Here is a 272,755-nt window from a genome sequence, read left to right as displayed (position 1 = left end):
GGCCCACTTACATGAAGCGATCTTAGCGCTACAATGATTGTAACTCCCGTTCTCCAAGCCAGTGAGCCCAGGAAACTTTGGAAAGCTCAGTGATTCCTGTTCAGTGTTTGCTTATTGAAAACAACACATAAATGCACAAGCAAGGGTCAAACACAATATCCATAAAAGGTTTATTTTTGTTAACTAAAAACTTCAAAGAGAATAAAGAAAGTCCCCCATCACATGTCAAGTAAGTAATTTTACATATTCTGATATATAATAATGGTTAACAGTTTGCTCCTTAGAGAAATTTTCACACATATAAGCAGTTATAAAATATCAAATTTATCATTTGAAGAAAGTAGAGGACTAAAAGCAGATACTGGGTAATTTGAAAGCTCAATGACATCATGGACATTGCCTCTTAGAGCCTTCATTGGACACTTTTCTTCCTTCATTTATTATGATATCTAACAAAGTCTAAAAGAATAAATGGAACCTAAGTGTTTTTAATGTTAATATAGAAAACTTTAAGCTCAGTACAAGCCACACTTCCTCAAACAGTTGCTTCCGCCCCTGAACATCTACATATGCGAAATGTAAAGATTCTATGCCCAAGTGGTTCCTAGAATACCGTGGGATGAAGGATATTGGTGAAGTGAAGGTTACGCGTTTCAGAATCCAGTAAACTAATGGGATTAATTGGTCGATTTTTACTTCTGACTCTAACACATCACAATGAACCCGAGAGCAGACGACTTTACCCGTGGAAACACTTCCGGTCTTCCAAAATCAAGAAGTTGAAAGAAATCAATGAAGATTTTATGGATATCAACTTCTTTATTTGGGAACATAACGTTTCGGAGTTAATGCTTACTCCTTCATCAGGTGATTGAGAATGGGGTACAGAGCTATATTTATATGTACAGGTAAAACAATAACAAAGTAACAAGTGGAATGAATTAACGAAAGCTGGAAGCCAGTATAAACAAGCGCTGATTGGAACCCGACAGTTATGATAACAATGATAGAAGCCAATGGTGGATGATGTTTACATAACACATGGTTGGGGATTAAGGATGATGTACATGACTACATGAGGGTCGGTTGCAGAATACAAATTCGATGGATAACAGAATCAGGAATTTTAAAAACTTGGATGTAATGTGCATTTCGTTGAACATTCTTCCAAGCTTCTTTAAGTGACTTCAGCAATAGTCAAGCCATACCACTACGAGTAGACACACAACTAGTCTCTGAAATGAACATATTTTACTGAAAAAGGTTCATAGCAAAAAAAATAATATAATGAAATGGAGCCCTCATACTTTCTTCATTTTCAGAGCTGAAAGAAGCTAAGGAAAGCAAGTCTCTACTTTTAGCAATATTCCAGCAATATTCCAGCAATATCATGGCGGGGTACACCAGAAATGTGCTTTGTCCATTGCACCCATGTAGTGAATGAAACCCGGATCTTCTGTGTGACGAGCCAACGCTTTAACCACTAGGCTACCCTTCTTTCCATGGCGTGTTATGGTGAAATATTCATTCGAAAACATCACCTGATTGTGGTCTTGCATGCACAGTTAGAGAAAGAATCCCAAGGATTAACAATGAAACAGAAATATTGTTCATCAAGTCAAAGCTCTATCTTCATATGTACAAGAACCCGTGAACGTCCGTGTTAGAAATGGTCTTCAGCGGCCCAAGAGCACGCTTGTCGTAAAAGACGAGTAACGAGATCGGGAGGTCAACGTCGCTGACCAAGTTGACACATGTCATCGTGTCCCAGTTGCTAAGATGTCAGTTCTAGTGAGTTACGATGTTAGGTCACATCAGAAGTATTTTAACCATATCCTGACTACACCAGCTTACAGTGGAAGCTGTCTAAACTGCATTCATTAAGACTGAAGATTGCACGAATTATAAGTAAAGCATAAAAACCTGTCAACGAAAGACAGTAAAACAACTATACTATCACAGATATATATGATAAAATTAGTAATGAGATTTGAAACATTTTAACCATACATGACAAGACAAAATAAACACAGACTATAGATCGTCAACAACTGAAGGTAGATCACGACACTAAGGACCATGGGAACGTACAGTGCCTTTGCTACCTGCATTGACCCTGCCGGATTTACACCATCCCTTCAGCCACTGGCGATTGAGGAAAAAATAGACAAATTATAAAGGAAGAGAAATACTGACAATTTGCAAGATATGCTTGGCTGTGATTCTTTTATCACAAGGGATACAAAACGGACGATCCTCACCTTTTAGTATATATTCGTGCGTGTATCTTGTGTGGCCAATGCGACATCGTCGCATGATTACGTCTTCAAATCTGGATTGACAACCTAAACAGGCATAACCAATAGAAGCCTTTATTGCATGTAATTTATTTATACCTACTTTGGAGTCCCACTTCTTCTGCATCAGCTCACGGATATAAGATCTAATGGTAGCTTTATAATCAATGTAAGGAATAAGAAGTGGCGTCACAGATTTTGTTGAGTGCTGCTTCAGCAACAAGGTCAGCCGGTGTGTTACCAGAGATTCCTACATGGCTGGGTAACCAGCAAAAGACGATGTCGTATTGGTCAGATCATTACACAATTCTATAATTTCTATTAAACGTGGATGTTTACATGATATGTTTTTAATAGCCTGAAGGCAAGAAAGAGAGTCTGAAAAGATAATATATTATATACGCTTAGGGTGACTATTGATATATTTTAAGGCTGTTAATATAGCGTTTGCTTCCGCCGTGAAAATAGAGCTGTTATCAGGCAGTCGAGGAGATAGTGTTCTGGATCCAGTACCAGTGTCACAAGCTACAGTGCCACCATCCTTGGATCCATCTGTTAATAGGGATTTATATGTATAATTATATTTAGTACGTAATTGACTAAATTCTTGTTTATATTGTAGTTCATTTGTTTCTGACTTTTTAAATGTGGTCAAGGTTAGGTCCACTTGGGGCCTAACCAGTTGCCAGACGAAAGGAGACGGGAAGGAGGTATATTATCTAGCTCAATGCCTGCAACAGTAATAAGTGGTTTCATTCTTAAACCCAGAGGCGGAAGAAAAGAAGATTTCTTATTGTATAAATCCTCATAGAGAGGATTGAAGGCACAGTTATATGTAGGGTTTGACTCACTGGAATATAGTTTTGTCGTATAGTGTAGAGCTAATTTTATACGGCGCTGCTCAAGAGATGGTTCGTCAGCTGCGACGTACAGGCTGTCAACAGGTGAAGTTCAAAAGGACCCAAGGCAAACTCTCAGACCTTGATGATGGACAGAATCTAATAGTTTCAGGTTGCTTTTGCAGGCTTTACCATATACAACTGAGTCATAATCAAGCTTCGAACGGACAAGTGATCTATATAGGTGTAGGAGGGTAGCTTGATCCCTTCCCCGCTTTGAATTAGACACGACTTTCAATATATCAAGTGCCTTCAGGCATTCAGCTTTTAAGGTTCTTACATGCGGAAGAAAGGTTAAATGGGAGTTGAAAATCAGACCTTAGAATTTGGCCTCCTTGACAACTTTGATATGAGTGCCATTTAAAAGCAGTTCTGGATCTTTATTAGGTCTATATTTACGACAGAAATGTATGCAATTAGTTTTGGATTTAGAAGATTTAAAGCCGTTTTCAAGACACCATTTATTTATTTTGTTTAAGCACAACTGCAGTTGCCGTTCAATAGTATGCATATTCTTCCCGCAACAAGAAATATTAAAATCATCCACAAAAAGTGATCAATCGATTGAATCATTTAAAACCTAGGATAAACTGTCGATCTTGATACTAAATAAGGTGACAGACAAAGTCCTGCTTTGTGGAACTCCCTGATCCTGATTGTAATGATCGGACAGAGTTGTACCCACTCGGACTTGAACTGTCTGTCCTCTAAAAACTGTGATATGTATTGGGGTAGATGACCCCTTAAACCAAAATCATGGAGATCTTTCAAAATGCCGTACTTCCATGTCGTATCCTATGCCTTTTCAAGATCGAAAATGTTTATTAATCATGGAATTTTCAGTGAAAGACTCTAAACGTACTAAATGGTCATTGGTACTTCAATTTTTGCGGAAACCACATTGAATGTCAGTGATAAGGTTGTTGGTTTCCAGGTACCAAACTAAACGATTGTTAACCATACGTTCCATTGTCTTACACACACAGCTAGTTAAAGATATTGGTCTGTAATTAAATGGATCTGAGTGATCCCGGCCAGGTTTAGGAATAGGAATGACAATGGATTTTCGCCATGACGATGGGAAATTCCCAGAAATCCAAATATTGTCAAATATAGTGAGCAGTGTTTCTAACACGATTCATGTAGATGTTTAAGAAGCTGATAATGGATATTATCAGGTCCCGAAGCAGTGTCATGAGCTTGCCAAAGAGCTGTATGGAACTCATGAATAGAATAGACCTCATTATAATTCTCCCCATTGTCTGAATTAAAATTTATTTTCTGGTTTTCTTGCTGATCCTTAAATTTCTGAAAGGTTGGTGAATTATTGGACGAAGAGGAAGTTTTAGCTAACGTTTCACCAATCTTATTAGCAATGTCAGATTTATCTGTTAGAAGAGTGTCACCCTCCTTAAGATGGTGAACACAACATTTAGACCCTTTTTCTTTAATCTTCTGCACCATATTCCATACCTTACAAAGAGGTGTTCGTGAGTTAATGTTAGAACCATAATTTTACCAAGACAGGCGTTTATTTCTTTTAAATGTGCGATGAGTCTTGACATTTGGAATCTTAAATTGATTTAAATTATGGACTGTTGGATGTCGTCGGAAATATCTTTCCGCCTTCTTCCTGGCCTTTCTAGCTTGCCATCAATCACTGTTAAACCATGGTTTTCGAATATGTGGAAACATAGAGGACTTTGGAAGACCATTTTAAACAATCTTGGTCAGTTCATCCCAAAAACAACTTAAATAGGATCAGAAACACCCAGAAATATCTCGGGTTATAATCTATTATTACATAAGGTCTTGAAAAACGACCAGTCAGCTTTTTTAAAGTTCCACCTTGATGAAGGTGGGTCATCACTGGGCTTTATGGCTGAAAGAATAGTAGGAAAATGGTCACTTCCACAAAGGTCATCGTGGACTGACCATTCAAATTCGTTATATAAATTAGATCCAGAGAAGAGTAGGAGCCAGTTGCCGCGTGAAGATATGTTTTAGTGATTGAGTGAGTGAGTTAATATTTAACGTCACATCGGCAATATTGCAACCATATCGTGACGAGAACGATTAATTATAAAAGTGCAAATGAATTAATAGCACATACATTGTAAAACTTCGTCAACGAAGGACGGTAAAACTAACTAGAATATCACAGAGTAGAATGTAAAACTAGTGATTAGACCTGAAAAAATGTATCTAAAACAATGCTATAGGTTGCCAACAACTGAAGGTAGATCACCATACTAGGGACCATGGGGACTTACAGTACATTTGCTTCCTGCATGGACCCTAGTTGGATTTACATAATCCCTTCAGCTGTTAGCAATTTAGACAAATCTAGCCATAAAGTAAAAACACACTTATTCTACGATTAAAAAACTTGAAAACTTAAATTTACTTCAGATGTTTTTGGACTTAAGTACCCTCTCAGGAGGACAATTACGGTACTTCAAGCCCCTTTGAGGGTACAGCCATTAACAATTTGAGTTGCTAATTTAATCTTCCAATTTTAAAATATTTATCTATTTACAATTCGGTTAACAAATTTAATTCCTTTAAAAATGCAATAATTAAATGAGGGCTAATATTGCTAAAAAGATCCTTCATAGATTGTGAATTAAAATACTGATCCCTTGTGATGGAATACTCAACACAGTCAAGCAAGATATGCTTGACTGTGATCCTTTCATCACAAGGGACTGAGGATCCTCACCTTTCAAAAGGTATTCATGAGTATATCTATTGTGGCCAATACGACATCGTCGCAAAATGACCTCCTCAAATCTGGATTGACAACCCAAGTGGGTATAACCAATATAAGGTTTTGTTGCATGTAATTTATTTACACCCACTTGGGTGTCCCTCCTCTTTCGCATCACATCACCGATATACGATCTAATTGTAGCTTTATAATCAGAGTATGGAATAAGAAGTGGAGTGACAGATTTGTTGTGTGCTGCCTTGGCAGCAAGATCGGCCATTGTGTTGCCAGAAATGCCTACATGACTGGGTAACCAACAAAAGACGATGTCGTATTGGCCAGTAGCAAGATTATTATACAATTCAATTATTTCTATTAAAAGTGGATGTTTACATGACAGGTTTTTTATTGCCTGGAGGTAAGAAAGACAGTCGGAATAGATAATATACTGTTTATGTCTAGGATGTCTTTCAATATATAAGAGCAGTTAATATAGCATTTGCTTCCACTTTGAAAATAGAACTGTTATCCGGTAATCTGAAAGATATTGTTCTGGATCAAATGACAGTGGCACAAGCAACTGCACCACCATCCTTGGACCCATCTGTAAATAAAGATTTGTATGTATTATAGTTACTTTTTAGCTGATTATATTCTTGCTTATACTGTAATTCATTTGTTTCTGATGTTTTAAACCTCGTCAGTGTGAGGTCAGCTTCGGATCTAACTAACTGCCAGGGAGAATATGAATGTAGACCGGAAGGAGATATTGGCTAGGGCAATGCCGCCAGCAGAAAGAAAAGGTTTCACTCTATGTCCCAGAGGCGGAACAAGAGAAGACTTTTTATAGTATAGATTCTCATAAGAGGATTAAAATCACAGTTAAAGGCAGGATTGGCCTCATTAGAGTATAGTTTTCTTATATACTGTAAGGAGAGTTTTATACGTCTTTGAGTAAGAGATGGCACATCGGCCTCGACGCAAAGACTGTCAACAGGGGAAGTTCTAAATGATCCAAGACAAAGTCTTAGACCTTGATGGTGGAGAGAATCAAGTATTTTGAGGTTGCTTTTACAGGCGCCACCATAAACGACGGAGCCGTAATCAAGTTTCGAACGGATGAGAGATATGTATAAGTGTAGTAGGGTAGTTTGGTCAACAACAACATTTAACAGGTCAAGTGCCTTCAGGCATTTAGTGTTAAGGGATCTAATGTGGGGTAGAAAAGTAAGATGTGAGTAAAAAATAAGACCCAAGAACTTGGCCTCCTTTACTACTTTAATGGGGGTGCCATTTGAAAATAACTCTGGACCTTTATGCGGTTTATACTTTCTGCAGAAATGCAAGCAGTTTGTCTTTGTTATAGAAAATTTAAACCCGTTTTCAAGTGACCATTTTTCGATTTTACTGAGACAAATTTGTAATTGCCTCTATTGTATGCATATTTCTACCTCTACAAGAAACATTAAAATCATCCACAAATAGTGATCCATCTACTGAATCACTCAAAACCTTAGAAAGACTATTGATTTTAATACTAAATAAAGTCACAGACAAAATACTGCCTTGTGGAACACCCAGATCTTGATGAAAGTAGTCTGAGAGGGTTGATCCCACACATACATGAAACTCTGTCATTTAAAAAAATAAATATAAATTGAGGCAAGCGAACTCTCAATCCAAAAGAATATAAATCTTTTAAAATACCATGATTCAAAGCAATATCATATGCTTTTTCAAGATAAAAAATGATTGATAATGCATGCTGTTTTTTAATGAAAGAATTTTTAACAAATGATTCCAAACGAACCAAGTGGTCAAGTGATAATGGATATCATCAGGTCCTGTTGCAGTATCGTGAGCCTGTGATAGTGCAGTACGAAGTTCATGTAATGAAAATACCTCATTATAATCTTCACCGTTATCAGATTTAAAATTCACTGTTTTCTTCTCTTCGTATGTTTGATAAGTCTGGAATTTTGGATGATAATTTGAGGAGGACGGATGTTTAGGAAAAGTTTCACCCAACTTGTTTGCAATATCGGAATTTTCTGTTAGTATGTTATTATCATTTTTAAGATGCTCAATACTACTGGACTTGGAACCCTTGCCTTTAACGTTTTGGATCATATTCCATACCCCTGACATAGGAGTACGGGAATTTATTTTGGAAACGAAATTTTTCCTAGTATGACGTTTACTGTGCTTAAACGTTCGTCGTTCGTAAATGATTTTTACATTATTTAAGGTATGTACAGTGGGGATGAAGACGAAAATATTTCTCTGCTTTCTTCCTCGTTTTCCTAGCCTGTGTGCATTCATCATTAAACCATGGTTTGCGGATGTGCGGATTTACAGTTTCATCAGCTATATGTTTTAGCTTGTCCGAGAACATTTTAATTGGATCAGGTACATCCATGAAAAGGTCTGGTTTAAGTTCCTTAAGGCAGGTGGCCTGAAATAATGGCCAATGGGCCTTTGAAAAATTCCATCTTGTTACAGGTGGATCATCAGAAGAGTTAATTGCTGAAAGCTCTGTTTGGAAATGGTCACTACCACAAACATCATCATGGAATGACCATTCAAATTCATTATAAACGTTTGAATCAGTGAGTGACAGGTCTAAGGAAGAATATGTTCCAGTTGCAGGATGTAAATATGTGTCAGAGCCATCATTGAATATACATAAATTATTATCAGATATAAACTCCTCAAGAACTTTCCCTTTACTGTTGGTATCAGGACTTCCCCATTATGGGTTATGTCCATTGAGTTCACCCATTATGATACAGAGTTTTGGTAATTGGTCATACAAATCTTGATCATTCTGATGGAGAACGGAAGAAGGGGATATATACAAGGAACAAAGAGTAAGGGTTATATGTAAAGTAAGACGAACAGCAACAGCCTGAAGATTAAAATTGGTCCTAAGTCCTCTGCAATTCCATTGGATTAAGGAGTTCTTGTTCATTTTATAGCAGGTGGTAGTACTGGGGACCGACTTTTCCCCTTCCGAGGCGCACTGCTTCTATTTCGCTCACTGGGATGAGGAGAGACGCCCAGGTCTTCTAAAAGTTGAAACTTGTTATAGATGTGTACAGGATCGCGTGATCCCTTTTGTACTCGATCAGATTTTTGTCTGTAATCTACTTTTTGACAAGGATTTTTCACAACAGGAGATATTGATTGTGATTCAATCTGGCAAGCTGATGTTGCATGGTGTTTATCAACAATAGAATCTGATGCAATTAAAGTGTGTTTGTCAGCTTTAACCCATGTGATATCTGTCTGACATGCAACTGACAGAACAGATTTAGTATTGGAGCGAGCAACAACTGCAGAATATGGTACACCTGATGACGGAGGGGAGGCTACATTAACTAAACGTTTTGCCTCATGATATGTGACATTCTTTTGGATTTTGACTTTGACAATTTCATATTTACGTTTCCAGGCATGGCATGACTTTGACGAAGACATATAATCTCCAAGACAATTCACACAAGTCTTTGAATGTCATTTAGAAGTGAAAATACATGAGAATGAAGATTTATTTATGGATATCAACTTCTTTATGAGAGAACACAACGTTTCGGAGTTAATGCTTACTCCTTCATCAGGTGATTGAGAAAGGGATACAGAGGTGTATTTATATGTACAGGTAAAACAATAACAAAATAACAAGTGGAATGAGTTAACGAAAGCTAGTATAAACAAGCACTGATAGGAAGCCGAAAGAATCCAACCCCACAGGCACCATGGTCAGCTACGACGTCGTGGACCTTTTTACCAACATCCCACTAGAAGAAGCCCTGGACATCCTTCGCAGCAAGTTAGCCAACCGGATAGAAGACTTGGACACCCAGCTCACCATAGACAGCATCACCAACCTCGCCCGCAGCTGCTTTGACACCTCCTACTTCACATTCAATGGTAAGATATACAAGCAGATCCACGGTCTCCCCATGGGCTCACCTCTTTCTCCTCTCATTACAGAAATCTTCATGACCTCCTTCGAGGAAGCAGCCCCCTCCACAGCTCCGTTCCAGCCCCTCTGTTGGTACCGCAAAGTCGACGTCACCTTCACCACCATCGCCAATGACAACGACCCCAATGAGCTCCTCAACCACCTCAACGACCAACATCCAAGAATCAAGTTCACCATGGAGACTGAGACCAACCAACACCTGCCCTTCCTCGATGTATCCCTCCACACCACAGACGATGGACTTAGAACCTCAGTATACCGCAAGCCGACGCACACCGACCAGTACATCCACTACAACTCCTGCCACCACCCTCAGATCAAGCAAGCTATCATCGCCACCCTTACCAGACGTGCCAAAGCCCTCTGCCACCCCGATGCCCTAAACAATGAACTGGACCACCTCAGAAAGACATTCACCACACTCAACGGTTACTCTCCCCAGCTCGTCACAGCCACCATCAACAAGACCCTTAAGGACCGAGAACCCCGCCCCAAACCTTCTCCATCACCCATCAGAATAACCATACCCTACCTTGGCCCCATCAGTCATCAAATATCACGCCTCATCAAGACCAAAGCCAGCATCGATGTCACCTTCTCCAGTGGCAAGACCATCAAGACCTACCTAAAAGCCAACGGTAAAGGACCCAGCTGTGAACACCCTAACCCGAGAGGATGCATCTACCAGATCCCTTGCAACTGTGGCGACCTATACATTGGAGAAACGCTGAGACCAATCAACACCAGAATGAAGGAACATCAGACCTCAGTCAGGAAACTCGACCAGAAATCGGCCATCTCTGAACACATTCTCAAGAACCCTGAACACTCAATTCGATGGGAGGACACTAGGATACTATCTACCAACAACAACAATTGGCGCCAAAGGAAACTCCAAGAGGCCATCGAGATCCGGAGACAGAAACCAGCCATCAACCGCGACCAAGGAGTGTACCTACCAAGTGCCTGGGACTTATTGATAAATTAATCTCATCTACCTGTGTACATTATATCTATGTAATTCATGTATAGCCAATCTACCCGAGTACATCCTTACCTACTTGTGTTTGTACATCATCAACCCTCATGTAAACATGCTCACCCCCTATCGTGTGTTATGTACATCATCCTATCATGCGTAATGTATCACCATTGGCTTCCATCCTTATCCCCAATCATGTACATCGTCCTTACCCCGTATCTGTGTTATGTAAACATATCCAATCAACTGTAATGCATTACCATTGGCTTCCATCATTGTTATCTTAACTATCGGCTTCCTATCAGTGCTTGTTTATACTAGCTTTCGTTAACTCATTCCACTTGTTACTTTGTTATTGTTTTACCTGTACATATAAATACACCTCTGTATCCCTTTCTCAATCACCTATTGAAGGAGTAAGCATTAACTCCGAAACGTTGTGTTCTCTCATAAAGAAGTTGATATCCATAAAATCTTCATTCTTATACAATTCACACATTTTGGAGAAAACAAACAGTCAGAACCTTCATGATCATCTCTACCACATCTATAGCATGTTGCACGATTTCTGCAGGATTGGGCACCGTGACCAAACTTTTGACACTTGTAACAACGAAGTGGGTTAGGAATATACTGTTCCACTTCAATGTTACAATATCCAGCTTTTATGTACTTTGGGTGTTGGGGTTGTGAAAAAAGAAATTGAGTATGTGTTTGTATCTAAAGTGTCTCCATTTTTCTTAAAGGGGAATCTTTTAACATGAGTGACTCCTTGGTTTTGCAGTTCAGTAACGACTTCCTTGTCACTCATGTGGGCAAGCCATTGGTCTCTGTACCTCAAGATGCCTTTGCTACTGTTCAAAGACTTGTGGGGAGAAACTGAATCTTCAGTATTTGCAAGCTGTTGTGTCGCTATGAGGGTATCTGATTGTTTCGCTGTTTTACACTCTATGAGGAGAAACCCTGATCTAATTTTTCTAACAGCTTGGACATCACCAACAAGTCCATAAATTGCTTTTGATGCGACAAACGGATTTAGTTTTAGTGGTTCGCCATCAGTCGAAGATACAACCAGAAATCTACTCCATGTATCTGGATATCTGTTTGTGATATTTTCCTCATCAGAGGACAAACACTCATCTCGTGCTCGTTTATGTTTTTTGGGGGGTTGAACCATTGTTAATAATAGGAAGTTCACCATCCCAGCTCCCCACCCTCCACCGAGTATCACATGGACAATGCTATACACCAGTGGGTCTCCGACTGGCAGCACCAAGGATACTGAAATGATATACTCCAGCAGAAGATTAATAGAAAATTAATCGATCTACCAGATTGGCCCATGAGCCACCGCCTTCTGGGCGTAAGACAAATCTACAATTGTTATATGACCAAGACCAAAATTGAAACAATACAAAATCAAATTTGTGCAATTACATAAACCACGCACAGGGCTTGACATGATCAGCCGATTGGTCGAACCGGGCCCATTCGACCACCCGTCTAGGCGAAGTCAAAGCCAAAGTGGTGTATTGAGCAACAGGAACATGGTTGCAGGCCCCTATTGCCCTCAACCACCAGGATCCCCTCTTCCACCGACACAGGGCCGCAACCCACGGTAAACGGGTTGGTGGACCAAATATTCACCCGAGTCCACTATATTGCTGTATAGAGGATGATGGTTTGATATAAAGTGAAGAAAGTGTAAGTACAACATGTAGTGTCACGCGAACAGCCACAGCTTGGATGGAAGACACGAGAAATGTGTACACACTGTACCCATTTGGTGAACTGAACACGTGTCTTCATTGTGACGGCCGAACACGTTAACCATTAGGCTACTCCACCGCCTCCACCGTCGTAGAGCTGGAATGTCGTTGAATTCAGCGTAAAACAAACGAAAACAACCTCGACAATGCAAACAGAAGCTAAGGCATTGAAAGCCTCACCACATTAAAATAGGATGATTATATTGTATTAATACAGCAAAACCAAGTTCAACGGAAATCGGTACAGTACAAAACGGGTTGTATCCCCACAGAAATGCATTGTCCATACCATTTACTCTAATTGCTAAATTTTCCTTCAATTGTTGAGAAAATATTATTATCGTCGGTTTCTAGGCTATCTCAGCTTGAATGATGGTTGGTTTACTGTTTCAAGTTTTAGAAACAGTTAAAAACTTAGAACCATTGTTTGACTGATGTATTAGTGTGCGTATGTAAGTAAAACACGAGTTTCACGTGTGAATCAAGCCACTAACAACTAACTCATTTTTACAATAGTCTATATTCTATGTACAGTAGTCAGATACTTCACCTGAATTATATATGTGTCTAAATTCCAAGCCCGTACGTGGCAGTACGCGTTTAGATGTCGAAGCATTGTGCTGACACTGAGTTTGAACCAAGTGTGCTTTTCCCATTTGCGCATCTTTTGATTCAACGCTGCTTGCTCTGTTACGACGTGGAATAATAACAGCTCAGATATATCTACGCTCTACTCAGGTCGGTACGTTTGGGATCATTTCACTGAAGTCGTTTAGTGCGGAAACCTTTTTTCAGTGACACTTGGTTTTTCATTTTGTTTTCTAAATTTCAGGACACTACAATGACATTTCCAGGATACTTGATAAGTTGAAATTTCAAGACAATGATCCAAATGTCAGTCTTAAAGAACATATTTTCATGAAATGTCGATTTTGTCATGAATTCAGAGAGACTGTCCAACAACTTGTCAGTGGATGTCCTTCCCTGCTACATATATCATAACTAAAACGGCATAACGGGATGATTCGTCGGCTTGTACCAGGTCGTCGTCAAGTCTATGGCTTTGACTCCGATGCCCACAGTAGGCTTGTTCAATCTAAAATAAAAAAATCTAGATCAGGATCTGGAAGATCATACCAGGATGTGCTCCACTAAATCAGTCTGAATGTTTATGAATAAGGAAAGCCATATCGATAAACAAGTTGTTCATCCATTCATCCATAAATTTTGTCCTGATCTGACTCTCCAACTTCTGAAAATGCCACTAAAAGAAGCGAATTGTAATGGTCAAATTGGATTTTATTGGCACCCGTTCTCATTTATCAGTCAAGGAGAATAGTTGTTATTGCTTGTATTCATGTATATTATGTTACCAAAGTGATACTATTGTCAGCCACCTATATTACAATACGAAGGCCAACAATATGCTGGCTGGGTCCGCCATCCTTCTTGCCAAAAACACCATCCCCAAATGCTGAGCAAAAATATTGAAAGTTCCAGATAATTAACTTCAAAAATATATTAATTTCCCATAGTAGTAACATATTATCTTGAAGGTTCAACGTTTATAAAGAAAGTTCATTACATACATAAAACAACGAATGACAAATAAAGGTTTCAACAGCTGAGAGACTTCATAAGTACCAGAATTATTGCTGCATAGCGTATGCTTGATAGGTTGTATGAGTTATTTAGTACTTCTGTTTTAACGTTTTTAAAGAAGTACAAACAAACAAGAGTCTGATGTATTGATTTCAGAAGTCACTTGTCTCTGCGCCATTGCCGACTTCGTGAGGAGACGAGTTGGGGCTGCCGTGTCGATTTCAAATGCCCGAAATCAAATGGGTCCAAATCCAATATTTGTTGCTATCCTCATTTTACACTTTTCGCTATGTTTGGCGTCAAAGAGTGTGTTCCAGATGTTTCGCAGGACAACACATGAGCAGTGTCACCGACTCTGTGTGTACTCGTCAAGATGTCTTTCGGTCAGCTGGTCGACGTCCACAAGGGACTGTCTGCTGAAATCAAAGAAGGCGAACAGGGAAAGTTTGCGAGCATCTGACAGTACACTAGTTCAACAAAGTATACAGCAGGTATGTGTGTGTGTATGTATTGTGTTTCTGTGGGAAAAGACCTAAAGATTATGTCCATTCTGTTACATTATTGATGGTGTTTAGTTATGTTTATTTGTCCTATATCTAAGAAAGCCTAAGAAATAAGTATCTACTACAAAGTGTCTTTATCTCAAATCAAAGTGTAACTATTGTCTTCCTTACTTTCCTGCGAACCTCCAAAACAAAAGTTGCTACACAAATTAGCCCCATTTATTATTCATATGTATTTCTCATGTATATAGGCCTATAGAATTGGTTTCTGTTCAATCGGTTTGGAGCAGGGGGGTGGGGGGGGGGGGGGTGGGGGGGAGGGAGGGAAGGGAGAGACTCGGACAGGTTTCGTCAGACAAGTCAGCTTTCGACTCCAGTCGTGGTATTAGTCCTATAGTCCTATATTTATTTAACTCGACTCGAATTTAACTCTGATTCTGTTCACTTAACACGGGACGTTTTGGCGTACAAGGAACCGGTGTTGTTATACATTCTCGCAGTACAACTATGTGATTTTGGGAAACAGAGTCTGACAGAGGCTACATGGGAAAGGCCGCGAAGTGAGGCGGTACTTGGGCAGTAGTAGTTATGGTAACTGATCCTCCCTTGCTTAATAGATTAAGACAGACGGACGACTAATAGTCCGTTTTGTGTCGGCAACTGAGATAGACAATCTGCTTCGCTCGTCATATCAAGTCAACGACTACTTGATCCTTCTAGGGGTCGGGATGCGTATCGAAAGGACGACGTTCTGTTCCACTCCTCATGCAGCGCCTGGACAAGTTCAGCCAATGTGAGCCACGTCACGTTGACGCACACATGACCCAGACATCTTCACACTGTGAAAGGTCTGGGATGATTGGTTTTCACCATGTTCTATTGATCCTGTTCTGTTGGAGACTGTTGACAAAACACAAGGCTTTTCGTCTTTAGGGAGAGAAAGTGGTGTAAAGTCTGTGTAATGACTTTGCCTAGCACATTATGAAGTAGGGCTCGCTCAGTCACAGTGGTGCTAGTCCACACCCTAACCGGTCCTCCGTCAAATCTTTCCTGAGGTCAGGTTGACCTACGTGTGATGTATATTTTAACGCAGCTAGACACGAATATATCTCAAAAGGACGTGCGGTCATTTGACACGTAACCAGTGGTGATTATCCCAGTTTTGAATGTTTTGTTATAAAACAACTTGAAACAACTTGCAATATCTTTAATCTGTCCCTTACAGTATCCTTCTAAGCGTGATGAGTAATGGGATGGTGGTATAGAGTCTCTTCCCTAATTAGGTACTGGTGAAGATCCAGGTTATATCGGATCTTATGACAATGTTACACTCACTTTCTCAATGTACATATGGTTATTTGTAGATTCATCCATGTGCCATGCAGCCATGCAGTGCCAACCAAATGTGCATTCCCATCAACACCGCTAAAAACCATGTGTGTGTACGTACTATCCCGGCATCAACCGCTTCTACTACCCCACCTACTACTTCGGCATCAACTGCTACTACTGCAACTACTGCTACTACCCCACCTACTACTTCGGCATCAACTGCTACTACTGCAACTACTGCTACTACCCCACCTACTACTTCGGCATCAACTGCTACTACTGCAACTACTGCTACTACCCCACCTACTACTTCGGCATCAACTGCTACTACTGCAACTACTGCTACTACCCCACCTACTACTTCGGCATCAACTGCTACTACTGCAACTACTGCTACTACACCAACTACTACCTCGGCATCAACTGCTACTACTGCAACTACTGCTACTACACCAACTACTACCTCGGCATCAACTTCTACTACTGCAACTACACCAACTACTATCCCGACATCAACTTCTACTACTGCTACTACACCAACTACTATCCCGACATCAACTGCTACTACTGCTACTACCCCACTTACTACCACGGCATCAACTGCTACAACTGCTACTACACCAACTACTATCCCGACATCAACTGCTACTACTGCTACTACACCAACTACTACCTCGGCATCAACTGCTACTACTGCTTCTACACCAACTACTACTACTACTACTACTACCACGACCACGACCACTACCACTACCACTTCTACAACTACCACTACTACTACTACTACTACTACTACTGCTGCTGCTGCTGCTACTGCTGCTACTACTACGAGTACATCTCCTGTGGCGACTGCATCAGTCCCAGCATCAACGTCAACAGCAAGCACGACTATACCATGTACGTATATGAATGTGTTATTGTTAAACATTACGGTGAAAAGCCTATGTCATTGACTGAATAGGAAAATACACGCAACAACATGTATCTGAAACTAATTGTTTCCTCATGGCAGTTAGCTGGTGATGTGAAAGAGCATGTCTAAATAGTTATGTTCGTTTTAACCGTTTTTCCTCACAGCAAAAGTAATTATCAACGGAAGAAATCAAAATAACACTTCTACTTTGAAAATGGTACCAGTCCAGTCATTGAAGAAGTGAGAGAGAGAGAGAGAGTGAGTGAGTGTGGTTTTCTAAACCCTTGGTGCACATGGTAACTATACATTCTGTGTGTAATAAACGTCTGTTTCACAGTTAACGGTACATGTGTGGTGGACATCGACTGTGCTGAACTACCTGGACGGACATGTTCTGGGGGTGTCTGCATATGTTCCATCGGATACGACATGGACGAAACCAGCGTTAAGTGCAGGAAGCTGACAGGTAACAGAGACATCCTTTACAAAAGTAATTTAATACTGTCAATCAATGTGTATACAGTCGTCAGTCATTTATTGTCACGTGTAATGGGCGCGTGCACGTACATGCACGTGTTTGAGAGTGTGAGTGAGTTTAGTTTTACGCCGCACTCTGTCGCTATGACAGATCATAAATATGTTGATATGATACAAGATAGCGTATGTGGGTCAGATCATTTGCCTTGATGAGATGAGGAGTGAGTGAGTACAGTTTTACGCCGCACTTACAAATATTCCATCTCTATGGCGGCGGTTCGTAAATAAACGAGTCTGGACCAGATAAGCCAGTGATCAATAGCATGAACATCGATCTGCGCAATTGCGAACCGATGACATTTGTCAACCAAGTCAGCGTGCCTGACCACCCGATATATTATATCCATTTAGTCGCCTCTTACGACAAGCAGAGTCGTATTTTATGGCAAGCATGGGTTGCTGAAGGCCTGGTCTACTATGGGCCTTTCTGTTTGAGAGTGTACTCCAAATTATTCCATTTAAGAAAATACCAGACCTAACGAGCAACATCTTTCGAAATATTGTGTGTCATGTGTATTCAGTGTGAGTAATTTATGCTACAATTATGTAAACGTAATAACTGCCATTAATGCTTCAGCATAGTCGTTTAGGAGCCGCCATGACTGGGCAACTACAGTGTAGATGGTTGCACAGAATATGGATCACTGGCTTGTGTGACCTTCTGTGACGGGACCGTAAACATAGAAAATGATTTGGACATAATATCGTTTCAGGATGGTTAAGTTTAAGGTACCATTTCGGACCTGTGACATAGGGAGAAATCCAGATTGTACAGAAATATGTTGTCTTTTTACAGACTGTTCGTCGTTTGGATCTGAGTTCACCCTCTTCGTGAACGTGGCAATCAAAGACCACAACGTCAAGATCTTCAATTCTAAGACTCCTGGAGAATGTGCCACGTTGTGTGCCAGTGCTAAATATATCACCTGCAGATCTTTTGAACATTATTATAATAACTGTTACCTACAGACTGTAACGTGGTTTGATGTTGGCGACGATGAGCATCGCTTGCTGGCAAATGTTGGACATTACCAGCGCAGATGTAATTGGTGATACGCAAAAGCATTGACAGCTGATAAGGAAACAAGCTTAAAATGACAAAATATTGAAGGACGACGACAAGAAATGTATCTAAATTTACATTGTTTTGTACCTTTTGTCAAGAGGGGAAAACACGAGAATGGTGTAAAATCTCGCAATCTCGACATGTAAAAACAGGCAAAAAAAACCCCAAAAAAACACACACAAGAAGGTTTGCCACGAGTGCGAGATTGGCGTAAATAAATGATACTGTTGGCGCAATGTTTCGCAAACTGAAAGCGAACCGGTCATAACATGAACGCTGAGTGTGATGAGTTTTCATTTTGTTTCGTTGGCTGTTCTGTATACAAGTGTCTGAACAGCTCATAGGTCTTCACCAGAGCAGATGACAACCAGTTCCTGAACATGTGTCAGCTGAAGATATTGCATTTGTGTGGAATAAACGAAATCAGTAAGCTGCAACTGCTATGTTTGATGCTGTTGTTAGCAATTGTATTATTAATCATAATGTTCTAGAATGTTCTATAATCCTTTCAGTGAAAGGGAGATTACTAGAGCTATGATTTTACTGAAAAATAGTAAATCAGGAGGTATGGATGGAATTCCGCCTGGTTTTCTTAAAACAACATTAATATTAGTTCCATATTTTGAAATTGTGCACGATGTACTTCTTGATAGTGGTGTTTTCACTGACAGCTGGAATACTGGGGTGATAATTATTTTATTTAAGAAGGGCCATATCAAAGATCCCAATAAATTATTGTTGTGTACCTTTGTTGAACACTCTTCGCAAAGTTCACCTCAATTATAGGAACTAGAATTAGACATTGACTTTAATTAATCTATCATACGTGAATCACAGACAGATTCCAGGAGCGATTATGCTACAGTTGATGCTGTATTTGTCTTGCAATCACTGGGTCAAAAATATTCAAGAAAAACAAAAAGCGATTGCTTTTGATTTGATTTTCAAATATATGAACTACTATACATTTTACATAATAAGGGTATTTGCGGTATTTCAGTGATATGTATTCTGAGGTTAAAGCTTGTGTTAAAACTAACAATAGAAGGTCTGACTTGTTTGATACATCGTCTGTTGTTAGACAGGGTTGCATGTTAAGTCCTGCTTTGTTTTTTTATTTATCAATGCATTAATATCAGAATTTACAAAGCGGTTCAAGGGGTATATTTGTTCATGACCTGTTAGAGGACCTGCGTTGAAGGTGAATTCCATTTCTTTCTGTGATATCCTTACTAAAAGACATTTAGAGAAGATTTTGAACAACAGAAATATATCAATCCATTCCATGATAAATTTGTCTTATTAAAAAATCATCAACATATTCTGCTACGACGTTGTGGGCATATGCACCAATGTACCTCGAGAATTGACAACCTTCAACAAGCCCTCAACACTAGCCTCTCTACCGACTATCATCAGCCTCACCTCCGCCTGCATCTAGTCGACCTATTTCACATGGGGCGATGCTATCTATGAGCAAATCCACTCACTTCCTTTGGGCTCCCCACTATCCCTAAGCAGAAATTTACATGAGTGCAATGGAAGATGAGGCTCAAGAAACTGCACCCTTCAAAGCTTCCTGCTGATATCACATAGTGGATGACACTTTCGTCATCCTTCAACCTCAGCACGATCCAATTGAACAAACAGCATCCCGCATCAAATTCACCATTGAAGCAGAGCGGAACATGCAAAGTACCTTTCCTCGAAGCCCTTGTGTCCCTTACCTCCTGTAACCATCTCCAAACCGTGTACAGAAAATCTACCCGTACGGGTCAATACATCCTCTACAAGTCAAACTATCCCCCTATAGGTCAAAACCGGCGTCAATTCTACACTGACCAAGAGAACCGAAAACAACTGCACAACAAATTTAAAAGAACAAATTGAACATCTGAGGATAGTCTTTGTAGACCGTAACCACTGTCCGCCGAGAATAGTCAGCAGAACCTTTCAAGCAAGGCTGTCACCTCCTACCAAAACATCTAAACCAGAATCAGCCCCCATCAAGATGCCCATTCGCCTGGAAAACTACCGCATCAAACCAGCCTTCTCAGCGTCCCCCAGCCCCAGCAATCTCCTCCATGTCAACGGAAGAAAACAACCCACTGTCAACGAAGCTACACAGATGAAACATCCCGACCCACCAACGCCCGTGTCAAAAGACATCGCAGCTCTGCTGCAAATTCCGACAGCAAATCAGCCATCTCTGACTACATCAAAGCAAACTCTAATCATGAAAGAGAGTGGTCTGACATCACCATTCTAGTAAATAACCAGACGGACTTCACTAAACGTAAGCTCACCGAAGTCATTCACATCAAACGCCCACCATCAACCGTGACCAAAGATACTTCATTCCTCCCGCTTATGATGCACTCCTCCACCCTACGCAGTCTGTTGTATAAACATTTCATCCTTCATTGTAACTTCTATATTTGTACTTCTCTGGATTCCATTAACAAACCTTTGTGTACTCACTGGCTTCTCCAGCTTACTGCTTCAACAATCATGGCAATTACGTTGTTTTCTTTGTCATTTGTTTCTTTGTCTATTATCTCGTCTCATTATTACGTTCAGTATATATAAATTTCCTCCACTGCATGTATCAATCCTGCTTAACAACGGTACAAGAATCTGCATTGAAACGTCGCACCCATGCAATTAAAGAATTTGTTATCCTTAAAATATTGTTTTGTTTTGTATTTTGAACATCATATTCTTTTGCACACAGAAGATAGCATTGTTTCTCAGAAGAAATGCTTCATGTTGAGGTTTTTTTCATTGTACATCAATACATCCTACGCACTGTGTGATGTTTATGGTATCTTGGGACTATGGGCCATGCTCAAATGCAAATAAACTTGTCACTTGTCACATGAAACAAAAAATTCATCCCTGCCTGTTCGTAACCTACAAAAGGTTGGTATTACACTTACACTAAAGAATTCCAACCAAAGACAATTTTGTTCATTCATTTCTTGCATAGAGTAAAGAAAGGTCAAAAAGGAATTTGGCTTTGACAAGTAAGTGTTAAAATAAATATAAATCCAAAGTAGAAAGCAAGAAAACAACGCACGCCGTGCATGGAGTGTACGTAAAACTATCATGGGATCTGTGAAAAAGTCTCAAGAAATTGTGTGTAAATGATGACTTCGCCTGCTTTAATGAGTTAAATACATTTTAGTCAAGATTTGATTCTGTAGATTCCTCATGTTATCGGAAGGCTGTTCTAGACTCTCTTCCTCCAAGTGATGATATGCATATTTCAGCTTAAGATGTAATTATTGCATTCTCCCGTATCAACATACGTAAAGCCTGTGGTCCAGATAATGTGGTCCAGTTATGTTGCACTGAAGGAATGTAAAGAGAAACTGGTTGTCTTATTTCAGAAATTATTTCAAATTTCAGTGGATACTCAAGCTATTGCCATTGTTTGGAAAACATCTAGGATTGACCTTGTGCCCCCCAAAAAAGAAAACACGTCGACTCACAGTGCTAACAGACCTGTTGCCCTGCCATGAAATGCCTTGAACGTTTGAATAAAAATATATTATTGAATCAAGTAAACCCCCCTTTCAGACCCATTACAATTTGCTAACAGTCAGCAGGGGTGTAGAAGGTGCAACCATTTCCACTTTCAAACTGGATTTTATACAGCCACTGGTGCTCCACAAACCTGCGATATTTCACCCAGTTTACTCATTCTTTACACCAACAATTGTATATGTACCTCTGAATCTACCTTTACTGTTAAATTTGCGGATGATGCCACACTGCAGGGACTAATAAGAGACTCTGAAGCATGTTATAGACTTTGTGGAGTGGTGTAATTCAAATTTTCTATTTTTAAATGTAAACAAAACAAAAGAAATGATAATTGATTTCAGGAAGGATAAGCTATCTAACTCACCAGTAAACATAAATGACTAGGACATTGAAGTTGTTGAGGAATACAAATACTACTTTAGACTCTAAAGTTAGCATGGAATTTAAACACTAGCGGTATATACAAAATGCCAGCGGCGGTTACATTTTTTTCTGTTTTTTGTTTTGTTTTGTTTTGTTTTTTTGTTTGTTTTGTTTTTTGGGGTTTTTTTAGATTAAAACACTTCAAGTTTGACCAAACCATTATGGTGCTTTTTGTGGAAGTTTCGTCCAGTCTGGTCCAACTTTTATTTTTCTATGCTGGTTTGGGTACCTCTCTGTTCAAAACAAAAACAAATTGCTCAAAATTCTTAATGCTTCATCAAATATAATTCGTCTACCTTTGGAAAGAATCGGTTATTTCTATGAGCAGCAAATTGTCAAAAAGACAAACAAAATTCTAAGAGACCCGACTCGTGTTCTATTTTCGGAATATTTCACTCCTTTCAGGCCGTAGACTGCATGAGCCGACATTGCGAACAAACAGTGCCCGCCATTCTTGTATATCTTCAAGTATACATGAAATAAAGAGAAGAAGGGATTGCATGTAATTTTCGAGATTGCTGTTCTTAGATGCTGTTGTTGTGTATAGATGCTTTATATGTTTATTTTAATGTGACTGAGACTTGGAACTGTTCAATGAAAATTTCCACTACATGGACAATAACGTATTGCATTATCTTATCACTATTGTTTGTATTGTTTTCTTCTTTGTCTAAAGAAGAGGTCAAGTGATATTTTACTGTTTGGTTATTGTGTCTTTAACATTCTTTGTTTCGACATTTCTTCAGTACAGTTTATGGGAAGGGCTGAGATGACTGTGTAGGTTGAGGTCCTGGGAAACAAAATCAGCAAAGTGCTTCTGTTTCAGTTTGCGGTAATGTTGCAAACGAGGACTCTTTCACTACCTGTGTTTGATAACCGAGCTTAGACTGGTGGACGGGATGGACACTCATTTCATAAACTGCATCAGGAATATCCATGGACTTTGATGAGCTTGCTTACATACTTGCTGTTTTTCTTGCTGTACAATTTAAGGGAACAAGATTGTATCAAAATATGCATTGTTTCAGAGGAAGGTAGACTGTGGTCTTGTTGGCGAATAGAGGACAGTGCAAATTTAGGAAGAGAAGACCTCCTGTTAGTCCCTGATTTTAGCTGGTTTCGTCATAGACTCAACACAGCCATTTCGACAAAGCTCTTATACTGCGTTGGAACAACGATTTCATCACTGTAAATGATATATTTAGCCGATCACGTGTGATACAGACGTCAGGTATGATGAAGGCTAATTTGCTGACAATGAGCATATCCTCGTATGTACTTCTGGATGGGGCTTGCAGGCAAAGAAACGTTTCTCAGTTCAACAATACTGTCTGTTCATGCGGACTCAGAGGTTACGTTTCAGGGAATAGGTGGCAATGTTCCCGTTCCTGACCATTTTGTGAATTTGCCTTCGGATCTACTCATTGGTGTGGTGAAAGTTGGTGTTCACGACACCCTCCCAGTTAGTTCCCAGTGGCGATTTGTTGATTGGTATTGATCTTATGGATGTCAAAGGTTTTGCGGATCCTATTGTCCTTGTTTCTCCATAGAGTTCAGTTAGTACAGAAAAGTTGGATGAGGATTTTGCGTGTAGTTTTTCTTCTTCAGCAATGATTCGTGCGATAACGTAGGACATTTCATCCAAGGCTTTGATTTCATTTATGATTTGTCAGATACTTTCATGGATCAGTCTTTTCACGAGGTAGAGGGTGATGATGTGTCTTCAAAGGGTAATAACTCCCCCGGTTTTCTTGATAAGTCTGATAGTTTGTCAGGTGATGATTACGTTCTTTCTAGAGAGCAGTTCATTAGGGCGCAGTGTGAGGGTGTTGAGTTGCGAAAATTGGCTAGTAAGGCCGTTTCTTTTTAGGAGGTTAGTGTATAGCTCCACTTTGATGTTAAAATGTTTGGGTTTCAGTAGATCTATTAGGCGCGCAACAGGAGCCTGGTATGGAATGATTCCACAATATGGGGTGAGAGTATTTTGCAACTAGGGCAACAGCGTGGACATTAGCAGAAGATGGATTGCTATCTCCGTACACATTCAACAAGTTGTGCGAGCGAAGACTTGTATATTTCTCAACAGGCACCGTGGAGACTTGAGCAGTAAATCTCGTCTACAGACTACAGTCCCTACAGGACTACTACATCTGAGTTGCTCACATGCGATATCGTCTTGTCACAGCTGTGTAGATTGCATAACGCATTCCTGTTATGAGAAGAATTTCCGACCAAACTGCCAATCCCTGAATTGATTGCTTGTCGTGAAGATTTGACCAAGAAGGCTAGTAATGGCCCCCTGTTTTGATAGATCTCCATTGGCGCACTTTTTTGCGATGGTGTCGTGGGGTCTCGAACTGTAAGTTTAGAAACTAATGAAGAGCCTGGTAGTGATTTCTTCTTCACCGGCGATATGGAAGACAACCTGTTTATATATAGCACAAGAGCAACTTCGTCGATTGTCCAGTCTTTTATTGACGCCAATGGTGGCCATACTCACCGTCTCGTGGACTCAAATAAACGGAAACACAACAATAACATCAAACAGACATAAAGACAAACATCTACATCTTTTTACCATTGAAAATAAATGAAACCATTACTATTAAATTGATGCAATAAATTCTTTTAAAATGGCTTTTCCGTTACTTTTTTCTGTTAACTGGGTATACGTGTCAAAAAATGTGTCCGAATATGTAAAACTACTTCCATGTAACACATTTGTACACCTTACATACAATGGGCCTGACACCTTACATACAATGGGCCTGACACCTTACATACAATTGGCTTGACACCTTACATACAATGATTATGCAGGACTCGATGGCATCTGACCCTTCTCATGGTATACATGTTGTATACTTTAAGCAAAAGAAAATAATCCATTGAACATTATATATCGGTCTTTCAAAAGTTTCCTGATGTGCAAAAAATGTTCCTTCAATTGATGTTTCCAGATATAAAGAAAACATGGAAAGCTTTGAAAATAGACTCAGATGGGTCATTTTCCTACCAACAGAGTGTAGTCCATTGTTTGATTTGCATTGACTTGTTGGCAGACAAGGTGGTGTTTGAACTGCATGTATTTACAAGCTCCACGTATTCAATCATTCTTTTTTCCAACTTTTTTTTAATTCAATTTAGACCTTTTTAATACGTAGGTTTAATATTCGAATGGAAAATTCAATGTTGGTGAACTAAATAAGTCAAATGAAAGATTGTCCTAATTTCCTTTCTTCTAAGCGACAAAACCTATTTACTGTATACGCCCTTTCTTTGATAGCCATCAAAGTAATCTAAGACATCATGCATGATATCATTGCATGTTTCAGAGTCGACAGAATAGAGGCCAACTCATGACTATATTGGCACAAGTGAAAACAAAATGCTCTCATTCAGTGTGTAAATGTGCTGCAAACTGTCACGTCAGTATTACGTTAATGAATCAGTCCAAACAACGTAACTGGGAGATAAAATACAGGTTTTCAGAATCAGAGGCATATCATGAAATTATAATGGTGCTAAATTTCATTTAAAACCAAACGCATACATTTAGAGCTAGTATAAATCTCCTTATATATCTCTGACTTTCCAACATATTATGTTTATTACCCTAAGATGTTAAACAAGCATATACTGTGTTGGAATACGAGAGGTAAATATAACGTGATCATATACCTCTGTATAGCCCTTTAATTAATTAACCAACCACAATCCAGTATTTACTGAAGTCATGGTAGAATATTTCATACATAATTTAAAATATTAATTAAGCACCATTCCCTGCTTCATACCCAGCTCGATGCGCACAAAGGATGTTCAAGGCGCACAGTGTGACTATTATTGTGAAATAGAACTATGACACAATCAATCTTGAAACCTACAAGTACATCTTGTAGACAGAGCAACAACAACAATAACATAATAATAATAGCACTTATGTTGCGCTATATCGCCATGGAGGTATGCGCAAACGCATTGGCTCAGAACAGTGGTAACACAGACAGACGAGTTCTTCACAATGGTATGAGTGTTTAGGTATTTTGATTGACAAGGTGGGTTTAAAACTGGATTTAAATGTTTCTAGGGACGAAATCAACTTCACTGATTCGATTAGAGAGTTCTGTAGCGTATCGGCTGAGACAAATGTGTAGACATGTGTTCTCGTCACGATATGGCTGCAATATTGCCGATGTGACTCGCTCTCTCACTACACATGAATTTCGTGACACCGAACGTAGTGCCTGGTCTACAAGGCATCCGTTTGGCTTCTATCCTCAGAGAAATAGATCAAGTACGACTGAAAAATATATACATAACAAAAACAGCACCCCTCACCATCTCTACACAACACAAAATGATTGGAACCTTATATGTGTATTGCCACCAAGCACAGACAGAAACATTGTGGGAAGATCTTTGATGTCAAAACACTGGGGAGGGTTTCTGTCTGATAAACATTAGAAAATAAAGGACAGCAGTATAAATACATACAACCTAGAGATGAGAAAAGAAGTAGCCCAATATATACACTGAGTGCTTAGTAAAAGTGACATAAACATCAACTACTAAGAGTTGAGAAAGTCAGCATAAATATAAACTACTACCCAAATAACATTCATAGTTGGCCCAACATTGGCCCAACGTTTGCCAATGTCGGGCCAACGTCTGCTAGCGTTAGGCCAACTATGAACGCTATCGGGGTAAGATTTGAGAAAAGCAGCATAGAACATATACTACTGAGAGTGTAGCAAAGCAACATAAAAACTACAACCAAGATTTGAGACAGGCAGCATACATACTACTGAGATTTGAGAAAGGCAGCACAGATATAAACACCCAAGACTGAAAAGAGAAACAGCAGCAAAATCTGACCGATTCATAAGAAAGTTGTGTAAACGGTAATATAAACACCATCCCAACGAAATGCATGAGGCAAAAGAGAGCAAATAAACATGGCACAGTTATGAAGACTTACTGGGAAAACCAGCAATATATAATAATACTCATTGAGACAGATTAAAAGTGTGAACATATAAAAAACAGATGAACTGGGTTTTTTAATATGTGACGGATAGACTATATAATTGCAGTTACGTATACTATTCAAAGTCTATGTATCAAATGCCAGATACAATTTGCCACAATAAGCACAATCGATTCACATTAATATCAACTAATGACAAAATTTGAAACATTGCTGTAAAATATTTGGCAACATTTCATCTCTCAAAAGCAAACACAACAAAAAGTACAAAACAAACAACCTGGAGAAAAACCATAACATCATACAATTTTTTAGAATAAATATTTCCTCAAAAATGGTTGTCCAAATTACAAAATGTTCTCATGTTCTTCACAAGCAGTCATACAAGCATAGCCCAAATGTATGTAAAGTTTCAAAGTTGTGATACTTTAAGGGAGTACATAAAAAGTAACAGGCAGATCTTTATGGTAAATGGTTAACTAGGCATGGACATTAATAAACATCAATTATTTGGCACAGATCAGATTTTGACGCCTTTCTAAAGAAAGTTCTTGCATGGCCAAATGGTTTAGTGCATAGTCGCTTGTAATGAATATGGATTTTGAAAGGTCACACTAAAAGGCAATATATGACACATAGATCTAATAAGTTGGCAAGGATGTGATAGGTCAAGCCAAAATGTCATGTGATATTATAAAAAAAACAGAATAAGCAACATTCTGAATGTGCCTCTGGCAATCCAAAAGGTGAATGGTCAGAGGTGAAAGGTTGAAGCTGGAGGTAAAAGTTCAAGCTAAAAGGTCAGAGGTGAAAGGTCATGATATACTTATTGGTACTAACTTATACAGAAGTGGTCTGCTTAGATACGGCAATGTGGATGATGGAACAACATGGAATACAGTGAAAAGTAATGTATCGTAATAAAACCATTCCGATAAAGTGTAAAACTATTTGCAAACAAACATCTCCTCATCCCATTGTTATATTTGAGGTCAACGTCCTCATACCTTGGACAGAACTGCAAGAGGTGAGCACTCTCAATTCAAATGCCATCTCTACAGATAATAAAGCTACAAGTAAGACGCTGAAGATTGATAGCCCAAAGAAACGTATTTCAAATTGTGTTGCATCAGTGTCATACCAGGTTCAGAGAAAGTAGGGGCGATAGAACAGTCCAGCGATTAAAACGGAAGACTTCAAAGTCACCTCATGGGTACAATGTGTGAAGCCAATATCTGGTGTCACCTGATGTGGTGTTGTTGGAATGCTGCTAAAAGCTGCGTCAAACTAAACTCACTCACCCAAAGAAAGTATGATTGAAAGATCCTGCAGCTAATTTTGGTGTTTAAACACACTGACAGACATGTCCTAAACGAGATGATGGGATAGAAACATTCTGGGGATACTTTCCTACACCATACACCATTGCATATCATTCACAAACCTGGTCCCACGAGGGACAGCGTGACATGAGATAAAATGAGGCGAAATGGACCAGACGTTTCCTTTTACGTTTTGACCTGTCTAGTCTTAGGGCTTCAATCTAATGAATATGAGAGTTAAAGAGGTTAGGCAAATATAACAGATCCAATTCCACTTACATTAAACTCTGAATCAGCCGTGACTGACGATGATTTGAAACTGGAGGGACTAACAGAGAAATGACAACAGACAATAAGGAATAGACAGCAGATCCTACACTCTGACAATGTAAAGTCATTATACTGGTTGGCACATATGACGACAATCGAAACAAAGCAAGGTAAGTACCGTCATGCGTAAACATTGCGAGGTATCTTAGCTTGGATTTCTTATTCTGAAAATACAGACATATTATATAATACATCACAAGACCAATATGGTATGATGTAAGGTCAGGATTACGAAAAAGATAAAATGTGAATGCTAAACATATGATTCATCTGTACACGAGTGTCATTGAAAGACAAACTTCATCATTCATCCCGACCTGTTCAGTTGCAACTGTTATTCTACAGCTTAGAGGTGAAAGGTGTTTGCATTTAAAATGAAGCATCCCAATCTCAAATACCCCCAAACTGTTTGAAGAAGAAATAATAATAATGTTATGAATGTTTATGAGAATTCAACTCTGCACCGAAAATAATGCTGTTGCATTAATAGTCAAAGAAAGTCACATACTGCCGCCTCCAGCAACCATTATTGATAATAAAGATTTCATAGTATACGTGACATAGGTCTATTCTATTATGAAAAAAAACTAAAATAGAAAAGGATTTCGCGGTGAACATGAGGTAAGTGCCATGTTCCATATCAGGATCTGTTGTGATCGTGTCACCAAGAGGACTCAAGGGTTTTAGGTGCAAGTAACCACCAGTCACATTTTAACAATGAATAATGTTCAAACAGATAGCATAAACCGTGATAGTTCTATAAATAGTCTTCACAAATAAGTAAATAATTTGATAAATATTATGGCACATATTCCCTGAAGTTTGAGACATATTTTTTTCATGTCACCTTTTGTGACCTTCACCCTCAGAAAGTCACCAGAGGTTTAGGCAAAATAGAAAACTCAGGTTGTAGTGGACACATTGAAGTTCACACTGAAAGACCTCCAGCCCTTCAATGTCGTCCAATCATGTTAATCTTCCAATACAAGTTTGTAAACCTTGACATCATCTTAAATTTCAGTTTGAAAGATTTTCCAGAGACTATTCACAACACACTGTAGCCGGTAAGGCAAAACTACATGTAGACTTCGTGAAAACGGTCTTACACTGTAAGAGTTTGTGTATGGAAATGAGGGGGGCTTAACGTAAGGTAGGAGATAAACCTACACTAGTAGACCATTGTACACTGATTAAACCGAAACTCTTAAATCAAGAAAGTACCTTTGCTAGTTTTGAGCTTGGTCATAATAAATAACAGATTCCTCAGTCAAAAGCTACAGAAGATGATTTACGTATAGTTTCTGAGGACGTTTCACCAATGGTTGGTTTCCATGGTGACACGTCTGCTGTCATTAGCTGCTTTTCTCTCTCTTCAATAATGCCTTCTCCAATCCCATCATGGGTGACTCGAACGCCAGGGAAACGACGAAGGCGGCGATATTAGAGCAGATGAGGAAACCCAGAAACCAGACAACCTGTAAAGACATCCACCATTGCACACACTTCACCTTTAACATAGTACACTTGCAACAAACTACAGCTTCTGACACAGTGCACCATCAACAACATACAGCAACACACATATTACACGTGCAACCAACTACATTACCCTCAGTACACCTGCAACATGTCATATCACACACACAGTAACTCTATGATATATAATCGGATCCCCATATTTTCAATGTCGTTGGAATCATTTACAGATGTAAAGCTTATGGTTCATGTACAGTAGTGCATTCATTTCATTTAATCAATACTACTTTAATAACAATGAGAAACATATGACAAAGCATAAAGTTTGTACATTGTCAAGTGTATTTCTTGCTTGGTATTAAGATTAAGATTAAGATTAAGATTACTCAGGTGTTTTCCAGTAAACAAAGTTGTACTCATATTATGTCTGCCTATATAAGTGTAAAGATGCAGGTCAAGCAAGTTACTGGGTGACTCAGTAAGCATCTACACCGAAATATCTCTCGCAATGAATAAGTTAATTCTTAAAACTTCTTCTTCTTCACTATGCATAACTATGTATTCTTCGAGCTGTGCTTGCATGCTGGGAGTTACGGTGCATGCTGGGAGTTGTGATGCATGCTGGGAGTTATGGTGCATGCTGGGAGTTATGCTGTATACTGAACATACTCACCACATTGATGTCCGAGAGGTGGAGAAGTGTATGCTGGGAGGAGAAGAAGATGTACATGACGATGGGATGTACAAGATAGGCGCAGTACGTCAGTCGACCAAGAGGGACGAAAGCAGACCACGACAACAGAGTGTTCACAAAACCTGAAAATCATCCCCATTATTACACAGTGTATTATGGAGGAAGCGGTCGAACAGACAAAAGTAATGTCAGCTTGTTGACTTGGCATTTTCTAAACAACCAACCCAAACATGGCCAAACAAGCAAATCTACTGACTGAATTGTACAATCCCACATGAGACTCGGCCCCCAAACGTAAACGAATCTGTACTTTACTGAGAAGGTGTAATTTTACTGACTGCGTTATTCATAATAGATTTACGCAGCGCTTTCAGAGATTAATGGCCAGTGTGATGTTTGAGTCTCACCTCCGTAACCTGTTGCACATGCGAAGATAACCCAGCACAGACATGCGCCCCACACCGACCTATGAACTGCGTTGTAGAATGCTGCAACGTCCACGGAGATTGGGTGACCGTTGTTGACATCGTACATACCGTACAGCACAGCCAGAGCTGACGCTGTTGCTACACACCAGCCCAACAGCACAAGCCACTGAAACAACACAAAAAGGCCTTCGTGTTTGTATATAAGGCAGTATATCGATATATAAAAGCTGTGATATGATCAACAATATTCTGCTGCTCACGGTGCTTTAGCCTGGTTTGAGTGAGAGAGGGAGCTTAGTTTTGATCATTGATCATTGAAGATCCGGATAAGAAATGATCTCCGTCGACCCATGTTTTCCTAAGGGTCGACTAAAGGGAGTATTGGTAGACGCGTAGGTCGATGTTCATGGTGTCAGTCACTGGATTGTCTGCTCCAGGTTCATTAACTATTTACGGACCACAGTCGAATAGTGAGTGAATAAATTTGGTGTAACCCCGTCTTTGGCATAATGTTTCAGCAATATCACGATGGGGGACACCAGAACCTGGCTTCACACATTGTACCTATTGTGGGAAATCGAACCTGGGGCCTAGGTATGATGAACGAATGCTTCAACCACTAGGCTATCCCCATCGCCCCATGTTGGGCAGAAGACATTATATACTCAGTTTTGCTTCTCTTGGCAGTGGTTCTGTACGTGTAACTTTGGAGTATGAATGAAAATAGTCCTTATCACTTGTAACAATACTACAGCCATATTATGGTAGGGGTTACCAGAAATAGGCTTCACGCATTGTACCCATGTGGGGAATCGAACCCGGGCCATCAGTGCGATGACCGAATGCTTTAAATGTCTAGACTATCCCACGACTCCCTTATGGGCAATGAATACCATGCATGGTATGATATGTGCCAACTATCCACCTTTCGAGACAAACAATCTTACGCACTTTACGAGGACAAACTTACCTTTCGTTTGAGAACATGCACTTTAAACCATCTCTTGATGACAAACTATTTTACCCACAACAAACAGTCTGCCTTATGACAGAAAATCTTACCCAACATACAAGCAGGGGTTCATTTATGTTTTTTAGTCACTTGTCCTGACTAATTTTCAACTTGCACTGATTTCTGTGACATGATCGTGGTGAAATTATGAAAGAATAAATCAGCATGGTATTTTACGTTAATGTTTACTAGACTATTTATTCAATAGTGATAAATAGCAAAGAAAAATAACCCTACTTTATTATCACTGCGAAATTTAATACCTACATTTTGTATAGATATGAAATGGATCCAAGTTTATTTGTAGTTTGAAACCGTAAGCGGAAATTATGTAGTAGCCCTAGTACACTACCTAGTAATATACAATTATTTGATTGCCTGAAATGAAAACTGACTTGTCCCGGGCGTCGGGCTATGGGATTTTTTAACCGCCGGACTTATGAGACAATCAGAAACTCCTGCCGTTTGAGGACAATCAGAATTTAGTCTCACTAAACTTATAGGCTCAGTGTTATCAGTTCGCTGCCAAACTGAGTTCAACAAGCCTTCCTAGAAAGTCGCGTCAGCTAGCCTTCTTAATTAGCCAATCAGAGCACACCTTAACAAATCGCAAAAGTTAACATTCGGAGATACCGTTTGAGCTTCCTCGAAAACGTTTGCACTCGAACGATTTTGAATGTTTTTCCGCACGATTGCATCCGAGTGATACACATAGAGGACACCATTATTCAGTGAATAAACAACAGTGAATTAACAGTCGCTGAAAATAGCGTGTTTGTCAATACTCCAGGATGTCATTTTGTGGAAATGTGTGCTAACTGCAGGTCAAATATTTCTGTTTTATGCGATTTTCGTTTGTTTGAGAGATCAGTGTCAACAACGAGGAGGAGAAAATCCAAAAACTCTTCACATAGAACCTAAACCTGAATTCTGAAAGAATTGAAGAGATTAGTCAATGGTGGTTTTGAAAGGAAATTGTAAGTCATGCGGAAGCATATATAGTTTGTGTTACTGGTTTAATCCGTTTGACCGTCTCGCATTTTATTTGGCGGTGATAGCTGACGCCACATTCTGTGTATGATAGACTCAGAGTAGCCTATGTTTACTTAGACTGAAACATGCTTGTCGTAAGAGGCGACTAACGGGATCGGGTGGTCAGGCTCGCTGACTTGGTTGACACATATCATCGGTTCCCAATTGCGCAGATCGATGTTCATGCTGTTGATCACTGGAATGTCTGGTCCAGACACTATTACATACAGACCGCCGCCATATAACTGGAATATTGCTGAGTGCGGCGTAAAACCGAATTCACTCGCTCACTCCACACCTCATCAAGGCAAATGATCTGATCCACATACGCTATGTTATATCACATGAACATATTTATGATCTGTCATAGCGACAGTGCATGCTACATAGTAGCAACATGCATTATGTTACATCTTTAGCAACAAAATGTATGTTACATCGTAGAAACAGTGTATGATACGTCATAACAACATACATCGTAGCAAAATATTTATGTTATACCAAAGCAACAAACTGTACGTTACATCATATGTGCATAGGGCTCAGTTCACAATCATGTGAAGTTAAGCAACAATGGACGTGGGTAGTGCTCGGATGGGTGACCGGCAGTTTGACGACCTGAGAGTTTCTACGACTTCAGTCTTGCCCCACAACGAAGCATATGACACATGTGATGTTACCCTAGGCAAGTGAAATTGTTCAAAATTGCTATGTTATATCATGACAATATACTGTATGCTATATCATAGCAACATAATGTATGTTATATCATAACAACACGCTGTCTGTTATAGCATAGGAATTTGTTGTAAAACCTAAAATAGCAAAATAATGTGTTAAATCAAAGCATAACATTGTAAGGTATGCCATTGTAATTTGTCATATCATAGCAAAGTACTGTATGTTAGATTACAGTAACATGTTACATGATGTGTTACATCAATGCAACATATGGTGAATTATGCCACTGACACAATATTTGTTATATCGTAGCAACATACTGAATGTTATAACATAGCAACGTACTGTATGCTATATCATAGCAACTTAATGTATGTCAAATCATAGCAATTTAAAATAGCAACATAATATACTAGTATTACTTCAAAGCAATTACTTCAATCGGGCAATTACTTGTAGTATTACTTCAAAGCAACATATTACGTTGTATGCTTTTTGCATAATTATTCGTATCATAGCAACACAGGGTATATTATACCATAACTGTTTATCCTATTCTAGCAGCATACTGTTATCGCGCCACATCAATATACAGTTGTTGATATATAGCAGTATATAATGTGTTAGCGGATTGTGCATTATACCATTGTTACATACTATATATTATATACGATAGTAACATATGTATCTTATACCAACATATTGTATCTCATGCAACAAAATGTGTATCATGTTGCATAGCAAAAACATACAGCTGCATGTTGCTAGCTTGCTATGGTATTACATACAGAATGTGTCTATGACATAAAATGCTCTGTGTCGTTATGGCAGATGATAATGGTGCATGTATATGATGATAATGTATGTATGTATCTATGTATGTGCATGCGTGCGTGCGTGCATGCATGTTTGTACGTATGTGTGTGTCTGTATGTATGTATGAATGTGTGTGCGTGCGTGAGTGCTTGTATATTTAATCTTGCACACGTTACCTTGTTGAGTTTGATCTTGCAGTCTGTTTTGTACAAGAGATAGCCGGTTACCATGCCGACGATATATGACCCCATGCGACAGTACGGTGTAATGTAGTAGTCATAGAAGTAGGCCATGGGGTCCCTGGAAAACAAATGAATTCATGCATTTCACGTCGACTTGGGTAGCAGACAACAGGGCTTTTAAGTGACCAAGAATGCTAAAAAACATGATCAATAAGAGCAAGATGTCGAAATGTAGACAATACAAACAATATCAACAATGAAATTAAATATTTGTAATAGAATCTTCAATCTTGACGGATATGAGACATAAAGCAGAAGTTTATACCTCCGTTATACTTAAGGCGTAATGAGCCGGAACGCTGTCGGAATGAACATTTCTGGAGATTCCTGGAAATTTGAACTGAATTCTAAAACTTCTTACAGCATTTCCAATGCATTCCAACTATTCGGGGCAATTCTTGTAACACGTTCAAAACTTTCGAGGTACATTTGAAGTGGAAAAATATCGAATGTCGGATATCGGCATGTGAGGTGCATTCGAACTGTATTTGTATTGGTACTGCATTCTAAATGCATTTTAAGTATTCTGAACATATTCGAGGGAGAATAGAAAAGACAAGCGACTTCACATCCTGTCAGAATGTCTCGAATGCGCCTCGAATGAGTCGGAATGTATCTCGATTGCAGCTGGACTTCAGTTGGAATAATCTTCAAATGGATCGGAATATTTCGACTGAAGCTGGAATACACCTGGAATACATTCAGAACATCCAGAATGCTTCATCAGAACGCCGCCGAACCGCATAAAAACGTGGCATTTGGGAGTGTCATTCTTACAAAACTTGAAAAATGGTTTACTTTGAATTTTTCTCCCACATGCATTTCGTAATTTGAAAACATTTTTTTCCTGGCCGATTCTCCTTGATTCCTAGCTATTCGAAATAAGTGTGAAGGGGAGTAACTCTGCTTACTCTCCTCCTCCCCCTCCTCCGAAGCCTGCTGTCATTGACGCGGACATGTTGTTTACCCTGGATATCACACCTGCCGTTATGAACACTGCCAGGAGGAATGCCAAGACTGCGATCGTGCCCAGGATGCCAGAACTACATGTAAAGAATACTCGGGTAAATTTACAAAGAAAAGAAGAATCGGGTAATTAAACACAATCATACAGGACTTATTTTCGATAACAAAACATATAAATATCCTGAAACGAAAGAATAGGTTACTATTACTTTCCCGAAATCCTTACATCAATATTTCAGCAATAAAACATGAGTATATACCCCAAAGTGAGAACGGTAGGTCAGTTACTTTTATCAGTTAATTCCAGCACTGAAATATTTACAGTCACGTTTTTGCTGTTGTTATTTTAAGTAAATATTTTGTTGGCTTTTTTCTGGGCATTGTTTACATCACATCTAATTGAGTTCACTCACAAGAACAGCGGCACAAAGATGAGAGGAGATAGGATGTAGAACTGCATGTCATTGGCCAGATACCAGGACCAGGCTAGGCACTGAAACAGGGAAATTCCATCGGACATAAGCCATGGTGGGTTTATTGTGGCCATAGAACTCTCGGTTAATGTGGAAAATATGAATCGACATGACGCAAAAAATACACCAGTTACTTCTAACACATGACAAACTTATAATGAAAATGTGTAAGACAAAAAGGGTACTGTTGTTGTAAAACGTGCCCTTTCACACTAGCATGTAGCCATCATCAACCCTAATTCGACGTATTGTGATATATTGTGATATATATCGTCAAGATAAGACCGGAAGTATTTATGAACCTCTACCTCCGCTGAATCAGCCAGGAAATCAAACTGGACACTGCACGCCTCTATGTAGCGTTTTTCCTCACCTACCCTACTGGCTCGGAGATCATGGTACCGTATTCCCTTCGAGAGAAGCATACAAAGTATTTATCTTTTTTATTTTATTTATGTATTTATTTATTAGGAAGATCGCTACCGATTATATGACATTTAAACAAGATGGCGTCTGCCTCTTGACTTGATTTTTAAAATCAGTGAAAAATATTAGGTCAAGCTTAAAACTGCTACAAAAAGGTTAATTATGTAAGTTGAGAGTGCAAACGATTCAATCTATAAAATAGTTTTTAAAAAGCAGTGAAAAATATGTCTACATAGAGAATTCAAATACAGCTAATCGAACGGATTTTGAACTCCGTGCACTGTATGAGGAATATTAGGACGTCATACGTTTCTTAGCGGTACAATTTCTTGGTGGGGAGTGGGGCGGTACCCGTGGCAGTGAGTAATATTGTTTCCAACTGTTAGGTTCACATTTTCAGGATCACATAGATATTCTGGTCCCTAGATCTGGGATCACATACATGTGACAAGCATGGTGGTCTTTCAACCTAATCTACCACAGACTTTGGACTAAATTACACTGGGGAAACACTATAAATCGGTGTGTGTTTACACTTACCATCTCCTTGGTATTGACAAGATTGTTGACATACAGCAAGTTGGTCCACCATGAGTTCCGGCACTGATTGATCTCGATACCCTGCTGAGGCCACAGTGGGCCGTTACTGATGTAGGGGAACAGTGGGACGTACACCATCATCACAAACATGTAAGGAGGCGTCAGTCTAAAATACATACAAATAGTTACTATGGTTTCCATCAAATTAAATGCCACATGTCTAATGTATGAACGGGGATTATGCTGACAGCGAATATAATCAACACATCACTTCCAATGACACACAGGTGTATGTCAGTGATGAGGGTTAACATTTCTAGGCGGTCAGTCATCAAAGACATTTCCTTTGATAACAACCATTGTTGTTGGCTTTAGTCAGAATTGTTGAACGGCGGCGCCTCCCAAAACAACCTCTCACAACCATATTCCTACAAACACCACTTATTATCATCTGCATCGCATCTCTCACCGCTATTTCTCACAACCACTTGTAAGCTAACAATCATCTCTAACAACCATCCTTTCACAAACACCCTTAATCACTCCATGAATAACCTGTCACAAGTCTCTCAGTAGTCTTCCATGACAACCTCTCACATCTATCTCAGGCAACAAACCCTCCTCATCCACCATCACTCACCTCCAGAACCTGTGGAAGTAGAACATGAACCAGTTGACCCTGCCACCAGACCGCCTCATCTCTTTCAGTACCAGGAATGTCACTAGCAGCCCACTGGAACATACATGACAAGGTAACCCTGGGGTTAACAGAGCACAAGCTACCTGTCACAGACAATACATGAATGTCACTAGCAGCCCACTAGAACATACAAGACCAGGCAACCCTCTGGTTAACAGACCACAAGCTACCTGTCGCAGACTAGCAGCCCACTGGAACATACATGACAAGGTAACCCTCGGGTTAACAGGCCACAATCTACCTGTCACAGACAATACATGAATGTCACTAGCAGCCCACTAGAACATACATGACAAGGTAACCCTTAGGTCAACAGAGCACAAGCTACCTGTCACAGACTAGCAGCCCACTGGAAATTACATGACAAGGTAACCCTCGGGTTAACAGACCACAAGCTACCTGTCACAGACTAGCAGCCCACATGAGTATAAATGAACAGTGCGGTAACAAGGTAACCCTCGGGTTAACAATCCACAAGCTACCAGGCACAGAGTATACATGAACAGCGTGGTAACCAGGTAACCCTCAGGTTAACAGACCGCAAGCTACCAGGCACAGACAATACATGAACAGCGCGGTGACCAGGCAAGCCTCGCGCTGATATGATATATTCCAACATATATACATGAGCATTAATTAAGCACCACCCATTTTCGATTCATGCTATAACATTGTGTTTAACACGACACAGTGGTCATTCTTGATATGGAAACCAAACACATGGTTATAATTTCGTTAAGTGAACCATCTAAATTGTCAATCCATCAACTACTAACATGTCCAAAACTATGGTCACACAATGTCTGTGGTCCAAAGCATACAAAGTCCTTAAAAAACGGTCACTGTTTCATCCTAAGCCAGCAGTAATGGTGTATCAGTATTTGGTGATTACATCAGTATTTGGTGTATCCTCCCCTCGCACGGATAACTGTTGCAACCCTCCCCTTCATGCTGGTAATCAAACTCCGAATGCGCATCACTGGAATCCTCTGCAATTCCTCATGAAAAGACTGGATACATTCCTGTAGATTTTGAAGAGGTGGATCCTTTACTTGAACTTGACGTCTCAGATGGTCCCATAAATTCTCAGTTGGGTTGAGATCAGGGCTACTCGCAGACCAAGGTAATCTGTCAACTGCGTTGTTCTGCAAGTATGCGATAACAACCCTGGAACGATGGGGCCTAGCGTTATGGTCCATAAACAGTGGCCGACTGGCGAAGGGGTGGTTATCAAAATGCGGGACAGCTTCCAGTACTTCCTGTTGGTATCTCTGACCATTGAGTGTCCCTTGAATGGTGACAAGATTCAGCTCATAGTCATAGGCGATACACACACACACACACACACACACACACACACACACACACACACACACACACACACACACACACACACACACCATTACAGAGCCACTGCCAAAGCGTTCAGCTGCATGGATCATCCGCTGTTGATAAGCCTCATTACTCCTCCTCCAAACTCGTCAACGGCCATCAGTAACATGAGGAAGACAACGGCTTTCATCGGACCGATGGTCCTCAGATTGTGGTTTTGCCGTTGATTACACTACGTCAAACGTTGAGTCTTGTGTCTATCAGTGAGTAAGGGAAATCAGATTGGACGACGTTCACGGAGTCCAGCGGACCTGCGCCTCCTTCGGAGGGTGCTGGTTCAGAGACGAACACCCACTCTCCATTGTGCTCTGAGATCTTTGGCATTGGCCATGGGGTTGCGTTTCACTAGGCGAGCTAGGGCACGTTCATCACAGGGAGTGGTCTTTCTCGGACTCCCTGATTGGGGACGATCCTTGACGTAACCAGTGGCCGCATGTTTAGTTACAAGGTGACTAATGACAGTGTTATTGATATTTAATCTGGACCCAATGCTGCGACAGGACAAACCAGCTTCATACATACCAGTAATCTGCCATCTGGTATTTTCAGAAAGCCTACGCCTCGGCATGTCCCAAATTTCAGCACTGTTTCAGCATGAAAGAACTTTGGCATGAACCGGATGCATTTGAGTCAGCACGTGAATTTCATGCTAAATGCATGTGTATTTAAATATAACTGGTTGACTGGTTTGATCCCTTTTGTTACATTCTACAATTATTTTTGGTGGCGCTTAATTAATGCTCATGTGTATATTTTCATGCCACGTCTCTTGACCAACGTATTTGTATTTCATATGACATGAACAACACAATTTCAGGGTATGACATGAACAACACAATTTCAGGGTATGACATGAACAACACAATTTCATGTTATGTCACTCAGGTAGCACGGTAGTCATGTCACACGACATGTATGTCCTATGGTCATGTCCCTTGACCAACATGTTTAAATATCAAGTTATTTGATCAATGTGTTATAATGTAATATTACTTGGCCAACATGTTTTCATGTCAAGTCATTTGATCAATTAGGAAAAAACACTACGTATTTAGCTCATCGAGGGCTTGCTAAATACGGTGATTATTCCAAATGCAGAATATTAACCATCCCAAACCACACTCGCGTGATAACCTATTTCTCACAGTGTCATTCATGCTTTATACCTCTTAAAATACTATTTCAAATGCCACAAATCATGAAACTAAACTTCGTGGAATGTATGACGTCACAGATATGTGTGCAGTAATGTCCATATATTTGCTAACTCTTAGGAATTCCTGTGCTTGTTATAAAACCGAACTCATTTGATCTTGTGTCCCCTGGAGTGTTAGTATGCTTGTATTTCATTTGATAATTCATTACCTGCTGAAATATTGTTCAGGGTAGGGTGAAAACTTCAAGAAACAAGCATGTGTAGCACTGACCTCAGAGTGAAGAAGGAGTCCACAGACACTGTAGAGTTGACAATGGCCTGGAAAGTGAAGCGCTTGGCCACAGCAGGGAAGTAGCTGATGAAATTGTCTGTAAAAGATGTCAAACACTCACACAATGATGATACTTGTGTACACTGTCAGCATCACATACCGATACTGGCACTATGAAAAAAGATCAACATTTTGGTGTCATCACCGCATACTGATATTGGCACTATCAAATAATATCAACATTCTTGTATGACACTGTCACCATGGAATGATATCAACATTGTGGTATACTGACGCTAGGAAGTTATATTGACGCTATGGTATACTGATACTAAGGAATGATACTAACACTAAGGAATGATATCAACACTGTGGTATGACACTGGCACTGCGGAAATACATTAACACAGGTCGTATTATATTGGCACTATGGAAATACATTAACACCATAGTACTATATTGACATTGTGATGTGGCATAATGGCGCTAAGATATGGTTCTTGCACACTGGAAATATACCAACACTGTGGTATAATACGAGTACTAGGACATGGTGTCATGACATCAAAATGTGATACTGGCTCTGTGGAAATATATCAACAGTGTTGTATAATATGAACATTAACATGTGATATATTGGCACAAAAATATTTTACGTCCTCAACCACATCAGACCGCACCTCATACCCAGCTGACAATCATCCTCAACGATCAACATCCACAAACACCCCCCACAAATACCTCCATCAATCACATGTCACAACCAAGGCCTCGTGGCATAATTCTGACACAGCGGTATGAAAATGGCACTTTGATGCGCTATGGAATGATATTGACAGTAGGATTGTTAATGGCACTCTGGTATGATATAGATACTACGATGATATTGGTACCACGGAATAATACTGCATGACATAAATGTGAGTGAGTGAGTTTGGTTTTACGCCGCTTTTAGCAATATTCCAGCAAATATCAAGGCGGAGGACACCAGAAAATGGGGCTCACACATTGTACCCATGTGGGGAATCGAACCCGGGTCTTCGGCGTGACATGACATAAAAGCAACATTATGGAATGATATTGATATCATTCATATCATGCATGATATAAAATACCATGGAAGATATTCATGCGAAACTGCCATTTAAAAGTTACATCGACTCTGCAGAATAATATCTATATAACTATTGATTAATATTGGCACCACTGAATTATTTTTGCATTTGGGTTGACATTGGCACTAGAGTCTCCATCTTTTCCGTCTGATCTTTGAATCTTCAACAGTAGAGATACTGTACGTTTTGATCAAGTGTCCAACAAAAATCTGGGGTGACTCAGACGCAACTCTTCTAACAAAAATTGCTGAAACACTCAACTGGATATTGGCCCATTGGCTCATATTGTACACATCCAGACTCACCTGCACTCGAGATACCAAAGAGGAAAGTGTGCCCCAGGATCACCCATGTCATAGACAGGAATCGGATACCGTTGATGGAGGTGAGACTTCCAGCTGACTGTTTGGTGCTCAGCATCTTGGAAGCGTTGGTGTACACAGAGAACGATAACAGAATCTTGCCTCCAAGACCTGCAAGGATATGTGTGTATATGAGTACGTATGTGTACACATAACAAGGACATGCTGTATATATTTAAACCAAACGCAGATTTTTTACCATTTTGATTGGTTCGGGACTATAATGAAGATTGTAACAAGGGCATAGTTTTTGTTGTATCACGGGCACAATGTACTCACTAACATGGGGAGAATCGTATATTCTAACAAGTCCTCCTGAACAGGTCAACAAGAATTAAAGTTAGTAAAGACTGTCTTCTACTAATACATACTTGGTTGAGGCTGGCTAAACTCTGGTTTTCCTTTCTCGCCAATCAGTGGAGTTGTCTCCTCTTGTTTATGCTTGATGTTCAGTGATGAGTGAGAGTCAGTTCCATTCAACAAACCATTCGCCTCAGCAGCCAACATGTACCAGCGTGGAAGCTGGATAATGACGATGTCATAGATGGTGCCAAACACCATTAGCGCAACAAACACCATTGCCACCACACTAGAAACAAAACAATGGAACAAATATTACACAAACAAGGAGCAATATGTTTCTCTGGACCAGAAGTCTTTCATGCTTCAGTAATTCATCAGTTTAGAAAAGAAAGATCACATGATGGCCTTTTTGTTTTCAAATTGACGGATTAGTGGGTTACAAAATTCCGTCGTCACACTGAAATTCAGGCTTGATTCCCCACAAATGCTTGAAGCACATTTCTGGTGTCACCAACCATGACGTTGCTGTAATACTTCTAACGATGGCATAAAACTATACTCACTCATGCACTAAACTGACATGTGCAGACGCATTGCCAAGACAATCATGCTAGTGTGTATAGGTAACATGAAAGTACGGTTCCATCTGTTGATAACAACATAGAATGGAAGTCCTGAAACTGCTTGCCCTGCGTATTTCACAACAGGAACGATATGGCTGAATCAGCCAAACCAGTTGCAGCAATGGTAGCATGTACACACAACACACTCTCTGATTGGAATTCACTGACTCAGTAAGATTGTTTTAATCCAGGCAACCCCGGATTGGAAAGACATAAGAATATATGACGTACTCGCAAATGTCATGATGTGTATTTATAATAATGCTGGCGGTATATCATAGCAATACGAGTACTGTATGTTCTTGTATTGTCATTCTGTCTATGTTGGAGCACAGGATATTAGCACAGACATGTCATGTCCGTGCTCGGCCAGTCACAATAATCTCCCCCCACACATTTACGGAGTCACCCCACAAAACAATCATTCTAACTGCCACCAGGAAAATACCCTTTTCGTCTACATCACATTCTGTTGTACCTGTCAAGGAAGTCAAAAGTTAATCTTCATTCATCTGAAAACATACTGTTTGGTCCAGCGCTGCTGCCCTAGATACCATCATTTGTCAGCAGTGCGATTGTCTATTTGTAACATACCAATTGAGCATCAGACATGAATCAGTCTTACACATGCAGCTCTGTTAAGCTAATTTCAAGTTTCAGAGGCACTTTGACCAAAGTTTCATTAATAGTCCTATTTCACCAAACGTTATTTCTCTGTCGTTGCTGTGATTGCAATGTGCTATTTACTGACGGAGATGTGTAAAGAGCTCACGCCACAATGTTGTGCCCTGTACAAACTTCTAAAATGCCCTTCCTGACAAATGCCCTCCATCAAAAAGTGCAAAACAACCTTCAGTCTGTTTCCGTCTTTAAAATGTGCCCTCTGAAACGTTCCACTGTAAAAAACGAATTTTGGCGAGACAATGCTCAATGCATATCAGAAATACCCTTACTTGGATTTTGGGTGTTTGTTTGAAATTCATAACTTGCTGTCAATGGAATAATCATTTTCGTAATACAATCATATAACTTGGTTCCAAAATGGAATATTCCCTACCTTTAATCAATAGAATGGCTTACAACTTTAAGAAATAGTTTGACGTTCATACTGAGGTCATCCTGGTACCTTCATGTTCATCTCAAGACCTTAACATCATCCCTCGGGATAGAAAGATTCAGGTAAGTTATTGGTGTACTCAGATCAACTCACAAGACAGCGATGGCTTTAGTGTCCCACTCAAGGTCCTCTTCCTGGCACACAGAGCGCTTAACCCTGAATTGTGTGGTGATGTTCAGCTGCTCAAGAACCAGATCCAACACTGCGGGGAGACAAACATAACAAGCAACTGCTCCAACAACGCAGAGAGACAAACATAATAAGCAACTGCTCCAACAACGCAGACAGACAAACATAACAAGCACCTGCTCCAATATTTCAGACAGACAAACATAATTAGCACCTGTTCCAGTACTACAGGGAGACAAACTTAACAAACACATGCTCCAATACTCCAGGGAGACAATCATCACAAGCACCAGTTCCAATACCGCAGGTAGACAGAAATAACAAGCAACTGCTGCAATACTACAAGAAGACAAACATAACAAGCACAGAATCCAACACTGCAGGAAACCAAACACAACAAGCGCTTTCTCCAGTGCTGCAGGAGAACAAACACATGTCGAGCACCTGCTCCAACACTCCAAGGAGACAAACATGCCAAGCACCTGCTCCAACACTGCAGTGAGACAAACATAACAAGTGAATGCTCTGACATTGCAGTGAGACAAACATAAACAAGCACCCGCTTCAACAGCAATGAAAACGAAATACAACAAGCAACTGCTTCACACTACTGGAAGAGAAATACACTTTTCCCGGAGATTATTCAGAGAATCTTTGTTTCCTAATACTGGTTATAGAATTTTAAAATCGATGTCACACCGTGTACTAAGGTACTCGATATGGGGAGGCAACTCTTGTAGGCTGAAGAATGAACCTTACCACATTAAGATGTATCTTATAGCAGTCGATTTCTTTTGTTGCCAAGGTAAATTTGACAGCATAAGTGAAAAGAAAGCTGGTCTACATGATTTTGAAAGGAGCGTGACTAATGCGAAAGGGTTCGCTGGTGGAAATGGCATTCCTCTGCCTACAGTGTACAGAACTATGGAGAATAGTCAGTCGGGAGTTGGGATTGAGCAGCAGACAAATACAATGACACCAAGGAAGTTCAGTACTGCGGATCGCCGACGATTTTGTCCGATCGTGAGTAGGGGGAAAGTGAAAAGCTTTGAGAATATCGGAAATGGGATGACCCATAGACAAGAATTACAAAAAAAGTAACTGTATGAAAAAGGCGGAATTCCCTCACCAGTGATGAAAGATGGACAATAAGAAAAACATTTAAACTGGGATAACGCTGAAGAAAATCAGGACTGGGATAATGTTTTCTTTTCTGTGGAAAGTTCTCCCTGGATTTTCCGAGCTGTGTAAACGTACTGCTCTAATACTACAGGGAGACAAACACAACAAGCACCTGCTCTAATACTACAGGGAGACAAACACAACAAGCGCCTGCTCTAATACTGCAGGGAGACAAACACAACAAGCACCTGCTCTAATACTGCAGGGAGACAAACACAACAAGCACCTGCTCTAATACTACAGGGAGACAAACACAACAAGCGCCTGCTCTAATACTGCAGGGAGACAAACACAACAAGCACCTGCTCTAATACTACAGGGAGACAAACACAAGCGCCTGCTCTAATACTGCAGGGAGACAAAGATAACAAGCATCTGCTTCAACACTGCAATATCCCACTAAATCACTGGTTATAGCTCAATGATGACAAAACAGTGTATGACAAAACAATCTTGTGGCAATCAAAATTAACAGCTAAACATTTCAACAGTCTTGCTAAACGTAGATATACTTACTGTCATTAAGAATCAGTGTTACATCTTCACCACCACAGGATTCGGGAAAGCAAAGTCCGATGTTGATGTCAGTGAATGATGGAATATTAACACCTGGGGTGGCGCCCTGTTAAATTACCCATGGATGGATTTAGTCAACCTTCACTGAACCTCACATGCGTTACTATGGCGGCCTATTTATTTAACCCTGACAATATTCCAGCTGTAGGTTGGCAGTCTTAAAGTAATCGAGTCTGGACAAGTGATCAGTATGGTGTGTATCGATATACACACTGGGATACAGTGAATGAGTCAACCAAATTAGCGAACCTGACAAACCGATCCCGTCAGTGTTGTAGACTCAATTCTAACCAGGATCTTCACGGATTTAGGAATGTCATGTCAGTTGAATGTCAGTTGTCATGTAAAACGCACACCCAACACTAGATTTATTCATTGACGACCTGGCTTAGCTGCTGTATATGCTGTGTCTCTAAACCTGAACGTGTATCAATAACAGGATGTGTATGTTTCCTTATCAAAGGTAATGCATCTGTTCACAACCTTAATATTTAACAGATAATATTACCCATACAAATGAATTATTCATACCAGTATACTGTGTATCAGCAGACGGTATGAACGGCTATGGATCATAGCGATGCCTAGTTCTTGACCAAATGTCAATAGATTGTATATGAAAATCGGAGAAATAATTTTGAACATTTAAGATGTCAGATATAAAATATAAATCAGCATTTTTCACATCCTTAACAGTTTATTCTTACTGAGGAACTGGGCTGAAGAGGGATGGTGGCTTTGCAGTACTTCCCATTGAAGAGCGGTTCTGTGACATTGTTGATGGTCTCCGTGGCCTTGACCCCCAAACACTCTTCGTATGATCCCAGGAAGTTGAGGTTCAACTGAAGTAGTCTACTACCTGGTTTCCCTGCTGCATCAATCACTGGGGAATAGAGAGAGCATGTGTTACCATGGTTACCATCACAAAACTCAGGATAGAGAGAGCATGTATGTTAACATAACTACCTAAGGAGACGATATGTTTTACATTGGTGGTAAAGAGAGAATGCATGTTACCATAGTCACCCAAGAAGACGATATGTTTTACAATGGCGGTAAAGAGAGAATGCATGTTACCATAGTCACCTAAGGAGACGATATATTTTACATTGGTGGTAAAGAGAGAATGCATGTTACCATAGTCACCCAAGAAGAAAATAATGCTTCACAATGGTGGTAAAGACAGAATGCATGTTACCATAGTCACCCAAGAAGAAAATAATGCTTCACAATGGTGGTAAAGACAGAATGCATGTTACCATAGTCACCTAAGGAGACGATATGTTTTACAATGGCGGTAAAGAGAGAATGCATGTTACCATAGTCACCTAAGGAGAAGATATGTTTTACAATGGCGGTAAAGAGAGAATGCATGTTACCATAGTCACCTAAGGAGACGATATGTTTTACAATGGCGGTAAAGAGAGAATGCATGTTACCGTAGTCACCTAAGGGGAAGATAATGTTTCACAATTGTGGTAAAGAGAGAATGCATGTTACCATAGTTACCAAAGGAGCAGATGTATTTCACAGTGATGGTAGAGGGAGAAAAACATTAATATCGTTAGTAACTGGAAACGTTCCTAGAAAATCGGTATTACCCTGGTAACACTTTGGTTGAAGGAAGCATTCATACTGCCTTGGTTACCACTCAATACGTTAAATGTGTGTGTGTGTGTGTGTGTGAGAGAGAGAGAGAGAGAGAGAGAGAGAGAGAGAGAGGGAGAGAGAGAGTTTGTGTGAGAGAGCGTGTCCATCCATATAATGAATTGAAGAGAAAACACGTGACATACGGTACTTTTTTATTAATTAAAGTTTGACCTGTTTAACCTGTTAAGCCTAAAGTTAAGAAATCTGAAATGGTCCAGCTTGTTTTCATTTCATGTGATGCACTTCCAGCATTTCGTGACACAGAACTATTCAATATTTATATCAAACATAACCACATCCTTGAAAGTCATTTTGGATTTTGTTAAAAAAATATATTGTGTTCATGACCCTAATTATTGACGCCTAGAATACACATAATCTTCAACATATGTGAGAACTCTCGCACAGAACCCAACCACACTATTTAATACACTTCATACATGGACCCGTGAAGGTCCGGGGATAGAATAGGTCTTCTGCAACCCATGCTTGCCATAAAAGGCGACTGTGCTTCTCGTAAGAGGCGACTAACGGGATCGGGTGGTCAGGCTCGCTGACTTGGTTGGTACATGTCATCGGTTCCCAGATCGATGCTCATGTTGTTGATCACTCACTCACTTCAGGCATGGATGCCTTTATGCACTCTCATACATAATGGCCGTCATCGCTCACAAACTACCCATATATCATATTTGGATTATCCTTCAACAGAAAAAGTCCAAATGTTGCGTTTTGGGGTTTCTTCAAATGTTGTTCAAGTTGTAAACTAAAGGATTTGTTGTATATCATTGTGCACCATGATATCATGGCGAGGATCCCGTGAAGGTCCCGGGGTAGAATAGGCCTTCAGCAACCCATGCTTGCCATAAAAGTCGACTCAGCTTGTCGTAAGAGGCGACTAACGGGATCGGGTGGTCAGGCTCTCATCGGTTCCCAATTGCGCAGATCGATGCTCATGTTGTTGGTCACTGGATTGTCTGGTCCAGACTCGATTATTTACAGACCGCCGCCATATAGCTGGAATATTGCTGAGTGCTGCGTAAAACTAAACTCTCTCACTCACTCATGGCCAGGAAATATTTATACGATATCACTCAACAGTCCATGCATAATGCATAAACCTCAGCTACACTTACTGACCCTGGTGTTAAAAGCTAGGACGGTAGTCCAACGAAGCATGTGCTTTTAACTCAAGTGTTGATATCAGTGAGTACTACTGTATTCCACTGTATCGACTTAAAAATCTCAAGTAAAAGTGTTAAACAATAAACGCCAGGTGACTATGAGTGCCCAAACCAGACTATTGTTCCTAAAGCTGAGAAAAAAGAAAAGGTCTGAGTCACGATGTAGAACAGGGTGTCACCTCTACATGAATGGTGATAAGATTAAAGGATAAGCCCCGATTTAACAACGATGTTCAACTGCTGGTCTGGATTTGCGACACATACAAACAAACGGCACAATTATCACTGGATTTATGTACAGTAATAAAATCTCTCTAAACTAAAATGTGAATATGAAAAAGTGTCAGGTTAAAAAACTATCCAATGTCTGAAGACGAAACAGACGGTGTTGATCTATTTTACGATTGTTTCCTGGTTGTTTCTTGTTCAACGTGGCAATAAGCAGGGATGTTGCTGAGGGTGGCGTAATACTAAACTCAATCAATTGATAAATATGCCAAAGAGCTCAAAATGTGAAGATTTTGTGAAAATGTGAAATATGCGTGTACTGTTTTATTGCATAACATATTTTCACATATTATACTTACTCTGCAATGCCCACTGTTTGCCAGCCACCAAAGCTTCCAATACCTTGGCAGTTTGGTCCATGCACTTTGTGGAGATGTTGCCATTAGCTCCCACGGCCCGGGGGTCTGTGAGTAACCCACCCTTGTGGTGCAGAACATTGGAATCTTGAATTATTCTGGCAACTTGGATGATATCTGCCCGTCTCAGGGTCTCCATTGACTCCTTCACCCCCGAGGATAGATTAGGCTGGGGGAGGGGATGCAGACCACGGGTCAGCATGCTCACATAGTCACTGACACCTCCAACACCACAACCACACAACGACATCACATACAACCAGACGATCATATCTGTCAATTTCATTCTGTACGAACACATCAAGAAGCAACGCTCTCCACGGCGATCAACGCGATCAGCATTCACAAACAATGATTATCTTCACGAAATCCTGACACTGTCAAGAGACGTTGACCATCCCACTGTTCGTCTGTTTGTGATGTAAGTTAGTATCGGTCTGAGCCAGTATACCTGACCTCAAACTACCGTGACATGGCAATGCAACGCTGACTAGTCCTTCACCACCGATGAGGTCGTCATTCGGAGGGGCTACACCGAGGTCCGCGCGAAGCTTCCATGTATTTAACTCACGAGTGCTAAGTTGTGACGTGGATGTGTTTCAGTGGATGCGGTATTTGTGATTGAGATAGAAGTGACGGTGGGTGGAGTCGGTATTTGTGGTGGAGGTAGTACTGACTGTGGGTGGAGGTGGTATTTGTGGTGGAGGTAGTACTGACGGTATGTTGAGGCGGCATTTGTGGTGGAAGTAGTATTGATGTTGGGTTGAGGTGGTATTTGTGGTGGTGGTAGTACTGACGGTGGGTAGAAGCGGTATTTGTGATTGAGGTAGTACTGACGGTGGGTGGAGGCGGTATTTGTGGTGGAGGTAGTACTGACTGTGGGTCGAGGCGGTATTTCTTGTGGGGTGGTACTGACGGTGGGTTGAGGCGGTATTTGTGATGGAAGTAGTATTGACGTTGGGCTGAGGTGGTATTTGTGGTGGAAGTAGTACTGACGGTGGGTAGAAGCGGTATTTGTGATTGAGGTAGTACTGACGGTGGGTGGAGGCGGTATTTGTGGTGGAGGTAGTACTGACTGTGGGTCGAGGCGGTATTTCTTGTGGGGTGGTACTGACGGTGGGTTGAGGCGGTATTTGTGGTGAGGTATAGTAATGACGGTGGGTGGAAACGGTATTTGTGGTGAGGTATAGTACTGACGGTGGTAGCGGTATTTGTGTTTGTGGTAGTTCTGTCTGGACGATGGTGGAAATATAACGACGATGAAAACTGACCCATATTCAACTGACAACGTTCAATGACGATTTCACGATTGCACAACACCTTTTGAACTTAAAGAGGGGGTTCAGAAACTAGGACTCATTCGGGCCATTCTCCTGCCCTGGGTTGTATTCATTCACGGGTGTCCAAGGATCTCCGTAACACAAGCCAGGTACAGACGTGTCACTACTTTCCACTGTCCGGGTCCCAAAGCCTCAGATATTCCCATATAAGGCTGTTTGTCTTATCTATGTATAAGGTGGTGTAACGTAAAGTCAAATCAAGTAAGTTATTCCATATGTAGGCCACAAGCCCATATAAAATATACATGCATTTTGTTTGCAAATATGAGAACAATGTACATGGCAAACATATCAATGATGCACGTTATTTGTACAAATAGATGTTTTGCAGTATAAATATAACATTGTAATGTAAGCATATATGCACCTTTGTATACGTATGAAATGGACAAATCTGTTGTTTAAAGAAAACTATTGGAGTCTGATTGCTCTGTTTTTATATGCATGAAAGATATATTTACACAAATTTCTTAAGCGTGTTTCATTATTTGTTGCTAACAGCGACTTGAATTTATTGCAGTTGTGTCTGATATGCACTTGACAAGTATTTTAATCTTTGTGAGTTATAGTCAGTTCATATAAAAATAAAATGATACTCGTCTTCTACACCTAGATTACACAGTGGACAGTTTGTTTCGTTGAGCAACATCAACATTTGACCATCCACCCTCATTATACTTCAACCTTAATAGTCCACATCGAAATTTGATAAAAATACTTCGAAACGTTTTGTCCAATATACATGATAAATAGTTTACTGGAGCTAACAGAAAAAATACCCATATCGATTGCAACAGTCGTAAATCTATTTAAAAATATAGTTATAGTACCGTCGGTCCGAGATATGCGGACGTAGCCAAATCCATGAGAGAAAAGTATTTCTCTAATCTATGAAACATACGTCTTGTATCGACAGTTACCGTGATATATTTGCATTTTGAGCACTTTCAAAGGGTTTCTATCTTCATGCATATGAATAACCTTAAACCAATATTTCAAAGTTTAACACAATGCGTTTATAAAGAGAGGATATCTTCCACACTCGCCATATTCGATAGCAGTAGGTGTTTGAGAGCTGACATTCAAGAAACCTCCGCAGGCCGTTAAATGAACCTTTTCTATTTGAAAAAGAAATATGCATTCCCCATTGAAACCCCGGTATTCCTCCAACAAAGAAACTAATACGTTTACTAATGCTATATTTGTGACACCAACCCTATATACATTGTAGAAAATGACTCAATGTTTTTTCTCATTCAATAAACTCATACACCATGACCTCAGACCGCCGGCGGCATCTTCTACAGTGCGTGACGGAGTGAGTGTAGTTTTACGCCGCTTTTAGCAGTATTCCAGCAATCTCAAGGAGGGGGACACCGGAAATGGGCTTCATGCATTGTAACCATATGGGGAATCAAACCTGGGTCAACGGCGTGACGTGAATATGGAGAACTGAACGGGCACTATTCAGTGCACATTCAAATATCCTATCTAAGTACAAAAGGCGTATATTCATTACAGGAGAATTCTGTGTTATTGAGTGAGATTGGTTTTGCTCCGCTTCCGACAATAAGCTGGCTGTAACGTGGTTGGGGACAGTAGAGGATGGGCTTCTACATTCTATGATGCCATGTTGGCAATAGAATCTGCAGTTTCGACGAGACAAATGATCACTTATAACATTAGGTTACCCAACGGTCTCATTCATGACCTACGAGGGTTGGCTGAAAAGTTCTCAGCCTGAGTGGTTTTCCCCACCAGGGACAGGTGTTTGCCACCAATGAGGACAATCATTTAGTGAATCATAGACACAAGAACTACAAACGTACTAATAGTTTTATCTCAACTACAGCTCTTTTGGTAAACCTACCCTCTGAAATCATCAGAAATGGACAAAACTGAATACAGGGCAGTCATCAAGTACTTGCAAAAGAAAGGGATGTCCCCAACACAGATACATGCTGACATGGTCTCCACTCTAGGGGATGATGCTCCTTCATTTTCCACAGTAAAGAAGTGGGCTGCAGAATTTAAGCGTGGCCGACAAAGCCTTGATGATGACCCACGCTCAGGAAGGCCTTCAACAGCAACCACTGCAGAAAACATCACGCGAGTGCTCGATATGTTGATGGATGATCGACGATTGACTACTCGACATATTGCTAGTGTAGTGGGCATCTCTCATGAGAGGGTTGAGCATATTATCACCAACGAATTAGGAATGACTAAAGTTTCTGCAAGATGGGTGCCAAAGCTCTTGACAGCAGAACAGAAACGTGTCAGGTTCCAGACGTTCCTTGACAATTTGCGTCGTTTTGAAACAGATCTCGATGATTTTGTGGCACGATTTGTAACCATGGATGAGACCTGGATACATCACTTTCAACCAGAAACAAAACTACAGTCAAAACAGTGGAAGCATCCTGATTCACCAGCTCCGAAGAAAGCCAAGTCTGTTCCTTCAGCTGGAAAGGTGATGGCATCAGTCTTTTGGGATTCCAGGGGTATTCTGCTCATTGATTATCTTGAAAAAGGTCAAACTATCAACGGCAGATCCTATGCTGATCTACTGAACCAGTTGCGAGAAGCAATCAAAGCCAAACGACGAGGGATGATCGCTAAAGGTGTCCTCTTCCACCAAGACAATGCGCCTGTTCACAAATCGGTGGTGGCCATGTCAACAATCCGCGATTGTGGCTTTGAACTCATTGACCATCCTCCTTATTCACCCGATTTGGCTCCTTCTGACTTCCACCTGTTCCCCAAAATGAAAAAGGAACTCGCCGGTCGCCATTTTGCAAGTAATGATGACGTCATTTCCGCTGTGACTAATTTTTTTAGGGTAGCTGAAGAAGTTTTCTTCCTGACCGGGATTCGGGCCTTGCAGCATCGCTGGCAAAAGTGTGTGAACTTGGAAGGGGAATATGCAGAAAAATAAATTACAAACGTGGACTTTGTAACGTTTTTTCACAGTGAGGCTTAGAACTTTTCAGCCAACCCTCGTACGTAGTTTGATCAATCTAACACACTTAAACACAAGTCATACTTCAAGCGTCTCTCTCTCTCTCTCTCTCTCTCCCTCTCTCTCTCACACACACACACACACACAATACACCTGGTACACCACACTGTATAAAGTCTGGTGGATTACACATATCCATCCTAGATAGACAGATAATGTAAGCTATATTGCGTGACGAACCCGACCTGTGTCTGGTACAGTGTTAAATATTGGGGGTAACACAGATCTATCCTGGCTATAGACAGATAAGGTAAGCTATATTGCATGACGAACCCGACCTGTATCTGGTACACTGTGTAAAATCTGGGGGGTAACACAGATCTATCCTGGCTATAGACAGACAAGGTGAGCTATATTGCATGACGAACCTGACATGTGTCTGGTACACTGTGTAAAATCTGGTGGGTAACACAGATCTATCCTGGCTATAGACAGACAAGGTGAGCTATATAGCATGACGAACCTGACCTGTGTCTGGTACACTGTATACAGTCTGGGGATAACACAGATCTATCCTGGCTATAGACAGACAAGGTGAACTATATAGCATGACGAACCTGACATGTGTCTGGTACACTGTATACAGTCTGGGATTACACAGATCTATCCTGGCTATAGACAGACAAGGTGAGCTATATAGCATGACGAACCTGGCCTGTGTCTGGTACACTGTATACAGTCTGGGGATAACACATACCTATCCTAACTAGACAGACAAGGTAAGCTATACTGCGGGACGAACCTGACCTGTGTCTTGTACACTTTATAAAGTCTGGTGGATAACACAAATCTCTCCCGGCTAGACAGCCAAGGCCAGTCATATTACCTGACACGTGCATATATCGTGTCGGGTTTAACGATATAATGATATAGTGTGTGACAATGCCAATGCAGGTAAATTTAAAAAGAAAAGAGGTCAAAGTAAACTTGGACTCAGTATTATTCGTCATATGTACACTGCAATACTGACACTCAGAGACACATAGATGGGAATTATACCGATGCGTGGGGTGTAGTCCCTCTCCTTTGATTTTCTAATATTTTTCACTCTGAGTATGGTTGCTCACCCATGACGTTTCTTACATTATCACAGGTTTCACAAGCATAGAGAATAGGTTGTGATTTGAAGTTGCATGAAAGACATCAGCTTCATCGAAATCATAAAATTTATCATAAAATAGTTCATTGCAAAATGATTGTGTGTAAATGTACTTTTGCTTCCATGTACAACAGTACCGAGTTCCGAATACACCTAGTGTAGACCCCCTGAGTATGACGGGCCTCATTCCCTTGAATACAGGTATAGTGATGTGGACAGTATAGGGAGAACTAGGGCATGTGCCATATTCACTGCTGGCTGGGTAAAACATAGGTTGTTTATCCAGAGCCAGGCGGTCCGAGCAAAACTTGCATACTCAGCTATGCGACGAGTGACGGGGTGGATGAGTGCTTGAGGGGGTGCATGGGTGAGAATATGGAACGAATACGGTTTTACGCCGTTTTAGCAATATTCCTGCAATATCACGTGGTAGGACACCAGTAGTGGGATTCACACATTGTACCCATGTGTGGAATTGAACCTGGGTCTTCAACGTGACGAGTGAATGCCTCTAACACTCGCCTACCCAACCACCCCCTCATCTGTATGAATTGAAAATAGCAGTAACACTAGATAAGGCCGTGGAGATATTGGTTATAAATGATCTTTAGTAACCCATGTTTGTCGTAAGAGGCGACTAACGAATCGGGTGGTCAAGGTCGCTGGGTTGGTTGACACGTCATCGGTTTACATCATCATGATTATGTCATAAACTCAGGGCATCAGGGCAAATGGAAAATTAGTCAGGACAAGATGCTTTCTTAAAGTCTCTTTCCCTCTGGCAAGTGTCTTTTGAAAAAAGAAACTGAGCCCCTGATGAAGTTGCTCCTCGCAGCTATTCTTGGGCGCGTCTAAAATTACCAGCTATATGGTTTGTCAGCAAACGTGATGTATAGAAAAATGATCAGATGAATAAATGAACTTGGATACATTCTCACAGTAAATACAATTATACGGTGTAGTTTGGAGGCGTAAAGAATAAACATAATTATAATATTTTTGTGATGCTTGATTGATTTTTTTATGATTTACACTTAGGAAACAGAATACAACTCACACACTCACACTCACTTCACATGCAGGCTATGCATGCCAAACATCACTCTCACCAGGCCCCCAGTATCGGAGCAGATATGAGGAACATGATTAAAAATCGGTGTTAAACCGAAAATTGGCTTAACCACGATTTTCGCACTCTGATCCACACTCATGCATACATGCTGACGGCAGCTACAGTTGTAGGTGTGCATAGTGATATCATACGACAAATATTGCTGGTACACCAAGATCCTTCTATATTAAGTTCCAGTGCAGATACTCAAAATATTTCTCAAACTGGACATTCGTGGAACCTTGCTGCCATACCCAAGGTGGAATTTATGATTAATACGCTGACAAAATATGAAGGACCCAAGAAACTAAAATTTGCCTGATAAAATGAAATATTAACACAGTGACTGAGTTTAAAGTTGATTAGTTACATAATAATATAAATTGAGTGAGTTAATATTTATCGTCACATCGGCGATATTTCAACCATATCGTGACGAGAATTCATAATTATACAAAATTACAAACACAATAAAATTTAAAGTTAAAACCCTGTTGACGAAGAACACTAAAACCACTAGCGTTTAACAGATACCCATTTAAAGCTAGAAATTAAATCTAAAACATTTTAATTAACAAGACAATATAAAAACAGGCTACAGACTGCCAACAACTGAAGGTAAGTCACCATACTAGGGCCATGGATGGGGTACATTTGCTTTCTGCATAGTACATAAATTTAAAATGGACTGGTCTGTGGTGACACCGTCGTGATGTTGTTCTATTATTGCTAAAAGCACCATACCATCGACGACATATCTGGCATCACAAGGGGTACCATATGCTCTATGTATAATGTCTGGCAATTCTTTCAGATGTGTATATGAAGGATGCCAAAAGACTATATGCCTCTTTTTCGCAAAAATTGGCATTGTTGTTTGAGATACGTCAACACTGAGACAGTGAACCGCTCAAACGTTAGTGGTCGTTTTCAGTTCGTTATACCCCAGATTTATGCGTGTTTGTTATAAACGAACGCGCAGTGAGTTAGTGAGTGGAATTAGTTTAATGCCGCTTTTAGCAATATTTCAGCACGGCGGGGAACACCAGAAATGGGTTACACACATTGTATCCATACTGTTCGTTGCTGACCATAGTCTTATTATTTATTCTGGACATATTCCTGAGATACATCCAATATTAATGGTATAGCTTGCTCGAGTCACGATATGCCTGACATTTTGCCGACAGGGATCTCGCCTCCTATTTATGATATTACCCTCCAAATTAATTGGGGTGTTGGGTCAGTGGGGTGGCCTAGTACAAAACATCCACCCGTCACGCTTGTGTACAACGTGTGAAGTCCATTTGCGGTTACCCCTGCTGCGATATTGCTGGAATATTGCTGAATGTGGTATAACACTATATGCACTTACTTTCTAATCAGGCATCCGTGATGTATGCCCTCCTGGCGAGAATGTATGGTCTTTGTGCCGGGTACGTGAAGACACACCTATGGAGAACTGACCTGGTGTCTTATAATGAGTCACTGAGTGTTTATTGTGTAATTGTTACAGTCGAGTAAGTATTCCTTAGACGCCAGAGGCCAGAAAACGCAGGCATACAGATTTCATCGTATCGACATGTTTGATTTTACAGACGCTTCATCTTATCAAGGACACCCTGGAGCAGTTGCAGGCTGCACATCTTGAAAGAATTGAGCATCAATACATTATCCAAATCCCCCCCATTCTGTTATCGACAGTGTAACAGAAAATATAGCGAGGCGTATGAACCAGGGTATCGCCATCGGTGTCATTGTGTATAGAGTCTTACTTCGTTGTCTGAAGAAGCCATGTTTCAAATACTGAAAATACCCATGCGACGTGTGTCTTCCTTTTCCTTGAAATGTAGTCATGCTATCGGACGAAAGGGACCTAATTACCATTCATACAACCTACTTTGAAATCCACATGACAAGAACCAAGGGATTTCGGTGAGTTCAGTCTCTTTCGCTTGAAACTACTAGTATACACAGCTTCAGCAGTTAATAATGTGGTTTCCAGTACCCTTTTGTCACAGTATCCTATACATTATTTTGTCAGTTATTATATGTTACGGTTTGAAGTTACAATTTCGAGCAAGGTGTGCGGCACAGCACAGGTTAATGAATAACTAATTTTCTTGCTTCTCGAACATATGGCTGTCCTGCACTCCTTTCCCGTAACGAACAGTGAACTGTGTAAATATGTTGATGAAAGTTTGTTGAACAACTTTTTTATATTTAGCACAAAAATGCTGCAAAAAACTCACATAGTTCATATGGGGTTCTGGTTATGATCAACATTTCATTGAGTATCTCCTGTTTGTTAGTTTTTGCGTTAGATTGCAATCCATCAACAGACATCCTCGCGGTGTTTTAGAAATTCTTATTCTTCAACACATGGGATTTAATAAGCAAATACGGTGAATTCAAAGTATTTGCGCCATCAAGGATTATCAGTATGCTAAATAATTTTGATTGTACATACGTGGAAGACTGCTAATTCGATGGAAATGATCGCCAAGCGATCTACCTGCCGCCATATTGGGATGCTAGTTACGCATGTTACCAGTATCACCTTAGTTACAGTGGTTTTGAGATTTCCGCGCCGTTTGTCACAACAGGCTGTGCGACAGAGCACGCTGCACTGCACGTTTGCAAGGATTAGAAGGTGCGTGTTTGAAATAAATTTGCTTTCTTATTGTTGCTTTTAAATAAAGCCTACTATACCTACGAAAACAAATAGAAAGCCCAAAACAAAATTCTGGTTTGGTTAGTGTATCAAGTTGTGAAATAGGTAGGGCGCAACCCAGTCAGCAGGAAACGAAACCTTTTTGTAATCCATGTTTTGACTTGAAGAACTGTCGATAGATCGATTGATTGATTGATATTGATTTATTCATATTTCTTCGCAGCAAATTTTGGCAAAATCCAGCAAATGTCATACCCCACCACCTGTACATCTTTGGACGTTCTTGGCGTAATGCCCGTCGCTGACTTCCATATTGTTTAGCAATCTTGTGCTTTAAGTACAACGCGCGACTCTCCCGTAGTACTAATGCTGGAATACGTTAGTGAGTGAATATATCGCATCATTTGCAAACATTCTCAGAGATGGAATACGCTGAGAGCGGGATACATTAGTACTCAGTCTTTTTATTGTATTACCCATCTGAAACACGGGTGGACATAATCTGAGATGTGAATGAAAAACAAAAAGTTCAAGCACAGTTTAATGAATTTCCACTCAATATCTGATATACAATATACAGTAAGAAAGTAACATCTGAATTTGTAGACATCTGCACGATTGCTCATTGGCAGCTGTTGCAGTAGCAGTAGCAGCAGCGGCAGCTTGAGTAGTAGTAGTAGCAGCAGAAGCATTGGTAGTAGTAGTCGTAGGACCATTAGTAGTAGTGGCAGCAGCAGTAGTAACAGCAGCGCTTTAGTAGTAGAGAGGGAATATGCTTTTTGCTACATACAGCAGTAGTCCGGTAGATGAATTTGTGACGGCAGTAGTACTAGTAGTAGTAGTTGTTGTTGTTGTAGTAGTAGTAGCAGCAGCAGCAGTAGTAGTAGTAGTAGTAGCAGCTGCAGCAGCTGCCCTAGTGTATCCCTTTTTGCTTATTTGTAGTAGGATGTCAGTATCAGTAATAACAGCGGCAGCTGCTGCAGCAGTGGTAGTAATGGTAGTGAAAACCATGGCAACAGTGTTAGGACTCATATCACAGCAAACCATCTGGCAAAGCACTTGTGTCTGTAGGACTGACTGTAACGCTCAAGGCTCTTCCACCTTTCGTCAGCTACACAAGAAATGGCATATGATGTGTCTTCTTCACCACAAATATACAACACTGAAATGCGTCACGCATGTGAAGAGGTCGTAAGTCACTTTAGAATAAGAATGAACTTAGTTTAGACTTTCTTCAATTTCTGTATCTCCGTTGCACCATCTTTGGTCTGAGCCTGTGAACAGAAACACCAGCAACAATGAAAAGGTAACCAGGAATATTTTGCTGCAATAGACTATCACCATCGGAACAGTATGTTGCAATAGACTGTCACTATCGCAATAGTATGTTGCAATAGACTATCACTATCGCAATAGTATGTTGCAATAGACTATCACTTTCGCAATAGTATGTTGCAATAGACTGTCACTTTCGCAATAGTATGTTGCAATAGACTGTCACCATCGCAATAGTATGTTGCAATAGACTGTCACTTTCGCAATAGTATGTTGCAATAGACTATCACTATCGCAATAGTATGTTGCAATAGACTATCACTATCGCAATAGTATGTTGCAATAGACTATCACTATCGCAATAGTATGTTGCAATAGACTATCACTATCGCAATAGTATGTTGCAATAGACTGTCACTATCGCAATAGTATGTTGCAATAGACTATCAATATCGCAATAGTATGTTGCAATAGACTATCACTATCGCAATAGTATGTTGCAATAGACTGTCACTATCGCAATAGTATGTTGCAACAGACTGTCACTATCGCAATAGTATGTTGCAACACGATCCGTGGGAAAAAGTGCATTGCGATCATTCCATTCATAACGCTGTTTCCGTGTTAAAGTTGATGATCCTTTACCTCAGATTTTGTGATCAAATTGTGTTTTGCATAGTTAAGCGATGTTTCAAAGTTGCCGTCAATCGTTTTCTTAATTACAAGCGATTTAATTTGTCACGATTTGGCAATAATGACGTAGGGATTCTTGGGAGGTATTTATAAGTTCGTATTGAAGCAAACGTCAAACAATATGGCTGACAACTTCTTGTTTAGTGTATGTCACAACGTTTCTGGGGTATCCCTTGCTCCTTTGTCAGGTGAATTGACAAGGAGAATGGAATAACCCAGAAACGTTGTGACATACACTAAACAATTAGTTGTCTTCCATATTATTTGACTTTCACTATAATGGCGTAGTATATAGGTACGAGTCCTCTTGTAGGTCACGGAAAGAGGCGAGTAGTTACGAATGGTCTTGCAGCAAACCAAGTAGTGTCGTAATAGACAAGTGTATAATAGTGACTTCAACCAGCCATGACGTACACATCTATATGAGAGGGAGGAATGAAGGGTAGTAACGAAGGATGCTCGGCCGAGCTGACTCACGGTAATAACAAAGTCTCCATCTCTGTAGGTGTCCACGTCCCACTGCATGCCGACACCGTTCTTCTCTGAAGTCATCTTCTCGATGAAGTGTTCGTTTCGCAGAGTAATAAGGCTCTGAAACACCAGTTTGAATGTACATAAAGCAGATACACAGGTCGCGCATTATTGACGAATATACTGTTGGAAGTTCAACTCTACAAGTAAATGTGCTTTATAGTTCAATAGAAATATATACTACCGACAAGAAATAAGGGAACTAATGAAATAATAGCGAATTTGAAACTGCTTTAAATATCCACTAAATCAATTTTAGGCGTCAAGTTCAATATCTGGTGTGTCCACCATGTTGGGCAACACATTTACGGCACCTTGATGGCATGCTGTTAATCAATTTCCGGATGGTTGCCCGAGGTATTCCCGCCATTCCTCTTGGAGAGCTGCACCAAGCTGGGCCAGGTTGGCGGGTCCTGGGTCCCTGGCGTACACCCTTCGACCAAGAACGTCCCAGAGATGTCTGGATACCTTCTTGTCGGAGATAAGCGGAGACAATTCGGGCCAGATGTGGTCTGGCATTATCATCTTGGAATACAAAATTTCGGCCGATTGCTCTAGCCAATGGAGCCACAACAGGATGCAATATTTGGTCAACGTATCGCTGACCAGTCATGGCTCCGTTAATGATGACCAAATCTGATCGTCTGTCGTGTGTAATCCCACCCCAAACCATGACACTACCACCTCCATATCGATCATGGTCAAGAATTGCTGCTCTGGCATATCGCTCCCCGCTCCGACGCCAACGTTTTCTGCCATCTGTGAATCGTAGGCAAAACCTTGACTCATCAGAGAACATGGTGTAACGCCAGTGGAGCATAGCCCGTCCCTGATGCTGCCTAGCCCATGCCAATCTTTGGCGCTTATGGTGAGCTGAAAGGGTGACACCCTTAAAAGGCTGTCTTGCTTTCAAACGAGCTTGAGTGTCGTGGTGTCGTTGATTTTGGTCTACCACGCCCAGGTCTCGTTGCAACCCTACCCGTTTGACGGTACCTATCCCACAGGCGTGAAATTACACTTTTTGATTTACCCATCTGCCGGGCAACTTCACATAATGATGCCGCCGCCCCCCCCCCCCCCCCCCCCCCCTTTCAATCATCCCCACCATTCTCCATTTTATTGCTTCACCGCAGATACTGCCTCGGAGGCATTTTCTGTCAGTAAGTGTCAATCTCTATTGCATTAGTGATTGCGACTTCTCCAGTACATTTACAGGAGTTAACTTCTGTATGCACGTGTAGCACGTGCTGGGCATGCATTATGCGAAATTCCATTGTCATTGGATGTTGTGTTTGGGAGATACGCCACGATAACGTACCCTGTCACAGTCAAAGTCATCTACATTCAATTTCTTGGTTCCCTTATTTTCTGTCGGTAGTATAATACGCCGAAATTATACAATGCATGTTTAAAACACATCCCTTGAGATATCTCCACTGTACTGTCGTCGTTAATCCAAATTTGCAACAATGTTGGGTTTGGAGTCATCCTACTCGCTACCATATTTCAATACAGTCTTCCCTTGCAGACCATTGACTGACCAACAACCAGACATCGAAGGTTTCTGAACAGCTCAACTTTTATTAAACTATACCTACAGCATATTGTGCTAGCAAATTGAATTGTTTTTGTTTCTTGTGGATTTTTCTTTTGTTTGGTTACTGTTTTGTTGTTGTTACTGTTCTTCTTTGTTTGCAATGTTTTTGTTGTTGTTTTCGTTTGTTTTATCACATCGTTTGTTGTAAGGAGTCAATAAAAATATATTTCACAAGTCCAAAATCAAGTGCAAGACTCGACCTAAGCACCTAAGCCATATATATACATATAGACGAACACAGACTACAGCTGAAAAACATAATGAAGACTACCACTGACTACGCGGACAATGATATTGAATGGCTATTGCTTTTCATGTCAGGAAATCGTATGTTGAAATATAATATGCAGTGATCTTATCAGACTCAGACTATTATATATATAATGTAATACTGATCAGCTGGTGCAACCTGTTTTGGTCTGTCCACCAAGGTTATGGCATGTGGCGGCACCAAGTGCAACTACGATACTTTGTATCTATCCAGTCCTGCAATAGATAAGCACTCAGATTTTTAGCTGTCTAGTTTGGGGCGTGTTTATTCAGACATAGGTTTTGCAGTTTTTAATTTCCATGTATGTGGCAATAAAAAGCCCATATCGATGCTTTAAGAAAGAGAACCGAAGGTGTGGGGTCTTTTTGCGTTCAAAGAGGGCTGTTCTTGACAATTCATGTTTTCTGATAGAAACGGTAATATAGGAAATAGGATCATATCACAGTCAGACATGTCACCAAAGAGCAACATCATGGAAAGTTCGTTACGCTAATTAAATACTATGTCCTTGCTACTATGCCACCAAGGATAACTTTCAGGTACTTTAACAGACCAAAATGATTTATATGCCACAATTCACATTTCAAATCGGGATCTAATGTTAAGAAAACTGTTAAAAATTCACTTGAATTTTCGGTATATTTAAATTTATCAGCATGAGCCAAAGAATTTCATATAAGGTACATGTGTAAATTCAAAATGATGATGGAATTCAGAATGTTCTTAAATTCATAACTATACATTTGCATACGCGCAGTATGAAATTAAACTTAATCTAAACATTCAAAATCTCAAGTATTTTGGAAACATTTATTGACTAGTTTATACATATGTGTATCATGCTGATGCTAATATTTTATCCCATTCAAAAAAGCTGGAATGTTATTTTGACAGAAACCCTGTTACGTCCATTTTGCGAGGAGGTTGGTGTTTGTCGGTGTCTGTAGATGTCGTTGTGTCGGACACAATACAGTATTACCTACATACTTCCGAACAATAGTAACTTATCAACATAATATGTTTAGAATGAAAGGGTGGTCTTTATCAACAAATGTCAAAGTTATGATTCTGCAAAACTACCTTTCCTGGTCACGGATCATATAGAAGGTCAGTGCCCAAATTATATCGTTAAAATCGTTCTTACACATGAGTTCCGGTTAATCATACCACACTGTTATTGTGTTACACAGACGAAATATTTGTAAATGTACTGATAATATTCTATTAGGACAAATAATAGTCGACAACCCGTGCCTGTAAATTTCGTTTCTCTCGCATCATATTAAACTGAAAGTAATTAATGAAACACTCGTTCGATAAAAAGTTTTTTTCGCAATGGCTCATTTATACTGAAAGCAATGTAAACTTTGAAGATAATGTTCAAGGGACACAACACTGGACAGCGAATTGCCACTTCCAGTGACGGCAACTAGTTGACGATTGAGCATGTATGTATGTATCAGTGTGTCATTATGATAACAATTATGATAACTATTCATAATTTCCAAATTTACATATATCCCTAACTATTTTTGTCCAGTACACACGCGCGCGCGCGCACGCATGCATGCAATTCAATTAATATCATTTCAATTAATATAATATATTCAATTTATGAAGTAGATATGTTAATTATAATAATACTTTACTGAGTATCATTCAACAGTGGGACATAACTGCATTTATATCGACTGTGCTATGAAATTATTTCATATCTACATTACAATAACTTAGACATGAACACTCGTGAGGTATTAGAAAGAGATGAAAAATGATGAGAGCTTTATTGCAATGTTGAGGTCATACGCAAACACCTTTGTTCTGTAGGAAATAACAGGCCAGGACAAAATGCATGATTTCATGCCGGTTTGTTTGGGTTACCGTTTAACGGTTCACAAGTTTATGTTCCACTGGAAGACTAAACCAGAGGTGATGAGAATATCGAGCGTCTAGTTGTAGATATATAAGAAGTAGTTTCCGAAATAGTAACACAACACGTTACATATACTGCCCTCGGAAACAGTAAGATCCGTCAGACTAGACTGTTGTCAATCAACCGTACTCAAAATAAAACTCCTACGTCATCATAACTCGCGAAGATGGGTGTTAGATCGGCCTCCAGTAACCCATGTGGTAATCTTGAGGCGACTAACGGGATCGGGTGGTCAGCCATGTCACCGTATCCCCATTATTTAGAACGATCATCATGATCTTTACCACTGGTCGCCATATTGCTGAGTGAGGCGTAAAACCAAACCCACTCACTACAGCTGTCACATGAAAACGTTCGAAGTCTTATTAAAGTTAAAAGATTCTTACATTCCTTTAATTCTGATCATGTAGAGACGATGTATCGCGTGGTCCTGACACAAAATCGTAAGGACGAAACGGAAATACCTCCATATGTAGCGACAACCTAAGGGACATAACTCTACTAACTTCCTGCTTGATATAACAAGATGCATTAACGTATAACTCACTGTCAGTTTGGTAGTCTTGTCGAGACTGAGATAGGAGAAGGGCACGTCCATCATGAACTTGGTGTCAACAAATACAACGCCAGTTTCCGTGACCACCTTCATGTACCATTCCTCGCCGTCACGTGACAGATGAAAGGTGTACACGAGGTTGCGAGTTGCCTCGCGTTCTGCATCTGACATACCTAGAACAAACTTTCCAAAATTCTAGAATATCCTAAAAAGTCGCGTTGACGTCCTTTTGGAACAAAGTCAAGACTTTAACGACACCAAAGTGCAACAATTTTGGCAAATGTTTTCCTGTCGCATTTTAAACATAATTCTGCTGAAGAAATGCAGTTCAACAGTGTGATATATAGAGAATCTCACACAAGGGTCTACTGGTATCAAATATATCAATACGAGTTGATAAAGTAACAAATATCCGAGGCTTGCCTTTACCAACAAGTGTTGATATAATTGATATCAATAGACACGAGGGTGAGCTTCTATTTATCATCCAAAATCACTCTTCATTAGTTTTCAATGAAAACTGTACATCTCCGAACACATCACTGGCATTAGATTTGCAGTGCAACGATGTCATAGGTGACTCATAGACTCAACAAGGAGGTGACTGAAATATTTATACAAGGGCGTAAGAGTGAACTCACTCGTTGTTTTGTCACATGCGGCAGTCATGGGATATCACCCTCAGACCTCTTTCAAATCATATATCCAAAGCCCAAGACACATTTGAATGTATTTGAAACAGTCAAAAACACCACAGTTAAAGAGAAGTGAGCGAGTTTTGTTTTACGCCACTTTGTTCATTGCACCCATGTGGACAGCGGGGTATGAATGTTTGGGTGACTTTGTTCAACGTGTTCTGATAACGTTGTGAAAAGGGGTCACGAACAGTTGAAGAGAATATACAGTACCTACCCATTGCTTTAGCAAATTCATCATGACCAGTGGTCAACTCCGGTACTAGTGTCCATTCTCCGACCATGTCCGCCATCCTGAACGGTCCCTGTGAAAGCTGCTCTACCTGCAGGGAAAGTGTGATAGCATTTATTTCGGGGGGTAGATAAACTAAAACATGAAGGGGGAAAATTTATGATGGGGGACTGCACCACATCCCACCAGCCCGTTGGGTCCATCCACGCTACGGTACAGTGGTGGACTTCGCCTGTTGTTGTAGAGTCCGGTGTATACTGGAGTCTAACAGAGGAAATACGGTGTATAAAGCAGAGGACGACTTTTGTGTACATTGATTGCTGTGTAAACATCGACCTGGCACGATCACTCGTGAGTAGTCAACAATCTAAACCATTGCACAAGGTCACTGTGACACTTGGTTGAATATGCAGTACTACATGACACGTTTTATAGATAACAGCCTTGCTCCTTCATCACATGAATGCTGAGTCTCATATATTGAATCTTAAAAGAATATTATAAGTTGTTCACTGGTCACGAGGGAGGTATTGGCTGATGTACCCTCGATGTTTGTTTATGTTTCCACAGCCCGAAGGGCAGCACATGCGTCCGTGTAGTGTGTCACGAAGCTGTCTCTACAATGTGATACGCGACAGTGCCGTATCAATGATACACAAATGTATCTGGAGGATTTTGAAAGGCATTTAGAAACTGAACGAACATGAATATATGACATGTTTCATGGACAAAAAGCTCTATTTATTCTTTACAATACGTTTCAGAGCTAATTCTTGCCACTTAATCACGTGAATGCTCAGTCAGTACCAAGAGTACTTATATTTTACTTCACACATATATGTCGTTGTCTGATTGGCTGAGCGCTCCTCTATTACTTTCAATGCACCCCGCTTACAATCGAGGTACACTTCAATGTACCCCGCTGCCAGTAGCAACTCATTCGGTGCTTCGTGGTAGTAATTTAGTTCTCTATCTCAAAAAACACTGACTTACGTATAAGGTACGGAAATTACCGATGTTTTGCAAATGAAATCGAGGAAAAAGATAACTCTAAATCTGTTTTTCTCCTAAGCAAAATCTAGCGATGGCTACAATGACTATTGTACATCACAAGAACGGAAGCACACGTTGCAGTAATGGCTACATGTTTTTGTTATTCATAAAACGCTGCATGTATTCATGGTAGATATATCAAACCTTTCTTAAAAGGGACATTTTGGTGCATTTTGCTATTTGCAGATTTTTGTTTCCATGAGTTTCCATGGAAACGATTCGGACTAAGTCCCAAAAGGGAGGGGAGGACTTTATTTCCGGAGCACAACTCGAAAACTTTGAAATATCTTTCAACAAAACTTGGCTGATATATGAAACAGAGTCTACAGTGGTGCATTTTGCTATTTGGAGACTTTTATCATTTGCATTTTTCCTGGTTTCCATGGAAATGATTCGGACTTAGTCGCGGGTGACCTTCGTTTCCAGAGCACAACTTGAAAACCATTCAGTATCTTTCAGCAGAACTTGGCAGATTTATCAGGTAGATCTTAAAGTGGTGCCTTTTACAGATGTTACAGATTTTAGGTGTTTAGATATTTCATATCATTGATTTCCATGGAAACTATTTGGAACTAGTCTAAAAACAATTTTGAAAAAGCTGATACAAACCTCTTATCGCATCAGCAAGCTTTCCAGGACATTAAACATCAATATGTCCCCCATGAAAGTTCATACATCTATTGATCAAAGAATGGAGACAAAGTATGAGCGGCAGCTGCTACTCATGATGATATCCTATCACATCGATTAACAACTGGCAGTTTCATTGTTACTGCAGAGGAAAGGGCTGAACTATTAGCTCTACAGCTTTTTTAAAACGCTCTAAGCAAAGCAGATCCGCAATAATTTCATATATTTTGTTCTGCTTGCGGGCAATTACTAATCGTAAAACTGATCATCCCTTTGTAGGTCAAATTTTGAAATATCATTTAATATTATCTTGTTGTTGGATACCAAGGTATGCTGGCACTGGGGGAATTCTAAGGCTGATTTTGCAGCTAAATCATCTGCTCTGCTCAATAATAATCATAGACTACTTCTTTAATGCCACCCCAGGATAAATACCTTGCTCAAAGCGCAAAGAAAGAAAAGGTGTGTCCAGGCAAACGCGTACTCAGACAAGTGAGTGTCAAACGATGTCCGGAAACAACAGTTTAGATCTGTACATAGTTCTTGAGGGAGAATTTGTTAAGAACTGTGGTGTCACAGAGATAGGATGAAGCATCACTAGCTAGGCTGGGGACTTGAAAATTGATTCCCTGTTGAACAGGAAGTCAATGAAGGTCTCTGAAGATCGGGGCGAGGAGTGTAAACAAGTATGGTTAGTTCGCTCTGGATTGATGGAATCGGATGATGGCATTTTTCTGGAGAACCGGCGAGGAGGCTGTTGTTGTAATCCATCCTTGAGATTATCAGTGAAAGGGTCAATATTTTGGCATATTATGGCATCTTCTGATTTACTCAATATTTCTTATCTGCATGAGACAGGACCGAGACAACTGCCCAACGTGTTTGTTCAAGTCAAGGTTAGAGTCTACAGCTATGCCAAGGTCCTTGAAACGGACGCTTCTCCAATTTAGATTGTACCAAGCCCACATTTATTCAATCTGATTCTACTAGCAGGGTACATATGAGCACAAACTCATACTTCTCATCGTTGAGGCGAAGTCTGTTCTGATTCATCCATGTCTTGATATCTTGACAACAAGCAGAGGTTTGTTCGGCTGATTCATGGACAACAAAGGGGATCGGTTTGAAGAATTCAAGACCTGTGCATCATCTGCATTCATATGGTATACGGGGTAAACAGTGTCGGTCCAAGGGCGACTCCTTGGGGTACGCCACAATGTAGATGTATAGGTGATGAAAATACTCCATTTACTGAAAGTTGCTGAATTCTGTCTGTCAGATACGACTTGGTCCAATTTAGAGCTGGTCCATGCACACCTAGTTCAGTTCTCAGGATTTCAAAGAGCGTTTACGACTCTGTCAGAAGTTGTTGGATCAAGGCCTCAGTAAGGGTTTCTAGGAGTTTTATGGCAGCCATGTGGAGAAAATTTCCAAATCGGATACATCAGTGACAAAAATGATGTCCAATGTCGAAATATTCGGTCAAATTCTGATATCGCTAACATCACTTTCTTCTTTGTGGCCCATCCGTGTATATTAAATGTGTTAATTCGATATTTGATAAAAGTAGATGCATCCAGAGACACCGTCTTACTGACCACGTCAGATGTATATAGCATTCTAAATCTAAATGAAGAAAACAAAAACACGTTTAACGTCCACCTGTATGCATACAACTGTTTACCCCAGCTACACCACGACGGCCACTGAACATCAAGTCGTAAACACACAATCCCGAAACAAGATGTTTACTGTTAAGAGTTGATCTGAGTCATATCTTTTACAGTTAAAGATTACCTAAAGAAAGCACATCTGACCATGAGCCAAGTACCCAGCAAACACAGTCACCAAGTTAAGTAATTTTTGTTGTTTTGTAAATTAAGGAAACTACAACATACAAATGTGGTTCGTTCTCGGATTCTTCATGTGCCATGTGTATATTTGACAAAACGTGAAATAAAATTCCTTCAGTTTCCACTCCAGTCAGTGAAATATCACAACTTAAACAGTTCATGATTACCTTTACCTTACAGATTGCAGCATAATTATGTAAATGAGCTCTTTGACCAATGACGTAGAAGCGTGGGCTGAATTTACTCATTCTCTCTAGAATGGCCAAAGAGCCAATAGTTGTTAGAACTATCAATGTAGATAGAACTGAACAAACTGAAATATCTTCCCACAATTTATGCTTTTTGCTTAAATGTTGCGACGTACATGCTCAGTGATCATTCTTCACAATTTAAGTCAATGAACTCACTGACACGCAATAAAGTATGACATTAATATCACTGGTTCATTCTCTCCAGAATATCACATACGACTGACATTTTGAAAATCTGAATGCAGATGAACTACAGTCACCAAATGGTTTCTCGTGCCTACAATACCGCTAGTGATAACACGTTCAGAATTCAACTTTGGAAAATACACCAAAGTACTGTGTCCCGATAGCAGGCCTTCATTATACCGGGACCGGGAAAACCCGGAGTAGAATAGGTCTTCAGTAACCCACGCTTGCCACAGAAGGTTACTTTCCCATATAAATCCAACACATTCCAGCTGTATGGCAGCGGTCTGTAATTAATCGAGTCTGGACCAGACAATCCAGTGATCAACAACATGAGCATCGATCTGCGCAACTGGGAATCGATGACATGTGTCAGCCAAGTCAGCGAGTTTGACTACCCGATCCCGTTATTCGCCTCTTACGACAAGCATAGTCACCTCTTGTGACAAGCATAGGTTGCTGAAGGCCTATTCTACCCCGAACCTTCACGGAACTTTAGTTAATAAGCATGTGTGTATAATACAAAATTTATAATAATGTAATATTTAGCATCGTTAGTCAAATAACAAGTGGTATTTGGATAAAATTCAAACTTCAAGGGTTATATATATTTCTGATTATTATTGTAGAATCTGAAGGTAGAAATCTCATAATTTCATATTTTGTTAAACAATGTTATACTGTTTCTCAACAAAGCGTCAGAGAAACAATCTGCCAAGGTAGGTAAGAAATGAGAACATATGTATACAATTCTACTGTGAATACTTCAAATTCTCGAATTTGTCAGAAGAATCAATAAAATTAGACACAATTTAGATTGGGGGAAAAAATGCGTCTGATTTTATGTCCGCTTCATTGCGCACTCGTAGAACACTGATCCACGACTTGACCGCTTGACCACCTACATGGCTGTTATCAACGCAACAGACGTGATGGAAATATATTAATAATAAAACTGTCTCGAAAATATGATTATAAGACATGTTCCACGTTCTTATTAAAGAACCCCCTGTCATATTAGCCTGAAATATGTAAGTTTTCAAACTCAATCACAATGTATAGGCCCAGCAAACACAATGTTCACCTTATCAGAAAACCTTGTAAAACACATTCCTACTGATACCAAATAAACAGCAAATTATTAGTCACTCATTTGTCTACCTTTGTCAACGGGTATATTACTTTCTGTCGCGAAACGTTTCAGCTGACTTACACAAAACAGGTTATCCACTAAATTTGAAGAAGTATCTAAAAAATTAACTGTCGTCTCTGTTTTGACACTTCCATGAAAATATTCAAGATGAACAACAATGTACACGCCCAGTCCTAAACAAACAATATTTAACTTATCAGAAAGCCTTGTAAAACACACACCCATTCACACAAAATTAACATCATTGCTTACATTGATGAAAGGATTATCTCCCAGAATTCTATCAAATCCTAAAATATCGTGTTGACGTATATTTAGAAAAAAGCATAACCAAACTGCAACAATTTTGACGATTGTATTTCTGTCTCATTTTAGTGGTTTTCAAAGTTAATGCATTTGACCACGGTATCAAGGGACGGTTGGGTAGCCTTGTGGTTAGGTTGTTGACCTCGGCAGGCTGATCACACAGATTTGATTGGATCTTCCCAGTTGTTACACATACCAGTTGTTACACATACCAGTTGTTACACATACCAGTTGTTACACATACCAGTTGTTACACACCCCGGGGCACGTAAGGTCACAGACCACTGCACACACCTGTTACCTATTAGTGAAGAATGGGATAGTCAGTATTCATAACAGACACAGAAAGAGACTGTAACACAATTGAGTAGCACTACACATCATTTTATTGTATTTTATATGCATTTGTTTGCAAACTGATTCAACAACCCATATAGATTTTAATCAAATGTCCGATGACATCAAGGAATTCAAATGGGTTCCTGGTACCCTGGTGAAGCTGTCCCTTCAGTATCAGGATTCAGTTCTTCAACTTCCTGTACACTCGCTCTCTGGCAGGAAGAGCTACACCGAAGTCGATCTGAGACAGCTTGGCTAAGTCTGAGATCCTACAGCACAGGACACGATGTAAAAGTACCGTCCACGTAAATGGTATCTGCCCTTGTCGTTCTTAACAATGCATCGCCAGTGCTGACATGTCTGTCGCATTGTGGACTTTCAGGAATCCTTCAAAAAGCCCTTGAGATTTGCCTCGCTGCGATGTAACATACTCCTTGTATACCACCCATGGTTGATGTGCAAGGGTCATCACCTGCCATCTATCGTAAATGAAGTATTTTCTCAGTATGACTGAGTTAACTCAACTGTCTTGAGAACGTCATCTCCAGATAAAAACTGAATGTAAATATATAAATGTTAACTATAAAAACAAACATTTCTTGAGTAAAAAACATCAAAACTGCTTGCTCTGAATCCCCTCGATACATTTGACAGTTAAGGTGTTTTATTACAAATCAATGAGCAGTTTGGACTAGTCCATTTTTGTTGTTGGTACAGAAGTAATTAATCCTGACTGTGTAACAACTGGCAATATCGGAGAGTGCAACAACTGGTATGTGTAACAAATGGGAGACAACCGTGTGATTCGGCAAAATGTTTAAAGCCTATTTATGATGCCCTCCTTCACCCCATATGTATTCATTTCATTTACAACTTAGAAATCACTCTCTAATATTTTGAAAATTGATTGTTGGTCTTTCATTAAGAAAGAGTCATGGGGTAAAGAATGAAAATTTACACAAATCAGAATTCATCTGAAAAGTGCATGAAAACCCACTCAGTGAGACATGGGACACGTCATCGGTAACGGCATCAACGAGTTGACGAGGAATCCTGATCCACAAGTCCAAGAGAGTCTTGAAAGTTCTTGCCATCTGGCGTTGTGAAGTCCCCATATTGAACATGCGGATTACCGTGTCCATTGCGCATATGTGAGTCTTGGCATATTTGTGGCGGGGTTTTTAAGGGGTTACTGCCTGCTTGCTTTATCCAACATTGGTATTAATGCCACAAGCATGCACGTGCTGTTGGTCCGTTGGTCAACAATTACATTCTTCGCGTCTTGAAAATTGCATGATATGCATGAAGCGTTTGGACAGCAGTCTAAGTAAACTCATCCTCAGTGCTTTTCGTTACACTCCACTACTGAGTCTAACAAAACCTTATGGGAGGTCGCGTCAGGTAACCTTTGAGATTGACCAATCAGAACACAGCTTACCAAATCGCGAAAGTGCACATTCGCACATACCTTTTCAACTTTTTATCTTGAAAAGGTTCGTATCCGAACGATTCCGAATGCTGCTTAGCGTACACTCGCTTCCGGGTGATGCACACGGCGTACGTACAACCTTGACAACGGTGAGAAAACTGTCGCTGAAAATAGTGTTTTTGGCAATATTCAAATATGTTATCTTGCGGAAGTATTAGCTAATTGTAACCATGTCAACAGAAAGCCCAAAGCGTATATACTGCAGGTCAAATAACGGTGTTATATGCGGATTTTTGTTTGTGGAGAGATCTGTGCCAGTGACCTGAATATTTTGAAAGTCCCTCCGATCCCTTAATAGTAGTCGTTGTTTTACTGGTTAAATCTATTTAACCGTCTCGCGTTTGATTGGACTATCATTGGTCGCTCAAACGTTACCTGACGCGACCTTCTACTAGGTTTTGTTAGACTCAGTGGTGGAGCGTAACGAAATACACTGAGACTAAGTTTGCGTACACTGGTTTGGAGAGCTGCGTGTTTATCGCGACCATGTTGAGTTTAGGTGAATGTTTTCTGCTGGGGTTCAAAGCTGTACCAGCGTTTATGCTCTTTATACAATTTTTTTAAAAGTAACAATTTTCTTTGTAGTTGTCCTGTACTTTCTCCTTAATCAGGAAATGGGAGTCCGAACGTAAGCATTTCATCAGGTATTTTTTCTAGCGCTAAGATAACTATAAATATAGATGGGTCTTGGTTGCTTTACGACTTTGATACTTCAGGTCGCAGTACCAGGATGAACACTATTGAGAGACAATTGCAGGATGTAAATTTTCAAAAGTCAAAACATGTCATTTTCGTAAGAAATTCATACATCAAGACTCACAATCATAATTTAGATAAAACGCTTACACAGTGGCCAAAGAAAACTTTTTGAGGAATAATCTTTGACAATATATTGTCTTCTACTACTCAAATTAAAGATATGATAAGTTAAATGCTTTAAAACTCTGGATATACTAAAAGTGGTTTCAAATACTAAATGCGGTGGAGACTAACAAACTCTACTCCATCTTTACAGAACATAAATTAGCTCAAACCTGGATGCTGACTGTTTTACACATGGGTCAGCCCGTGAATCCCCTATTCAAAAGCTTGGCACCATTCATCATCAAGTTCTCTCAGGTTGTGTCTGGGCTCATTTAGAACTTCCCCTGTTTAAATCCTCTGTGTTGAAGCTAATGATAATTGTCTTCAGATCAAAGAGTTAAAACGGGTGTTGTTAACTTCATTTCACTCCACGCGCTTCTTCGTCGAATGCTGCGTTTAATCCTCTGTAAGAATTATATGTATGATGAAACCCGACTCAACTGCTGAACATGGATTCCGTGCTCAGCAACATTTTTCAGAAGCAAAATGAATATAGATATGTCTGCAATTACCGATTTTAAACTTCGTGACGTAGTAGTATTTTTATAATCAAACATTCATTAATGTCTACAAAATACAATTCTATGATTTGTTTCTGAACATATTTCTTGTTTGTAATCCTCTTTATCAGGAAACTTAACTCAGTTCCTCCACTTGGTGTTCGTATTCTACAACACATTAATATAAATGTATCTTGCTATTGTCGATTTTATACAACCTGACGAGACACGCGGGTAATTAATAGAACCTGATGTAAAATTGGAATTATCCAAATTGAAAAAAAAAACGCTAATACAATCCTCTTATCACATGAACAAGCTTTCCTGGAAATTAAACATCAATATATCTGTTAAATAAGTAATTACAAAAATGACATCACTTGTGAAGCTACTCTATCTTGATTAGTTCTTATTAAACGGTCTAAGAGAAACGGATTCACAGTATTTTCAGATAGTTTGTCCTGCTTGAGGGCAATTAACAATCGTACAACTGATCACCCCTTTGCAGCTAAAATTTTGAAATATCATTTATTTTCATCTGTGGGTGACATTGTCATCCGGTTTTGTTAGATATAAAACGCATGTTGGTATTGAGAGAAATTCTAAGGCTGATTCTGTAGCTGAATCTGCTTTTGAAAAGTCGAGCAATACTTACTCCTACACTGACTTTAAACCTGCTACTTGGCAAAACATGAGAAAACATAGTTAAGTTATGTATAAAATACGTTTCATGACACACAACCCTAGAAGACCTCCTTCGATGTATTCAGCACCACAGTCCTTGGACTGTCCAGTACCTTATGTTGGAATGTGTTGATTTTTGCCCATCCGACAACGATTTGTTACTGGTCAAACTATTTCTGAACCTTTCAATATACTTTCTTAGTTTATGGACCGTTCATAATTTATCACCAGGGGGCGCGATGAGGACAAAAGCTGTTGACTTCACCCTTGATTCGCTGGGGGTGGGGGGGGGGTGGGGGTGGTCATGTCATGTGTTTTGTACATAGAGAAGGTGGGGGGGGGGGGGCATTTGTTTTGTCCCAATGTCCCAAGTATTGAAGGGGGGGGGGGGGGGGGGGCTACCAGATTTGTACAGAAAAAAATATACAAATCATCATACGGTTAAAGGGGGTCCTTGTCAGCACAGGTGCTACAGATATATACCTCAGGTACGTTTCTGTATACAGTAAAGTACCTTAAACAAGGTCAAAACACAGAAACGTACCCGGCACCTTACACGGACGGCGAGTCCATATTTCATAACCCAAAACCGAAACAACACGCCGTTGTTTCCTTTCAGTTGGTTGCAAATGGTATTGTGCTCCGCGAAATATTCATTATATATGGTCGTTTCTCATAGGCCGCAATCAAATCGATCTAATACAAGTGTATGACAATTAAGAAAGCGACACACTGCAGAATTGAATCTTCCAAGTTTTCCAGTTTTGGATAGGGCACTTTTCTGTATACCGTGTCAACAATGACCCCTTCAGTGGAAATGCGGTATGTAAAACAGAGTGCACTACTTTTACATTCAGTGCTTTGTAAACAACGACCCGGCACGGACGCTCGTGTGTAGTAACAAAACATTGCACAAAGTCACCGTGACTAACGAAAATACAGTACTGTGTTGTGGATAAGTCACGTGTCACTGTAGGAACACGGACGCGCTGGGTTGAGCTGAGATAGATATGGGGTGAACACGGGTGGACACAGAATTCATTCATTTAGAATCTAGCACTCATTAGGTTTTACATTTACTTGCTAAAATACGAACGAGTGAGAGGGAAAAGACACTTACGAGCAGGAAAACGAATTCTCTGAGTGTATATATAAAATAGTTGTCCTCAGCCCCACGCGTCGCCTTCGTGTTTCACCCGGTAACGTCAAGTACTAGCTCGTCCCAGTGCCATATGAACCTAGTCTGAGTTGTTGGTCGCGGCCCGATCCAGTGAGGTGATGTGACCCTGTGAGGAGCTTGAGCGACACTATGAACTAAAAGTAATAGTGAACGCGAATCTGATTGAGTTCCTTTCTTGTCGCCCCTCAATACACACACACATTCAAGTAGACAAGTTTCCAAGATAAACATTAATAGTTTAAATGGTAATATCTCAACAAAAACGTAGTGAATATCAGACTGGTGTCCCTGTACTGTCCGCTTATCTAGGGTTGCCTCGTTGAAGGACAGAATAACTACACAACCATGGGCTCAGCATTCAGTATAGACTTGCGGGAGTCTCCAAAGGAAAAATTATGGGTTTATTATTATTTCTTTTTAAAATATTGCATGAGGTCCTTGGCTCAACATTAAGTGGATCGTAGGAGCATAGATACATTCAGTTAGGAATAGTCTACATCTCTGTATAGGCTCCCTGATTCAGTGCAGCCTTGGAGCAAGACTAACCCCCGCTCGCGACAACACCAGCTGGGTCCTGTCTCGCATATCGCAATATCCACGGAGAGTGAATCTGGAACCAGGTTAACGTTAGTGACTACAAGGCTTCAGATTGTTGTCCGGAAATAACGCTTGGTGTCGCTGCACTTGAGTCAGTCTATATCGGGCACAAGCGGGGACCAGTACACTACAGCCTCTCGACATTGAGGCAGAACTTGGAGACGGTGTATCGCCGAAACAACACGAAAATATCTCACGATGGCAAACATGATCGGAGACTGGAAACTGGTGCCCGAACTCACCACTGGCCATGATGAGTTTGCTGAGGCACTAGGTAAGTGTTACAAATAAACAAATGGGGAATCAACGTCAAACTACACCATGATGAATATGTTTCGTTTTAATATCAACACTTCGTTTTAGTATTACCCTTCGGTACGGTCCTGTCCGGTTTCTAGGCAAGTTATGCGTAAGTAATCAGCTGACTGTATGTCTCGTTGTTGTGAAATAGTCATGGTTAGTGACGTCTTCACGTGCAATACGACCCTTGTGTCTCTTCATGTGATACCTAGCAGTTTTTATATTCACATATAGAGCTAGATAACTTACATATAGACCTAGGTACGCGATTAAGATGCATATAGCAATGACGAGTCCCCGGTGCGTGATCAAAGTTTAATTCAAAGTTATTTACGGATACCATGTATGTTATGATAATTATGTAAATTGATGTACAACGTCAAATTATTATTCACAACATAAACTTACTCATACGAAAGTAGAGTACTTTCTGGATGACAACTTCTCAATTATAGAGTGAGTGAGTTGCTATTTACGCCGCACTCAGCAATATTCCAGCTATATGGTGGTCGTCTGTAAATAATCGTGTCTGGACCGGACACTCCAGTGATTAACAACATGAGCATCAATCTGCGCAAATGGGAACCGATGACATGTGTCAGCCAAGCCATCGAGTCTGACCACCAGGTCCTGCTAGTCACCTCTTACGTATACGGGGGCGGTGGTTAGAGCGTTCGCTCGTCACGCTAAAGACCCGGGTTCGATTCCCCACATGGGTACAATGTGTGAGGTCCATTTTCTGGTGTCCCCCGCCGTGATATCGCTGGAATATTGCTAAAAGCGGCGTAAAACCAAACTCACTCACTCACTCTTACGTATACGATAATTATAGTCACCTTTTATGGCAAGCATGAGTTGATGAAGGCTTATTCTACCCCGGGACCCTCACGGATTTTTCTGCTATGTAAGATGAGAATATTCGTATAGATTCATACACCGTTGTCAAGCAACAGTCTCCCTTTTTGTTAGTATTATAGTATATTTGCATCGCACATATCCACTTGTGTTTGCTCAAGGCACTGGTATTTTTTTGCCCTCGATCATGGGATGTCAATCTAAGAGGCGCATCGTATTATCAATCTCAGCTCCCTTTCTAGTACACATACTTGCTTGACAATACTTGACACTTTTGTTGTTCGCTTTGAAGAGGTGGACAGGCTATTCGCTTTGAGGAGTTCGCTACGCGTTCGGTTCCAAATGAAATTTAGAGACTATCAATTCTGCATAACAATTATCTAATTTCCCAACACAGTACGTTTATCTCCTAAGTGATTATCTCTGGTTAAACCAAAGCCAGTGGCTTCTCTTGCTTCTCCTTTGTAGAAATAGGTCACGTGACTGATCAAAACAGTAACCTTTTCATTCATTGGATGGTGAGATATACCTTTTACTACTAAACATAAACTTTGTTTGTTAGATTTCGTGAAAGTATTAGAAATATCCCTTTGAAAGGCAAATATGTTTCACAAGCTACAAAGAAATAGTGTTGTAATAGTAGGTGACCATTCTGGGTGGACATCAGGACTCTTTGATTTTTTAGGCCGCCTTGGATATATGGGAAAGTGGGCTAAAAAACTCGGCAACCTCCAAAAATATGTCTTATCATATTTGCAAGCACTGAGCAAGGTTTTCTGCTTTTATCCAGTGTTTGCCATATTTCAATTCACCAGCTGGCCATCAGGGCTTGCTGCTACTCACAGACTTTAATATCTATAGGCCCTGAATGACATCCCAATAAAAACAAAACACACTACATTGCACACACTTTCACAGTGTTTCTACAAAATAAAGCGAAGCAGAAATAGCACAGAGAGAAGTTTTTACTTGTTAAACTGGTGTTGACATTCCTACGCCAAAGCGCTGAAATACCAGGAAGTGAAATTGTAAGTTAGCGTAACACGGTGAATCATGGATGATTATCGAACGTTAATAACAGAAAAAAGGGTTGACAGATAATTAACCGAAGACCACAAGGGCCTGAACATATTTGAAGCTGCCGGCCCGACACAATAACAACCGGCGCTGGGCCCCCGGGCCGGCGGTTATTTCGAACGGTGCTTTTATCCAGTGGGGAAAAGTCACCTAATGTTTGAATTGGAAATCCTGGATTTATGGCATCCATCTTGGACGCCATCTTGGATTTTTAGGAAAGTGGTCCCCCAAAATCGGATAAACCCCAATGATATGTTTTATGATGATATTCCCCAGCACTTTGCAAATTATCATGCTTTAGTCCGCCATATGTCTTTTTGCACCCTTTGCCAAGGCACTATATACCACGACAGTCTGTAAACATCAAGTCATGAGCGCACAATCAAATGGCAAGATAAGGAGTTTGCTGATTTTGTTAGAATCTTACACCTTGGGTATATGTTTCCTCCAAGATGTGAAAATGTGGTTCTTGTAGTCATCATATAATGATCATGCAATTGTTTCATGATAATCCGTTAATCCGGTGAACCAGTGACCTTGTACCAAATTTCGGTCCAGGGGTACTGACACTAAAGTCTTACGGTTGAAAAGTAAGTAAACAACATTCGGTTTGTTGTTCCAGGAATGACGGATGCAGAACGCGAGGCAACTCGCAATCTGGTGTTTACCTTGCATCTGTCACGTGACGGCGAGGTGTGGCACATGAAAGTGGACCTGGAAGATGGAAGCGTGTTTATGGACGTCAACTTCACGATGGGGGTTCCCTTCCATTTTCTCGGTTTCGACAAGGTTACTAAAATGACGGTATGAATGTTTCATGTTTTTCGTGATGGGTGAGTGTGGCTAGAGTGAGTGAGGTTAGCTGTCAGCATCGTCAGAGCAACATCACGTCAAGGAACACCAACCTCGTATGTACACTCGCGTGGACATCCCTGTTAGTGGTAGTGCTGGCAATGTACAGGTTTAGGAATCACTTGCTTAAAATTTTGCATTTATAGATAGCTGCCGGTCGGTGAAATATGGCAATCAGGTTTAAAATAGGGTCAGTTAAAGAGTGCTGTAAGGGAGATAACTCCATTTATTATCATTAGTGGCGTGCGAGGTGAGCATACCGCCGGAAGATAGGGAATAACTCGGGTTTTTGAAAGACGTTTTGAAGGCTGTAAGTGTTTAGGAATAAAGGACCCACATTGCACAGTTCAGTCAGTCAGATAATAGCAATATGTTTCATCAAAAGGATCAGGACTACCAGTCCTGAGTGAGTGAGTGAGTGAGTTTAGTTTTACGCCGCACTCAACAATATTCCAGCTATATGGCGGCGGTCTGTGAATAATGAAGTCTGGACCAGACAATCCAGTGACCGACAACATGAGCACCGATCTGCGCAATTGGGAACCGATGGCATGTGTCAACCAAGTCATGTGACCATCCGATCCCGTTTGCCGCCTCTTACGACAAGCATAGTCGCCTATTATGGCAAGCATGGCTTGCTGAAGGCCTATTCTACCCCGGGACCTTCACGGGTCACTATCAATCTTGACCTCGGATAGCATAAAAGCATGTGTGTGCTTTATGCGCGTGCGTGAGCTTGCGTATGTGTTTGCATGCGTGCATAATATGGCCATTTACGTGATTTATATGTACACTGTTATAAATTATTGAATTTCATTTTCGCGCAGAGTGTCATCAACCTAGAGAACGACCACTTCGTTGAGAAGCTGACGTCGGACAAGAACGGCGTGATCATGCAACTTGACGTGGACACATATCGAGACGGGGACTTCGTCGTTGCGGTGAGTGAGTGAGGGGGTGTTTGCGGGTTAACGCCGCACTCAGCAATAGTCCAGCTCTCAGCAGTTTGTAAAATTTCAAGTTCGATTAGACAATCCCGTGATTAACATCATAAGCATTGATCAACGCAGTTGTATTACGACATGCATTAACCAAAGCCTGACCCCCGATCCCGTTTGTTGCCTCTTATTTATGACAACAGGGGATTTAACTGAGACCAATTCTGACCCGGGTCTTACTGGGTAGAGCCCGTTGATGAGTATCATAGGGAGTGAAGTACGGAGTGAGTAAATCAGTCAGTGCATGAAATAGTTTACAAACATTCAGTTTTACGCCCCACGAAGCAATATTTCAACTGCAGTTGAAACTGTCAGAACCAACATATGTCCAATCCGGCAAGGTGTCATCACCGGCAAAAAATCTCAGTCCCATCCTTTACTTGTACATTTAACATCAGCTCTACAATCCGGCACATTGCCTAAATTGGATTATTTGTTCACTCCCAGTGAATGCCGGTTTAGACAGCTATATGCCAGCAGTCTGTAAATAATCGAGTCAGGACCAGACAATTCTCTGATCAACAGCGTCAACATCCATAGACTCCAGAAGATATGAAGGTGATGATATCGTTTCCATCAATCCCAAAATGTTAGATACACGCTGATGACGTATGCCGGCGTGTATCTGATGTACCCTGTACAGCGGTAAAAGATGATGTTGCTGCAACATGCCTGCGTGTCCATCCCCTATTGTGTTTTTGTATCTCTCCCCAGGCGCAGACCAAGGATGGCAAGACTGAAACTCAGTGGCTGAGAAAACTCTGACCGACATCCCACACAAGCCACTGATTTTATCCGAGCACGTCACTACGAAACATTCCTACAGCCATGATTGCGTCAGTTTGTCACAGAAAGAAAACTGTCTGATACGGACTGTTCCAGATCTACACGGTCGGAACGAATTATGTTCACTTGAAAGTGAGCCGTATCTGTTGCAGACTCTGACCTTGCGGATATATATCAGCTTTTTTTTCACTGAGATTATAAGCAGAGCAGTTACTAAGTATGTTTATTTTCTCTGTTAATACAGAATGGTTGTACACTGCAGTATTTTGTTATAATACAATATTTGTGATTGGTTATACTGTGCCAAAAGGTATGTAGATAAGACGTACACTACTGTGGAGTGTACATTTTCTGATTATTAGAGAATGTGAAGGTAGAGGAACACAGTGGATTGTCATATTTTAGAAGGATAACCATCGTCGTGGTTTTTTATCAATGCTTTCTCAACTTTACAGATTTAGCTTTTAGATATTAATTCCAAACTAAAAGTTCGAACAGCCAATATTTTAGGGTGTGTAAGAAATGAAACTACTTATATATAAGCATCTTTCATAAATTAGTACATCCATCGTATTTTGATAATTTTCCGCACATTTTAAAAACACGGACTTTTGTTTCATTTAGCCTTCTGGCAGTTGTCTAAACATTTCCCAAACGTTCTGTTTGATCTGTATGAGGCTCTCTGTCACTGTTATACTTTCATCACACGTTGAGTTACATAAATCAAAAAAGAACAGTTGATGGAAGTAATTTCAAAACTGACACCTGATAGTCCAGAGTATTTCTCCTAGACATAGGTTTGCCTGCTTTAGACTTGGACTTTGATCTTTGTGTTGACCGAGATGATCAGGGGAGACGATCAACAAATACTGGTATTGCACTCCGATAAAGAGAGGTGTCGTGTGCAGGAAGGAACATTTAAAATGTGGAAATAAAAATGTTATGAATATTTTATGTCCGCTTCAATTACCTTTGTCTGCTAGAGACAGTAGAATAGAGTAATACTTTTCCATCCACCGAGAACTTGGCTGTAGGTGTTTCAACTGATATATTTCAACTTGTATGTATACAGCTGACATGTCCATATCACATGTCCGTCAACCTGAAAAAAAAACATGCCTGAAAAACATCTTTTTTTATTATATCACGTAAATAATGAATCGCGAATCATTGAGATGCTGAATCTTAATGCTGAATCTTAATGCTGACAAAATACCAGCGCTTTGAGCAAGCAATAGTTACATGGATATGTTCGCTATATAAATATCCTATAAAAAAAATAATAGTAATGACAAAAAAAAGTAATCATGTGATCCTTTCATGCCTTTATTAGGCATGGTGCCATCAGGATCTGCTGCTGGTCGGTTCCCAGTGTCTAATTTCTTCTAATTCACAATTCTGTGCTCGTTGGTTTCACGTGAATACCATGTGCCGTGGGGGATGGCGGGGTACCCTAATGGTTAAAGCCAGGTCGAATACACAGGATCGATTCCCACTTGAGCACAATGTGTGAAGCCCATTTCTGGTGTCCCCCGCCGTGATGTTGAAGAGATTCACTGTAACGTGTCATATGTTGTACACACACACAACACACACACAACACACACCCACACACAATAATATAATAATAATAATAATAATAATAATAATAATATCCCTCTTAAAACCAGCTGTTTAACGTCTTGATGTGGCACGTCCATTTAACAAAGACTTCCACTCGGCCTGTTTAAATTTTCTATCCCTGGGTATTTTGCCCACTTTAAACAAACAGCCAGCAGGCCAGTCTACCCCCAAATGATTCGTTGTCATGGAAACTACTGTACCCTTCAGTAGATAAATTGGGTTTCCATCACTGTAATATCGCGCGCTTTCGGTGTTTTGTTAATATCAGATGGGGAGGTCCATTAATTGTCTGTAGTTGTAACCTTCTACAAAATCATTTAAGATACCCAGGTAGTGATATGCTAGTTTGTAAGTGAACATCTGTTAATTAAAGAATATTAGGATGCATAAACGGTATTTCGTATAAAATTTTCAATTTCTCGGTGTGAAATTGAGGACTTTTGTCGTATCTTATGCGGGATCCCGAATGACACAGGAACAACATCTACAGGGTTTCAATAAGGGAATCAGGTACTTTATATTACGAAGGCGAACCCATACAAAGCGTAACCGTGAAGGTTACTAGCCTTCAGTAACCCATGCTTGTCGTAAGAGGCGACTAACGGTGATATTGCTGGAATATTGTTAGATGCGGCGTAAAGCCATACTCACTCACTACTTACGCAAACAGGCTACACTCACTGGTCTCACGGAGCTTTCAGATCTATAACTGGAGATACCGCTGCAGTTTGTACACTCTGAGTTTTGTTTTGACAGCCCAAAGTACAAATCGTGAACCTGCACTCATTACATCCGGATCTGATATGGCTGGGTACCGTTGCCAATGTTGGATTAAAACTGACAAATATTTATCATCTGAACAATATGTTATCAGCATATTTACATTTTTACAAACACACATGACAGTGTAAGGAAACGGCTGTCACGGGCGTCCACACAAACCCTCCTGCACCTGCACGGGCAAGAGCACCTGCCAGTGCACCTTCTATTGCCCGTCCAGTTGGTTAACGACAATCATCCTCTTCTAGGATACATGCATTAAGTGTGCATCCTTCCACCTCACCATAGCAATGGTTTTTAAGAATTTGTCAGCCAGTTCGTTTCTTGAATGTTTCAAAGCCCGAGTGGTATTTTATCCGCTCGTCTCAAAAACATCCTGCCTATATAAAGTAAATACATGCTTAATTATAGTCAGAAGCGCAGTTAACTCTCCTGATGTCATGACGTAGGGTGAATTTACTCGCCCTGGGCTGTCAGTGCTCTGACCAGACAAGACAAGGGTCACTCGGTGCTTTGTTCACCCCAGCATGCAGAAGAAATTATACTTGTAATTGGTTTACATTTTGTGAGCCTGAAGATTTTCATGTTTTAAAATTCTTTGAAAGGTTTTTCGATTAACATACATCATTTTATTGACTTGAGTAGTTTAGATGAACTGAAAGTTAAAACAATTTGCGTAAATATTAACGCATGTGATATTTAAGACACAGTCGTTATTTACAGAACCACGATGTATGAAAACCATCAGAGAGTAAGAAAACAGATGCATGATTTAACGTCAGCCACAAATACTGTCTACTCTCTCAAGTCCCTAAATCTTGCTGCTTATGGACTCTTGTCCTTAAGTTTCAGTACTTCGCACGGACATTAGTCATACTGACCACGGGTTGTAATCCTAAACTTACTTCGACCTTCTTTACTCCTATACATAATGGCCTCCTCCGTAGTATAGTGGTTAGAGCATCGTATACATACGTATGATGTGAGCGAGTTTAAATTTACGCCGTTTTTGCAATATCCCAGCAATATCGATGCGGGGGGGCACCAGAAATGGGCTTCACATATTTACTCGTGTTGGGAATAGAACTCGGGCCTTCGGCGATTGTAACTGCCATATCCGAGGACAGAGAGGTCCAGAGCAGAACAGCCATGTTATTTCCTTCTCAGAGATGAATGAGGGAGACCATTATCCTGCTGGAAAACCTGGCGCTGAGGCTTGGCCTGAAACAGTGGTACAACGTGATTTTGATGAGCTTCGTTTCTGTAGACAAGGACAGTCACACGATGACGAAACAACGTGCAAACTTGTTCTCTGGTGAAAGCTGAAGCTACCCCACACCATGACGCTTCTTCTTGAGGCCTCAGCCCTCAGCCCTCAGTGTTGGAATGACCTGCCTTAAGAAGGATTCAGCTGGAAGGAAATCAACATATTTTTGTGTGAAACGTGAAAAACATGCAAAGTACACACCAAAAGCATGAAAACGCTTGCGGTCGGGCGATATGTTCAATATTTACCGCAAAACCATCTTGGAATACGCGGTTTAATCATGGGATACTTTCAAGGACCGTAACTGCAATATATAAGAATGAACTGAAGTATGTAAGCATAAAGCAACACAAAGATAACCGTAACTGAAATGTATAAGCAAATAGCCAACTTTAACTGATTAACTGAAATATATAAGGAAAAAGAAACCTTAACTGAAATATATAAGCATGAAGTGCAATATATAAGCATAAAGATAACCGTACTGCACTAAATAAGCATAAAAAACGACCGTAAGTGAAATATATAAATACAAAGATAACCGTAACTGAAATATGTAATCACAAAGATAACCGTAACTGAAACATAAAAGCACACAGATAACCGTAACTGAAACATAAGCACAAAGATAACCGTAACTGAAACATAAGCACAAAGATAACCGTAACTGAAACATAAAAGCACAAAGATAACCGTAACTGAAGCATATGAACACAAAGATAACCGCAACTGAAGCATATAATCACAAAGACAACCGTAACTGAAACATAAGCACAAAGATAACCGTAACTGAAACATAAAAGCACAAAGATAACCGTAACTGAAGCATATGAACACAAAGATAACCGCAACTGAAACATATAATCACAAAGACAACCGCAACTGAAACATAAGCACAAAGATAACCGTAACTGAAACATAAGCACAAAGATAACCGTAACTGAAACATAAAAGCACAAAGATAACCGTAACTGAAACATATAAACACAAAGACAACCGTAACTGAAACATAAGCACAAAGATAACCGTAACTGAAACATAAGCACAAAGATAACCGTAACTGAAGCATAAAAGCACAAAGATAACCGTAACTGAAACATATAAACACAAAGATAACCGTAACTGAAACATATAAGCACAAAGATAACCGTAACTGAAACATATAAGCACAAAGATAACCGTAACTGAAACATATAGGCACAAAAACGATCGTAACTGAAATATAGAAGCAAACTGAAATATATCACGTAAAGCCGACCGTAATTCCCACACATTGACTTATTATTGCCAAGACGTCTTTGTGGCGACAAAATGGTTTTGCATATGGCCGGCTATAATATCGATACATAGAAATGCTCGAACCCCCAAAATACTGAATTTGAATAAGGGACGTTCTCGTTTTTTACGAATTTGAGAGGTCCCAGTACAGTCCCCAACGGTATAAAACGAATCTACTGAGCTAATTTGAACAATACGTCATTATGGCCCTAGGCTTGCTGGCTATTCTTATTGTATTGCTGATAGATTTATAGAAGCTGGCATGCGAAAAAAAGAGATTCACTTGACAATGGGTAAGTGTAAAGAAAAATGTAGTTACAGCTTTAGATCACTTAACAGGGGACAGAACTGGAAAAATAAGCCGAACGGTTGACCTCCAAGACATTAGGATCGTCAATTCTGAAGTAAGTGCTTTTTTATATCAAGCAAATTCTGTTATATTTGTTTGCGGTCAGATAATGGAAATTCCCTCGTCTAGTTTAACGTTGACTCACGAACAGTGTCTACAGTGTGGCGACACATGCACACATACAGATAGGCAGATCCAGGGGGTTGGAAATCAAGTGTGCGGAACTCCCCCCGTTCCATTTCTCAGTAGTGTGCAACTTCTTTCTCAAAAAGCTGTATCCGTCCCATATACAATCAACAGAAAGACGTTGACTGTGGTGTATCGCACACAGACAGGGTAGTGTATTTGCTCTACCTTGAGACGAACCTTTCGTGAACATATCGTCCCTGGAATATGTTAACATTACAGATTACCCTAATAAGCTACAATGAAAGAGAGCCCACATACTCTCTTCATTGTCAGAGACTAAACCAGTCTGCAGTTGCTTGGAGTTACCCAAGTCTCTCTCATCGGGTACTGGCTAGCCATCGATAGTGCGTGTGACAATTGCCCACCCTCGAAGTGCAGGCTTGTCGGAGTTAGAATTAGTTTTAGCAAGAAAAGAACTGAGACGATGGTTCAGCAACGCCTGTGGTGTTGATTTTCGGTTGAAGTGAGTGAGTGAGTTTAGTTTTACGCCACACTAAGCAATGTTCCAGCTATATGGCGACAGTGTAAATAATCGAGTCTGGACCAGATCCATTTGAAGCGGATCGTCGCCGTACTTTAAAGTACACAACACTCTTTCCTTTCCTTCTGATGAGATGAAAGAGGAGCCAGAATGTTTTAGTTTCTACACATGGTGAAAAACATTTTCATCACCATTAGAGATTGCAGTGAATTCTTAACACGCTATAATAGACCATGTTTGGGCTATACGTCTGAAGTCATTATTGACGATAAATCACGTGTCCTTGTCACGTGAATGCTTGTCACAAAAGAACTGGTGTTAAATGACCCACGTGGCTAATCAACCATCACGTTTTAGCGTAACTGGATACGTCAAATCACAGGTAAAAGGAAAAATACATGGTATTAAGACTATTTCATGGTGATTCATAAAAACATATTCTTTCGTCGCATCACATGGTGACAGTCACTGGGTTGTCTGGTCCAGAAAAGATTTGTTTGCAAACAGCATCGTACAAATATAATAGATATAGACACAATGGTGCAATCGACTCTGCTTTAAGGTTTCTTCTGGATGTGGAAAGTGTTTTGTCGCTTCTATGGGTAGTAAAACTCATATTAATCGGGTTTCAAAGGAACTCGTTCCATAGACTGGAGTCACATTTAACTTTAGAATAATCAACTCCTAGACTTTGTTTGTGGCGGTTTATAAGAACGGGAAAGTCTGCCTCCGAGGTTAAAGTAGGAAATGTAAACACTTAAGAGAGGCAAAAGATCGAACCTATGCCTGTTTCATTAAATTAGGCTGAACCGGTTACAGTTTGGCGCCAAAAATTCTTTTTAGACCAGAATACTTTAAATTTTGAGTTTGTTTGTTGACATGTAACCAGTCGTGGTCGAGAACAGCGTTGTTGCCCTCTGGTACAGTTTCTTTGCGTTGCTTTCCCTAAAGTTTATCCTCTGTTATATAGTTTCGAAGAATTGCCTTGATTCTCTAAAGGTTTTACCTTTTGGTGTGGTTTTACCAGAATAACTTTAATCCGTGAAGAGTCGGGTTAGAGGTGGTCCTCGGCAACCCATGCTTGTCACCAGGGGCCACTTGTCAACAGGGTCCGGTGGTCAGACTCGCTGATTTGGTGGACACATGTCACCGCATCCCAGTTGCGTACATCGATGCTCATATTGTTGATCACTGAATTATCTGGTCCAAACTCCATTAGTTACAGACCACAGCCATATAGAATACTGAAATGTGCAACGTACCAGCCAACCATATAGCCTTCTCCCGTGTTATTATATCCTGCTATAGCTTGCAAGTATAGCTTTCTCTGGCGTTATTATCTCTTGGTTTAGTTGCTAAGTATAACCTCTAGCGTTATTACCTCTTGGTATAGTTTCCCAGTATAGCTTTCCCTCACGGTATTACCTCTTGGTATAGTTTCCCAGTATAGCTTTCCCTCACGGTATTACCTCTTGGTATAGTTTCCCAGTATAGCTTTCCCTCACGGTATTACCTCTTGGTATAGTTTCCCAGTATAGCTTTCCCTCACGGTATTACCTCTTGGTATAGTTTCCCAGTATAGCTTTCCCTCACGGTATTACCTCTTGGTATAGTTCCAAAGATATAACTGTGTAACATACGCTGTAAGTTATCCAATAGTTTCCGAGTATAGCTTCCCCGAAGGTTTTTACATTTTAGAAAAAATTCACAATACAGCTTTCACTTACCTTTCGTGATATAGTTTTATAGTATAGTTTTCCCTCATTTTTACATTTTAGTAATGCAGTTTCAGAGTCTAGCTTTCCTCAACTATACACCTGGAAATTAATTAAGCTCCACCCTATTTTTCATGATTGGCCAAGTTGGCTGGTCTGGTATTGAAGAACATGTTACATATTCAATGGTTTCAGTATATTTTATGCATAGTATAGACATCAGCTGAAAGAAAGATACACTTTGGTGGTTTCAGATTGGGCTTTATTTTAAGTTATAGACAATATTGTAAAAGGTTCAAATTTGGCAGAAACATGTTGAAATTTACTATTGTCATGCATGGAATTTGGCATGGTTCTGGATGCAAACGCCATGTTGCAATCCTTGAATTGTGTCTTAAGAGTCAGAAAGCATAGTTATTGTCAATATTTTGTGTAACCACCGCGGACACGGACGACTGCTTCAAGTCGTCTCCTCATTCCCTGTATCAGTCTTTGAATCTGACGTTGAGGGAGTCTGGCCCATTCCTGATGCAGTGCAAGTTCCAGTTCACGTACCGTTTGTACAGGGGGGTCTCGTTGTCGAACTCGTCGGCCTAGCATATCCCAAATATGCTCAATCGGATTGAGATCAGGACTTCTGGCTGGCCACGGGATTGTCTCCACAGCGTTTTGACGTAAAAAATCGACGACGGCATGTGCTCTGTGGGGCCTGGCGTTGTCATCCATGAAAATTGGACGGTCTGCCAACACGTGATTGTCAAAATGTGGAACAACACTTGTTTGTAAGATCTCACGTTGATATCGAAGTGCGTTTAAATTTCCCTGCACTGTGACCAGATCAAGTTTGCTGTCATGGGAGACGGAACCCCACACCATGACGGACTCTCCACCTCATGGAATGGTCTCGGCAATGTGTCGTTCTGCCATTGCCATGTTTGAACGTCTCCAGACCCTTAAGCGGCCGTCAACAACGTGCAATAAGAACCTGCTCTCATCAGAGAAATGGACTTTTCTCCAGGACGCAAGATTCCAGCGTTGACGTTGTATCGACCATTGTAAACGAGCTGCACGATGGTTCCTAGTCAACGTGGGACGTCTGATAGGTCTTCTAGCCCTGTATCCTGCCGCCTTTAGCCGGTTCCTGATGGTTCTAGTGGATATCGCCCTACCCCGTAACCACTCTGTTTTAAGGACAGTGCTGTTCATGAAGGGATGTCGCCTTACAAGACGCAACAACGCTGCATCTTCACGTCTACTGGTTTTGCGTGGTCGTCCCGGACGTGGCCTGTCTCTAACGTCATTTGTTACTCCATGTTTCTGCACTAATCGTGCAACAACTGAATGGTGTCGATTGATTTGACGTCCGATTTCTCTGCAACTTAACCCAGCGTTCCTCATACCAATAATTTGCCATCTCAAGTTGTCTGACACCCTACGACGAGCCATAATGATTTTAAACAATATTCTGACACTCTATGACAGGATGATGACACTCTCAAGTTCAATCAGAAAAACTAGATTTTCACCTGGATGAGGATTGCATGATTCACGTGCATTCTGTGCAACACCAAATCAGCAAAACTCCTTCACCTTCACATTATGGTATTCAGAAAGGGTCATATTTTATATGCGAGAATGATCATTTGAATTTCTCCGGTAAAACATTTTTTATGTCACGTTGATTTTGGTGTCGCTTAATTAATTTCCAGGTGTATATATTGGCATAGTTTCACAGTATGGCTTTCCCTCAATTATATTATATCTTGGTCTCGTTTCGCAGTACATGTATAGCTTTATCCCACCTTATTATATCTTGGTATAGTTTCACAGTACAGTGTACATGTATAGCTTTATCAAGCCTTGTTACATCTTGGCATAGTTTCACAGTATAGCTTTCCCCAATTATATTACATCTTGATGTAGTTTCACAGTACATGTACAGCTTTATCCCACCTTATTACATCTTGGCATAGTTTCACAGTACATGTATATCTTTATCCAACCTTATTACATCTTGGTATAGTTTCACAATATAGCTTTCCCCAACTATATTACATCTTGTTCTAGTTTCACAGTACATGCATAGCTTTATCCAACCTTATGACATCTTGGTATAGTTTCACAGTACAGTGTACATGTATAGCTTTATGAAGCCTTATTACATCTTGGCATATTTCACAGTACATGTATAGCTTTATCCCTCTTATTAGATCTTGGTATAGTTTCACAGCACATTGTTCATGTATAGCTTTATCAAGCCTTCTTGCATCTTGGCATAGTTTCACAGTACATGTATAGGTTTATCCAACCTTATTGCATCTTCGTATAGTTTCACAGTACATTGTACATGTATAGCTTTATGAAGCCTTATTACATTTTGGTATAGTTTCACAGTATAGTTTTCCCCAACTATATTACATCTTGTTCTAGTTTCACAGTACATGCATAGCATTATCCAACCTTATGACATCTTGGTATAGTTTCACAAAACCTCAAAAACCTCATTTCAGGAAATTTAATACATCCTGAATATATTTTAATAAAGGTATATATGTTTGTCCGGTAATTAATATCCAGGGGTGTGTGAGAAATGAACGGGAACAGCTGCAGGGAGCGTGGCTCTCACTTGGCCAGTTTCAATCGCCGAAATAAGTGCAATAAAGTATTTCATATATATCAGTTCAGTTCATGACAAAAGGCCTGACCTGCAGCTGTTAAGGTATGTGATATAGCATGGCATTATACTTGTGTCGTGCTTTGTGAAAACTCTGCCTTCTTAATATATTTATTAAAACTGAACACTCCATCTCTGAAAACGTTCATTTGAAATAGGCATCCAGTGGAAAATATCGTTTCAAGTACAAGAAACTGAATATAGCCGACATATGTCTCACAACGCTTTGACGACGTCACGTGACTTCCTCTGTCATAATGTAGGCCTCGGCTATAAAGGGTTAAAGAGACAACACATGAATCACTCACCTCACTAGGTATTCGCCTTGCTGTTTGTTTGCACCGAAACCTAAATCAGTACAATGGCAGCAGCGCTAGGCAAGTGGCAGTGTTGTCCTGAACTTACGACTGGTTTCGAGGAATTTATGGACGCGATCGGTAAGTGATAATTACTATGATGATTGTTTTATTCCATGTACTGATATTGCATGTTAAAGGTGTAAGGATGCTGTTTATTATCAATATGAATAATTAAAAATTAAAAATAGATTCTCAAAGGGACTTTAAATCCCATAAACTATAAAAGTCATTAAGGTATGTTGCATAACATATCCGCTGTTAGACTTCAGGCATATGGTGGAGTGTTATTCAATTATAACTGCAAAATATACACTGGAAACTTCAGACACATATATGCACCGGCTGAGGCGCCACGTTTGTGTCAAGTATTTGAATTATAGAGGTAAACGGAGCAATAGCCTATTTTCTAACCTGAAACCACACGGGTTCCTAAAATACGACTTGTAGCGGATAAATCATCACATGACGTGATAAAGGAGAAAGTATACTCTCCGAACCGTCGTATCATTCACAATAAAGACGCTGAGGATAAATCTTGCTTCACTTACATTGGATTCACTCGGGTTAATATATGTCTTCTGGAAAATATTATGTAAACTTAAAAAGTAGGCACCGTCCAAAAATAAACCAACAATTTAGTGGGCCCTCAAAGATCAGTGTGTTGGAAATGTTATGCAATGGTCGATTGACTCACATTGTCCCCATGTGTTGTGTGTGGTTTGTGTGGGCCAAGAAAACAACGGCTGAACGATTGTCAACACTCGGTCAAGTCGTTATGGTTGAAGAAAAGGATAACAAACAGGCTCGCTCTGAATCCCAACACATCATGTGTGCTGAGTTGCCTGTCAGGAACTTAGTTAGATGGCGCTACATATATCCTAACACTCACGTGACCGCACTGTCCACATCAACACGCCTTAGACTCCGTCAACGACAGCCGGCTGGAATCCGCCAGGGTGAAAACATCCTTCAGCATTCATTAAAGATGCATTGTAAAAATGAATTCGTGTTTCCATAGGCCGAGATGAGGACCACTAAATATACCTAGTTGTATTAAATAACCATGGTAACCCTTGAACCTGGCAAAAAATATTCAAAATGTTTGTACAACTTCCAGATCTGGGTTTTCATTTGATCCAACTACTCGAACGTGTGACTGTTTATTATATCATATGTTTATAAGTTTTTATGTAAATTCTATTTTCGCATGATGAAAACTTGCATTTTACCTGTATTATAAAATTAACCTGTAATAAAGTGTCAATAAACTTAAGTCGGACCGGTAGGTGAAAGTACAAATGCTCAGTATTTCGGAAACAGTATGTAAACATAAAACAATTACTTGAATCTAAACTATACAGATGGGTTAACTGTGCATTAGCAATACTGCTTGTATCGAGCATTAATTTTCTGACAATATAGCATCTTACATTTTGATGAAACCATACGGAATTACAGAAACATAATTTGGTTGCTTAATGGCTGGCTGTTGATGGAGAGAAGACTACGTAAACGACAATATTTCCACCGTTTCCTTTCGAGACGTGTTTTTCTATCTTGGAAAAACGGACCAAACAATCATACCTTGTGGCACATAGACGTGGAATAAAAAGAAACTACACCTGATAGTGTTTATATATATATATATATATATATATATATATATATATATATGCACTGCCTTATGAGCGATCTTCCCTGGCACTCAGGTTATTGGACAACGTTCCACAACTGAACCGTAAGTCTAACTAACCCTAAGGTGATCCCATACTTTAACGTCAATACACAACTGTCATAGCGATCAGGTGATCGTAACTCCCATACTTAACAGACTTACGCCTGTCATAGCGATCAGGTGATCGTAACTCCCGTACTTAACAGACTTACGCCTGTCATAGCGATCAGGTGATCGTAACTCCCGTACCTAACAGACTTACGCCTGTCATACCGATCAGGTGATCGTAACTCCCGTACTTAACAGACTTACGCCTGTCATAGCGATCAGGTGATCGTAACTCCCATACTTAACAGACTTACGCCTGTCATAGCGATCAGGTGATCGTAACTCCCATACTTAACAGACTTACGCCTGTCATAGCGATCAGGTGATCGTAACTCCCGTACCTAACAGACTTACGCCTGTCATAGCGATCAGGTGATCGTAACTCCCGTACCTAACAGACTTACGCCTGTCATAGCGATCAGGTGATCGTAACTCCCGTACTTAACAGACTTATGCCTGTCATAGCGATCAGGTGATCGTAACTCCCATACTTAACAGACTTACGCCTGTCATAGCGATCAGGTGATCGTAACTCCCATACTTTAACAGACCTACGCCTGTCATAACGCTTATGTGATCGTAACTCCCGTACTTTAACAGACCTACGCCTGTCATAACGCCTATGTGATCGTAACTCCTATACTTTAACAGACTTACGCCTGTCATAACGCTTATGTGATCGTAACTTCCATACCTTAACACACTTACGACTGTGCATGTCATAGCGCTAGGGTGAACGTAAGTCCCAGATCCACAAACGTCACTGGGCTGCAATCGCTGTGTATAAAAGGGTTCTAGTCATAAATATAGCATTGTCTCCCCTCCAAAACCAAGAGCTCTTAAAACCTGCCCGCCTAGAGTTGACTTCATTGTTGATTGCAATATATCTTGATACGTTACCTGCATGGGAATCAAATGTCTGACAATATTACACAACAGGGGCATCGGAGGAAGAGCGCCAGGCATCCCAGGGTTCGCCGTTCACAATGGAGATGTCACGTGACGGTGACACGTGGGAGGTAGAGATGTATTACCCAAACAACGCTGCTCTGTCCAGGAAGTACTCGTTTACATCCGGTGTGGAGTTCAACTACCCTGGACGATCCCCTGGCCACGCAGTGACGGTAACTATACGTTCTCCTAGCTACCTGGTTGTGCCCCTCTGTCACACGGGCGTAGGTAAGGGTTACCTAGTCACACATTAAGAGCAACGGTGTAGGTTAATGAAACCCGGATAGACAATGGTGTAGGTTAAGTGAGCCTGTGAGTGAGTGAGTGAGTGAGTGAGTGAGTATGGTTTTATGCCGATTTTATCAATACTCCAGCAATATCAAGGTGGGGGACACCAGAAATCAGCTTCACGCATTGTACCCATGTGTAGGTTTATGAAACCTGCTCACACTGTGGTGTAGGATACAGAAACCCAGTCACACAATGGAGTACGTTAATGAAACCAGCTCACACAGTGGTGTAAGATATAGAAATCTGGTCACACAATAGTGTAGATGAATGAAACCTGATCATACATTGGAATAGATTAATTGAACCTGCGATAGGATATGGAAAAACAGTCACACAAAGGTGTAGGTTAACGAAACCCAGTCACACAAAGGTGTAGGTTAACGAAACCCAGTCACACAAAGGTGTAGGTTAACGAAACCCAGTCACACAAAGGTGTAGGTTAACGAAACCCAGTCACACAAAGATGTTAACGAAACCCAGTCACACAAAGATGTAGGTTAACGAAACCCAGTCACACAAAGATGTAGGTTAACGAAACCTGGTCACACAGTGGTGTAGGTTCATGAATACCAGGTCACACAATGGTGTAGGTTAATGAAACCTGGTCATACATTGGTATAGCTTAATGAAACCCAGTTCGGCAATAATGTTGGATAAGAAAACTCGGCGTCACAGAGACATTGGTTGAGGAAGCACATCTTTACAGAGACGTTGGTTGGGGAAACACGTCATCATAGTGACGTAGGTTAAGGAAACATGGCCCCACAGTGACACTGGCCGAGGCACTAGGTCTTCATAGTGACGTTGGTTGGGGGAAAACGGCTTCATCGTGACTTTGCTTTGTCAAAATAAGAATCCACAATGACGTCAGTTGATGAAACTCAGCTTCATAGTGACGTTGGTTGGGGGAAAACGGCTTCATCGTGACTTTGGTTTGTCAAAATAAGAATCCACAATGACGTCAGTTGATGAAACTCAGCTTCATAGTGACGTTGGTTGGGGAAACTAGGATCCATAGCGATGTTGGTTGAGGAAACATGGCCTCAAAGTGACATTGATCCATGCACCAGGGCTTCATAGCGACGTTGGTTTGGGGAAAGGGCTTCATCGTCACGGATCTTGATTAAGAAAACAGATATATATATATATATATATTTAATGGACTTCCGCATTTTCTCGTGAATGGGATTGTTTCTTTTAGTTAGCTTGATGGGTCAATGTACGACCAAGAGATTTTAACGATCAACACCCCCAGTGGGGAGGTTTACATATACTGCCACTGCCAGTCTCCGAGCACACATATCTTTATACTGGAGTAACACTGGAGCTTGTATGATGGTCACAGTTCTCAATGACTTGCTTGGCGTTTGAACAAGGCCACGTTGGTATTCGATGGTAAGGAGTTTTGGGTATACGACCCTCTGACGATGGGGCATGAACTGTGACTGTGATTCGCTTTGATAGGGCGTGGTCACAGTGGCCGGCGACGCGCTGACCAGCAAGATGAAGTTTCAGATCGATGGCGACGTGAAGCGAGAGTGGGAGACTGAGACAAGAAGAGTCGGAGACTACCTGGAATACGTGAGTATTTAATAAAGCTGACATCTGGCACCGCCAATACATCGTCGTTTCGTTCAATCTTAGATTTAGCCTGTGAACATACCAAAGAACTTGAACCCCATAGTGGTTCAGCGTTAGAATCACAGGACACCGGATGTTGCCATCGGGATTGTGAACGGCTGGCATTTTATATATATTTTCAGTTGAATGATGTTTAATCTTCATTTCTGTCACAATGTGGCACATAGTCGCAAATTATTCAATATCATAGTAGCTATCCCGACTCCCTCGTTTGACCGTAAGTTGAAGCAACTCTCTATTATCGCGGTACTGCTATTTTATTACGATAACACGCGGTACATACATATGACATTGTGAAACGTTTACTAAGACAAGTGACGTCTCTAAATAGTTATATTGGTAAAAAATATTCATGAATTTCATTAACATGTGTGATATCATCATGTTTTCAACACAAACACCTGAAGCCTTTATTCATTTGGACACAAGGTAAAAGCAAGGTTACAAAACATTTTTTGCTGTCATAAAACGTACCATATAATTTGCTGGCGTGTGCGGGGTAAATTTACATTATACGTCACTTCCTGTTATATTTTTAGGACGGAAAATGCGCAAATGACCTTTTAGTTGTTGCAGGATTACTCTTGATGAAGTAAGTTTTGCAAATCATTTTGCAAGTAAATTTGCATCATACGTCACTTCCTGTTTTATGTATAGGACGGAAAATATGCAAATGACTTTTTAGTTGTTGTAAGTTACTCTTGAAGTAAGTTTTGATTCATGCTAAATATTATGGCAGTACGGGTCATTCTAGTTTCAAAATGTACCAGAACTTACTTCAAAGATGAATACTCGGCACTCTGACGGGGCATGACATTTTTCACACTTGTTTCTTCAGAAAAGCATATTCAAGGGAAAGGAGATGGTTCACAAACTCAAGAAGATCTGACGTGCTTGCACGAACTTGACGTGTTTACACGCGCTTCTCGTGAGATTAAACAACACGAACTTCTCTGACCCTGACACTCGTCACCAGTGGATCGGAATAACGGAAACTGCCGACACTTTCTGCCTGCTGTGTTGTTTTTAAATGTCGAATTCATGCAAACGTGTGTTCATAAATATGCATAAGCTTATGTTTGTTACATTTGAAGGAATCTAGTTTTACGAGGACATTTTGCTTTTGGATATCGATAAGAGCGACTAGCTTATGGTGTTTTTGTGTGTTAATGAGCACTGGCATCACAGAGCAGAACAAGAAGATAGACAGATGGGGGGAGGGGGGGGGTCCCACGAGGTCATTAATTGTTTCATCCCCAATCATTTTACTGTCAAAAAAGCACTCAAATAGTCACACAATCAATTATTCGAGGTTACTGTATGACATGAAGACATATTTTTTCACAAACGGCATGAGAAAATCTAAATGCTGTGAGAAATCAATGTTTTACACGGCCATGATTCCCTTTCGCCGCGTTATAAAAAAACAAAAAACAAAACATGATCGATGTTACTGAGCGGGTTGATATGACACATCGATGAAATGTGAACGAAGTATTATGATAATTTTGTTTCATTAATTTAAGGAATGGGCAAGTAATTTTGTAAATACGCTACAATATGGCGATAACTGTTCGCAAGCCAATATGCACATTAACGCTGCATTGAATATCTAACATTAGACAAGTTGTTCTGGTGTGTGTGTTTCGAGAGATTGTCGAAACAAATCCAACGAGCAAAACTTTGGAAAAGGCAATGATGGGAACGAGATAGCTAAACTTTGACACATGCCTTCTCTACCTGTCTCAAAAATTTACACAATTCAGTAATATAGTCTGACTTAACCACATCTGATGAATGAACAGTTTTCAAACATAGTGTACGTAAACCATATAATTGAAGATCTTGACAGGCTGATAATTTTTCAAACGGACGCTTCCCACCGCTAGTCACCATTATTAACATCGTACTGCTTAGACAAGTAGTTTCTTTGCATTTTGTGTTTTTGTCAAATAAAGGAAAATATCAAAGATCTACGCTTTATGTCTTCGTGCAAAATTTACTGGTGCTGCATTCCATTCGAATGAATGAATGAATGAATGAATGTGGCTTCGCACTGTTTGTATACTGCAGTATTCACGCAACATTTAACAAGGGGTACACCATAAATCGTCTTCACACATTGTATCCAGGTAGCGAATCGAATCCAGGTCTTCGGCGTGTCGAGCGAGCGCTTTAACCGCTGGGCTACCCACTGCCGGAAACGTCCATGTAAGACAGTGTAGTGTGGACTGTCTCGTTGGTTTAATGGACAGTGCGTCAGCTTGAATATCGAGAGGTTGATGGTTAGATCCTCGGGTGAAAGGACGGCCGGATCTGAGTCAGTGTACTGTGACTTAATAGGTAATCGATACTGCCTTCGATTTGCTATTTCTGCTCGCACACACAAGCGCGCACGTACGCACATACGAACACACACACCGTCATATAACTGATATTTTCTGGACCCCTTTCACCTTACTTAACCATTGTACTGCAGCAAATATATCGTGCACTTGAGGGCAAACAGGGCGATCTGTGGCATCTCAAATGACCACAACAACAGAGCGCCTGCTGATATTTTATGTGCGCATCTTACCAATTGTTAGCGCACTAACAGTATTGGCGATAAGGTACCTGACTCTGAGGTGGTGACTTCGAATCCTTTGTATATTGGTCCCAAAGGATTGTACCAATCAGAAACAGAAAACCAAAACTTGAAGTATTTGTATAAAAGATTTAATTCACTTCTCAATAAAAACAGTGGGAAATACAAGCTGTGGCGGTACTGTCAAGGTCGGACAGGTCAAAGTTCAAATTGTGATTATGCTGGGATACTTGGTGACTAGTCAAGGTAAAAATAATCCCATGTGATTTCATATTCACAGTAATGACAATGAAAATGACATGACCAATGAAAAGAAATGTACAGTGTAGTTATAATACACAGGAACAAATGACACAAGTGTAAAACGATTGCAGAAAATCACCTTACCTGTCAAAACATTTACACCAAAAGATAATACATTTTCAGTACCTCACATAGGCACTGGTTAGGAAACCAGTTAATATTCTGGGAGAAAATACTGGACATGTCTCCTCAGATTTTACAGTTGGACACACTGAATACACCAATGAAAATTAATGTCTTGAAAGGCCTGGTCTCTCACAAGCAAGTCTTCCAGTATGCATTTACAGCCCATCTTATCCTTATGTGTTTAATTTCATAGTTAAGAATATCTTCGAAAGTTGAACTCTGTAACTTTAGCTAGAAGTAGATTTTACTATTTACCACATGTCAAAAAGAATGTTGTTCATATACAGAATAGATGGTAGGTCTTGTCACACAGACTGAGCTGTTCCTTTACCTGTTTGACAAGGATAATTATTTCTGATTTAATTCAAATGAATAAATATCCTATGGAATTAAGTGAGAACAAATATATGTGGATAGCATAAGTTTTATGCTGAGAGTGTTATATTTTGTGTCGATTTATGAAGAATAGAGAGAAAACACAAAGACTCACATACACCTTACTGGACATTGACCACCATGTCTATTGCCTTCTAAAACATTACGATATGCATGGACAAAAGAGGCAGATATCACAGATATGCAACATACAGTGAAGTAGTAAGGGTCAATAGAATTAGACATGGATATCACTGAAGTGTGAATGAGTGAGTGAGTCAGCTGGGTTTAACACTACTTTTTACCATAATATCAAGGCATGGCAGCTTGACAGGAAGCCCGGAAAAAGATGCAGGTCTTTGGTCTTCACCACTGTGACCATGGCTTTGGTACAGACAAATCAGTAAACAAACTCAGGGGAATCCAACCCATGGTCATAACTTTCTTACAAGCCTAATCAATACTGCATTATAGTATTGGATCACTGGGCTACCCTGCCCTAACTATACGATAGTGTAAAGAACCTCATTTACCTGAAGGAATGACTTGATTCAAAATATTAGCCAACTTGTTCGCAATGACATTTCAGATATGAATGGGCTTTTCAGCAGAATTTATGGATCAATTGACTATATTCCAATAAAGCATGGTGGGGAATTTGAGGAATCCAACCTTACATTCTGTGTGATGCCCAAACAAGGCCTCAACACCACCCAGAGGCCCCATCTTACATGATAGTCTGTTTGCAGTGAAAACATACCATTGAATTTCACTTTAAATGAAAAAGTAAATCAAATTGAGTGAACTTAAGATGACAAATCCTCATAATTTAACCTTGCCAACTGAACATTAAATCTCAGAATAATATTCAACTAGGATAACACTTGTTTAACAAACAATCCTAGTTTCAAATTGCTTGTATTAGTTTGCATTACAAGTGGTATGGACATTAAATGAAACACCAAGAAGGTTTGGTCTAAGTTAAGGCTCATCATGTACCCACACATACATTTTTTCCACTGTTCTAACTACTGCGCTTACCCCCCTTGTAATACTGATTAGCTGATCCTCTTTGCAACCTTCTACAACCTGTGTGGTTAAAATGGACCAGCTCTAATCTGGAGTCCCACCAATAAGAAGACATAATTATAATGCTGTAAGTTATAGTTTTACACCACTTTTAGCAATCTTCCAGCAATATTCATAGAAATAGTCACCAGAAATGGGCTTCACACATTTTACCCATGTGGGGAATCGAACCCAGATCTTCAACATGACCAGCAAATGCTTTAACCATTTGGCTACCTCACCATCCCTTATAATGTTGTACTGCGCTGTGGAAGTTGTCATATACCTTGATGATGCCACAATATGTCAGGCACAATGAAAATGGTTGTGAACGATAGTGAATCATTAAATTTAGTGATTAAACCCCTTTTCTGTTGAAAACAGCCGTCATGTTTTGAGTATTAAAGCATGATGTGACAACAGAATATTACACTACATCAATTATCTACATTCCTGAAAGCTCAATCAGACAACGTGAAACATGCTGGAATAACTTCATGGAATGGTGACATTGCTTGTGAAAACAGTGTATGTATGTACACATAAATGATTGATGTAAAATATATAGAAACATGATATGATAGTAGATTACCAAAAATAAACTTTCTGTACTCCATTTTCTAACATTTTCAAGGTGTTTTAACATCAGATATATCTCAGTGCCCAACTTGTACACCAGTTCAGGCACTTAAATTACCATCAACAACTCACTGCATAACATTGTCTAAACAATTTCTAAATACCAGATTATTGAACTTGATTTCAGAGTTGACCTCATTGATCACTGAACAATTTCATCAGTTGATCGGAGAAATCTCTAGTTTGCCAAATAACATTCAAGAACTTGTTTCAATGCATTTTTCACAACTGTGTTGAAAACAGAATAAAAGGCATATGATAACCATTGATTCAATCAGTAATCTGATGGATGGATGCGAGTGTTTGAAAGGCCATATATACTCAAGGAAACAAATAAACAAACACATGAAAGTTTAAGTGTTTGGTCATTCTTTTACAGTTTTCTTCACAAGCTATTTATTACACTGTCAGTGAAATTCTGGAAATAGATAAAGGATCATTTCTACTTTTGTGTGTTCACTTCTTAGTTTCCATGAGGATATATTCATTTGGAACTTTACTCTTAACAGTCACGGACACGGACAGGTATTGTAGCTATCAGATAAGTCAAACAGGATTTGAATCTCCAAACCACTGAGTCTATGAAATTTGTCTCCCTTTAATTATTTTATCAAACCACCTACTATTCTATGAAATATTTAAATGTACATTATTTTAGATCCAAGGATGTGTACCAGTACTGACTGAACATATTGACTGAATGTGTGTCCAAATAATATACATGTGCAGTTAACAATGCATTTGTTTACAATTTCCCATTTGTAAATGACGACACCAGTTATACATAACACATTGAAATAGATTCTGCTTCAAACAGCATCAACTCACTATGTAGGACACTTGTCTGAATGTAATGAATAAACATGATGCATGCATCATATAGAAAACATTGACAGAGATCCATATTTTTATCATTATAGCGGGTGTTTAGGAAAAAATCATTTTCTGTATTAAAATCCAAGCAACTTTTGCAGCAGTCTGATGCTCTCTAGGAGTCTGCTTGAGCAAATCTCAAGTGAAAGTGTTATCCAACGTCCCCGAGGTTATAATGAAGGATGTGGCATTACATTGTCTGACAGGCTCATCAGAATCAGATTCGTTTACTTGGATGCACTACCTCTCTGTCTGAACATCTCACAAACTCCCATAGAAGGTCGCTTCTGGTACCTTGCAGCAAATTTTTTTTCACCAAATGGTTTCAGCTTCTTGAGCTAATACAATATCAGCTCTTTAGAAAGGAATCTGGCATAATTTTTCCACCACCAACATATCAGAAACTTCACTTTTAATGAAATAATGCAAAAAATATCAATACCCTAAACACATATATACCATGTATGCCTTGTTTTGGCACCATGCCTCTTAGTATCGAGTCATAAAAAATACACATAAAGCCAGCCATGGCCTGCATTATTATATAAACTCTAAGTTCTACTTTGTGTCCCTTACCTGTACTGCAAATTACAAATGTCACCTAACACCAACATAATTTCCTTGGGTGGCATTTTTAGAAGCCTGAGAGGAAAACTTTTTCAAACAACTTCTTCATTCAGCAAAGGTTAAAAACCCCATCACCAAATGCCCATAACAAGTCAGTTTTCATGTCAGGCAATCAAATAATGGTATCTTAGTTGTCCATGGGCTACTGGATAATTTCCATTTATGGTTTCAAACTGCAAATGAACTTGGATTTCATTTCGTACCTGTAGCTAATAAATTTTGCAATAGTAATAAGTTATAGTTATCATTCTTTACTATTTATCACTCTTGATTATGTCATATAATCAGGGAAAATTGAAAATTAGTCAGGACAAGTTACTTTCTTGAAGTCACTTTTTAAGAAAAAATTGAACCCCTGTTCAGATGATGCAATATTTTGATACAGATTCTTGAAATGTTGCACCACCTGAATAAAGAAGTTGTTCATGTATATAGTTTGTCATTATCTAAGTCATCATCTATGTAGGTCAGTTGTTCAGGCAGAGGAGTGTTGTATCTCAGTAACAGCCTTAAAGATATTGAATCAATTTGTGAAAAAGTTGAACATGGTGTAAACAAACAACAATGAACATTCCAGAAAATAACAAACTCAGTACTGTAACAGTTCACTTAATTCAGTCTACAGATCTGTGCATGTATTTATAGGGCAAAGGTCACAAGTACTCTCTCCTCCTCCTCTCTCTCTCTCTCACACACGCACGCATGGCCACACGCACACATGCACACACGCACACACACACAAAAGCACATCACATGGCGTACATGGACAATTTGTTTCCTTTTAACAGACCGATGAGTGAGGGAGCAATACCACAACACTCCACAGCAGGTTAATCAAACAGGTTGTTGGAATACACATGAAGACTTAAAACTATATGATGAACTACAGTGATTCAACTCAACATGACCCAGTATAGTTCATCACCTGCCCACAGATCAGTTGTTCAATCTTCTTTGCTTGAAGAATGAAAGCTCCAAAGTTCATTATGGTTCACTTGCTTCAAGCTTTACAGACTCTAGTCTCTCACACTTGAAACATCGTTGGCAAACAATCCTGGTTCTAACATGAATAAAAGTTTCCTATTTCCACTATTTGCTCCTGAAAAATTACTCTTGTTGATACCAGTGTATGAAATAAGGCCCATGCCGATGCCCAAGACAGGTTACCTTTCTGATTGATGTTCTAATTTTACAGGTAGCCAGTCTAATGGCAAAGTATTTAGATGTTCCATACATCAGAGTAAGTTCTCAATATCTTGGGTCTGGTCTGGGTAAATCCATCGGATGTCTGGCTGTGTTTTTGGCTTATTCCATACACTGTTGATACCATATCTCACCCTCTACCAGTGTCAACTGGAACCACAGTGCATAGTCTTGGATGTCATAAACTCCAAGGAAACAAGGCCAAGATGATAAATTATCAACTCTTTATCTTCAATAGGCCACACCAATTATATTTCTTGTTTTACATATCCTCCTGTCATATTTTTGAAGAATAAGAAAAAAAAACAAAAATTTATTTTCACCCTCAAGAAATTTCCAAAGTAAATACTTTCTGTATTTAAAAGGAATATTAGTTTGACTGGTGATTTTTTAAATACGTTTTTTCTCTGGCCTTTACTTTTCCAAGGACATAAATCTGTAAAACATGAAATAAAATTGTCTGGCCTTACCTGACTTCAGACAGAACTGTTCTTGTCCATTACACAACAATGATAACCATCCTAATAGTAAACTTCTGGAATATTTTTAAGATCCTCTACAATTGCATGATGCAATTTCAATATTATCAAAGTGATATGCCACAGGGAGAAGACATAAAGAATTATAACCTTGTCACATGGTATGATTCAAATACATTCTGCGGTATGCCAATATTAAAGTAGCCTTAATAACAGGAGCTCAGATGGTTAAGCAGTTCTCCAAAAGGCAGCAACAGTGACAATGAAAGGCTTTATCACAACCGAGGCCATGGAAGTCACTAGGTTTGGGGTACAGGATCTGTACAGGAGCTAGCGTCCACTTCATAATGCTGACTTCTCCCACATTTAGGTTCAGAGTGGCAAAACTCTCACAAGAAGGAAACTCACATTAATCTTTTCTGCGCCAATCTGAATGATAAATGAATGTGCTTGTTTAGGTTTCCTCCAATCAAATTCCTTGTGTGATTTCTTGCATCTTCCTCTCACAACTCTCTACAAATTCCATATTTCCACCAATAAAGTGTCATAACAAAGGTACTAGGATGTATGATGTTGACAGTGTGTTCTTGAAGAATCAGCTCTTTGTGTCAAAACATCCGGACTGGTGTCAGCAAAACCCGCTTCCAATCACATTTAGCATATATAGGACAATGTAACAAAGTCTTCACAGAGCCATTAACACACATACAGGGAGTTTCTGCATGGAAATGAGACATTCACTCCACAGCATGGTGTATCAGCACCATTTCAACTTCATATTGGCCTCTTTTTTCAACAATATCTGGTCATTAAGTCACAGTTAATTTCAAGTCCTTTGAAACAAACATGTATAATTATTACAGTCAGCAATTAAATACTTCTATTATTGCAATTTGCAGTTTGTTACACACAGATCTTTACTTATGATTAAATTTACTCTCTGAAAAAAGATATCCACTTTCTCAGAAGGTTGCATCAGATGAACTCTAGATTCTGCCAGTCTTTCCCGACGCTTCTGTAGTCTTGCAAAAAGTGAGTGAAGCATTCAAACTTATATGACTTCTGGATTAGAGAATGAGCTTAAATGACCAGTCCTCGATATAAATGACTATGTTAACATCAATGTATATGTTTGATACATATTGTTATGTCCAAACCATTTCCAACTGAGATTATATTCATATCTATGGTGTTTTTTCTCTGCTGAGATTAAACAATATGTGTGAGTGACTTACTCTCCACTCCATGTTTTATTTCAGTGATATCATGGAACGGGGCATCAGAAATGGGCGTTACACTCTGTACTCAGATGGAGAATCAGACCAGGGTCCTCATTGTGGCAAGCCAATGCTTAAACCACAAGAGATTGAATTTTCATTATTGTGTGACTCATCATTATCATTTAAAGCAAACATTGGTATTGGTTCTCTTAAAGCTCACAATATATTCCTGTTCACCTTCAAAATTGCACTTCCTTTGTAAACAGACTTGAACGTAATCCTTATTGTCCATAATTACAGAAGATGACCTCAACATCTCACATCATTTAAAAACAGCAAAACATTATCTACACCTCCTTCAAAACAATTTGAGATCACTTTCATAATTGCACATTCTTCAAAAAACTTGAAAAGATTTTGTTCACAACTGCACACTCTTCAAAACAACTTTGAAAGATTTCCTTCATAATTTTTCATCCTTCACAAACTTGATCCACGATGGTTTCAATTCACTCACAGTATCTCACACAGAGATGTAGTTTACTATCTTCAGTTTCAGGGATATACCCTCATAACTTGTAGCACCATCGATGTGTTTTCTTACACAGGCTAAAAGATACTGTCCATCACAACACTTCATCCCATGAGGAAAAAGTTGTCCTGTTGCTCCAGAAACAATACTATTGCGTATGTTGAACATTCAAACTTCTAACCCAACAACCATGTTCTGTCAGTAATGAGTAAGTAGTGGGCTTTCATAAAAGCTTTTCATCTTCTTTTACGTCATCCAATCTTGGCATACACGGATCGTGGCTGGATGATGAACGGATCACAATCACTTTCCAGAATCAATCTTCATGGAATGTGGCTCTTCCACAAATGACTTCACTTGCACTTTCACTCCATGAAACCTTCAAACACATACTAGTACTTGACATCAAACTCCTTCAGATACAGATATCATCCTCTGATCAATCAGAACCACATCACTGCTCCCTTCTTTCTGGAAGATGTTTTCCTTTCCGATGATGACTTCATTAAGCGTGCATGACTCCTCTCATGAGTTTTTCCTCTACCACAAAATGCCACTTCTTCAACTACTTTCTCCAGAAGCACATTCCCGACACAGATGGAGGTGTTCACTTACACCTGCTGTAGACTCCTAGAGCCTTGACAAGCAAATCCAGTGTACAGCTGGGGCTTATCATACCACAGTCCCATGGAGACCATCTTTAAATCCTTGCTGCTTGAAGTCATCAGCTTCTTGTGTGAAACTGCTTGTGCGACTAACTGACGGTGATCCTTGGATGATGTTTATTTTTGGACAGACAGGACTTGTTTCATCAACGTTTTCCTCCTCCTCGTCAGAGTCGTAGTACACTACAGGAATCTACAGGGAATGGAATAAGAAAAACTGTATGATGAATTGCATATATGAAAACAGTTGCAGCTTCATTTAGTCTACCATGATTTCAAATACATTCTTACTGACCAAAATATATATCATTCTTTCATGGACAAAATTACATGGTGAAAGTGTTTGCTTGCTTATTGTTTGAAAGAAGTAAGCCAGCTGTACGGCACCAGCCTGAAAATAAACTGCACAGTCAAACTAGTAATAATAGAGGTGTGTGGTCCTGTGCATAGAGATCAGGTCAGTTGAAGTAAAGCAACATTGGGTGGAGGTAGTGCCTAAATGGGTGACTGTGTTTGGCAGCTTGACTCCTGAGAGTTTCTGTCCTGCTCCAGAACAAACCACATATGTGGTCTCAGCTTTGGCAAGTCTGAGTTTGTTCAAAATTGCAGGTTTGCTAAAAACTGCCTCTGTTCACCCAGCAGAAAATGAGTACCCGGTGGGATAAGTCATGTGCCTATTAACTTTCTAGTGCCTCACAGGCTGTTTGGGTTATCAGGGGTAATATTTCAGTGTTTTTGAGCCGTGAAACATTAAAAACAAGTTTCTGCCACTGATATGGCAATATCCCTTGCCGCTAAAGAACAATCAAACATTTATAACATATTCACTACTTTTTACAGTTTGGTCACACACAAGAAGCATGAAATGACTGGTGTCTGCATAATAACCCAATGTAGGCTGTCAAAATTGCAATGTTTCATAAGATAATACATAGCTGCCCATTCTGGGTTGCGGTGGGGGGACAATAAGTGCTATGCAGATGAATAACATTATAAGTGATTGATGTTATGAGTAACAATCATTTTTGGGTGTGTGTCGGCCACAAAATTTCCAAGTCCCATTCTGGGATTTTGAACGATGGACCTCCTGATCCAAAGCAAGCTGACAAGATAAGGTTGTCATCTGTGGGATGCAGGAGGCCTCTGAGTACTCTGGTTCAGGAAAGGGCAAACAAGAGGAACCCAAATCTCAGGTACCCACACATAGAGTATCCCAATGAAGCAGAGTGCCTGCAGGTTATTTACTTACTGAATCCTAAATTCTTCTTTAGTTTTTCTAATTGTTCTAGTCTTTCTGAATTAGGAATTAGGAAATAACCAGATCCACATTCATTGACAACCATTAAGTCTTTTATCTGTTATACACTGAAGGTTCCCAGCTTGGAAATGTTACTTTCCAAATACAACAAAAGACCAGCATACCCGACTGTTATCAGCGTAAGTGACAGTTTCTGACTTGGGCTTCCCATTTGGTCCTGGACGATCTCCCTTACTTCCTGACATTTGATCAGAGTTGTCTGCCCCTGTTGGGTCTTCTCTCATGCCCGGTAACAACCTTCTCTCATCTGTAAGCGGTGATGGTTGTGGAGAAAGTGAGCTTGGTCTGATGAGATACCTGTGGAAAGGACAGACTTTATAGTTGCAGACTTTGAAACTGATGCAAGTGAACGGAAAGAAATTCTCAAACTTAAGAATTTTAAATAGAATAAGGCCCAGATGACAAAGTGATTGATATTATCACCAATGTCTAAACAGGCACAAGGATATGTATTCAACAAAGTCAAAGGTTTGACCATCTGTTGCTGTCATATACTGAAATCCAAGTACTTTACATCAATTCTTAAGTCCAGAATTCCACAGCTGCTACATAACTGCTTGTCTTCAATTTTCTTCAGCTATGGTGACATCAGCAGTAACTATATGCAGAAGAAAGAAATAGTATCTAAGCTTGTCTTAATATATCTGTCAATCATCCTGAAGAGCTTCTATCACATTTAATCTTTACAGACAATTGCTTGTGTCAGTATTGAGTTACAGGGGTCTGTTACTCCTGTTGAAGCAATCATAGCGCTACAACTGTCATAGGTCTTTGTTAAAGGTCTGTGTTAGAGTATGGGACCTATCATCATCTTAGCACTAAACAGGGCCCAGTTTCCTATCATAGATCAAAGTATCTTCTATCTCAACTACACACACAATGTCATCTAGACAACACCCCACTCCCACAACATCCTTCACATCTACTTACACGATGTCATCTAGCTGGTGGGACAACACCCCACTCTCACAACATCCTTCACATCTACTTACGATGTCATCTAGTTGGTGGGACAACACCCCACTCTCACAACATCCTTCACATCTACTTACGATGTCATCTAGTTGGTGGGACAACACCCCACTCTCACAACATCCTTCACATCTACTTACACGATGTCATCTAGCTGGTGGGACAACACCCCACTCTCACAACATCCTTCACATCTACTTACACGATGTCATCTAGCTGGTGGGACAACACCCCACTCTCACAACATCCTTCACATCTACTTACGATGTCATCTAGTTGGTGGGACAACACCCCACTCTCACAACATCCTTCACATCTACTTACACGATGTCATCTAGCTGGTGGGACAACATCCCACTCTCACAACATCCTTCACATCTACTTACACGATGTCATCTAGCTGGTGGGACAACACCCCACTCTCACAACATCCTTCACATCTACTTACGATGTCATCTAGTTGGTGGGACAACACCCCACTCTCACAACATCCTTCACATCTACTTACACGATGTCATCTAGCTGGTGGGACAACACCCCACTCTCACAACATCCTTCACATCTACTTACGATGTCATCTAGTTGGTGGGACAACACCCCACTCTCACAACATCCTTCACATCTACTTACACGATGTCATCTAGCTGGTGGGACAACATCCCACTCTCACAACATCCTTCACATCTACTTACACGATGTCATCTAGTTGGTGGGACAACACCCCACTCTCACAACATCCTTCACATCTACTTACGATGTCATCTAGTTGGTGGGACAACACCCCACTCTCATAACATCCTTCACATCTACTTACACGATGTCATCTAGTTGGTGGGACAACACCCCACTCTCACAACATCCTTCACATCTACTTACACGATGTCATCTAGCTGGTGGGACAACACCCCACTCTCACAACATCCTTCACATCTACTTACGATGTCATCTAGCTGGTGGGACAACACCCCACTCTCACAACATCCTTCACATCTACTTACGATGTCATCTAGCTGGTGGGACAACACCCCACTCTCACAACATCCTTCACATCTACTTACACGATGTCATCTAGCTGGTGGGAAAACACCCCACTCTCACAACATCCTTCACATCTACTTACGATGTCATCTAGTTGGTGGGACAACACCCCACTCTCACAACATCCTTCATATCTACTTACACAATGTCATCTAGTTCCAGTTTGAGATCATAGCTGGGGTTGATGATCACATAGGAGATAGAGTTTCGTTTGTCACTCACTTCATCTGCAACATATCATTGGATGTTAAAGCATTTTTCATGGCAAACACAAAATGTGATCCTCCGTGAATCCTTCTGGGTTCATTGGTGGTTCTTTGCTGTTTAACACCGCACTCAGCAATATTCCAGCTATATGGCAGCATTATGTAAATAATTAAGTCTGGACCAGACAATCCACTGATCTACAGCATGAGCATAATTCTTTTGGGACTCAATTCCACTGAGACACAATGACATGTGTTAACCAAGTCAGTAAGCTTGAACAGCCCATCCCATTAGTCACCTTTTACGACAAGCATGGGTTACTAAATATATATACTATCGTAGATTTCACTTTGGATATGAAACAGCTTTAGAACTGAGCAAACAGAATATTGCTAAAAATATTGAGGTTTACTAAGCTCAATTAACAGTTTCCATGTTCAAGAAAAATCTGAATGATAACGCCTTTGGAAGACATGATCATCCAGGAGGCAAAAACTAGAAATACAAACCATAATCTTCAATGGGTAGATTTTGTGACTGCATGCGACACTTGACCATCTGAATAATTTCTTGCCTCTCAGGGGTAAGGTGGGCGCCCAGCACCCCCTCTTCCTGGTCATCTCCCATGCTTAAGGACACCTACAGGTATTGCAGAGGAAGGAGTGAACCACTTCTGTGCTGTACGAGACCCCTAGTTAGTGTGCTTATTGCAAGAGGGAATCATTATTTCATCTAAGGTTGTTCCAAGGTAAATTTATCTGCTTACTAAATTTATTAGTTTCAATTAAAGAATAAAGGTCTGGTACAATTGCATTGACTTTCATATCTACATGGAAATATCTGGGAATATTTTTTTAACATACTGATACAAACAAATAAAGGAACACAGAAACTGCAGTCACATTCAATCACAGAGCATGATTATTGCATCAAGTATATTGAGGCTTGCTTTTTCGTAGGTTTGGCACAATAATTTACATTTGTCTGAAAATACATAAAGCATCCGGAGAGTAGGCTGGAATTCTACTTCCAAACCCCATCACATATAAATTGTTTAGAACTATTCATAGGAAAGTCGGTATACTGTAATGCAAGAGTTATCTCCCTTCCAATTATCTGTTCCTAAGTTGAACATGGCTGACAACCAGAAAGGAAGGCTCCACTAAATGTTGCCACATTTCATGAGCAAATAGTAAATAGGTAAACTGTATATTGCGCAAGTAATGTATATTGAACTGCTTTTAATTTTGGTGACAACAGGTTAAATGGTGAAAATTACTAATAAATTCTAAGGCAACGCTTCCTTTCTAGATGTTCCTTCAGATTGTATTCTATCAGTATGCAACAATGAAATCTACAGTGGTAATGAATCTGTAAGACAATGTTGTAAAACTGAAAATCTTTTAAGTATAAAAGTTCAAAATTAAACAGATAAAATTGATGCACACATTTGATAAACAATGTGTTTACATTTTACATTTTCTTTGAAAAATATTATATTCCAATTCTTCAAAACAGTTCAAGGAAAAAATTAAATAGTAGTAACATACACACACAATTATTTACATAATGGAATATCATTACTGACATCTACTGTTTTACATTGAGATGTTCTAAATCATTAAACAGTCTCTGACGTTAAAACATATAGGCATGATGCAAGTTCAGAAACCAGGTTAGTAGCTAGCTGAATAAAATATTTTTGCTGGTTGATAAAGAACATGCTGGCAATGCAGGAATCGCAGAGCAAAACACTCCTCTGTATATGTGCGCTTATGATACAAAAAAGAGTATGTCATCAAAATAAATTATGAACTTGCGTAGCGCACTTTTGAACAATAAACTGTGGCAATGCACTTACACCATGATATAGACCATTATGTCAATACATAAGTTTCAACCACTACAGGCTTACTATAATGGAAGGTTATATAAATGACGTCTGTCTTTAGAAATCTCCTTAACATTTCCTGTTTTGACCACTATATTCTGACCAAGAACAGGAAACAGATGTAGATGATCGTTAAAATAACTGCATATCCACCGATACCCTGGATGCAAGTATGACACGGCCTGATACTTTTATTACCTGGTGACCTGGATGACACTGGAGATTCATCTGAACATATTCAATGGAGATTAATCAAGGATGCTACAGTGCTGGCCTGTTGAGACAACATGCAGTTTTACTATGGCTACCCAACACAGACATAGTGCATAGAGCCAACTACTCCATGTTTTGACCTGATGCTGATCACAATTGATGTTGACAAATACCATCTATAGACGCTGAACTGGGGACAGAACCATTGATCTGCACTCTTGGCAGACACATGATCCACTACACCACCAGGATGGCTCCTGAACATTACACATAGATGAAACTGACTAACTCCATAACAACTAACAATCACAGGATGAAGTGAATGTAATTCATCTCCATACATTCATCCTACTCTGGATTGATGGAGCTTGCGATGCACTATACGGTATGACCTCATCTTCTTTAAATAGATTTATATAAAATACCCTTACGGGTAACAAGATAACAATGCAAATTATTGTCAGGGAATCCTCAGAATAATAATGCATATTGTTCATGTTGACTGGTTACAATGTCAATAGCTTCTTTGTATTCTGTTGACAGTAATGTGTCATGAATTCATCCGTTCAAACAATTCTTGTTATTCAATGTTCCTGCAAAGATGGTTACATGAGACAGTTTAAGCAATAAACAGTTGGGAGCCTTTGAATGGGAAACTATATTCAACTACTGGCCCTAGTGTCTTTGCAAGGATTAAAGATTAACTTAACTTTTGTAAATGACCCCCAACTTGAAATGCTTCACAGTACAGTAAATCAGGACAAAGCCAGAGACTTCCGTGTAACTCACCAGCCTGCTTTGCTGATCAACTGAATGATCCGAAATGGATGACGTTGGTCAGCACAAAAAGCTGTGCATTCGAAGCAAGCCCTCTGATTGGTCGATGCTTGTTATGGAGACATTTACAGATGGTGCTTTCTTTTGAGAAGCTAATGCTGGGAAAAGATTCTTACATTTCCAAGTCAAGCAGGTGATGAAATTCAAAACTGCAGAAAGGAATGTGCAGATTTACAAAGCTTGCTTTGACCACACATCCATCTTGTCATAATACATCATACTGTGAAACATTTTGAGTTGGGGGGTCAATATTTACTGAAAACATGACGGAGACACCCTGTGTCATCACAGATTTTCACTGAAACCTTTGTGTTATTTTCAAGACTGTGTTGCCTTTTAAGGCCCTGTGTACTAGAATCTGAGTTGGAGACTATATTTTCTGATGTTGACATTAAATATTCGCAATGAATATAAAACATCAACTTAAGATAAATAAACGGTTATTGCTTACAGTCTATTGCCTTATCTGTCTATGAAATCCTAAACTGATTATCAATAACTGCAAAGCTATTTGCCAAGAGAGAGTTCCATATATAAGGATATGTAAAAGTTGAGCATTGGATGTTTTATATTGGTTATAAACAATATTGTCCAATGTCAGATGGAAAAATGTGATTGTTCCTAAATATTAGATTACACTTCCTTAAGGCGTAGATGGGGAAAATTAGACTGAAATCAGCACACACAAAGTAATAGGAAAATCTTTACTAAGAAACTGGACTCCCTGGAAACTAAAACCTTCCACTTTCTATGTGGCTTTGCAAAATTTATTATTTCTAGAGATTTTCTAATATCAAATTATTTCAGAAATGTTATTTGGTGATTCTTTGCTTGGTATTCTTACATACATATTTCACATTTTCATTTTTGTTTTTTAGTTTCACACTGAACTCAGCAATTTTCCAGATATATGAGGTGGTCAGTAAATAAACCAGCCTGTACCAAATGATCCTGTGATTGATAGCATGAGCCTCGATGGGATACAATGACATATATCAACCAAGTCAGAGAGTCTGACCACCCCATGCTGTTGTTCACCTCTTACAACAAATATGGGTTGCTGAAGATCAACTCTAACCTGACTCTTCATGGATGTAACTTTCCCCCTAGCCAAACCTTCACCTGGGAAACTTTGGCCTGGGACAATCTTTCCCAGAACCTTCCCCCTCTCCCCACTTTTCCACAGAAGAAAGAACAAAATATCCTAGTATAATAGGGAAAACTTTGGCCAGGGAGGGGGATGGGGGAACCTTTGCAGGGTAAGAATGTCTTGGGACAAAACTTCTCTAGGAAATGTTTGGCCTAAGTCAGATTTCCCTCAGTGAAAGTTTAGACCAGGTAAGAAATAGCCAGTATACATTTTGTATGTGGGGAACATTATCACTTGACAAATTTATAATAGATGCCCATACTCTTACACTGGAGTCTTCATTTTTTCAGAATGATGGAAAGGTTTCTTGTTGATATTATTCACAAGAAACATGACTGCAGGATTAAAAAGAATGTGGTTTATTCCATCCAGAAAATACAGAAGAGAATGCCCACCTGGAGTTGTAATTCTGCATTCTTCATACTTATGTAAAGAGGAAATATTTGTAATGATGTTACATCTCCAGTAAATATTAACTTACCTGAGGAGGGATATTTTCAGCATTATGATTACACAACATACACTTATATCTTTCACGCTTAGCTTTGTATACATGTTTTCCATGGCAACCCCATTACAAGCCTGAATTACACAGCAATTTTAACAAATTTGTATTATGTGGCTGAAAGTATTTTTTTCCACAGCAACCTCAAAACATGCATGCATCTGACTGGCAGTAATCCACAGCAATTTGAATGCATGCATGTATCTTTTGGTTTGTTTCCACAGCATTATATAAATGAAAGATATCTCATTAGTGAGAGTTTTCACAGCAACCTGTATCCATGCTTCTCACTGATTCATGTTTCAACAGCAATTTCAATCCATGCATCTGACTGACTTGTATTTCCACAGCAAATTCAATCCATGCGTCAGATTGGCTTGTGTTTCCATAGCAACCCAAATGCATGCCTTTGATTGGCTTATGTATCCAAAGCAACTTGAACCCATGCTTTTTGACTGGCTGTGTGTCCACAGCAATGTCAATCCATGCATGCATCTGATTGGCTGTGGTTCCACAGCAATGTCAATCCATGCATCTGATTCGCTGTGTTTTTACAGCATGTCAATCCATGCATCTGCAGATATTTGGCTTGTGTTTCCACAGCAACCCAAATGCATGCTCTTGATCTGGCTACTCACTGAGTGAATACGTCCCCTTACTGGTGGAAGTTTCATCTTATTGCCAGTGCGTTGTTTGTTCCTCTAATAAGATACACATGCTATTACAGTCTACTCTGGAAGTCTAAACAACAGTTGGCCTGTGATAGAAGTAACACCCCAGAAACAGCATTTAATTTTATCAAAAAGTCAACAATACCAGTTTTCATGAAAGATGAAGATGAATGTATCAGCAGCTAATAGTATGTGGGCACTCATCTCTCTCTCTCTCTCTCTCTCTCTGTCTTTCTCTCTCTTCCCATCTCTGTCTTTCTTCCCATCTCTGTCTGTCTCTTTCTCTCTCCATCTCTCTCTCTCTTTTTCTCTCTCTCTCTCTCTCTCTCTCTCTCACACACACACACACACACACACACACACACCTAACAATATTCTAGTACATATACAGTAAACTACTGTAAACAGACATTAAAGGCCTACCAGTTTTAATTTCTTATAAACATAGGTTACCTTACACATTTCAACTAAGAAGTAAAGGAGTTTGCTGAGATTTAAGTTGACAGATGTTATAACCGTATTATAGTCTCTTTGGACATAAATGTAGTTTACTGTATATAGGTACCTCAATAGCCCAGCATCAACAGCCTTATCCATAAACATAGTATCAGGCATCATGATATGATGCATGTTATGGTAGACAGGCAGATATCACATGGGATCACTTGATGAAACTCACAAACGTATCACACAGAGGGAATAGGGAAAAACACAGTGTATGGAAATGTTGGTTTCATGTGTTAGGTTAAGGTCAGAAAAGGCTTGATGTCCATCTGGGAAATATCTGTAGCAGAGATAATTATGCCAGGAAACAATTTCAGATAGACAGATGTAATATTGTTTTGTTATACTACACTTCTTGTCAGGTAAGAAAAAGATAGAGATGTGAAATATGAGGAGTATAGATAACACTCAAGAAACACTTACGTTACACTTTAAGAAATTAAAGCATAGGCTTAACAAGTATGCTAGTGAGAATATACACACACATATATACTAGTATATGGCTGATAGCCAGAGTCATGTTGAGATACACTCATACAACACAAAGGCAAAGAAACAAAGAGCAAATGGTCTGAATGGCATAGTTTCTACCATTTTCTTTGATAAGTTTCAAGAGATCTCACATCCAGCCAAAAATCTGCCTTAACCCTACAATGACAGTGAGTATATATCTTGCAGCATATGATTAGAAACTCAGAAATTCATGGATGACAAGAGTTTGAAATGTGTAGCTCTGATGACGTTAATGAAATGATCTTCAGGAGGGTGCAATTTCAATTTGCCTTTTTAGTCCACTAATGACTTTGTTTGTGTGAATAAAACTGAGTGAAATACAACATTAATTGATGACTTAGCTCACAATAAATGCATGTTCTTGCATTTGCAGCACAGCCAATTAATTTGTTCTTGAATGTGTGATCTGCATACACAGATGATTGAGGAAACGTGATACTATGCAGTCTTGCAGCAGCTGGGGCTGGTTTAGTAGCCTGGATGTTTACGGGTTCATTCATCATCCTGAACACCTATTTTCAATTCCCCTAATAGGTACAATTGCCCAAACCCTTTTTTACCCCCTCACTCACAACCATGGCACAGATTGCCAGTTGCTCCAGTGACTGTACAGATTATTGGTTCTCACAAGTGTCCTGGAGCAACTCTCCTCAATTGTTCTGTCACAAGAACACAGTATTTAATGGGAAAATCATTAGTAAGTGAGTGAGTTTAGTTTTACACTGCTTTTAACAACATTCCACAATAACACAGCAGGGTCACCATTGATACATTGTACTGATGTGGGGAATCAAACACACGTCTTTCAGGTGTTGAGCTAATGCTTTATTCACCTGGCTACCCCACATGCCATAATATTAATATCTGTACAAGAGATATCTTTCATCAATAATTTTTCACATTTACTGCACTTCATCTCTTTCACAAAACTTAAAAATACGTCTTTTAATCTGCACAATATATGCTGTCCATAAGACTGTGGTTAGGCCATGAAATGTAGGCCACACACTTTATCACAAATTCTGAATTCAAAATCCCATTCTTCTCAATACAGTAAGTTAAATATGTGTTTAAAGTCTGCAAGAAATGCTGATTTTCTGATTCAAATTAATCCCGTAGAGCAGACAGTTTTAATGTTTGCTAATACAGAAAACCTCTTTAACTTCAGTTGATGTTTTGATGATCAACAAGTATGGCTTGGTAGTCATGCTGATAGATCAGATGTATTAGCCTTTCATTTAGTTTTGAAAAAGGTTACAATCTCTGATTCATATCCAAGGTATGCAAGGAATGCAATTTTGATTTTGTTTTAGAACTTACAAATATTTTCAGTCAGTTCCTTATGTACCAAATTCACATTTTGAAAAATGAATCTTTTTGTTTAGTGAGTTTAGTTTACACTGCTTTTGGCAATATTCCAGCCATATCACAAGAAGGGACACCAGAAATGGGCTTCACATATTGTACCTATGTGGGAAATCGAACCTGGGTCTTCGGCATAACGAGTGAACGCTTTAACTTGGCTACCACCACCCTCTTTTTGTTTAGGATGACTGAGGCAAATGTAAAGGAACAAAGATAACTTCTAACGTTTCATCTTAGAAAGGTTGGTGCTTAAATCAAGGACCATTTAAGAATTATATTGGTGCAACTGACTTTGAGATTTTTATTAGTTTCATAAGTTTTGAAGTACTAAGTATCAAACTGCACCCTCTCAGGTTTAATGAAGATGGACTAAACATGATTGTTTCTGAGGTCTTATATGTCAATGATGCACTTGATATCGCTGATGATCTACAATGTACATGTGCATGTCATCATGCTGGAGAACTGTTAAACAGGGTGGGGGTAGGGGTGGGAAAGGGGTTGGAGGGGGAAGTTAGTGTGTGTGTGTAGCAGGAGATGGGGTGGGGAATATCCTCTTGTTGACTCTTGATGACTACATAACAACAAACTGCAATTGTAGGTCGTTGTGTGCATGCTTATCAGATATTAAGTCAACAAGAATATTCAGGTTTCTTGAAGCAGTTGTATTTCACAGCAATATTTCCCTTAACACTAAAAGAATTTGTTTCTGATGATAGTAAAGACTGGATATTCTTTTGCACTGATGTCTTATGTTTAACGTGTAACATTAAGATTTCATTTTCAGACCCTGATTTTGAAGCTTGAAAAATTATCCTTCATTAGACAAAATGGATTTGTTTGAGAACTAAACTACTGCACAAAAAGTTCTTGTCAGGCTAACAGTATATTAAAGATATACCCTGCAGCTGATGTTCTGAAGCACTACAAAGTGAATCATGTATTACCATGTCAGCTTTTGCTGGAGACAGTCAGGGAACAAAGAGTCGGGGTGTGAACGGGTTGGCAGAGGAAGAATGGATTATTAGTAAGAGCAAGCGCACACTGTATAAATGTATACTTACAAAGGAATTTCTAAACGCGAGATTGAGCGCGGACTGATCCCGAGAGACACATGTTGATGACTGCAGTATAAGGACAGTGTTATATGCAACTCAATAAGCTGTAAATAGCCTATAAAGTTAGCAAAATCGTAGCAAATCTACAAACCAAACAAACTCCAACTGAAATGAAAAGTGAGAGGTTTGTGGCAGCATTCAAACATGGTGTTCACAAATGGAATATTTCCACAAAAACTGTGCTATGGTAGGGATGAGTCCAATCCTCCTAGACATGAGAATCAGGGAAAGCACTGCTGGTTAGTTGACCATAATTTAGATACCTCAATAAAATGACTTCCCATCAAGCATTTCATTCCTCGTTGGAATTCAATGAGACAGGTTTCCAGGTAGTGGATAAGAACTGAGATGAAACATATCAGTCAGAACATGGTTTGGAATATTCATTGTCCTTCAGTTCTTCATTCTCATGTTTTGTCAAAGTTGTATTCACAAAATCGAAAAAAGACGTTTCTATTCTGATTTATAGTGTATGTTATTTTGAATGTACTGTAACTATGTAACCCACAGAGTGTAATAAAGAAAAGAAAAACATAAAACAGGAAAAAATAAAATGCTTACAGTGACTTTCAATATAAATATGATTCAAACCTGTTGAAAATGTATCTATCTAACTTCAAACACAGTAACTTCAGAAGAATGAAGAGCAAACTTAAAAGCATAGTAGAAATTGTATTTAAAAAAAAAAAAATATTTCACATTTAAACCTGAAGTTTGGAAAATAGTATATGAACAAAACATTCTATCCTACAAAGTGATGAATAAAATATTTTTCAACACTTTTGACAATTTCCATACCCAGTGAAGAGCTAGCCACCCTGTGTTAAGAACAATCGTGGGGTGTGTCTATGGATGCTAAAGGGGTCAATGGCATGTTGCAGATATTTCTTGCAGGGAACTTTCTTTCAGTGAGACAGTTGGATTTACAAAGTTTAATTGTATGGCTTCAGTATGCTCCCTGATTCTCATGGCTGTCAACAGACTATCTCTGAATCTTTCAGAGTCTCTACAAGTCAGCAAAGTCTCAAAAGGCAAAAAATTTGAACCTGTAGACAAAACGCTGCAGGCAAAGTGCAACAACCAGACACAGTGAGCTGGTTAAAAAACAGAAGAAGATTCCGTTGAGCTGAGTTGGTAAAAAATGGAATCCATGAGTGGAAAACTGTGATGTGAACTAGATTGACTGATGGAAACAGCGAATGGGTGACGAGGATCCAGGAAGTGATATCTGATATGTGATGAGGTTCTGCATCAGATAAAATCTACTCACATTCCCACGGAAAAATGAACGTTGTCTTTTTAGCTAATAAAAGACAGTAAAATACAGTAATTATTGTCATTGCTGTCTTATATAGGTATTGAAACCAAAAAAAAAATGTTGTCCAGAGGGTTGTAGGTCTAAATCATTCCAGTCCAAGACCATTTATATTTCACCCTGGTTGTCAAGGATAATCAATTGACAAAAGATAAAGGTCAACAAAATGAACAGAGGTCTGAAAACTACAGATGTTTAGATTCTGTCGTGTTTAAAAAAATACCTGTGGTACAAATTGTTTACCCTTAACCCAAGAGGACGCTAACGAAATATATCACCATTTTGCGATATCAGTGAATGTCTGGTGGAGACATGGGGTACACATACAAATATCATCAGCAACTTGAGAATAGCCGTTGGCAGTGTAGACTACAGGTTTGTCAACACAAGCTGAATCTACCAAGATGTACCGCCCACAATAGACATAAACAGTGACTGTTAGGGTGTGAAAGCGCTAACCACTGCACACTGTTCACAATGTGTTATGAGCTGAATCTGCAGCTCTTTCCAGTCTATGTGCAGGTGATGGCAGGGTGTAGCAGGGGCATGACAGGGTGTGGCAGGGTGTGGCAGCAGTTGGTTGCACAGGGAAGTGTGTAGGAGTCAGGATCACCCGCAAAGGTGGTGTACGTTCCCAGAAAATCAAAGAGTTCCATTATGAATAATACACACACATTTGCTTGTCTAGGTTACAAATACAAGCACAAAAGATTGAGATATGCTGTTCAACAACTTTTCAATTAAAATATTACACACTTCCATCATGGATCAATGTACCCTGGACTTTTAGAGACTGAAGTTTAGATACGACTTTGTGTTTACAACTAAGCATTCAATCAATTAACAGGACTGAATTAACAAATTAAAAACGTATCTAATCAATACTTTAATTCACTTCTCATACTACTGTCACTATGGAACACGTCATATTACAGACATATATTCCTTGGAGTTTTGATGTATGTAAACAATAAATCTCTCTGATTATACAAATAAATACATTCATCTACAAACTATAAGGACAGACCATTTCTTTGTGTTTTACAGATATGCCAGAAAACATCATAAATAAAAAACATGTTTCTTTTTAGATTTTCTTCATTTTTTTTGCACTTAAGGAATAACAAAAAACAGAGCATATTTTCAATAAACAAGATTGTTTTTACATCTTTCAGTTTCAGATAGGTTCTGTAAAACAAGAAATAAAATTGTCCTGGCCAAAACATTTTCCAGATTTTCTACAGTATATTTGTTGTCTAAATCTGGGTGTTACTAGGAAGTGGGTGGGTTCTTCAGGCCAATCACCTGCACATAGCTGGTTGTCAGGGGGGTACATGGGATAAACAGAACTTACTTTCACAGGAGAATGACCCATACCGCTCTATACAGAAAAGAATAAAATTCAGCATGTCAAGAAATTGTTGAAATTCTAGTTTTACAAGAATGCAGTCATTCAGTAAAGTCATGCAGAAGACAATGCAGAAAATGAACAATCTTCCCACTATTGACCAGAAAGGGAAAAAAAGATACGAATTACATAGAAATGGCTTTCACGAGCCTACTATTACAGGAAAATAGGATTTGATACAATAAACACAAGCTGGGGGTAAAAAAAGACTTATGAGGATGTAGAACACTCACCGAGGTAATATCAGATCCAGAATGGATCTGGGTTCGGTAAATGCCTAGTGGAATCTCGCAGGTAGTTGAGCATAGCTTCTGGTACAAGCGGCCATATGTACGTATCCATAGGTCATCCTTGGTTATCTTCATCTGTGGAAAGGAATGAGTGAGTGAGTGAGTGAGTGAGTGAGTGAGTGAGTGAGTGTGTGAGTGAGTGAGTGAATGTGGTTTATGCAGGACCCATCAATGTTACAGCTATATGGCAGCAGCCTGTAAATAACTGAGTCTTGACCAGACAATCCAGAGAACAACAGCATGAGCACCGATCTACACAACTAGGATACGATCACATGTCTCATATCCCAACTGCAAGCCTGACCACCTGATCCCATTCGTCGCCTGTTACAACAAACAAGGACTACTGAAAATCAATTCTGGCCCAGCTTGAATTGACAAACCTTGAAACGTAAATCTGAGAATCCTCTCTTTATTCACTCATAAATATTCCAGACATATTGGGGCTGTCTGTACATAATAGAGTACAGTATCAGCATGGATACCAATCTTGATATGATGACATTAGTCTGAACCAGGTCATCCCATTAGTTGCCTCATGGCAGGCATGGTTTCCTGAAGACCTTTGCTAGAATGGTCCTTCACAGGGTTATCATAATTTCTTGAAAGACAAGTCAAAATGTGGACTGAAGCATACAAAAGTGATTGTGCTCATGTCACTTTCATTCTAAGCCATCCATCAATGGAGGAAGAAATTCATGCACATTTCATTCTAAACAAAAAAAACCCACTAAATGTATTCATGTATCTTTCATTCTAAACAATTACACAATGGTGTGAATTCATGTCTGTTCCAGCTAATGATTCTATGAAGAAATCTCCCTACTGTCAGGGAGAAGGGCCCACAATGACTCCAAGTCTTATTTGTTGAGTCTTTTCATCAACACAGGTTTTGATGTACCAATTCAAACCTAGAATCCCAAAAGGCTGGAGCAAGTACTTGCTACTTAAGTTGATTATGATAAATGGCATGCGTTTGAACTTACACAGGCAAGATGACCAGACCCCACTGCCTGGTCTATGCCCAGTAGGAGGCGGACGAAGGTGATAAGATAATCCTTGACGAATGCCTGGTACAACAGCGTGTCCAGCATACTGGCACTGAACACATTACCTGCTGCGAAAGGCAATCGGAACATGTAGTATATGTGGGATCCTCTCTCACGCTCTTTCTGGAAACAAACACAGAGTGCTCTCAGAGAACCTGAAACTTGTCCACAATTGGGCAAAGCCCCCAAACAGTCTTGAAACTGTTTATAACCATATGAAAACTATTAATGAACTATATCATGATTGTATTTTTCAGGATATAAAATTAGCTTCCCATTTAATATTAAGTTTATATCCTGTGTCAAATAATTTTCACCTGACAAATGTTTCATAGGGAACATGTTTGCAACCAGCCAACCAACCAACCAGCCAACCCACCCACCAAGCAATCAATCAAAAGTGGTCCTGTAAAGGTTAACAGATCAACCAGTCAAATGGATTATGTCCTAACATGTGTATTATTAGTTATATTACAGTTTATTATGATACCTATTTACCCAGTACACCAATGTTGATAAATAACGTATATCAGCCACAGGCCTGTGAGTTTTAATCAACAGTCTCAAGCTGTTCGGAACAACAGTGTCGTATGACATCACTCAGCTTTGCTTATGAGTGAGTGAGTTTAGTTTTACACTGCACTCAGCAATATTCCAGCTATATTTCGGCAGTCAGTAAATAATCGAGTCTGGACTAGAGACTAGACAATCCACTGATCAACAGCATGAACATCGATCTGAATAATTGGGAACTGATGACATCTGCCAACCAAGTCAGCATTAGTCGTCACTTACAACAAGCACGGGTTACTGAAGATCAGTTCTAAGCCAGATATTCACAGGTTGCTTGGCTTATGATCTAAGCTTATTACGATTTCTGTCCTAGCTATTCTAGTTACTTTTTCCAACTTGGAAATGGTGAGGGCATATCTGTCTTTGGCTCGGAACTGCATGAACCTCATATTGGAAGCTTGTGATAATTCTGTGATAATGTTGGCTGTAGGGAATAACCTGGAATAAAACACAAAATAATAATAATAATAATAATAATGGTCATTTATTATGTGCTATAATCCACACATTAGTGCATGCTCAAAGCACAGGATAAGAGTTTGAGTGTCAAAACTATACAGAGGTAAAAAAGATAAGTCTTCAGCTTTGACTTGAAAGCAGTCAGTCTTTGGACAGGCAGTGAATTCCATAGCCCTGACGCTGCATGAAAGAATGACCGTTTATCAAATGAGGAGAGTCGGAAAGTTGGCACAGTAGGTGGGAGCTGGTCCTAAGATTGAAGAATTCTGGCTGGTGTGTATACAGTGATACATAATATACAACTTCCTACCAACTGTACACTCATTAAAACCATAATCAATGACATCAGAGGAAAGGGCGTAATCTCTTGGCATTACATAGATCCATTTATACAGGACAAAAATAGTTAGAGATATTTGGAAAGTTTGAAATCATTAATAATGATACATTTATTCACTGACACACTGACAAAATATCAATCATAAAAATATCAATATCCCTAACTTAATTTGTCCAGTATATTCACTGAATATGAAAGAATGGATGACTCTAGCTTTTGTTACCTAGTCTTGAGTAACAGTGATTCAGTAACATTACATCACATCAATATAATGTTGTTGATTTATAAATGTGGCAATCGGCAATATTTCAGAAATATGACTGCAGTCTGCAAATAATCACATCTGGACCAGAAAATCCATTGATGGACATACAAGCACTGATTCATGTCCTTGGGGCGTGATGACAGGTACCACCAAGGTTCATTGTCTGACCTGTCAAACCACGGATTTGTGTTATGATGAGCATAGTGTCAGTGAACAAATTCTAAACTCAGCTGATTTTGGTGATTTTTGCTTAAAGTGTGACAGTTTAATGACACATCGTGACACACATCAGGACCTTTGGTCCATGCAGTTTTGATAAGATGAAAATGAATCAACCACACAGAGCCTGAACACCTGCTCCATTCAGTCGCTTCTCCAGACAAGCAAAGGTAGTTGGAGACACAAAATCTCCATTGGCCATCAGCATAATGTGAGAGTAACGTCAGACATCATGTCAAATGTTGATTTTTAAAAAGGATTTTGAGCCATATCATGCTTTGTAGAAAAGTTGTGTCGAGTACCTACCTGAATATAGTCTGTACAGATACAATTGTGTTACTGTCAGCCAGCGTCTCCTCTTCTCTGGACGTGGAGCTCTCCTTGTTGACAATCACAACATTACCTGCATGGTTGATTCCTGCCCGTAACAGGTCATCCAGGCTGTAAACATAGGAACAATAGTATGAGAATTTAGTCAGCTGTAAACATAGGAACATTAGTATGAGAAACAATAGTATGAGAATTTAGTCAGCTGTAAAAATAGGAACAATAGTATTAGAACTGAGTCAAGTGGGCTGTAAAAGTAGGAACAATAGTATGAGAATTGAGTCATCCAGGCTGTAAAAGTAGGAACAATAGTCTAAGAATTGAGCCATCCAGGCTGTAAAAGTAGGAACAACAGTGTAAGAATTGAGCCATCCAGACTGTAAAAATAGGAACAATAGTATGAGAATTGAGTCATCCAGGCTGTAAAAATAGGAACAATAGTATGAGAATTGAGTCATCCAGACTGTAAAAATAGGAACAATAGTACTAGAATTGAGTCATCCAGGCTGTAAACATAGGAACAATAGTATGAGAATTGAGTCATGTTGTGGGCTGTACACATACAGTGTGCACTGAGAATGCTTAAGCATGGATACATGCATGGTACAAATATGCTAAGATTATCATAAATAAGGATTGTATCATCAAAGGTGCTAGAAAGGACTTTCCAACCAGGTACCCATTTTCTGCTAGGAGAACTGAGGCAATTTTTTAACCAACTCATTTGCCTTAGGTGAGACCACATGTATCACATGCTTTGCTGTGGGGCAGGACTGATGTACTTAAGACTCTCAAGAGTCCACTGTCACCTATCCAAGGACTGTGCCACAGCCACCTGGATACCCCACTCAGAGCCTCCAGGCCAACCCATCCTTGTTTTAGTGTATTTATGTTGAGCACCAGGAAGGGTGACAAGTAGTACCAAGGGAAGACACATCCCGGTTTTTCAACAATCCACCTTCCCCTTTCCTCTAAACCACAGACGAACAAATGACATATAGACCAGGCATGATATGATAATACATCAGACGATTCTCAAAGCAGTGGATCTTTTTGATATATCAATAGACAGTCTAAATTTACAGCTAGCCAGTCCGATGGTCTGATGAAAACATTGGATAACCTGTTCCATACATTTGAGTAAAAATGTCTGGTCTAGTTAGATCCATTTGGGGATAGTAACATTTGATTTCATACACAGATTTTGAAGTAACCAGTCCTGATGTCTGGCTGGTTTTTTTCATACATTAATTAAGGGGCTAGCAGTAGACATAGAGAACTGTGATAACAGGGTAGCATTATAAATACTTCAGGGGTGTGTAACAAACTGTTTCTCTATTGCCTGAATACATTTTGCAGTGTTGACACAATTTTGAACCAACACATGAAGCCACTGGTTTATTCCTGCAGAAAAGAAACCAGCAACTGCTCTGCCCAATGACAGCCCACAGGATTCTATGTACCACAGTCTTGCAGTGATATACAGACTGCATCAAATTCTGACAAGGTTCTAGTCTACACATCACACATGCACTGAGTTGGGCTACTTGGATGCAACAGACGCGTTGGACCATTTACCTGTCCAGAGAGCCTTTCATCCAATACACCAGAGGGAAGTAACAGATGGTCTCTAGGAATGACGGCTCCGGTCTACGAGAGAAACAGTATATCAAACATGGTCATGCAAACAAAGAAGGAATTCATATTTTCACAATAAGTAAGTCTATAACATTAAAATATGTAACATTCACAGGATCAAGGTCAAGGTTAGAGTCATGGACGAGGCCATGATTGTTCAGTCATTTCCTATGATACAACCTATTCTCTGTTACAGCAGTCACATATATTACAGATAGGCCTGCACTGAATATTGCAAAACTGGGAAAACCTAAAATCCTCTCAGGATGAAACAGCAATAAGTTTGCTTTGTACAACAGCACACTAGCCTTGATAAAATCTGTATCCTGTTCTTGACCTGTACATAGAGTCATGACAGTTGGGTGTAACTGAGATTTCCTTGAGTATCTGATACTGACACTGACCAACCTCAGACAGACTAATAGAAGCATACCATCAAAGTTATCTTTGAGATGATGTACAATACTCACTCAGTTTCAAGAAGCAGGACGATTGGACTGAGTGACTTCTTGGGGCGGGCATGAGATCGTAGAGGCACAATGAAATTATAGAGGCCATTACTGGCAAAGTCCGCTGCTACAATCACCGCAGGGTTGGGCCAGTTGTACTCCTTGCAGCTTTTAGCGTCACAGTGATCGCAGGCCTGAAGAGTCACCCATCTTGGATTATATACTAATCATTATTGAAAACACAGGTAGGGGTTAATGCCTTATTGAAAGGTGTGTTACTGACAACAAATCAATGTATAAAATCCTGCTCAAATAAGCGCCTTCTTACCAACTTCTCGACCAGTTTGTCAGAAACTTTTCAAGTCCCATGACTAGAAACTTAAAAACTATCTGTGCACATTACAGATGGAAAAGGCAACAGGCTTATATTGATGTGCAGCAACTGCTGATTCCACATCTACTCGTCACAAACATTTCTACAAAGTGTCTCCATTACTGCTTGTGTCTAAAACAGATTTAATGATGTTCTGTGAATATTCTAAGCCCAATGGCGCATATTACAGTGACAGTCATATGACAATCTTTCATGGTTCTGACAAAATATTACCAAACTCTAAAACTTCCTAAAATCCTTGAAACATTCCTTAGAACCATCTGCAGGTTCAGTATTATTTATACATTTGAACATAATGTGGTGACATTGAAACTATAATATAGAAAGAATTATTTTTGCACTTCTTATGAACACATTACCTTGCTGCTTCTTTGTGTTTACTTATCTGTAACTGAAACTCTGATGAAAAAGGCTGTCGGTACCTTTAATCACCACTACCTATTACAGACATCTGTGCACTGATCCTTCAAGTAACTGGTTTGAAACATGTAATAACACAGTACAGAAACTGACACCACAATACCACCATTGCCCATTACCACAGTAGTACAATATGCAACAGACAAAAAGCACCTGCTTCCACAACTGAAGAGAGGCACAAAGAGTACAGATAAAGGCTGACATCAAAGTTCTTTGCGTAGCTACATTCTACTTGAGATGTGCCACTATGATTAACAAGGAGCAGCTACACTCACATCAGAATCTAGTGGAGATAGAACTACGGATGAAAAGGATAGGTTTCAGAAACATTCATCTCAGGTAGAGTCCTACATGTGTAGGAGGTCATCATGACACTGGATTGTCACAATCAATGACTTCCAATACTTTTCTCTCTCCCATCCAAGCATATTATTTCAGTCAATAATCCTATCAATACCAGAAGTTCTATATCATAACATCAACTGTCCCACAAGTCCTGTCTTCAAACATCAACCACACAAAATGTCCCATATTACAGCATCATCTGTACATCAAGTCCCATTTTATAAAATCATCTGTACAACAAATCCCTCATTTAACATCACCTGCACAACACCTATGCAGAAAGCTCCATCAAAATCTCATTTTCTCCTGCAATACTCTGTTTTCTTGCATTTTCAGCAAAGTGTGTTTGCTAACCACTTCTGACAAGATAATTTCAGTAAAAACTGATGCAAAATCCCTGCTGCTGCAAGCCCCGCTGTGGGAAATCCCTGCTGTTGCAAGCCCCGCTGTGGGAAATCCCTGCTCTCGCAAGCCCCACTGTGGGAAATCCCTGCTGTTGCAAGCCCCTCTGTGAGAAATCCCTGCTGTTGCAAGCCCTGCTGTGGGAAATCCCTGCTGTTGCAAGCCCCGCTGTGGGAAAACCCTGCTATAGGAAATCCCTGCAGTGGCAAAACCCCGCTGGTGCAAGAAAGAAGCTGACCTCCACAGTGCAGAAGAAAAAGCAGAGAGCGACGGACGTACATCAACTTCACCATAACGATAACAACATGTATCCACCAATATGAGTCAAAATTGTACTGAACTGCATGATACGTGGGTTGTACCTGCATGAGTTGCAGACAACACAGAGGGCGCTTCTCTCGCATCAGGTGACACAAGGTGGGGCTCGTGCCCACATAGGGCGTTACTGGTGGGAATCCTCGCACATATCTGAAAACATAATGTTTCAACTGAGAATGATTGTTGACAATGAATAAATCCTAAATATTGATGCTAAACAGTCAGTACAAACAGTATGGTCAAAATAAAAGTACACTTTCCTTTATGCAAGTGACAAGTGAGTATTGTTTCATGCTATAGCAGTATAGCAATATTACGGCTATATCACTGCAGGGGACACCAGAAATGGGCTTCACACACTGTATCCATGTGCGGAATCAAACCGGGTCTTCAGTGTGGTGAGTGAACACGCTAACCACCAGACTACCCCATGGGCCCTCCTTTATGCAAGACCCAAATAAAATTTAGATATTCTTTTGATCAATGTGATGGCATTAGGCGGCAAAACATTTTGTAAACAGTTGAGATCAGATTACGTACAGACTTTGCAAAATCAATAGAAATTTATTATTTTAGCAATAACAGATGTGAAGTACTAAAAAATGTATTGCTGGCTTCTTTGTGTAATACGGAAAAATAATTCTACTGGTCATACATAATGGCATATTTACAAAGTTGTACTTTCATGCAAGAGCTTTTTCATAGCTTTCATATTCACAAAAAAATGTAATTATTCAAGAGATCAGCCACTCTAACTAAAACATTTTTATTGTACTATTGTGATTGTTGACAGCCCAGCATACTGCACTCACTCTGGGTATTCATCATACTCCTCATCATTAGCTGTGTCGTCATCAGACTCGGAGTCAGACCCTGACAGGTTGATCTGAATGTTGCTGGAATCTAGGAATGCTGGGACGGGTGCTATGCTGGGCCTCTTCTGGAGACTCTGGATATTTAGACCTTTTGGGAGACTCAAGCGAGTCCGCTTACTACCTTGGCGGGTAATGTTCTCAGCTTCACTGTCAATACGAGTGTGTTGAAGTTCCAGAGCCACAGTTCCTGAAATTGGTGGCATTGGCTGGTATTATGAAAACAGCAAATGAATTAACCTCTCTTTTGTGATCATCGGAGGCAATTTCCCGAGTATTTTTAACAATGGCTAGTGTACTGGCACTAGAAAACTCTGGCAATCATCTTGGTGTTCTCAAACTCTGGTGATCATACTGGCCCTCGCAAACATTGATGATCATACTGGCCTTCTCAGACACTTGTGATCACACTTGCACTCTCAAACACTGGCCACTCACCCACACTAGCAGTCATACTAGTCACTCACTCACACTGGCAATCGTACTAGCCACTCATCCACACTCGCAATCTCACCTGCCATTCACCCACACTGGCAATCATACTAGCCACTCACCCACAAGGCAATCATACTGGTCACTCAACCACAAGGCAATCATACTAGCTGCTAACCCACACTGCCAATCATACTAGCCACTCACCCACACTGCGAAACATACTGGTCACTCATCCATACTCGGGAAATAATACTGGCCACTAACCCACTGCCAATCATACTAGCCACTCAGCCTCACTGGCAATCATACTAGTCACTCACCCACGCTGAGAATCATACTGGTCACTCACCCACAAGGCAATCATGGTAGCCACTCACCCACGCTGCCAATCATACTGGTCACTCACCCACAAGGCAATCATGGCAGCCACTCACTAACATTGGCAATCATACTGGCAACTCACCCATACTGGCAATCATACTAATCACTCACCTACAAGGCAATCATACCTGACACTCACCAAAACTGGAAATCATACTGGTCACTCATCCACACTGCAATCATAGTGGTCGCTCACCCACACTCAGGCAATCATACTGGCAACTCACCCACACTGGCAATTACACTTGCTGCTCACCCACACTGGCAATCATAGTAGCCACTCACCCACACTGGCAATCATACTGGTCACTCACCCACACTGGCAATCATACTGGTCACTCACCCACACTAGCAATCATACTGGTCACTCACCCACACTAGCAATCATACTGGTCACTCATCCACACTAGCAATCATACTGGTCACTCACCCACACTGGCAATCATACTGGCCACCCTGGAAGCCTGTTCGGCCCCCTGGGGCAGCCTGTTCTTCTCTGCCTTATCTTCCTGGTTCGGGTGGGCCAGGATGAAGTTGGAGTTCTCCTCCTTGGTAATGTTCATATAGAAGCAGATGTCAGACTGCCTCATGATGTGACGTGGGCCAGGGTTCAGCTGGATGGTAGATCCTGGCACATCCTTCTGCATCCCAACCAGACTCACACCATACCTGTAACACAATCAAAGCTGCTCATGTGCATCCTACTTTCTGTAGTTTCACAAAATTATGTGTATATTCACATTTTCAAGCAAAGGAGGATTATTGCATGTAATTGCATTTATATTATCTGGAGATTCACTTCTCAAGGGTAGGGAATAACATGTATATCACAAGGTGATTTGCTTCTGATGGTCAAAGAACAAACTCACTTCATCTTGTGACTCACTTCCTATTGGCATGGAATCAAACATATTTTACTAGGAGATTCACTTTTCATGGGCATGGGATAAAGCATATATATCAACACAAGACTAACTTCCTATGGGCATGCAATACAGCATATATCAGGAGGAAACGGCACCCATAATATCATGTGTATTCTCCTATGGGCAAAGAAAGGTATGTATAGGATCAGCTGACTTACTTCCTGTGAATATAGAAAGAAAGAGAAGAAATGGAGATTGTTCTAGACTGTTATTTTAGTCAGTTACAGAGCACTGTCCTGCTAGCAAGTTGAGTGTCAGGACTGTTATGTTAGTCAGTAATGTATAAATTACAGAGCATTGTTCTCATAACAAGTTGAATGTCAGGACTGTTATTTTAGTCAGCTACATTCAGATTACAGAGCACTGTCCTGCTATCAAGTTGATTGTCAGGACTGTTATTTTAGTCAGCTACATTCAGATTACAGAGCACTGTCCTGCTAGCAAGTTGGTTGTCAGGACTGTTATTTTAGTTAGTAATGTATAGTACTGATTACAGGGCATTGTTGTTCTCATAACAAGTTGATTGTCAGGACTGAAACTTTATTCAGCTACAACCCAATTACAAAGCATTGTACTGACTGTAGAAAAGACCATCTGACTCACTTCCTGTGGGCATGGAAAGAGGCATACGTGAAGCTCTTGCCACAGTATTCTCCGAAGAACTTGCTGTCTCCCAGCTGGATGTGGTAGATTTCATTGCCAGAACATCGGCCATACAACTGCTGCCACTCCTCTGAGGATGTCTGGCCTTCTCTGGAGGCATACGAAAACACTAAATGTGCAAATATTTGTAATCATATCATAATGAATCAGACTTACAGTTGTAGTTGGTCTGTGATGTCTACTGTCACGAACAATTCATAATCTGCCACTTGTTCCTATCTAGGTCTAGAAGTTGGTATTTGTTTGCAGTGTGACACATTGTTAGATTAACTACTGTAATTGCACATAAACCCACCCTCGACTCCCCACAAACAGATATACAAAACATAAAGCCTTCCTGGTGAGATAAATATATATAGACAATTGTCTTACCTCACACACAAATCTCACTTTCTGATTGGCTGAGCACTGTTCTATTATTTTCTATTATCTTATTACATGAGTGTCACTGTCTGATTGGCTGAGCACTGTTCTATTATTTTCAATGTACCCCATGTACCAAGGTGTATTGCAATACACCCTACTGCCAATAGCAATTCATTTGGTACTTCCTGGTAGTTACCTTTTAATCTCGAATAACATTAAATCACGCATGATGTACAGAAATTACCGGTGGAAGGGAGATAAATTTAAATCTGTTTTTCTTGTGTCGTCCGCATAATCTAGCAATGGCTACAAAAAGATTTGACTCTCTTTCCACTAAAAAAAATACGATAAAACATTAAAATATAGTCCCTGTGAATATTAAGAAGGAGAATTACATTGCAGCAAACTTTACTATGACACTATCTACAGGAAAAAAAAGCATGATGCAAGATTGAAATAGTTTAATTCACACAGGTTGGCTGAACTATATGATCCAATATCTATGCTTCAAACAGTTAAAAATTAACATTGAGGTGTTCGGCAAGATAAATATGTTGTTCACTGGTCCCTCAGGGACCATGGGTTGAGGTACCCTTGATGGTTGTTTATGTTTCCTTCGTTCACAGAGCCCTTGTGACAAGAGAACAACTTATATTGTATCCAGAGACTGCAACACTGAATGGCACTCACTGTCCCCGAGATGTATGTAGCAGCAGTGTCACAAAGGTAGAAATTCCCGGGCACAAACAGTTGTTGGCAAGCAGGGCATACTTGAACTCATCCTCACACACGACATGGTCTGCAATATATCACATGCATCGTCAATACTCTCCAGTGTATGCCTCATCATAAATCTCCACTATACCCAGGATGCATTTATAGCCCAATACCAGATAATTTTATTACCTCCCTTTGCCGGCACTGCATTTTCACAGTAGCCAGTCAGCTAAGCCACCATTACAACTGAGCTTGCCAGTCTCAACAAAGATAGCAGTTGCAACTGCGAAGGTTTGTACACAGTGAGCCATATTTAATAGAAACTAAGAATAGTGATTGAATCTGTGATTGTTTCTCAAACAACTTCTAACCTAAGCTAAATAATATTCTGAGACTTAAATGTTCAATAGGCAAGGTTAAACTTCGAGGATTCACCATCTTAATTTCACATTTTTCGATTTATTTTTACATTCAAAGTGAAATCCATCTGTATGTTTTCCCTGCAAACAGACTACATATACAAATCATGAAGGAAAGAGTACTTCCATATCTGAGTCCATCACTGCACAGAACGTTTGCTGCAAGGAAAGACTCACCAGCAAATTTGACATGGAACTTGTTCTCTGGACGAAATATCTGGACATAAAGAGGGCATGTCGGGGCAAAATCCTTCACAGCCCATGACCTCAGTATTGTATGCTGGTCCTGTAAGATCAGTAGAGAGGAAGTGAGTGCATGAAACAGTAGTAGTCACACGCTATCTCTGGAACTGAAATGTAGCAGTTTTCAAAATTCATGCTCCATCTTGAATATCTAACTGTCTTTGGTTGAATAGATTTAGCAGTGAAGAGGTAGTACAGGAAAAAATCATTCTAATAAATAATTATATGCTTATGGATGGAAGTATTGATACATCATAGGATATTTATATCAAGCATATATCCATGCATGTACAAGCTCAAGGTGCTGGTATGCAAGAGATGTCTGCAGAATGGGACACACTTACGGAAGTCATCTTGTTGCTATGGTTTCGACCTGCCAACACAAAACATGCCTCTGCTTCCTGCATCCTAGGGGGTAAATATAGACTTTACTTCAAAGACTCACAAAGTTATTCACTGACATTCAGAATTTAGAAGGAGACATGACCAATTTAAGGATTTTTTCTCTGGCCCAAGGAAATAAATGTCACACATTTTTATTGATGGGGTTTTGAGCCCACTTACTAATTTGTACAAAATTCTACATTTCAGGCCTTTTTTTCACTGAAAAGCCATTTACCATTGATGTTAGGCCTATCAGAGCTCCACACTTTGAAAAACAACACAAAAACATTCTAGAATTTAATTTTTAACAAAACTATTCAGACTTTGCAAAATGAGAGGTTTGTTTAAGTGGTATTCTCTGTTATTGCATACTAATATCTAAAGCATTGGTTTACCTGCACCGAGCAAGGTCAGTGTATTTGAGAGCTGAACCCTGCACATAGATGACCCGCTGTGCCCAGATGGGTACCTGCAGCAGCATCTTCATGGTTGAGTCCAGCTCACACGGTGACAGCAGCACCACAAAGTAGTCCTGTAACAAGAGGAGAGTGTAGATGTCACAACAGCACCACAAAGTTATTAAGTCCTGTAACAAGAGGAGGGTGTATACGCAGATGTAGACTACAGTCTGTGATATCACTGCAGCACCACAAAGTTATTAAGTCCTGTAACAAGAGGAGAGTGTAGATGTAGACTACACTCTGTGATATCACTGCAGCACCACAAAGTTATTAAGTCCTGTAACAAGAGGAGAGTGTAGATGTAGACTACAGTCTGTGATATCACTGCAGCACCACAAAGTTATTAAGTCCTGTAACAAGAGGAGAGTGTAAATGTAGACTACAGTCTGTGATATCACAGCATCACCACAAAGTAGTCCTGTAACAAGAGGGGAAAGTAGATGTTGGATTGGGTTGCTGAAGACCTATTCTACCCTGGATCTTCACGGTAAACATGTATCTAAAGAATTCACAGTTTATATTGAAAATGAGAAATATATTCATCAAACTGATGATGATACAAACTATTATTTTGATATAAACAGTGAATGTATAACATAAATAATACATTGCCATCAGTGGTGCATAGTAATTCTGTTCAGAAGCAAGACATCATGTACTCATTGTGGAAGTTGAATCCCTTCAATTTACCAATGACAGTCCTTGAAATGGGTCACCAGTCTGATGTCTGAGTTAAGTGAAGAGCATTGCTTCATATGCTCAGCTAATAATAGTTGACATATAGTAACTACCATTGATGGACAAATTGTTCTGAGAGAAACTGTCCAGGGTAATACTACTTTGCCCAGTGTAGCTCATGATAGCCCCAAAATTTGTGTGTCTGGTGAGGTCCTTGAAAACGAATGTTGGCAAAAACTGTCATTATTTTCTATAGTTCTGTCATATTTTTACCAGTCATGACTGCTACAAAGAGTATCATTGCTACTACTCATCACTCACCTGTTGAAATTACAGCTTCTCTAGGCTAAAGAAAAAGTGTATGTTATCTAAGTAAAATGCTTATCTCAGTTTGGATACAGTATGAAGTAGCTGCATTCTGTCCGCCTACACAGAACCTGAGCGATAAATCTAAAACAAAAAATTCTGTTCCCATATGGATTTCTTTTTTCAAAATTTATAAAAAGATATTGATATCAAACGGGGTGGCAAAATGTCAGACAATAATTGGCTCATATTATACTAAAGTGCATCAGACAAATCTAACAAATATGAAATATACATTCTGCTGTGCCATTTGATCACAAGGAGCTCCTATCGTAGAGACTAAAGATGGTTTAAACACATCTATTTGTGAAAAACGAATGGATTGGCAAACAAGCTAAAAGCTTATGTTCATGCATCTCCAATGCATTTTACAAAAGTAAATAACCAAAGTTCTAATAGAGGATAGTCGCATGACAAACCACAAGGTAAATACACATGAAACTAGTTAATGGTCAATGTTTCAAAAACAACCAATATATTTCTTAGAGCTAGTAATTCTCAACCACATTTAGTATCAAATCTATGAGAATCAATGACGAAGAGGTAGACAGATTTTAAGATGGATAGATTATCAACATCAGATCGTTCACTATTTCCATATAAGATTGTCTTTAAGCTGTATCCATGTTTGTAATATTCAGCATCATTTCTTAGTACAGTGTAATTAGGACAGACAAGTAGATAGTGTTGGGTATCTTCACAATGAGTACCACAAGAACAGGAAGGGTCGTTTGAAAGATGTCGTTCAAATTTATGATAGTTCAGATCACACCAGCCTAGACGAAGCCTGCAGTGAATAATTTGACAAAATCGACTTCCATAATTCACATCAAATCCAAATGGATGTCCAGGTTGTGAGGTTATTTTTTCAATAAATGATTTTTGGGATTGTATCATTTTAACGTCATTTGGTAAAGCATTCTAAAGATCTACTGTACTTGAATAAAGAGTTGTTTTTATGCGAATGTTTTGTAAGTTTGGTGAATCTCTTAAGTTGTATGAATTATTGGCCGAAACGCTGTGTGGGACAAGAGTACATAAGTAGTCTGGTGCTTTATCGTTTATCATTTTATGGAAGAGGGTTAATTTTTGTATACGTCTTCACTCAATAAGAGGAATGAACTTAGTTTCTGCATATAGTTTGTTATGGCTTGTTCCTCTTGTTCCCCACAAATTGTCCTTAATGCATCTAAATAATTTTTCTAAAGTGGTATTCTGAGCAGAGGTGCAGTTGTCCCAGACGTGACTACAATAGTCAAATAATGACAGAATGAAAGACTGGTACAAATGTGAAGTGACCTACATGATAAACGATATTTCAAACTTCTCAAGCAGTTTATCATAGGAGTAACTCTATCTACAATATTATTAATTTGACCAGCCCAGTTAGCATCCTTTTGAAATATAAGACCTAAGTGTTTATGTTCATCAACTTCATTTATAGGAATTCCTTGCATAAATAAAGAGGGTTTGGTGCTGGCAATCTGTTTTCTGCTAAATTGAATTGTTTCTGTTTTTTCGGGGATGAATTCCACTTGCCATTTATTGATATTTTTTGTAAATCGTCATTAAGACTGTTTGCTGTTAAAACAGGATCTTCTATTATTATGTACAAAGATGTGTCATCAGCAAAAAGACGTATGTTACAATCAATATTATCCACAAGGTCATTAATATATGTTAAGAATAATAGAGGCCCTAGAACTGAACCCTGAGGAACTCCTGCCAACACAGGAATATATTTAGAGTTATATCCGTTTATAAGTACCTTCTCGACTCTGTTACTTAAATAACTACTTAGCCATTCTATCACTTTACCACTAATTCCAAATGACTGTAATTTATTTAAAAGTCCCCTATGCCATACTTTGTCAAATGCTTTACTTATATCACAGAAGGCGACTATGCTTGTCGTAAGAGGCGACTAACGGGATCGGGTGGTCAGGCTCGCTGACTTGGTTGACACATGTCATCGGTTCCCAATTGCGCAGATCGATGCTCATGTTGTTGATCACTGGATTGTCTGGTCCAGACTTGATTATTTACAGACCGCCGCCATATAGCTGGAATATTGCTGAGTGCGGCGTAAAACTAAACTCACTCTATCACAGAACACTGCTCTTACTTCTTTACCTTTATCCAAAGCACTTGCAATCTTTCTTTATTGCAAGAGACTAAAGATAATGTCAGAATGCATGTCGTCATGACATCTGAGTATATTTGAGTAGATTGGTATGACAATATCATCGATCATAAAATTCACATATTTCACAGGTAAGGTAAGATTATTCACCTGCAGAAGTGGGTGAGCATAGAACTCATTCAGGAAGTCCATGATGGTGTCTGCATGGAGGGTGGTGGTGCATACGACCACATGGCGCTCAGTCTGAGCACGATGACTGCTGTAATTGCCCCCTAGTTTCTGTCTCTCCAACCAAGTATATGCAAGCTGTTCAAACTGCAAGGAAAACATGAAAGTTTAGTTATGACAGAGGCACCTTAACTTGCCATGTAGAGTTGCTTCCCTTAGGTGGATCTGAAAATCCCAAATTTTCTCATAACAAACAGATACTAGTATCCAACAGCATTGAATAGTCAGCATTTACTGTAATTGTTTAAAATGAGAAGAACAAGAACATGTTAAATCAACATATATGCAGTAATTTTCGCTTGAAACAAGAAAAATATACAAAATATCTAGAAATTACTAAAATCATACATCTGTTGGAACATTAAGTGCAAATCAATACTCCACCAGTAAAAGGGATATCTAACTTTGTTTCAAACTATGAACAATACCTACAAATGTTCCATGAAAATCCACATACAGACAGCCTTAATCAGACACTACACCAATGGGAATTACGAGCCCAATGAAGCACTCATAAAAGATTCCAATCACTTTTAAAAGTTTTATTTCCAAATTAACTGCTTTAGTGAAAGCTTCCAGTTAAGGCTGACAGTTATATATATTCAGTTCCAAATGAAAAAGGAGTCATGTCAAACTGTAATACCATGGGAAATAATGAGATTGATGTGTTTGCTGACAAAATCATGATAAGAAAACAATGTGAGTCCTATGTGTGAACAAATAAATGATCTTTATTCATAACCATGCATATTTTGAGATACTGTCAATCAGATGTCACTAGACAACACTATGTGCCATTTGGTAATGTCACCTAAAAGTCATGGTTAATGGCACTTTAGTCTTTTTGTAGATTATGAGCCATTTGTGGTATCACCTTGTAGCATGTAATTTGAAACATTTTCAAAATTTGTGTTTCTTTCATATTTGCTGATGTGCATACAAAGAAACTTAGAAACCATGCTTCTTCAATCAAGAAGTTTGTCAACTCAGACCATGCTTCTTCAATCAAGAAGTTTGTCAACTCAGACAATTTCAGTGGATCAGCTTGTCTGCTTAATCTGCTTGATTAAGGAATGCCACTCAACTTCCAGTTTACCCCTGAAGATGCATGTTAGAAATGGTCTTCAGCAACCCATACTTGTTGTATGGGGTCATTATTCTGATTGGGTGGTCTGAGGCTCACTGACTTGAGTACAGCTCAACTGCATAGAAGATGCTCATGATGTTGATCACTAGATACAAACCACAGCCATTTGGATGGAATATTGCTGAGTGTGGCATTAAATAACAAACATTTATGCACTGTCAATATTTTTTTCTACATAATAATATTCAACAGCGATACTGAAAGTGTATTGTCATGTTAAAATGACAGATACTGCTATCTTGATGGTTCACAATCTGACGGACAACATTGGGTCTATATGTAGCACAATACACTTGTAAGAACAGTGTTTGAATTTTGGTGCCCATGTCACATCAGCAAAATTAGTTCCATATAACTGGACAGATCATGGACGCATTGTCAGTGGGTTTTAATTTTCAGTGTATAGACACAAAGAACCAAGAGCCCCTTGACATATCCTACAACTGAATGAGTCTGATCTTAACCATTTTGAGCATGTCTTGGACCTGACTGGTCATCAGGTGTTGTGAAGGGACCCTCCTGTACAGAACCTGGCCCTTCAAAGGATCAGGAGGTTGACAGGGGGTATGTGGTCACCACAAAAAGTTTTATGTATGGGTTGGAAACCTTTGATTGCACAACCACAGGGGGTGCTTAATTAAGTTCTTTTTTCAATGCTTCTTGAGTTTTAATGCTCCCCTTGGAGGATCCTGGCATGAACTAAGAGCAAAACCATGTTCCTACATGGAAACCTCACCAAAATACCAAATCAATCAGGAGTCCGAAAGAATGTGAAGTCACCGAAGTGCATCGGAAGTTTATAGAAGGGCAATGGAGGTTATGTCTGTGATTATGGATTTTTCCTATGGAATATTTCACCAATTAGCAGGAAACAGAATCTGAGTTTTGATTCATGCATCCCTACAAATACCAAAAATGCCACTATTCCAAAACAGGGGAACTCTACAATGTATGTACTTAAATAAGATAGTGAGTGAGTGAGTTTAGTTTTACGTCGCAATCAGCAATATTCCAGCTGTATCATGGCAGTCTGTCAATAATCAAGTCTGGACCAGACAATCCAGTGATCAACAACATGAGCATCGGTCTGCGCAACTGGGAACCGATGACAGGTGTCAACCAAGTCAGGGAGTCTGACCACCCTATCCAGTTAGTCGCCTTATATGGCAAGCATGGGGTGCTGAAGGCCTAATCTACCCCAGACCTTCACGGGTCATATGTATTAAATGGGAATAGTAACATATTGTTTTGTGTATTGGTCATGCTAATCTTGTTTTAATGTCTGACCATCTACAAACATAAACAATATTTAGTTCACGTGAACTCTGCTCTGTAATTCAAAATGATCCAGAACGAGAATATCTGCATGTTTGACCTTTGTATTTTTACATATTTTCACTCGAAAATGATGTTAGTCTGAAGACTTACTGATGAACAGATATACAATCCATATTTACATTACTATTGCATACATGCGTGATCTCAAAAATTAGACTAGAAGTTCCAGTTATTTCCAAAAGATCTTGAAATAACAACAGGCAGCTCAGAGGCTATAATGGACAACAAGTAACCATTGGCTGATTCACACTAATGTAAGGGGAGATAACTAAGCCATTAGCCCAGTTAATTGAGAATCTCGGATGGTAAGGGAAACTGCGTCACAGGCATATCAATAGCTGCTTGCTACTCTGCCCTGCTGTAATTGTGTTGTTAGTGGATGCTGGGGAAATCATTACTGGTCAATACAATGGGAAGACTCGATGCAGTAAACTAGGCAATAAATAATGATTGGATAACTTGAAATAGCACACGGATATGCAGAACAGATGTTAACTCATTGCTGCTGTGAAGAAGAGACTAATTAGAGATTGTATTTGGACAAATGAATGTTTGTCTTTTATTCTAGGGCTCCTGCCATAGGAGAAGTGGTATGTGCCCAAGACTACCAATCTCTAACCCAGCAGTAAATGGGTACCCAGTAGGTAGAGGCAGTGATCTGTAAGTAGTGCACACTGATCCACTGACTTGGTAATGAGTGGTATTTGGTATTTAGAATGTTAAATAGATATGAAATATTTATTTAGGCCAGACCAATTTAATTTGTTGCTTTATGGATCAGCTGGTTATACCTCTTTATGTGTAAGAAGAAAAACAAATTAAAAAGTAGTTTTCAGAAGGAATATTACTTTCACTTTTTTTGTTTTGTTTTTATTTTTTCCTCCTGCCTTTACTAAGGTCTTCTGAGGACTAAAATCCATAAAACAAGAAATATAATTGGTCTTGCCTTATTAACTAATAAATTCGAATACTTCTACATAAATGAGAAAAGTCAGAATTCATGGATATCTACTACTGTGAACAGTGGGCACCTGATGAAGGAGCAAGCATACACTCAAAAATGCCATGTCATTCACAATAAATAAGTTCACATCCATAAATATTGCTATTCTTATGCATTACACCATTATGCCCTTAAAAGATTTCTACATAAATGAGTGAGTGTGTGAATTTAGTTTTATGCCACAGTCAACAATATGGCGACAGTCAGTAAATAATCAAGTCTGGACAGACAATTCAATGATTAATAGCATGAGCATTGATCGAGGCATTGGGATACAATGACGTGTCTATTCACCTGATCCTGTTAGTTGCATTTTATGACTAGCATATGACTTCATGGGTCTTCTACATATGTATTTTATTAACACGATGAGGCATGCAATATTTACCACGATATGTGTCACTTCAACACAATACCTTCATTTCGGATGTCACATGACCTTTCCCATCATTCTTGTCCCCAGCTGACTTAAGAATCCTCTCTCAAGGCTGACCCCCTACTGATTTTGACTACTTAATAATAAATGGACACAACAGTGGACAGGCCAGAAACATCTGCCAGTGACAGGCAACCAGGCACAGATATGAGGCTGAGTTCAATATCACTGTGGCTGAGAATAACTGTAGTGACTGTGTGCTGTGCTATGTCTCAAGTCTCGTATTAAGTACCTGTCTCAGTCCTGTGATGGATCTGAACCTGCCACAAGTGCAATTTCCTGTGAACAATGCATCACCATTGTTTAAGATGTTTCTGCTTGGGCAGGATACACTCTACACCTTTACATGGACAACTGGTATCATTAGTATTTTGCCCATGATGTACTCGGAATTGTCTCTTATGAGTGAGTGAATGAGTTTAGTTTTAGGCCACCAGCAGCAACATTGCAAGTCCGGACCAGGCAATCCAGTGATTAACAATATGAGCATCGATCTGCACAACTGGGAGCATGTCAACCAAGTCAGCATGCCTTAGAACCACCAGATCCTGTTGACAAGCTTAGGATACAGAAGGTAAATATTCTAACCTGGACCTTCGTGGGCTCTAGTAAGTATCAAGTACAACAGTTCCATATAAGGAGCTTTGTTAAATCAATTCTTTCTAGTTATTCTGACCAACACCAACAGGTCAGGTGAGGGAATGACCCGAGGAGCTGGTAACTTCATCAATTGAGAATGAGCTGGGCAGTCCGAGGTGCCTTGACATTCAAAGGAGGGCTAATTGTCCCGAGCATCTGTCTGATGTCCACACACCAGCTCACCAAGCTCATGTGATTAATGGCAGTGATCAATACTATGTACAAAGTGTCTTCCAAATGGTGAGCCCCCCCACTGGTAATGGCCGAAATCGATGAGCAGTCACGCTTGTGGATCCGTTTTATTTGGGGTTAACAGCTCAATTTGTTGGATGAGGACGCAGGAAGCACATAATGGGTAACGTAATGTTTGCCTTCAAATAAAAGCATTACTGAACTCTTGCCTCGAGTGTGTTTGAGTCAGAGTATTAGCTGTGGTCATGACAGATTAATTAGTAGAGTCTGTGGTGGTTTGTATTGGTGTGACTTTGGTTTCCAGCTACTTCTAAGAGTTTTTCAGTTACATATCAGCGTCAGCTCATTGTTGGAAAAAAAGCCCAAATTGCTGCAGGTCTTTTATGTTTATTTCTTTGAGAAAATGCATGATCAGAGGTATTGCACTAAAGTTTGGATCAATGTAGATACATCATCATGAGAATAAGGAATTTGAAACCATGATTATTATATCCTAAAATCACTCAAATTGCTGAAATATAGTAGAAATATATTCCTTCATCCTGTTAACTAAAAACAATACATACCAATACAAAAGAAACATAGTTTAATTCAGCATCCATGCCAAAAACAACATATGCAGCAGTATAAAACCCCATCAACTTTATGCAAAATTGATGTGAAACAACAGTTTATCCAAACCAGTCAACGCTCGCATTTTGTCGCAAGTCTTACATTCTTTTAGTAAAAAAGTTCTGTTCTCACTGCCAAAATCGAAATAATAAATCTCACATTTGTTCACATAAGTGTTTTCTAAATATCGCTACATGATATTTAAAACCACCTGAAATAATGACCGTTTTCGAATAAATATACAGCACAAAAAAAGTGAAAAATATGTTGACAGCAAAGTATCACCTGAAAATCTGCCCCATCACAGTGATCAACTTAAATGATCAAAATAATATTGTACCTGGTACTGGAGAGTTTTTGTTTTTTTGTTTCTTAGCTCATCTACATTTCAGCTGGATGACAAATGTCTTTAATTACTCAGGACATCATCAGCATTTCTCCATGCTGTTAAGATATGAAGTAATGTCGAGACATGGCCAAACCTGATAATCCTGCCCACCAAGTGTCAGCAGCTGACGCCTGGGTGCCATTCTACAAGACGATCCTATTGCTAAGGTGACAGTATCTCTCATACCTTAACACAGACTTAAGGTAGTCTTAGCGCTGATGTTGTTTTGTACAACAGCACCCTAAACATTTACCTATACTGAAAATACAGCTAAAGCAGAACAGCTCAAGACTGACAGAGACTAGGAAAACCTGATGCATAAAAATCAGAAAAAAATAGAAACAGGAAGGAGAAGACAACATTGCTTGTCCTTTAATGATGAACCAGGGCATCAATCAAATCGTTCATCAGAATGACGGAATAACAGGGCAGTTTTCAATCAATATTAACAAGGAGCATGAAGATTGTTGCTTTGTGATGACTTGCTTGAAACTGAATCTGAATGTCATACATACAAAACGCACAAAATGTCCTTGTAGCTTCTTTTCAGAAAGGTTCTTTCATGGAGCATTCATCACAGACTTCAATAATTGCAAGGATTTCAAGCTAACTACGAACATAATTACATCTTTCTTCCTAAATCATAGTAATGATTAACTCGTTAAAACTGTGAAATGGAAGTTTTATTCCACAATAGCGTATTCCAGTCACACACAGTTCGATTTCTTCATGTCAGATTAAGTATCCGAGCAATGATTGCCAAAGTTCTTTTGCACAATCTCCAACTGAACAGTAAGCAAGCTGTGAATGTAGGTTATTTGGAATGTGTGTAGTAATAGTAATAGTAATAGTAATAGTAATAGTAATAGTAACAGTAATAGTAATAGTAATGGCTATGGCAATAGTAATGGTACTAATAACAGTAACAGTAGTAGTAATAGTAATAGTAATAGTAATAGTAACAGTAACGGTAATGGTAATAGTAATAATAATGGTAATTGTAATCATAATGGTGATGGTAATGGTAATAGTAATATCCAGGCACATTACCTGCTCACTCTGCTACAACCATTATTTAAGCCCCTGGCATAAACCACCATCAAACTATCCATTACTTTTTCAACTCCCTGAGGATCATACAGTCATGCTGCATGTTGAAATAATCACTTGAATTATAAGTGCATCCTCATGGGTACCCACTTTTACAGCTAGGTGAACTGAGACAATGTGGATCTTAGTATCTTGTCCAAAGATACTATGCAAATGTGCTCACGAAATCTAGGTCTCCACCAAAGATCGAACCAGGGCCGTCGTTGTGATAGACACTATAACTACTTCACTATTGTGCTCCATGAGGCTAGTTACTGTATGTGTCTGGTGTTTAGTAACACACTCTACAATATTCCAGCTATATGACAGCAACCTTACTGAATTTAAGACTGAACCAAGCAAAACAGTTGAAAGTATCATGAGCACTGATCAACATTTGAATGCCATTTAAAGCATAATTCATTCTCACTGTAAATGGGGTGAGGGATCACGGTGGTGGTGTAGCCTTGTGGTAAAAGCATTCTATTGTCATGCTGAAGATCCAGTTTGAATCCACACTTGGGTACAAAGTGTGAAGCCCATTTCTGGTGTCCCCTGTCCCCAAGCAATGTAAGACACTCACTCGACCCATGAAGGTCCCGTGGTAGAATAGAGACGTGAGAGACGACTAATGGGATCAGGTGGTCAGGCTTGCTGACTTGGTTGACACGTCATCAGTTCCCAGTTGTGCAGATCGATGCTCATGTTGTTGATCAATGGATTGTCTGGTCCAGACTTGATTACTTACAGACTGGTGCCATATAGCAGTAATATTGATGAGTTCAGCATAAAAGTCACTCACCCACTCATGAACTGGCATGGTAGCTTTACCACATCCATGTATTCATCACTTGATTCCCATCTGATTCCAAAGGAGAGGGTCATTACTGTGTCGAGGTTACAACACAAGTGTCTGTCACATATTATTTATCTCACAAAGCGTTGCTTTCCCTCATCAGATACATTTAGAGAGATGGGTGAAGATAATGACATGTCTGACAGACATAAGGACAGAAATCTGTCTTTTCTGCTACACAAAATTTCATGTTTTCATACCGAATTCCCAAAATATCACACAACACTAATGAACAAGTGGCGTCACTTGTCTACCTATATCTATTCATCCACAAGGTGACCATGATGTTTAGTTCTCCACAAAAAGTTCTCTACAACATCTGTGCATTATCAAGGTACAACAAACTGGATAAGATCAAGAAATCTAAGAATCTAAAAAAACTCTTTAGAACATCAACAATGTTGTTGTTTTGTAGACGTAGATGATTTTATCAAGCGGAACAATATAATTATTGAGAATGTGACATCATTGTAATGGTTTGGTATGCTTGTGTTACTCATTGAGTTTTGATATACCGTGGAAGCCATCTAAAAGTGATGAAAAATGTTGGTATAGAGGATGTGCCAGTTTGGAGAACCTTTCCCTTTTCAAAGTGAGAATGATCTTCTGTGTGCCATAAAATACGACTAAACAATGTGTTGATAGTCATCATATTCTTAATATTCATCAATCTAGCTTGACTGCTTGACTGATCTAGCCATCTTGACACAGTGACAACAATTAATTCATAATACAAGTGACATGTGCCACTCACCTATGCACCTTACCTACCTATAGGCCTCATCCTCATCCATACTCCTTTAATCAGGCAACATCAAAGAGCTTTAGCAAGGTACTCAGACAATTAGCCAATTTACAGGAAACTTGAGATACCAGATGCCGGTTTAGCTTTAATTACCGGTACTGTACAAATAGTCAACTGGGCAGTCTTTTATATGCCAAAATACAGAATAGTCTGATGCCACAGTAGTGAAGATCATAGCAGTAAATGATCATAAATTCAACAAGCTTCTGCCTGGACCAAATTCTAGTGCAAACACTGACAGCATGACGGATTGGAGGGTTGCTGGTTTAGAGGGCTTCCACTGTATTTTTCATCATCGGGATATTGTTTTGATATGTGCGGACCTAATCAGGTGGATATCTTTGACACTTGGCTTCTGAACTTGTGTAAAATATACATTCAGTGTTTCCCCATAGATGAGAGTGAAAAATATTGAGTGTCTGAAATTAAATGTAACCTGTGTGCTTGAATGTGACAACGCTGAGTTTCGCTACTCTTCTTCATCACAGTTTTTTGCTTGGCTGGAGATCAAAACTGCCACCGGGAACATTGCTGATGTTACTGTGTTGTGAGGATGAAATGTGAGTTGATGACACCCTGCATGTTCCTGAGACATGAAATTTGCATAAAAAGTGTTGGTGAAATATTTTGAGCAGTGGTTTGTGTCTACCAGTGATGTAGATGTGGAATTGATTCAAAAGAAATTGTGTCAGCGCTTGCTTTCATGAACCCTTGCACCCTTGCAAACGTTTCATCGTTTATACATCATTTCACTAAGCGTGTTTGGGTTCTGATTTGTCATGAGGCAATTTGTTCCAGTAGGAATAATCACATGGTATCTCAGAGAGCAAAATGGATCTATATTGAAAGAAACATTGTGTTTATCAGTGAAAAATGTTCCCTTCATCAGGTTATCAAGAACCACAAGGCAAATCAATCTAACGATGGACAGGCACTTACATTATCATGTCAGGTATTTTGGCAAGATGACATAAAATACTTGTCACATGTCTTCAGTGAAAGTACCAGTGTTGTACATGTTACTTATTCAAAAGGATCAACGACCTTTATCTCTCACATTCAGATATTCAGATATTTGTTGACACAGGTATTATTGTGCATCATGGCTGAGTTCATGACTACATTCTTAAATTGAAATAAAAAAGGGAATAATAAATAAACAAATTAAATTTGTATCGTTACATATATTGCATGAGTGTTTGATTGCATCAGTACCTGTTTCCATTACAATTGCAGAAAATAGCAGGTAGGTACAATGGTATGATTAATTGGTTTTTGTTCGACTGAGGCATGAGCAACTTATCACTGAATTTCAATCAGGAAAGTAATCATTATAATCATCATAATCTGAACAGCCAATCACAGGTTGGGAAATTAATCTCACGCATACCTCTGACACCAATTTTATCATATGGGTTTCTCACCCACAGGTGTCTCAGAAAATTTCAATCAGGAAAGTAATCATCATAATAATCATCATACTCTGCATAGCAAATCACAGGTTGGGAAATTAATCTCACACATACCTCTGACACTAATTTTATCGTATGGGTTTCTCACCCACAGGTGTGTTAGAAAATTTCAATCAGTGGATTATCACTACCATAGTCTTTCCTGAGGTGATCTGTGAAAGTCTTCAGCAACCCATGCTTGTCGAAAGTGGTGACTAACAGGATGAGGTGGTCAGGCTTGGTGACTTGGTTGACACATGTCATCCGTTCCCAATCATGCAGGCTGATGCTCATGATGTTGATCACTAGGCTGTTTGGTCAAGACTCGATTATTTACAGACCGCCACCATATAGCTGGAATATTGCTGAGTGCAGCGCAAAAGTAACTCACTCACTCACTCTTTCATGTGGTCTAGATTCTCATACACAGAGTGCCATCATACAAATAGAGTATTGATAAATGTGTCTTTGAACAAACAAACAAACATTTGTTTCTGCAGTCATTAATTCTCATAGCAATAACTGAACTTATTTCAGGACATAATGTCAGTTTGTCATTGTTTACTGAAAAAAAAAATGGTTTGACCCACTTTCGAATGTACATTCAAAAGAATTTGGTCATTCTCATACAATGTTGATGGAATATAGAACATTATCAGTTTCATAAAACTTATCAGCAACACATTTTCAACATAAAACCTATTTGAAATATATATGATTTCCAAATTATACTGTTATCAGTATTTGATAGACAAATTTCCCAAGTGAATTTACATCAAAGAGATTAATGTATGTATTTCTGATCTTCCACATTTCAGTTTATAACATCATTCAATAATCTACTACATCTGTAGGAAAATCAAATAAAACAGACAACTTTCACACAGATATATAGAGATATATAGAGATGGTGACATAAACATGTCTGTAGTGTGTTCTTTGAAAAGGCATTCTCAACAAATTTCCATCTTGTCTATATTTGACCTTCTAATAAATAGTTACATCATTCATCCTCAAATAGTTACAGTATTCACCTTGAAAAAGTTACACTATTCACTCTCAAATAGTTACAGAATTCACTCTCAAACTGTTACACTATTCACTCTCAAATTAAGAGCTACAGATTTTATTCACTATTAAATAGTTACGCAAATCACTATCAAATAGTTACACTATTTACTATCAAATAGTTGCACCATTCAAATTCTGAACAATGGTATATTCAGGGACCCATGTTTCTTGTACGAGGTGAAGACATGATTGGGTCATCAGACTAATTGCCTTGGTTGATACATGTCATTGTGAACCCTCTGCGTAGATCAAAGATCAGGGATGTCAGTTACTGGATTGTCTGTTCTATACTTGAATATTCATGAGGATGGAATACTGCCGAGGGTGACATTAAACAACAAACACAATCTGACAACTGTTGCCAAAGGGATGTGGCTATATTGCATCATCTCAGTTACCATTCAAAAGTCCTGCAGACAGCTCAGGAAAGTAATGAAATGCACTTATTCCTATTCTCCACAAACAAGAACACAATTGACAAAATAGATGCATTATGTTGGATAATGAAAAAAGGCATTTGTGAATGTTTTGACCTGTTTCCTCCATGAACAAACATCAACCTCCTTACCTGGCAGTACAAGGACCAAACTTCAACCTCCATACCTGACAGTACAAAGACTAAACATCAACCTCCATGCCTGACAGAACAAGGACTAAACAGCAACCTTCATACCTGACAGTACCAGGACTAAACAACAACCTCCATACCTGACAGAACAAGGCCTAAACATCAAAGTCTGTGCCTGATGTTACCAAGTCTAAACATCAATCTCCACGCCTAACAGTATATGGACTAAACATCAACCTCCATACCTGACAGAATAAGGACTAAACATCAACCTCCATGCCTGACAGAACAAGGACTAAACAGCAACCTTCATACCTGACAGTACCAGGACTAAACAACAACCTCCATACCTGACAGAACAAGGCCTAAACATCAAAGTCTGTGCCTGATGTTACCAAGTCTAAACATCAATCTCCACGCCTAACAGTATATGGACTAAACATCAACCTCCATACCTGACAGAATAAGGACTAAACATCAACCTCCATGCCTGACAGAACAAGGACTAAACAGCAACCTTCATACCTGACAGTACCAGGACTAAACAACAACCTCCATACCTGACAAAACAAGGACTAAACATCAACCTCCAAGCCTGACAGAACAAGGCCTAAACATCAAAGTCTGTGCCTGATGTTACCAAGTCTAAACATCAACCTCCATGAATGACAGAACAAGTACAAAACATACATCAGCCTCAATGCCTGGAAGTACTGAGACCAAAACAAAACACATCATGTTTTTATTGATTTTCTCAAATATATATCACATGTTATTGCCTCGATCATTTCTCAAATGCCATCTGTAACTCTATAGTCAGCTCTCCCACGCTGCGATCATGGTCCGTCAAATAGGCTCTATCACTGCTGGCTCTGCTTCAACAGTCGATACCAATCATGCTAAACACACACAACTTAATCCTTCAACATTCAATGTGTTTTGCTTGCTTTAGGACATGACACTGCAGACAAGTCCACATTGTCGACTGTTATTCATCAAGAGGAAATAGGCCCACTATGACAAGCACCAACTTGCAAACGTCTGTTTCAGGAACATCCAATAGCCATTCAACAAGCCAGTCTGGAAGTGCTTTCTGACAATGACTCTTATGAAGAAGGGAAAATAACTAAATCAATGTTTAAATGAGTTGATCACTGCTCACTTCACATTTCTTTGGGGTTTTCTTTCTTTGAACATATTGTAGACTTTAAAGGGACATACACAATTCTGGATACGTAATGATCAATATCAATGATATGCCAGGCAAACTGACTTTCCCCACATTTACAATAAACATTCCACAAGTTCTTCAAATGTTTGATCAGACAGTTTGTTAAAACAACCCTCTCTCACTTGGGTATTGATAAGAAACACTGCAACCCTCTTCTAATTTACGTATTTGCAGTGTATCCTACTTGCTTCAAATGAAGCTTAGGGGAGATAGGGTGGCCTTGTGCTTACAGCATTAGTTCGTCACGCCAAAGATCCGGGTTTGATTCCCCACATGGGTACAATATGTGAAGCCTATTTCTGGTGTCCCTCCGATGTGATATTGTTGGAATACTGCTAAAAGCAGAGTAGGACCATACACACTCACTCACGCTGTCACTAACTCAACCGATGCTTAACTACGCCATTTCTACATGGTTGATCTGCATTAATGGGTGGCCCAGTTTCAACATGAGGCACAATTCACTGATCAGAGTTGCTTCCCTTAGGCATGCCAGGAACCTATGACTGAATTTCTAGGTGTGTCTCCACCATATCTATGCCTGTCACTTTTAGCAAAGTGGTTATCTCTGAGACCTGTAGCATGTTTCCTTTTCTATTACGACCTGTGAAGATCACGGCTAGAATTGGTCTTTATTAACCATGCTTGACGTAAAAAGTGACTGATGGGATTGAGTGGGCAGTACCCAAACGTTCTGCACTCAGTGTAAATAATCCCAAATTAACCACTTGTGTACACTCAGTTGTATGTTGTTACAGTAGGTCATGCTAATCTCCATATGAAAGGTCACGATCAACAGCCAACCTAGAGCTTCCAGGAATAACCCTTGAATATCAAGGTTAAAATTGATTTTCAGTAACCCATGCTTGTGGTATCAGCTGACTAACAGGATTGGCTGGTCAGGTTCGCTGTTTTGATAGACAAAACATGTCACTGGTCACCAACTGCATAGATCGATGCTCATGCTGTTGATCATTGGATTGTCTGGTCCAAACAGACCACTGCCATATAGATGGAATACTTCTGTAGGCAGAGTTAAACAAAACTCACTCGTCCTTGTTTTAAACCAAGACGCCTGCATTAAACACAACTCACTCACTCATAACTGATCCGGTAAGTCATTTAACATGTCTCTTTTTGAATTTTGAATTTTCTCACACTTTTCACCATTTGATTTGTTTAAAACCAGAGCAATGAACATCATCACTAGTTGGTATCTGGTAGTCTGATTGTTGTTAAAAAACAACTTTTACTGGCTCATTTGTAAATCTTTTTCAGTGGTATCTGAAGAGCCAATTAAAAACAAACAAAAAAAAGCAAAAAATGCAAAATCTTTACACCACTTCAGTCAATTTCAATTTTATAACCTCAAAAATACAACAAAAAATTGAAAGATTTATTTGAAAGTCATAATCATACAAAATATTAGGATCAATTAGAAAACATCAGTACTTTTTTGTGTGTTTAAAAATACTATCCATAAGACTGAATAACAAGATGGAAGACTTTTCAATTGTTTGAGTTGTACAGAAGAGATTTCTAATGATTAATTTTATCCAGTCGCAATCAGGACTCGCATTAATCTCACTGACTGCCAGCCTAATGATGCCAGCATCAAACATGATAAATGACTCGGAAAATGAACAGTGATTTAAAATCACACAGAGAAAAAAACATGAAATGAAAGATAAATCAGCATCAGGTCCATTGATCTGAGAGTCTATTTCCATCTCTAAAATGCTTTACCTTGTTTGTATTTTACAGCTCATCCAGTACTCAACTGCTCACCAACTACAAACACCCAACATTCACTGGACCAGGAAACTAAAAGATTTAGCTTTTAATGAGAGAGAAAAATACCTCAAAAATAACTCATCCAGTATGTTGAATGTCAAAATGTTAAAATAATGACATATTTTAGATAAAGTAACAGAAAACCCACATCAATAATCAATGAAGTATTTATATATAGACGATTTCTGACTCTCAGTTATGTTTTATGTTTTTAAGAAGAGATTTATCAGATATGTTATTGTAAATTCTAGTCATTACAGCGGGAGGCCCATGAATAATTTTCATACAAAGTGGATGATGTGTATCTCTTTGTTTGATGAGAATATATTTTTTCATATGTATATATTATTAACAGTGCATCAGATCAATGAGATAAAATATCTTGTCATAATATACTGAGAGATGCAAATAAAGGATCACAGGAAAATTCGAGCGTTCCTTCACTATTTTCCAGTATTCACATCACCACAGTGCTATTCAAAGCTGGTGATAAAAACTAGGAAACATTAAAGTAATGCTTGGTTTTTCCTGTGATCTATTTGTTTCTCTCAGTATATATGTGTGAAAGTGTCTGTGAATGCAGTACCAGTATATACTTTTGTTTTGTGCATAAAAATCTGAGCTTCTGCTACTAAAACAATATATTTAGAAACAACTCTCTGCAGCTTGTTAATGTTTTTCAACTTAGATCATAATCGTAGCCAAAAGTAATCAGTATAAATTACACACTGGTACCCTGGCTCCAGAGTCTTTCTCTTCTAGCAATGAAGGCAGAAAATACAATGTCTATTACGAGGAAAATATTTACAATCACAACCTTCAAATCTGCTTATCAAGCGAAAATGTTATGCACATACATCTTGGCATCTTACTGGTACTGAGTGAGTGAGTTAGGTTTTATGTCTCTTTCAGCAATATTCCAGCAATATCACGACAGGGAACACCAGAAATAGGCTTCACACATAGTACCAATGTGGGAATTAAACCAAGATCTCTGGTCTGATGAGTTAACGCTCAACCACTTGACTAACACACTGCGTCTGCTGTTACTGCATGTGGGTGACAGGTCAATTTAAGATCAATGTTGAAAAAGCAATAGCAACTGATTCATTTATTTTGTGATGTTTGTAATGAGTTATTGACTTCATGTACTTGTCACACAGGCCTGTCATGCAATCAGAATTTGAGGCATCATGAAGGTCATTACAGAACCATTTGCAATATTGCTATGGAACATGTGAGACAGGTTCCTCCACTTCACAGGGTTTCCTCTCTGTAACTTGCAAGCTTTGGCATATGATATGTTGCAATATGAGAGCATGGTTAAAACATGCTATGTTTAGGATAGCTTTTTGATCTTTTGGACATTCTGTGAGACAAGACTGTTTCATCACAGATCTGTACTATCAGTTTATGAAATATGGCCTGTCTGACCATCTGAGACGGGCTAAATTTCTGATGGATGGGCTAAATATACAGCTAGCCAGCCTGACGGTCTGATGCAAATTTTAGATGTTTCATACATCTGAGTGAATTCTTGGAGTATGCTCTGGTTAAAGCCATTTTGGGCTGGTAATATCTTGAAGTTACCAGCCGTGATGTCTGGCTGGGTTTTTGGCTTATTTCACACATTGGTACTATCCTTATAACAAACAAATTTGTTTGTTTGTTTGTTTGTTTGTTTGTTTGTTTGTTGTTTAACACTGGCCTCATCTTATATTCCAACCATGTGGTGGAAGTCTGTAAATCATCACATCTGTACCAAACAGTTGGGATACCAAGATATGTGTCAACCATGTCAGGGAGTCTGACTACCAAATTTTAATACTATAAGCATGGATTGTTGATGACCCATTCTAACCTGGATCATCATGGATGGTTTGTGGGAGTGATTGATGTTATCAGTACTGCAGGGACATATACACTTTCACAAATACCTGGTGTAATGAGTGATTTGCAGTGCTGTATTCATATACTCATTAATTTTCACAGCTATTCATCATTCTGTGCCTAATGGATAAAACAAGAATAATATAGTCTGATAACTGGATAATCAAGACTGGGTATTCTCTAGCACTGTCAGCCAGGATGTAAAATTTTGTTTTGTAACATGAATGTTTGTTTTGAAAATTACTTCATTTTGCATATTTGTCTCTTGGAAAAAGTTAATTCCACTGTGTTATATTTCACATGATAGAGTAGGTCTGGAAACTTTAGAGAGTGAGTGAGGTTAGTTTTACACTGTACTTGGCAATATTCCAACTATATGGTATGGTCTTTAAATAACTGAGCATTGTGGCGGTTTGTAAACAATGGGATCTGGATAAAAAAATCCAATGATCGATGCAATTGAGAACCGATGACATGTGTCAACCAAGTCAGCGAGTCTGACCATCTGATCCTATTAGTCGCCTCTAATCACAAGCATGGGCTACTGAAGGCAAATAGTTCTAACTCAGACATTCATGGGTCTGTACAATTGAGTACACAACTAGTACTTAGGACTATCTACACTGAGTGCGGAACATTGGGTACAATATCTGTGATGCACATCACAATAAAAGCACTTTTCAAAGTAATTGCACTGACTAAAAAAAACAAACATCAATTGTGTATTTTCTTGTATGTCAGTGTATGTGTAAATATCTCATTCAATGAATCGACTATGTCAATAAGTCTGTTCAAATGTGTGCCAGTTACTTTAATCACAGAAACAAGTTCCTTCCATTCAATATCCTTCAAGAAACAGTTTGTCAAAATGTCACAAGCTGCCTGACTTTGATTATTTCCACAACACTTAACATGAAATCCATCAACCACAGAACCAGTTTTTAGGATTCTATCAGAGATTATTATGCCATGCTAAATAAGAGTGAGTATGGTTTTATGCCACTTTTAGCATTATTCTTCCTTATCATGGCGGGTGACACCAGAAATGGGCTTCACACATTGCACCAATGTGGGGAATTGAACCTGGTTCTTCAGTGTGATGAACCACTATGCTACCCTACCATCCCTGAATCAGAGCAGGAGGCTATTTGAACAGGACTTAAGAATTAATGTATGGAATAACTCCAAAGCAATATAATATGAAGTGGTCTCACATTGCACTATTTCTTTCATCTCACATTATTCCTTTTCAAGAAAAATCACCGATCAATATTTCAAAAGTCATCTCCGTTAATGTTCAGTGTTGGAACAGCAGTAAAGAGTATTGAACTTCAAGAGCTGGAGAAAAAACAGCCTCTTATAGACAAAAGACAGCCCCACATCCAAATAGTTTCCATGGAACCTGAAGACTCTTGGACACTTTTGTTATTGAGGAAAGCCACTGAAAACCCATGACGTCCATCATATCAAAATATTGATCATTTTCTTCATGATTGACAGGTCATTTATGACTTGTCAATAACGATTTCATGCTTATTTCTCTATGCATGAAAACGTTAATCATTATGCTTTGCTTTGCTTCCCTTATTTCAGCACTGTCTGTGCCGATAAGATGTTCATATTTGGGTTTAAGAACTTATGTACACAAGATGTCAGCATTCAAAAGCTAAGCTGACATTTTACTAGAAAGATGTTCATATTGTGCCATCAGAAGAATCAACAAAATCTATGATTTATAATGTTTGTTGTCAATGTGGCCAAATAAATCTGTACTCAAGAGTCCTGTTGGATGGCAACCTCATTTTCAATATTTTCCATGGGCAGACTATGGAGTGACTGTTCCACATGTGCATTCAACTGAATTTACACAATATTGCCACAAGATAAGATAATATTGAAACTATTGCCTGAATTCCATCAGCATATTTCTACACACTACTCTTAAGAGTGAGTGAGTGTTTTAGTTTCATGCCACTCTCAGCAATATTCCAGCTATATGGCAGTGGTCTGTAAATAACTGGACCAGACAATCTTCGCATTTGGGAACCAATCATATGTGTCAAGCATGTCAGTGAGTCTGACCACCCAATCCCATTAGCCAGCTCTTACAACAAGCAGGTGTTACAGAAGATCAATTCTAACCCAGATCTTCACAGGTCTACTCAGAAGAAGTTGAGGATACCTGATCTCCTCTGCCAGTTAATCTGTTAAGAGATCAATAGCATGAGCAACCATCCATCCAATGGTATTATAATGACAAAAGCAGGTCACAGATTGTAATATTATTTTTGTCATTAGCTCATATACTCTTGGGTCAATTCAGCTAATTTGAGAGCATATTATCGTACATATGTGGATAATGTCACAGGCATTTGAACAAATCATGTTATCCTCCTTCTTCCATTGTGGGGAATACAACTGAGGTAAAGAGTGTGTGTAAAATCTGTTATTCAGCAAATGTGACATACGAAAACATGGCATTAACCGGTATTTTCACCTACTACTGGTCTGTTACACACTAAATCACTTATACTTACTTGTGTGGGCAGGATGAAGAGGGCCACACAGATCATCAACAACATGAAGAGCTGACTCGGCCAAATGTCAGGATAGACGTCACCGTAGCCCACCGTGGAAAATGTCACCACCACGAACCAGAAGGACTCGAACAGACCAAAGTGGTGGTTCCCTCCTCGCTGTAGGTGTTGGATACCACAGGCACTGTAACAGAATCATATCAGTGAGGAGTTGATGTATGATTGCTTTAAATATAAGTGACAATACTCATTCCCAAGTCTCACGTGTTTATGAATCATAGCCATAATCATAAACATCTCCCATTAACCATAATGTCAAATATCCATGAAAACAGGTGCAAAGACAAGTAAACATGCTAGCTATTCTCTAACCACTTGCAGCCCTACAAACGTCTTATGTCAATTCTTAACACATTGACTACGATCAAAGATAAGAATTTTCAGTCCTACGAACATTTCAAGAATAAGGGTCCTAGACAAAACAAAAGAACATAAAGAGTAAGTCAAAATTGGGAATTGTAACATTCTTCTGGAATCTTATTCTGAATAAGAATTGGGATCTAGGACTGGATCTTCTGACCAACATCCCAACAGGAAAACCTCTTTGGAATCTGTGACCCAAACTCTCACAAAGAAATACAACAGGAAGACAAACATTGGTATCGGGGACCATATTCTGACCAGAAAGCACAGGATGCTTATTAAGGATTACAACAAAAAGATATGCGTGGTTGCCATATAGCTGGTCTGAAATCGAATCCCAAAAAGCATACACAAAGTTTGATGTAAGACAAATTCTCACCTAGAATCAACATAGGCGGAGATAAAAGCAACCTCTACTGACAATGTTCCAAATTATTCTGACCTCCTGATCTATTCCTAGAATTCCCACTGGATAAACATATTTGCAAAAAGCGGTCTTATTTTGGTCCTATCTCAATGACAATCCATATATGTATGGGCTAATACATGAGAAAGCCTCATTCCAACATGACATAGATGTAGCTGAAATCCTTTCCAAATCTTGTCTATCTCTGGGTAGCTCCTACATATGCCACCGAGGGCTGAGGTACCACCAAAAGCATCGAATCTCACCATTTAATGCCATCATGTTTTCATAATGTGGAACTCTATCACTAGTAAATCAGCATGTATGTTTATTCCAGTCTCGTCAGATGGTATCCCATACAACATTTGCATTCTAGAGGTTCAAAACCAGCGAGACAATCAAGGCAGGATTAGATAGCTCATGAATATGTACATCCTTGAGTTCACACCAAATCTTTCCGGGCGAAGGTTGCAGTACATCAACAGTGGGACAAGAAAACAGCAATATCGCATGCTTCTAGCCATCCCAAGACTGGAACAAGGTCCTATACTCAAGGGGAGTCTTGTGATAGACATTTTGCAAACTAGTTACCATATATTTTGAAGACCGAAACAGAGGAGCCTGCTGAAGGATGTCAGCTTATCTATGGCTTGTGTTCTGAGTTGGCCATGATTAGGGCCTCATTGCAAGGGATCGACTTATGTACAAAACATACCATTCTGATGCTGATTTTAAGGGTCAAGTTAGGGATCACGTTATCTGTGAGATTGGCTTATCTAAGTCTGGTAATATATGCTACGTGGAGGATGTTTTTGCCTCAAGCCTGTTTACTCCAGTTCTATCATTGAGTTCTACGTCAGTAGAAACAAATGTCATTGGTTGATACTTTGTTTCAACATATGGTTATCCAAAGATGCATAAACTGAATGAGGAATATGGAGGCCTATGTACTTTTAAAATTAAAAAAATTCACCCCCCAAAAATCATAATAATCATTATTGGTTGTATTTCATGACAAAGACTGCAGCAAGGTCAATATCATCTTAAAAACACAGGACACGTCATTTTGAAACATCACTATGCATCGTACATTTCACTTAATCGCATGGGAAGATTTTGATTTATGTATCAGGACTGATTTATGGACATGAAACCTACTTGTACCTAGTGCAACCTAGTGCAACCTTAGGCAGCTACTGTGTTGCACCAAACAAAAACAGGTTGCATCTGCTGCTTAATGTAAAATCAGGTGAAATGCTTGAGTTTTGGTCAAGACATGCAGAACAGTATTACAGCAGAAGAAATCTGTAGTTATCTTACTTCCTAAACTTTCATCAACATAAAGTCCTTCAGTCTTTGTTAGTACAATACTCAGGGTCACAAGTCAGTTTCTCATCATAGTTTTCAAGCAGAAGACTGTGTTCTTTGCACTGGGTGCAAGTTGATATACAGAAGAGGTTACATTTAGCAGTTTCAGGTTGCACTAGAGCAAGTTGATATACAGAAGAGGTTGCATTCAGCAGTTTCAGGTTGCACTAGTGCAAGTTGATATACAGGAGAGGTTGCACTTAGCAGTTTCATGTTGCACTAGTGCAAGTTGATATACAGAAGAGGTTGCATTTAGCAGTTCCAGGTTGCATCAGTGCAAGTTGATATACAGAAGAGGTTGCATTTAGCAGTTTCAGGTTGCACTAGTGCAAGTTGATATACAGAAGAGGTTGCATTGAGCAGTTTCAGGTTGCACTAGTGCAAGTTGATATACAGGAGAGGTTGCACTTAGCAGTTTCAGGTTGCACTAGTGCAAGTTGATATACAGAAGAGGTTGCACTTAGCAGTTTCAGGTTGCACTAGTGCAAGTTGATATACAGAAGAGGTTGGATTTAGCAGTTCCAGGTTGCACTAGTGCAAGTTGATATACAGAAGAGGTTGCACTTAGCAGTTCCAGGTTGCACTAGTGCAAGTTGATATACAGAAGAGGTTGCATTTAGCAGTTTCAGGTTGCACTAGTGCAAGTTCTAAATACCTATATTTTGCCCTATATATTTTTTACTGATTCCACCAAAACAGCAATGCATGGACTCGCTCAGAGAATACAAAGAAGACGCTTTCCCAGAATACTAATAGAAGTAACTCCCTTCGGTTTTGTGGAATATTATTATTTAATGGTCTGCAGCTAGTTGACTTTTACTCTTTCATGGAAACACACTGAAAAAGAATATTCAATCTTTTGTAATATGTGGCAAACTGGGCTCAAAAATGTAATTCAGTTATTCTCTGTACTTACGCCTGAGGAATTCAGTCATAACAATGGCACTGTTCAGATTTGAATCTTGCTTAATATGATTGAGATGGCTAGAAACAGATGATGGATGATGCTTGACAACATGACTTTGTTATTTTATTATACGTCAGTGTATTTTAGTATTTGGACTCAGTCAGTTTGAAACAAAACTTCTGAAACCTGATACTTTTGCTTCCTGATTTAGATCTGAAGTTAGGTGGAATTCTGCTGCCTCAGAGCTTATATTACAGCATTATTTGTGACTGACATATCCTGTTTCTTTCCTACATCTTGTGTAGGTATCATGTGATCCAGTGCTGCCTGCTTCATACACATGATCAAGTGTTTCCTACCAAAGCAGCATTGATGACATTGTATCGGCGAAACTGTTGCCCCTCACCACATCCGCAGACTTTGTATGGGTTTTCGACGAAGAGCTATGCTTTTCGCCTCACACTACAAGGGACTGTTGTGATCACGTGACTTCCTATTTATATACTGAATATCACAAGGTTTTGCTTGCTATCTATTTTTTATATGAAGCCAACTGATTTTGCATGAGAAGTGGTTTTAACCTGATCTCTGGCAAATAATATTGATGTTTGTTTGCTTTTCATAATAACTTAAGTTCCAGATTTCCATTGTCAATATAACTTCTCAAGACAGTGACTACATCCGCCCCACCAATGAAACCACTTGTGCACTATAATCGAGCATGTACTCCCCTGATATAGCACGAGCAAATGCAATTGCCGAAATCACCGGAAAGTCAAATTCAGCTCACTTTGGGATACAAGTTAACTGATGAGGTAATTAAGGATGAACTGTATGATTACTACTCATCCTGTTACTTATCTTCCTCTACCTATTAAATTATGAACCTGATCAGCCCCGTGAATGACGACAAGGTTGTTTGAGGTCATGGGGCTTATTCCTTATATTCAGATTATTTAGATTACAGTCAGGTTATTACAAGCGGTTAAGTTCTGCCATAATGTAATTCATCCATCTTATATGGTCACATGTGAAACTAGGAACTGAAAATTTAAAACTATAAATCAAGGGTGGAAAATGATTTGATTGAAGGAAACAAAATGGGATTTAATAAAGTAAAATTATAATATAAGCAAAATTCAGAACAGCCAATGTAGTGGCCATGAAATCCTTAGATCCCATACAATTCAAATCACAGCCTCTGACTCAAGGTCAGATGCTCCACTGCACATGCAGCCATGTCTGCAGGTAGAAGAATAACAATAGTACCTAGCTTCATCATCTTCACAATAATCTGTCAAACAAAAATTTGAATGTCATTAAGATGTGATACACATTAAAGGTGAGCATTTACAGATGGCAGCTTCTTCATTTTCACTCCCAAACATCATGTTCCTCAGAATATAAAAAACTGACATCCATACACTGTCACCTTTTGTGCCAATCAAATTGTCAGCAAACAAATGCTTGAACCAGTACAACTACCAGGGAGCCGATGTCCGTCATTCGGACACATGACAGTATGTATCTTGAAGGACAAGTCATCTGAGTGTCTATCATCAACTTGGACATAACCTTTATGAGTTTAATAAAAATAGTTCTCAAGAGAATGACAACAAAAGATAGAAAGATGACAAAAGCTTTTTGTCTGAAACTGTGTCAGTGTCAAATTAGACACTGTCTTGTTTAATGTTTATTAAACACAGTGAACCTTAAAAGGCTTTTAAACTAAATAAACATAACATCTAAGCTTGCAGAAGATTGACTGCTGAACATCTATGTCAGTTAAAAGACATGGTCTAGCGACAAAAACACTCTTTGTTTCAAAAGCTGGAGACATCAGAGAAAAATGTGGAAGGCATCCAAAGATTTTCACATGGTGAAGCCAAACATCCCCTCATGAAACCTCTTAGGTATGAGCAGTGAAGACTAACCTATAGATCAGGCCAATTGAAATATTTGGGGTTTTGTTTTTCAATGTATTTACATGTATACTCTGTTTCATTACTTATTTTACCAATTATTTGCTTATTTAATTTGATCACTTGCTTTTTAGAGGTAATTATTTTATCAGCTTCATTTGTTGTTTTAACCATTTGATCAGCAGTTTCATTAAGTTTACCACTTGTTTATCATATTTGTTCAATTATTTACAAGCTCATGGTTCACTTTAGCAGAGTTTTTAGTTTCTATGGAAATGGTTTTGAAGCTTCTTTATGCAATTTCATAACAAACTTTATCAAATTCATTACCTGTTTATCATCTGTTTTCTACATGAACACCCAATATTGACTGACAAAAAGAGCATATTTAAATATTTACAATTTTAAGAAATATTGGCCATTTGTGCCTGGATGAGTTAGACTGCAATTTGTTGAATTCACAAACTCAGCTAACAGACTTAGGACTTAAAACAATACAATAATTTCTTTAAACTGAAGAGAAACCAAATGGTATGAGGGATTTTAAACCTCAGGAAATCTAGACTTGCTCTAGTTAGGATTCAGCTCACCAGAAAGGGCAGGATTAAAAAATGTGGTTCAGGGACTGTGTGACAGACAACTTGTCACACTCTCTGTTCGTCAGCACTAGAAGTATCAAAACATTGAGAGAGTCTTTGTTTGAGAGGTTTATCCATAATAACCTGACAATGACGTCTTTACAGGCGATATCATAACAAAAACATACGGTAGTACTTGCACAAGCAGGACTACATCACAACATCTGAGAAATAATCTCAAACTTGTTTAACTTCCATTTCATGTCATCTCTATGCAAACATGATATTCCGGGCCTGTTTATTCTCATTAGAGCAAATAACATGCAAATGACAGTCTAGACCTTCATGAAAGTGGTAGTAAATGTATACTTGATGGTTCCAACAGTTTGGAACTTTTGCCTTCAATTAGGCTTATTATGATAACCAGATATCCAAGAACGATCCCTCCACAGACACTCATTTACCCAGCAGACACATTCATGGTCTTTTAACAACTCAACAGTCATCTCCTTCGCTTGTTTTCTTAAATATTATGTGGCATATGTGAGCACCATTGTAGTCTGCTGTCTTCAAATTGGCTTCTTTGGAGCTCAAGTTTGTGTTTTACGTCTGCTGATGTGTCCTTGAGTCTGGCGGGATAATGACTGCGAAATGAAGTAGCCTTTAGTTGCTTGTGTATTGTCTTGGGGATGCTTCTTCTCTGATAACTGTCATTGCCACCAGAACAGACATGTTTAACTGTCCTTCCCACCAGCTGCCAGTCAACGTGTTCTGCCATCAATCCTTCCTTCTGTACAAGAGAAACTTTCAAACAATTACACCAGCCGTACGTCTAAGTTTGACAAAAGTTCAAGCACCTCAACCAGAATGGCACAGTGAGTGAAAAAAGACTTGGATAAAGGACCTAGCATCTAGACTACAGTCATTGAAAGCCTGGAGACTTTGAAAACATTAACTTTTCAACTGGAGACTTTGAAAATGTTACTGGCATCTTAACCAAAACCAGTTATAAAGGGAAAATAAAAATATAAAAAAGAGAAATCTCTGTTGACATAGTTGCCATACGCACCTTCAGATCCAAAATCTAGCAATACATACCAAAGTCTAACACTTGTCTGTAAAGCACAGATTCAAATACTTTTTGGGTTTTGTCTCATCCAGGATTCGGACCTACACTCTCAGGCAGGCACTTAATCACCACCAGCTCCCATAGTCCCAGATTCTCACATTGTGGGATCGAAAATTTAAAGGGATTCAAACCCCAAAATACTAGAATCTGTACGTTACAGAGAAATGCAACTCTGGGAGTTTGAATTAGGGCCAGACTCTGACAGTGTGAGATCGAAAATTTCATGGGATTCAAATCCCTAAATATTAGAATCTGTTCTTTACAGAGAAAATGTAAGCCAAAGTACACATTTGAGCACTCTGTAAAAAACATTGCACATTCACACCAAAGTCTGAAGAACCACTGACCCGTCGACACATGGTAGGTCAAGGTCAGATAAACATGCTACTCACACCATTATACTCCAAATGACAGTAGATGAAGGTTCCCCTTTACTCCTAAAGGGAGCAAGTGATGGTAACACAGACACAACGCCTACAATAATAACATGACCTACAGCAATGATTGACCACCATCAACCATCAGTTGCTGGCATAATGCATCCCCTGATACAGAAGCTGTCACCTTCCAAGCTGAACGAGCTGAGTGTAGCGGACCACTGGGAACATTTGTGTGATCATCATATTCCTTTCTCTACTGGTTGCCAAACAGATATTGCTGCATAACAGTTATCAACAACACATCCATATCATGGTCTTTGGTCACCTACACTTCAGGTATTTTTCCCACAGAATTTGACAACAGTGAATGACAGCAAAAGAAACTTCTTCATGGTGAGAAACATAAACCAAAAATTAAACATAAATTTATTAACCCTTTTTTTAAAACTTAGTTGGTGGGAATGTCACACAATCTATATTTAACAAGTTCAAGGTCACAAATCCAATGCTGGCGTATACCCTATCAATCTACAGTAAAAGCATTCAAGAAGTCACACATTAAATCATTCGGGGATATTTTATGATATATATCTACTACATTAGTTCACAAATGACATGAGAAATTCTGAAAAGGCGACAACTATTACAGTTAGTTGTGCCATTTTATACTATCTCACTCTCATAACACAAATATCAAAATTCTCATGCAACAATTTGCCTTGTAGTTTATTACAAGTAGTACTTGATAAAGGGAAATAACTCGGGTCACTGTTTCATTTGGTATCAACTGTTTTGTTTTCTGCTTTCTCTATCATAGAGTTTCAACATCATACCCCTTCTTTAAAAGATTCGGTACACAATAGACCACAGCTGTAAATAAGTCAGGTTCTTCTTTAACAATTTTTAAAACTTTCTCATATAAACAGCTCTATCTGAAGAGATCTTCCTAAGGTAAAGGGGAATACATAACAAAAGAGGGATATTTTAGAAGAGATCCTTTCCCATCCATGTCATGCTTGCTAGTCATGAGAGCCAACAAAATGAAGAGTTATCATGAACATCTATCCCCTACAAAGTGATCCTTGTGACAAGACAGTTGTAACACCCTTCCCGTACCACAGACTTAAGTCAGTTGCATCAACACAATGGTATAATGATTGGCTTGATGATTGTGAAATCTTGATTGTGTGCCATAATAATAAGAAGAATATTTATCATGCCTTTTCCATACTTAGGATATCCTGCTCATCATTACCCCAGGTAACCCAAGATGTCTGTTATGTACTACAGTCGCGCCCCGTTTATCTGAACCTCATATATCCAGAAAACTCACTTTCCACACGAAAATTCCATAAAATGAACTCATAATGTTGTAAAATTTGGATGGTCATTTTCACATACAAAACGCTAAATTATATGTATTTTTGTTGCATATATCCAGATGGCTGAGCACTTGTCAGTATGTTCACACACGCAAATACCAACTCTCCTTGTGTGCCCTAACATGAAAGAAGATTGCAGTCTTTGAAGTGTGAGAAGATTAACTACCTGTAATTATCAAGGTGACACTGAGTTAATTTTGAGGCATGTCAATTTGGCCACCAACGACAAAATGTTGATTGAAAATGCACATACTTCAGGTAATAGCATGGGTATCACAGACTTCGCTTCTACTCATGGCTGGTTAACACCGTATAAGTCTGGACATAGTGTATCGAGCAGGAAAATGAAGTTGAAGCAACAAGTACTTGTTGATGTGTTATCAATCAATACAGATTACGTCCGAGGCCTATTATGTTCGTTTCTTTCTACGTTTCTTTGTACATGTATATGTGGTCCGTGATTCTGATATCCAGAGATTCATTTGTCTGGATGATTTAAAGAAAAACACAAGTGTTCAGATAAATGGGGCATGACTGTATAAGGCTAAAAGTCTCACAACCTTTGCGACCTAAGCTCATAATGCACACCATTGGCTATGACATCTTGATGACATCACTAAAGAATGGCCTTCACTTTGGGTTGTCCTGTGTGGCCTATATCAGTATGGTTTGTTGGTGGATGCTGTTTCAAAGTGACATCAAGTCCAAGGTTGAACTGACTGAAGAAAACATGATGGTCAAATGTAAAAAAATATGTTCCGAAGATGTCTGCTTTCTCAACATGTATTTAGTCACAATGATAAAACAATTCTCCACCAAAGACACAATGATTAAGACATTTGTACAAAAACAAAAAAAATTGTAAGATTTTTAAAAAAATACACTTAAACACAAGAAAAGCTGCCCATACAACATTTTCTACTTTAGGTTCACAAGATGCTATTTCCATAACAAAATATATCCATCAGTAATGATGACAAAAGACGTTAAAGATATAGAGATATAGGACAGGACCTGGGAAACAACCTGTGGACAATGTCATATTCCCTATAATATATCATCTTGGATATGAATGTGTAGTTCCTACTCCAGCCTTCGGGATGTGGTGTGCATGGAGTCATCAACATTATTATCAAAGAGAAGACTTCTCCCTAAATACATCATTTAAGATATCAAAGAATTAATAATGTGGAATTACTAGGAATTCGGGGTGGTACTGGGTACCCTAGTGGTTAAAATGTTCGCTCATCATACTTAAAAGCCAGGTTCAATTCCCCACACGGGTACAATGCATAGTCATTTCTGGTGTCCCATGAATATTGCTGGAATATTGCTAAAGATGGCATAAAACCATTCACACTAAATCACATTTCACACTGATATTACTCAGGTTATATGATGTTGAATATTCGAACAGTACATTCCAGCTCAAGATGTGCCAGTTTTGGTCAACATCAGTTACTGTACCCAGACACAAAATTAAGGATCCCAATGTTGGCGCCATAAGTGAGTGAGTGAGTTTAGTTTTACACCACACTCAGTAATATTCCAGGATTATAGGAGCACAAAATGAAGACTGAACCAGACAATCCAGTGATCAACAAGATTAGCATCAGTTTGTGCAAGTCACATCCATGTGGCAACCAAGTCAGCGAATCTGACCACTCTTGCAACAAGCATGGGTTACTTAAGATCAATATTCTAACCCGCATAATCATGGGTAAGTGCAAAGACATAGTAAACACTAAGTTACCACTGACACTGGTAGTGACAGAAATCTATTGACACAAAGTCTGAGTATAATATATTTTAAAAAAACCTCTTTTGTGACACACCTGTCACTCCCTAACAGAAACAATAAGAATGGTAATAATTGTAAGAATCTACATCAAAACGTCATCCTTTGCAATAACCAAAAACTTGTATCCATGACGATGTATGCTTCATTATTGACTCACAGCTTTTAGAATGCTAATCAAACAATGAGAAACAAAGACACACTTACAAATTATAGGCTAACAATGTGGCATGTTCAGAAAACATCAAAACAAATTCAACAAGAACCAAACTCAAAATGCTCTAGACACTATTACGTGAAATTACACACAAAATGCACAAAAATACTGACAACATGTAATGTTGGTGATAAAACATCCTGGCAAAACACTAGGGTTGATTGGATATGATCCGAAAGCTTTTGCATCAAAACTGTCAGTTTTATAGAGAAGGGACATTTGGTGCTGGGAGTTGTGACAGCACACCAAACATCAGTTTATAATGTCTAATGGCTTTTCACTTCCCGGATCATTTATTTAAATCCAGTGGTGTTTCTGTGTAGTGCTGTCATGCCGCATTTTTACGATGACAAGCTGATGGCTACCTATTACCGATGAATCAATGAATCTTGATGATGTGCTTAAATGTGTCTGTACGTTTATTAGGAAATGTTTTCTGCTACAGAGACTTTTTGTGATGTTTTGCATGTTCATGAGCAGTTTACACTCTACTGTTATAAAGGAGCTGATATAAAATCATGGAGCTCACCTTCACATGCTTTTTCCTTATGATTGTTGTCAAAAAATCTACGGAGGAACAGTCCAGGCACCCGAACCAAACAAACTGGGCTCATCAGTGGGTGAACATGTATTCAATGGAAGATCCTCGATTAATGGGTGATTGTCTAATTCACTGGTCACCTTTAATGTATGATCATCTTATTAATAGGTCATCATCTGCTTAATGGGTGATCATCTATTTAATGGAAGATCCTCGATTAATGGGTGATTGTCTAATTCATTGGTCACCTTTAATGTATGATCATCTTATTAATAGGTCATCATCTGCTTAATGGGTGATCATCTATTTAATGGAAGATCCTCTGATTAATGGGTGATTGTCTAATTCATTGGTCACCTTTAATGTATGATCATCTTATTAATAGGTCATCATCTGCTTAATGGGTGATCATCTATTTAATGGAAGATCCTCTGATTAATGGGTGATTGTCTAATTCACTGGTCACCTTTAATGTATGATCATCTTATTAATAGGTCATCATCTGCTTAATGGGTGATCATCTATTTAATGGAAGATCCTCTGATTAATGGGTGATTGTCTAATTCATTGGTCACCTTTAATGTATGATCATCTTATTAATAGGTCATCATCTGCTTAATGGGTGATCATCTATTTAATGGAAGATCCTCGATTAATGGGTGATTGTCTAATTCATTGGTCACCTTTAATGTATGATCATCTTATTAATAGGTCATCATCTGCTTAATGGGTGATCATCTATTTAATGGAAGATCCTCTGATTAATGGGTGATTGTCTAATTCATTGGTCACCTTTAATGTATGATCATCTTATTAATAGGTCATCATCTGCTTAACGGGTGATCATCTATTTAATGGAAGATCCTCGATTAATGGGTGATTGTCTAATTCATTGGTCACCTTTAATGTATGATCATCTTATTAATAGGTCATCATCTGCTTAACGGGTGATCATCTATTTAATGGAAGATCCTCGATTAATGGGTGATTGTCTAATTCATTGGTCACCTTTAATGTATGATCATCTTATTAATAGGTCATCATCTGCTTAACGGGTGATCATCTATTTAATGGAAGATCCTCGATTAATGGGTGATTGTCTAATTCATTGGTCACCTTTAATGTATGATCATCTTATTAATAGGTCATCATCTGCTTAACGGGTGATCATCTATTTAATGGAAGATCCTCGATTAATGGGTGATTGTCTAATTCATTGGTCACCTTTAATGTATGATCATCTTATTAATAGGTCATCATCTGCTTAACGGGTGATCATCTATTTAATGGAAGATCCTCGATTAATGGGTGATTGTCTAATTCATTGGTCACCTTTAATGTATGATCATCTTATTAATAGGTCATCATCTGCTTAACGGGTGATCATCTATTCAATGGAAGATCCTCGATTAATGGGTGATTGTCTAATTCACTGGTCACCTTTAATGTATGATCATCTTATTAATAGGTCATCATCTGCTTAATGGGTGATCATCTATTTAATGGAAGATCCTCTGATTAATGGGTGATTGTCTAATTAAAGGGTGATCTTTAAAGTATAATCATCTAATCTGTGTGATTCTCTGATTAATGGATTAATGGATGATGATCTCATAACTAATGTTAGATGGTCACCTAACTAATGTGCAACCTTCTGATCAACATGGGATCATCTGATCATTGGGAGATCCACTTATTTATAGGTGATCATCTGATCAATGGGTGATCCTCTGATTAATACATCATCTGATCATTGGGCAATTCACTGATTTATAGGTGATCATCTGATCAATGGGCAATCATTTGATACTCTTCATAACAGCCAGAAACTGTGGCACCCCTCATTTTGTAATTCATTGTAAAACTTACATACATTAGTTTTATGGAAAAAGGCTTCAAGTTCTACATTTGTCAAACTCCTGGTTTAGAGCCACTCGGTCTGTGCTTCATCCCCTTCTCTAGATCTGTCATGGACACAGAACTACAAGTCACATCTTGTCACAGTATTGGCAGGAGGCATACCGCAAACTGAACAGCCCTTTTACAGAAATACAAAATAGATAAGTCAAATCCCCAAGAAATTTTCATTTAAAAATCAGTTAGAAATCTTTCACTTCACAAACAAGATTAATTTATCAATTTTATCTATACCATTTTCTAACTATTGTTTACTGAAATCATTTGAAGATTTATAATTTCAGACTCATTATAAAACAAGTGTTTGCCACAAATATGGCAATGGCCGCAAAAGAACAATGAAATATTGATAATACTGACCTGTCACCAAAACTGGTCATCAAATTTGAAGATATTGGGTACAATAGTTCATGAGATATCGCGTGAACAGGAATCTGAAAAGTGGCCAAAGTGTCATGGTGACCTTGAAAATAAGCTCAACATCACCAAAACTAACTGGTATCTGTCTAATCCCCCAATATAGGTTGTCACCAAATTTGAAGATTTTGGGTAGAGTAGTTAATGAGATATCGCGTTTACAAGAATCAGGACCTTAATCCTGAATCAGGTACTTAAGTATGTATGGCATACGTATGCCACTGAATACATAGTCCCCTGCTCCGTGTTGCGACGGGGGACAATGAGAACACAGCAAACCCACCCTGAACAAAATCAATAGGCTAAAGCAACTGACACTAACCAAGAAACACAGGTGTGCATCGTTAATATTTTACACACTGACTAGCAGCATGTCAGACATTAAACAGTTTCTATCTTAACACAGTAATTACCTTCATCACTTAGTTTTCCTCATATCCAACACACAGACAAACACTGAAACATTGTTTTAGAAACTATTGGATCCATTTGAGTGAGTGAGTGAGTGAGCATGCGAGAGTGTGTGAGTTGTGTTGTGATGCTGCTACCTACGAGGTGTCCTTTTTGTAAGAGTGAATAACATAACAACACCCACTGGATCCATATGGAGTATCAACCTCCACAGTAATAAAATGTTTAAAAAACCTTTCCTCTGACTCGGGGAGCTGGGGCATGGGTACGAACTGAGGCCTATCAAAAAGAAACAAAGTTAAGAAACACAAAACTAGTATCCATATTGGTTTAGGTGAGCTACTGATACCGTTCAGAAACACAGATCAAGAATTCAAACTTGGACCCTGACCCGGGTAAGTTATGGGTATAGTTCACAAGGCAAGGCCTATTATCTAACAAGTCTCTTTGTTAAATCAATAACGTAATCACCCAACCCTCATAGAGAAACCAGAAACATCCAACCTAATAACAATCAAGGAGCTACGAGGTGCTCGTCCTAGTTAACAGGATTTCAGTTCATAAAACATGAGCCTCCCCTTCTTAAACAAGAGCTGCTGATTACTTTGTTACTACTTGGAACACTTACAAGGACAGCAGATGGGATCTTGTTGGGAACTCTGTCGATCATTGCCCAACTGAACTAACTAGATACAGGGCTTACTGAGACTTCAGACAAATTTCATTACCTTGATGGAGACAGTGAGGTAGTCTAGTGGTAAATGCATTTACTTGTAAGGAAGAAGACCCTGGTTCAAATCAACAAAGAGTGGACACATTCCAGTGTCTCCTGGAATCGACTGTCAGGAATATTGGTGAAGTAGTGTCAACTTCCACATTCATTAACTATGTGACATCAGGTCATCCTCTTCAGGACATATTAACAGATCAGTTTAATTAGTTGTTTTTAGATTTTCAACACCCACAACAATGAGGATCATGACCCAATAAAACTATGATTGGAACAATCACAAATGAGCTCAACAAAAAGGATCATGACCCAATAAAACTATGATTAGAACAATCACAAATGAGCTCAACAAAAAATAACCATAATCCAACAAAACAAGGAGGATCAGGATCGTAAACAAAGCAAGGATCAACAACCAACAAAGCATTGGGATCAGTAACCAACAAAGCAAGGATCAATAACCAACAAAGCAAGTATCAGTAACCAACAAAGCAAGCATCATTCACCAATAAAGCAAGGAACAGTAACCAAAAAATCAAGGATTATAGCCAATAAAGCTAGGTTCAGTTAGGAGATATACATCATGTGTTGGCCAATTTCTGGGTGTTATTGAGTATTTGAAGCATGGGAATGCATTTGGAACCGACGGCGTCAGCTGGAGGTTTCAAATGAAATATTCCTGTGCTTCAAATACTCAATAACACCCAGAAATTGGCCAACACATGATGTTTATCGACACTGTAAACAACAAAGTAAACCAAAGGGGCTTTACTGTCTGCACTCATCTACATCGAGTAGGGGTACAGCAGTGAAGTGTCATCAGCTGGCCGTATCAGCTGGTTCCCATGGTAGCATCTGGAGTTGCTCATTTGTGACGTCATTCTAACTTTACGTCACAATATGATTTGAATTACGTCACCACTGTTGATGACATAACAAAACAATTGTTTGCGTGTCAATACGCAGTGAATAGTCTTGCAGTTTCCGGCAATCTAATACCATTTGATCATGTTCTTCAACCAATCAGATTACAGAACACAGTAACTTTTGGTTTACAACATCCAATACACCAAGGATAAGTAACTACCAAACTAAGGATCATAAACTGACTAAATGAGGATCATAATCCAACAAAGCAAGGATTAGCAACCAACACACCTAAATGATAACCCAACAAAATAAGATCAGAATCCATTGAAGCAAGGATCAGTATCCACCAATATAAGGATCATAAACCAATTAAACAATTAACATTAACCAAATACACAATGATAACTACCTAACAAAAAAATGATCATTAACCAACAAAGCAAGGATCAGTAAACAGCACAACCATAAATTATAAGCTAATATATCAAAAAACATAATCCAGTAAAGCAAGGATCATAATGTAACAAAAAGAGAATCATAACAACATTACAATCATTATGATTCAAGAAAGCAAGGATCATAATCCAACAAGTCAACTTTGTCTCTTGTCTTTTCCTGGCAAATTGAAGTACTTAGTCTGAGTATTTCCATCAGTAACTTTGTCATCAAGCACAAAAAGAGGTTTCAAATCACTGTCAGCCCTCATATCACTTTGGCTCACAACATGACAAGATATTGAAACGGACGCCTTTTCTCTCTTTTTTCTGTTTGACAAGTACATAAAAGTTAAGAGGGACAATAAGAAGTTTCTGAAATGTCTCTTTCATGATTTTTTTATATAGCAATTACAGTTTTTAAACAGAAACAGGGTAAAATAACAAAGATCAATATTTTTGATTACTGTCATTAGAAAGGACTGTTGAAATAGTCGCCTAGAAAGCCTCCTAGCCTTCAGAATGGAAAGTGCAGAACGTTAGTGCAATAAGGGGGCTGACTTTGTACCTAAACATGACTCACCCTTTCCTTTATGATGAAAAAACCACTAGCATGTCCATGGTATCACGCAGACCATGTGATCATTAAGTTACCTGGAATACCTCTCTGCTTGAAATAATTCATTGAGGATACTGAACAACCTTCCACATAACACCATTTTTAGTGACTTGGTATCAGTTGAGCAAAAGAGGGTTTGATACAAAGTTTGATTAGTAATGAATGTTATTCTTTAAACATATGAGCAGATCCTGTTTTTCTGATGGCGTCCAGGCAAGTCAATTATTGACCTGTAAAAACATGGGAACATATGGTTGAACTAAAAAATATAACGCTGTTAAGCATCACTTTCGTCACTGATGTGTGAACTGTAGAAATGTTTCACACATGTCAACCTTTTATCAAGTTTTGAGGCAAAAAAAATGAACAATGTAATCTAGAGCAGATGATGGTCTATGTAACCTCATAGAAACAGAATATGTTCCAGGTCACTGCTTCTATACAGCAATGCATTTTCTTTTCATGACAGAAAAGAAAGATTTTTTATTTTGTTCCATAACAATGCTTTTAGTGATCATGAGCTAAAAATTATTTTTGGGGGATAATTTTCTGAAACAGTCTATTTTTTTGTGAAAGAGAGCCAAGTCAAAAAGTCAGTCCCTGATTGTATATGACAGCAGTGCGATCTGGTTCCTGGATGACTGAAACATGTCTTTGATAACACTGACGGTTGGAAGCTTCATTCTTCAAAGACTATCCCTGTCCACACTGACCCATACACCAACCTCTGTCTCAAAGGCTTCTTTCACATGAATTGTAATCAATTCAATGAAACTTGCTGAACCTGATTAATTCTATTATGTGTTCCCTGATTCAATCAAAAGGGCTATTCCAGTGCTGGCCTTGTACATACTGGCACATAACGCCAGAGGTCACTGTGATTTTTATTTTCATGTGAAAATAAATCACTTCCCACACATTATAATCTCTATCCATCCCATGCAATTTCATGGAAATTTGCTCCTCAAATCTCACAATTACAAGAGGGAATCGTCATTTCAGTTCCGAAAAATTTATCATAGTCCCTACAAAGTGCCAAAGAAGGGTGCTACTTTTATCATTATGGATTACCATACAGTTGTCTGACCATATGAGCAATGGGGCTAGCCTGGGTTAACAAGCAACAAACACAAACATTGAAAGTGGTGCAGTAACCAGCTGCAAGGTATATGTTTGAAAATCTCTCAGTACAGGCATCCCACCTCTCAGGTATACTTCTCAGTACAGGCATTCTACCTATGAGGTGTGCTTCCAAATACAGGCATTCTACCTGTCAGGTGTACTTCCCAATACACGTATTCCACTTGTCAGGTGTACCTCCCAATACAGGCATTCCACCTGTCAGGTGTACTTTCCTATACAAGCACTCTACCTGTAAGGTGTACTTCCCATTACAGGTGTTCCACATACCTGTCAGATGTACTTCCCAGTGGAGGCATTCTACCTGTGACGTGTGCTTCCAAATACAGGCATTCCACTTGTCAGGTGTACTTCCCAATACAGGCATTCCACTTGTCAGGTGTACTTCCCAGTACAGACATTCTACCTGTCAGGTGTAATCCCAGTACAGGCATTCTACCTGTCAGATGTACTGGGATCATCACTACACACAGCAACTATTGGTCACGACTATATATAGTATGGCACAACCAGCAGAAATTACATCATATGCCTCTTAGGAAGTGGTGCTGAAAATGTGTCATATTTTAGGTCACTGCATAAATCAGAACAAATGATTTCCTAATTTGAAGTAATATCTTTGTGGCAGTCTTTATTGACAGAGAACAGTAACAGATATTTCAAGCAAAATATATTTTTTTCTGGAAGATTATAATTAAAAATCTGATAATCTCAGACATGCTACCCCTCCATAAACAAGTATCACGTGGTCAGTCTGTTATGAAAGCAGGTCATATTGTGATTTATTACTCGCCAGCATAATATATTTACAGCAATATCACACAGGTGTAATACTGCTAGACATAATGCTTTCAGTTATGATGCCACAGTGTTAATGCGTCTGTTGAGATAGATCCTGATTAACTTGCGGAAAATTGATACGAGAGCTATCACACTGTAGGACATTTCTATCAATTTATGCTTTTAGAGTAATAAACGGAATATCAAGCTTGCGTCCATGAAATAACATTTTCATCAAACTCGTGAAAGATTTAGTGTCATACTTGTTTTCGCTCATTTGATTCAAAATCATCAGCTCATTTAATAATATTGGTATCACACAGGTCATTCAACATTCTCTATAGATCCACCAAGTTCCATTACATATCCACATCATATTCTGACATGATCCAAGTATGATCTGTGACCCAATGGAACATGAGGGAATTTAGGGGCCTATCCAGAAAACTCGAAACACAACCACAGGCCAATGCTGACGTTCAGTTTAACTTAAAAGATCAAATTTCACAAAATATGATATCAAAAGGAATAACCATTATTCCTGCTCATTGTTCATGGGGCCTTTGATTTCACCAGAACATTATATTGTTGAAGTGAGTATGTTGAAACAAATTTCATAATGAGAGTTTCATCACAGCTTAATCATTGCACGACAATGAAAGATGAAATCTCCTCTTGGCGAACCAATAACAGAGGCATTATTCTAAACCAATCACATCAAAGTGGAAGCAGTCATAAAAAAGAGCTGGTAACATATCCATAATCTCATGGGAAAGAAGCTTACCAAAATACATGTTAAGAAACATTAACATGAATGAAAAGTGAAGAAATCAAACCTTTACCATCAAATTCACAGAAAGGTAATACCTTTATGACAATCCCCTCTGGCCAGTCCAGTATTTACCAAAATAATGGAAAATATTTCCTTTATTCTTTCTATTTACTGGCATATTAAGGAGCTAATTCCTTATTTTTGTACCATTTCCGAATATTTAGTCAGGCCATGCTCTCAATATTATCCTGTCCATAATCCATACAACTCAGAAGGTTTTAGACGGACACCTCGACTCCCAGCTCTACGCAGAGACAGCAGGCAGCTGATCAGTTTCAAAAACAATCCAAGGAAGACAAAATATGGCATTCTTTGATGCTGAGTAGCTTTTGAGATCAATGTCTAACAGAGAAGATTTGCCTCCGATGTGGAAGTTCCATTCTGAACGATCAAGGACTGTTTAAGAAAAGCTTGATTACTCTCTGATGCCACATCTTATATGTTCATCGGTCAACTGGGCACAAAGACGACACTTCGGTTGTGATAAATGGCAGTATTGCAACATGTGGGCTGTTTTGTCACAGCAAGGAGGCATATATCTTGTAAAGGTTACTTAAACATGCTATTTTTCATGGAAGTATTTTGATCAATGCAAAAAGGATTAATTACACATTCTTGAATCAATGTACTTAAATATTTACAGCATGTTTTGGATTTTATGGAAGTATTAATATAGAAATGGTGTGCAAACCCCATAGACCCTCAAATATATGCACACTGGTTTCTGTGATTCAGTTAAATAAAACCAAAGGCATACTGACATGACATACTTATCATGTTGTGAGCCAAACTGATATGAGGGCTGACAGTGATTTGAAACCTTTTTTTGTGCTTGATGACAAAGTTACTGATGGAAATACTCACATTAAGTCCTTCAGTTAAATAAAACTAAAGGCATACTGACATACTTAGGCAGATCCAGAGGGGCAATGCAGGGATGTGGATCCCCCTCCCCTCCTGAAACTTATATATGAATGACCATCAAAATTGGGTGAAAATGAGCTGTGTAACTATCCCCCACCCTCTCAGTCCTACTTCTCAAAGACTGATACTGTTACTGATAGATACTGAATAAATAACAGCCAGCTAGATATCATTAAAATTCATCACCAAAAAGTTGTAGATATGTGATTTCATGAAAGTGTTTACTTTATCGACTTTATCGACTGATACTGATGTCAGTTTGTGATAAACTTCTGTCTGATTTTAAACCCAGTGGCAAAATAAAATGTACATAGTTTACTACTAAGTACATTGTAATTGAAGACTGAAAGAATAAACATGAACTATTTCTAATGAATATATAACCATCACTCATTCCTACAACAGGTTCTAAAGAGCAGTCTCTTGATGGGTAATTTTTAGCAACATAATTTGTTTCAATGAAGACTGGAGAAAGAAAGGAAATTGTAACCCTATGACCTCTTCCAGGACTCAAATGTTGAATTTTGTAAGAAAATGTCTTTGATACAGTTGTGTACCATGCCTGTTTCTTTTTAATTTCTAAAAGTTTTAAAAACAATTACATTTTGAAGAAAAAAGAACATACAGAAGTACTTTTTGAGTAACAGTACCATGTGCCAGTACTGTGTGTCAGAACAATATGCCAGTGTTATATGCCAGTGCTATACACCAGTACAATGTGCCAGTGCTATGTGCCAGTACTAGGTGACAGTACTATGTGCCAGCACTATATGTCAGTTCTATGTGCCAGTACTATGTACCAGTACTATGTGCCAGTACTGTGTGCCAGTACTATATGCCAGTGCTATGTGCCAGTACAGTTCAGGAAGTGTCAGGAACAAAAACCACCCAGTTTGTCATAGAGAATGAGCCTTAGCTTAAGCCATTTTAGCAATATTCCAGCAACATCACAGCAGCAGCAACTGAAACGGGATTCATACATTGTACACATGTAGGAAATCATACTCAGGTCTTTGGCATGACAAACAAACGCTGTAACCACTAGGCTACTCCACACCCCTGTTTGTTGACAACAATTTGAAATCAAACATATCAAATCATCTGATGGGCAAAGGTTTCTTTGCCCTCAATATACAACATGTGAGTTTGAAGTTCAAATCAGTTAAAGAATATCAGTGTCCTATTACATTAGTATGTCATAGCATGACAGACTGAAAACAGTAATATCAAAGAATCACCTTCTGTATATAACCAATAATGCCATGCTAATGTCACATAAATTTTCACCATGCGTGATCACTGTGAATGTAAACCAAATTGGTCAGCAACATGATGTGCCACTCTTCAAATATTTCAGACTACACTTTCTCAGCAAAGTACCAGTTCTTGTACGTTTGTTAGGTTCAATCAAATCCATGACTGGAACCCACATTTTCAGAGTAAGGCATCTAGGCACCAGGCTAGCTATTCTCAAAACGTTTGTAGCCCTACGAAGTTCTTAAACCCATTCTTAACACATTGGCTATGACCAAAGTTAATAATTCTTAGGGCCTGCGAATGTTTTGAGAATAAGGGCCCAGGACACAAAGTCAGCCATCTTATCCTCACTGAGCTGCCTTGGCTTCCATCAAAAAGGCAAGTTGGACAACAAGTAGTCTAGATCACAGCTGTTGTGTACATCTGTGACAAGTGCAAACTGGCATGGCTCCCACAACCAACGTCAGACCAAAGACTTGTCTTTATTCCTAAAATGTATCAAATACCTGCAAAAAGCAAACACTGTCACACATTCATTCCTGGAAACAATGTCAAAACATTTCCTTCAATCACATTGCTATCTCCCTCCAAAAACATCTGACAAACCATCAAAAGGAAATCATGTCAAAAACAACCAAAGACAATCTCATTAAAACAAGATTCCCAACTCCAAATAAGACCTTACAAGATCTAAGTGGGAATTAAGTAAAAAACAACAAATGTCAATCCAATAACAATCTAACTGGCTTTCCCATTAGCAGCCCACTCTGCAGAAAACTTGGAACAGTTGAAATAATTTGAAACACAACCAAAGTCAATCCAGTTCTAATCCAATCTGTTGCTCTTGTATGTGAAGGTCTCCATGTGAAGGTTGGACATCACTGCTACAGAAAGCTGTATTTGATGAATCTGGAGCTAACCACAAAGGCCAAATTGAACAAAGGATGTGTTGTTCTCTGAGCTTCCTAAAGTGATTTAACTTCAGTCATGATGTGCTGTTTTTATCATCATCATGGATAAATATCCACAACTGTATTTATGAGGCCATTATAGAATTCTGATTGGAACTCACAATTTGTAGGTGTTCTTGACATGCAGAAATTTGAATTGTGGCTCTGAAGGTTTCCGTTCCTTGTACCAGACATCAAGAAGCCTCAACACTGATCAGAATGGTCACCAGATTCAACCTCCAATGAAGGTCTCCAGGTCTTCATGAGACAAGGTTCCCACATTATTGTGAAAAACAAATGTCCATGGTTTGTTTTCAAGACAAACACTGCATTTTCAAGACACAACATTTGATGTCCTAGGGTATTTTGATTCCTTTAAACATATATGACTGTGTCTGAAATAAAACCATATCTTAAATATGGCTTCCCACCTGTCCATCCATGCCTCCTAGTGGATGAGATGACAAAATGACAATAAAACATCTGTTGAATACATCACATTGTATAGAATTTTAGGACCACCTGTATTTAAACATGCAATCAAATATTATGCAAACTAATCGAGACACAAGTTGATGGCTGCCATAGCCCTTATCGGTACTGTTAAAAGAAACAGTTTTGTTAGATGACAAAACCCAAGAATATTCTATGATTTCATCAATTACTTCTAAATTCCATGATTTTTCAAAACAAGGGGCGGTGAGGCCCAGTGGTGTGAAATTTCCAGGTATACCAGAATGCTCACCAGATTCAACCTCTGATGAAGGTCTCCAGGTCTTCATGAGACAAGGTTCCCACATTATTGTATAAGGACTTGTGGGGGCCTAAATGAAAGTGTATGAGTGAGTATGGTTTTGTGTCACTCTTAGCAATATTCCAGCAATGTCCCGAGACACCAGAAGTGGAATTCACACATTGTGCCCATGTGGAGAATCAAACCAGATCTATGACATGATGAGTGAATGCTTTAACCACTAGGCTACCCCCCAACCCTGCATGAGACTGATCAAGGTAGTTTTACACAGTTCTTTACCAGCAGTACTACAGATGGGAATACTAGAAATAGGCTTCACACAGTGTACCAATGTGTGTAATCAAACCTGGGCCTTTGGTCTGATCGTCATGCAGAGACTTATGACATTTCAGAGGAGAAAAAATCAAAGTTAAGTATATTGAACCAGATCAATTTGAAGTAAAGAGAGCAGGGTTGAGAGTTTCCTATCATTTCATAATGTCCTTATTTACCCTCTGGGGAATCCGGGGTAGACATGCTCTCATGTAACCTATGCTCAAAGTAAGTCTACAGAAATGGATCTGGAACTGACATTTTTATGTGGGAGAAAAAGACATATTGAAACACACTTTCTAGAAGTTTCATCGGCAGCATGTCTGAGTACCCATCAGCCAAGCAAACGAACTGCATACTAATCACCAAGGACTAATGTACATATTTCCCTTAACTTAATTTAAATATGATTAGAATTCCCAAGTGATATATCAAATAAAGTTGATGCCAATCAAGGAAAGACATTTACCACAGCATCAAAGATTTATGGCTACAAAACCACAACCAATGGTAGGGCAATAAGAACTGATGGGAGGTTCAGATGCTGGGAGACTTTTATCAGTTCCAGTGAAACTACTCCTCTTGATTACAACAGTATTTTGCCTGATATTCGAATGCACAGTATCTTCATTTCACTGAACAAACAACCTACTTACACAACCCTACTGAGGCTTTAAAAAAAACATGTTTCTCACAACCCACTCCCACTCTCATTACGTTAATTACATTATACGTTGTTACAATGTTCATTGTTTTTTTTCAGTATTAACCTATTGATCTGAGATTCCTCCTCCTTGATCTATGGTGTTCTCTTCGACAGAGGTTTAATCAGATGAACTTAACTGCAAATGCACAAAAAAATACCAACTATGAGATTAGTTCTGAAGTTCACATGGTGAGGTTGATGAGGAATATGAAATAGGGCTAACCAGAAAAAGGTTGTTTTACCGGTTAATTGTCGTTGTTTCCATGAGATGGTACGTACCACAGAAGGTTGAAGAAAAACAGGGTTTTTTTTCGTTCAAATAAAACACTATTTTATCTCCAAAAAAATGTTTGTTAGCAAACTTAAAGTTATCTCACTAGTTTTTGTTAGATGGTTTCTCTAAAATGTTGCCATCCAATGTCGACTGAATGAAGAAAATGCTCAATCAAAAAGCACTGTCAGTGTGCTAACTGTGCATGCTTGGTCAAAATCCCAGATGATGACTTTTTGTATGCAAACAGTTAAACAAAGCACGTTGCTACAACTTGCCAGGTTACAAAATGGCAGACACTGACTATGAATGTGTGCCAAATTAAAAGACGAAAGTCGATCTATGGCAGTATTTTAGACTCAAAAGTAGGTCCAATAGAAAAATACATAGGCATATGTAAGTAGTTACTGCCACACGTGATACCATGGAAATTGAACAAAATACTTGGTATACTGTGGTACTGACATTTTCCTGGAAGCTAGCCGTAGAGCTAAAATACCAGTGTACACCAGTAAGGTGAAAATAAGTATAAGAAAACCAAATACCAATGGGTTGTCCTTCATAAAAATATGTTTCTGTGTAGTGTTGATTAAGTCCTGCAGTTATGGTGGCAAAATGGTTTTGTTGGATTATTTTATTCAAGATCACAAAAGGCAATGCTATTAATTTTGAAGGTACATTGCCCTTTTAAAGAAATTTCTAATCAGAACACTGAAAACAGAATCTAAAACTACTGGAGCTCAGACTACCAGAAAGTCCAGAAAATTATACTAATAAAAAAATTAAAATCATTATTTGGATTAGTGGGGGTTTTTTATGAAAACACCTAATATTCACTCCTGGAGATTATCTCAAATTATGTGATGACATGAGCCTAATGCATGGGGTCAATTTATACATGCAATACTGTTATAGTACATGAAAAATGGAGATCTGCGAATCCTGTCCATCCAAAAGAACCCCACCAGATGCCTGTCCCACCTTCTCACCTTATGAAGACTAGGCAGAGCAATGTAGCACAGAGGACCATCAGCTGTTGGCCCAGGGCAGACTGTGACTTCTGCATCACTCGATGGAGGTCATTCTGAGGAGAAGTAGCAATGAGTGCCAAATACAGTAAATAAGTAACATTCTGCAGTGCTATCAACTGCCAGGAATGAAATGCAAGTAAAGCTAATCCATTGTAAAATTCACCCATTACTGTGATATTTCAGCTTAAATTCCTTGACATGAATTGAAACCAGGTAATGACACTATTGGCAGAAATTCTGTGCAACCTACACCTCATCATAAAAGGGAAATACCTGGTGAAAGTTCATCTGCTGAGATCATTGAGGTCTTGTTTGTAAATACCTTGTTACAGGAATTATTATTGAATTAAATGATGATACTACTTTCAATAATTCTCTTTGATGCATAACAATAACACCTACAAGCATGTTCTGCATGACTGTATACTCACAGTCTTAATTACTCTATATTTACAAGGATGTTTGGCATGATTGTATACTCACAGTCTTAATTACTCTATATTTACAAGGATGTTTGGCATGATTGTATACTCACAGTCTTAATTACTCTATATTTACAAGGATGTTTGGCATGATTGTATACTCACAGTCTTAATTACTCTATATTTACAAGGATGTTTGGCATGATTGTATACTCACAGTCTTAATTACTCTATATTTACAAGGATGTTTGGCATGATTGTATACTCACAGTCTTAATTACTCTATATTTACAAGGATGTTCTGCATGACTGTATACTCACAGTCTTAATTACTCTATATTTACAAGGATGTTTGGCATGATTGTATACTCACAGTCTTAATTACTCTATATTTACAAGGATGTTCTGCATGACTGTATACTCACAGTCTTAATTACTTTATATTTACAGGGATGTTTGGCATAATTCTGTGTTGTCAATAACTCAGAAACACTTATTGATAACTCTGTTTTCACAAAGATCTTCTGCACAACCCTATACTTACAAACATTTTCTGCATGTTTCTTTACTTACAAACATGTTCGGCATAACTCTTTACTTACAAACATGTTCGGCATAGCTCTACATTTATAAGTGTGTTTTGCATAACTCTATGCTTACAACATGTTCTGCATAACACTTTACTTACAAACAATTTGTTGATAATGCTATACTTACAAACATGTTCTGCATGGATTGTTTGGCAAGCCAGCAGTTGAGGAACACAGGGATGAACAGGTTTCGGAGGGGGGCGAATATCTGAAAAAGGAAAAATACAGTTTTACTACCTTGTCTGAACAAGAGTCGTCAGAAGTGACATTTACCTCCAGTTTGGTGTAATTCGAAAAGGAACTGATATCAAACATTTGTTTCATAGCCACTGTATACATTCAGCCCATTGAAGAAAACAATATACATGTTTTTAATACCTTAAACACCCCATATCACCAAAATGCACAGATCACGACCCCATGGCAAGTTTAGTAGAGAAACATTTGCCACCAGAAAGAACAAAATTTATTGTCTTTCAAAGAGCTTTTAACAGTATTAAAGGTCCATAAGTCACAAAAAGCATGACTTCTAAAGATTCACAGCAAGGATCTGTCATGATAGTGTTGAATGTTTGTTCTCCTGAGGCAGTCAGGCAAATGTTTCTCCTGATGTGGTCTGGCACAATCTAAGCATATACTTTATATACATCAAAGCCACATTGTAGCCCAAGAAGTTTCAGTTTCATTATCAAATTTTTTTTCAACATTTTTACCAAAGAATTAGACTGCCTGGTAGCTGGAAGCTTTTTACTTAAAACTTTAAAACTCCTCTAAACTTTATTAATATTGCACACAGGAGGTATCCTAAAACAATGTTTGTTATGAGACCCAAACCATTATTATATTTGTGCAACTGATCACGCATGTATTTATTCACAGTTACAAAACACTGATTCTTTCACTTTACCACTGTTGTTTTGTAATTATACATTAATTATACACTAATTGCAAAACAACAGTGGGAATGTGAAGAATTGGTGTTTTGTAACTGTGAATACAATACATGCGTGATCAGTTGCACAAATTTAATAATGGTTTGGGTCTCATAACAAAAATTGTTTTGGAATACGTCCTGTTGTGCAGTGGAACATAGTTCTGATCTAAAAACCAGGCTACATGTATTTCTTTCCTTGCCAGCCTGCCATTCATGATTCGACTAATCAGACAAACTGAACATTTTCACGACAGCGTCAAATTAAACATTCCCACCATAGTGACGAAATGTCATTTCTCAAGTCGTTGTAATTGCATTTTTTGGTTTAAGGGCATGAATCTTGTCAGCCAAAATAATCAAATCATCCAGAACTGTCTTTATCTGTGAGACCTGTACAAATCACAGACGAACCTCGTAACAATGCCTGTGACATTTGTGAATCTTCCTTCATTGACGACAGTGTTACCAAAGCTCTCTACAGCGACAATGTCATCATTCAAGCTTTCTGGTTTGATAGCATCTCTACTTTAGCTTTCAATATTGGCAGGGATTTCATTTGTCTAAATAGAACTGTGATGCTAAATTGACAAGGATATTTGTGCTTGTCCTTCTCTGTATGTGAAGCAACCAAATGCTAGTGTAACTTCTGAAAGGAAATGAGCATAACAACAAATTGGCCTTGTTAAGAAACCAAAATGTACATATGAAGAAAACTGGGATATTCTGAAGAGGGGTTAAGGAACTGGGGCTTAATATTGCCTTCTAGACAACAGCATTGATGTACAGTGGTTGTATTTGGCTGCTTGTACTGGTGTGAAGTCATGCTGGTTCCATAATGGTAGTCAAGATAGATACCATGCCACAGATTGACTTAAATATTCAAACACAGAATACCAACTCCATGCTGAAGCGTTCTTGTGCTACCACTGTAATTTAAAACTCTAGGCAGAGAAACAACAAGGTCCATGTTTTAGGGACATATTCAGGGGAGGGAAGTAATCATCTATATCCTCTAGCCATGAACTACAGAGTCAGTCAGGGCATGTAGAAAAGAAATGTATGTCATGCCTCAGTTAAGGAACTACCACATCTGAGGATTATGCAACTCTATTGTGCAATGTTCAGACTGGCTGGTTTCTTTATTACATGCAAAACGTTTGGCATAGTCCCAAACAGTGTGTGACCCTCTATCCAAGCCCTTTCATTAATAGATGACAGCTGGTTCCTGGTTCCTGGTTCAGACCATCAACTAAAATGCATGATCCTCTTGTGTGGGCAATAAAGGCTTACATGTCTTGAAATGCACAACAGGACACTGCCCATTTCCACAAGAAGGGAACAGCGACAAATTGTAAACAATGTCACTGCTAATCAAACAAAGGAGAGTGACAGAATTAAATGGATAGTACAGATATTTACTCCAGTGATCGATGTTGGTGAACTTCAACAATTGACAAAGGAGGGAATAAAGAAATCCCTTAAGATACCAAGCTTTCAAAGAGCATCACTCATGCTCAGGATTTGTTGGAGGAAGGTTACAACATTCAAGGCCTCAGTAAGGCAACCAAAATGTTCTATGGTAGATGTGGAGAAAATTCAGGCTCTGATGCATTAGTGACAATTCCCTATACTTTGTTCCCGACATTTTTCAGGTGAGTGAGTTTAGATTTATGCCACACTCAGCAATATTCCAGCTATATGGCAGTGGTCTGTAACTAATCAAGTCTGGACCAGACAATCCAGTGATCAACAACATCAGCATCAATCTGTGCAAGTGGAACCCCATGACACATGTCAACAAAGTCAGAGAGCCTGAACATCTGACCCTGTTAGTTGTCTCTTATGACAAACACAGGTTAACGAACATCAGTATTCTAAAGCAGACCTTCATGGTTTTTCCTCTTTGCATATGTTTATGATGGTTTCCCCTACTGGGACAGGAGAGCTCATTTTTTTGTGAACGCCTGGTGTTATTACTATTTTAGGATGATTCACAAACATAGACTCAAGAACTGGACAACAAAATCTGTTTCTTGCTGAAATTTTTAATGAATGTGGAAACAGTTTTATCCCTTTTGTCTACAATTTTCAGACTTTTATTTTAAAAGGAACTTGCTGCTTCTACTTCTATATCAAATTGAAATCTATAATGAAAAGGTATTTCAGAAGTTACACTTGAATTACATTTTCAACAACAACCTGACAATGTCATTATAAAGCATTGTATTGAATTATTTTTTATGCCAGTCCATTGGTTGCAGAATCTATACAGGGACAGTACTTCAGATGTCAGACTTGTATAACATTGTTAAGAAAACAAATGCCCTTAGATGTTACAAGAAGGTATTTTTGTTCATTACGGAAAATCGTTGCTCATCCTGTGGGATTATGCAATGAAGCAAGACCAATTTATTGATCATGTCAGCATGATTGTGATACAAGGGTAAGGGGCAGCTGTGCAATTTTCTGATTGGGCAGTTCCTTACGTGTGACGTACATAAAATAATGCGATAGCATCGTTAACAACAACACATGCGCCATTATCACAATTATCAAATAATGGATAGTATTATCAATATGATAAAGTAATTCAATAAACTTGGTATTATGATCAGATAAATATACAAATGGGGTAACCTCGAAGGTACTACTTTCTAGATCCATAAATCAATACAATGTCTGTTTGCTGTATGAACTATTGACTGTCATTCTTTGTATGTTCACTGGATAGTTTTTTCAGTGGGATTTTATGGACAACAACATGGCTGCAAATACTACTTGTTTGTTGTGTAATGTTTAATGGTTTCCACTGTATTAGAATTTGTGGTTATTTCATGGAGCCAAAATACATTATTTTAAGAATTTTATTCTGTGATAAGAGATTCTTTTCCTTGGTAATTTCTACACCATAAATTTCATATATTAACAGTGAGTGGGTGGGTGGGTGAGTGAGTCAGTCAGTGAGTCAGTGAGTCAGTGAGTTTTTATGCCGCTTTTAGAAGTATTCCAGCAATATCATGGCAGGGTGACACCAGAAATGGGCTTCACATGTGGGGAATCAAACCCATGTCTTGAGCGTAAGCAGATGCTTTAATCATTAGGCTACCCCACCATCCTGTATTACCTATGACAAGCTACTGTAAATACTGAAGATGCCATTAATGCTTATGCAATACATATTCATTTATTCCTAATCTGTGAAATGTTTCATATGGAAACATTCTTGGTTGATAACCTCTACATATTCAAGGGGTAATTCAAGGTGATGTACTAAGGCCATTCATTTTGGAATATATTGTTCACGTATTTTTGCTAACCAATTAGATCCACTAAAACAGAAAAATAAAACAAAAACTGTTGCTAGATTTTCTACACTTTCTACTTTAAGCAGTTGATTTAGCACTCACCCTTTGGAACACTCATACACTTAGTCACTCAACAGGTTATTTTCTTTCTCATTCACTGGATCACTTGCTCATATAGTAACTGAACTGTGATGGTCTTGACTTGGTTGACACATGTCATCAGTTCCCAATCATGCAGATCACTGCTCATGATGTTGATCACAGGATTGTCTGGTCCACACTTGATTATTTACAGACTGCTGGCATATAGCAGGAATATTGCTGAGTGTGGTGTAAAAATAACTCACTCACGTACAAAGTATCTTCTTTACGTGGCATTTAGAAGTTGATATTATGAATAATGAGGAGAGTCCTGTGGCTATACAACTTCTTCGATATTAGCTAGTGTTAACAGCTACACCAAACCATCACTCATATTAATATTAAAGAAGTTCTATATCCACAGAAGCCACATGCACGCATGCACACATGCACACATGTACACATGCACACATGCACACACACTTTGAAACAGATGACAGAATTTGATAATGTGGTTAGACTGCAAGAGGCTGATTCCATATCATCATGCCCAGACAATCTTGGGCATATAAATGACATTTTCACAATAAGGATGGTTTGTCTGGTTCTATCTCTAACACATCTGACAGCAGCAGTTCTCCCATACAAGAAACGACATCCTCATCAAAGATGGCCAGACATGAAACAAGCTGATGGTCAGTTCAACACAAGCCCACCATGTCTATATTGAGCAGCCATAGCCAACTGGCATTCTGTAACCTAATTACTTCATGTCTTCTATTATTACTGGAGCCTTTCTGATCTATTTTCAGGAAAACACATGAGGCTCAAAGATTCCTGACAAGATCAGTGTGTGAAATACACTCATGGAAACAAATAAGGGAACACACGAAAGTAGAAGTCTCCCTGTATTCATTTCCAGAATTTCACCCACAGTGCAATACAATATATACTTTGTGAAGAAACCTGTTTCCATGAGTATATATGCCTGATGAGATTCTTAAGAGGCTTTAGATGTTGGTATTGAAGTGAAAGACAAATATTATGGACAACAACTTATAGTCTATTGTATGTCATGTTTCTGGGTTATTCCTTGCCCTTTTGTCATCATTCACCTGATGAAGGGGCAAGGAATAGCTCACAAGCATTGTGACATACAATAAACTACAATTTGTCATCCATAGCATTAGTCTTCCACAGTAAAAGCCTGTCTGTTTGCCTTTGTCACTCAAAATATTCACCAGCCAAAATTTCTGAAATGTCACTTTCCTGATTGGCGTTATATATTTTAGGAGAATTATTTCATGCATACCTCTGAAAAGTTCCATATCTGTGGATCATTATTACCATCAACAATCAAAATAATGTCGACTGAAAATCACAATGTATGTGGATTTGTGATCAGACAATTTATGATTTGCAATTTGGTAATTTTACTCATGTCTTTCCCAAAACAAATTTCTCAAAAAATATACTGTAACACATTTAGACTGACAAAATTTGATTTGGGCATGAAAATTTTCAGGCCAATCTGGTCATCAACTGACAGTTTCACACAGTGTTCAAGATAAGCACTTTATGTGAATGTTTTCTATATCAGTGTTGGGGTGGTGGGATAGCCTTGTGGCTAAAGCATTTGCTCGGTAGGCTGAAGACCCGGGTTTGATTCCCCACAATGGATACAGTGTGTGAAGCCTACTACTGGTGTACCCAACCGAGATGTTGCTGGAATATTACTAAAAACTTACTAATAATACTCACACACTCACTATACCAGTGTTGAGGTGAATAGCTTGTGTTGTTCAGTAGGACAATATGTTATAACTTAATATCAGATTTGTCTCTAATTGAGGGAGTGAGCTTTTAGTTATACACTTTCAAACTGACATTTTATTTAATACCAAGTGTGTCTAGTTGCACCTGTGGGAATTCCTGTTGAGAAAAAACAGGGAGTGTTTTTCATTTATCGCATTAGTCTTGAATAAAAACCGTTTAGAAAGTCCTACAACCCTGATAAGTGCAGCAATAAATGCATTGTTTTAAGCCACACTCAAAAATATTCCACCTATATGGCAATGGTCTGTAAACAATCGAGTCTGGACCAGACAATCCAGAGATCGACATGAGCATTGATCTACTCAACTAGGAACCAAAGACATGTGTCAATCAAGTCAGCAAGTCCTGTTAGTTACAACAAGCATGGGTTACTGAAGATCAATTCTAACACGAATCTTCACGCGCCAAGTGTGATGCATTGTGTGATGGGTACTCACTGTGAAGATGAAGGGGACTGTGGTGATGAGTTCCACCACAAACTCCAATGTGAGAATCTGCTGCAAGATATTGCCCTGAAACATGTACAAACAGTCATATCATTTGTTTGTTTGTTAGTTTGTGCTTAATTCCACACTCAGTTATATTCCAGCTATATGACAATGATCTCTAAATAGTCTAAACCAGACAATCCAGTGATCGACAGCATAAGCACTGCATGATCTACACAACTAGGGTTTGACATGTCCCAAGTCAGCGAGCCTAACAAGTTCATCCTGTCACAAGGGCTGTTCAATAAATAATGACAAGAGAGTAAAAACATACTGCATTAACATACAAAGTTGAAATGTTCACATTTCCTCAAAGTGCTCTGCTCTTTTCCCTAAGCATAATTTGAGATGGTATTACAGGCATTACAGTATTCATCTTTTGGTATGTCATTACTTGTTGAACAGCCCTAATAGACAAGCTGGTTTCTTAAGAACAGGAACTAACATGGATCTAACTCTGTGTACAGTATATAACCTTATGATAAACTAAAAACCCATTATTTCAACTTTATTATAAAAGTGTTTTAATGTAACAGCAGTGGGCTAAGATATAACATACTAATCCGATAATAAAAGTGTAAGACAGAAGACAGAAGACCAACAGTGTGAGGTTTAACAATAAAATGGTATATACAGTAGAAGCTGTCCAAACCAGCATCTGTCCAATCAAGCGAGTTGTTGACACTGGCATGAAATCTCAGTCCATTCCGTGGCTTGTACACTTATAGTCAGCTCTACTCTAAGGCACGTTGTCTAAACCAGATCAATTCTTCAGTCCCAGTGAGTGCTGGTTCAGACAGCTTCCACTGTACCTTAAAACTGGTGTGGTATACAAAATAGAGCACAATTGTAATAACTTCCTACTAGGGTGATGGTCAGGCATACGACTGGAATGTACCTTGTAGCTGAGGTATTGTACAAGTATTGTCTCTGAGAGGCTGATGATAGCTACACTCAGCTGACATATCCAGACGATGTCGTGTCGCGTTACGAACCAGATCTCTGACCTGCAACAACACAAGCATGTTAAACTTTATCATTGAATCACTCACGTTTATTCCAGCTAGCCCCAAAAAGGAGCATTGAAATAAATTTAAAAATGAATCCTGTGTACTGGTATGCAATAGGTATTAACAACTATCTTCTAAAACTCTGTTCTTAAACTCTTTACATCACCCTATGTCCACATGTATTTCTTCAAGCCTCTTGGGTGGGATAGCCGAACAATTAAAGCATTCACTCATTATGCATTCACAATCAGGTCAATGAGCTAGGTTCAAATCCCAACATGGGTATAATGTGAAACCTATTTCTGGTGTCCCCTGCCGTGATACTGGTGTAATGTTCGTAAACGTGGCCTAAAACCATATATACTCACTCAAGCTCCTTGCACTGATATGGTTTGCTCACTACACTGCATGTCTACACTGAGGAAATAGAAGAGGGGTTACTTCTGATGTAGTAAAGCAAAAAATGTTGTGTTGTATCAAACTAGTGGTTGATATGATGAGCGTTGATTCAGCTATGGGGTTAGTAAGTGAGTTTGTGGCTTTAATGCCTCTTTTAGCAATATCTCAACAATATCACAGTGGGGTGGGGCACTCACACATGGGTTTCACACATTGTACATTGTACCCATATGGGGAACTGAACACAGCTCTTCAGGAGGTGAGTGAATGCTTAACCATTAGGCTACCCCATTGTTCCTGCTATAGGGTTTAATGAGAGTGAATAAGTTTAGTTTTACATCATACTCCAGCCATACAATATTCCAGCTATATGGCGGTGGTCTGTAAATAATTGAGTCTGGAACAGACAATCCATTGCTCAACAGCATAAGCATCAATCTGCACAATTAGGAACCGATGACATGTCTCACCTAAGTCAGGGAGTCTGACCACCCAATCCTTTTGTGGCAAGTATGGGTTGATAAAGACCTATTCTATCTTGCATCTTCACCAGCATTTCATGAAAGCCACATTACACATTACGAGCACCTAATTCACGTTATTGATGTCCAATGACAGACCAGAGGCCTGGTAATCAATTTACCAAAATGAAAGCACATGCTGTATTCATAAGTATTCATCCAAATAAGATGAGGGACAGACATTAGCATATAGAGATAGTCTCCTAATAGTCTGCTGTGAACTGCCAGCACCTAGAACATCATGTGATACTGGTTACACAAAATGTGTGAAGTGGGATTTGTAAACAAACAAAGGCTCACATTGATACTACTTTGCAGAAAATGTACAAATAACCTTGATTCATATTTAATGACATTATATTTCTATTTTTTTCTAATGAATTAGGTTTCATGACTGCAGCTAACCAAGTCATAATTGCTGCATATTCCTGTATATTATACACAGGGTGTGCGGTTCTGTTGTAAAAATCCTGGTTAGAATAGATTCCTGGATACCACTGCAGGTCACAAGAGGTGACTACTGGGATCTTGTGGTCAGGCACAGTGGCAAGGTAGATGCTTGCTAATGAATCTGAAGTGCGTCTTTTGATGCGCATGACATCCATTATTGGGTTGTATAGACTGTGACTAAGTTATGGATATGCCAAGGAATGTTTTCACAAATCTTCTTTAAAGTGAGTGAGTGAGTTTAATTTTATGCTGCACTCACCAGTATTCCAGCTATATGGTGGTGGTCTGTAAATAATCAAGTCTGGACAAGACAATCCAGCGATCAACAACATGAACATTGATCTGTGCAATTGGGAAACGATGACATGTGCCAAGCAAGTCAGCAAGCCTGACCACCCAATCCTGTTATTCGCTTCTTACAACAAGCATGGTCGCTTTTTATGGCAAGCATGGGTTGCTGAAGGCCTATTCCAGGACCTTCACGGGTCTCTTCTTTGAAGGGATAGACGAGTACATGTCTATGAATCAGCTATATTTTAGTAATGTCTTCCCTCAATCAATCTCTGACAACATCCTGGTAGTCTTAGGAAGCTATAGGAATACACTGAAAGATAATAGTAAGGGATAATCTCTATCTAGTCTGCATGATCTGGCTCAGCCATTATCTGAAGTCTGATTGGCTGTATCTGAATGTCATTAGCATCATACCTTTCAACATCTATGACTATCAGTTTTTCATGATATTAGTCTTAATGGTATTACAATCTATTATATTTTACCAGAGAATCAGGCAATAGCATTGGCCAGTTGCTCTCTTGCAGAACCCCATACAAGTCAACAGATTAATGTCTACAGATTAATTGTACTATGAAACAGTTTGCATGACTTATTTACTGGCCTTAATTTATGAAACACGACAGATTTGGTAGAGGCTGTTAGTCCACTGATTTAGTGAATGTGTCATGAATATTTCTGACAAGCACCGAATATATTTCACCAATAATTCAGTATCTAGAAAGAAAAACTCCCAAGCTCTCGTACCTGCCGACTGTGACATGACCATGTTTTATTGTTTGTTATGACTAGTGGTGTGACAATACAAAATATATGATACATATTGCGATATCTTGGACAGATACGATTCAGTTCGAAGCACATCACGATATGCTATATTTAGTTATTTTCTTAAAAAATGTCTATCTTAATATCATGTAACAGTGAAAATTTTGAGACATTACCATTAATTTCTAGTGAAAATTAACAATTTTAAGGTCAACGATACATATCACAATATGAATAAAAGTATCCATCATCCCATAAAGTATCACAATTATCGATAATACAATATATTGTAACAGCTCTAGTCACAACCGTTTCCCAGAAGAAGTATTCACTAGAGAAATGACATGTTTTGTGTACTTGTTACTAGTGATGTGTATGAGATTGTGCAACAGAATATATCCCCAGCATGCAATGCTCATATTTAGATAACTGGATTGTATGGTCTGACCCAGTGACTTACTTTATTATATTCAGGTTTGAAGCAGTTTCACAAAACATTTTTTTAATACTTTTTAAAGACACCTGATCATGCTACTAAATCATCTGTTGTTTTGATGAAAATGTTATCATGCATGAGCATATCTCATCTTGGTATGACCAGTTCCAACAAACTGGAAGGAAGGGTGAGGCACAATGACTTAGGTTGTATAGTCACTTATAGACATTCATAAGACCTTTTCACGGAAATTCATGTTTTAATGCATTTAATGCAAAGGCCCCACAGATCTGCACTAGCAAAATTTAGATATGGTGTATCCCCCTTTAGAACTGAAACTGGTCATGAAAATATTTTTTTCGAAAACAGGAAATGTCTGAAATGTCTTAATGATACTGAAGATGAATTCTGTAAATTGATTCACTGTGTATGATATGACAATATCAGGCTGCTACTTTTACATGACTATGTTAGTTCATGTCCAGATAGTTTATATAAACTGGATATCAATAAATAATGTTTTATATTCAACAATCATAATGTTTGTCATGTTTCAGCTATTTGATCCTCAACAGCATGAAAACACTTTGTTATGCTTAAAAATGTTGGGATATTTGTCTCTCATACTTCTCTTTTGAATTGTGACCCGTGAAGGTCCCGGGGTAGAATAGGCCTTCGGCAACCCATCCTTGCATAAAAGGCGACTGTGCTTGCCGTAAGAGGTGAGTAACGGGATCGGGTGGTCAGGCTCACTGACTTGGTTGACACGTGTCATCGGTTCCCAATTGCGCAGATCGATGCTCATGCTGTTGATCACTGGATTGTCTTGTCCAGACTTATTTATAGACCGCCGCCATATAGCTGGAATACTGGTGAGTGCAGCATAAAACCAAACTCACTCACTCCCTATTGAATGGTTCTGTACATTTACTCTTTTGAATGTTTATAAATACACATGCATGTACTGAAGTGAGACGTAATTCTGTCTCAGATAAGGTCAAACTTTCTGCATGAGCATAAGTTACAGAGGTTACTGTCTGCTTCCTGTCTATGATCACATTCTAACTGTTTTTCATAGCTGCCATAACATCCCTCACTCAGATCTCATCATCATATTGCCGTACGCAGAGTTGCCAAACATATAAAACATTCAAGTTATTAATCATGTACGTCCCTCAAATGACCCAAGCACTTTAAAATACACCTGCTCCCATGAATAAATTAGAACAAATGACTCAAATTAATTCCTTTTAGCACATAATGATTCCAAAGAAATCCACTCCCATGTAATCATGTATTCCAACTTGACCACAAAAACATTCCAAATAATAGCCAGCAGGAAGTGATCTTGACCTGAATCTATTTCCAGTCAATACATTGATGCATTAGAATACCCCTCTGATGACTTATTAATAATGAAAAATTGATTCCCCACCTCCTGAAGGTATCAGCTGATGATGAATACTGTCTGGATGGTGACGCGATGGAGATGAGGTAATGATGATCCATGTGTTCTTCATTACTTTTATTCATATTTCTCTGGACCATCTTCTTATGGTCGAGGCCATAAATAGCTCTTAACCAGACCAGGCTGCATACATTAAGCTGGTATCTCACTAAGTCTATATTTGAGAACATGGTAATTTGGGTATAACATGACCCCAATAAGCAAGTGATGTATCATGTATGACGTCTAGGAGTAAACCTTTTATGCACTACTGCTGTAACTTAGCTTTTAATAACTAAAAAAGGTCAAATTATATAGAATCACGTCCAGTAATCCACAAAATATCTACAGTTACTGTAACATTTAAACTATAGTTGTCCTAATATGGTAGAATACCTAATGTGTGATTTAACCATTTATTTTACCACATGTAAGAATGTCTATCTCTGATTGGTTCACATGACCTTGAACAAATTACCATGTGCACCTAATGCATGACCAAACATTGCCCGAGCAGGGTATAAATTTTTGAGAGGGAGAATAAATCATTAACTTCGCTCAATGAAAAAAAAGCATACATCTATGGCAGTCAGTGAACTGTGATCCACTGGTTCGGATCGACTAGCCAGTACCATGTTAGTAAAATACATCACTGAATTCCAGTTTGTTTTAGAGCCATATTTACATGATGGGAGATTAAATCATTTCGTGAGATAAATTCGCTGTGGCATTTGAGTTGGGGTCCACAGTGTTTTATGAATCCCTCATAAGGTTTTGTCCTAAGAGCCTTTGGGTCAGTAGATAAGAACTAACACAAGATGCATAAAACCCCTCCTCACAATCCTACAATATATAGCATACTCTTTAATACTGCTACAACTTACCTAAAAGGATAATTGATAGTCTACTTTTTATTTAGACCATCATTCTAATTGGATCAATAGAAATTAATAACAAAAAAGTTATTCAAACGGGCAATTTTTATAATACCAATTTTATTTGACGTTAGTTTGAAATTAGCCTACTTATAAGGTAAAACAAAATCATTCAGTAGGCTTTTATTAGTACACGGTTGGAGTAACATTTAATTTGGCTAATTCTGACATGAATAATATTGATTGCATGCAATTTTTTTATTAAGGCAGTCCATCCACTATCATGTCCATTTGATGGCTGATGCATTCAAATGAGCTCAAAATAAATCATTGATATCTTGCTCTGATGCTGATAATAAGGCACTGCTCTTGAAACAAGAAGACAAAGTCATCAATATCCCCTGCAATGGTAAAAGTAACTCATCATGAATATGTCAGCTAGTTATAGCTATGTCAATTGATGTACCTCAGTAATGTTGATACTGGAAATAGAGAGGTACTGTTGATTTGTCATTAGGCTCTTGGATACCCACAAAGTGTAAGAGAGTATAGAAGTAATTTTTTCGGAAAAAGAACACCAACACAAATTCAGTCAAAGTAACACTTGTTGCCATGGAAATAAAAAGAATACTTTATTCAGAAATCCAAAACTACCTATAGGCACCAGTTCACCACAAGACCCGTCTATGTGCATGTTTATATCTTCTGGTTCAGAAAAGACATACACATATTTGCATGGATGCTATCCATGGGAGGGAATTAGCGTCCATTTTAATACCCCTTGCAAAAAGTGTTTATGGTGCTACGACTATCGCAAATCCATGTTACAGTATAGGAGGTATGATAGCTGTGTGAAACAGGGCTGAGGATAGGATGTACAACCATCGCAAAGCTACGATAGCTTTGTGAAAAGGGGCCCAGTATAGCTGGTATGGCAATTGTAGTGCTACAATAGCTTTTTTAAACAGGGGCCAGATGATGAGATTCCTCAGTACTTGTATCAGAATAAGCAGGTTCAAATGTGATCTTCACAAATATGTTTCATGAAATACAAGACATGGACTGTAAGTTGCCTCCCATCATAAGACAAGGGCCTAGTGTAGGAGGTATATCCATTACAGGGCTATGATAGCTTTGTGAAACAGGGCCCAGTATCTATATATAGGAGGTACATCCATCACAAGGCTGTGATAGCTTTGTGAAACAGGGCCCAGTATAGGAGGTACAACCATCACAGGCTATGATAGCTTTGTGAAACAGGGCCCAGTATAGGAGGTACATGTACAACCATCACAGGGCTCAGTGACAGCTTTTTGAAACAAAGCCCAGTATAGGAGGTACATCCATCAGAGGGCTATGACAGCTTTGTGAAACAGGGCCCAGTATCTATATATAGGAGGTACATCCATCACAAAGCTATGATAGCTTGTGAAACTGTGTGAGGGCCCAGTATAAGAGGTACAATCATCACAGGGCTATGATAGCTTTGTGAAACAGGGCCCAGTATAGGAGGTACATCCATCACGGGGCTATGAGAGCTTCGTGAAACAGGGCCCAGTATAGGAGGTACATCCATCCCAGGGCTATGATAGCTTTGTGAAACTGTGTGAGGGCCCAGTATAAGAGGTACAATCATCACAGGGCTATGATAGCTTTGTGAAACAGGGCCCAGTAAAGGAGGTACATCCATCACGGGGCTATGATAGCTTTGTGAAACTGTGTGAGGGCCCAGTATAGGAGGTACATCCATCACAGAGCTATGATAGCTTTGTGAAACAGGGCCCAGTAAAGGAGGTACATCCATCACGGGGCTATGACAGCTTACATCCAGGCTGCAGTTACTCTATTTATTGTTTACCATCAGCTCTTCTGTCATGACTTTCAGGCAAAAGAGATTTAAAAATGAACATTTAAACATACGGCGTTCTTAAATACAAAATACAAAATGTACTTTACAATTCTTGGATCATGTAAACTTAACATTTTGCAGAAACACTCTAGATATTATTAAGGTACTCGGTATGGTGCCAGTGTCCTTTCAGAGAGGAAACTTCATCTAGCTGGGCATTGTGGGACTTAGTTCTGCAAAGAATCTGTGGTCACAAGAAGCAAATTACAATTATGTTTACAGGAACGGAATAATATTTTCTTACCAACAGGCTGGGTGACCACAGAGAGATGGAAAAACCACTGGGTGCAGGGCTGTTGAGGACTCTTAGCTCTACAAGCAACTTTTTTGTCTATCTGTTTGACTAAAACTTTGAACAGTCAAGGGGTTTGGGTTGGTTGATGATGGAAAATGGGATGTGCCCAACACTGATATAGAAAACGTTCACATTAAGTGCTTATCTTGAACACTGTGCAAAACTGTCATTTGATGACCAGATTGGCCTGAAAATTTTCATGCCCAAGTCAAATTTGGCAGTCTATGTACACTATACACTACCCCACTGCCTCCCTCAAGACTAGAACACTTCAAGAAAGCATATATAAGACAAAGGTTACACACTGAGTACTCTAGGATGTATTTATAAAAAAGTACATATACACAGATGTAGAGACTTGTGAAGGTCCCAGCGTAGAATAGGCCTTCATCAACCAATGCTTGCCGTAAAAGGCGACCATGCTTGTCATAAGAGGCAAATAACAGGATTGGGTGGTCAGGCTGGCTGACTTGGTTAACACATGTCATTGGTTCCCAATTGCGCAGATTGATGCTCATGTTGTTGATCACTGGATTGTCTGGTCCAGACTCGATTATTTACAGACTCAGGCAGCCGTCATATAGCTGGAATATTACTGAGTGCAGCTCACTCACTCACTGACTCACTCTGATGTAGACAAAGAATAATCCATTCTATAACTTGGAAAGACACACTTCTCTTCTGCCCAGACAGGTAAAGAGAGACACCTTCATGAGTTGTGTGACAGAAGGCATCATTGATGTTATTTCTGCATGAGATTTTCAGACAGAAATGGCAGATGCCTCTTTGATATGCCAGATTGGAGAGAAAAGCCGAAATGCAAATAAATGTTTGTCTCATATAATCTGAACAGCAGACTGTAGTGACAAGGCTATTTAGCTCCACAGTGAGCCAGCAGGATTGCCACAGATGTTGATGATGCAGATGTTGATGATGCAGGAGCCGATGATGCAGATGTCATCAGCATTATGTAGCTAAACTTAGAAACAATTTGTCTTGTCAGTTACAGACAACATGTACTTGTAAGAGGTGATATATGGGATCAGGTGGTCAGGCTTGCCTACTTGGTTGACACGTCATCCGTTCCAAATTATTCAGGTCATTGCTCATGCTATTGATCACTGGATTGTCTGGTCCAGACTCAGTTATTTACAGACCACTGACATACAGCTGGAACATTACTGAGTGCAGCGTAAAACTAAATTGACTCACTACAGACAACATGCTGTTGTATTGACTGTTTTTTGCCTATATGCCAGCTAGAGTTGACCATAGAGTTGCTTTGTCCTGAAGTTGCAATAGGATGTTTTAGTAAAGTATTTGATGTAAAGCTTTGATTACACTGGTTTGCTGTGTTATAATGCTGCAGCAGTTAGCTCTGTGTTTATACTGGGTTTTCACAATAGTAGTCCCATAAGGATTCTGGAATAGAATAGATCCAAGATTACCTATGCTGGTCAAAAGAGGTGACAATATGAATCTGTCTCTGGTTCAGGGATTTGGTTGGTAGCATGTCATTGAATCTGAATCATCACTCACAATTTCCACCTGATTATGCACTTACATAGGTGCTGAGTTGCAAAGTCTTGTATTCAGCCCCTGACACTATTAAGCAGCTAAACATTGTCTGTAAATGTTGAACTCAGAAACACCCTGATGTACACAAATGATTTGATCAGCAAAGAATGAAAAAATATGGCCAGTTCATATTTGAAAATCATGTTTTAGGGTCTACAAATACCAGAACCAAATACTGACTTACCTCTTCCATCGGTTCATGAACAAAAAGAACTACATAAAGTACTCTCTGTATCTTTGCAATGATAGGTTTTCAACTCATACCCAAAGGTTTTTGTGGTGACCACGATGGATCACCAATATGATCTTTTGATTCATAACAAATATTGTGCAGAATCCATGTTGATTTTATCACAATTGTTGCTCATTTAAAACAAAAAAAAACACACTAGTTTTCGTACATAAATGTGTTTATGGCCCTGGAATGTTTTAAATGCTGAATTGATTGGTAAATGTGAACCTTCAAGATGTCATTTTGGGCATCCTACATGATTCAAGGTCCACACCCCTCTGTCAGCTTCCTGATCCACTGAAGAGCCAGTTTATGCCATTCCTAATGTACAACAACTTCAAATTGGGCCAGGTTGTGCACAACAGGCTCTCTTCATTGCACACAATGACCAATCATGCCCCAGATATGCTCGAAAGGGTTAAGATCGGGGTTCATTAAATTTTGAAATTTCTGCAGGGTTAAATTTAACTTCCCTGAGTATAAATCTGCTCCTCTATATGTTATTCTATTTAGATATTTCAAGGTAATTTTTTGGTTGGCATTGAAAGACATTCAGACATAAACACCCATAAAAGGGAGAGTTTCTTTATGTCAGGAACCAACCATTCATATATTCTACCATAATCGGTTGAAAGAAAGTACTCCAAAACATCCATGATCCTCATGATGTAGAAGTTGACATCCCTCATAAAGTTAATTATGCCTGTTGAAATGCTTGCACATACAATCAGAATTATACTATCCCAAACATTTCTGTGCACTAAGACACTCACTGCAATATGTATAATAGTAGTGCATCCATTGTATTTCATAAAAACTCCCCTCCTTGTCTCCCTACATACTCCCTCAATAATCAATAGCATTAAGACTTTACTGAATGCAACATTGTGTTCTTCTTCAGTGTATCCTCCCATCCAGGAAATATAAAGCCAATACAGTGCATAAAAAATTCAGGCACATCCACAGATATCAATTGTGTACCACTGGGGGACTTTGTGAATGGTCCCCAGGTGCATCTCAGGTCCTAATACATCACTGTACATGTCGTGCGTTAGCCATGATAACGCATGATTGGTGGGGCCTGCATCACTGATTCATGAGTTTGAGATTATATCCTTGCCCAGGAGGTGGAATATTGTCATCAGGCCAGCAAATGTCTTGTTTCGCGTGACAGGTTTCAAAACTCACAGGTAGCCATGAAGGAGAATATATTTTTTTATTTCAGGTTTCATAAATAACTACTTCTTCTAATGAAGTTGATATTTATATAGCACCTATCTCAACAAATTGCTGAAAGGTGCTCTGGCAAAAAGCAGTGTCCAAAAGCTGTTAGGCCGGACCGGATTTATTTCTTGTTTTATGGATCTGACAGTCATAATTGTTTGGTCGTGTTTATAGGTCAAAAAATGTTTTGCGATTATTCCTTGGCCCATATATACTCTATAAATTGCAAAAAGTAAAGTACTTTTAGTATTAAAGTATTACCTTGACTGGTGAATATTAGAAAAATTACCGTACTACCTTTAGGTTTATTGAGGACAAAAATATGTACTACAAGAAATAAGGATGGTCTGGCCTTATAAGCATTTGCTTGAATTTGTTGAGTCCTACATCATGGATGATACTTGGGAGATTGTTCCACAATATGAGTCCTGCTTTGGAAAAAAGATCTGGTTTTAGGTTTTAGTTTTTGTGGATGGTATTGCTTATAAATATTCATGATGTAATTTTTCTCTGATTTTTATTCCATCAGGTTACAAATCTAATAAAGAAAACTTAATTCCCTTGACCAGGCATCTCCCTTGCAATCCGGTGGAGTCAGGAAAAAGTTTAAATATAAGGAAGCTGCCGGGCATTAGAAAATGATGAGCATGAGTACCATTTATATTTATGTGGCAGTTTTGTACAATGATAAAATTTGCAATTCATCTATCTGCCCGTTTCTGACTCAAACGGACTGTAGGATGAATGATATGTATCTTATCCAAAGAACACTTTGGGCAGTGATGTAGTGATTAGATCAGGAACTTGTAAACTGCTCAGTGAGTGAGTGAGTTTAGGTTTATGTTGCTTTTAGCAAAATTAAAGCAGTGTCATGGTGGGATAAACACCTGAAGTTGGGTTTACACATTGTGCCTATGTGGGGTACTGAACCTGGGTCTTCAGCATAATGAGTGAAGACTTAAAACACCTGACTATCCCACTGCACCTGAAGTGATCATATCATGGAATGACAAAGTGATCAGTTTGCTTTAGGTGATTAATTTTTTTTCAAATGGAAGATAAAAAAAAACATTCGACCACTTAATGATATGTAAAACCCACATCTGTGCATAACAACTTAGGGGCATCTTTCCTCATGTCTGTCCTGATTATGTAGGTTTTAAATGTGATAAAAACTCTGGGGAAGTATCTATTCAATTATTAACCTGACTCTTGCACTTCAAAATACTTTAACATGATGTGAATACTGATAATAATGGCAGGAGTCCGATTCCCAGCTTAGGGAATTACAAGAATTGTTGATGAGAAGATAGCATCCACAGGATCTTTGCATACAAAATCCCTTGGATTCTGTAACATCCCTGATTATAGGGATATAGAGATAAAACCTGCTTCATGGGACATCAGTCATGGTGTCAGAGGAAGATAAACAAGTGTCATTAACACATACTCTTAACTATATACCGGCAAAAACATATCTGTTGAAAGTATTTGGTTGCACTCCAGACAGATCAAAAGACTCACAACAGTCCACTTTCAAGATTTCTGAAAGAACATCGGAAAGAGTGAGTAAATGAGCATGGTTTTACAATCTTTTCAGCAATATTCCAACAATATCATGACACCAGAAATGGGTTTCACACATTGTACCCATTGGGGATTCAAACCTGGGTCTTTGCCATGGCAAGCGAATGCTTTAACCAAAAGGCTACCCCACTGTCCCTTATCTGAAAGAAATTATGTCCAAATATGGTACTTTCATTATCAATTCAACATCTTTCTATCCTTTCAGTAAGTATTGTTATGCATACTGGTCTAAGGGTCTTGACATATCTAGGAAATAACTTCATTATGTTACTGTGGTTATGGATGTATGAGCAGGAAGGTGTTTCGCATTTTTGTGCATATCTGCTGAAAAATTAACACCAACAATTCTAATCGTTTTAATGTCTGATATTTTAAATGAAGGGCCTTCTCTAGTTACTTCTGCTTTCAGCTGGTAAATCCATCGGCTGAATAATACCTGATTCCTGGGGATAAACTATACCAGTATGGTGCACAAGTACCAGTATGGTGCATACTGTCTTAAATCTCCATATCAAAGTGAACAAGGTTCTTGCTCTTTACAAATTCATTCATTATGTCAGCCTTTGATGAAGTTGTCTAAACACAGAAACCGTGTTGAATTGTTGGTGTTAGTATAGGTCAGTGAGTGATTGAGTGAGTTGCACGCCACACTCAGAAATATTCCAATTATATGTCAGAGACCTGTAAATAATCGAGTCTGGACCAGACAATCCAATGATCAACAGCACGAGCATCCATCTACGCATTTGGAAACTAATGACCTGTATCAACCAAGTCAGTGAGTCTGACCACCCTATTGCCTTTTACAACAAGCATGGGTTACTGAAGATCAATTCTAACCCAGATCTTCAGGAGCAGATAGTGATGCCTAGTTCAATCCAACTATTGAGCACTGCGCTTGACCATTGCAAATGACAACACATTGAATGGGGGCATGGTGGGCGAGCTGGCTAAGGCACCAGGCTAGTGATCCAGCGAGGTTTCGGTTTCGGGATCGAGCCCACCTGTGACCGGGTGTAAAAAACCTTGGAGTCAACTTTGTGTGCAGACTCTTTCAGTGTTGTCACAACCCCTAGTGTACAGTACACAATCCTGTGCACTTAAAAGAACCCACGAATCCGTTGGTATATGACCAGATGGTGGCCACATGAACATGTGCATACACCTAGTTGCGGGTACAGCAACTTGCAGTAAACTTGGACAAAGTGCTGTGACTATATGTCCCAGTCCACCCAGCTGTCAAATGGGTACCTCGTTAGGATGAGAGAGCCACAATAAACTCGGTGCACCTAGTGGCAGCAAGAGTTGTATACTCCCCAGGGAGTTGAGATTGAAATACGATGTGCTGTTGAGATTGACATCCTGTGATCGAGGGAAAAATACCTAGCGCCTAGAGAAACTGCCTTGCAGTTTGATTTGTGCACTATACAAGAACACTTATAATAATATAATAATAATAATAACGTCCATTATGTAATTTCTAGTGTTACCATTATAAATGTATCAAAACAGCTGCTCAACAAGCATTGTCACTAAGGTGACATAACTCCCAACCACAAATTATCAAATCACACTTTGTGCAAAGTGTTGCAGTGACCTTGAAAATGATGTGAAGGTTGCCCTACACCATCTGCAGATGAAGATTGGTGTCAAATATGAAGAAAATCCAGCGACCAGTTCATGAGGCATCTCACTGACAAGAGTAAAACGGTATAGTCCCCTTGTGACCTTGAAATATAGGTCACCAAACCTAACCACCACCTTTCTCATACTGTGATGAACCTAGGTACCAAATATGAAAAGAATGTAGGCAAACGTTCTTTACTTATTCCATATCGTACGGATGGACATACACACTGACAGAGCCTAATACTATATCCTATATCCCCGCTTCGTGCAGTGGGGATTAATAAACTGTGATCTAAAAAGAGAGGCGTTTTATATGAAAGCTGGTGTTTCCACTTTTTAAAATCATGCCGTCATGTTAACAGACATATTACAAAAATCATAAACTTTAACTAATGTGAACAAAGACCACTCACACATTTTAATTTAAGTCACTGTCATGATAATACCAATATTTATAGTAGTTAGTCTAAGTTAAAACTGCTTTTAAATATCATTAACATTATATCACCAAACGTCTGCTTGATGTTGGGAGGTCTGCAATACTTACTGGTTTGGAGAATCCTGCAAGTATGGGTTAGTGCTGACCAAATTAGATCCATAATCAAGGCAAACTGTCATTTAATCCAACAACCATAGGCTCCTGGAGGCCCTAAGGGACCCAACTATTAAACGGATGGCACAGTGTAGAGCCCCTGAACCTTGATTAGTTTGGAACAGTTTGGATGGAACTTGCTGCTTTTGTTGCTGAGGTTGAGACCCAGGGAGCTGCAGTCAGAGAGTGACACTTACCAGCAGATCTCTTGTTCTTTATGGAAGTCATCAGGGTCCATTCTTTGGTGCACGTCTGTCCCATTTTGGCAATCTGATACATTTCTGGAAAACCAAAAAACTGTTTCAGAAGTCAAAGAACATTTGATGGGAAGTACATGACAACCTCATTAAACTAAAATGCCAAAACAATATGTCAAAAGCTGGTTGTTTCCAGCAACTTTACAATACGACAATCAATGTCAAGCCTTCTCAGTTTGTGTTCAAATGGTTATGGGAAACTCAAAGGGATCACTGATATTAGTACATGATTACACACATTTCGACTAAATTATACAGCTTGTTGCAGGAACCAAACAAAAGTTCATTATCCCTGTCAGGCCATTATAAGCATGTCCAAATCCATTACAAATGTAGTTTACTCAATATGGATTTCAGTTGGCATTGTGACAAAGAAATGTCAACAGACTTTGCTTCAACTCCATCTGATTTTTACATATGAACTATCCATAATTCAAAGGCATAAGTACATAAATTAATGATTGACAGTTATAATTCATCACACAATCCATATGCATGTGTATAAATTTGTACATGCCATCTGCCACGTTTATACTGTCTTGTGGCCTTAACCTTCAAACCTCTATCAGTTGACTCAATCATCTTATAGAATCTATCTCAAGAACGACCAATGAGCTCAATAAAACAAATTTTCAGTATGTCAGATGTTCCACCAGAGAATGTCGTCCTTCATTTATTCATGTCTGGGATTTGACAATCATAATTACAAATCTCAAGTTAGATTTCCAGACTGGAAGTAAGTAATTATTTATCAACACAGCATCTCAGTGTATCATATATTAATGTTTGTCATTTAGATCAGGTTTCAGTGCAGAAAGTTGTCATCACCAATCCTTAGATGCCTCTTAGAAAATGGAAAATTGTAGCCCATTGTCACACATATAAACCATTAGATACAAACTCAGACTGTCCTAATAAGATAGCAACAAGTCTGTTATTCACCCAATTGCACATAAAAAGATACAATATAATAAATATACATCAGTTTCACACATTCAGCTATTTAATGTGCCCTTGTACATCAGACATGCAAACATTCAGAAACAAAACATTCAGAAACAAACTGAGGCATGTCCAAATAAGATAAAAATGTGTTGGTTATTCACCCAATACCACATAAAAAGACAAAATATCTTAAATATACATCAATTTCACACATTCATCTATTTAATGTGCTGATGTACATCACACATGTAAACATTCAGAAACAAACTCAGACATGTCCTAATAAGATATTGTTAATGTGTCTGTCATTCACCCAGTAGCACATAAAAAGACAAAATATCTTAAATATATATCAATTTCACTCATTCATCTATTTAATGTGCCCAAATCATCATCAACCAGAAAGACCAAGCACTCAACTAAAAGGCTGATGACTAGCACTTCCAGAGGCCATGAAAGGCGTCAGAATGACAAGATTAATGTCAAGTGTGAGAACTTTACTTGACCCCAAGCTCACCTGTACCAGGTATATTATTAATTAACTACTGAAGCCTTATCAAACTCTCGAACACCTGAGGATGGAAACAGAAGAGGCTTCAGTTCTAAACAAGCAAGCAATTTCGCAGCCTGAAAGTCAGGATTGGATTGAACTATGCCTCCACAAAAATCCATCAGATTGGCTTTCTGGATCAAGTGGTCAGGTACACTGACTTGGTAGTTTCAGTTGTGTATTCAATGCTCATGATGTCAATCACTGGATTGCCTAGTAAGATTCAACTATATACTGTCTGTCATATAGATGAAATACCACTGAGCAAACAACAAGAGAAAATATAACAAACTTCACCCATGATTGCAGGACTGTAAAACAACATCATTGTTTAGAGTCAAGCATCACAAGCATCACATACTGATTCTAACAGTAATTATAATGATCTTACATATCTGTGTATTTCAGCAAGTGTTTTGTCCACTGGATTTGAAATAAACTGGATTTGGTTTATGATGTAGCATGCAATATTTTGGTTTCTGTCAGTTATACATAATGTTGCCTTCATTGGCCAATGAAACCAGATATTATTTCTGATTCACGTCTTTTAGGTCCATGCAAAATTTAGTCCATGGGCTAAAAGTTATGAGTTTAAATTTGGATTTAATTCTTAGGTGTTTAGAGTGGCATCCCTTTCCAAACACATGGCAAACCTTGACGCTTTAAACTTTAGCAATGCTGTGCAAGGTTATTACATTTATAGAAAACTTTAAGACACATGTTGCAGGGCAGCTATTTCAGATAGAAATTTGTAAACCCAAAAGATATGCATACAGTTGAGGTAAAATTGAACAACGTGATCATTGCACATTCCACGTGGGCAAAGCCATGTATGTAATTACTTTACAAAAATGGGTGGGGTAATTCAAGGGCATGTATATGACGCTTGGTCCAGACAGTCACAGCTGCCACATGAAGGATTAGATATTCGCACATCATTTGTCTTTATTGGATCTAAAAACAATGTTTTGACATTATCTCATTTATCTGTTGATAGTCTGAAGTTGACTAATCATTTTATAATCATATGATCATGTCAAGGAAGTCCTTCACTCTTACTCAGAAACTTGACATTGTAAAACAGGTTCAGACTGAATTTTGAAGTAATCTTAGTCCTGCATCACATCAACTGAACACTAATCATAAAAAATCTCAGATGACGGCTAAGATGTGAGAATGAACTGTTGAAAATGGATGGAAAACTTGATAAGAGAAGGGCGGGAAAGCTTGGCAAAGACCCGCAGTGCTTGATCTAAGAGAGTCTTTGTACTGTTGGTTCAAGGATGAATGATTGAAAGGCATATTGTATACATTCTTAAAGTAAAAGCTATTGCCTTTACACATGAGATGGGAATTTCAGATGATGTGCTGAAATGCAATGATCACAGGATCTTTCGAATTTGTCAAGAACCTTCCATTGCTTCACACAAAATATTGCTCCATGGTCAACAGAATAGGCTTCATCCAAAAATTATCAAATTTATAACACAAGACCATTTACACAGTTCAGAGCAACTCACTCTTGGATTGTCCAATAGCGTCATCTTCAACATGGACAAAACCCTATGCTATGTGGACATGACTGGTATTATAACTCCTGACTTCACAAGAAACAAGAATGTGGACGCAGTACTGGCAGGGAACAAGAAGAGTGAGTGAGTGAGTGAGTTTAGTTTAACGCCGCACTCAGCAATATTCCTGGGCAATATGGCACCAGTCTGTAGATAATCGAGTCTGGACAAGACAATCCAGTGATCAACAACAGGGGCATCGATCTGCGCAATTGGGAACTGATGACATGTTGTCAACCAAGTCAGCCAGCCTGACCACCCGATCCCGTTAGTCACCTCTTATGACAAGCATAGTCGCCTTTTATGGCAAGCATGGGTTGCTGAAGGCCTATTCTACCCCATGACCTTGACAGGTCGGAACAAGAGGAACCAGTTTACAGTTGTGCAGTGCATATGGCAAGTGTTAAAAGCCACGGTCATCTTAATAGGTTTGATAAACATTCTAAAGTGTGAGATTCCTAACATTATTTGTTTGTATGTGTCAGAGGGCGGTTCTATGACCGAGCGGCTCATGTTTAACTGGATAGAAAGTATGCTTAAATCACTAGGTAACTATTTTGCAACTACAGGGGAAGCTGTCAAAACCAGCAGCTGTCCAAACCGGCAAGTTGTCATTCACTGACATAAAATCTGAGTCTCAGCTGTGACTTGTCATTCAAATGCTCTACAATCCAGCACCTGGCAACCTCAAAATGCCTGAATGTGTGTTTATACAGTAATCAGCACTGTATAATACAATGTGCGGCAGAAGTCAGAGAAATATGGATTGTCACCTTTGTTGAAACTACATGGTTGTGGACAAAGATAAGTTAATCTTAGTTCAGTATAGGTATACTTGAACATGTAATTAGTGAGTTGAGTCAGTGTGTGCAATAATTCAGAGAGCTACATGATACAACAATGTATATGAGAATGATTAACTGGGTCAGCCCTAGATGTAGGTAACCACGTCAGCTCTACAATCCGGCACACTGTCAAAATCAGATTATTTCTTCAGTCCCAATGAGTGCCGGTGTAGACAGCTTCCACTGTACTTTATCACTCTTGCTCATAAATAGCCATAAAAGCTATAACACTGAAATCGTGGTCAAAGCTCAGAAATCCCTCATTGTGTCCACAAACATTATTCTGCTGAAGACTATACTGTCTTAATATCTCTGAAGGTGGGAATGGCCACTTCAAAGCAAAACTTCACAGAGAATGGCAAGACTGATTTGTCAATGGAGAAGAGGAATATGCTCCCGCCGGAAGAGAAGAAGGCCTTCCCACCAGGAAACCATTGAGATGGGATCAAAAGCAGTCGAACCCATTTTGTTTTGTGTGGTGCTGCCAAAAATTGAAATAAAGTTCCAGCAGGTCATCTGAATAGCAGATTGGACTCATTCCAGCTCACCATACACACTACACCTCAGCTGACTAACTTGCCATAATTCTATCCCCAGAGTTTGTTATATTCAGATGTTGCCTCAATGAATTTGGACTCATCCCAGCTCAAGTTTACATGCTACATGTTAGCTGACTTAACTCACCAGTAAAGCTGACAAACTCTAATTCTATCCCCAGATGTTACCTCAATGAGTTGAGCTAATATCACCACATAGACTGGGTCCTGTTTCTCAAAGCTCTCACGTACAAGCCTATGATCTTGTAACTTCTCTCATAGCATTTGTACTCCCTATGTTACTGTATAGGAGGTATGAATGCTACAAGAAATGTTACAAGATCTTAGTCTTATGAGGACTTTGTGAAAAGGGGCCCTGCTCCACAATTACATCACAGTGTGCCAGGCAAGTCATGTAGGTCTAACACAATGACCACTACCATGCTGGAAAAACAAGATCACTGTCAGTCACACTGTGTCCCGACACAAGCGACAACCTTGCAGAAGACATTACAGGAATGTGGTAGCCACAATCACTCTCACAAAAAATGCATCCAAATTAAACAATTACTGATATGGAATACTGAAAACGTCTCCAGAGACAAACATTTACCAATACTGTGTCATAATTCCTCTGTCCACTGACTGAGGAGAGCATATTCTTGGCACCATTACTTCATTCTGTTGACTTAAGCTTCATATTTCAATGCATTAACAACTGCTTCACACTGACCAGGAATATTTTGTTTAGTAATTCCAATGAAATGGAACTTCTGAAGTGAAATACACTGATGTCAAACATGGCATGCTGACAAGAATCACCATGTGTCATCCATGGTTTGAAACTTGCCACAGTTTGAGAAAACAAGTCATTTCCAAATAACTTGAAAGGGATGTTTAATTTGACCACAGAAATTTTCCTGAGTCAGAATCTATGGGAACATTCAGAAATGACAACACTGATGCTATTGACACAGCAAATGGTTACAAACTGCAGTAATTTTACAAATCAGCTAACTTGGACACTGATTGTTGTTTTGTAATTAATAGTACAGGTTGTTGTTTTGTCATTAATAGTACTGTTTTTTTGTTGTGCAATTAATAGCATTGGCTTTTGTGGTGTAATTAATAGTACTGGTTTTTGTTTTGTAATTAATAGTAAAGAATGCTATGATCACAAGTGTTAGATCAGCTTGGTACACTGCTAATTGAAGCAATCAATTTGTAAATTGAAAAATCTTTATAAAACAACATTTACTGACTCGTACGACAGATAAACTTCAGCAATATAAAAGAATCAAAATATAGGTTTCACAAACAAACCATCATATAATTTATTCATTTTATGTACGTACATAAATTAGGATTTTATCAGTCTGATATTTTTCATATTTGCTGAACACTTGGGATGACATCGATGTCAGCCTTGACTCAAGGGAAGACAACTCTCTAGACTCTGATACTGATAATCATATTAAAAAATCAGTGATTTGTATTCAATTAAATTTGATCCACACAAAAAATCAATAATAATGATATCATTTTCTTGATAACTGTGTCAACATGTAAAGTAAAACGTCACATCTATTGCAATACAGAAGTTGTGTATCCAAAAAAGTTGTTCCTCTTCATCAAAAACACTGTCCCACACCATTCTCTCTCTCCATCAGCATAGCACACAAAACTCCTCTCGTTCTGGATGTTTTAGGTCTTGAGTGAGCCATTAAGAATCTTGTGACACTTGTGTGAAACTGCTGTGATTGTTTCTGTGCCATAAATGTGATTTACAGGATGAAAATTACTGAAAGGGCTTTACATTTGATACATTTTCATATGATTTTGAAGAAGTGGAGATCCACTGAGCGAGTTCTACAAAAATGTAGAGCGGACACTTACTGTGATGACGTCTTGCCCTTGTCCATATAGACTCTCACAACATACAGGATGCATGTCAGCAGTTTGATCAGCAAGTTGAAGATACGGATACGTAAACCTGCAACACGGAGATCAGCAAGTTTAAAGATACGGATACGTAAACCTGCAACATGGAAACAGAGATGAGGGAGAGGGTGGTGGTGGTTTCATCCAGTTTGTTCCGCAATGAAACACAACAACAAGAAAATTCTCACCAGGAACACTGAATTGCAACTGCAGGAAAGATACTACAGCTGTTAATTAAGTAAATCCGAGCTGAATTTATTGGATTGCTATCTGTGTGAGTGGTTTTGCAATGTGTTTTGATTCCCAACATTACAGACAAAGGAGGGCAGTAAGCCATTATTCCATTAGGGATTTTTCCAATGATAAAAATTCAAAGTGTAGTTTCACACATCCAGGAATTAATTTAGAAATGCATTTAGGAACAGAATCCACGATTAGTAAAACATAATGTCAGCTTCACTTCCTGGTTGTCTGCTGTATACTGTCATGTTTATCTTACAGGGACACATGATTTGTAGCCATGCTTGTGGAGAGAAACACTTCACCATCTGGAAACCCCTAGTAAATTGCTCAAATATATATATATCAAAATGATTTGCAGTTATGTCAGGTGACAGATCACTTACATTATTGAGAGTAGTCCTTGCTATATGACCTCACTTGAAACTTCAAATCAGATTGGGATGCAAGTTTTTTTAAATGGTTCAAGGTGATCACGATCCTTGCATTTCTATTAGAATTATTCTGTTTCAAAAAGAAATATATGTTTCTCTTACAGCACACGTGGTACAAAATTAAATCAAACACTCTAAAATAAACAGACAACCTCACTGTTCATTGACAACACAAAATATTTTCGATATTTAAACCTTGGTATTCAAAACCAAAACCTTGGTATTCAAAACTTCTTTGAGAAGTAAACAAAATCGTAACAACTGTGTCAACAAGTGATAGTGACAGGGATGGGTCATGCACCATGAAGCCGACAGTATTTGTCAGAGGCAACCACACTGATCATACGATCATACAGTGAACCTCAAAGGCTTGATTCTTCAACAGGCAACAACCTACATAGAAGGAAACTGAAAGAATTTCCAGTTCAGTTCAGCCCAACAAGATTACATGGTAAATGAAACAATGTACCAGATAAGAGCAAATGTTTTTTAGCACCATTAGAAAACAAGTCATCAGAAGATGGCATATCCCCCCGGTCCCCACATATTTGAAAGGACAAATCATCTGAAGGTTACTTGATGTTTTTTGGACTAAGTTTGAATCGTTTCCATGGAAATCATGAAAAATATAAATGCCATATATCTGTAAACAGCAAAAAGCACCACTTCAAGATCTGCCTCATATATTGATATATCTACCAAGTTTTGGAGAAAAATATTGAATGGTTTTTGAGTTTTGCTCCGGAAACGAAGCCCACCCCACCATTAGACTAACACCAAAATGTTCCATGGAAAAACAAAAAAAACCATAAAAATGCCAAAAATCTGCAAACAGAGAAAGGCAGAACCATACGTCCGCATTATCATATCTATCAATTTTGGTCTAAAAATATTAAACGATTTCTGAGTTATGCTCCGGAAACAAAGTGATTACAGATGGATGGATGGACGGACAAGGCATCAACTATATCCTCCCCGCTTTACATGCCAGGGGGATAAAAGCTCATTAATCTTGTCAAGCACTATGATTTTCCTCTACATAAGTGGTCATATCATTATCATTAATGGTTACAAGGAACTGTACCCCAGTTGTGTGGAATGCTGCTCACAACATTAACCATTGGTTTATCTGCTCGAGGTTTGATTGTATATGTTGGCTGTATCAATGACACAGCCGGTATATTGTCATCTTGGGTGGTTACTAGGAGCATTCAATCACTCCCTCATTCTAACACTGAACCAATCACTCATTTAACCACACATTCGACTAATGAGTCCATGAACCTCTCTTTCAACCACTGACTTATTCAACCATCCACTAGACCATCAATTCAATTTACCTCTTATTTACAGAGTGACTCAGTTTTGTCAACCATCCACCCACACCCCAACAGTTTAGTCAACCATCCACCCACACCCCAATATGTACAGTTCAGTCAACCATCCACCCACACCTCAATATGTACAGTTCAGTCAACCATCCACCCACACCCTCACATGAACATTTTCAGAGCTGTGACATCTGACCTGTCAAAATGGACAAATTAAAGGTAAAAAAGCAAGGTTAATCAATGTTTATTAAAACAACACCAGTTAAGTGCTTCCTAAATGGACATCTGCTAAGTACTTCCTAAACGGGCACTGTCATTTATTACAGAACAGTGTGTCATTATTCATAACATCATAACAGAACCATGTGACATCATTCATAACATCATAACAGAACCATGTGACATCATTCATAACATCATAACAGAACCATGTGACATCACTCATAACATCATAACAGAACCATGTGACATCATTCATAACATCATCACAGAACCATGTGGCATAATTCATAACATCATCAGAGATCCGTGTGACATCATTCATAACATCATCAGAGAACCATATGACATCTTCCATAACATTATTACAGAGCCATATTACATTATTGATGACATCACAGAACCATATGACATCATTCTTAACATCACAGAACTGTGTGACATCATTCATTACATGATTAAAGAACCTTGTGACATCAGTGATGACATCACAAAACCGTGTGACAACATTCAGAACATCACTGAACTGTATGACATCATTGATGACATTATCACAAAACCATGTGACATCATTTATGACATCATTCATTACTTCATTATAGAGCCGTGTGACATCATTCATAACATCATCAGAGAAACATAATTATGATATTATTCATAACATGATTGCATAATGTCAGTTCAGTTAGAGAGAGAGTTTACCAGAGAGTGACTGTCAAAATGCAAAATCACTATCATCTTGTTTTCAGATTTGCGATGCCACTGGGTAATTTATAAATTTCAGGAAGTTTCAATATTTGAAATCCGATTGAATATCCAATCAAATATGGAAAAAAATTCGGCCAAGTGAAAAAATAATATTGTTTATTTCCTAATCTAATGGGTTGAGTCATTTTTTGTAAATATCATAAAAATTCCAACAACAGGAAATGGTTGGCATCGTTGCAGGAATTCCTTCTGAGCATGCTCCATATGTCATTACTGCTACAAAAAAACAACAGTATTTGTATGTCTCATAAAAATACAATGCTTTTATTTCGAAAAACCAATTTCAGGCACACAGTTGATGTGGATGAAATGGCATTTTGTCATAATTACAACGAAAGCAATCTTCAGTTCGGATCAAAATATCAAATGTCACAATAAAATATGCACACCCATGAGATTTATTAAGGAGAATGCAATCATGTCACAGGCTTCTCATTTGTAGCGTTGTCACTGAGAAACTGCACGATTCGTACGATCACTGCCCCTTAGCAGCAGCAGCAGCAGAGTAGAAACAAATGGAAATACCTGGATACAGAGACCATCACACATTCATCTTATGTCCGACATTCATCAGGGAAATATAGTTACAACAAAGTTTTATCGCTGAAAACCTATTTTAGAGTGGAACCTGTCAAAACCAGCATCTGTCCAAACCAGCAAGTTGTCAACACTAGAATAAAATCTCAGTCTCATCGGTACATTTATCACAAGCTCTATAATCCGACACATTGTCTGAACAAGATTATTTCTTCAGTCCCAGTGAATGCCGGTTTAGAGAGCTTCCACTGTAGTATTTCTTCTTAAATGTCAGAGATGAATGACAAATGTAGTAATCATTACCTAATTTGTTACATCTCATATTTATTGCACATCCGTAGTTTCAGTGATATTTAATGTTTAATATAGATGCCCACACCTTAGGAAATTACAGCCATTACCCTCCTGCTGAAGCAGAGGTCCTCTATACACTCCTGTTGATGCCTATACACCCCGGCTGAAGCCTATATATTCCTGCTGAAGCCCCAGTACAATCCTGCTGAAGCATACACAATCCTGCTGAGCCCTAAACTCTCCTGCTGAACCCCATATATTCCTACTGAAGCCACTGTAACCCTCTTGAAGCCCATGTTCCTGCTGAAGTCAATGTACTATCTTGCTGAAGCCCACATATTCCTGCTGAAGCCTGTGCAGTCCTGCTGAAGCACATATAATCTTGATGCTCTCAATATGCCAGTGATAAAGCCTTTATACTCCTATTACAACCTATGCTTTCTTGCTGAAGCTCAGACACATCTGCTGATAAAGCCTTTACACTCCTGTTACAACCTATGCTTTCTTGCTGAAGCTCAGACACATCTGCTGATGTTATGTGATGCTAAAACCAATACTCTCCCACATCAGCCAGCAGACTAGTGTCAAAGTCATACTTACTGGATCTCTGGTTCTTGATGAAGTAAAGTTGCAGCCTCTCCTTGAAGGACTTCTCATTTGTGAAGAATTCAACCAGAACTCTGAAAAAATAACAAGGTTTATTCAGACAATAATCAACAAAATCTGAGGGCAAAGGATACCTGTACCATATTCAGAAGGATGACAACATCCGTAAGAAAAAAGGTCAGGTTGCCAAAGATGTTTCATGCAGCAGTTTGCAACATTCCACCTTTACCTGAATCACACCATGTCATGTTGTCAGACTGCACAATGAGTCAGCCTTGTGTCATTATGACAATATATACAGTTTATGCATGTACTATTCATACACATGACCATATTCTTTACTAAAGAATTAGAGAGCATGTTACATCAGTGAGAGAGTGAAACTAGTTTTACACCGCCCTCAGCAATATTCCAGCTATAGGGTGCTGTAAATAACCAAGTCTGGACCCGACAATCCAGTGATCAACAGCATGAGCACTGATCTGCATTATTGGGAACTGATGACATGTGTCAAACAATCCCATTAGTTTGACCACCCAATCCCATCAGTCACCTCTTACAACAAGCACAGGTTACTGAAGGCCAGTTGTTCTAATCTGGACTTCAGGGGTAGTATGCTACGTCACCTTTATTGAAACAGTCCAGCAATGTTAGAACACAGGACACCAGAGACAAGCTTCACACTTTGTATTCATGAAAGGAATTTAACCTGCATCTTCAGAATGAAAATCAAGTGCTTTGACTTCAAGGCTAACCTATTGCAGTAGGATGTAGTAATAGTTTGAACAATATAAATAGAACACCACCAACAGAACTGTTTTCATAAAATTTTGCACAGAAACAACATCGAAAATATGCAACATTTCTATAACATCCTGATGTGTTTGATGATTCATACTTGACAAAATATCATATCCATTATTTATGTCTTATCACTGCATGCAGGATATAGTTGTGTACGACGTGCTAATGCAAGTGCTTCTCTCTCCAGAATGTTCAACCATTTGTTTCATCACACAATGTAATGGCCCTCTTTGGCATTTTGTAACAGCCATCATATTTCCGACAGCGCCAACAAATGATGGAATTAAAGCCCTCTCAGAAGACCACTTGATTCTCACTCAAGCACCTGCCAAGTGCAGGTAGGGCCATACCCTGATAATCTGATTCCATCATAAAAGGTTACTGAGGCCACTAGACACCCACAGTTGAAATGGCACATTACTTTAATCAGCAACAGCAAGTTGGACAGACTGCCAGGAACACCTTTTGACCATTTCAGTGCAAATGGTCATGCTTCCTGAATTCAGGAAACACACCAGCTCATTTTCAACTCCTGAACGCATAATTGATTGTTGATACATTGTCCATCACACTGATGCCTCAACAGGCTGAAGGGGAGGTAACTGCCGTGATGACACAGACACCCTTGGGAGATGAATGTTATCAACGGTAAACAAATACGATTGGATCGGATCTCACGTGCGGTCAGGTAATTCAGTATGGGTATTCTATTAATGGACAATGTGCACTCTAGCATTTTTTAAGGCTGTTGCATCAGAATCAAGTAAAAAGTCCTTCCAAATGCTTTTTCAAATACACTCATCATGGTTTTTTACACAGGCTTTGAAATAAGAGAGTTATGGTGACTCACAATACTTATTTGGGGGAGTCATTTTCAGTATTTTTAGCAAAATACTTACTTGCATACATCAAAGAGCAAGAGTTTTGCAAAGGTTTTGTTGTTTTGTGTTGCATTGCCATTTAAATGTTAGTTAATAAATAATATATTTTGCTCTGTTCATTTCAGTCACAAAATGCATGTGATTTATTCACTGTAGCATACAGTTATTAACATGATATGAAATAAATGCATAAATTAAAGAAGACCACATAAAAACTATCATTATTTGCTTATCAAATCGACTGGATTGAAGGTCACTCATAAAGCTTGCACCAGCTTGACCCGCATGTAAATCATAATTGTACTACAATCTCTCTGGAATTGTATATAATTAGAGGAAGTCAAGTAAAATAAATTGTAGCAATGAAACAAACAGAGAAAGCTATCTCCAAGCTTCCTGAGCTTCCTGAGTCAGTCAGTCAGTCAGTCAGTAAGTGAGTCAGTGAGTCAGTGAGTGAATCAGTGAGTGAGTCAGTGAGTGTAGTTTTTGCCACAGTCAGCAATGTTCCAGCCAAAAGGCAGCTGTCTACAAATAATTGAGTCTGGACCAGACAATCCAGTGACTTGGTTAACTCATGTCATTATATCCCAAATGCACAGATTGATGCTGTTGATCACTGTATTATTATCATTATTTTTGTCTGGTCCAGACTCCATTATTTACAGACTGCACCATATAGTTGAGCGCAGCGTAAAACTAACCTCACACACTCACATACTTTGTCATTTCCATTCTGACCAAGAAATCAGCCATGCTGATATGGCCCCTTCTCTAACTTGGAAAAGAAGTTAGAAGTCTTGAAACATCTTCACCTCTTGCCGCCTCCAGCAAGGGTTTGTCTTTGGTGGATGAAGAGTGGTATTGATTTGAAGAAAAAGATCTGATTTTAATGAGATTGGACATTACAAGATTACATGGTTGAAAAGATGTTGGAGTTATTTTATCACAGAAGTTTGATACTACAACGGTATTGGCATCAAACTATTCCAAATGAAGCTAAGCCTTTCAAAAATCTTCTCTTGGATTAAGCTTCACAAACTGTTTTATCAAAGAATATTAGAACTAGCCACTGTACAATATGTTCAAATGTGATGTAAACATTTTACAAGTTCCCACTCGGAGTATTTTAATCATTAGTCTAACAAACACATTGATATTTATTCCAGAGAGACAGTCAGTAAATAGTATTTTCCTGCCAAATCTTTTAGTGGAGACTTGGTGTTATCACTGATTGTCAGTGACTGTTTAATATTATTTTCAAACAATACTTAAATTATGTTTTATTTTTACATCATTAAGTTCTCTATGTATTTGAAAGTTCTGTGAATGTTTATAAATGAATTATGTTTTCATAAATTTCAGTGTACCCTACAACATAGATTTGTCTGCAATCTTCAAGCTCCATATAGAGAATGGTGTCACCTACTGTAGATTACTTGGATTTATTCACACCCTATACCTAACACACTGGTGTGTGGAGCTTAATGACTTAAATCATTGTAAATCATACATACGATAGTGACTTAAGTTTGCGACCATGATCTGGTTTAAGGGAAAAAACAATTTGATTTTCTTCTCTGTCCTAGGTATGTGATGATGCATTTTCTAATTTACTTTTGGAATAAATTTACCAACACACCCTTTGGCCTTGTTTATGTTCACACAACATCTTCTTTATCAGTTAATACCAGCATCTTGGTCTACTGTTTCAGAATGTGGGCAGGCAGATACTGAAATGTCCTACCAAGGTCAATCCAAGTTAAGTCTTAACATCAGCTTCTTCTCAATGAGTGGGTAGCAATGGTTTCCAGTAAAGACAACATACTGTCAACTCTGGTTACACTGCCAACCATATAGTATTTCAAACCACAAGTCCTTTGAAGCCTACGATTTCCTTTTGCTCAGGAAGATAATGTGTAAGTGTTCCAAACACATGCATACTATCATTGACAAAAAACAGACCACCTACTGACTCATAATTAATTCTTCTTTTTCATGGACTGGTCTAACAACAGACAAAAACATATTCTTCATGATATTTAATTATCCACCAGTCAGTTTCCAAATGAGAAAAGCAAGATAGTAATTGATTAAGGCAGGAAGTCACGGTCTGGTCAATAGAAACATACTGATTAGTCAAAGTCCAAAAAGGAAAACTATGTAGGATGTCTTGTTAGGGAATGCGTGATTTGTATCTCCAAAATTCGATAAGACTGTGACAGTTCCTATAAAATCAGGAAAAGTTCAGGTGAAATGGGTTTTAACGGTGCTTTCGATATTATTTTAGTCACAGCAATGCACACGTGATTGCAGGGGCTCATTCTAATCCAGACTAAATCCATTCCAAGGACTGCCTCTGAGAAATGTTGCCATACTGCCATTTAACATGGACACCATACTCAGACACATTACAGACTCCAAGCTGATCAATCTTGTCTCTTCCCATTAATGTCTAGCACCAGGCATATCAACAACAAGCAACATCTAGTAATGATTTTGTACGATGTGGCAGTCAGACTGACGCTCTATCCACTAGATCGTCATGAGACATGATCTCACTCCAGAAGTGCTTCAATCGGATCTTAGGTTTTGACTATGCATTAGGACTCTGCTCAGAGACAATGTGGCGTTATTTGTCAGGACAGATCTCTGCTCTTGTCAGTGTTCAAACAATAGCGCTTGGATGAGATCAAATGTAAATATTGTCTGTGTTGCCACAGCTCATACAGTGAGTTGAGATCAGTCAACCTGACATTGCATTTTGTGTGACATAGAATGCCATGGTGTCACATAGGAGTTGCATTGTAGAATGTAGAATATTTTACCAAAATGCATCATATCAGAATTTTATGACAGAAAGTAATAATAACACATATCATGGCAGAATTGTCTTGTGGAATGGCATAACTAAAGATATCACATCAGAGACGTACTGTGGAATGGTATTATTAAACATATCATATCAGAATTTACTGTTTAATAGCATGATTAAAGATATGATAGCAGAATTGGACAGTGGAATGGCATAACTAAAGATATCACATCAGAGACGTACTGTGGAATGGTATTATTAAACATATCATATCAGAATTTACTGTTTAATAGCATGATTAAAGATATGATAGCAGAATTGGACAGTGGAATGGCATAACTAAAGATATCACATCAGAGACGTACTGTGGAATGGTATTATTAAACATATCATATCAGAATTTACTGTTTAATAGCATGATTAAAGATATGATAGCAGAATTGGACAGTGGAATGGCATAACTAAAGATATCACATCAGAGACGTACTGTGGAATGGTATTATTAAACATATCATATCAGAATTTACTGTTTAATAGCATGATTAAAGATATGATAGCAGAATTGGACAGTGGAATGGCATAACTAAAGATATCACATCAGAGACGTACTGTGGAATGGTATTATTAAACATATCATATCAGAATTTACTGTTTAATAGCATGATTAAAGATATGATAGCAGAATTGGACAGTGGAATGGCATAATTAAAGATATCATATCAGAATTTACTGTGGAATGGCATAACTAAAGATATCATATCAGAGATGTACTGTGGAATGGCATTATTAAACATATCATATCAGAATTTACTGTTTAATAGCATGATTAAAGATATGATAGCAGAATTGGACAGTGGAATGGCATAATTGAAGATATCATATCAGAATTTACTGTGGAATGGCATAACTAAAGATATCATATCAGAGATGTACTGTGGAATGGTATTATTAAACATATCATATCAGAATTTACTGTTTAATAGCATGATTAAAGATATGATAGCAGAATTGGACAGTGGAATGGCATAATTAAAGGTATCATATCAGAATTTCACTGTGGAATGGCATAATTTAAAATATCAACTCAGGACAGCCTGAAGACTGTTGTTATCAACTAGAGCTATCAGACAAGAGCTGTCCATGATGAACTAGAGTTATGCAGTAGAATTATTCATAATCTTGAAGTTGCAGGAAGTGGGTCATGTGAAAGTACACAGTGTGATTTTTCTTAAACCTGACTAGTGTGTGGAATGTGTCCTTGTAGACATGAAATGTCACCATAAAGGTCCTATTATACACTCTCAGTGGACATGTGAGGGCAGAGACCATATAACAGATCTATCATATGGTCTCTGGTGAGAGGAACTACAGGATGCTATATTTGGGATTACACTTTCTCAGTAAAGTACAAATTCAAGTACTTTGTTGAGTCCCATCCAACTTCAGAATCTGAACCACTTTGAGAGTCACACTCCAGCACAAGAAGTCAGTGCTCTAACACACTCAGCCGTTATGGCTTCTAGACAATCAAAATTGGAGAACTGGTAGCCAAGATCACATATTTTCTGTCCCCCTCTGACAAGTGTACAATGGCTCCATGGCCAAAGGTGAATGGAACTGTATTAGCTACCAGACCTGAACATAATAAGACTGCAGGTGGCTGACAGCCTCTTATTATGCCATGTCACAAATTCTACCCTCCCATATCAAGCCAACTTTGAGATTCTTTCTTGTGTATAATGCACCCTATTTCAGAGAACATGGGTCTGAGCCGGATTTCTCATTGTACATGCATAGAATCTGTATTGACTTCTTATCACAAATTTCACATTTTTTAAGAACAAGTTAGCCATCTTGCCAGTTTTAGGTGAAATAATGTATTTTTTAACTGAGCATTATAATTATACTGAGCAAAATACTGTGTACTGAAAGAAATATTTTCCACAACACCACACACCCTACATGGATGCAGTTATTCATGCACATAACTCTGAAATTGTATGACAGCCTCATGGCCAATGTGCTCTTCCAAGTTATAAAAGAAATATATATATTTCAGCTGTATAGATTTGTGCAGCTTTATACTAATACACATATACAAAGAGAGGCATACACACATATATAACATATAAAAAGAAACATTTGTACTTTCGAGTGACTGAGTGAATGCGTTTTAGCAATAGTCCAGCCATATCATGGCAGGGACACCTGAAATGGACTTAACACATTGTACCCATGTAGGGAATCAAACCCAGGTTTTTGCACGACAAGCAAACGCTTTAACCACTAAACTACCTCACCTGTGACCCTTTGTACATTTGAATATTAGTTTATTGTGTGAACATCCCTGATTAGTATGTTCAATAGTTGGAGCGAAAACAGACATTTTGAAAGGCAGACTACCATAAACGTTCTCAATGGAATACTATTTCATATCTGTTGTTGTGGATTCGTTAGTGACTATTCATAGTTCAGGAAAATATATGTCAAACAATGTTACATGTGAAAAACATTAACTAGAATAAGCAGCAGTTACCTTTGCTATTTATTGAGGATCAATATATTCACTGAACTGTATATAGGCTTGATGTAAGATAGATGTGGGACAACAATGAACATTTTAGCATACCATGTCACAAATATATTGAATATACATAGAAATTGATGAAAATAATTAGTAATAAAATCCAGCATTGCAGCTGTCATAACAACAAGCCCAAGGGTGACAGGCCATTACTAAAAAGGAAACACAATAATGCTTTCCTACAACAAGCCACAAGACCTTTCAACAGTGGCAATATAACAATGTTGTCATGGTTACAAATAAATGACATATCGCAGATTGTTTGGATGTATGCACTGAATGCTCTTTTTCCATGACATGGTGAGAACATGTGTACTTAAATCCTACCATAAATATACCTTGGTTAAATACAGTGGAACTGAGAATGTTTAATCATTAACTGTTGTACTGTCATAATGTCAGCTGCTAAAGTTGCATTCTTTAGAACTGAATATGCATTAGTCTTTAATATATAATAAAAGAAGTTGGCTATCTTGGACATATTTTCAAATATTTTCATGAAATATCAAATTCAGTTTACAACTCAATAAAATATCCATTATCAGGGTGATTTTTTGTTTAGTATATTTGGAGGCATATACGGTGGATAAATATTTTTTAACAGATATTAACACAGAATCATGTCCTTGTTATAAGATGAGATAATTAAATTCCCAACCAGATCTATTTCTGAGACATTGAACAGAATGCTTTATTCCTATTGACAAAAACATTCTCAATTCCAAGGTATATAGAAAGAGTGCACACACTGTGAACAGGAAAGACAAACATTGTGAAGTTTTAGAAAAATGTCCTACATTAACTTAAAAGCAAGAAAAGATAACAAATATTACTCCAGTTAAAGAGCCTCGAGTATTGAACTGTGAGACAGAAGAGAGCCATGATGAAGACATGAGACCTTGTTGACAAACCTATCAAACCGCATTGATCTGAACATTGGAGATGCAAAGCCATTAAGCATCCTCTTGAAAACCTCTCTCAACATGTAGTGATAGCAATGAGATCAGAGACACATTGCAACAAGGCATGTCATAATATGCATGTTAGTTTCATCAGCTATTGCAGTCAATACAGGGGTTATCACACCCTTTTCTTGTGGATAAACTGTGCGAGAAGGAAAAATTGTTTCAGGGAAACTTCACCTATTATTCATTTGTCATAGAAGAAAAACATCCAAGCCACAAAAGTCTACAAGTACAGTAGCCTTTCTAAATTGTTTCACAATTTTATGTCTCCAAGTTGCTCAAACTTGTAAAATGCCCCCTTGATAGATTTCCCATCACCTTGGAATAGGTTTTTTACACAAGGATCCCAATTACTTTTCCTGATCTCTAATTGTCAATTTTGACTTGATCATCGATAAAAAGGGCTGTGTCATCTTTGACCTTTCATACATTAAAATAGAATCTTTATGACAAGTATTAATTAGTGATGGCACTCAGATAAACTTGATGAGAATTCAAATAGGTTCACTCCTGCCCCTGAACATGTCAAACAATCAAATTTGTGTTCTTGTACCCCTGAATTTTTGAATACACAACATTAATTTAGATTAGTGCTGTTATGATTCACTCATGTATTCTGTAAATCAAACTATTTCCCTCAATGAATTCAATTCATCATTCAAATTCACTGCAATAAATTATTCATTAATTTTCTAAAAGGAGTGTTTTGACTTATACTTGGGCAGTACATATCAAAACAAGATATGCCAAACTGTATGGCAGGATAGACAGGATAACTGCAAGCACTTTTACAATATGTAATTTGAGAGCCAGCAGTTATTGGCATGTCAGTTAGTCAGTTTCACCCAGCTTTTAACAATATTCCAGCAATATCACGATGGGGGACACATCAGAATGGAGTCCAAGTAGTGTACCCATATGGGGAATTGAACCCTGGTTTAGTGCAGTCCTAATATCAATATTAGTTGGCAATAAGTCTGTTATTTGCTTATATCCTGCTGAACGTTTAATAGAGTACACCCATCTGGGGAACCAAACCCTTGTCTTCGGCAAGATGAGCGACTGCTTTATTTATGACACTACCCCACTGCCCCTGGTGAAAACATGTCAAATGACTGGTTCATCATTGTTTTCATAAAAAAAACCAATATATCAGCTGCTGTCTTGTAATTGTATTTGTTACCCATTATTCTTATTTATTACCCTATATTTGGGCTATGTATCACATTCACCTCATAGTGGATTAATTGCAGTTCTAATGTTAATACCAACTGGACATCAATCCATTATTTGTTTAAATCTCTTTGAATTTTCCTAGACACGAGGACAATGATATTCCTGGACCATCAGCTGTATATGCATCTGACCCCTCTAAATGTTGGCCATGCATGTGGATGAACAAAATCACTGGACATGTAGCCTTGGAAACATCTGAACATCTACATAGGCAAGAATATTCCAAGGACATTACTCAGGTCATGTTCTAGACTAGCCCCAAGTCTCGTAACATTTATAATTTTCATAGTTACAAAAATATCCATTTAAATTGAAAAGCAGACCCAGAAGGACCAGAGATTCAGAACTTGAAGAAATCTGGACTTGCTTAATTTAGCATTGCAGAGAGGGCTTGACAGTAGGGAAAATAATGTGGTTCAGGGACTGTGAGACAGACTACATTGCAAAGAGGGAGACACACTCATCATGTTCTTGAAATCCGCTGAACACACACTCTTCAACAACCTCCACTGAATGTAAATAAGACAAATATATAGATGGTAATAACGTTTTGTGTTTTGTCCATCTCGCGCCATATATTTACCGACTTCTAAATGCTAGCTACACCAGCTACAATGTCTCTGAAGAATATGAATGTATGGTCTTATTTCTCTGTACCCATGATACGAAAGATACAAAATGGTATCTACACATACATCCTTTTCAATTTCAAAGATAACCCCAACCTTTAGGTGAGTGAGTGAGTTTTACACCTCTTATAGCAATGTAATCCAGCAATGTCACGCCGGGGACATCAGAAATGGGCTTCCCACATTGTACCCACAAGGGGAATCAAACCCAAGGTCTTTGGCATGCCGAGTGAATGCCTTAACCACTAGACCACATCACTGTCCCAATCTTCAGTTGAAATATACAATGTCAGCCTCACCACCAAGTCTGTCAATCAGACCTACATGCTAACTAGAACTGTCCTCGAGCAGCTTGCACTGTCGGCACCTGCTGCCAGTAGTCCCAGACTCATAAACAAACTCCAGATTCATTGAGCAGTTTGCAGTGAGAACTGTCAGATTCATTGTCTGAACTTCCTGGCTGGTGGCAATAAGACTCCTCTGCTGAAGGAGCTGACCTTGTCATCGCTGCAGAGACTGGGCAGAGATGATCACTTGTGGGAACAACTGTTTTATATTCATGGTGGCAGGAGGAGATTGGGACTTAAATTGTTTTTTACATAAAGATAACAATTTTTGTCAGCATATGCTTTCAATCGTGATCGCTGAAATAAGGAACTGGATAATTTTTAATTGTCCTTGACATATTGTTCCAGGAATTTAGGGATGTTTTTGTCCATTCAACGCTGAATTATTTTCTGCAATACGCTTCTTTATGAGGTTACAGACAGAGTTGAGACTTAGCCTGTGTTTAATACCATCCAGGCAGATCATGCCCGCCTAGTCCCAAACTGGCTGTACTCTGTTGTATAAACAAACACGTTGGGCTGTGTGGGAATTGTTATAAGTTTTGGGCTTGGGAATTAGGCGTGCTACATCAACACAAACTTCTAAACAGACTGATATAGCCCGTTTCAGTTTGCTCTTTGAACCTACACTTTAGACCCCAATACCTCTAGCCTTTAAACAATATTTCATAAGTCAACACTTATTAAACAGGAAGCAGTATCAGCAAAGATGGAAACGTCATTTCCGCCACATCGATATCTGGTCTTCAGCCTCTGAAAGTGAGTCTGCAAACTTTGGCCTGAAGTTGGATACCTGAAATTTGATTCTTGACCTGCATGATCATGATGATATTGATGAGCTTGTACATATTAGGTTGTGGTGTCCTTATGGCAATGTTGATTATAATATGGTCCATCCTTCAAGATAGTTTGTTTTAGGGGGTCTTGGGTGTCAAAGTGGTTCTAAATCTGGCACCTTCAACAGATCAGCAATCACTCTGGTGGCCAGTACACCCGTACAGCACCTGTACATTGTGTCCTTATGCATATTCTTAACACTGCACTGTTGTAGACCACCTTTATGGCTATCAACATATTTGACTTGCACCTGTGCATTTGCCATTTGACCGTTTCTTTCTATACTATGAAGTGGATGACAGTTAGTGAATGCTCACTCAAGTTATCAGCGAAACAGACTATAATTAAGAGCTTTAATCCCTTGCACAACACAAGACTTTTTGGTTTTGGGCTATGTGGGAATATGGGTAGTTCAGTTTTCAGCTATGTGAAACCCCTTCACCAACAGGCTATCTCACTACCCATCTATATAAGGACTTCAGAATTATCATAAATGAGAGGATATTACAGGAATGACGTAACAATGGAACAGCTTTAGAGGGGGCTAAGACCTTGACCTTTTACAAACATCACCAAAATGTGATGCGATATTTTACATCACAGATCATGTGTTCCAGGATTCATCCAGTAGCATTTACAAACACTCAAGTGTTCATGTACACAAGATTGTTTATGCCCAGTTCACACTGTCATCCATTGACATCTCATATATGTTTACAGGAAGTACAATAGGCATGAAATCACTAATATCTGAAGTGGGAGTTTGAGAAACATCTTTCAGGTTGCAACTGAGAATGAGGCTGTTCGACTGGCATTTTGTTTTCACAGTTAGCAGCGTAAGAATCTACACTGAAACATCACAGCATAACTTAATAATTTGTCATCAAGAAATACATTTCTTTCTCTTGAGTAATGAAAGACATGACTGATAAAAAATACAGTCAACATAACTTTTTACTGATCCTGCTTGCATTAAAGTTTTAAAAATGTTTAATATTGTGTGATATTGTCAATAATTTGTTATACGCCCAGGCACACTGGGTAAGCATAGTACTGATAAAGTTGCATCCATAGTCTTTGAAGGAATTGATTTTCTTGGAACAAGCATACTTTTCAAGACTTGCTATCTTCCTTCTCAGCTTTCTGTGCTAAAATATACATGACATTTACCAGTTTTCTTATACAAAGTGATGTTATCAATGGTATGAGATGTTTCAGAAAATAACTGAACTTTATAACCCCACTCATATTCTAGATATCAGGCTGGCTAGCTATTCTTGAAACATTCATAGCCCTACGAACTTCTTAAGCCCATTTTTAACACACTGGCTACAATCAAAGTTAAGAATTCTTAGGGCTACGAACGTTTCGAGAATAAGGGCCCTGGTGTCCTGAATCAAGAGCATGTGACTGTTAGAAACATAAACATCACATGATCATTTACAGCTGAAGACAGAATGCACGTAGCGTTAAATTCATCATTTCTATATGAATGTTACACATGAAGTATTTAACTTGTTGGGTTCATCTGTGCATGCTTTTTGTCGGATGAAATTTCAAAATTAATGATACAGGTTTGTTTGTTTGTTGTTATCACCCCATTCAGCAATATTCCAGCTATATGGGAGGGATCTGTGAATAATCCAGTGAACAACAGCATGAGACTCAATCTACACAAATGTGACTACATGTTGGCATGTATCATCCAACTAAATGAATCTGATGACCTCATCCTGTTTGTTTCCATTTTGGTTTGGGTTTTGTTGTTTAATGCCACAGTTTAGCAATATTTCTGCTGTATATCATTGGTCTGTAAATAATCGAGTCTTGACCAGACAATCCAGTGACCAACAGCATGAGCATTGATCTTCACCAATGGGATACGATGACATGTGTTAACCAAGTCAAGGCGTCTGCACCACCCCCCTTGGGATTTCTATTATCAACAAATTTTCGGAATGCATGCACGATATTTTTCAAATTACACTTGTCATCTCTAAACACATGACTCTAACAAACTAATTCTGTTAGTGTTCAAGTGATTGATTGAATAATTGGTCAATCCATTGATCTTGTTTGCATCAGTGATTATCAACAGTCTTAGGAGAATAATCAGTACTCATTAATAAATGAACTAACAAATTAGCTTTAGGAGGTATGTTTCTTATTGTTTTTTTAGCAAATGATGCAGTTTCCTGACTCGCAAAACTGCAATGTAAACAACATAGTCATGTATCTCCACAAGAAGCATTGTCTTGATAATGGTATGAATCAATGCATGTGTTCATGCACAATGACATAACTGTATCCGGTTATTGCCAACATGACTTTTGTGTGGAGTTTATATCTGTATATTGTGAGCGATAACTAAATTTTGCGCTTTGTTCCTGATTGAATATATACAAGGATTTACCTTGAGTCCCAGACAGTGGGGTAGCCTAGTGGTTACAGCATTTGCTCATCATGCCGAAGACCCACTCCAGGTTTTATTCCCCACATAGGTGCAATGTGTGAAGCCCATTTTCTGGTGTCCCCTGCTGTGATATTGCTGGAATATTGCTAAAAGAGGTGTAAAACTAAACTCACTCACCCATTCCCTTGAGTCCTTTATTTGAGGGTCCCTGGAACTCATGCTTATAATTTTCAGAGGACCTGGACTGCACAATGGTGATGCCAGACCCCTAAATATTATTATCAATACTGTTATTGTATTGTGTATTTTGATGAACACATTAACTGCTACACTAATAAAATTGCAAATGATACCATAACCCAGCTAGTAGCAAATTCTATATAGCCGGAATATTGCTGAGTATGGCATTAACAACAAAAAGTAAGCAAGTAAGTGATTGAGTTGGGTTTTACCCAGCATTCAGCAATATTCCAGCAATATCACAGCAGAGGACACCAGAAATGGGCTGTTCGATTCCCTATGTGGGGAATTGAACCAGGGTCTTTGGCGAGACGAGTGACGCTGTAATCACTAGGCTAAACCACCGCCCCTCCAAACATTAAATGCTGGTCTAAATGAGCAGAACTAAACTCTGATGATGATCAAAGGTGTCTGCTACAGCAATAGTATGCTCCTTTGCATAGCCTCTTAGAGAACTGGTCAGTTGTTGGATAACAAAAGTAGAATACACCCAGCATTAAATAAGCAACAAGGACTGAGCTGAATCCACTCAACAATCTTCTTTTGAATCACTCTAACTGTGCGTCTTTGATTGTCTTCACTTCCTCTGAAAAATTACCAGGAAAACTTACAATCGCTTTCCACCCAAGTTTCTTTCCTTGAAAATTAAATTAAAACGGAAACAATTACCAGCACAGAGGCAGCGGTAGTTTTGTGCAAGTAGTCTGCAGAGTTCCCTCTTTACATGTACTTCCAATGACAGTAATTGGTGAGAAATCAATAAACATCTCAAAAACTAAACATCTTGAAAACCTAGGGAAATGACTCCATCAATAGTGTGTTTAAAAACACTCTATTTGATTACATAACCCATCAGCAATATCCTTCAAAAACATGCTCGTCATTGATTGATTTGCTTAAAAGCTCTAAGTGGCCCATTAACTCACTGTTACTTAAATGATCAAGAAATGTGTCATATGCGTGCACAGTGATTAAAGGTAACTTAACTAGGAGACAATGATTTATTTGCCAAACATCAGTTTGCATATAACAAGTTCTTAGATATGATAACAAGTTCTTAAATATGAGTATACAGGAATAGATTAATGAGTAAGGTGTATTTTTTGTTGGATTCCAATATGAGATTTACAGTAAAACAGTTATGCTGAATGACTGTTGGAATTATACTTCTAGACATTAGTTCCCAGAAGTGATGTATGGGGGCGCGGTGGATGAGGTGGCTAAAGCGCCAGGCTAGTGATCCAGCGAGGTTGAGGTGTCGGGATCCAACCCACCTGCGACCGGGTGTAAAAGCCATGGAGTCAGCTTTGTGTGCAGACTCTTTCAGTGTTGTCGTAACCCCTAGTGTGCAGTACACAACCCTGTGTACTTAAAAGAACCCACGAATCAATCTGGTATATGATTAGATTTTGGTCACATGAATATGTGCAAGCACCTACCTAAACTTGGAATGGGTACCTCGATAGGATGAGAAAGCTACAAATACCTTAGTGTGCCTAGAGGCAGCAAGAGTTGTAAATTCCCAGAGAGTTGAGAGTGATAATACAATGGGCTGCTGACACTGACATCCAGTGATCAAAGGAAACATATGTCAATGGCTTGGGCAAGCACTTATAAGTTGCCTGGATATGTGCGCTATATAAATATCCTATAATAATAATAATGATAATACATGAATATCAATAATTTCCCAAAAGAAATAGTTCAATGAGAGATAAGATGATACGTATTTGACAAAATAATGAAAGGGTGTTCCCTGCATGGCACAGGTGAAACCATTATAATTATCAGTTATGGTTTCAGATGTAAGGCCAGCCTAATCTCACATCTGTACTGGGATCAATATAACGCTGTCTGGTTGGTGCCCACTCTAGGACGAGTTGTAGTCAGGTGACATGGACTGGCCACTATTTTGAGGTATCTGCACACACAACAGGAACATGCTTCATCAAGCAGCGTCATGATAAGTAGATTTTATGTCTGTAATTGTCCAAGAACAATTTCAGTCTTGCAGCAAATTAGCTGCCCAAGACTTTCAAAAATCCATAGGTCAAGACATTTGAAAAGGGCAGCAGGCAGCTTATACAATTCAAAAGCTTTTAATGGGACAATATTGCCTGCAGTCAATGGAAGAACAGTTACTCATGGACATGCATGCAAGAACATTGCACAGTGTTGTCCATCAAGAACAATGCATATTGTCCTTCATCAAAAACAAAGAAGGCTTGCCTGCATCAAGGACAAATCATATTTTCCTGGATCAAAAACAAACCATATTGTTGTACTTCAAGAATACTTCAGTTTACTACACAAAGAACATTGCACAACATCCACAATGTCAAGAACTTTGCAGAATGTTGTACTTCAACGACAATGCACATTGTACTAAATGAAGAACACTGCAAAATGTTGCCCATTAAGAACACTGCACACTGTTGTACATCAACAACATTGTACAATATCTTGAATTAACAATACACTGTCCTACATCAATAACACTAGACACTGTTGTATATCATGAACATTGCACAATGTCCTAAATCAAGAACATTGCACCATTGTTCATCAAGATGACTGATCTCTGTCCTACATATAAAAACTTTGCACACTGTTGTACATCAACAACATTATACAGTGTCCTAAATTAACAATACACTGTCCTACATAAAGAACTCTACACACTGTTGTACATCAAGAACATTGCACAATGTCCTATATCAGGAACATTGCACACTGTTGTACATCAACAAGACTGATCACTTTCCTACATCAAGAGGACTACACATGGTCCTACAAATGTGACAATGGCTGCAGAGATTGCTAATAATTCTTAACTACAAAACTTAACCCTTCCGCTGGGAAAGTCACGTAAAGAAAAAAAACCAAGAAAGGTATATGTCATAAGCAACAGAAACCAAAAGGAACATGTCAGTTTATCGTGGTTAAACCTTTCAGAGAGCAATTTCTGAGCTCTCAGCCGTACATGCAAACTTTCCCAATGTCATCAACTAGACAGAGACATTGTCTTTGGTAAAAAGCAGTGTAATGACAAAAAAAAACAAACTCCTTTGTTGTTTCTTATGAGGGAGGGGAAAGGAGGGGAGGAGGAGGAGGAGGGTGTTGGTGAGTTGATGAGGAAATAACACTTGTCACTTTTCTTGCATGTTTGCATAACTTCATGCTCAACAACATTCCAGGCATGCGACAGAAGTTTGTAAACAATTCAATCCAAACAAAACATTCCCACGATGGGCATCAAGAGCACTGTATCAAACAATTACGATACATAACATGTGATCAATCATGTCTGACCAACTGATCCCCTTAGTTGCCTTGAAAGCCTTAAGCTGCTGCAGAGTTGGACTGCATACTTAATCATCCAATGTATAATGTTTCCTTATTATTATGACAAATACCCAGTTACCAGCTTGAATTCACTTTCCACAATATGTGAATAGTACTCTGCTAAAAGAATGAACTTTCTCACACAAGCACGTAGTAATTCTGAGACACAAACAGTGGACATTGTTGCATGGTCGCTGAAACGAAGCCAATGAAACAAAGCTAATGAAGCCAGGTTCAGAGTAATCATGACACAATGAAAATATGATCCACTGGTGATCTAAAATGGAACAGTTGGAGATTTACACATCCTTCTATTCGTTAGTAAGCAGAGTATGCAAGCAGAACACCAGTTACACCTGAGGCATAACCAGATGGAACTGGAAAGCCATCTGTTTAATCATTTTGGAGGTGAAGCAGATGGAAATTATTTATTTGCCATTTTTGCTCATTGTTTAATGTTGCACTCTGCAATTTGTCAGCTATATGCTGTCAGTCTAGAAGTATTCAAGTCAGGACCAGACAATCCAGTTATTGACATCATAAGAATTGGTCTATGCAATCCAACAACATACACCAAACCATGTGTATAATCCTGACCATCTGATCCCATTTATCTCCTCCGACTATAATCAGGTCTTCAAGAATCTGGTGTTGAAGTAAGGACACCAATCAAGCATACAATCTTGATCATGTGGTCCTATTTATCTCCTCTGAAAATAATCATGGCTTGACAGGTCTTCAAGAATCTGATGTGAATTAAGGATATGTGAGTTGGATGATGATGATCATGATCATGATGATGATGATGATGACTTAAGCTTGTGATACATGTACTACCACCATACACCTGGTGTGTTGCTGAGTGTGGCTGTATACAACACAGAAAGACAATACATGACTAAATGAGGGAAAAATGTTTTATGTTAGTTTCAGAAATGGTGCAGCCATTTCATGTCTGAGACTCATGTGGTTATGTTTTGTGGTTTAGGGAAATGAACCTGAACCGTAACAGCCCTTTACAGAAATAAAATACCTCACATAAATATGAGGAAGAGTGCACTCACCGAAATATCAGAAACCTATTTATAGACTCACCTGATTATGAGCCAGTACATGAAAACTGGTAAATGATTGTAAGATACTGAATGACTGAAAGCAAGAGTTCAGAACTAATATTCTCACCTATGAACATCAGTAAATGCTTGTAATACACTGAATGACTAAATGCAAGAATTCAGAACAAATATTGTCACCTATGAACACCAGTAGATGCTTGTACTAGACTGAATGACTAAATGTAAGAATTCAGAACTAACATTGCCAACTGTGAACACCAGTAGATGCTTGTACTAGACTGAATGACTAAATGTAAGAATTCAGAACTAACATTGCCAACTGTGAACACCAGTAGATGCTTGTACTAGACTGAATGACTACATGTAAGAATTCAGAACAAATATTGTCACCTATGAACACCAGTAGATGCTTGTACTAGACTGAATGACTAAATGCAAGAATTCAGAACAAATATTGTCACCTATGAACACCAGTAGATGCTTGTACTAGACTGAATGACTAAATGTAAGAATTCAGAACAAATATTGTCACCTATGAACACCAGTAGATGCTTGTACTAGACTGAATGACTAAATGTAAGAATTCAGAACTAATATTGTCACCTATGAACACCAGTAGATGCTTGTACTAGACTGAATGACTAAATGTAAGAATTCAGAACTAACATTGCCAACTGTGAACACCAGTAGATGCTTGTACTAGACTGAATGACTAAATGTAAGAATTCCGAACTAACATTGCCAACTGTGAACACCAGTAGATGCTTGTACTAGACTGAATGACTAAATGTAAGAATTCAGAACTAACATTGCCAACTGTGAACACCAGTAGATGCTTGTACTAGACTGAATGACTAAATGTAAGAATTCAGAACTAACATTGCCAACTGTGAACACCAGTAGATGCTTGTACTAGACTGAATGACTAAATGTAAGAATTCAGAACTAACATTGCCAACTGTGAACACCAGTAGATGCTTGTACTAGACTGAATGACTAAATGTAAGAATTCAGAACTAACATTGCCAACTGTGAACACCAGTAGATGCTTGTACTAGACTGAATGACTAAATGTAAGAATTCAGAACTAACATTGCCAACTGTGAACACCAGTAGATGCTTGTACTAGACTGAATGACTAAATGTAAGAATTCAGAACTAACATTGCCAACTGTGAACACCAGTAGATGCTTGTACTAGACTGAATGACTAAATGTAAGAATTCAGAACTAACATTGCCAACTGTGAACACCAGTAGATGCTTGTACTAGACTGAATGACTACATGTAAGAATTCAGAACAAATATTGTCACCTATGAACACCAGTAGATGCTTGTACTAGACTGAATGACTAAATGCAAGAATTCAGAACAAATACTGTCACCTATGAACACCAGTAGATGCTTGTACTAGACTGAATGACTAAATGCAAGAATTCAGAACAAATATTGTCAACTGTGAACACCAGTAGATGCTTGTACTAGACTGAATGACTAAATGTATGAATTCAGAACTAACATTGCCAACTGTGAACACCAGTAGATGCTTGTACTAGACTGAATGACTACATGTAAGAATTCAGAACTAACATTGCCAACTGTGAACACCAGTAGATGCTTGTACTAGACTGAATGACTAAATGTAAGAATTCCGAACTAACATTGCCAACTGTGAACACCAGTAGATGCTTGTACTAGACTGAATGACTAAATGTAAGAATTCAGAACTAACATTGCCAACTGTGAACACCAGTAGATGCTTGTACTAGACTGAATGACTAAATGTAAGAATTCAGAACTAACATTGCCAACTGTGAACACCAGTAGATGCTTGTACTAGACTGAATGACTAAATGTAAGAATTCCGAACTAACATTGCCAACTGTGAACACCAGTAGATGCTTGTACTAGACTGAATGACTAAATGTAAGAATTCCGAACTAACATTGCCAACTGTGAACACCAGTAGATGCTTGTACTAGACTGAATGACTAAATGTAAGAATTCCGAACTAACATTGCCAACTGTGAACACCAGTAGATGCTTGTACTAGACTGAATGACTAAATGTAAGAATTCCGAACTAACATTGCCAACTGTGAACACCAGTAGATGCTTGTACTAGACTGAATGACTAAATGTAAGAATTCCGAACTAACATTGCCAACTGTGAACACCAGTAGATGCTTGTACTAGACTGAATGACTAAATGTAAGAATTCAGAACTAACATTGCCAACTGTGAACACCAGTAGATGCTTGTACTAGACTGAATGACTACATGTAAGAATTCAGAACAAATATTGTCACCTATGAACACCAGTAGATGCTTGTACTAGACTGAATGACTAAATGCAAGAATTCAGAACAAATATTGTCACCTATGAACACCAGTAGATGCTTGTACTAGACTGAATGACTAAATGTAAGAATTCAGAACAAATATTGTCACCTATGAACACCAGTAGATGCTTGTACTAGACTGAATGACTAAATGTAAGAATTCAGAACTAATATTGTCACCTATGAACACCAGTAGATGCTTGTACTAGACTGAATGACTAAATGTAAGAATTCAGAACTAACATTGCCAACTGTGAACACCAGTAGATGCTTGTACTAGACTGAATGACTAAATGTAAGAATTCCGAACTAACATTGCCAACTGTGAACACCAGTAGATGCTTGTACTAGACTGAATGACTAAATGTAAGAATTCAGAACTAACATTGCCAACTGTGAACACCAGTAGATGCTTGTACTAGACTGAATGACTAAATGTAAGAATTCAGAACTAACATTGCCAACTGTGAACACCAGTAGATGCTTGTACTAGACTGAATGACTAAATGTAAGAATTCAGAACTAACATTGCCAACTGTGAACACCAGTAGATGCTTGTACTAGACTGAATGACTAAATGTAAGAATTCCGAACTAACATTGCCAACTGTGAACACCAGTAGATGCTTGTACTAGACTGAATGACTAAATGTAAGAATTCCGAACTAACATTGCCAACTGTGAACACCAGTAGATGCTTGTACTAGACTGAATGACTAAATGTAAGAATTCAGAACTAACATTGCCAACTGTGAACACCAGTAGATGCTTGTACTAGACTGAATGACTAAATGTAAGAATTCAGAACTAACATTGCCAACTGTGAACACCAGTAGATGCTTGTACTAGACTGAATGACTAAATGTAAGAATTCAGAACTAACATTGCCAACTGTGAACACCAGTAGATGCTTGTACTAGACTGAATGACTAAATGTAAGAATTCAGAACTAACATTGCCAACTGTGAACACCAGTAGATGCTTGTACTAGACTGAATGACTAAATGTAAGAATTCCGAACTAACATTGCCAACTGTGAACACCAGAAAATGATTACAGTATAAGATATTGAATGACTGAAAGCAAGATTATTGTACCAAATATCATCATCGATGTACTCCAGTAAGTGGGTGAAAGAGACAGTCTGAACGAATCAGCCAATCTGAGCAGATGGTAAAGATCTGCACAAGACCAGGAACACCACTTTGGGAGATGGTCTGACAACAACAGCATCCATTAACACAGTTGCACTCTAACCCACACAGTGACACGACTTGTGTTCTATCATGAAGATGGTCTAATTGTGATATAGGGCTTCCACCACTTAAGCATCTTCTTTTCATATTTGGTAAAGCCCAAAGAAAACACATTTAGAAATTATTGTTAATTGATTTTTGAATGTCAGGAACAAGCCTACATTTTAACTGGACAAAACAAGCACCTGCTGTAGCACATGCCCATTCATCATGACAGATGTCCTCAGGAAAAACAGATTGGGAAGACAGGATCAGGTTTGTACTCCAAAGAAAAAGATTAAAATCTCAAAAGAGCTGTGTGGTGAAGAACTCAGTTGACATCTAGAAATATATGCCTCAACAGTAATGCTATCCCCCTACCCTCCAGCCATGGTGAAACATTTGAAAGACAAAATGCTTATTAGCACTTAGTGGAGACTACCTTAATAAAAATACTGATGGGATGTCCTTTATACAATCTGTTAATTGACAGTTGATTGGTTGATAGTCATTAACTTGCAACAACTACAGCTTACTAAATATTGCAGTGAGGAATATATAGCTGTTTTTATTTCAGTATTTTAGTTGATATTTCCACTACACCAAGAAGTACCTTATAATTCAATTCAGTATCATTTACTGGTACATTAATTCCTAAAATCTCAAGATATTGTCAATCATCAGTATAGGGGTAAAAGTTAGAGTCTTTGAGAGCTAAATAATAATGTGTGAGAGTCAGTTTAACATTCATTCATTTTTCATCCATTTCATATCAGGTCACAGTCTATTCTGGAATGGTTTTTGTGAGTAGAAAAACATTCTGAAAGTCACTGGGGCGGTATGCACAAAGCTTCTAAGAATTTTCGTAAGAGTTAAGAATTCTTAAATGCCCCAAGGATTCTTAGTTTTTATAACAACGTTCAACTTGTAAGAAAACACTTAGATAAGTCATTTTGTTCTTTAGTTTACTTCTTAACTTTAAGAAACCTCATGAAGACACCTATAACTAGTTAAGAAAATTCTTAGTTATCCAATATGGCTGCTCATGGAAAGACTAAGAAGAATGTTAATTTTAAGTTGTAAGAACATTTATAGCTAAGATTTTTTCTTAGTTTGGGTTAAGAGAGAAACTAAGAATTTTTCTCTTCTTAATCTGGGTTAAGAGAGAAACTAAGAATTTTTCTTAAAGTTAGGAATTCTTAAGGAAACTTCAGTGAAAAACTAAGAAAATTCTTAAAAGCTTTATAAATACCGCCTCTGGACACATATGAGACCATCTGGTGTTTGAACCCATTCCACTTTCATGATTAACATTTTGCCACTCTATGACATTAACAAAAAATATTTTTCAAGTCCTATCCTGACACCCTCATATACACCTACCCCACCACCCCCTCCCCCATCACAAGATAAATGAAAATTCAACTTCAACATGACAACACTACATCTATGACTGACGAAGTCAGCGATTTTTTACACTTGCACAACAAACGACATTTTTTATTTCTTAAACAACAGCAAACAATACTCTAACAATGTAAACAGCAACAGAGCAACCAAAGAATACTTTCGTACAGGCTCTTGAAATGTCAGTAGACCCTTTGGCAACTTTGACGAATTTCAATGAATGCATGCAATTTCAGTCAATTATGAGATCACAATTACGCAATCAAACAGAAAATTGCTGAATTCCCTCATGTCTGTAACATTCAGAGCTTCCTGAAACAATATTGGAATCAGCTTTTCTTTGTTGATCAATCAATCTATCGACAAGCGAGTATTACTTTTCTAAAGACTGGGATGGGCAGGAAGAAACATTTGGTTCCGCAACTTTCTAATGCCTTCAGTGTGTATGGCTGAATGATAAATTAGGTTTTTGGATTGCTGGAGAAATTAAACTGAAGTTCTTTTCAGTTAGCTACAATGTAGAACATTTAATGTAATTAAAAAAACTTAATTAAAATTGATCCTATAGTCCAGATGGTACCATTTCCTGTGGAACTGACAGGATTAACAAACTACCAGACACATGCACCTGCTAAAGACCTTGTATGTACATGGAGACAATGACTTTCAAACTTTTTTGAAGTAAAGTAAAACAATGATTTTTTTTCATTTATTTCAAACTTTTTCACTGTAGTTACTGTTTCAAAAATAAATTTTAAGTGGTAATATAGCTGACTGTGAGGATTTATGATTCATCACCGAATATATGTTTAAACAATGAGTATCCAAATGTTTTTGTGCCTTTTACAAGAGAAGGATGCTAGCAAAAACTCATATTTGTGTGTACAAGCCCTCTTGTACATCAAAGCATCATCTGTGTAATACACACAAGGAATTAGAGCATGTTGGGCAGCTACTTGGGTCCATATTAACAGTCTGCTGGGACCCTGGTGCAGTCATGCTCATGTTGATATAGACAACAAGGATGGAATTGCCAAGAGTTAGTCAGAGATGAAAGCCACGGAAATTAAACGAGTAAATAATTAATTACCTGTACCTTCATCACCCCAACCTTGTTGTCATTACTAAATTATATAAACACATACCTGTGCTGGTTTGGGGAGGAAAATGTCATCCAAACATTTTGTTTCTTGATGCTTTCATTTGCAAGAATTTGAAGATTTTTAAGAGCTTGTGAAAATGTCATCACAACAAATCCTCTTGGACAAATTCTATAGTTTCATTAACAATACATTTCCAATTTTGGATGTCATTTGTTTGCAAGGAAAATATGGTAATGTTTGTAATATTGCCTTGATGAGAATATTGTTTCATAAAATGGGCTTAGAGTGAGTGAGTGAGTGAGTGAGTGAGTGAGTGAGTGAGTAAGTGAGTGAAATACCACATTGAACAGTATTTCAGTTATGTCACAGTGTTTCAACTGTGTGCGAGAAAAGCACTCAGTGAGAGTACATCTCTCTGATAGAACGTTACATACAGTAATAACAAACCTAGAAACATAATCAAGACATATTTTATCTGAGACTTGAACTATCATAAATCATAGGCTTCTGTGACACCAAAGGTAAGCAACTCCACGCAGCAAATTGAGGCAATCCACTGGTGACCATCTTGTCTCTTTTTCTTAATTTGATTCTCGTAAAATGTCAAAGCATCAATCAAAACTTGCATCATTATTTCCAGCAATATTTCAGATGAGGAGATCCTACATTAAATGATAACAGTCTAACTTGATTGAGAGTAGAACTATTACTATCACTGGATCTACTCAATCCTTGTTTTCGTGACATTTTGAAACAATGACAGAGTGTGGATACCTGCACCAAGGTATAACGACATGCAATCCACCAAGGGGTCTTTCATATCATGTCGGTCAGCATTTTGTGCAGATATGAAATGAAATCCAAGTTTATTTGCAGTTTGGAACCATGAGCAGAAATTATCTGATAGCCAACAGACAAGTAAAATATCATCATTTGTTTGCCCAAAGTGCGAACTGACTTGTCCCGGGTTTCGGGCTATGGGGTTTTTGAACCCTTGAAAAATTTCATTGTCAAAGTGAAGCTTACCTTGTGCTCTCAAAACATCTTGTCATTGTTATTTTGACATTTTCATATTTGTATTTAAGTAAGATGTAAAAATATGTAAGGCCTCAGAAAATGTGGATCTATCTTGGATGAGAATTGGATCATAACCAGATTGGATCAAGCAACCGAATTGTACACAATCTGATAAGAAAAACACATAAAACTTTCTCCAGATAAATGCAAAGATCCTCATCAAGGCCTAGATTTCCAAAGCTCTCTTAAAGCTACAATTGTGGTAAGTGCCATCTATTAGCATTAGCTTGTGACTATTTTAGTGCTAAGAGAGCTCAGAAAATGTAGGCCCTGATATGGGAACATGCATAATATGTTTGGTAATTCTGGAAAATGCATATATCATCCAAAATTGTGTTCCACAGGAGATATTGTGTGTGTGAAATAAAGCGGTATCTCCTATGAGATATCGTTTTGACAGTAGATTTTGTACAATGCCCAGCTGATAGTCCAATCACATCATCTGAACTTGATGACATCACAGTGCTGTGACATCAATGCATTGCATGTCCAGTAACAGGACCATGTTCAGAGATGTACATTTTTCTTTGAAAACTAAGGAAGAATGATTTTTGACAATAAAAACAATTTCACAATATCAAATATATATCACACTTGTTGAGAAAAGTACAGATATCCTTGGAAAGCCTCGGTTATTTGTAACTTTATTAACTAGTGGTGACATATTTGACATCAAAAGACACTTGGGTGAAATTCACAGGGTCACATTATAATTATGGACATATAAGGATAGGATGGAGAAATATTTGAGTTTTATTCTCTGTTGAGTGTCTGCATGTGTTAGGAAGTGGGATAGAGTGGGTGCGGCTGGCAGGAGGTCCCAGACTGTATCATATGGTGTGTTTTACATACACTTCATCTCATTAAAGGATAGATTCTAGTTCTTGTGATGAGCTGAAACCATCTGAGGTGAAACCCACTTATCCAATGTGACTTCAAAAAATAAAATTTAGACAACTGGTAGTCTAGAGCACAGACTTAATGTGTCATAGCTTATCCATTGAAGCTGTTAGGACATATTTCCAATGGGCAAATTTTGAGCAAATTGTTTCATCAGTTCCAAAGGTGACTTGATACTATGTCCTCTATATACTCACATTCAAATACATACTGTTGAACTAGTCACAAATATTGCTGTTGTGACTTTAAATTTTCACTCTCCCACGTACCAGTGAAACACATTCACACATATTTGGAGGCAGAGAAGGAAAGTGGACTGGCAGCTTCAAAGCCTAACACATTGCTGATGGTGACAAGGTTACTCAGCTTGTGGACCAACACGAACCAACTCACCCAGAAGTAGATGACCAGATGGTGGAAGCAGCAACCTGCTCATACACCCAACACACACGTCCATTGTGGGTCAACCTGGGCAAACCACAAACATTTTCAAATCTGGTTTGATTTGGTTTGGATGTTGTTTAATGTAATCCAGCAATATTCCAGCTATAGGCCTGCGACCTGTAAAATAATCGAGTTTGGACAAGCCAATCTAGTGATCAATAGCATGAGCATCAATCTACTGAAGACAAATTCTAACCCAGATCTTCAAAGGTTTGTTCAAATGTACCTCAACAGTGATAGGGCTCCCAAGTTGGTGCTAAACATCCACTAAGGCTGGTATGCAGCTAACACTGCAAACTCCCCAGGGAGCTGAGAATGTAAACTAGTAAACATACTGGTAGGGGAACAAATCAACAGAATGTAAGCAGATGGTAGTGTCTGACTATGTACTTAAACTTAATTCATGTAAAAATAAGAACAGCTAATTTAAATGTACATATACTTTCCTTGCAGACTCTAAGATGGCATTTTGTATTTAAAAGTCACATGTGAAGGAAAGAGGCACCACTGTGATGCATCATGTGATCCTTCTGCCTTTGGGTATCACGCCATGGCTTCCTTTATTAGTGGGAAATTTCATTATCATTTTCTTATTTCCCTATCTTGCAGTGTATCTTCTCTTTCTAACATATCCGACATCGTCTTCTGCCAGCGAGAGACTGGAGACTTGCCAAGATAGCTAGCAACACATGGAAATTAGTAACAGATAATCAGTACATTACCTTGGATTCATACAATCATGGTGCTAAATGTAGGTTAGGTAATATGATAATGATCAATATTAACTGGAATTGTGGTAGGTGTGATGATATACTGTAGAGGTAATGATATACTGCAGGTGTGATGATATACTGCAGGTGTGATGATATACTATAGGGGTGATGATATAAAATATAATAGGCATGATGATATGCTGCAGGTGTGATGATATACTTCAAGTGTAATGATATACTGCAAGTGTAATGATATACTGCAAGTGTGATGATATACTGCAAGTGTGATAATATACTGCAGGTTTTATGACATACTGCAAGTGTGATGTTGAAACTCAGGTAAACATGAACAAGGTGAAAATATAAGACAATATCTTGGACAGAATTACAAGGTTTTGTGCACAGAGAAATGTTCAAGCCTGTGTAAAATGAAATATGGCTCAGGGTTGTATGCTTGACTTAATGGTGCACGTCTCTGTCCGACCACACAATAACAGGGCTGTAGTTTGCTCAAAAGGACCCATATAGAATTCTGATGAAGAAGTAGTCTTCAGCAATACATGATTGTTATAAGATGCAACTACATGAAAACAGGCTGTCTGCCTCACTGCCTTGCCTGTATCATTTTGCTCAATCCAGTCCTGGTTATTGCTCACAGTCTGCAGATTGATCAGAGCTCAGTAATCGATAAATAATCGATTGTAATCACAAACACAAACCCAAAACTCATGAGTACAATAACAGGCAAACTTAACTTAAATGTGCAGTTGAAACAGGCAGTGAATAATACTGTGACCAAGATTGAGGTTACTTCGTATAACTCTGAACTATAATAGCCCTGTGAAACTGGACATCCATGAAGCAAAGAGTTCTGCAAACTATGAGTCCTGTGACGTAAGAGTCCAGGGAAATAAGATCTGTGGAAACCAAATGTGACAAATAATTTCTATGAAAAGAGACATCTGAGAAATAAGACCTTGTCAAATGAAAGCTGCAAACAGTGATACATTTCACTGCATTATCTAGGTATTACAACACTTCTAAACAACATTCAAAGAGGACACTCTGAGGACTGAAGTCAATATTGATGTTTTGCCACATTTGATGGATTCCTGCTACAGAACTTTCCCTGTACATCAAGCTTCACATATTTATTAGTGGCAAGGGAAAATATGTTTTTTGTCACATGAAATTAATCATGGTTTAATTTCATAGCGCCATTCCAAGATGAATATCTTGCTCAAAGTGTATCATTAACCCCTGACTAACCCAAGCTGCCTGTGAGGTGATAGTAGGTAATAGTCACATGTGACATTCATTTTGGTGGCAGACAACATCTGAATAATATTTTCAATCATCTGCTGTGATAAAGTAATGTACAATACAATACAGCAATAACCTCAACCCATCCCGCATCCCCATGCTCTGCAGCAACTCCCCACCCCTACCCTCACCCCACCCAATCCCGCACAAAAGAAAAATAAAATATGAGACAATATCAGATTGTTACACTGCACTCTTGTCGCGCAGCATGTGTGTCCTTGTCTATCTACAAGAGTAGAATCATCAGCTATGGAACATGGTCCCCTAAACCTCTTCTAAATACCCCCTTAGGATCTATGTTGACAGACACCTTTAAACGAACCTCCTGTGACAGTGCTGAGAGCCAGTCAAAAACACACTAAATGAGAACATTTCACAAAAAATGACAAGCAAGCAGAATTGGGTCATCCATTAAGAAAAAAGTTAACATTACATGTTTCAAAAGAAACATACACATGGTGGAAAAATAACATCTCAAGATATACAGAAGTCTCATGGACAGATCTCATTCATAACTACTCGTGTCATTCCGCCAAGCCGGATGGTGTCTCGTACCCCTCTCGTGGCCATGTTTACGACTGGGTCCTGTCTAAGCGCAAACCTGCATGAAGATGAAAATAGTCTAGTACTATTATCAACAAAAGCTAACTCTGAATTTCCAAACATGGCTCTTAGAATATCTACATCCCGTGGGCAAAACAGCAATACGGTCATTCCCTTTGCAAATATATTTCAGTGCTGAAAGATGTTCATCTTTAAGCTCAAAGTTTATGTTTAAATTGTGCTTTGTATAGTGTAGTGAAGTTTCAGAGTTCAACGGTTCCGCCATTTTCACGCTTTGAAATGCATTTTACTATGCGTGATTTGATTGGTTTGCCACGATTCTTGGCAATTAAGTTGCCTCTAACTAGCATGGGTTATTAAAGGCCTGTATTCCCACCCAGACCGTCATGGGTCGCCACACAAAAAGATAACCTTAGAGATATAGAAAACTCTACACACATAGAACCTCTATCTGTAGGATCTGAAACCTACATTCTTCACACAAAAGTCATCTCCAAACAACACGTATGCTGACATTCAAGTAATCCAGAATATTTTGAGTTAATCCCCAATCATCAACAAGAGGTGATACCGTCTACGAGTCACCTCAATCCCCAATCAACAATGAGATACGACACACTGTCTAATCCACTCAGCTGCCTAGCAACATATCCATGATTAAATCATAGTCTTGTCCAAGTTTTACATAATCCTTTTTCTGTGACTTTGGGCATGACAATTTCTGTTCTGTTCTGGAATTACAGAAATTAGGTGGTGCCAAATCAGGAATCATTTCCTATGAGTGTTGAAGCAGGATTTACTGGTCCATCCTTTATTATTAATTTTTGCATGCAAATAATTTCCACACCAAGCTAAATTGAATGTAAAAGAGTATGGATTTGTATGGATGAAGCAAAGAATTTCAAAGAAGTGTGTTAGATTCATCTCATATATGTATTTGGATAAGACAGACAATCAAATGTACTGCCGATTTAAAAAGTTATCTTCTAAAGTGCATCACACCTGAAATGTCTTTTCCATTCCACCAAGAAGCAGATGAAAAGAAATGTATGATATTAATGGATGACAATTTCTTCATTTTATTATGACGTGACATTTTTGTACAGACTCTTACAGTGAGGGAATGAGTGAGTTTTGTAGCTTGTAGCAATATTCCAGCAATATCACAGCTGGATTCACAAGATTATGGGCTTCACACATTGCACCCATGTGGGAAATTGAACCTGGGTCTTCAGCGTGACGTAACGAGCACATGCTTTAACCACCAGGCTAAACTGGTTCTTATATCATCAAGCATCATGGAAGATGTCGCTCATCCTGAAAAATTTCTCTTTTTTTATTGTGCTACTCATCAAAAGTTTAGAGTCCCTTAAAGCACTCACTACATGTTATGCATTTTTGTATGGTTACATAAAAGATGATTTTCTCGATTAACTTGGGGGAACAACTACAAACCTGATGCAGATGAACTGCACAAGGATCATGCATCAAATTGCTGAAAAGTTCAAGGCTAGCCCATCGCCTCCCATCCCCTCCCCTCTACCCCCAAGCTGAAGATAGATATGTACATGTTTTAGTTGACATATGGATTCACAAGTTCATGTTTAATGCATTTTTCTTCCACTAGTCTCATGAATAAGTCTTATTTTTTTGTCTAAACCATGACCAATTCATCTTTAGTTTCAGACAGGTAAAAAAAGAAATTTTTTTATTCAACTTTAAGTGTTTTCGTAACAAACAATCCAACATGAACCATGACATTTAGTTCATGTATTTTTTTTCTTCTGCCCTCCCAATCCTGGTCATACTGACAACACATAAACCCTTATCTAGCCTTAATTATTTATGACTACACATCACTCAGTAATGTTAATCTACCACCCCTGCAAACAGTGTGATAAAAATAAAAACAATTGAAGTAACAAAGAGAAAAGAAGTTGAACTGTCTTGTAGAATACTGTGTACAAAGGTATAGAGACTCCGTTCCAAATACTTAAGTAGAGATGCCAACCCCAAAGTGTGGCAAATTGAAGTTTCAAGGATAACCATAAGTTTGACCATAAAATTAGTAGTCAACTAAATACTGAAAATCATGGTCGTATCTGAAAAAGACAATATGACACTAATCAAGAATGAAGCTTTCATTTCACATACCTCCAGCAGCAGATTTAAAGATTATCAGAATTACATTTCTTTTTGTCATCTCATTTTTTGTGAAAATGTATTAATCAGTGAAAATATATGTTTTTGTCTTATCCAAAGTTTACTGAATTTTCTTCAAATTTCGTAGAATTTCTAGTTCAATCATATTGGCATTGTTTGAGGCTATAATTCGTAGTGACCACATTGAAATAGTAGAGGTTGGAATGTCTGCCTTACGGATGGAAATAGGCTATTCTGAATTTTGAATATATGGCATCATGACTAACAATTCCATATACAGTGAAAGCTGTCAAATGTGGCATCTGTCCAATCCGGCAAGTTGTCAACACAGGCATAAAATTTCAGTCCCATCTGTGGCTTGTACATTTATCATCTGCTCTACAATCTGGCACATTGTCTAAACCGGATTATTTTTCAGTCCCAGTGAGTGTTGGTTTAGACAGCTTCCACTGTACAGAATCTGTTAATAAATCTGTGGTGAAATGATGCATGGTCAATAACAGTGGATGAAGACCCACACATAAGAAGGCTTATGCATGCTGACTTGAGCTAAGGACAAATCATGATGTCAGATAAAAACTTTCCAGGTGTCAAATACTGACCAGGGATTTATCTTGAGTCCTGTATTTGAGGGTCCCTGGGACTCATGCTTATAATTTTCAGGGGGACTGCACAATGGGGGTGCCAGTCACTTAAATATTATTATTAATACCGTTATTGTATTGTGTATCATGATCAACACATTAATTGTTACAGTAATGAATTTGCAAGTGATACCTTAAACCAGCCAGTAGCAAACTCAGTGATAACTTATTGTTACTTGACTAAAATTTTCAAGTGTTTGGACTTTTTCTGCATCTCTGTGGATGTGCTGATAAATTTCATTATGTCCACAGTCAATGTCTACTGAGTATAGGATGCAGGAATTCGTGTCCTGTAAATCCTAAACTGACATTTTTGACACGGTCATGGCCTTCAATGATCGAGTGATTTAGGTTTACGCCACACCCAGCAATATTCCACCAATATGGCTGTGGTCTTGGAATAATTGAGTCTGGATAAGACAATCCAGTAATTAACAGCTTGAACATTGATCTATGCAGTTGGGAACAGATGACATGTGTCAACCAAGTCAGCAAGCCTGACCACTCGGCCCTGTTAGTCACCTCTTCATGACATGCACCGGTTATTGAAGTTCCATTCTAATCTGGATGTTCACGGGTTTCATGGAGGCCTATCAAACCTTGAAAATAATATACGGATACAAAGACAAGAAAAAAATGAATAAAACCCACGTTTTGATGTGACTTCTCTCACTCCCACTGAGGGTAAAACATATTTGATGCCTTCAAACATTTACACACATTTACAGTCCCTTTTCAAATCAAACTTCCCAACAAAATATTTCATGGGAATCCATTTCTATACACCAATAAATTTGTATTAATAAAATGTCACAAAAAGTAGTTACAGTTTAATTTTCATTTTGCTACTATTCATGTCAGTAGAATGGTAAAACAGAAAATGGTAATTAGATGTGTTTAGTTAACATCTAAGGTAAGTTCATCCCCTGTTCCTGAACCCTACACTCATCACCTTCTCACTGATAATCAACTTATTCTCATTCCTAGCCAGAAATTAGTGACTCTTGATGGGTTGTTACTGCGTACTGTTACTACGGAAGTTATATACATGCCACTATGGTCGTTCATAGAGTAACATTTGTCTAACTTTTCTCATTACATTTCACTCCACTTTGAAATGATATCTCAGTCTGTGTACAAAACATAGGTCATGACATTGCCCATACCTACACCTAACCTGGGATGAACTCTTTAATCCAGCCGCCTTCACCTAATTGTCCTTAGTATCTACTAAAACGTCCAAACAATGAATTTGATATTGACTGAATGTTGACATAACTGAGTTATAAGTATTCCCTGACTCATCCCCAAACTGGGTGTCTGGTCATAAAACATTTATAACTCAACATCTCTATCTCCCAGGGCAGAAGTACCTCATGGTTGATCAGATTCATCTAATTACTAACAGCAGTGACATATACTTTCATGGTTGTTGACTTTGCTGGCTATTTGATGATCAAAAAACAACTTATTGATGGTAGAGACAGAAAGATGCGGTTAATGGTAAAATATACTATATGATACTGAAATGTGATACACACAGATCTTTTCAACATACCCTGTGTTGGAAGAATGGGGATTATTTTCATTGATATACAACTTCTTTATTCTGTGTAAGTGATGTTTCGCCATAGATTCACAGACATAGTTGCGTGACAATGCCAATAAAATGTATGTCGAAAAGTCCCCTACTCAGAATAAGGAGGTTGCACATCCATAAAAGTGAGTGAGTGAATTTAGTTTTAAGCCACACTATTCCAGCTATATCCATAAAAACGGTCCTCATTTCTTCATCTCCTTGTCTTCTAGAATGCCAGACCCATGAAGGTCCCGGGGTAGAATAGGCCTTCAGGAACCTATGCTTGCCATAAAAGGCGACTATGTTTATCGTAAGAGGCAACTAATGGGATCGGGTGGTCAGACTCGCTGACTTGGTTGACACATGTCATCGGTTCCCAATTGCACAGATCGATGCTCGTGTTGTTGATCTCTAGATTGTCTGGTCCAGACTCGATTATTTACAGAATGCAGCCATATAGCTGGAATATTGCTGATTGTGGCGTAAAACTAAACCTACTCACTCATTAGAATGTCAATCAAAGAAATATCCGGTGTTTTAGACTAAAATCATATAAAATGGTGAGTGAGTGAGTGAGTGAGTGAGTGAGTGAGTGAGTGAGTGAGTGAGTGAGTGGGTGAGTGAGTGGGTGAGTGAGTGAGTGGGTGAGTGGGTACATGCATGAGTGAATGAGTGAGCGGGTAGGCACAAATTTTGTAGAAGGAAGGACAGAAAGAGTCATGAAAGGTGTAATGGAAAGAAAATACTGCAATATCAAGAATGAGAGCATTTGATGCCCAGGCTGACAGATAAATGACAGATTTTCTCTACCACACTTCTAATACACTGCATTTTTCCCAGGACCATTACTACCTGTATACAACTGCTAAGTGAATGAATGATTATTCAAATATCATCGGTTTACTGAATACCGAGTAAGTGAGGTGTCATTATACACTGTGAATGAATTATGACACAGACAATGAGGACCAGGATGGATGAACTGAGACAGTTGGAGGGTGAACTAGCAGTAGCCTACACTTCACTGTAGAACTGTGAAACATTTTATACGTACTTAATACATTTACAGATCACTGCACCTTTGATGAAGCAGGGGAAAAGTCACATTCCAGAAATAATTTTTGTCCAAATATAACTGATATAAAAAATAAAACACTACTTTTAAGATGCCACTGTTTTAATTCATGGTCTGTTTCTATGGATTTTTTGCAGTTGAATTCTAAGCATAATTCAGTTTGATAATGTCAAAGATGTGGGTGTGTTAGTTTACAGAGTGACTTCTGCTGTTCGTGTGTGTGTCTGAAATAATGTTAGTCCACTGAGATACCACGCCTCAGTTTCACATGCATATGCCATCTACACCCAATATACTAACTACAGTGGAAGCTGTCTACACCAGCACTCACTGGGACTGATAAACCGTCTGGTTTAGACAATGTGCCGGATTGTAGAGCTCATGATAAATCTACAAGCCAAGGATCAGGGACTGAGATTTTGTGCCTGAGTTGACAACTTGCTGGATTCGACAGATGCCGGTTTTGACAGCTTCCACTGTAGTTAGTTGAGCAGTACTTATTTCATCACTTGCTGTTAGCAAACTCTGTAACGGCAGCTGAAACTATTCTTTCCTATAAAACTTCACAATGAAGCGTTATGAATCTGTGCTTTTGAAATAACTTGGGAAACATTATCATTATCAAAGACAGAAATATATGACATGTTGAAGAGCATGAATCAACAACTTCAAAAGAGAAACAAAATATCACACCTACAACCAACACTAAAGCCATATACCAACACTTCAATAGAACACATATCTTAATAACAAGCTTAAATACATATTAAACTGTTTCAAAAATTACTCTATATTATAGCTGCTATCAAGAAGTGATCATAAAAGGCATGCTCTCATGCCACACTTCTCTAAAATCAAAACTTCATTCCTTCCATTAATACTATCAACTCGCTACGGAAGTTATATACATGCCAATCTGAAAACAAAATATACATTAAGATTACAATATTAAATTAAAAAGTTGGAATGAATTAATGCAACGTTGCATTAAATCCACTCTCACACCCTCTTCCGACCAAGTTATATTTCAGGTGAATCCCAAAGAGTTATGTCCCTTGGGACGTTCTTTACGAATATCCTATGACGCAACTTGTGATGGAGGCCAATTCGGCAAACACCGGCAACACTGCATATGACAGTTTTTGATGTATGGAGCAACAGCTTACATTTCATACACGACAAGTGTTATTTGTTTGGACGCTGTTCACCTTCAAGTTTCAGTTATCCATTTCAGGCAAATGGTAATGGATAATAAGTCTTTTATTGTATCAATAGGAACCTATGGTGAGTGCATATGCCCCAATATACATATTATTGACCAAAATATCGTTGAAAAAGCATGAAATTGTGCCTTTAACAATTAGACCAATATAGTTTCTTAGGGTTAAATATTAAATTGTTTTAAAATAAACTCATTTTTGTGGCTACTGTCGGGAGGTGCATCATTAATATTACACCAAAATAGTTTCTTTGGGTTAAATATTAAAACATTTTAAAATAATGTAACTGACTGTGGATGCTATCAGGAACTCCAATAACTATCATTCCAAAATAGTTTCTATAGGTTAAACAGGTAATACAATACCAAACATCTTGTTGCTATTTGACTGTCATTATAGCTAGAGTATTCCAAATATAGGTAATTAGTATAATATTTACAATTTAGGCATGAAGGATCTTTTATTATTTATGTGAACTTTATTTATGTAGAGAGATCATAAACATTATCTGTGTGAAGAAATAAACTTATTTAAGCAAAGACTTAACATTATTTATGTGAAGACACACCCTCATTTTTTTTAAGACATACCCTCATTAATGTGCACACATACCCTCATTTACATGAAGACATATCCTCATTTTGTGAACACATACCCTCATTTATTTGAAGAGAATCATCTGGACATTTCAAGCTTCAACAGATTCTAAGTGTAGAATATGTTCAACCAAGTACACATTCACAAGATGACAAGTTTCTCTGAAACAATGGGACCATGCCTCCCCTACACCTCTATCTGGATTCATCCCTCAGACATGAGTGTTTATTGTATGAAGGTCATCGAGTTTTCAGAATAATGCCCAATTTCATCTGTCACAGGCAACCAGCTGCTGCCTACATCATATACATCCATTGCTTACATAGTCTGTAACATGCTGCAAATACCATGGCAACACTATGATATGATTCAGTCCTTTTCTCCACCAAATATGAAAGGTAAGAAGGCAAAAGTCCACAACACAGCTGTTGTCAACAACAATATGTATTCCCCACAACTTGATCAAGATCAAAGTGAAGCGGAAAGATGCTAACATATATCTATAAACAATTCAAACGCCAAAGCAACGTCATAATATAATTCAGTGCCTTGCCCAACAAACTTTTGAGGGAAAGGGATATAGTCCTTCAAAATACATATCTATGGTCAACAATAGCATTAATAACCATAACTGGATCAAGGTCACATAAAAATAGCAAAGATGCTTACTCAACTTGTGAACAATTACAAATAATTAAAACACCATAATATAAATCAATGCCCATCACTACAAAGTATGGAGGGAACGAGAAATTGTCCCTTGAAATACTCATTTGTTGTCAACAATAATATTTATCCATGATAACTTGATATCGGTCGATATGAATCAACAAAGTTGCTGTGAACAAAAGCAAGAAGTAAAAGAAACCAGTGGCAACTTACGGAGGAGGAGGCGGTATAGTGTCAAAGCTGTCCGATAACCCCACAACACCACTCTTGCGGTGCCGGCGCAGATTGGGGTGGAGGTTGGGGTAGGTTCGCTCTTTCATGGATTGTAATTCGGCTGAGAATTTTCCTCTGCCCCGATAGAACCACACATACGACATGGGTTGAGGTGGGCGGCCAGAGCTCGTCCACCGATGTGAGAAACAGGTGATGTCAGCTGTCCTCAAAGAAATATGAGTTCATGTGGTCCATAGATACTTCACACATCTTCCCTGGTACGTACTGCCTATGTGTACTGGAGTACTGTGACAACAAGAGAGAGCTGGAAGCTCTCTTCACACCTGTCACCGCCCCAGTATCGATGAATCCAGCAGCATTGCACTACACAGTTGATCACATTTGAGAACACTCCGATCAAGACCTGTTACAAACCATGCTTCCCCTGAATGCTAAAGCTCAAGAGCACTGACAGCTTCACACAGCACTCAAGCAAAACACTATCATTTCATGAATCATTCACACCACTACGTTCCTTTGTCCGATGGAGCCAGGATCAATGGACACTCTTTCATCAACGTGGGCAGTGTTGGGCAATCGTGAACAAAGGTCAGAGGTTGGATGGAGATTGGTAGCATGCCTCTGTTCTGTGATTTCCACAGTGGGCCATATCAGTCCAGAGAGCTTCCTTATACCTGGCAACCCTCACAGCTGACTGTGGGTCAATACCACTGGTATGACAGTCACAGCTGCTTCACAACAATGCATAAGAGAAGATCCAGTCTTTTGTTTACGGAAACTATCTACAATACAATGTCACGATCAGTCTCAAACATACTCCCGGCACCACTGAATTGATCCATGATTACCATATGGTAAGTGATAATGTCCATGTGATAGTAAAAGCTGTTGACGAACATTACAACCCCTGGTCAACGAGCATGAAAAGTTGACTGTTACATTCAGTTACTAATGACAGGTCAGACATCTCGCATGAAACAAGGTATTTCGACATCTAATCAATCTTTTTTAAATTATCACAAGCTTCAGGCCCCTGTTGTCTTGGCTATGACGAGGCTCTTTCATTTGTCTCACCTGTAGAGATGTCAAGACCACATTCACCACTGACTGCCCTCACTGGACCTCGATGGTTCCTCAGTTCTGCAGTCATCTGTAGGCAGAGCCTGAACCCAATCATGAAAGCCTCTCTCCATCATGCCAGATAGATCTCCATTCATTTGTACTGTATGTTTCTATGTTGCTCGAGGCGGGTACACAATGAGTGCAGATTGGACAGAGAAGTCGGGAAATCACAGTAGGCAATAGGCTTTCATTCATTATCTTGGTGAAGGGAAATAAAATTCATTATGGAATGAAAATGTTTTAGACCCTTGAGGGGAAATGTATTTTAATAGTCCATGTGACCTGATTGCGAAAATGGTTCAATGTTTACACTGGCTTATTATTGTATACTTACTAAATTATGTTTTTGTCATGTGCATGTAGGTGTTATTTGCCAGTAATGCCATGGGTTGGAGGCCATAAGTTATACCTTTTATCTTTCATAGATGTCAGACTAGCATTGGTCACTCCCTCCAAAAACAAAAACAAATAATCTGAATATTTTTTAGTTCACAAAAACAGTAGATAGTCTTCTAAGAGTTGATTACTTTAAGTTTCTCTTATATCATAAATTTGGATGATAGTTGGTGTATTTGGAGAGTCAGAATATTACTGTCTTTGGTAGACCTGGTAGAGATTATATACAATTTTCTATTTGTAACTGTCCAGATGTCACCTTGTTTTTGTAATCAGTCAATAATGTAGGTCTTGGACAAATACACACTTAGTGAAATATTGTTTAATATATAATCTACTCAGTATCTGCAACAGCAATCATCTCATAAACACAACATCTTCACAGAAAAAAAACAGAAAAAAACTTATTATACTAAGCAAACATCTAAAATGTTCTGAAACACAATAAATCTTTTTTTTTTTCTCAGCCAACAGACCTGGACAATGTCAAGAGACCGAAAGCATATATCAAAGAAGTAATAAGTCTTGAGTGTCTATTCTGGCTGATTCAGGTTAGGGTGAACCTGAATTTGGCAAACACTGAAACCATAAATCATGGTAGGGAGCATCCTGCTCAATCTGTTGCCCATTGACTAACAACCTAAATGTTTATATACATGATGGCAGATCAGCTGAGAAAATATTTCAAAATAGGTATACAAACCTGGTTTGAATTCTGTGAATGTTACACGTGGTCACATGGTACAATGCGTGAAGCCCATTTCTATGGATCCCTGCCATGACATTGGTGGAATATTGCAAAAAGCGTCATTAAACAAAACTCATTGACTGACTGACTGACTGACTGACTGACCGACTCACTCACTCACAATGTTGATAAATAGTGTCATAAAACAATACTCACTCAGTCAGCCTGTTAATACTTGATGAATTTGTTCTTTTTCAGGGTTGTGAAAAACAATAAACACAAACTAAGATACTTCACACATAAACGATCTCAAAGCAAAGAAATTTGCACCTTTCCTTATTGACAAGCCAAGACTGATATATGGTTCCATTTGTCAATAATAATTTACTTGTCTTTTTTTATTGCTGCAGTTTCAATCAGGTCTATGGGAAACAAAAAGATATTTATTAATGTTTCTAAATTTATTCAACTTTAGCAAAAAAACCAAGGGTCATCAGAAGATGACATATCTCCCTGGCCCCCACGTTTGAAAGGACAAATCATCTCACAGTTACTCATTGTTTTTTTAGACTAAGTTTGAATTGTTTCCATGGAATTCATGAAAATTATAAATGTCATATATCTGTAATCAGCAAAGTCACAATTTCAAGATTTGTCTCATATATCTGCCAAGATCTGTTGAAAGATATGAAATGGTTTTCGAGCTGTGCTCTGGGAATGAAGCCCATCCCTCCATTTTGTCACTAAGTCCGAAACGTTTCCATGGAAACCAAGAAAATAATACATTACGAAAACTTTAAAAACCGAAAGGCACCACTTTGGGGTCTGCCACACATATCTACTAAGTTTTACTGACAGATATTAAGAAGTTTTTGAGTTCTGCTCTGGAAATGAAACACACCTCTCACTTTTCAGATTAGGTCCAAAACTTTTCCATGGAAACCGAGAAAATAATAAATTACAAGATCCTGTACATAGCAAAAGGCACCACGATAGGTTCTTATTGATATATCTACCAGGTTTTGCAGAAAAATATTGAACAGTTTTTGAGTTCTGCTCCGGAAATGAACCCCACCCCACCATAAGACTAACACCAAAATGCTCCATGGAAAAACACAAAAAATATAAATGGCAAAAGTCTGTAAATAGCAAAAGGCACAAGCATAGGCTGAGATTACTATATCTATCAAGTTTGGTCTAAAAATATTGAATGGTTTCTGAGTTATGCTCCGGCAACAATATGATTATGGACAGATGGACGGTGGACGGACGGATGGACGGATAAGGCGTCGACTATATCCCCCTGCATTACATGACGGGGGGATAACAATTAAAAAGCATTATGTTGAAATCCTGCAAATTATCCAAAATGGATACTTTCCAAACGGAAACTATATCAAAATGTATGAGTTGCTGTGAGACCGAGTTTTGATTTGGTTCAACAGATGAATAGGAAATGAGCTGTTAAAAAATTGTCTTTTAGTATTTTTCTCACATTCAAAAGAGTTTACATTGATCTTTGTGATGTCTGAATTTGACAATGTTTTGACCAGACAATCCAGTGATTGATATTTTGAGGAAGGTTATACACCATTAAAGTTCAATGAAACGCAATTAATCAAGTCTCAGAATTTACCCACTGATCCATTTTGTCGCTTCGTTGCCAGGGCAATATTCCAACACTGATATCCCATGAGGCTACTATGTCTGTCACAACATGGCTGAAGGGATGCTTGCGCAATGTTTATTTTTGAGCCACTCAAGACCTTATATCCATTTTACTGTAACAAAGTGTGGAATTATTGTCTGGTTGCCAGGCTCTTGTTACATTAGATGTCAATGGGGGTAGCCTAGTGCTTAAGGTGTTCATTCATCATGTCAAAGGTCTGGGTTTGATTCCCCATATGGGTACAATGTGTGAAGCCCATTTGTGGTGTCTCCCGCATTGGTATTGCTAGAATATTGCAAAAAGTGGCGTAATACTAAACTCTCTCAGTCTTGTTACACTCACCAATAATCCAGTATATGACAGCATCCAGGAAATAATCAAAACTGGACCTGACAATTTAGTGATTGATATTGTAAACAAGTCCACACCAATGGGGTGCAATTATATATCATAAACCAATAACCTGAGACCATCTATTGGGTCATGTCAGTTTGTATCTTTGTTTAAACACCAAACTATGCAATAGCCCAGCCATATGGCCATGGTCTGTAAATAATCAAGTCTGGACCAGACAATCCAGTGACTGATACCGTTTCCAAGTCAACACTAATAGGGTGCACTGACATATCATGAACCAAGTCACCAGAGACCATCCATCACCCAGCATGGAATGCTGACCTATTCTAATCAGCATGGTGAATGTCGTGGGAGTCAACCATGCACTCATTATCAGCTAAGATGATATATACTACTCAAAACATAAAAGCAGCAGCCAATCCTTCCTCATTACTATAGTTGATTTGCCAATCTCTTGAACTTCCTTTGAGTGGTATACATAATGACATTTGAACGCTCTGAACAATGTGATGTTAGAGGGCACTGAAGCAAACTAGGTCAGCTGATTGCTGTGAGATGATTGCTGTGAGATATTTATCTCAGAAATGTCATCATTATGATGACGTAACAAAACATGAAATGTTTATCTCTGGTAACAACCAACTCAATGTTTACCACATGTGTTACCAATCATAACAAACTTCAATTTCACCTTTGGTATCTTTAGTATATTGCAACTGTGATTCTCCAAGACACACAAATCACAAAATGGTTTATAACATTTTTGTATTTCTTTGTTGTCTGACAAAACCATGCTGAATCAGCAATATTCCAGTTCTATTATGGCAGTCTGTAAATAATCAAATCTGGACCTGACAACCCAGTGATTGACATCATGAGCATCATTCTATACAATGACAGATCCCTATCCCGAATCTTTACAAGTTAATACTTAATAACAAATATGTTTCTTACTCAATATGCACTTCAATACCGACTACCTCTGTGGTTTAACTGCAGTCTATTTCACATTCCCTGAACCACACGATTTTCCTTACTGCCTTGCACTCTCTGCAGTGCTTAAGCCTTAACTGAAGCAAGTCTAGATTTCCTCAGGTTCAGAATCTCTTGATATCCCCGGGCTCCTTTTTCAACTTAAATGGGTTCATTTCTTACACTGAAAATTACATATTCAGAGACTAAGCATTAGTCTAGTATAGTGGGTGCAGTGTCTGAATGAAGCAGGTCAGTGATGCAATCAACATGACATTAGACAACACATGTATCTCTGTCTGGGACATCTATTATGCCGTCCGCTTTTACAATTCACATCACTGAGCTTGAAGATTGGCCTGCACACAATAATTCATTTCTTCAAGTGAAATACATTTCTAATTTTGTGCAGACATAAACAACAACTTCTCTCCACTCAATTCCACAAATTACTACATTTTCAAAAGTTCTGGAAACCAAATTATAAAACACACTAATGGCACCATGTTTGTGAATTTCAACACAGATGTCTGCAAAAGACATTCCAAATATTCAGTAAAGACAGATATAGAAGCAGGTCTCATTGTAAGATTTCCTTGTCGTAAACTATTCCGACACACCTAATCTGCAAATAAGGGCCATACTCCCCTTAATGCTGTTATTTCAATCTCACCCAGCAGATACGGAAATCTGGTAAATTGTATTAGTCTCCCGGTTCCAATCCAACAAATCCTCACAGTTGTTCAAGAGATGACAATTTAATTGTGGACAGTCAGTCATTGGTTGTATCGCAGTGCGAAGGTTGAACCAACTTGGTGGCAGACTTTAAGATCAGTTGCCATGACAATCCACTGTATTTGCTATTGCTTGAAAGAATAGCCATTGCTGAAATCACCTAAAGTAGTGAACACACATCCTGAAAAATGGTTTGTAACACACTCAGATTTGTTATTTTATCATGAAGAGCAGTTTTCAGCATAATTGTTGTTCTTCTTGATGCCAGCTTGAAATTTTGCACAGTGAAATCTACATAAACTGTATCAAAACACATTTCTGTGAATGAAAGACTAAATTTATGGTCCAAAAATCATCAAGTAAAGTTGAACCAATCTAGACACCTAAGAATACATAACTGTATAAATCAGTGAAAATTCCAACTTAACAGAGATGAGGCCTGCTTTCCTGGATGTCATGTCATGAGAAACCACAGACCAGATACCCAGACCAACCTGCAACTCAAAATTGCATCCTCACCAAAAATGTTGCAGTGTTAAAACACCTCCCTGATATTGCTGCAGTGTTAAAACACCTCTCTGATATTGCTGCAGTGTTAAACTCACTGACCAACACTGCTGTAGTGTTAAACTCACTCCCCAACAATGCTGCAGTGTTACACTCACTCACCAACAATGCTGCAGTATTAAACTCACTCCCCAATGATGCTGCAGTGTTAAACCCACTACCAACAATTCTGCAGTGCACACACACACACACACACACACACACACACACACACACACACACACACACACACACACACACGCACACACACACACACACACACACACACACACCTCCAACAACGCTCCAGTATTAAACCCACTCCCAACAATGCTGTAGTGTTAAACCCACTCCCAACAATGGTGCAGTGTTAACGCGCGCACGCGCGCACGCATGCACGCACGCACACACTCCCCCACCTCCAACAATGCTGCAGTATTAAACTCACTCCACAACAATGCTGCAGTGTTAAAGCCACTCCTAACAATGCTGTAGTGTTAAACTCACTCCCAACAATGCTGCAGTATTACACTCACTCACCAACAATGCTGCAGTATTAAACTCACTCCCCAATGATGCTGCAGTGTTAAACTCCCCACCAACAATGCTGCAATGTTAAACTTCCTCCAAACAATACTGCAGTGTCAAACTGCACCTCAGTGTGTGAGTGCAGGTTTGTGTGTCAGTGGGTTCAGAATGTTGTACGTCTGATGAGAGCAAACTGATTAATTACAGTATGGGGGAGAGAGACCTTTAGACAATCAGTCCAAGACATTGTTCAAGTAAAAAAATCAATCATTCTACAAATTCACTGATGACACAGACCTGGCTGCTGTGAAAGTTGAACAAAATATAAAGGATTCAGCTCAATTTTGTTTAAACGCACAGTGATTAATGGCATCAACTGAAAACAAACATATCAAACTTTCACCGACATTTGTTTGGCTTTAATAAGTACAATGTACAAATGTATCCATATTTGTCTGAAGAAACACCATTTCCATTCTGAAACTATGGACCATATTTTTCAAGACTCTCTGTTATGTACATTTTTAGGTATAGCAAGTTACAAATACAGCAACAAGGCTCAGTACTAAATATTCTGGGACAGTATGGTAGACAGTAATGTTCAGAAATAAAATAGTTTTTAAGAAACAGGCCAGAGATGATGGCCACATGTTTCTAGACTTATTGACTAAACATGAGTGAGTGAGTGAGTTTTGTTTAATGCCGCTTTTAGCAATATTCTAGCAATATTACAGCGGGGACACCAGAAATGGACTTCCTGGGCCTTCGGTGTTACAAACAGTTTAACCATTAGCCTATCCCACTACACAGGTTACTATTCAGCCTGATTGCCTTCAAATATAATTCTCAATTAAATAATCTCTCCTATAGACAGGAATGATGATCCCAAAATTCAAACATATTCAAGTGTGTTTTCACGTTATTGAAAGTTATTCTCGGTGAAAACTTGTAAGTTGTTGTTATTCTTACAAAACAAACAAAAATACCAAATGAAAACATGCATCATACTTCCCCTTTTCCCCAAAAAATAGTTTCTGAGTTATTGGTTTAACCAAGATGTCTTTGGACGGTTGGATGAAATTTCTTAGCACAAAATATATTGCACAGATCTCTTTGGGCTGGCACATTATAAAATACAATGTATAGGACAAAAGAAAACTCGGATAGAACAAACCAAAACTTTATACCTACATGTCCCTAAAAAAAAAATTATAAAATGGCTGGTATAAGCAAACTTGAAGAACCCTATCTTGAAAGAAAAAACTTTCCAGAGTGTGTCACATTTGATAAAGTAAATTGCCATTAATTGGTAAAGTTAACAATGGGGTATAATCATATTTGGTCTGTGCTGTATCCAGCAGTTAGACGCTCCCTTTCAAGATGAGCTCTGATCTACACAACATCTACACCCTGTGATTTTCTACATTACTGCAGGGCAATCATCCGACCTAAATGACCTGCATCAACTGTAATGACCTGGAGATGCGCCAGTGTTAACACTTCCAATGAGGTAATGGCAGTTTTTTTTTGCGGCAGAAAAATAGCGCTGTCTCAAGAGAAGCTTGAGACATACATCAGACATGCTGCAAAATGTGCTTTAGTCTGCGGTTAGGATATAAAACGCTTGACGTTTCCTAATTTGCAGACAGTTTGTACACTCTTTATGAGCTGTTTCTTTTCAGGGATTGTTGCGATACACAAACAGGCAATTCATCAAGTTTCGTTGAATCATTAGAATTTAGAGGTAAATGTTTCAAGAATTTATCAGTAAAATTCTTAGGGTAGTAACACCTGCAATATATGGAGAAAGTGAGATGGACTGATCAATATGGCATGATGTCATCACTTTATGTCACCTGAACATCTGTGAGTGAGTGAGTGAGTGAGTGAGTGAGTGAGTGAGTGAGTGAGTGAGTGAGTGAGTGAGTGAGTGAGTGAGTGAGTCTGGAACCAGTCAAGTCTGGATCAGACAATCCTGTTATCAACAGCACGTACATTGATCTACGCAATCGGGAACCGATAACACATGTCACCCAAATCAGCAGGCCTGACCACCCGATCCCATTAGTTGCCTCTTAATTACAACAAGCATGAGTTGTTGAACATCAGTTCTAATCCAGATATTCAGGGATCCTGAACATCTGTAAAGCTGCAATATAGGAAATACATATCTAATGCTTGACATGTTTTTCACCACTGTCTACATTTAAATGTCACTTTGCAGTATGTATCATAACCCAAGATTCTTGCAACACAATAGACTAAGGCTTAGTCTCTGAATATATATGATTTTGATAGTAACAAACAAACCCATCTTAATCGAAAAGGAGCCCCAGGGCGACCAGAGATCCTGAACCTGAGATCCTGAACCAGAGATACTGAACCTGAGATCCTGAACCTGAGGAAATCTAGGCTTGTTTCATATTAGGTCTTTGCACTACAGAGAAAGCTTGGCAGTATGCAAAATAACGTGGTTCAGCTACTGTGAGACAGACCAGCAACACAGCAATGCATGTTATCTATCTGTCATGAATAAATGCAGTAATTCAACAGCTTGGTTTAACACCAATTATTCCCTTGAGATTAACATGTGATAATCTGTAATTCCTCATAGTTCATTGGTCATTGTTTCAATACCAATGGTGTGAGGTTGGATGAAAGCCTATAGTATATCGTCTAATGCCTTGACCAAGAACAATCAAGATGAATCAATGATTCAAAGAGAGCATATGTGTGTGTGCATTATGCTGTTAAAATGGCATCAGAATATTCCAGTGATATTAACCTAAGTCTTGAACAGAATTAACAGATATATAGTGATGACATGTCGCCAACTACATATTAACAACATATGTCATATTTGGGATTTCACTTTCTTAGTAAAGTACAAATTCTAGTACTTTTTTCGGTTGAGTCCCATCCGGGATTCGAACCCGCACCCTCAGAGTCAGGCACCTAACCGCCAGCACACAAAGTCAGCCGCCTAGCCCGCTCAGCCACCGCGACTTCCACTTTTACTAAGAAAGTGAAATCCCAAATATGACATATGTTGCATTTGACCACTTTCTAAATGGCATCGTGTAATCATACATATTAACATGTACCGAGACAGAATAGCTCAGTGATATATGTCAACACCTACATGTAAACATGTACCCAGAAGATTGTCTCAGTGAGATCAGCCTTGGTCTCCAGCCCTATATCATGGAGATATAGTGACATCATGTCACTAACTTCTCGCCAGGGGGACATGTACCCTCGATGTTTGTTTACGTTTCCTGAAGGGCATGGGGAGCATGTTTTTTAAGAAACAGCCAGGGTACACCAATCCCTATGCCTCGGGGGACCAGTGAACAATGTATTATCTTATCGAACACCTCAGTGTATATTTTGAATTGTTCGAAGCATGGGTACAAATCTTTTTGTAGCCATCACTAGAATTGGCAGAGAAGAAACACAGATTTAGAGTTATCTCCCTTCCATCAATTTGCATTCATAAAATATAGGTAATTTCTGTACGTCATACATGATTCAATGTTATTCAAGATAAAGCATCACCACCACGAAGTACCAAATGAGTTCAGCATTCTCAGCGGGGTGCATTGAAAATAATAGATGTGTTCTCAGCCAATCAGAAAGCAACAAATATGTCTGAAGTAAGATAAATAAATGAGTACCCAGACAGAATATCTTAATGAAATCAACCTTATTCTCCAGCAAAATTAACAGTCATATAGTGAGTATCTATATGTTAACATTCAATCTGAGGACCCAGACAGAATATCAAGGCATATCACACAGTAAACCATGAAATATATGATTAACGTCAGGGACAAATCTTCATTATATGCTATTGATTCCATTTGGCATAACAGGTGAAAGATGGTGACGGAAATTTTATGAACTGATGAGTCATGACACCAGGTGTTTACAAGATGGGTAAACACATCCCGATCAATTGGTAGCCACTCGCACATTTTACACCCTCTCAGCAATATGACCCTAGCACAGAGTATAAATCATTCCTTGTAGCTTAGATAATCAATTATTGCATAAATAAAATATACATAAACATGGTGGCAAGTGTATCATGTCAATAATCGCTGACTGAAGTGAAATAAGACAGCAGTCTTATCTTGCAGATCATAGCCTCTCACATATTACACAATATGTATGTAGTGTTTTTTGTGGGATTTTTTTCTGGTGTGTGTTTTTTGGAGGTGGTGTTTTTTTGGTGTGTGAGCATGCTTGATGTTTAAATAACGGAAGTCAACATTTTATTCGAGTTTGATAACATTAGACCTTCCTTGTAGTTATTCCTCTGTGAGATCACAGTCATAAACAGTCATAACTATGTATTATTCTCTTGCTGAATGTTTCAATTTGCCTCCTGCCTTTAAGTGAATCAGCCAATAACGTAACTGATAAACCTGATCACACAATCAAAAACATCTGCTGTGCTTGGAAACACGATAATAAAACATCAATCTTTCATGGGATACTATCTCTTTTGAGTTTTCAGGCAAATAATTTGATTCTTGAAACATATGTCATTCACAATGTGTGACAAATCTTTCGAAATCATGTTCACAAACATCACAATTACAACTAATTGTGGCAGATGTGTGTGTCGGTATACGGGACATAAAATACTGCATCTGATATGCATGTAAGATGAGAATAGTCAAAACGCGATTTATGGTCAATTTAAGTCCATTGGGATGCCATTAAGAGTGAAGCAGTTGGAAAACAGATCCCAAATTGTTCATGGCACTATTCCTACAAGTGTTGCATTAAACCAGAGTGTAGTGGCTACTTTAGTAAAAATCCAGTCAGGCCATTAAACCTCCAGTCACTGGCCTGACTGGCTAGTGAATTTAAACAATAGTACTTTACCTTCTTATCTTTTGCTTATTTTCTGCTTTCAAATTTTGGTCTTGGTCATTGGTTTGTGAGTAGCTTTTAGGCATTTTGGAAATATTTGGAAACTACTCCGCACACTGTATTGAACTGAAATAAATTTACATCACTGTAAGGAAAATGACCTTAAATCTGCTGCCTGATATTTTGCGACCCTATTTTGTGAATATGTCTGTCATACCAAGACACCAATGTCCTCCAGAAACACTAATCCAGTGTAAGGTTTCAGTTCTTTCATGAGGAACATAAATGGTCAATATTAACAAGCTGTGTAGGTTCCTTTTTATTAGAGGATAGAAAGCACACAATTCCATGCAACTAGTACATGTTCAAGGTATTGGAGTGCTCCTTTGATGTCTTTTTTTCTGGCATTTGTTCGTAAGGTTCCAATCCTTCAACCCATGCAGCCTGTTAGGTGCAGTGAGTCATCCTCACAAGGTACCCATCTGCAGCTGGGTGAACTGGGACAGATTATTTAAGTCACAATATTTCGTCCAGTGATACTGCACGTTACTATACTCGCAGCTAGGTGTCTGCACATGTTTGGATGTCTGCCATTTGGTCACCTAACACCTTGGACGATATGATACTGGTATCAAAGATGTAACAATGAAATCATGATTTCTTGACTGTTTTATTTACAGCATTTTTTTTGCTTCATACTTTGGAGATGGCTGACTCTGAAAGCAATTAATAACACATGAAAAGTCCAAGACCATAAACATGCTCAAAACACATTCATTTCACCATCTTCACATCCATTACAACTGTCCTGGGTTCTTAAAGAAGCATTACAAGTCAGCGAGGACATCTCCTGTAAGAACAAAACGGACATACTGCAGGATTATAGCCTTGCTAATGATATAAAAGTCCAATGAAGGCAAGGTAAGTGACACACAGCAAGAGATGGCTTTTCCGACAACTGTGGAAGGAGATTTCCAGTATTGACCACATCGACTGTACAGGTTATAATGGATGGTGTTTTCATCGTCCAGTGCTCTCGTTTCCCCATTAACAAGCTGTGTTGAGAATGCTAATGACAACCAATAGTTCGATCATGCAGTGATGAGCTGCATGACAAGGATCCATATGTCGTGATGATATTTTATGAACTAATTACAGGGTATCGTGATTCACAAATCAATCTGCTATTCCTCATAGGTTATGTACCTGTGACGCTGATTACGCTTATTAAACTCATTTCTACTTTCTACATGTCTCTAAACGACTATCTGAATTCCACTGTAGACGAGTGTTCTTTATCATGGTATAGTTTACATAGGAATGAGCTAATTGTTGGTCATTCAAATGATTCAAATGACAATTATTTCATCTGTCTATTCAAATTTTGGAATGGATCCTTTAACTACCAGTCATCGTTACCTCTAATAATACGAGGACATTATCACATTGTCACACACATTTACTTCGATTGTCTAGACAGTTCTCATATAAATCGATTAGGAACAACATTGTCCCCGTCAACACTTAACTTTAAAGGTTAAATGTATCTGTGTGTGTGTGTTTCTGTTTTTTTGGGTTTTTTTGCGTGCGTGCGTGCGTGCGTGCGTGCGTGCGTGCGTGCGTGCGTGCGTCTGTGAGTCTGCATACACACAAATGGCACACGGACATATCAAAATGGCACCACACCAAACTGAGAGACATGTACTGAGACGATGCCACCAGTTCAACATCTCAATTTTTCAGTTTTGCTACAAAGTGGACATTAACAAAACCAGCAAAAAATTCATGCAAAGTAAAACTTCATGTCTACTCAAACAGGACTAAATACAAATTGTACAGACAAAAGACACAAGATTGATTTACAGTTTTCCTTTAGACTCGTAAAATATTTTAAGGCTATAGATTGAAAAACAACTGATGGTAAAGTGCAGTACTTCTTGAACTAAACGTTAATGTGGCTGAGATAATGATGGTAAATAACAACTGACTTTTATTGGACCCATTTCATTTCTTGAAGCAGTATGGGTACAATGTGTGAAGCCAGTTCCCTAGGTGTCCTGTACCATGACTTTGATCCAATAATGTTCAAACCGGTGAAAAAACCACAAAAGTCTACTGCTCACTCAGTCTCTTGAAACAATACTTCGGTTACAGTAAATTTCGTTTGCTACAACCATTCACACTAATTTATCTTCCAAAACTTTATCCTCTTAAGGAGGTATAACTTTGACCTTAGATTTTTTCTAAGGTGCCAATGATGTCATCAAATAATTCACAGTACTATGATGAAACCTGATGACATCACAAAGCTATGACATCAGTGTACTGCATGTCCATGTCCATGTTTTGAAGATGTACCATTTTCACTGAAAACTAATGAAGCATGAATTTTGATGATAAATAAAATCTCATCCATATGTCTTCTGATATGATATCAAACATATCATAAAAGTAAAAATATATTGGGTAAACCACAGGTATTTGTAACTTTATCAACATGTATTGATATAAATGATACCAGTAGACAGTGGGGTGAGATTCTCAGTAGACAGTGGGGTGAGATTCTCTGTCTGCTACAAGTACTACAGAATAATAATTTGTTACAACACCCAGTTCAGTATAACATGTGTGTTATAAACATAGATACTCTATATCACAAGATGCCAGCTCAGAGCTAGAGGGGAAGACAGAAGGACTGTAGATCTTTGACGTTCTACGTGGTAAAACCTGCAAGGAACGTATGGTGATGAACATCCTAGAAGCATAATGGAGGGCAAGTCTGTGAATCAGTCCAACAATCATGGCTGTTTGAATACCGAAGGACATGACTTCAGACAGCAAATTTTACACCATGGACATCTGGATCACCCCAAATTGGAAGATGTGACCATGTTCCATAATTTAAAGCTCAAAAAAAGTTTAAAATGTTCAATGCATGCAGACGTTTTCTTGGCATGAACTCATTTTTGTCTTATTGTCCAATTTGAAATTTGCGGAAAGAATACAACGCTAACAAAACATGAAGTTGGATCAGTCTTTATCACCTTCTGCTATGTCAAAATCTCCTCCACACCAACCATATGGCGTATTTCATCAAAATATCAATGTCTTTTGAATGGTATCCTAGGAGGACCAAACTTAATACAGGAATGAGATAATATCAATAAACTTAAAAGACTCCAATGAAGAGTCATCCATGCAGAATATCAACTTCCTCCCTCTTAATCATGTCCCGAAAAGGTGATAATACAATGTTACTCAACAATTCCATAAAAAATCTAAAAATATCCCAATGGAGCTTATCAGACAGGCTCCCATGCCGGCTTGTTTCACAGCAAATTGAACCATTTTACTTCTACAGCCATGAACAAATGCACCTAAACATATTCACAGTTATGATGCCATAGTATTCATACCTTCATTGCAACTGTCTAATTAGCATAACAAAAATGTTCATTTTAAATCCCATGTAGAGTTAAATATATAGTCAAATATACAAATTGCCATGACATTCACGTCCAGCCTTTTTTGTACCGGAACAAGTAAAGCGGCTTTGGACATATTCTACCAAAACAGTCAGCCCAACTTTGTTCTATGGATTTACAAGAATACAACAGGAATTCTTCTCAGAGGGCACAGCTTAGCTTGACATGCCTTTCTTGTCAAATCAATAAAATGGTCATTTTATAATACACAGCCACCTGTGGCCGTGACGTA

The 272,755-nt window shown here is 38.7% G+C and overlaps 6 protein-coding genes across 6 annotated transcripts; 3 read left to right on the top strand and 3 right to left on the bottom strand.

The window, feature by feature from the left end:
• The first annotated feature begins 14,620 nt into the window (after positions 1–14,620).
• On the top strand, positions 14,621–18,585 carry LOC137271624 (ice-structuring glycoprotein-like). Its single transcript, XM_067804062.1, has 5 exons — positions 14,621–14,691; positions 15,471–15,543; positions 16,115–16,979; positions 17,333–17,461; positions 18,329–18,585. Exons 1-5 carry the CDS (start codon positions 14,621–14,623, stop codon positions 18,583–18,585), a joined length of 1,395 nt encoding a protein of 464 aa, XP_067660163.1.
• An 11,979-nt stretch (positions 18,586–30,564) lies between these two features.
• On the bottom strand, positions 30,565–50,703 carry LOC137272334 (O-acyltransferase like protein-like). Its single transcript, XM_067804701.1, has 15 exons — positions 50,346–50,703; positions 47,632–47,807; positions 46,865–46,970; positions 45,131–45,239; positions 43,366–43,583; positions 42,938–43,105; positions 41,518–41,614; positions 38,639–38,731; positions 37,999–38,164; positions 36,973–37,052; positions 36,505–36,636; positions 35,528–35,651; positions 31,790–31,976; positions 31,362–31,504; positions 30,565–30,687 (listed from the first exon to the last, which is right to left on the bottom strand). The coding sequence occupies exons 1-15, from the start codon at positions 50,701–50,703 to the stop codon at positions 30,565–30,567; spliced, it is 2,280 nt and encodes a 759-aa protein (XP_067660802.1).
• A 9,473-nt stretch (positions 50,704–60,176) lies between these two features.
• On the bottom strand, positions 60,177–78,290 carry LOC137272333 (uncharacterized). Its single transcript, XM_067804700.1, has 5 exons — positions 77,860–78,290; positions 67,417–67,522; positions 66,496–66,677; positions 62,094–62,207; positions 60,177–60,922 (listed from the first exon to the last, which is right to left on the bottom strand). Exons 2-5 carry the CDS (start codon positions 67,490–67,492, stop codon positions 60,872–60,874), a joined length of 423 nt encoding a protein of 140 aa, XP_067660801.1. The 5' UTR covers positions 67,493–67,522; positions 77,860–78,290; the 3' UTR covers positions 60,177–60,871.
• A 184-nt stretch (positions 78,291–78,474) lies between these two features.
• On the top strand, positions 78,475–84,664 carry LOC137272331 (uncharacterized). The gene is made up of 4 exons (XM_067804699.1): positions 78,475–78,790; positions 81,371–81,552; positions 82,428–82,541; positions 83,313–84,664. The coding sequence occupies exons 1-4, from the start codon at positions 78,715–78,717 to the stop codon at positions 83,361–83,363; spliced, it is 423 nt and encodes a 140-aa protein (XP_067660800.1). The 5' UTR covers positions 78,475–78,714; the 3' UTR covers positions 83,364–84,664.
• A 9,353-nt stretch (positions 84,665–94,017) lies between these two features.
• On the top strand, positions 94,018–100,737 carry LOC137272330 (uncharacterized). The gene is made up of 4 exons (XM_067804698.1): positions 94,018–94,177; positions 96,822–97,006; positions 98,589–98,705; positions 99,604–100,737. The coding sequence occupies exons 1-4, from the start codon at positions 94,102–94,104 to the stop codon at positions 99,652–99,654; spliced, it is 429 nt and encodes a 142-aa protein (XP_067660799.1). The 5' UTR covers positions 94,018–94,101; the 3' UTR covers positions 99,655–100,737.
• Positions 100,738–101,469: 732 nt separating this feature from the next.
• Positions 101,470–257,284, bottom strand: LOC137273373 (potassium channel subfamily T member 2-like). Its single transcript, XM_067805994.1, has 31 exons — positions 257,121–257,284; positions 219,681–219,760; positions 215,213–215,309; positions 208,810–208,893; positions 194,265–194,373; positions 193,316–193,390; positions 186,850–186,930; positions 185,669–185,763; positions 160,305–160,488; positions 141,180–141,344; positions 137,777–137,913; positions 137,342–137,405; positions 136,932–137,040; positions 136,309–136,417; positions 135,193–135,342; positions 134,094–134,332; positions 132,788–133,037; positions 132,020–132,125; positions 130,118–130,290; positions 129,588–129,659; positions 127,989–128,123; positions 126,726–126,837; positions 125,764–125,949; positions 124,721–124,852; positions 124,434–124,460; positions 121,711–121,770; positions 118,232–118,294; positions 113,507–113,636; positions 112,933–113,017; positions 110,885–111,077; positions 101,470–109,655 (listed from the first exon to the last, which is right to left on the bottom strand). Exons 1-31 carry the CDS (start codon positions 257,282–257,284, stop codon positions 109,470–109,472), a joined length of 3,852 nt encoding a protein of 1,283 aa, XP_067662095.1. The 3' UTR covers positions 101,470–109,469.
• Positions 257,285–272,755: the final 15,471 nt, after the last annotated feature.

Source organism: Haliotis asinina, chromosome 2 (assembly GCF_037392515.1).
Source record: "Haliotis asinina isolate JCU_RB_2024 chromosome 2, JCU_Hal_asi_v2, whole genome shotgun sequence".
Taxonomy (NCBI): domain Eukaryota; kingdom Metazoa; phylum Mollusca; class Gastropoda; order Lepetellida; family Haliotidae; genus Haliotis; species Haliotis asinina.
This window is presented reverse-complemented; position numbering and strand designations above follow the sequence as displayed.

What these genes read in the sequence shown, in the direction of transcription:
- LOC137272331 (XM_067804699.1), top strand. Translation starts at nt 78,715, where the DNA reads ATGGCAAACATGATCGGAGACTGGAAACTGGTGCCCGAACTCACCACT. An exon ending in ACAAGGTTACTAAAATGACG is followed by an intron (nt 81,553 to 82,427) that starts GTATGAATGTTT and finishes ATTTTCGCGCAG; the next exon opens with AGTGTCATCAACCTAGAGAA. An exon ending in ACGGGGACTTCGTCGTTGCG is followed by an intron (nt 82,542 to 83,312) that starts GTGAGTGAGTGA and finishes ATCTCTCCCCAG; the next exon opens with GCGCAGACCAAGGATGGCAA.
- LOC137272333 (XM_067804700.1), bottom strand. Translation starts at nt 67,492, where the DNA reads ATGGCGGACATGGTCGGAGAATGGACACTAGTACCGGAGTTGACCACT. An exon ending in ACAAGACTACCAAACTGACA is followed by an intron (nt 62,208 to 66,495) that starts GTGAGTTATACG and finishes CTGGTGTTTCAG; the next exon opens with AGCCTTATTACTCTGCGAAA. An exon ending in ATGGAGACTTTGTTATTACC is followed by an intron (nt 60,923 to 62,093) that starts GTGAGTCAGCTC and finishes TTCTGTTCACAG; the next exon opens with GCTCAGACCAAAGATGGTGC.
- LOC137272330 (XM_067804698.1), top strand. Translation starts at nt 94,102, where the DNA reads ATGGCAGCAGCGCTAGGCAAGTGGCAGTGTTGTCCTGAACTTACGACT. An exon ending in GGAATTTATGGACGCGATCG is followed by an intron (nt 94,178 to 96,821) that starts GTAAGTGATAAT and finishes ATTACACAACAG; the next exon opens with GGGCATCGGAGGAAGAGCGC. An exon ending in CCCCTGGCCACGCAGTGACG is followed by an intron (nt 97,007 to 98,588) that starts GTAACTATACGT and finishes TCGCTTTGATAG; the next exon opens with GGCGTGGTCACAGTGGCCGG.
- LOC137273373 (XM_067805994.1), bottom strand. Translation starts at nt 257,284, where the DNA reads ATGTCGTATGTGTGGTTCTATCGGGGCAGAGGAAAATTCTCAGCCGAA. An exon ending in TCTTCATCCTGCCCACACAA is followed by an intron (nt 141,345 to 160,304) that starts GTAAGTATAAGT and finishes TTTTCCTTGCAG; the next exon opens with TTTGAACAGCTTGCATATAC. An exon ending in ATGAAAGGCTCTCTGGACAG is followed by an intron (nt 128,124 to 129,587) that starts GTAAATGGTCCA and finishes CTATGTTTACAG; the next exon opens with CCTGGATGACCTGTTACGGG.
- LOC137271624 (XM_067804062.1), top strand. Translation starts at nt 14,621, where the DNA reads ATGTCTTTCGGTCAGCTGGTCGACGTCCACAAGGGACTGTCTGCTGAA. An exon ending in CCTGGACAAGTTCAGCCAAT is followed by an intron (nt 15,544 to 16,114) that starts GTGAGCCACGTC and finishes GGTTATTTGTAG; the next exon opens with ATTCATCCATGTGCCATGCA. An exon ending in TAAGTGCAGGAAGCTGACAG is followed by an intron (nt 17,462 to 18,328) that starts GTAACAGAGACA and finishes GTCTTTTTACAG; the next exon opens with ACTGTTCGTCGTTTGGATCT.
- LOC137272334 (XM_067804701.1), bottom strand. Translation starts at nt 50,703, where the DNA reads ATGTGTTCGTACAGAATGAAATTGACAGATATGATCGTCTGGTTGTAT. An exon ending in CTCTTCAGCCCAGTTCCTCA is followed by an intron (nt 46,971 to 47,631) that starts GTAAGAATAAAC and finishes GTAATTTAACAG; the next exon opens with GGCGCCACCCCAGGTGTTAA. An exon ending in GCAAGATCAAACTCAACAAG is followed by an intron (nt 31,977 to 35,527) that starts GTAACGTGTGCA and finishes GTGTTGTTTCAG; the next exon opens with TGGCTTGTGCTGTTGGGCTG.